A 288,358-nucleotide genomic window follows, 5' to 3' on the forward strand; every position below is an offset into this window, starting at 1 on the left:
GATGTCATTTATATAATGATCTTGAAAAGGCAAAACTATAAGGACTGAGAACAGATCAGTAGTTGTTAGGGGTTGGGAGAGGTTGATTGCAAAGATGCAGCATGAAGGAGTCTTTTTGGGATTATGGAACCACTCTGAATGTTAACTGTGGTGGTTATGCACTCTATTTGTCAAAATTCATAGACCTGTACAACAAAGAGAATAAATATTACTGTGTGTAAATTTTAAAATAAAATTTAAAAAAGAACCAAGATTTAGCAGCTAGGAAAAATGTCAAAGCATTGATTTTAAAGATCATATAACACAAGTTCCTGCCCTAAGAGGCATTGGTTTTCAGCTCAGACCTCAATCAGAAAGTTTCTCTTTTCATGAAAGGAAAGTTAACCCTTTGATGGCTGGTAATATGAGAGCATATTCTTCAGGTGACTGAAGAGAGAAGGCAGAGAAGTCATTCTAGAGGGAAGAGAAATCTCCTTGGCCAGGAGAACGGAGAGAAGCATCATTCCTAGGGCATTTGGTAACAGAGGTCTGCATTTGTACAGAGTATTGGAGGAAACAAACTTCTTCAAGAACTGTCCTTAAGGTGAATTTTAAATAACCACATAAAAGAAAGACTGAGTCTTCATGCAAAAGACCAAAAATAGGAGAAAGTGACACCGTACTATTGACCTGAGTAGGACAAGACAGATAAGGCACGGTAGAGTTGGGGCAGCACAAATGAAAATCGGACCAGAGCAGATTCTCTTCAGTGGTGTGACCCTTGAGAAGGGTTTCCACTCAGAGGGGAACTGGGTGTTTGTGGTCGAGCTCCTCCTCACAACACTGGTAAGGTGTGTGAAGACAGTGTTCTCATTCCTGAGCTGGTCCTATCACTGGCAACAGTTTTTCCCTTGCTTTCACAAAGTTTAAAGTTGATGTTCCCAGGGCACCTGGGTGGCTCAGTCAGTTGAGTGTCTGACTTCAGCTCAGGTCATGATCTCATGGTTCATGGGTTCGAGCCCAACGTCAGGCTCTGTGCTGACAGCTCAGAGCCTGGAGCCTGCTTTGGATTCCGAGTCTCCCTCTGTCTTTGTTCCTCCCCTGCTCATGCTCCGACTCTCTCTGTCTCTCAAAAATAAATAAACATTAAAAAATAAAAAAAACAGAGTTGCTGTTCCCTTTGAGGTATTGTTGCCATACAGAGTTACTAATGAGAAGCAAGAAAATGTGGGAGGATGTTTACTAAAAATAATAGTGTAACACTGTAAATAATCCCTCTCTGGCTTGTGGAGTGCAGAAACTTAAACTGTATAAAATGCAGAGTCTTGTTATTCAGTCAATGAAATGACTGTAGGGTGGTGGACAGGTTTAGGAGCATAAATGTGCTATCCTGGTCCCTGCTGGAGTTTGATATTAACTGGTGGCAGTTTATTGACATTGCTGGAGACAGTTCTGGGGCCTGTGGTTGGCTGAGTCTTCTGGGACAGCAGCAAAGGTTCCAGGAATCTCTGTTAGTTGGCACTTATCTTGATGGCCTGCTCTAGAGAGATTGAGCCAAGAATATACTGTACACCCAGGGACTTGCTTTCAACCTCTGCGCTTAAGGCTGGAATTGTCTGCCATTTCCCTGCCTGACCTATCCCTCATTTCCATATTTCTCTGCAGAAGATAAGAATTTTAACTGACCTCCATTTCAGAAACAGAGTTGGAAGGATTATGGAAGCCAATTGACAATTGCATCGTTTGAATTAATCTCATTGCAGGATGTGTTATCACTGTTTTGTTTTGTCTTGTTTTATAGTAAATGGGATTAATTCGTTGTTTTGGACAGCAACTAGAAAGCTGGCCAATTATCTACTAAGCCAGCCCTAGTTGGTGAAGAAAAAAATGTTATTATCTTGAAATACGGTGAACCTAAGCCTGTTTACTTTCAAATCTATTACTTATTCTTCTGCTCTGCAGGCCTACTTCCTAGGCCCTTATATCAATTTAGCTGAGTTTTAGCCGAGTTTGGCCAATGGGAGGAAAAATAATGATGCTCCAAAGATGTCCATTTCCTAATCCCCAGAACCTGTGAAAATGTTAAATGAGACATGGCATAAGGGACTCTGTAGATATGATTAAGGTTATGGACCTGAGATGGGGAGATTGTCCTGATTACCCAAAGGGATTCGCTCTAATCACAGAAGCCCTTAAAAAGAGAACATTTCCAGGTATGTCTTGGTGGCTCAGTTGGTTAAGCATCTGACTCTTGATCTCAGAGTCATGAGATTAAGCTCTGCGATGGGCTCTGTGTTGGGCTCTGTGTTGAGCTCCGCGTTGGGCTCAAAGCACTACTTAAAATAAAGAGAACGTTTTCTTACTGGGAACAGGAGAAATGAGTCAGAAGGGGAAGTCTGAGAGGTTGAAACATGAGAAAGACTTGATCCGCCATTGCTGGCTTCGAAGATAGAGGCAGGGGGCCATGAGACATGGAGGCAGCCATGTTGAGAATCATCCTTGTTTGACACTCAGCAAGGACACAAGGACATCAATCCTACATCCACATGGAATTGAATTCTGCCAACAATCTCAGTGAGCTTGGAAGCAGATTCGTCTTCAGAACTCCTGCAATCAACTGCAGTCCTGCTGACCCCACGATTTTGGCCTGGTGAGATTCTAAACACAAGACTCTTACTTGGACTTCTGACCTACAGAACTGGAGCCCCTAGTTTCTATAATATCAGTTCTTCCTACTGTCCCTCCAGCCTGAGAATCCTCAGACCTTCCTACTGTTGCAAATACCTGGGGTAACTTATATTTCCTGGTGGTCTTCTTGACCTCTTCTATTCCTATGTTTCCATTCACCGTAGTAAGTTCCATCTGCTTTAAATACTTAACTGGTTTCAGTTTCCTAGTTCGAGTTTGTATGATAAATAAAGAATAATTCAGCTTTTTCGTAGTGATTGGAAGGGAGGATACAATCATCTATTCATTCTTCAACAAACATGCATTGAGGGTCTATACTATGTATCAGTGATGAACAGGGAAGACAAAGTCCTTGATTTCCAAGAACTTTACACTGCAGATAGGCAGAAAGAATTTTAATTAGTAATGAAAGTAAAGCATTAGTATTATGATAAAAACAAGTATCTATAAGAACATAAAATGAGGGTTCTTAAACTGCTCTAGGAACTAGGGAAGAACTCTGTAAAGAAGAAATATTTAATGAGAAGGTTGCATACGGTTATCCAGATAGTGTAGTCAATAAAGTTGGCAGGGATATTTGCTGGAGAATAGGAGTAAAATAGCCCCATTTTATTCTGCTGGAAATTTAATCAACAGAAAAACCATACTGGAACTAATAAGCAATTACAGCAAAGTGGCAGGGTACAAAGTTAATATATAAAAGTCAGTTACTTTCTTATATATGAGCAATGAACAATATAATTTGGAAAATAAGATATGTTATCTCTACATGAGCACCCCCAAAAATGAAATACTCAGGGCTAACTGTAACAAAATATGTATAAGGTATTTATGAGGAAAACTATAAAACTGATGAAAAATATCAAATAAGAGCTAAATAAGATATTTAATGTACATGGATAGGAAAAGTTGATATTGTCGAGAGGTCAGTTCTTCCCAACTTGATCTACAGATTCACTGCAACTCCAATAAAAATCCCAGCAAATTATTCGTGGATACAGACAAGCTAATTGTAAAGTTTATATGCAGAGACAAAAGACCTGGAACAGCCAACACCATGTTGAAAGAGAACAAAATTGGAGGACTGACACTATCCAACTTCAAGACTTATGATAAAGCTATAGTAATATGACAGTGTGTGTTCGTAAAAGAATAGACAAATAGATGAGTGGAACAGAATAGGGAGCCCAATAATAGGCCCACATAAATATCATCAACTGATATTTGCCAAAGGAGCAGGGGCAATACAATGGAGCAAAGATAGTCTTTTCAGCAAATGGTGCTAGAACAACTAGACATCTACATGCAAAAGAAATTAATCTAGACACAGACCTTATATCCTTTACGAAAATTAACACAAAATGGATCCAGACCTAAATGTAAACTGCAGAGCTCTGAAACTCCTGCAAAATAATATAGGAAGAAGCCTAAATGATTTTAGGTGATAATATTTTTTAGATACAACACCAAAGGGGTGGTCCATGAAGGAAATAACTGATAAGCTGGACTTCATTAAAATTAAAAACTTCTGCTCAGTGTAAGACTCCGGCAAGAGAGTAAGAAAACAAGCTGCAAACTAGGAGAAAATATTTCAAAAGATACATCAACAAAGGACTGTTATTCAAACTATACAAAGAGCTGTTAAAACTCAACAAGAAAACAAGCAACCCAATTTAAAAATGGGCAACAGATCTTAACAGACACCTCACCAAAGAAGATGTACAGATGATAACAGCATATGAAAAGATGTTCAACATTGTACATCATTACAGAATTACAAATTGAAACAAGATAGGAATACATACCTATCAGAATGTCCCAAATCCAAAACACTGACCACACTAACTGGTGGTGTGGAGCAATGGGAACTCTCATTTATTGGTGGTAGGAATGCAAAATAATACAGACCCTCTGGGAGACAGGTTGGCAGTTTCTTACAAAACTAAACATTCTCTTATGATCCAACAATCACATGCCTTGGTATTCACCCAACTTAATTGAAAACTTATGTCTAGACAAAAACCTGTGCATGGGTGTTTATAGAAGCTTTATTCATAATTGCCCAAACTTGGAAGCAACCAACATAGATAAACTGTACATACAGACAATGGGATATTATTCAGTGCTGAAAAGAAATGAACTATCAAGCCATGAAGAGTCATGGAGGAGAATTAAATACATGTTACTGAGTGAAAGAAGCCACTCTGAAAAGGCTACGCATTGTGTGATTCCAACTATATGACATTCTGGAAAAGACAAAACTATGGAGACAATAAAATGATTAATGGTCTCCAGGGGTTGGGGGGAGGGAAGAATAAATAGGTCAAACACAGAGGATTTTCAGGGCAGTGAAACTATTCTGTATATCACAATGGTAGATACATTTGTCAAAACCCATAAAATGCACAACACCAAGACTGAATATAATGTAGACTAATGTAAACTATAAACTTTGAGTGATAATGACGTGTCAATGTAGGTTCATCAACTGTAAAAAATGTACCACTGTGGTGAGGGTTGTTAGAGTAGGGGAGTTTGTGCATGTGGGGGAGGCAGGGGGTAAATGAGAATTCTCTGTACTTTTGCTCAATTTGGTGTGAACCTAAATAAAACTGATCTAAAAATTTCAGTTTATTAATTTAAAAGATCCTATATACTATTTTAGGGGCACCTGGGTGACTTAGTTGGTTGAGCATCTGACTCTTGATTTCAGCTCAGGTCGTGATCCCAGGGTTGTGGGATCGAGCCCCATATCGGGCTGCTTACTGTGTGTGGAGGCTGCTTAAGATCTTCTCTCTCTCTCTCTTTCTCTCTCTCTCCCTCCTTCTCACCCTTTCCCCACTTGTCTTCTCTCTCTCAAATAAAGTAAAATAAAAAAGATCCTATATGCTGTTTTAGTGAAGAGCCAGAATGAGTGCCATCTTTAACAATTAGCTTTCTTGGCCAGTCTACCTAGCTCTCAGAGAAATTCTTTCTGGAACCACACTGGTGTTTGACCTTGTTTGACTTGGATACGAGATCAGATGTTTTAAGTGGCATTTTTTCATACATTCTGGAGAAATGCATACAATGAAAAATGCTTTTTTTTTTTTTTGTGCTAAATCAAATAAATAACGTACCCAACAGGTACCCTTACCAATTTAACACAGAAATGTTAATCCAATGACTCAACTTCTTGAATTTATTGTGAGAAAATAATCATATAAAGAAGTTCAACACTGCATTGCTTGGAATAGTAAAAATAAGATACAATTTAGATGTTTACCAGTAGGGAATCAGTTATATAAAACAAAGTGTATATATACTATTTAATAATTAAAAACATTGATGCACATCTATATTTATTAACAAGAAAAGATGCCCACAGCATTTATTGCAAGAAAATAGCAGGTTATAAAACCATACTCATATCTGCGTGTATTCACATGCCAGTGGTAGTTTTGGAGTGAATGCCAGTTACCAATTTATTGCTTTTCAACCTCAAATTCAAACTTTATTCCCCATTCTGCAAAAATGGAGATGGGTCCTTATATATTTTCCCTTTGCCAGTTGACACACGTTAAATTTGACCAGTACAGGGAGCTTTCATAGTAGACACAAGATATTTTCCCTCCTTGTTCCAGAAACTTTCCCCAACAGACCTACCCTACTCTTCCAGTGGTTTTGCAACAGAATGGTTCTGGTAAGACACCTCCCATTAGTAGTTCTTCCTAGCACCCTAGGGAGCAGATTTTGAGCAAGTTTGGACCACACAGTAGCACAGTGAATTCCCTGCCAACCCATGGCCACACCCTCTCTGACAGATCTTCTCAGCTCTTGGTGGGGAGGGTCCTTGGGCCTTCTTAGACCTAGGGGTTGTGGCTGCCCCTCATATCTGTACCACTTATATTCTTTACAGCTCTCTTCATTTCTTACCAGATGACTCCTTGTTACTCCAGTCTTCTGCCATAGTTAATAATTCTTTATATTAAACTTGCCTTGCTCAAAACAAAACAAAACAAAAACAAAAAACAAATCCTAGATAAAATTACCTATAACCCTATTCTCCCTCTGATAACTACCATTTACATATTGATGTATACACTCTAAACCTCTTTTCTTCTATGAATGTGTGTGCATGTATTGTGTATGCATATATAGAAGAACACATACCTGTGTCCATATATAATTTTTAAAACAAAAGGTACAGCACATTGTATGGGTTATTTTGTGAGCTCTGGATCAATATTTACAATGGTTCCATAGCACTTCATTTGGTATACATACCTTAAATTGTTCAACTTTCCCCCTAGTCTTCTGGGACATTTAGGCTCCTTTCAATCTTACGTTATTGTGAACAGTGCTGCAATGAACATCTTTATGCCAGATTATCTCATTTATTCCACTAGATCCACTTTCTACTCTTCCCCATCTGCTCTCCTTTAGGGAGAACATTCACTGGTTCCTTTGCCCTCTGGCTTCCAGTCAGGTTCAGCCAACACAGAGTTCTTTCAAGAGACTGGAGAAAAGGCCAAGAGTGAGATCAGGGTATTAGTCCCTGGCTCCTTCCTTGTGAGGTCTCCTAGAGCTGGCTGTGCTCCTCAGCTGAAGGAGACATTCTCAAGGTGGCCAATTCTCTCTTCCCAGTTCTCAGAACCAGTCCTTCCCTTGTCCTTTTCCTCTGGGCCTAGGGACAGTGACAGTTCTGCCCCTCCACAAGCCCTGGGTACTTGCACCATCCCCTGTGTTTTCCTACAGCTCCTCCATTTCTTTGTAAATCAATCCCACTTGAATTATCCTAGTTTGAGTGTGCCAGTTGTTCTCTTACACAATCTTTAAACCTATGTCTTTTTGTATGTCTTTAATTATATTCTTCAAGTAAATTCCTACATGGAGAATTTGCTGGGACATTGCATATACCTGTTTTTGTTGTGTGTGTGTGTGTCTGCAAAAACTTTATTGTTTCCATTTGGTCCACAGCTTGGGAAGAGCTCCAGGGTGGTTAAAAATCTGCCTAGTGGCTGCAGGGAGAGGCTCTGGCACAAGCCCTGGCACCTGGGGGATGCCTGAGGGGCCTCTCAAAGGCTGCTGGTCTTCGGAGGCTCCTAGTTGTGCTTGAAGGTGAGCCTTCGGAAGAGATCTTCATCCAGCCCAGCCTAGAGGCAGTCAGCCTGTGGAGGTGAATCAGGTGGTCCCCATCTTCTTGATGTGCTTCACCTTCTCATCTAGGAAGTGGTTTTTCAGGAAGTCACAAAGATGGGGGTCTGCGTGGGCAGAATCCAAGATATGCAGATCCAAAAGGACCTAGTTCAGGTTCTTCTCCAGAACCAGGGCAGCTTCCATGCCATCCAGGGTTTTACCCTACTCATCTTTGGACAGTTTCTGTACCTTCTGGAAGAGAGGACATGGTTGCCATGCTGGTTTGGCATCTTCAAGAGAAGTTCAGTGTCCTCAACCCTTCTCAGCCAACCCGAGGACAAAGGGGCCCACGCCCTCCAGAGCCACATCACGGTGCTCAAAAAAGAAGCCCAGAGAGAGGTAGGTGTAGGAGGTATTCAGATGCATGTTGACCAGGCAGCTGACAGTGGCCTCCACCTGGATGGAATAATTCTGATGAATCTGGGAGTTCATGGTTGATCTGTAATAAAGAGCTAAGCTCAAAATAGGATGTTGGCTGGTTCTGGAGGTAGAGGGTGGCTAAGAAGATGACTCTGATAAGGTTCTGACTGGAAAAAAAGGTTGGTTGGTGGTCGGGGGCTGGTAGAAGAGGCATCCCTGGGTTTGTTCCATCCAAACACCGTTGAAGCAAGAGACAGATCAGCAGGACCACTGGGCATACTGCCTGAGTAAACCTATTTTTAAGATGTGTGGAACATGTTTTGGAGTTCATTTTAAGTGGAATGTTAATACTCTTGGTGATGTAGAGAGTCACCCTCTAAAAAATATGTAATCTAAACTCTGGATCCAACCAGATAAGAATATACGTAAAGAATTAATAAGGATAAATAACATTGGCAAGGAATATAGCCCATCATTTACCCTGGTCCCTGAGAAGTTCTAGAGACCCCAAATCTTAGTAAACCCATTTTGTGAAGGAGCATTACTAGGATCCAGCTAGAAGGTGAACTAAAGTAAGATAATCCAATCAGTTGATGTTGGTTTATTAAATAGAATAAATAAGCCTTCCACATGTTGTTATCTGGGCTTCTGAGATCTCATTCATCAAATTTCTAACACAGCCCAGATTTGTATTCATGTTTCAATTTGAGGCCCAATTCTCATGATGATGATTTCTTATACCTGAGCTTTTCCAAGGTAAACAATTTAAAACAGGTGTGGCAGATATGACTGTTTTACAAACTCAGGAAGCACAAGAAATATTGCACCTTCTACAGGATGAACCATATGAAACTGATGTGTTTTAGGTTAAAAATTATCAAATATCAGCAATTTCATATGTTTTACCCTAATACTTTTCTCTAAATCAATTTAATTCTATTTTGCACCTTCAGCTTGCCATATTGGCTAAAAAGATAACCTTAGCAGTTTGCAGGGTTCCTTTATCCTCCCTCTTTATCTGCTCCTGTCCTCTCTCCAACCTCCTCTCCTGCTTGAGAATATTTCAGAGTTTCTGGGTGAATGCAGAAGTGGGGAGAGGGGAAGAGTATCTGTTCGAGTAGATGCCCTTCTCTGTGTGCCTAGGCTATTCTTGGAGCATGGGAATCAAAAGAAGCTACCTAGGGATTTGTCTTCCTAGGCACGCTGGTCAGCAGTTTCTTCTCTGAGGTCTTATTGTTTCCATAGTTGCACAGCTGTGAGTACAAAGGGGTTTCTAGACGACCATGCCAAGGCTTGCCACAAAGGAAATGGATCACTGTCCACAGTACCTAGAACATCATAGGTACTCAGTACATATTGATTGAAGGAATAAATAAATGATCTGAAGTTGTCAATGTAAGCATACTAAGCAGAGTGAGCAGAAAAATAGCAATAACAAACACACAAGACTCTTACAGTGATAGGCATTGTTCTAACTGCTTTATATAATTAACTTATTCAGTTCTTGCAATGACCCTAAGAATTAGGTAACAGCAGAACTAAAGGATCTTCTCAAGCTTGTGGCAGCCCAAGCATGGAATCAAGGATGCTTTTCTAACTTTGTAGACAAGGAGATAGGTCTTCAGTGTGCTGGGTATTTCATTTAGCTTCAACAGAGATTTTTGCCAGTGACATTTATCTATGATAGTTAAGATCACTAACAAATCCCAGGCAACATTCTGGCTTGCAGCAGCCCACTGGCATCCCCGTCTGGCACACTTTGCAGGACTGGTCATGTGAGAGAGATAGCTAACAGCGACAATTGCTAGGTGATGAATGGCTAGAAGTAGGGCAGCTCAAAGCATGACAGGGACAAGGAATGCAATCAGGAAATGCTGACCTGGAACTTGGAGTGGGTTAAGTTGAGCTGTGATGGACGGAAGGCAGCAGCTGCACGTACAGCATGTTGGCACACACAAGTCTGAGAAGCACTGCTTAATTTGAATTGAAACGGCGGCTTGAGAGGCAAGCAATGACTAGAGCCACAAACCAAAATACAAACCTTTCACTAATCTTTCCAACCATACCCACACTCTTGGGTAGTATTGTTGTTTAGCATCATTCTTCAATCTGATAAAGATAAACAAACAGATAAACAAACAAAAAAACCAAAAACATGATACAAGGCTATGGGCCCCGGGGCCATGCATTATGAGACTTCTGAAGGGGAAACAGGCAGAAGAGGCTCTGAACTGAGATCTGATGGGCACATTGGAGCTGATCTCCAAACAAAGGTTTCTGTTTAATTTTAGGAATGGCAGTTCTAGAATGCTCTGATGTGCTTGTGTGCACAAGAGAAAAATATGGTTGGTTCCCTTTTTTTCACATCTCAAAGTCAAGGACTTCCTCTATTATTTTTTCCCTTCCCCACTGTGGTCATACTTCTTGTATCTTAGCCCAGGTCAGAGATCTGGGGCCACTGGGTGCCAGGAGACTCCACCCAGTAGCAACAGGACCCTGACCAGTCAGTGTTATGTTGGGTCCATGTTGTGTGGGCTCCACGTTGTTCTGGATGCACTTGCACCACTTACAAGAAGATACTTCATGTGTCCGTGACTATTGAGGCCTTGAATGAGACTTAAAATGGATGTTTAAAAATTAACTCTCTTTTAGGTACCTTGGTGGCTCAATTGGTTAAGTGTTTGACTCTTGATCTTGGCTCAGGTCATGATCTCAATGGTTTGTGAGATTGAGCCCTGGGTTGGGCTCTGCACTGACAGTGTGGAGCCTGGTTGGGATTCTCTTTCTTCCTCTTTCTCTGCTCCTCCCCTGCTCATGTACTCTCTCTCTCAAAAAATGAAACAAAACAAAAACGTAAAAAAAAAAAAATTAACCCGCTTTTAGACACATGATTTGCAAATATTTCCTCCTATTCTGTAGGTTGTCTCTTCAGTCTGTTGATTGCTTCCTTTGCTGTACAGAAACTTTTCAGTTTGATGTAGTCTGACTTATTTACTTCTGCTTTTGTTGCCTGTGTTTTTGGTATGATACCAAGAAATCATTACCAAGACCAATGTCAAGGAGCTTTTCCTCTATACTTTTTTGGAGAAGTTTTACAGTTTTAGGTCTTAAATTTAAGTCTTTAACCCATTTTGAGTTGAACTTTGTGTATGCTGTAAGGTAGGGGTCCAATTTCATTTCATTTTTTTTTTTTTTTTGCATGTGGATATCCAATTTTCCTAACACTATTTATTGAAGAGATTGTCTTTTCTCTATTGTGTATTCTTTGCACTCTTGTCAAAAATCAATTGACTATAAATGTGTGGGTTTGTCTCTGTGTGGGAATGTCTCTATTCCATTCCATTGGTCTATCTATCTGTCTATACCAATACTATATTGCTTTATTACTGTAGCTTTCTAATATATTTTGAAATCAGAAAGTGTTAGTATCTTCATCTTTGTTCTTCTTTATCAAGATTGCTTTAGCTATTTTGGGTCTTTTGTGGTTCCCTATGAATTTTAGGATTGTTTTCTGTATTTCAGTAAAAAATATCATTGAAATTTTGATGGGGATAGCATTGACTCTGTACATCTCTTTGGGTAGTACAAACATTTTTAAAATATGAAGGCTTCTGACCATACAACTCAACAGCAGAAAAAAACCCACAAATAATCTAATTTGAAAATGCACAGTGGTGCCTGGGTGGCTCAGTGGTTAAGCATCTGACTTCGGCTCAGGTCATGATCTCACAGTTTGTGGGTTCGAGCCTCGCGTCGGGCTCTGTACTGACAGCTCAGAGCCTGGAGCCTGCTTCAGATTCTGTGACTCCCTGTCTCTCTGCCCCTCTCCCTCTCACAATCTGTCTCTTTCTCTCTTAAAAATAAATAAACATTAAAAAAAATGCACAAAGGACTTAGACATTTCTCCAAAGAAGATATACAAATGGCCAACAGGTATATGAAAAGATGCTTTGGGTGCCTGGGTGACTCAGTTGGTAGAGCATTTGACTCTTGACCTCAGGGTCGTGAGTTCAAGCCCCATGTTGTGAGTAGAACTTACTTAAAAGAAGTATGCTTAACATTGTTAGTTATTAGTAAAATGCAAATCAAAACTACAAGGAGATACCACTTCACACCCAGTAGAATAGCTATAATAAAATAGTATGTCTGCCTTTTTTTTTTAGAGTTGTAGGAGTTCTTTACCTATCCCAGATACAAGTACTTTGTTGGATATGTGTACTGCAAATTTTTTCCCAGCTCTACCCTGCATTTCACTCTTACTAAAATAAGTTCTTAATTTTAATTAAGCATACTTTTTGTTCTTTTGTTTTATGCTTACGCTTTTTTCTACATCAAGATTATGAAGATATTCTCCTATGTTTTCTTCTAAAAGCATTATTTTACTTTTCATAGTTAAGGCTACAATCTATTTCAAATTAATTTTTGTGTGTCTAATGTGAAACAGGCATCATGTTTTCCTTGTCCAATTGATCCACTACTGTTTACTGAAAGGACAGAATGCATAAAACTTAAACTATGGATATTATGTGAGGGATGGAAGGCAGTGGTATTCCAACATGAGAGATTGGAAGGCAGTGCCACAAAGAACAATACATGTAGCAGGAGGGAGTAAATAGGTCTGTTTGAGGTGGATATCTAACTTTAACATCCATAGTATTACCTATTAAAAATATTGATTCCTGGGTATGCCCCGACTCCTGCCCCTCTCCCCATTCAGATCAGGAGGTCTGATGTAGATCACAAGTAATTTGTGAACTGCATTCTGAGAAATGCTGGTAAAGATATGCAGGGTGCTGTATGTCTCTTTTCCAGATCATGCTGATATAATTACTTTATAAACTTTGTGGACTCGTGTCAATTTATAATACATTCCATTATACAGAAGTCAGACTCACAAATCTCTCTTTTTTTTTTTTAACATTTATTCATTTTTGAGAGACAGAGAGAGACAGGGAATGAGTGGGGAAGGGGCAGAGAGAGGGAGACACAGAATCTGAAACAGGCTCCAGGCTCTGAGCTGTCAGCACAGAGCCCACCTGATGCGGGGCTCGAACTCACGAACTGCAAGATCATGACCTGAGCTGAAGTCAGATGCTCAGCCGACTGAGCCACCCAGGCGCCCCCACAAATCTCTTTAAGATAAGCTTTCATCTACATTGGACTCCCTGTAAACCTGCCGTGAGACAATGGCCTTAGATTCTTAGAAGCCCCGTTGTCGAAACAGAGAAAGTCTGCAGAATACACTCTAAAATCCTTAGAAGTCCTTCTGTCTGTCTGCAAGGATCTATGAGGCACCACCTTAAAGTTCCCTGACTTTTAAAGGATCTTATAGCTCTAATCTAGATTTGGTTTCTGCTTTGGAGCCCTTTGAGAATTGTTTGCCGCTTACAGTACAATCCCACAACTTGATGAGACAAGATTAACTACAGGATTTATGAGAAGAAACCAGAAAAAAAGTTGGGAGATCATTCAAATCTGATGCTGTTGTTTAATGCATCAGCTGTTGATTTAAACTCTTCTTAATAAAAACATTTTTTTTCTTTCAGAGATATCTGTTATTTCTCTTTCCCCAATATTAAATAACTTCTGACAAAAGTATTTATAGAACTTCTTCGTGGGGTATTAATGCTTGGATTGGGGCTTTTTGCTCATCTTGACATTGCATCCTCTACTGTCAGGCTAGGAGCTGAAAGGAGTTTAGTAATGTTGACCCCCTACTCTTGTAATCTTGGTTTCTTTTCAATCTCCTGGACCAGTGGGAGTTCATATATCCCATAATAGTCCCAATGCACTCAACAGGAGGAAATAAAGTCATAAAAGAATGAATTTCAAAGTCAAAGGAGGAAAAAAATGGTTTAAAAAATCTTTCTTTGTCTTTTAGCTGACAATAGAAATCTTTTTCTCCTGGCAATTTCCCAGCAGGTGGACGCTGATAAGCCCTGGCATGAGTTTTGAAGCATGGTAAATATTTCTTGGTTGGTGTGTAAATTCACAGTCATTGTTTCTGCAAATTCTGCTCTTCCTTATTGTTGTCATCGGAAAGTTAGAACTGATTCATAAGAACATAATACAAAACTAACAATCTACCCTGTTATTTGGTTGAGAGTGGCACCAAGGGAGATTTTGTGGGAAGGTATTGTTTTACCTTAGTTGTTGCTGACCTGAAATGAAATAAATCTTAATCTTGAGTTCTTCTCTGTGATTGGTGCCATAAACCATGTCCATCTGCAAACTGATCTTTTGACAATCACTGATGTCATTACCCAGACACAATAGAAAATGATACTGATGTTCAATATTTACAAGACCAGGGTCCCTCATCAACAAGCCCTCATTGAGTAGTGATTTTTGATGAGATGCTAACAAACACTGAGCTTTTTCTCGTTTTTGAAAGTGAGGGCTCACAATCATTATACAGGCAAAAAATAAATTACTCAGTGGATTAAATGTACAAGTTGTAATTTTTTGTCAGTTAAGGAAATGAATGCTTAATGAGCATGACAAATCATAAACTGAAACAAAAATAAAGAAGTTTAAATAACAGGGCACTGTAAGTGAACATGAAATGTTGGGTTTGGATGAGATGATTTCTATGGTTTCTTTCATACCTTTTTTTAAAAAATATGTATTTATTTTTGTGAGAGAGAAAGGCAGAGACAGAATGTGAGGGGGAGGGGCAGAGAGAGAAGGAGACAGAATCTGAAGCAAGCTCCAGGCTCGGAGCTGTCAGCACAGAGCCTGATACGGGGCTTGAACTCATGAACCATGAGACCATGACCTGAACTAAAGTCTATGCTTTCCATAGCGCTGGAAAAATTAGATTAATGAGAATTCACAAAAAGGATAATGATCGAAGTATTACATCCATGCCCTAGAAAATATGGGAAAATATGAGTGAAGAGCAAACCTAAGCTGAAACGTGTGACTTCCAGGGCCTTCTCTTCAACTTGCCAAAGAAGCATCACTCTTTCCTCAAAGGCATGTAAGTCACTGAAGATAATTGTGAGAAGTGAGTGAAAGTAGGGACAAGCCAATGTAACAACAAACATTTCTCTCTGGGATACTCAATAAGTCTGGCTGTCATCAAGGATATATTTTGGGAGGGTAGTGATGGATTTAGCCTGATATAAACAAGATCCACTCTAAAGCAATTTTACTGAATGCCTTCAGTGTCTCAGGGAAGTTAGTTGGGTAACCAACTGCCCCAGTTTGCCTAAGACTGAGGGTTTTTCTGGGATGTGAGACTTTGAGTGATAAAATTGGGAAAACTTCAAGCTAATTTGTAAAAGTTGGCCACTGTAGTTATGAGAGAACTAAGCTGAGGCCAGATCCCCTGGGTGCAGATCCATCACCCCGTCAGTAAAGTACATCCCACCTCTTATTCAGTAGCTTGTGAAAACACAAAATCGCCAGATGGAAGCCTCAACTTTAAGTTCAAACTGAACTATGTCCTATAACTTGGTAGAAGCCTTCCTCCTTTGCGAGTTAAGACCTCTAGACCTGAAGAGATCAGAAGCAAAACTTTGTTAAGTAAATGATTAGGAATAATAACAAGAAAGGCTACCCTCACTTCTTCCCCTTGGTTTCTACACCTATATACTCTGTGGGGTAAAGAAAGGAGCCATAAATATTGTAGTTGATTCAGAATATATATTGTATCTCTTAGAAGAAGGACCCTAATGTTGCAAGGCATTGTCTCTCATTTGTCACCAAAACAGGGTCTTTGATAGGCATTCCAATCATTCTATAATGTCAGCTTCTTCTGACAAATCCCTTGGGTCTTAGCCCATTGCCTCATTCTTTTTGCTGTGAAATGATTTCTTTTGTCAGAACAATGTTGTCTGGGATTCAGTGACAGTGAATAGGAATTCGGTAAGTACATAGATGGTGGTGATGGCAGAAGCATTACCTACAGGGAAGGCACATCCCTGTCTAGAATGAGTGTCTATTCCAGTGAGGACTAGTCACTGCTCCTTTGATGATGGAAGGTGTTCAATAGAATCACCTATTGGTGGCTGCTATTCTATCCATGGTATGGTGCTGTGTACCAGGGTTCAGTGTAGGTTTCTGCCAGTTGGTAGGCTGGGCACTTAGCAGTGGTAGTAGCTAGATTATTCTTGGTGAAAAGTCCACATGCTTGGACCCCTGCATAACCTCCATCCTTGCTTATCATGGCCATTTTATTCATGAGCTCATTTAAACAAATTTCAGGCTAGCTGAGGAAAGAGGTTGGTATACCCATAGTGGCTCATCTTGCTTGCCTGATTATAGAGGACTATAATCTTATGCCCTACATGAGCATTCACATGGAAAAGAAATATCCCTATATTCTATGTCTATTATTAAGTGGATATATCCACATGCCTCTTTCCTAAACCTCCTTGTTATCAGTTCTTCAGTCTTGTATCTTCTAGGTCACTAACCTCCAGCCCTTGAACCTGTGTAGCCCTAAATATGTAATCATCTCTCCTTCCAGGCAAAGTGCACACCAGATATGTGGCTTGACTTTCTGCCCACTGGGAAGATTTATCCTCCCTATCATCCTTCACAGCCACCCCTGAATGGGGTTATGATTCTGTAGCAGTTGACTTTCAGCTGGTGCCCACATATTGTGTGGCTGCATCTCTGAACAAGGCTCAATTTTTTGCTTCCTTGATCAAGCAGAATTTCGTATGAGACCATAGGTGTGAGTGAAGGAGAGATGGCACTAGAGGAGATAGCATATTTGTGTAACTCATTTGTGCTTTCAGTGTCTGCTCAAGCTAGGTCTTGTATAAACCATATCTTTTTGGTGATGAGCATCCTTTCCCACATCTAAATTTATGGGTTGACCTAAGAGTTATCCAATTCATAATGGGCAGCTCAGGTCATCTTGTCACTTGGTGTTTCATGGACGGGTACTTGAACTCAATTAGGGCACAGTGGCATTCAGTATATACCAAAACCTGGAAGTCTGCACTATGATTCTTCTATTGAGACTTGCCAGAGGCTATATGTAGTATTCTCGTCCTATACCAATACCTCCATCATTATTGGATCTGCTGGGACATAAGGCTCAATTGGTGATAGAGTACAAAAGTCCTGGACAGAGTTATTTTTTGTTCTGGGCCCCACTCAAAGTTAGGAATCTAAATTATTCACTAAATTAGTTAGAGTGACTGACCCAAATGTGGTGTTCTGGGCCACACTCAAAGTTAGGAATCTAAATTATTCACTAAATTAGTTAGAGTGACTGACACCAAATGTGGTGTATATTGCTTTCAGAGTCCAAAGATACCCACAATGGTTACTTTTAGGTGTCAACTTGATTAAGCCACAGTATTCAGATATTTGGTCAGACATTATTCTAGATTATTCTGTAAAGGAGTTTTTAGGTGGAATTAACATTTAAATCAGCAGATTTTGGGTAAAGTTGATTATCCTCCATAACGTGGGTGAGCCTACCTATTCAGTTGAAGGTCTGAATAGAGTAAGCCTGACCCTTCTGGAAGGAAAGGAATTCTGCCAGTACTCTGCCTTGGGACTTGAACTGAAACACTGACTCTTCTCTGAGTCTTCATCCTGCCTGCCCACCTATAAGATTTTGGACTTACCAGTTTCCACAATCACATGAGTTAAAGAATCACCCATTCTTTTTTTTTTTTTTAAGTTTATTTATTTATTTTGAGAGAGAGAGATCACAAGTGGGAAAGGGGAAGAGAGAGAGAGAGAGAGAGAGAGAGAGAGAGAGAGAGAGAGAGAAAGAAAGAAAGAAAGAAAGAAAGAAAGAAAGAAAGAAAGAAAGAAAGAAAGAAAAAGAAAGAAAGGAAGGAAGAAAGAATCCCAAGCAGGCTCTGAACCACCAGCATGGAGCCTGACACAGGGCTCAAACCCACGAGCCATGAGATCATGACCTGAGCTGAAGTCGGATGCTTAACCAACTGAGCCACCCAGGCACCCCATGAATCATCAATCCTTAAAATAAATCTCTCTCTCTCTCTCTAAATATATGTTACAACCTATTGGCTCTATTTCTCGAGAATGCTGACTGGTACAGATGCCTCTTACTTAGTGGTTGCAAAATACACCAACTTGGCCCTTGTTTGGGAATGCAGATTATAAGATGAAGGAGGAACTGCAAAGTGAGAAAATAAAGGGACAAGGCTGGAACCCCATGGGACAGCAACACAAAAGCAATAGAGAAGATAAACTCAAAAAGGGGCTGAGAACGCTCTGGAAAGCAGTGTGGAGGTTCCTCAGAAAATTAAAAATAGACCTACCCTATGACCCAGCAATAGCACTGCTAGGAATTTATCCAAGGGATACAGGAGTACTGATGCATAGGGGCACCTGTACCCCAATGTTTATAGCGGCACTCTCAACAATAGCCAAATTATGGAAAGAGCCTAAATGTCCATCAACTGATGAATGGATAAAGAAATTGTGGTTTATATACACAATGGAATACTACATGGCAATGAGAAAAAATGAAATATGGCCTTTTGTAGCAACATGGATGGAACTGGAGAGTGTGATGCTAAGTGAAATAAGCCATACAGAGAAAGACGGATACCATATGGTTTCACTCTTATGTGGATCCTGAGAAACATAACAGAAACCCATGGGGGAGGGGAAGGAAAAAAAAAAAAAAAAAAAAAGAGGTTAGAGTGGGAGAGAGCCAAAGCATAAGAGACTGTTAAAAACTGAGAACAAACTGAGGGTTGATGGGGGGTGGGAGGGAGGGCAGGGTGGGAGGGAGGGCAGGGTGGGTGATGGGTATTGAGGAGGGCACCTTTTGGGATGAGCACTGGGTGTTGTATGGAAACCAATTTGACAGTAAATTTCATATATTAAAAAAAAAAAAAAAACAACAAAAAGGGGCTGAGAAGGAGTTTGAGGCTATCGAGAAGGAAAAGAGGAGGAAGGAGAGGCATGTGGGTAAGGTCATTGAAGTCAAGAAAAGAGAAGCATTTCCAGAATTGATCAGTGAATTAACAGTGGAGAGTTCATTGGTGACTTTGATGAGAAATGTTTCAGAACCCAGTTTGTGGTTGCAGGAGCAGGTTACTGTAGTATGAGGAATAAGTGAAGGGGTAGTGAGAATACAGTCAATACAGTTAGGTTGCCTCTTAACTAACCAACCAACCAACCAACCAACCAACTAACCAACCAGAAACCTGGCTTTGTAAAGGATGGGGTAGATGGGGTGGTCTGGAGTCTGAACTCCCCTTCCTCCTCCATTTGAGTGGAGAAAGCCCTGAATGCATGAATGGCTGACAGAGAGGGAAAGGTTGAAGGTACAGACAGAAAGCATATTGCTGATTGAGTGAGGCCTCTGAGAAGGCTGGGAGGGCTGACATCTAGAGCTCTGTGTCATGAGAGTCGGCATCCAGAGGAATTATTCTACAGCCTTCACAGAATTATGATTTGTAATGGAGCTTGCAATCTGTTTACCTTGTCTCATAAATGTAAAATTTCCAAAACAATATTTGGAAGTACCAAAAGGTGGCTTTTAAGAATTGTTGACTCGGATAAAAGGACATTGGTAAATTGGAGACGTGGTCAGAAATAAATGGAACAAAGCTGGGGAAGGTTAATTATAGAGCTGTCATACCATGGGAGGAAAAATACCGGGTAAGGACTGGTTGGGATCTACGAGTTATTACGAGGAGCTGAATATGAGCCAGCAAAGAGAAGTGTGGTTTAAAAAGCATTCTGGAAGACAAAACTTAAAAAAAAAAGTTTGTTTCTTTATTTTGAGAGAGAGAGAGAGAGAGAGAGAGAAACAGAGAGTGCAAGCAGGGGAGGGGCAGAAAGAGAGGGAGAGAGAGAATCTCAAGCAGGCTCCATGTTCAGCATGGAACCTACTCAGGGCTCGATCTCATGACCTCAAGATCACCACCTGAGCTGATATCAAGAGTCTGACACTTAACCAACTGGGCCACCCAGGGGCCCCTGGAGAAAATCTTTTAAATGCACATTTTATATTTAAACATCTAATGTGAAGTTGTGCATGTTGTAAATATTGCTGATTTGGTTTAATTTGTTGCTTCTGGTCTGACCTCACTAGGTTATACTCTTAAGAATTATTTGGGTAAAAGTGGCGATGGTTTATGCTGAAATATCCAATATCTAATGTTCTCTTGCCTGACTCCTTAGCCCATGGTTCATCTATGCAACATGGCTGGTTAGGGTGAAGCTTGTAGGCAGTGGTGGTTAAATGGAGTTTTGTTTTTTCTTATGCGACACTAAGCAGGCTGCATGTGGCCCACATTTTTTATTTAGGTTTTACTGAATAGCTGATACTAATTAACAGATCTAAGCTATTCGGCAAATGACACCAGTCATGTGAAGACTAAAGAATAATGAATCCATCTTCTACCCTGAGCATTATTTAGGTCTCTTATTAGTAAAAGTGTAGCTTCCACTATTAAAGAGTGTCATGAAAATGTTAAGAGAGGACCCCAAAGATGAGGTGGGAACTGGAAAGTAAGACCAGATAATAACTATTTTAGAGAAAGGAGAAGAATGTGAGGGGGGATTTTTATAAACTCTTCAAGTACTTACAAAGAAACGTGACCATCACAGCAGATACAAGAAAAGGTTTAAAACCACACTGATTTTTGTCCTCACATTTTTGTTTTCTGAAAATTTTCTAGAAGAACCATATGTTTCTTTTGGATTTTTTTTCTTCAGCATTTTACCGGGGAAAAACTTCAAACACACAGAAAAGTTGGAAAACAGTGCAATATACACCTGCACGCCTACGTCTTAGACTCAACAGTTGTTGACATTTTTCCATATTTCCTTTATCCTTGTATAGTGTTGTGGAATCATTTGAAAATATGTGATAGACATTATGATTTTTACTCCTACATACTTCAACAGGTGTTTCTGAAAAAGAAACAGATTAGACAGAGTTGTGTATTGTAATTCCATATATTATTACACCCAAGAAAATTAACAGTGGTCCTCTAATATTATCCAATACTCAGTCCATTTTCAGATAGCCCCAATTTGTATCCCAAATATCTTTCATAACATTTTTTTTGATGATGGTCCAATCAAGTTTAAGTTATCACATTTCTTTGTTTGTCTCTTTAATATGTAGCAGTCTTGCCAGCTTCTTGAGTTAAGGTCAGAAAAAATAGTTGCTAAAAAACAGGATGTTTTATAAAAATTTTGCATATGTTACTTCATTTGGTATTTATAGTCATAATTATGATTAAAATGTGAACAGATTTTTAAAAATGGAAGAAAATTTAAAATGTTATCTCTGTATTTAAGTCTATTAGGTAATAATATTTTTTGCTTCCATTTATTTATTTATTTATTTATTTATTTATTTATTTATTTATATTTGCCAAGTGTGTTTTTAACAATGAATGTGCAATTAAAAATGTGTCCAATGGAACTAGAGTGTATTATGCTAAGAGAAATAAGTCAGTCAGATAAAGACAAATATCATGTGATCTCATTCCTTTGTGGAATTTAAGAAACAAAACAGATGAACATAGAGAAAGAGAAGGGAAAATAAGATAAAAACAGAGAGGTAGGCAAACCATAAGAAATTCTTAAATACAGAGAATAGACTGAGGGTTGCTAGATGGAGGAGGGAGGGAGATAGGCTAGATGGATGATGGGTATTAAGGGGGACACTTGTGATGAGCATTGGGTGTTTTTTTTAATTTTAATTTTTTTAATTTTAATTTTTGTTTATTTATTCATTTATTCATTCATTTTTAATATGAAATTTATTGTCAAATTTGTTTCCATACAACACCCACTGCTCATCCCAACAGGTGCCCTCCTCAACACCCCTCACCCACCCTCCCCTCCCTCCCACCCCCCATCAACCCTCAGTTTGTTCTCAGTTTTTAAGAGTCTCTTATGTTTTGGCTCGCTCCCTCTCTAACCTCTTTTTTTTTTCCTTCCCCTCCCCCATGGTCTTCTGTTAAGTTTCTCAGGATCCACATAGGAGTGAAAACATATGACATCTGTCTTTCTCTGTATGACTTATTTCACTTAGCATCACACTCTCCAGTTCCATCCACGTTGCTACAAAAGGCCATATTTCATTCTTTCTCATTGCCATGTAGTATTCCATTGTATATATAAACCACAATTTCTTTATCCATTCATCAGTTGATGGACATTTGGGCTCTTCCCATAATTTGGCTATTGTTGAAAGTGCTGCTATAAACATTGGGGTACAAGTGCTTCTATGCATCCATACTCCTGTATCCCTTGGGTAAATTCCTAGTGGTGCTATTGCTGGGTCATAGGGTAGATCTATTTTTAATTTTTTGAGGAACCTCCACACTGTTTTCCAAAGCGGCTGCACCAGTTTGCATTCCCACCAACAGTGCAAGAGGGTTCCTGTTTCTCCACATCCTCTCCAGCATCTGTAGTCTCCTGATTTGTTCATTTTAGCCACTCTGACTGGCGTGAGGTGGTATTTCAGTGTGGTCTTGATTTGTATTTCCCTGGTGAGGAATGACGTTGAGCATCTTTTCATGTGCCTGTTGGCCATCTGGATGTCTTCTTTAGAGAAGTGTCTATTCATGTTTTCTGCCCATTTTTTTCGCTGGATTATTTATTTTTTGGGTGTGGAGTTTGGTGAGTTCTTTATAGATTTTGGATACGAACATGTTATCTGATATGTCATTTGCAAATATCTTTTTCATTCTGTTGGTTGCCTTTTAGTTTTGTTGATTGTTTCCTTTGCAGTGCAGAAGCTTTTTATCTTGATGAGGTCCCAATAATTCATTTTTGCTTTTAATTCCCTTGCCTTTGGGGCATTGGATGTTAACTATATGTTAACTAACTTGAATTTAACTAAAATCTTAGAAAGAAAAAAAAACATGTGTCCAAGGTTGAGGTTAGACTAACAGAAGGATTACACAGCAGTGAAGGCAACACTAAACATTTAAACACTGAAGTAGCTGTTTGAGGAGACTGTTGAGTTAGATGTAATGTTTTTAGAGATAAGAATGATTCCTACCTATCTGGTATGGGTAGGAGTATTTCACCTGAGGTGACAGGAGAGATATTAACTCCCTTTTTTTTTATGCTGTATAAGCAGTTTATAAACTAGCCTGTTGGCATGTTGGCAGTAGAGTGGAAGAAGCTTGGATTTGGGAGTTTCAGACTCAGCTCTGCCACTTATTAGCCATTTGGCCTAAACAAATTACTTGACTCTCTGAGCCTGCTTTCTCAACTAAAAAATGGGCACAATTACATCTCACTCGACTGTTGTTAGAATTAGCAATTATAAGCAGTGTATGAAAAGTAGCTGATATCATAGTTATAATTCAGATATAATTTAGTTTAAACAACACCTTATTTAATATTTATAATGAGTAAGAAACTGTCATAAGGTGGTTAGTCTATAATAATATGTTATATACCATTTTCTAGTTTCAAATTAAAAAAAATTTTGTAACATTTATTTATTTTTGAGAGGCAGAGAGAGGCAGAGCATGAGCAGGGGAGGGGAAGAGAGAGAGGGAGACACAGAATCTGAAGCAGGCTCCAGGTTCTGAGCTGTTTGTTAGCACAGAGCCTGATGCAAGGCTCAAACCCACCAACTGTGAGACCATGACCTGAGCTGAAGTTGGACACTCAACCGACTGAGCCACCCAGGCACCCCATAGTTTCAAAATTTTTAAAAATACATGATCTCAGGGCACCTGGCTGGCTCAGTCAGTAGGGCATGCAACCCTTGATCTCAGGGCTTGTGAGTTCAAGCCCCATTTTGGGTGTAGGATTACCTTAAAAAAATACATGATCTCATTTGGTTCTCACACTAACCCTTAGAGCTAAGTACTTGTATCATCTGCTAATCAGGGAGGAAACTAAAACTCTGAGAAGTGAAATGACTTGTCCAAAGTCACTCAGCTAAGAAGGAGCACAGTAAGGTTCTGTGATTGCAAATTCAATATTAAAAAAAAAAACAACAAAAATAAAAACCTCCTTATAAGGAAGTGTATAAAATCCTTATAAGGAAGTGCATAGAATCAAAGAGGCTTTAAAGTTTGTTTCTTCCAATTACTAGGTATATTCAGATGAAGTGTACATTTTCCAATGCTGAATTCTGTTAGAAGAGTTTATATGATGCTGGCTGGTAGCCATTCTCATATTGCTGATTAGGTTGAATGTCATATGTGTGCTCATTATTTAAGCTAATAAGCTAAAAAAGATATCAGGAATAACTGAAACCTACATATAAATGAAAACTTACATCTTATTTGTTTTTTAGAAAGAGAGTGTGCACGTGCCAGCAGGGGAGTGACAGAGAGAGAGAATCTTAAACAGGCTCCACACCCAGTGTGCTGAGCGAGATGCAGAGCTCAGTCTCGTGAGATCATGACCTGAGCCAAAATCAAGAGTTGGATGCTTAACTGACTGAGCCACTCAGGTGCCCCAAAACTTACATTTTAAATGTTTGTATATCTAAGGGTTTATGTTTTGGGAGTCAACCTAGTGCAGTGGCACATGCATAGGGATTGGAGTCAAACAGATCTGGGTTTAGGTGCTGGTTTTTGAGTTCTGTGTCCTTGAGCTAGTTACTCAGTGTGAGCCCAGTGCTATACTATAGGGTGGTTTTGGTAATTGTGTGAGATAATGTACATTAAATACCTGCACAGTGCATATATGCACAATCAGTACTGGTTCATCTTTCTTCATCAAATCCACTAGTTTTCAATCATTGGACAAGTTTTTGAAGATGCGAGACATGACTGTGGTTTCAGTAATGTTAAATTATGCTACAAAGTAGCTACAAAGTAGCCTTTCCTCTCTGCCCATTCCTGCCCAAGTTTCCCTTGAAAGGCCCCAGCGAAGTCTTGGGATAACTCCCTTCTGCTTATATGAGATTTTAATATTTCCTGTAGCTATTTAGAAGTGAAACAAAGATTGTTCTGCTTCTTTATTATTGAAGAATAAGCCATTTAAAAATCATAAAAATTGGGGCACCTAGGTGGCTCAATTAGTTAAGTGTCCAACTTTGGCTCAGGTCATGATATCAGGGTTCATGGGTTAGAGCCCCGCATCGGGCTCTCTGCTATCGATGCGGAACCCCCTTGGGATCCTCTGCCTCCCTCACTCTCTGTTCCTCCCCTGCTCGCTCTCTCTCCCTCTCTCGAAAAATAAATAAAAACATTTTAAAAATTATAAAAATTATATAGGGTGAGAAATTCAAGCAGAGCTTGGCTGGGTGATTCTTCTCCTCCATGTGGTACTGACTAGGGCCACTGGTGGTATTTAACTTGTGGTGTAGAAAGTCTGGGATTCGGGAAGCCTTCATTCACTTATCTGGCCCAGTTAGAAGGCAAGGCCCAGGTGGGTCTCTCTTCCTCCCCATGTAGTCTCACAACTTCTCCACATGGTCTTTCCAGCGAAGTTGTTGGACTTTTCACATAGTAGCTCAGGGCTCTCAGATCTGTGGTTCCATGAGACAGGAAGTAGAGCTGCCTATCTCTTAGAGCCTGGGCCCAGAACTTGGGACATTTACTTCTAGCATATCCTATTGGCCTTTGCAGATTCAAGAGGAGGGGACACAGAACCTACCTCTCCATGCAAAGAGTGGCAAGTAATTTGTCATGAAAGCACCTGAATACCATATGCTTGAAGAGACTATGTGTCAAAGGGGCACAATGCAGATTTCCAATAAACACAGTTACGTGCTAGATACTTTGTTGGGATAGCTGATCACTTGTGAATCTACAGCCGCAGATGTTCCTATGCACGTCTCCATTCCATTAATGGGTGGAGAAGGTGTACCTGGAATCTGCCCTTTACTTCTAGTTCTGTGAATTGCTTCATTATACTTTCATCTCTGCCATCCCTGATCTGATGGAATAGGAGATGTAATCTGTTACTCACATATTACTCAAATCTCTGTATAACTCACCACTTCTGGGAAATCTTCCCTAGACAAAACAGGAATAGCTAGCTTTCTCTCTCTGCTGGAGAGATGTGTACTGTGTGTCTTTAAAACTTTTCCAAAACTCAGAACAAAGAGAATTATTATCAGAAGGCGCACGCCAGTAAATTGTGCTTTGTTAAATTAAAAAAAAAAAAAAAAGAGACGAGTACTCTTTAAGGTGATAGTGTTACACTCTACAGTTTTCAATCAAATTTAATTTCTGAGTTGTTACACTTAGTGATACCTCAGATGCTAATCCTTTTTAGCAGGTTAGTTGCTGTCTCAGTAGTTTTTGGAAGGTAGTAAGCAGCAATCAAGATTAATTATATTTTAGGTTAATTATATGTTAATTATAGTTATATTATACTATATTTAAAAATGTACAGGGTAGGTCTTAATTCCTAATAGGGCTTACCATGCATAACAGTTCTAGTTAGTCTTTTTGTTTAGCTGTGAATAAATAGAAATCTTATAAAGAATGAAGCATCTACTCACTTTCCTTTTAAAAAGTCAAAGTCCAATCACCCAGAAAAATTGAAATAGCTGTTACATTTATGGTTCTTTATTTCAAACTATGGCACACAAAAATGAGTGAGTTCTGACTGTAAAACTTAGTATATTTAGGGTAAACATGTCCCCAAACTCGACTTACTGTCTTATATACAAATGTACTTAAATATTACTGTCTCTAAAATGACACTGAGGTTTTACTGAAGTCAGAAAAATGATAAAAATTTTTATTCTAGCCTAAAACCTGTCTTGGTACTAACCAGAGGAAGTTAGGTGATTGTTTGTGAGCTAAATCAAGAGTCCTTAAACTCCATTATACAAATGATGCACTTCCCCCTTTGTATTGAGTTTAATGGCTTCACTCTTCAATAAAGCTGGATCCTTTGGCACATGCTTAGGAGACAGCCAGTGGTTTAGAGAGAGATTGCTTTGAGGGCATTGGAGCAGCTGAGGGACTAACACTACTGAGAAAGGAAAAAGGACACTTCTGGAGTTAAAATAAGACAGAATGCATTTTTGGAGGAAATAGTGGCTGGAGACTGGCAGAATTCTCAACATCTCAGGCTAACACATTCTTGCTCAGTTTTCATTTGTACTTTGGAGGTGCTCTAGAAAGCTTAGACAAAAATAATTACAATACAAACATATAGTGCGTTTTTAGCCAGCCCATATACAGGAAATTCTCTGTTGGTGTAGGAACTGTTCTGATGTTCATTCCTTAAAGATTGGTTTTATTCCTCCTTGGTCGGGACGTAGGGGGAGGAGTTAGTGAAGAGTCCTCGTTTTATTTATCTCTAGCCACACTCTAAAAGCGTTTGAATCATTTTTGAGGAGAATCTGGGGGTGTTTGTATATGTTCTGGGCAGTGCTTGGCATTCTGCAAGAGACTGATGAGCAATAAGCAACGGTAATCAGCACATCTCCTTTGCCAGTGGAGCAGGAAGATCGCTGCTATCCTCTCAGCAAAGAGCAGACTAATAACCAGGGATTCGGGCCAACCTCTCCTTTCCGAGGCAGCTTCTTGTTATTTACTCTGGCTTAATGAATGGCCACCAGCTGGCAGACACAGCAGTTTCATAATATTTGCACACAATTTGTTTGGGTCAGTTTTTAATTTCTCTTTCCGTTTGAAGCCAGGGTTACCCGAAGGAGAATTCAGAGAAACTCTGAAGACAGAGGAGCGGATTTCGTTTTCTAGTGATTTCTGGGAGGAAATCTGGGACGCGCAGGGTGAAATCGAGTATCGTTTGGTTAAGGTTAAAAAAAAAAAACAACAACCAGTGAGGGGGCCAGGTGGTGCTTCAGTGGGAGGGCCATGCAAGACGAAACCAGCTTTGGGGGAAGGAGGGAGCCAGGGAACGAGAGCAGGGCTAATGAATGAAGGGAATTCCGCTGAGCCTCCAAACCCTGGACTCCCACCCTCCACCTAGCTGCGGGACTTTGCCTCGGGAGGAAAGCCCCGGAATCCCGAGCCAGCGGCACGCTGGGGCTTACCGGAGCCCGCGGACGCGTGCGCCAGGGCAAAGGCGGCGGGCGCCTGTCCCTTTAAGGGGCCGGTCTCCGGGCACCGCCGGCCCAGACGCCGGGACGTGCCGGGGGCCGCCCCGCCCCGAAGCCGCCCGTTTCCTGCCGGGCGGCGCGACGGCACCTGAGCAACTGCGGCGGCGGCGGCGCCTCTGAGCGGGCGGCCGGGGCTGTAGTGCCCGTGCCGCCGCGTCTTCCCGGTCTCCTTCCCCGGCTGCTTAGGGTAAGGGTGAGCAGGCCGCGCCGGGCCGGGCGCCGGCCTTGGGGACCAGGGTAGGGAGGGCTGTGCCGGCCGCGGTGTCCCAGGGCGGGCGGGAGGGCCGCGCTGGACGGGGGGCGCGGCCCCGGGGCCCGGACACCGCCCGCCGCCGCCACAGCCCGCTGGGTAGGCCTCGGGCACCGGGTCGCCACTGTGAAGCTCCTGCCTGGGTCGGGCCGCCGCGGTGGGAAGGCTCCGAGGGGCCGCTTGGCCTCGCCCGGCCGCCCAGGGCCCGACCCCGGCTCCGCCGCGGCGCCTACAAGTGTGGCCGGGGAGTCCCCCGGGGACGTCTCCCGGTGCGAGGTTGGCCGGAGAGGGCCCTGGGGTGACCGAGGCGCCTATTTTTAGCTGGGCCTGTGGGCCCCCAGGAGGAAGGCGGATTACCGCCTCCTCGGCCGGCGGACAGAGGGAGCGCGTCTCCGGCGGCGTCCCTGGGCCGGAGCTGGGCCATGCTTACGCCATGCTGGAATTTCAGTTCTCGCTGCCCCTCCGGATACTTAGGGAACCGGTGCTGGCCCTCTTCCCAGTGCCCCCTCCCACCGCCGGGTGCGTGTCCCTGGGTCACGGTCGGGAAGGGGGGGGGAGTTGGGGCTGGGAAAGATGCGTTTGGGGAGAGTTTGGAAAAATCTCTGGACCGCCTTCGAGACGGGGGAAGTTATCCCTTCCTCTCCCTGAGGGGTGTGTCTTCCTTAGTGATTCCCCCTCCCCCTTCAGTTTCCAACAATGAGAATTTTGGCTTTGGGGAGCTAGGCAGAAAACCAAACCGGCAGCCTAGGAAAGTCATACGGTAATCAGACACCAGGTGTGGGATGTGCAGCTCCGCACGTTGGTTGTCGAGGAGCATGTGTGCACCAGAGAAGGGCAGCTCCCGGCGCCGGGAGCGGCATCCTAACCTTGTACAGCTGCGGCTTGATCAGGTTAAAGAGCGGGCTGTTTACTTTTAGCCTTTCCTTCTGGGAGGAAGGAGGAATCGAAATTCGTAGTTGGGCCTGTATCAGAAAAGGATTCCTTAGAAGGTATGTGAATAGGCACTGCTTAAAGAGCTAACTGTTCCAAGTTGTGGGTTTTTTGAGATGCTTTGTGGAAAGTCTTGAAAATTTTAGACAGCTGTAGCCTGCTATAGATAAACACCTTGGGGTGAACAGAGCACTTTGAATTGTTTAGGAATTGATTTAAAAATTGAGTTTTTGCTAAATTAGGTTGCACTTGTTCTATCTCACCTAGTAGGCAAATGGCCACACTGCCTCCAGCTTGGCTAAAACGGTTGCCAACAAGACTGGGATGATCTTTGCAAGAATAACACTGAGTACTTTGGAGTTGATCTGTATTTGGGGTAGACGTGCCCTGCTGTAGGCTTTCATATTTACTGTGCTTTCTGATAAACAAGCTCTCCCTCCTCCCCGTTTCATTCAAAGATCTAACAAGAAATAGCTGGGTTTATTGTTTGTAGGTTCTAAGAAAAGTTTATCTTCTTCTGTAAAATTAGAAATATCTTTTCTAATTTTACAGCATGAGTGGTCATAACTGTATCTCTGTCAAGTGTGCTTAGAGAATGCGGTGTTCTATTTACTTTACCTTTATGAGACTCATAATCACACTGAAGCTTAAAATAAAAGAAAGCCAATGAAAAACTTTCTTTAAATATTAAGCTCTTTCAAATTGTAAGGGATATTGAGTATTAACCTTTTCTTGATGACTCAGGGTCAACATTCTGAAGAGTCATTAATTTATGATTTTGTTCCAATTTAGGTTTTTCTATGTCATCCCTTAGCATCAGTAGTCTTTTCTGCTTGATGCATGTGTTTTCTTGGGTCTCTGGCCCCAAGCATCCTTCCAGTTTGTAGGCTTTAATGTGGGAAGAACATTTTAATAATTAGCTGTTAATTAAGTCAATATGGATTTTTAATTTTTTTATTTAATTTTTAAATTTTTTTAATGTTTTTTGAGAGAGAGAGAGAGAGTGTGAGTGGGGCAGAGAGAGAGGGAGACACAGAATCTGAAGCAGGCTCCAGGCTCTGAGCTGTCAGCACAGAGCCCGGTGCGGGACCGGAACTCACTGTGAGATCATGACCTGAGCTGAAGTCAGATGCTTAACCAATTGAGCCACCCAGGCGCCCAATCAATATGGCTTTTTTAAAGTGCCTAAGAAGTGAACGCTTTTTTGAAACTTCTACGACTCAAGATTGTTACTGTTATTAAAGTTAAAATAGAATTTTCCTTAAAAATATGGAAGATATAATTTTAGTTAAATATTATAATTTTTGTGTGGCAAAGTTTTTTTTTTTTAATTTTTTTAATGTTTATTCTTGAGAGAGAGAGAGATAGAGGGACAGAGAGAGAGCATGAACGGGGGGAGGGGCAGAGAGAGAAACGGAGACGTGAAATCCGAAGCAGGCTCCAGGCTCTGAGCTGTCAGCACAGAGCCCAACTTGTGGCTCGAACCCATAAGCCGTGAGATCATGACCTGAGCTGAAGTCAGACGCTTAACCGACTGAGCCACCCAGCTGCCCCTGTAGCAAAGTTTTAATCTAAAGGATCTCATAATACTTTGTAAAAATTTCATTTGTTAGTAAATTTAGTATTTTCAGGAAGTACTTTTGGATTTTTCAGGAATCTGACCTCTAATATGTAATAAAGAAATGTAGAGAGACCATGCTTTGCAGGAGCATCAAATATTTGAGGGTAACATCTTATAAGCTGCTTGTTCTGTGTACTCTTTAAGTTTTTAGTTATTTTGAAGGTAAATCCAGACTACTTAGAGGCTAGAAGCGAGTAACTGGTTCTTTAGAAATGACATCAGTCACTGTTATGCATAGAGTTGAGTTTCATTCCTTTCTCTTTCCGTTTTTGTTAACATGACTTTGGATGTTCTCATCCTAAAAATGTAGTTTATATGCAAATCACAGGGAAAACATTGATTTAGATAGGAGTATATGCTACTTTTTCTATACACAAAATTAAAATCAAACGGGGAAAAAATCTTAAGCAATATGAACTAAGCAGTTTGATTAACTTAACCTGTGGTATCTGAGCTCTAGAAAAAGAAAAGTAATGACAATTTATAATTATTTGTATGCCGGGCTGTTGACTTGCTGTTTAAACGAGTTTTTGGTCTTTGAGAGAGATGGCAGTGCAGACCATTTAGGCTTTTTTTTTTTTTTTCCTCCTCTAATGTTATAGACTTTTATGTTAAAAAGATAAAATAGACAAAATATACTTTTAGTGCTAAGACTAATTTTAGTAGAGACTCCAATAGAAAATAGAGTATTTCTAGGAATTATTTAAGAAACGTTCCACTCCTTTTATAAAAGTTATGATTTAGTATTTTACATATCACTTTACTACAGTCTGATTAAGAACTTTTAATTTAAATCTGGTTTCAGCAAAGTGATTTGTATACAAGTGGAACTTAAATTAATTTGTTTATACTCCCCTCCTTCAGGGACAGTGTTTTTTGGGTTTCTTTCCTCACTAATTGCTTTGCACTTTCTGCCTTATGATTCATCCTCTACTCTTGAAGTTGAAGTGCTCAGTCCTTGGTTCACTTTTCTTTTTATATTTCTCTGGTGATCTCATCCAATGTCATGGCTTTAAATACCTATATGCTGATGGCTTCCATATTTATATCTCCGGCCCAGGCTTTCCTTCTGCACTCCAGACAACCTATTCTGCATTTCTGCTTGTAGGTGAAGTACTCAATTCAAACTGAACTTCCATTTTTCTCTTTAAACCTGCCTCAGATACAGTCTAGTCCATCTCATTTGGTGGTAGCTCCATCCAACATTCATGCAAAAAAAAAAGTTGGAGTCATTTCTGACTTATCTCTTTCACACTTGGCATTCTTGGTTCTATCTTATCTTGAAAATATATCTAGAATCAAGTCACTTCTTACCACCTGTATTGCTTTCGAGGCTGGTCCTGGCCATCTTATCTCTAGCCTAGATTTCTGTAGTTAGCCTCCTAACTGGCCTTCCTGCTTCTTCCCTAGCTCCCTTTGGTCTTTTTCAACTCAGCAACTAGATTCTATCACTTGTCTCCTCAAAACCCTGCAATGACTTCTCATAGGCAAAGTAAAAGCCTTTACATCGGCTGTTGTCCCTCTTTGGATCACTTTTTCCCTAAAAAATCATCATGGCCAAACCTGTAGTCTTCAAATCTTTGTTCTTCAAATGTTTTTCAAAAGGTCTATCTTATTTTATTTGAAGCTGTACTCCCCTACTTATGATCCCTGTATCTTGCTCTGTTTTCTCCATGGCACTTGCCACCTTCCAACACTATATAATTTCTTTGTTGATTGTGTTCATTGTCTCTCCTGTGTGTCCCCAACACACACTATAACTTCTGTGAAGGCATGGCTTTTTGTCTGTTTTGTTTATTGATGGATCTTAAGGGTTTTGGTCAGTTCAATAAAGATTTATTAAATATCTATTCATTATAAGTGAATTAAATCCTTATTCTGCAGTTTCTCACTGTGATGGATACCTCATTCTTGGATACATATAGTTTTCAGTTTACTCCTTTCCTAGGAGCAGAGAGCAGCAGAAAAGTGGCAGGAGGCTTTTGAGAACCCCTTGTTGGAGAGAGTGATGTTAGAGTGTTGTGGAGATCTTTTGGACCTTCTCTGTGTGATTAGGACCATTGGTTAGATAACTTGCATGTTTTAACTTAGAACATTTTTATTTGGATCAATCTCTTGTCTTTGAGTAAGGGGTTACTAATCTTTTTTTCTGTAAATCATACCCTAAAAGCATTGCCTATGATTTCTAGTATTGGTTTCTTTAAAATGGAATGAAAATGTAGGCACTGGGAAACTTTCCAAGTTAAAAATCATTCTAGATTTTCCATTCATTCATCAAGGCCTTCCAAAGGATGTAACTTAGTTTTTATAGAAATAACAGTTTTTGTTTTCATTCTTATATTTAATGGATTTATAGAAATAAGTGAGTATATAGGAGAGTAGACTGCTAGCCAGAAACATTTAGCTTTCTGTGTAGACACTGGCCTATGTATTTTTATCAAGGGGAGAAATGTCATTTACTCCAGTGAGAGAGCTCCTTTTAGATAGTTTTCATGTTGAGTAAGTTTCATAGGGGCCATAGTATCCAACTGCCTACCATTATAAGAGGAAAATGTCCTTTATCCATATTTCTTTATTTTGACTGTAACATTTATTTATTTTTTAATGTTTGTTTATTTTTGAGAGTGTGTGAATGCGTGTGCTAGTGGGGGAGGGGCAGAGAGAGAGAGAGAGAGAAACAGAGGATATGAAGCAGGCTTTGCACTGACAGCAGAGAGCCCCATGCAGGGCTCGAACTCATGAACCCATGAGATCATGACCTGAGCTGAAATGGGATGTTTAGCAGACTGAGCCACATAGGCACTGTGACTGTTAGTAACATTTATGATTAGTTACCAGAACTTACATGATTTTCAGTAATTGTCTATCACAAGACTTGATGTTATACTACATTCTCACTGGAAAATGTGAGAATTTTTTGCACGAGTCATTTAATTTGCCAGGGAAACAGTGTGGTCTGGTGTAGTAAGCTGGAGGTCAGTATTTAGGAGACCTACAAATCTTAGACTTTACTAACTCCAAGATTTTATGTAAGTCCCCCCCCCCCCCCCCCCCAGTAGTTGAATTATATAATGTGTGGTGTAGTGGAAAAAGCATGTGTGCTAGGGAGACTTAAGCACTTAGGTTCGGCTCTGCTAACTAGTACCACTTACTGTATGTGTGAACTTAACTGTCTTAAACTGCCTGAGGTTCATTTGCCTTGCGTGTATTATCTTACTAGTTGCTACATAAGTGATGGCTAATATTAGGGTGCTTATTTGCTGTTAGTCTCTGTAAACACTTATGTACGGTGCCATATATAATCCTCTTAAACAGTTTTATGGGATAGGTACTATTTGGTGGAAACTAGGGAAACAGGTTAAATAATTTGTTTAAAGAGCAAGTAAGAGGAGGAACCTGAATGTGAACTGAGGTATTCTGATCTAGAGCCCATCCTGATTCATCGAACTGTTTTGAAAGAATGCTTTCTAAAGTAATAATAATAATAATGGGGTGCCTGGCTGGCTCAGTTGGTGGAGTGTGTCCCTCTTGATCTGGGGGTTGTGAGTTCAAGCCTATGTGGGGCATAGAGATTACTATACATGAATGAATAATAAATAGGCACTGTCTATGTGCAGTTATCTGTTAGGTATTAGAAAGCTACATTAATGTTATACAGGTTTTTTTTTCTCCCAGAGTTAGAGGATTGATTCTTAATGTTAGCGACTTAAATTTGAGGACTTGAAATTTTTCAAGTGGAGAAAATAGTAAAAGCAACTTAAAACCAAATATTATATAAAATGTTTTATGTAGAAACAGTAGGTAGACTATGCTCTTTCTAGATTCCAAGAAATTTTCTCAGGCTCATTTCTGTGAATGTGTGTTATGAGTTACTGCTGTAACTGCCCACTCTGAAGTGGGAACTTTGTCTTCTTTACCAGGGAACTATATTTCTTGTAGTAGGTGGTACTCAATTTGATGAATGAATGAATTGCTTGTTTGAAAATGATTGGGACTCATTGAGCCTTCTGCTTCTCATTTGTGCCATCAGTCTTCTGTTAGCATGGCTAGTTGATTTACATGGAATGCCATGTAAAGTGAGACCAAAAATAAGGGTTTCAGGTTTATTCTTGGGAGCGGAATGGAAAATGATTTAATACACGAATTCCAGCAAAAATATTTTTGTGCATAGTACCAGTTAACCTTGTTGATTAGTAATGTAAGTCTTCTGAGTAAAATGTGTGCATACATAATTTAGTGATTGCATGTGTTTAGATCTAGTTATCTTTGAAATAAATTTGAACAGGTTAAGCTGTACATTGAAAGCTCCCCAGTGTTCTGAATGCTATGTTGCTGAACATTTAAGATGTTTTCTTAAATTTTTAATATCCACACACAGGTTGAATTCCTTTATGTTGCTTCTGACCTGTATTCAGTTTATGGGAAGTCATGTTTATTTGAAATGTGTTGTGTAATTCTTTCACATTTTCATAACCTGGATGTCTGAGGGTGGCTGAAGGTTATGAATTCTGTGAAGTGAATTTCTCAAGCTTGTCATATTGGTACTCTTCATATCTGGGTACAGTTTCAGGTTCTCTGGTGTATAATAATCCTTGTGGTTGATACCCTTTTGCTAATGAATGGGAGTAATTTCTTAAATCCCTTCCAGTTTGACCTAGATGTTAACTATAATTTTAAGTTTAAATTGGATCCTTTATAAAAGCGACTTAGTCATTTTGCTCTTTTGGTTGTTGGGGGTGGGAGAGTGTCCAGAAAATTGCATTTATTTTTAACTTGAATAACATCTTTCTGAGCTTGAAATTTTTGGAGCAGTTTTCAAGTAAAATACACATTTAAGATTAGCCTCGGAATTCTATGTAAAATATAACCCATGCATTTACCTTGTCTGATGGGGTAGGGGAGACAAGAAATACTTTATAAATATAAAATAACTGAAATGAACCAGGCTGAATTCTTTCCTGCTTGTCTAGCATTGTTTATATGGTATAAATAGGTGAGTAATCATATTCTATATTCTTTCAGTTTTATTTAAGCAAAACATCCCAGCAGCATTTAAAATAACATACCAATTAAAAAAAAATTTTTTTTTTTATTTTAGAGTGAGCACAGGGCAGGGTCAGTGGGAGAGAGAGGATTTTTAAGTTTATTTATTTTGAGAGAGCGTAAGCAGGGGAGGGGCAGAGAGAGAGTGGGACAGAGCATCTGAAGCAGGCTCTGTGCTGACAGCAGTGAGCCTGATGTGGGGCTTGAACTCACAAACTGTGAGATCATGACCAGAGCTGAAGCTAGAAAGAGAGAGATTGAGAGGTTGAGAGATTTTAATTTATATTTATCTCTTTCTACTTGTCATTTTTTTTATTTTGTTGAAAGTTAAAACAAGTATTGAATGATTCAGGTGTACAAAAGCATATAGAATATGTTGTACAATTTAAAGATGAAATATAAAAGAAATACCTTTGTACCAAATATCTGTGTACCTTTCACTCAATTTTAATTTTTTTTTGTTAAAAATTAAGTACATAAAAACAAAATAAAATATATGAAAGATAAAGAGTAAGGATGCAGTGAACAGCCTTGTATCTAATACCAGTTCAAGAACATTATCCTAACTTTTTCTTTCTTTTTGTGCTACTCTTCCCTGCCCCCCAGAAGTAACCATTATATTTGCCTTTTTTGTTTTTTGTGGGGTTTTTTAAGTATTTATTTTTAAGAGAGAGAGAATGCGAGTGGGGAGGAGCAGAGAGAGAGACACAGAATATGAAGCAGGCTCCAGGCTCTGAGCTGTCAGTGCAAATCCCGACATGGGGCTCGAACCCATGAACCGTGAGATGTGACCTGAGCTGAAGTTGGACACTTAACCGACTGAGCCACCCAGGCGCCCCAACTTTTTTTGCTTTTATTTTTGTTTTTTGATGACTTTTTTTTATGTGATTTTACCACATCTATTTCTATCCCTAAAATATTTTTTTTTCTGTTTTGTTTTTGAACTCTATATAAAAGAGATCCTTCTGTATGAGTTCGTTTGCAACTTTCTTTTTACCCTCAGCTTTATGGTCCTGATATTCTTCCACCATTTTGCATATAGCTCTAATTCATTCACTTTCACTGCTGCATGGAATTTCATTATATGAATATATTTCACTTTATTACCTATTGACGGGCATTTGGGTTGTTTCCACTTTTGCTATTATTAAAAACTCTGCTGTGAACATCTTGCATAGGTGTATTGGTACGCTTGCATACATAAATATCTCCAGGATAGTGTTTTTAAAAATGTTTTTGTTACTAACAGTAGGAAATACATTTTACATTATGGGACTCAGTACATTATCAGATGTGCCACATATAGAACAAGAAAGTTTGTTGAAAAAAACCCACACCTATGTGATGGTAGGACATTTCATTAAAAATAAGATAATTAAGACCCACTAAGTCAATTTTTCTACTCACTAATGAGTTGAGATTTGCCCTTTGAGCAAATTGTTTTGGACTTTCTGTTTAGTTAGGAGTGGGAATTGCTGAGTTGTGGGGGGGGGGGGGGGGGGGGTTCATTTTCAGCTTTATTAGGCAGTGCCAGATTGTTTTCCAGGGCAGTTGTGCCAGTTTATTCCCCTCACTAACGTGTACATGTGATGGCTCCACATTCTTGCCTATACTTGATAATTGGCAAATATTAGAGTAAGCCTCATGATACCTTGTAGGTTTTGCATTTCTGCTTACTGAGAAGAAACATCTTTTCAAATGTTTGCTGGCCATTTTTGTTTCCTTTTCTCTGGAATGACTGTTGATTTTTCTGTTGGGTTGCTTTTCTTTTTGATAGGAGTTCTTAATAGGTTCTGAATATTAATTCTTTGCTGATTAGTATCACAAATGTCTTCTCCCACTTTGTGGCTTGTCTTCTTTGTTATATAGTGTCTTTGTTAATAGATAAAATTTTTAATTTTGTTGAATTTATCAGTATTTTCCTTTTATGATTTATACTTTGTGTCTTGTTTAGGAAATCCTTCCCTACCACAAGGTTATAAAGATATTCTTACATGTCCTCTTATAAAGTTTTATGTTGCCTTTCAGAGTTCTTTGCCTGGAATTAATTTGTGTTTCTTCTCTTTTATGCTACTGTTTTCTGTAAAATTTTACTGCTTAGCATTTCAATTTGGTTTTTTTAAGGGCTAGAATGTGTGAATTTAGTAGATGCTTTGAAATAAGTCTTTGAATTACTAGTTTTATGCATTGTCCACACCTTGCTTTTAGAGTCATGAGAGTATTAAAATATGGATAGAGTTTAAAGTACGGATAAATTTGAAGTCTCCACTCTCTCCGGGTGACATTATAAGAGATTTGCAAACATTTCAGTGATGCCAGGGTTTGCATCTGGTTTTCTTAAGTTGTTACGGATACTTGTTGTGAAGCAGTCTGGTTAATTATTTCCTTAAATAGCAGCTCATTGTGCTTGGTATTTCACAATTTCACCACAGTGTACTGTATATGAGGACAAACATCTATATATCCAACTAGTACTAAGAGTATGTATACATATAATCTGAGGAATCTGATCTCCAATTTTGGAAAATTCTCAGCTCTTCAAATATGGCTTCTGTTATTTTCACATCTTTTTTGAAAAACCTAAGTTGGGGTCTTTGTACCTCAATTGCTCTTTCAGGTTTTTTTTCTCTTTATTTTTCTGTGCCTTATACTAGGTGAATTCAGTACTCTATAGCAGTTTACCAATTCTACTCTGTTCAGTCTGGACTTCATTTTGTCTGTTGAGTCTATTTGCCAGTATGTATAGTTTTCATCTCTTAGATTTGGAGTTGCTTTTTCATATGCACCCATCTATTTCAGTTCTATTTTTGTTTTATAACCTTTTTGCTACTTTAAAAAAAGGAGTCTTTTTATCTCTGACATCTTTAACATGTTGAAATTTAAAAATCTTTATGAAGACTGTTTTATAAAACTAGTACCATTTGGTGTTAATGTTTTTTATTGATTTCTCCCCCTCCCTCATCATTAATTTTCTTCCTATGGTTTGGGGTTTTGGTTTGTCTGGCTTATTTTGAGTAGAGATGTAAAACAATTTTTTTTTTCCATCTGTGCTAAATCCCCTGTTACCTCTCATTTTCAGCTGTTTCTACCTGGCTCACTGTGCCTCTAGTCACAAAATAGGTCTATTCTGGAACAGTTAAAAAAACACACACACACGCACACACACAAAAAGCAAAGTGGATACAAGTGTTTATAATATGCAGTCCTGTACTGATAAAGGAGATGATTGTGTGTGTGTGTGTGTGTGTGTGTGTGTGTGTGTGTGTGTGTTATTAAAAGTAGAAGAGAGGGGAGCCTGGATGGCTCATTTGGTTAAGCATCCACTTCTCCACTTCTTGATTTCAGCCCAGGTCATGATATCCCAATTCACGGGATCAAGCCCTGTGTTGGGCTCTGTGCTTGGGATTCTCTCTCTCTGCCCTTGCCCGGCGCTTACTCGCTTGCTTGCTTTCTCTCTCTCTCTCTCTCTCTCTCTCTCTCTCTCAAAATGAATAAATAACATTAAGAAATAGAAGAAAATGAAGTCTAAAAAATGATGGTTACTTATGAGGGAGAGACCTACAGTGTAGAAAAACACAAGGGTATAATTTGTGCTTTGAATTAATTTTTCTTAAGACTTGACTTTGGAGACATTTAGATATTTTACATAATTGTTAAATGAAAATTTAAAAACCCTTAAAAATAAAAAGTAAAATGAAACCACTGAATCTTACTTGTATTCACTTGGTGAACACCAGAGTGAACTATGCCATGTGACTTTAAAACATGGTAACTTGGCTGTATATCCCAATTGAAATATACCCTGGGAGGAGAGTGGAGGAAGGATGGCAAAAAAGGCAAATCTCAAACTACTATAATCATAATTTTGGTGGTAATGTATATATATGTTGTTATTCCTGTACTATGTAATGTGCGCATTGTGGGCTAAATGAAATGAGTGATTACGCTGGTGTTGTTGAAAACAGATTTTTAGCATTGTTGAAAACAGATGTAGTGTTAAGGTCAGTGAAATGACATAAAAATTCCATAGTACTAATTTTAGTGAAACGTTCTATATGCCCTCATGCAATAATTTAGCTTAAAATATATACATTTTCTGGTCCTTTTTGACTAAGAAGACCTAGATATAATGACTGCCTTAGTAGCAAAAAGCACTCCTGGTGCCTATATTGTGGTCTTTAAATACCTTTCACAATAAAACTAAATTAGTGCTCAAAATGGGCATTTTCTCAGTCTAAGCAGGAAATGTATGAGACAAACTTAAAATTTAATGATTAGTTTCTGTTACAGTATGATACAGGGTTAGATACTTAAAACAACACACATTTATTATACCATGGATTCTGTGGGTCAGGAGTTTAACTGGGTCTTCTGCATAACTGGGTCTACAGTGTTTCACAAAGTTGCTGTTAGGGTGTTGACCAGGGCTGGGGTCTCATGTGAGGCTTAGCCGGGGAAAAATATACTTCCAAGTTCATGTAATTGTTGGTAGCATTCAGTACTTTACAGGCTGCCTAAGCGAAAGCCTCAGTTTCTTGCTGGTTATTGTCCAGGAGGCTGTTTTTAGCTCCTTGCTCCATGGCTTTCTCCATAGGCAGCTTACCAACATGGCAGCTTGCTTCTTCAAAGCCATTAAGGGAGACGAAGCATGTCCTAGTAACATGGGTTACAGTCTTAAGTATCATAATCATGTGTATGTAATCAATTACATCCTGTCACCTTTGCCATACTTTTTTGATATGAAGCAGGTCACAGATCTCACTCACCCTTACCAAGAGATTGCACAAGGGTGAGAACACCCAAGTGGCAGAGACCATGAGGACCACTTTAGAGTCTGTTTGCCACAGACTAGAACATACCTGAAGCAATAGAGGCAAAAAGTATGAGGGTAGTGTTGAAACAACCTAGGAGCCGTCCTGAATAGGATCCCATTGGCCAAAAGGGAATTTGAACATCAATAAAGATAATAACTAATGAATTGAAACCAATCAAATGTGTTTAACCTGTGAATCCATACTACAACATTTTTTAACAAAAACCTTTAATTAATTGCTGTTGGACCAGCTTATTGTTTTGACAATTGGTAAATAGAAGCATTTATCCTACTCATATGAATTGTTTCTCAGGTCAGGGAAGAAATTTCTATAGATGTATTCTACCTAATCAAGAAAGAATGATAGACTTAGAATACCACCAGTTTGCATCTCCCTAATGAATAATGTCTAGGCAAGGATAACCAGTAGCTGCTACTATCACTACAAAGGGGGAGACATCTGGACATTAGATACATACTTTTGGAAATATGCCACGTTGTCTGTGCTGTAGTCTTACACTCAAGTCATAATCCTGAATGCGATGTAGCCTCTAAATTTGCCAATTTATTGGAAATAAAAAGGACTAAAAACTTGTTAAATACTATGAAGATGCTAACAACCTATTTATACTAGGAATCTCTACACCAGCTACGTGGTTTTTCCAACCCCAAATTCTAAGAATTATAAGAAACTGAATAATAAAAAGAGAAACAAGGATGATGAAAGGAGACAAGAAATGTATCAATCACAGTTCGAGCCCCATGTTGGGATCTGGGCTGACAGCTCAGAGCCTGGAGCCTAGTTCTGATTCTGTTTCCCTCTCTCTTTGCCCCTCCCCAACTTGTGCGTGTGTGTGTGCGAGCGCGCGCACGCTCTCAAAAACAAATGAACATTAAAAAAAAAATACATCAATCACAGAATAACTGAAAAGATATTTATAGTTATGGGGAGATGTGAATGTTTTATCTGTCATTTTAAGTGTTTGGAATAAAACCATCCTTATGGAAGTCTTCATCTTCATTTTTACCTATTCCTATTTTTTAAATTTATTTGAGAGAGAGAGACAGAGAATGTGCGCGTGTGCACACAGGAGAGGGGCAGAGAGAGAGGGAGAGAAAGAATCTCAAGTACACTCCACTCTCATCACAGAGCCCTAGGAAGGGCTCGGACCCCTGAACTATGAGATCATGACCTGAGCCTAACCAGGAGTCAGGCTCTTAACTGCCTAACCAACTGAGCCATCCAGGTGCCCCTCCTAATTTGTTTTTTGAAGCTCAGCTCACAGTATCCTGACTGCTCTAGTTCTGTGATCTGTTCCCTTCCTTTGCTCAACTCTGCCTTCTTTTAATCTTGTTGGGTTATTATTCAACTCTTCAGAATAAATTTGATTTTAGTATCACACTAATTTGTTATGATTACAATCAATTAAAATCTTTAAGCCTTGAAGTGTGATTCTTATTCCTACTAGTTGATCTCACTCATCCTATGTTTCTTTAGTCTATTTTGGTGTATAGGTATCTCTTGCTAGTCTAGCTGAGGCTGAATAATTTTTTCTTTTTGAGATAGAACTGGTGTCCCTTGCCCTCTAAACTCTTAGGGAACTCAGAATCAGATGTATTTATCCTTGCTTTAATATCTTGAATTCATTCTTGAAAACCCTGCTGCTAAGCGAAAAGCTATTACATGAAAACATTCCATTAATTTTAATGGTAAGTTATGTTGTGTTCCATCTCAACTGACCAATTTCACATGTAAGAAAATATTAATCTAGCAATGAAGATGAGTTAATGTAAATAGAAACAATTTGAAAACAAATACACTTTGATTGTAAAATGTAATAGGTAAAATGAAGACATATCATACCAAAGGGAAGAGAAAACTTGATGGTGGTGGTGGTTGGTGGGGTGTTACTCTTTGGAAAGTTTATTCTTTTTGTACTGTTTTCTGCACTAATTTCAGCATTTTTGGAGCTCAGGGTTATCTTGCATTTTATCTGCACTTGAGTGGCGCTTGGATGGCTCAGTTGGTTAAGTGTCTGACTTTGGCTCAGGTCATGATCTCACGGTTCATGAGTTCAAGCCCCGCGTGGGTCTCTGTGCTGACAGCTCAGAGCCAGGAGCCTGCTTGGATTCTGTACTCCCTCTCTCTCTGCCCCTCCCCTGCTCGCACTCTCTCAAAAAATGAATAAACATTTAAAAATAATTTTATTTGCACTTGAAAGTCAAATTATGGCTCAGATAGGCACCTTCAGAGGAATAAAGGCCAAACACAAGTCCTTTAAACAGTGTGGAAATTTAAGCCAGGCAGAAACAATGGAAAAGTTGTAGAAGATGCTAGCTCTGCGGTCCTCTTGACTGGCATATGTGTACAAAGCAAAATGTGCTGGGTTCATCCAGTTGTGTGTAGTATATTGATATGTATGATATAATTGGAAACCATTATGTTAAATAAATTGTTGAGCATGTCTTTAGCTGAAATCATAATGTTGAAATTTTATTGTAGAATATTTAGTGTGCATTTAGGTGAACAGTCCCTAATACACACACACAAAAAAAGCCATTGTTAGAAAAGTAGTACTTTTCAAGAGCCATTTTCATGAAAATCAGTTAATTGAATTATTTATTTAATAGAGTTTATTTATTTATTTTGAGAGAGAATGCATAAGCAGGGGAGGGACAGAGAGAGGGAGAGAGAGAGAATCCAAAGCAGTCTCAGTGTTGTCATCGAGGAGCCCAATGCAGGGCTTGATCTCATGAACTGTGAGTCATGACCTGAGATGAAATCAAGAGTCGGACACGTAACCTACTAAGTTACCCAGGTACCCCTGAACAATTTATTATGTGAGGTAAATCTGTAGACTGAAATAACATGGCATCCCTCCTTATCTAAGCTAGCTACTGCTACTGGAATTTCTGCTCTTCCAGCTGGGGAACTGAAGGAGTTTGGTGGCAAAGGATAAAATAATCTTACTTTATGAAACATTATTTAGTTGGTTTATCCTTTGTTTTCATTCCTCGTTTGAGATATTCTTATGTTCAACACATCATCATAAACTGACTTATTCAAGAAATTTATTAAAATGTAAGTAAGTTCAGGCAGAGAACAGAGAGTCCTTTGATAGGTGATTAAGGCACTTTCTAAAACATTAATTGGCATCTTTGGGATATGATCATTTAACCTTTTAACTATTCCCTGATTGGTACTACCATTCAGTCATGTTCATTATTTACCTATCTTGTCTTCAAGGGTAGCTTGTCTACTTTATCAACTGTTCTGCCAGAATCAGTCATTCTATAATGTGTATTGGGTTTTCCTGATTTAGTAAGCCTTTTGTATTTAAAACAAAAAGAGAGAGAGAGAGAGAAAGGGACATTGGAATGACTTGTTTATACTGAATGACTTTTGATGCACCTAAATTTTTTAGTTAGTGACTTTGGATTTATCCATAATGAATTCACCAATTTTAGTTTGACTACTTCCTGCTCTTTTCAGTACATGCTCTTTTCAGTACATAAAACAAATCTTTTATAGATCTTGAAATGTAGAATTGTGGCAGCTGTGTACTGTCTTTTGAAGGCAGTATCTATCTTCACATGGCTCTTAAGGTTGTCTTGTAAACATGGTTTCTAAGCCCAGTCTGCAGAACAGAATAGCTTTAGGATAGGAGCCTCTTCTTATGGCTATATTTTATTTTATTTATTTTTTTCCAGCATTATGAAAGTGTAATTGAGATAACATTATGTAAAGTACAGTGTAATGATTCGATATATGTATACTTTGCAAATAATAAGGTTAGTAAACATATCCATCACCTCATACAGTTATTTTTTAAGTTTTGTTGTTTTTTTGCAGTGAGAACTTTTAAGATTTACTCTATTAGTAACTTTCAAGTATGTAGTATTGTTAACTGTAGTCCCAATGTTGTTCATTAGATCCCCAGAACTTACTCATCTTGTCATTGGAAGCTTGTGCCCTTTGACCACCTTCACCAATTCTCCCTCCCTCTCTTTGTAACCACCAGTCTACTTTCTGTATGTATGAGTTTGGATTTTTGAGGAACCTTTGTACTGTTTTCCATAGGGCTATACCAGTTTGCATTCCCACCAGCAGGGTGCACGTGTTGTCTGGATAGCCTTGCTGGTGCATGTTATCTGTCTTTTTGATAATAGCCATTCTGACAGGTCAAAGGTGATATTTCATTGTGGTTTTGATTTTCATTTTCCTGATGATTAGTGACATTGAGCACCTTTTCATGTGCCTGTTGGCCATTTGTATATCTTCTTTGGAAAAATGTCCATTCAGGTCCTTTGCCCATTAAAAAAATTTAAAAAAAAAATTTTTTTAATGTTTGTTTATTTTTGAAAGAGACAGAGGGCAAGCAGGGGAGGGGCAGAGAGAGAGGGAGACACAGAATCTGAAGCAGGCTCCAGGCTAGGAGCTGTAAGCACAAAGCCCGACAGCGGGGCTCGAACTCATGGACTGTGAGATTATGACCTGTGCCAAAGTCTGATGCTTAACTGACTGAGCCAGCCAGGCGCCCCTTTTGCCCATTTTTTAAATTGATTTTTTTTTTTTTTTTTTTGCTGTTGAGTTGTAGGAATTCCATACATAATTTGGATATTAACCCCTTATTTGATACTGAGTTTACAGATATTTTCATCCCATTCCACAGGTTACTTTTTCATTTTGGTGGTAGTTTCTTTTGCTATACAGAAGTTTTTAGTTTGATATAGTCCTATTGATTTTTGCTTTTGTTCGTTGTGCTTTTGGTGTCCTATCCAAAAATCACTGCCAACACCAATGTCAAGGAGCCTTGTCCTTATGTTTTCTTCTAGTAGTTTCACATTTAAACCTTTAATTCATTTCAAATTAATTTTTGTGAGTGTTGTAAGATAGGAGTTCAGTTTATTCTTTTACACGTGAATATCCCGTTTCCTCTGCACTGTTTGTTGAAAAGACTATCTTTTCTCCATTGAGTATTCTTAACTCCCTTGTCAAATACTAATTGACCAGATATGTGTGAGCTTATTTCTGGGTCCTTGATTCTGTCCCATTGCTTTATGTGTCTGTTTTTATTCTACTACCATGTTATTTTGATTACTGTAGCCTTGTAGTATAGTTTGAAATCAGGAAGTGTGATGCCTCCAGCTTGTTCTTCTTTCTCAAGATTGTTTTGGCTATTCTGGGTCTTCTGCGGTTCCACATGAAATTTAGGATGGTTTATTTCTGTAAGACATGCCGGTAGAATTTTGATAGAGATTGCATTGAATCTATAGCTCTAAGGCTTAGGACAGACAGTATGGACATTTTAACAATATTCTTCTTTTCCTTGAACACATGATATCTTCCCATATATTTGTATTTTCTTCAATTCTTTCATTGTCTAACAGCTTTCAGTGTATACATCTTTCATTTCCTTGGTTGCATTTATTCTTGAGTATTTTATTGTTTCTGGTGCTATTATGAATGGGATTGTTTTCTTGTGACTATATTTTAGATTTCTTGTATCTCCTTCGAACTTCTTAAAATATATTTCTGTTGTCTGGAAGGGAGTCTTTGCAATCACAGATTTTGAAGGTGCACTGTATTCAGTGTTTTGATTATGTTAACTAGATAGTTTATAAACAATTTAAGAGTGTGGAAACTCGGTTGGTGAAATCTCAGAGACTTGACTTTTTCTGAGATTGTTCTTAATAAGGTAACTTACTGTTTTTTGTTTAGGTTGCTTATTAGGAGTGATGTCAAATCAAATCAATGGCATCAATAGGAAAAAACCCCAAAACACAACTTGTTTTTTGACTCTTGTAGGTTTAAATGTTTGTTAAAATATAAAAGTTGTACCTGTTTCCAGTTTATGGTAGTTTTATCTGGACTATTTGATTTTTAACTTTCCATTATGTATCCTTTTGTAGCTTCAAGAAAATAATGAAGTCCATATGGTGATAAAAAGTCCTTGATTTTGTTTTTCAGAGTACTGGTGAACACAGATAGGATTAGTGTGTATTGTATTTTTGAAGGTTTATTTTGAAAGAAAATCCAAAGAGAAGGACTCAAGGATTACCTTATATGTTATAAAAAAAACCCATAAAATTATTTGTTTTGAAATTATTTATGTCATGAAGTAAACCTTTTTTTTCCCCCCTTGCTGGTTGCCTTTTAGTCATCTATTTCCACAGTACTATGTGTTGAGCACTGTGTTGGGTTTACAGACAGTAGGTAGGAAAGAAGACCATGCAGTCAGTAGGAGAGTCACTCATTTGGCATGTTAAACTTTCAGTAGTGTAAGCAAACCTTTTAATAGGACTACAATAGGACTACATCTAACCTTAGTGTGTAAGAAGTAAGTAAAAATCTTGAGTGAATGTTGTTTTAAACCATCAGTTTTTATCAAGATCTTTCTGTTTGGTAATTCTTCAGTTTTAAAAGTCTGTGTGTCTTTCTTATGTGTATGAATGCTCTTAACACAATTTGTAATTTCCTCAGTTCTTTCTAATCTCTCTGGTGTTTTATATTCTTTTAATTCTCTGGTCTTTTAATTCTTTGTGTGATTTCTTTTATGCGTCTAATACCTGAAAATTTTTTTATAGTATCTCACATTTTTCTGTTTGGGATTCTTGGGGGTATAATCCCTGTTTGTAAGTTTACCTTCAGCAGGGGTGTATCTGAAAATGCTGCACTGTGCAGGCTAGATTGGGTAGAAGGAATTTTTTTTCCCAGAGGATTTCATGACCTTGGCACTACTTTTGTGTTAACTAATTTTTGGTAGAAGAGGTGAGAGTATTCTGGACTGGCAGAGACTATGGATGCAAATCTCAGAGCCCATGGTTATAAAATCTTTATGAAAACTTTTTTTTTTTTTTTAGCTTTTGAGTAGTAGGAAAAGTGGGACAAGCTTTCTCTCTTCCTCTTAATTTACCCTTTGCTGACTGTAGACCTCTTGAAAGTCTGTTTTTCATACCTCATTTCCCCTTTTCCAGCTGCAGTTCAGTGTCTTGTGTCTTTACCTTAAGTGTCTTTACCTTTCATTTCCCATTTGATTTTCCCTCTTCCTTAGGATTTCCCTTAATTACCAGAAAATTTGTCTGTTTTAGAGCAAAACAGTTTTTGTTGTATTTAATTGGAAGAGTTTTCGCTCATATGGCTAGACATGGATTCCTCAATTTAGTTTTTAAAAGTTGCAATTTAGGGCGCCTGGGTGGCTCAGTTGGTTGAGTGTCTGGCTTTGGCTCGTGAGTTTGAGCCTCACATAGGGCTCTGCTGTCAGCCTGCTTCAGAACCTCTGTCCCCCTCTCTCTTTGCCCCTCCCTGGTGCGCTCTCTCTCTCTCTCTCTTCCAAAAGTAAATAAAACATTTAAAAATCAGTAAAAGTCACAATTTAATTCATAATTTAAAAATATAATTAAATTTACATTATGTTATAAAATATGTGTGCATGATGGGAAAATGTAAACGTTTTGAAGGATGTAAGATGAAAAGTTACTAAGAAAAGCACCAAGAAGTCGCCATAGAGTTAATGGTTTCTCATGTGTCCTGGGAATTTTCTAAGCATGTATGAGCATGATTCTGTCATGTAAAAGGGAATTTTCTCTCTGTACCACTCTACAACTTGCTTTTTATGTATGTTTGATTTATTTACAATATATTTTTTTAGTGACCATATTACATATGAGGCTACCACAGGCTTATTTAGTCATTTCCCTAATGCCGGACATAGGTTTTTAGTTTTTACAAAGTTATATTGCTAACAGTGAACACTCCTGGGTATATCTTTGTAATTGTGTGATTATATCTATGTATATAGATATCTAATAGTAGTTTTAACAAGAAAATGAATTTTCTCTGTTGAAGGGTATGTACTATTTTTATACTTTAAGATTTTTCCAAATTTTTCTTTAAGATCGTACTAGTAGTTATAATCAGACTAACACTAAATCAGAGTATTGTGTTTCATACTCCCTGGTCCATGTCTTACTTTTTTTAGACAGTTTTATCGAGGTGTAGTTGACACACAATAAATGGCATATATTTAAAGCATACGGTATGATCAATTGTGACACAAGTGTACATTGGTGAAACCACCATAGTCATGATCCTCCATACCCTTTTGATCCTCGTTTGCACATTTTCCTGCCCTGCCAGCCTGAGTGTGAATTTGCATTTAATAGAAATTAATTTAATGTGACTAAGGTTGCATTATTTAAAAATACACTTAGTGGATGTCTTTTTTTTTTTTTTTTCCCTTTGAGAATCTTCTAAACATGTCCTTTTGGGTTTATCTTTTTCTCACATTTTTTAATTTGTTTTTTTAATTTACCTCCAAGTTAGCATATAGTGCAACGATGATTTCAGGAATAGATTCTTTAATGCCCCTTACCCATTTAGCCCATCCCCCCTCCCACAACCCCTCCAGTAACCCTCTGTTTGTTCTCCATATTTCAGAGTCTCTTATGTTTTTGTCCCCCTCCCTGTTTTTATATTTTTTTACTTCCCTTCTGTTCATCTGTTTTGTATCTTAAAGTCCTCATATGAGTGAAGTTACATGATATTTGTCTTTCTCTAATTTCACTTAGCATGATACCCTCTAGTTCCATCCACATAGTTGCCAATGGCAAGATTTCATTCTTTTTGATTGCCGTGTAGTACTCCATTGTATATATATACCACATCTTCTTTATCCGCTCATCCATCGATGGACATTTGGGCTCTTTCCGTCCTTTGGCTATTGTTGATAGTGCTGCCAAAAACACCATAAAAGTGGGGTGCATGTGCCCCTTCGAAACAGCATACCTGTATCACTTGGGTAAATACTTAGTAGTGCAATTTCTGGGTCTTAGGGTAGTTCTATTTTTAATTTTTTGAGGAACCTCCATACTGTTTTCCAGAGTGGCTGCACCAGTTTGCATTCCTACCAGCAGTGCAAAAGAGATCCTCTTTCTCCGCATCCTCGCCAACATCTGTTGTTGCCTGAGTTGTCAATGTGAGCCATTCTGACAGGTGTGAGGTGGTATCTCAGTGTGGTTTTGATTTGTGTTTCCCTGATGATGAGTGATGTTGAGCATTTTTTCATGTGTCAGTTGGCCATCTGGATGTCTTCTTTGGACAAGTGTCTATTCATGTCTTTTGCCCATTTCTTCACTGGATTCTTTGTTTTTTGGGTGTTGAGTTTGATAAGCTCAAAGCTTTAAATAAAGCTTTTGATTTGTCTGGTTATCAAAAGTTAGATTTCTTTACAGAATAAACTTTTAACCTGACTGTGGAGGTATCTTTAAATGAGCAGTGTTGCTTCCTGAGAAAATGGACTAGTTTGGGCTTGCTAGGGAAGCAGAAGTCTGAAAGATACTGGTTTCACTTTCAGTAGCTACCGGCTTTGTAGATCTTTTTTAATTTCTTTAAAGAGCGGTTCATACTGATTTATCTATTCTTGTGTTATAGAAAAAAATAAGTTTGGCTAAAAAAATAGAAGTTTCATATAGTGTGACATATCTATTGGAGAAATTAAATTTTATTACTCATCTCTGGCATTAGTTGAATTTGTTTCAGATTAGGGTAGCAGTACTTCAGAATGGGTATTGCTTGAAATAAGAAGTATGTGAATAAGGTGTGAGTCATAGAAATAACTGTGTTGCAGTTTAAAAGGAGAAATTGCACCACAACTTTGAGATTTCAGCGTAGTCTATAAAGTTAATTTTAGACAAGTTACTGTAAATGGAGTTCCCATGTCAGGCAACTCTGTGTTTCATTTACTAGATTATCTTTTAGTTACTTTGAGTTTTTTCCCTCTTGTTTTAAAAGATAAGTTTACAATTGTACTGTGGGCTCTGGGGCCATTATACTTTTGGGGTAGTGACTGATGAGAGAGTGGAAATTTAGATGGGTTTTTATATTTTGATGGCTGTTTGAGGAAATGGCTAATGTTTGGTTTTTCTCTTTTCTTTTTCTTATTAATTTGAAGAATCAGGTTTTTAAAAATTATTGCAGGTGTAATACACCTGTAAACTTTTAACCATATACAACTACAAAATAGATTGAATCTGGGGCACCTGAGTGGCTTAGTCGGTTGAGCGGCCGACTTCAGCTCAGGTCATGATCTTGCATTCCGTGAGTTCGAGCCCCACGTTGGGCTCTGTGCTGACAGCTCGGAGCCTGGAGCCTGTTTCAGATTCCGTGTCTCCCTCTCTCTGACCCTCCCCTGTTCATGCTCTGTCTCTCCCTGTCTCAAAAATAAATAAAAAAACGTTAAAAAAAATTAAAAAAAATAGATTGAATCTTTTTATTTTCTTGCATTTTCTTAAGTACTTTATACATTTTCTTATGTTTAAAACTTTAATCTGTCTGGATGTTTTTTGATGTAAGTGATCAGTAGCCTTTACTGACTTGAAATAATGTAAATTTTTATCTATTTGGATCTGTTTTAGATGGATTTCCACTACTATCTGTTCTTTTAACTTTATCACATTGTAGTATACTGTGGTCTCCTTTTAATTGTTAGATTTTCTCCTATGTCACAGAATTCTGTGAATGTGTACCTAGAGAGTTAAGTACTCTAGGGTTTTAGGAGGAGAACTAGCTGTAGGGATGGTATTTGAGCTGGAAGAGTAGAGCCACATGGAGACTCAGGTTTGGTTTTTTTATGCTCTGGTTTGTAGATAATATGTGCTTTACTTCTGCAACAAGATCATTTAAAGTCGGCAAATCAATTTGTACAACACTGCTAAGCATCCTGCATTCTCCATTCAAGTTTTTAAATTTAAGTGGAGAATCAAAGTTTATAAGGAATAAAAATTTAACAATATAGTAACCATAATGTATTTCTGTGTGTCCTCCAATACCACCATTTTTACTCTTTCTCTGGACTACAACTTTGTTTCCCATTTCATTAAGAAAATAGTAGCATTGAGGAAGAGGATTTTCACAAACTTCTATACCATATCTACTTCCTTGCCTGTGCCTGTATACTCTTTCTTCCTTATGTTTTTACAGAAGATTGTACTTCCATCTAAGGCCGTGCTTTCTACTTGTACATCAAATTCTATTCTTTCTTGTCATTTGAAAGCATTGTCCTTCATTCTCCTGCATCATCGGTCTTACCGTTTCTACTGGATCATCTTTGTCAGCATATTAACATGCTGTAGTTTCTTCTATTTTTAAAACTCAAGCTCTCAAGCTCATATATCCTTCCAGCTTCCATTTCATTTCTCTCATCTCTTCATAGAAAATCTCCTCTAAAGAGTTGTCCACACTTGCTGGAGTACTTACTTTTGAATTCATTTTAGTCAGGTTTTGATCACAACTACTCTACTGCTTTGGCCAAAATCACCAGTGAAGTCTGTGTTGCTAAACCCAGCAGTCACTTTCTAGCTTTCATTGTACTTTATTACCGACACCATTTGATAAAGTTGATTGGTCTCTCCTCCTTGATAACACTAGCCACTAGGGTAACATCCTCCTGATTTTCTTTAATTGGCTTTAAGTATATAATTCATTTTGCTGAATACTCCTAAGTTTGTATCTCCAGCCTGCAGGTCTCACCTGTCACATACTCTTGTTTAGCTGTCTGCTGGGCATCTCCACCTCTCGAAAAGCTATCTCCTAATCTTCAACCCCAGTCATGTCCTTTCCACATTTCTCTCATCTCAGTAGAGGACAACTGTGTTGTTTTTGGCATAGTCTAAAATTTTTGGAGTTGACATTGTCTTTGCTTGTACTCTCGTGCCCCAGATTCTAGTTCTCAGCAAATCATCTGGTCTCTACTTTCAAAATGTATGCAGAATTTGACAACTTCTTACTACTCCCCTTGTCACCAACTTGCTCTAATCATCTCCTGCTTAGATTATTTCACTTGTCTCTTAACAGTTTTCCCTGCTTTCAGCTTTCCCTACATCTTTTTATACTCAGAACCCTTTACTAGTTTCCCATGTTACTCAGAGTCCAAGCCGTAGTCCCTCTAGTTGCCTTTAAGAGACTGCATGATTTGTTTGCTGCGCCTGTCCCCTTCACATGGTCTCTTTAACTTCATCTTCTACTTTTTATCTTTATTGTACTTGAATTACACTGCCCTTACTGTTCTTGCTCAATTATGTCATGTATTTTCCTATCTCCTATACTGTATATTAATTGCTGGACTGTCTTCCCTTTAGTAGGATGATGGACATAAAAGGGCAAGGATTGTAGCTTTTCTTTTTCTTTTTATTGTTGTTTATTTTAGAGAATCCTAGAAAACAGTGCTGACATATAATTGGTGCTAAGTAACTCTAGAATGAATGAAAACCTATTGTGGAAGACCATAGTTGTAAAGATATATTCATAGGTATGATTTGAGCTGAGTTTTAAAGGATAAGTGAAGATTTCAAACAGAGGATAAGGCAGAGTTTTTTAGATTTGACTGTAGGGAGGAGGTGTGATAGGACTTGTTTGAAAAGTGACTTTTCGGTTTCTTGATTCAGAACCTGTGGTAGCTTCTTACTGCTGATTTTGTCTCCATTGACTGCTGATCTTCTCCACCTGGTTGTATTTCGTATTCAAAATCATGTCTAAAACTCCCAGACATGAACCTATTCCTGTATTCTTGATCTTGGCAAGTGGTTTATCCATTTATGGACCCTTCTAAGTTAGAAATGAAGAATTGTGGTAGACTCCTCCCTCACTTTGTGCTCTTAAGAGTTACCTTGTCCCTGTTAGTTGTTCCACCCAAGTGTGTCTGTCTGCATTGACTTAATTCACTCTCATCAGATCTCTTTGACCTATTAAAATATTAATTTTAATTGGCCTCCTTGCATTTATGTTCACTTGTCCATTGGATTTAAAATTTTGATATTTTTTATTTGTAGAAGTTCTGTTTGATTCATATCTACCCAGGCTACTCTGGGAGCCTGTATTTTCCCAGTTCCCTCTTATTTGTCTATGAGTGTATGTTGTAATCTATTAGTTCCAGTATCTTAAATCTTAAAGGGATCTAATTCCTTAGTTTGTTTTTGTTGCCTCTTGCTCCTAGTAGCTTATCTTATGTTCTGTCATTTTGGATGGTGAGCTTTTATCTGGATGACAGTCTTTGGAAATCTGGAGGAACCTGGCTTAAGGGAGCATTCCACCAGAGAGGATGGGCATTTACTTCTGGCCACAGGCACTGTGGGCACCACCAACTTGGAACCACTTACATTTTTTGGCTTGGTATTCCAAGATCATGCAGGTAATGTGAACATTAAGAACTTTGTAAGAAAAGACCCCTGGAGCCAAGGCTGAATTGGGACCAAAAGTCAAGATTCTCAACTTCATTTTAATGCTTTATTATGTTGCTATTCATTGGTTCTAAAGTTTATTTTTGTGGGGTACCTGGGTGGCTCAACTGGTTAAGTGAAAAACTCTTGGTTTTATCTCAGGTTATAATCTCACAGTTTGTGAGTTTGAGCCCCACATTGGGCTCTGCGCTGACAGTGCTGAGCCTGCCTGGGATCCTCTCTGTCTGCCACCCCTCCACCCCCAGTAAATAGATAAATTAAAAAAATACTTAATTTTGCTTAGGATGTGTCTGGAATATAACATGCATATTGTATTTGAAGATTAGTAACAACACAATGTGTACTCCTAAATTTTAGTAAGAGTTCAGAAAATATTATAGATACTTCTGTTGTGGAATGGAAATTTGATTAAATGATACTGGTCCACCAAATAATAGACTTTATCATTGTAGAGTACTTGCCATAAACTGTTTTTCTTAAAAAGATTAACTTGTACATTTAAAATAATAACTGTAAGATGTTATTGTGGATTTAAAGGAAGGGAAACATGGTATGAATAGTGGCATGTTTGGAATGCAAACTATTTAGATTCAGTGTGATCAGGTTACAGATTTTTTTTTTTTTTCATATGAGCACTGTTTTTATAAAGAACCTGTAATAATAAGAGTTTTCAGCATAGGCTTCACAGCTACTTATAAAATTTTAACTATGTTGTATATTGAGTAAAGCCTCTGAAGGCAACTCTGGGAGCCTGTATATGTTTTAAAGGTGGGTTTATTTAGTTGTCCAGACAGTATTATACAGGAGCTTCTTTGAAATTTTGTATTCTTGGGTTGAAAACTACCATTCCCTCAATTGGTTGCCATCTATCTATCTATCTATCTATCTATCTATCAGACATGCCGACCTACTAGTATGTTGTTTGGTGTACATCAGTGGGAAAAAATTGACTTTCAGTTTGTTTGGATTTTAGTTTTGAATTTTGTTACATTTTTCCTAATAGTTCTTTGAGTCATCCCAGTTGACAAAATTTTAACAATTGAAGAACAGAAGAATTTATAAAATTAAGTTTTGCCCTGTGTTTTAAATCTTTTTAGTTTAAAGGAAATGATGGCAGAAGCAAGAGTACCTGAAATGCCATGGTAGTAAGAAAGTAGAATTCAAACTCTTATGTTTACGTGAAGTTCAGTAGTATACTGACCAGACTGCTTTAGTTTTCCCTCCTCATAACATGTAAGCAATTCCTTTTTGTGTGTTTATTTATTTATTTTGAAGGGGGGGAGGGGTGCGTGTGAGTGGGGGAGGGGACAGAAGGAGAGAGACAGAAGGTCCACACTGAGCATGGAGCCTTATGTGGGGCTCCATCCCACGACCCTGGGATCATGACCTGAGCCGAAATCAAGGGCCAGACACTTAACTGACTGAGCCACCCAGGCACCCCTCTTTGTGTTTATTTAAACTTTTAAAAGTGTAATGTGCATTCAGGATGGTTACTTAAATTTCTGTTTTGATGTAGAAGAAATTTAAAAAGTTCAACAGTTAAGCAGGGGTTTGAGGCAGTGGAAGATCCCCTTTTAAATTGACTACCCCAAAACTTAACTAATAGCCTATTGTTGACTGGGAGCCTTCCTGGTAACAGCTGACACATTTTATGTGTTATATGATTATATGCTGTATTCTTACAGTAAAGTAAGCTAAAGAATATGTTTCTTAAGATGTTATAAGGAAGAGAAAATACATTACAGCACTGTATTATATTTATAGATAATATAAGTTGATGTATGTATTGAAAAAAAGCTGTGTGTACGTGGACCACCTACACAGTTGAAACCTGTGTTGTTCGAAGGTCAGCTAGCTGTACATTAAAAATATTTGTAATTTCACTCTAAAAAATGACTCTCACTTTCTCTGTGTAGTCTCAGGTTATATCTATATGTATGTAATTGTGCTCAGCATAAGTAGTTTTTAGTTTTTTTGTTATTGTAGTGTATTTTGCTGCATTACACTGTCTTAATTATTTTAAATGGTGTGATTTTTATTTTAAAGATTTTTTAAATTTTTAAAATTTTTATTTAATTTTGAGAGAGAGCACGCGAGTAGGGAAGGGGCAGAGAGAGAGAGGGAGACACTGAATCTGAAGCAGTCTCCAAGTTTCAGGCTGTCAGCACAGAGCTCCACATGGGGCTTGAATTCATAAACTTTGAGATCATGACCTGAGCCAAAGTCAGACACTTAAACTGACTGAGGCACTGGGTGCCCCAATTTTTTTTTAATTACTATTTTTTTAATGTTATTTTTGAAAAAGTGTGAGTGGGGTAGGGGCAGAGAGAGAGGGGGCACAGAGGATACAAAGTGGGCTCTGTGCTGACAATAGAGAGCCCAATGCGGGGCTCGAACTCATGAACCATGATCATGACCTGAGCGGAAATTGGACGCTTAACCAACTGAGCCAGCCAGGCATCCCTAAGATTTTTTTTATTTTTAAATGATCTCTGTACCCAATGTGGGGCTCAAACTTACAACCCTGAGATCAAGAGTCATGTGCTCTATTGACTGAGCCAGCCAGGTGGTATGTTTAAATGTGTGATGTTTCTGTAGATGTCCTGCATTTATCTAAGCCTATTATTATGTCTAGTTATATCATTTTTAATTAAGCAATTGTGGTTGAAATCGTAGTAATTGCTCCTAGATTTTATTTGTAAATCATTTAAAATTTTAGGTTTTACGTTATTAATACTAAAAAGTTGTTGAACCTTCTGAGAAATGTATAGTACTTAACTGAGTAATGCAGCTCAATTTTTGTATGAACAAATTAAGTTAGAATAAGACAAGTACATGGAATCTTAAAATTATTTGATTAGCATTCATAATACATACTTACTTGAAACACAGAATCATAATACGTACTCAGATGAGACAGAATTTTTATATATTGTTTTCCATCCTGTTAACTTTTTTTTTTTAAATTTTAAGTTCTTTATTGGTAGGGCAGGGATGAAAACTCATCTCTTATTCTAGAGCAGGATTTTAAATGTGGGATCCACCTTAGTATGTATTCTTTAGTTTTGGGAAAGTGGATTGGTCTTTTATCAATTTCTTGAAGGATTTATGTCTAAATAAAAGATTAAAGCCACTGGTATGGAATGTGTTTATTATGATTCCATGCTTATCTCACTCCTACTTTACTTGTCCACCATTGGCTATTAATTATATTCAGACTGGAATCTGTTAAGGTGGAAGGTATGAGGTAAAAAGCTCATTAATATTACAAAGGGAATATGGAGAAATTATTAACGTTGGTGACTTATGCTGTCATCTCAAAACCTGAGCTGCTAATTGTCTATATGTTATATCAACTCAACAAGCATATGTTGAGTTGTATATTATGGACTGAGAAAATTTTAGCAACCTGATTCCTTTCACCTTGAGCTAAATTAACTTTGTCTCAACCCCTCCTACCCTTTCCTTTTATTTTTTCATGGTCTTCCCCTGCCCCACGTAAAATGAAATCTCTTGCTACCTTTGTTTTTCTCTGTATTTTTCTGGATTTCATTCCCAGGCCCCCTTTGTCTCTTTTCTCTCCTTATATTACTCTTATACCCATGTGTATAATGTGAAACTATGGTTTATTATTGATATTTTAGTACTTACTCATTTTGCCATTTTTTGAATTAAGCAAAGAATTAAACGTTTTGTGAATATCTCTTAAAAATTACAAAGTGTAAAACTAAAATATTAAGGCAGATGAGACTGCACCCATGATTCTGGCACAACTCTTTTTTGTTTTGTTTTTTTTTTTTTTTAGAGCGAGAGATAGATAAGGAGTAAGGAGTGTTCATGTACTTGGGAGGGGCAGAGGGAGAGGGAGAGAGAATCTCAAGCAGGCTCCACACTCAACGCAGAACCTGATGCAGGTCTCGATTTTGTGAACCATGAGATCATGACCTGAGCTGAAATCAAGAGTTGGACACTTAACCGACTCAGCCACCCAGGAGCCCTGATACACCTCTTTGTTTAATCATCTTGATATTGCCTATTATATGTAAAAAATTTTGATCATACAAGCAAAATTACGATTTTTGACTATACTGAATTGACAAGAAATCTTATTAAAGGCTTTTTTTGATTTTACAGTTTTAATAGCAATATTTTATTGTGTTGGTATTTGCTAATTGAACCTATTCTGATGTTGGATATTTTATGTCTCAGTTTTCATATTATATATAATGTTGCTGTGAACATCTTTATATGTGCTGCTTTTCCTTGCAAATTTCTTGGTTTAAAAATTCAGGATTATTGGATTAAAGAAATACAAGCATTTTCTTGACTTTAAATTTGTCTTGGTGTTCTGGTTAGACCTCTCTAGGTGCAGAAAGTAAGTTCAAGAGAAGGGGAATTGAATTGTGTGAAGGGAATCTTATGAAAATCCAGAAATGGGAATCATGATTCCTCCAGGCTTTTATGAGACCTGGAAAAGGGAACTAGAAAATCATCAGAACATTCGAAGAATCTGTGTTTTAGAGTTCTTGTGGTCTCATGGGCTCTTTCCCCTGAATGTCTGCTTCTTGCTTTAATCATAGATTTTGCTCTCCTGAGACCTAGGCTACACATGGCTGCAGTTTGCTGTTCAAGGTCTTTCTGACTTTGACTTGACATCCCCCACCCCCCACCCCCCAAGCATCTGTGGCTGCTGGTAAATGCCTTTGTGGCTTTTCTTCCCCACAGCAAAAATCCAAGTTGTAACTCATTGTTTTGTTCTTTTTCTCCCCCAACCTCCCCAGCTAACTTCGACAGGCTGTGTGTAGCCTGTGGATGGTAATGTTTAAACAAACAAAAAACCAAAGATAAAACGTGGTCTCTGCTCCTTGAAAGCATTTCTGGTTGACAAGTAACACTTAGACACAGTAAAATATGTCTGATTAGTTAAAAACCTGGAGAGTTCATGACTTATCAGGGAAGAACAATTCTGTATAAAGTTTCTTTTAGTATTTTGTTAGCACGTGATTCCTGTTCCCCGTCAACCTTTTAAAACCTTGTCTAAGTAAGTCTAGGGTTGTAACACCATTAAAAAAATTGCCTATGGAAATGTGAAATGGTAACAAATGCTGTTTTAATCATAAAGATCAAGAGTGTGCCTAATAAAACAACTTAATTTTCAGGTTCCACTTCTCACTATTTTTAGACTTAAGTCATTGTTGGTATAACTTGAAAAAAGTATACTCCACATTTTAAAATGAGATATAAGGAAGTTGAAAGACAAAGTTAAACTAAATGTGCTTAAGTTTGTCATAAACATAAGATTTCTAGGTCTGTTTATCTTGGCAGTTAACAGAGACTACTGTGAATAGCTTTATTTTGTCTTGGAAAACTCTTGAGTCCTATTAAAATGGTTCTGGTGAAGTCTTAAATTCATTAAACTCAGATTTATTCAACTTTAAAGCTGCTGTTTTCTAAGGTCTGAAATAATTCTTAGAATATTTCTGTTTAGGTAGAATTTTGTTTCTTTAATCATTACCGTTTTTGAGACTTCAGATGGATAATTTTAAGAACTTAAGATTCTCAGATTCATTTACACATTAAAAGTACAAAAGTAGAATTTACATAGCTTTACCTTAAGCATGTCCACGGGTTTAATTTCATCTGCATTACATACCTTGCCTTTTTTTCACAACAAATGTGATAGGAGTTATAAGGATACAAGCCGTATTTATGTGGCTTATACATATTTATAGGAATATTGATATCTAGAGCCTAAACATCAGAACCATTCTTACTTTGAGGTATAATTTTAGCTATAACTACCCTTCAGATGAGGGATTATAGTGTCTATGTTCAAGGCAGATCTGAGTAATCAGACCATACCTTTATTTTCTATAGCTGTTTGGTTAATCTAAAAGTAGGACTCATACTCTGTTGGTGAGGCAAGGCCTCTCTTATCTTTTAGCATTTAGAAAAGATTATTATGGCCAGCTTTGTTTTTTGCAGTATAATTTAGTTTGTAGTAAGGGGTACCCTGAAAAAAAATCAAGAAAAGCATCTAATTTGTAATTTATTTCAATACTGAATGACAGAGCCTAACATTTTAATTTGGCTGTAGTATGTTTCTCTATCTGTGATGTATCTCACTTATATCATGAGGCTGTTAGTTGTTGGAATAAAGGTACTAGCAGTTGGTGAATGGGCTTAAATTTCTAAATGATGAGATGAACCATCTCTCTCTCTCTCTTTTTTTTTTTTGCAATTAAAAGTATGGTACCTTTTGGTTTTTTTTTTTTGAGAGCGAGTGTGCAAGCAGGGGATAGGCAGAGAGAGAAGGAGAGAAAATTCCAGCAGGCTCTGCTCTGATAGTGCAGAGCTCAGTGCAGGGCTCGAACTCATGAACCCTGAGATCATAACCTGAGACAAAATCAAGAATTGGATGCTTAACTGACTGAGCCACCCAGGGACCCCAAAGTATGGTACTTTTAATGAATATCCAGTGTTTCGGTAACAGTTGATGGCTTCTGTTTCCACATATAGTAGTATTGGTCAACAGTGCAATAAGAGGAAAAAAGCTAAGTACTAATAAAATGTCAAAAGATGATGTTTGGGAAAAAAAGTAATGGATGTCTAGAGTTTTTTTTTTTTTTCCTCCTGTGAAGACCTTTTCATTTGGTTTAAAAGCAGAGGATATATTACACTCTAATTATTACCACACATTTTTATTTCATAGTATATTTGAGTTGTAGATGGCAAAATAATTAAGTATGTGATTTAAACAACTGTAACCTGCTTAGATTTGTACATCAGGTTAGATCTGAAATACTACTTGAAAGAGCAGAGGTTTTGTGTTTAATTTGTATTATGCTGACTAAAGTTTTTGTTTTTTCTATCCCCCCCCCCCCCCGCCCCCCATTTAGGTTTTATAGGATCACATTAACAAAAGCACCATGGAGTTTTATGAATCAACATATTTTATTGTCCTTATTCCTTCAGTAGTTATTACAGTAATTTTCCTCTTCTTCTGGCTTTTCATGAAAGAAACATTATATGATGAAGTTCTTGCAAAACAGAAAAGAGAACAAAAGCTTATTCCTACCAAAACCGATAAAAAGAAGGCAGAAAAGAAAAAGAATAAAAAGAAAGAAATCCAGAATGGGAACCTCCATGAATCTGATTCTGAGAGTGTACCCCGGGACTTTAAATTATCTGATGCCTTGGCTGTAGAAGATGAGCAAGTTGTACCTGTTCCACTGAATGTAGTTGAAACTTCAAGTAGTGTCAGAGAAAGAAAGAAGAAGGAAAAGAAACACAAGCCTGTACTAGAAGAACAGGTCACCAAAGAAAGTGATGTGTCAAAGATTCCAGGCAAAAAAGTAGAACCTGTCCCAGTTACTAAACAGCCCACCCCCCCTTCTGAAGCAGCTGCCTCAAAGAAGAAACCAGGGCAGAAGAAGTCTAAAAATGGAAGCGGTATTATAATCTATTCAACTTTATTGTATGATTGTATTTGTTTTAATGACTTTAGAGCTTGAAATTTAGATACTTTGTTAGGTGTGTATACAAAATGTTAAAAATATGGAGTCTGAAACCAAGAACATTGTCATTTTCACTGTGTGTTTGCTTTCATTAACATTAAATGCTGATAAAATTATTGATCATAAAACAGCATTTAAAACTAAACTTTATATTAGAAATATGGAAAAGAAACTTAATGGAAATATATAAAATTCAACTGTTTTACTGGAACTAGTAAGGACCTATAAATATCAGCAGTTAGAAACTTCTGTTTTCTAATTAGTGTGATAGGAATTAAAGATGAAAAGATAGATACCGTTTTTGTCTTTAATTTTGCAAATGTTTTTCATACAGCTATTTTATACTAGGCATTATACTAGGTAATAGGGCTGCAGTGATAAAACTAGTGCGTTTTCAAACTGTCGACATGAACATAAATAATTATTGTAAAATGTTTAATATAATGATTTTGATATGTCTAAACCAGTGTAGGAGTTCTAAGTGGATCACTTAGAGGATGTAATGCCTAAAATTAACCTTAGAGGTTACGTAAGTACTAGCTGGTTTTTGGGTGGCTGGGAAGGGTGGGATAGGATATTCTAGGTAGAGGGGTTAACAGATGTAATGGAAAGCCCATGAGAAATGGTGTCATGACGTGTGAAACTACAAACAGTTTTTATGAAAGGACTTGTGTTTACCATTAAGTTGTTTGTGTGTCTTGTGGAGTGTTGAATTCGTTATATTGGATTTTAAATATTTGTTTGCCAGCTATGATCAAGGCATGATGCTAGAGAAATCAGAGTAAGCACTTCTATTTTAGTGGGGGAGAAGGACATGTAAGCCAGTAATGAAATGTGACTTACATAAGAGATGTTTGAAGTATACAAGAAATGCAGATGCCTAAACAACTACTACTTATGGGGATCAGAGGTAAAGAGCTTTACAGAGGAGACGGTGCCTGAGGTCTTCCAGGCACTGAATCACTTCACCAAGCAGCTTAGTGGGTCTCATTCTATACTGTCAGAATGTCACTTAGATAGAGATAGGAGTACAGTGTATTTTTGAACCATGAAATAGGAGGTTGGGAGTGGTAGGACACAAAGATGAAAAGACATGTAGAGGCTAGATCATGATGGTTTTTGTACACAGCGTTAAGGAGCTGGGGTGTTATAGTTTAGCCATTGTTGAAAATTTTTCAAGCCGGTCAGTTTATATGGTCTGGTCATATTTATATTTTAGAAAGATGTCTTTGGCAGAACTTGGGGAGGACAAGTTTTATGGAGTAGTATTTAATATAGATAATCTAGTTATGAGATTATTGTTTTCCAAAGTTAAATTGGAGGACTGAACTGTGGTAGTGACAGAAGAATTAGAAAGTAGATTAAAGGGGCACCTGGTTGGCTCTCAGTTGGTAGAACATCCTACTCTTGATCTCAAGGTCGTGGGTTCAAGCCCCACATTGGACCGGGAGCCTACTTAAAAAAAAGTAGATTAAAGAGGTCTATAAAGTAAAAACAACATGACTAATCTTATTGAATGAGGTATGGCAGATAAAGGAGAAGGCAGAATCAAGACTGATTATCCAAGTTTTAAGTTTCTCAGGGTTGGCATACTAAAATCTTGGAGCCAAATCTGGCCTGCTTTCTGTTTTTTATGGTCCATGAGCCAAGAATAGTTTTTATGTTTTCAGTGATTCGAAAAAAGTCCAAAGAAGAATCATATTTTGTTAAATGTGGAAATTACATGAAATGCAAACCTGTTTGTCTAGAAATGAAGTTTTTTTGAATGCAGCCATACTCATCCATTAACGTATGTGTATGGCTGGCTTTCATACTGCAACAGCAGATGAATAGTTTTAATTCTTTTTAAAATTTAATTTATTCATTTATTTTGAGAGAGAGAGTGGGGGGGAGGGAGAGTGAGAGAGGGAGTGAATCTCAAGCAAGCTCCATGCTCAGCGCAGAGCCCAACGAGGGGCTCGATCCCATGAACTGTGAGATCATGACCTGAGCCAAAATCAAGAGTTGGATACTTAACTGACTTGAGCCACCCAGGCGCCTCAAATAGTTTTGATAGAGTCTGTATGGATATGCAGACATATTTAATGTTTGGGCCTTTACAGAAAAAGTTTGCCAATCCCTGATTGGTAGGTGGTTGGTAGCACTAAGATAGGGAATATTGAGAGTGGATGTATATGGAGAGGAGAATGCTTTCAGGTTGTGTTTCAGGTTCCTATGGGGGGCCACTTACATAAAGAGCAATTTAGGATGCAATAGGATATGTAAGTGCAGATGCATAAGGCTAGAATATAGACTTGGAAGCTGTAAGCATGAAAATAGTTGTTGAAGTCACGGGTATAGATAAGCACATCCAAGGGAATTGTTTAAATTAAAGGTACTACCCTGAAGAATACCAGCATATGAGGTATTCTGTAGGAACAGTTTACAAAAGAATTTGCAAAGGAATATTTCAAGTGTAAGAAAAGAATTGTGGGAGCTGATAGAGAATTTTTGGGAGCTGATAGAGAATTTTTGGGAGGTGATAGAGAGTTTTAAATTTTACTTTATTGTGGCAAAATATACAATAACATTTACCATTTTACCATTTTTAAGTGTATAGTTCTGTGGCATTAAGTACGTTTACATTCTTATGCAACCATCATCACTAGTCATCTCAGGAATTTTTCATCTTCCCCAATAGAAACTCTGTACCCATTAAACAGTAATTCCCCATTTCCCTCCCTCCCCCCCCCCCCCCCCCCCCCCAGCCCCTGGTAACAACCATTCTACTTTGTTTCTGTGAATTTGACTAGTCTGGGTACTTTATATAAGTGAAATCATACAATATTTGTCCTTTCATGATCTTATTTTACTTAGCCTAATGAAGACAGAATTTTAAGGAGGTAGAGATCAGTAGTATGAAATGCTAAATAGAAGTCAAAGAAGAAATAAAGGATATTGGTAGAGTATGGCATTTGGGATGCTAGCTTGCTCTGTAAAATCCTTTCATGGATAATGGAAGAGATAAAAATCAGGTTGCAATTGACAAATGATTGGTAAAAGAAGTACAGATCATTCTTTTGTTAATATAAGAAGAAATGGGTGTGGGAGGCTGGGAATTACAGTGGTGGGAAGGATTTTCTTTTTTAAGATGGTAGGGATTTGAGCATGCCCATAGGCTGAGTAGGATTAAGAGTGGCTGAGAAATGGGATATAAAAGAAGCAACAAGTATTTTTAGAAGTCTTGATGAAATTAAAGACAGGTGTAACAGAGTAAGAAAGCTGGAATAATACTATTAGAGAGTTTAAAATTTTGAAGGTAAAGCATTCTGGGAATTATTTACCAGTAATTGAATCTTCTGGTGTGTTCATTGTTTGCTATGATGACTTTTCATTTATTTTCAATAAAGATGATCAGGATAAAAAGGTGGAAACTCTTATGGCACCTTCAAAAAAGCAAGAGTCATTACCCCTCCATCAAGAGACTAAACAAGAAAGTGGATCAGGAAAGAAGAAAGTTTCTTCAAGGAAGCAAAAGACAGAAAACGGTGAAATGTGTAGATAATGTGTTTTATAAATACTAATTCCAGAGAAGTACACTAGGACAAGGATCTTAGAACTCACATGCTCTTCAGTTCTCTGCTTAATGTGTACTATAACAATGTTAATGCTAAAAGAAGTCCAGGGATCTCTTGAGTCTTGTGGTTTCATAGTGTTTTGACAGATGGCCAGGGTATGTTTGTGATGAAGAAGTTTATCTGAAATTTAAAAAGGACAAAGCATTTATTAAATGGTCTCAATGGAGTTTTGAAAATAATGTAAATAACATATAAACTATAGAAGAAAAGTATTCCTGAAACATTTGTACTTTTTTTTTTTAATATGAAATTTATTGTCAAATTGGTTTCCATACAACACCCAGTGCTCATTCCAACAAGGAAACATTTGTACTTTGAAATATCACTTAAAGATTATGCTTGAGGACATTGTCTAGATATATCATTACCCTATATTCCCAATTATTTCCTAAACATTGTTTGCATGTATATGTGGGAAGCATCCCATTAAGAGTGATGGAGCAGTTTGTATATGTTCAGAATTGTCCAGGGAAAACCTCTGTGAAACGTGTGTAGATTAAATGGTGATATTCAAATAATATTGGACAGTGGTATCAACTAGTGCTGGAAAATATTAAAATTAGAAAGAGAAAAGATGAAATTGTATTACTTGCACGAAAATTATGATGTATCAAGCAACTAGGTACAGAAAAATATTACCCACAAATATTTCATAAGATTAAATATTTATTATAAATTAAAATAAATTTTTTTAATGTTTATTTTTGAGAGAGAGACAGTGTGAGCCAGGGAGGGGCAGAGAGAGAGAGAGAGAGAGAGGGAGGGAGAGAGAGAGAATGAATCCAAAACAGGCTCCAGGCTCTGAGCTGTCAGCAAAGAGCCTGATGCGGAGCTTGAACTCAGGAACTGTGAGATCATGACCTGAGCTGAAGTCGGATGCTTAACCCACTGAGCCACCCAGGCGCCCCATATTATAAAAAAAAACAAAAAACAAAACGAACAAAACACACTCTTCTTGCCCAAAAGCTTTTTTAAAAAGGTAGGAAGATAGATTTCCATATGTGTGCAGAAGTTTTTATCTTTAGCCAGCAGACATCAGACTTTAATGTTCAAACTCTTAAAGTTCTTCCTGTTAAAAGTAGGAACAAAGTGTAAGGAGGCTTCCTTCCTCCACTTTTAATGTTGTTCTGCAAATTTTAGCCAGTTCAGTAAGATGTGCCATGGAAATTACAGGCATAACTTTTAGAAATGAGACAATATCTGCAAGGAACAATGACTGATTTTTGTACCTAGAAAGTGGAAGGAACTCCGTTAAAAACTTATCATTTGCAGTAAGAATTCGGCAAAGTACAAACATAAATAAAGATTAGTAGTTTTCCTTGGGCACTAATTAAATGTGAATGGATTTTTTAGTTAAAACAGGAAGACAATGAGAACTAATGAAAATATAAAGGATATAGAAGAAGTTTTCAGATAGTGTTAGAAAGGAGATACGCTACACGCTTTCAGATAACTTAAATGATTTACTGTAGAATAATATTGAATTGCTACTGCTTAATTAGAAGTGTGTTTTTACTTTATGTTAAATGATAAAATAGGAATTTAAAGCCAAATTGACTTGGTGTTAGATATTTGAAAATAACTGCATTTCTCATTGAACTTAAATGTGTGTACATGTTATTTAATTACTCTGCTGTAAAACCCTGAGTAATTCTAATTTTGTTGAACTTAAATTGCAGTCTTGGTAGATGAACCCCTTATTCATGCAACTGCTTATATTCCTTTGATGGATAATGCCGATTCAAATCCAGTGCTGGATAAGAGAGATGCTATTGATCTAATTAAACCTGACCAAGTAGAAGGAATCCAGAAAGCGGGGGCTAAAAAATTGAAGACTGAAACTGATAAAGGTAATATGCAGCATGTAACAATTTGTATTGAAGAAACACGTTTTTGAGTTCTGATGGAGTTGAGTAAATTTTCTCATAGAAACAATGAATGGTAAAAGAATTATAGAATCTTTGTAATAAAAGGTTTATTGGTAATTTTCTAGTCCAACCTGCTAAGTTTTATGGGGCCAGACCCTTGAATTTGACTTGCCCAAGATTTCACAGCTATTTTGCTGTCTGATGATTTTTTCTCTTATGCTATGGTCTCTTGTGAAGTTTCTGTGCTAATTCACAACCACCATTCATTATTATTTTACTTTTTTAATACACTTTTTTTTTTTTTTTAAGAATAATAGTAGCTTCACAGCAAAATTGAGTGGAAAGAACAGAGAATTCCCATACCTTGCTCTCACGCACACACATAACTGACTTTTTAAACTTATGATGTTGCTGAACTATTAAAGCCTTGGGCTTCTCTGGGTCTAATGCTTGGCAGTTGGTTTTTAAGGAAAGGAAGTTTGTGCTTTATGTAAGAGCCCCCGAGGAAATTGAGTGAGTCAGGGGATGCTTGATGCGTGGATTTTTTTAAATGTCAGGATTGTTTGTATATATTTGGTATTTGTAAAATCATATTTCCTTTTTTAAAAATTTTGTTTCCTTTTTATAATTATTTTCATGCTTATTTTATCACCTGTAAGGTTTGATTTGTATATCATGATTATTAAGTTTAAATGAGAATATTTGTGAACATACTTGGTACAGATACTAGCATACTAGACATTGGAATGATTTTTTTTTAAGTGAGGGCATACTGGCACTTTAGTATTCTGTAGTTTGATTAAATTTTAGTTAATATAATTGTTCCATAGTATATTAAAGATGATAAACACTTTTTCTCTCTTGACTGGAGCATTTTTTAGTTGTCTGACCTGAAATATAAATCTGTTTTCTCTTGCTGTTGACTTTCTGGGTCAAGAATTCTTGATGCTTACCTTTGCTGAAGTTATTACTTGTGTCTCTTAAATGCCAATTCTTTTCTTTTTTTTTTTTTAAGAAAATGCTGAAGTGAAATTTAAAGATTTTCTTCTGTCCTTGAAGACTATGATGTTTTCTGAGGATGAGGCCCTTTGTGTTGTAGACCTGCTAAAGGAGAAGTCTGGTGTGATACAGGATGCTTTGAAGAAGGTAAGCATGTTTTTTAGTATGGGCATGTTTGGGAACAGTGATGAGAAGTTCACCAAATAAGACTTTTGCTAGAGTAATAAATTCATATTCCCATCATTCATACTCCAAAGCACATAGTCACACTTAAAAGTTCTGGAATGGCTTCAGAAGTTATTTTGTACATCTATACTAATCAGTACACTTATTTAGTCAGGTGTCTGACAAAAGTGAAGTGCTTATAAGTAAGATGATTTATAGGGCTTTAAAGTCATTTGACACTTAACACCGTACCTTGCTTTGCTCTGTTCTGAAGGGAAGGTAAGGCGATTTCTGGATAGAATATATGGAATGCTTTTGTGACTGAAGATAGCACACTTCAGAGAACTTGGGAATCTTTGCTCTTTTGTGTGTGTGTGTGTGTGTGTGTGTGTGTGTGTGTATGAAGTATCATCCTTCTAAAATAAGTGATTTGGATGGTAGAACCGCTGCTATGATGGACTAAAACTTGTAAACAAAAAACAAACAAAAAAAAACAATCCATGGAGTTAATACTTAATTTCTCATGGGTCAGGCTCACTATATTATCATGTATACTATGTCATACTGGAAAGGTGACAAGTTTTCAAATGTTATTTGTGTGAGGTAAGATGACACGGTATCTGATGTTCAATATTAGATGTGGACTTCACTATTCTTATTCTCAGCACGGGTGCGCGCGCACACACACACACACACACACACACACACACACCCCTCATTTAAAACAATGAGTGGCTTTCATTTTTTTTTCGTTAAAGAGCACGCGAGTCCAGGCTATCCCCCTCACCTGATTACCTTTAGTAGTCTCCTATTTGTTGTTTCTGTATCATTTCCCCATATAAAGCTAATCTGAATTCCCAGTCTAAATTGTTCTCTCTGCTATTCTTTCTCATAACCATCTGGGCTTTTTTTGTCATAGCATTTATCGTAGCATATTAAGTCTGCTATACCTCCAAGTATCTATTGACAGTGAGTTTTACAAGTCTGGCATTTTACAGTGTAGTATGCTTGTTGGACGGTCTCCATGTGGTGCCAACAATGGCTCAGTGTAAGCAAGGTGTTCCAGGGTAATCAGGGTGAGTGTTGTAACTGTGTGACTTTGGATATAATATCTGATTATTCTGTTGCAAGAAACTTTCTTGAAATACTTGACTGAAGAATTTGTCCTTTGATTTATTTTAATCGGCTAAGTATATCTATCTTAAAGGGTTTCTTAGTTATTTGTGGGGATAAGGGAAAAGCCTTCAGCTGAAGTTTTTGTGTTATACCCAGTGTTTGAAATTACTGCTTTTTAAAATTGAAAATAATTGCTTTTAGTGTTCTCTTCTAAGGATGTTGGTAGTGACTTAAGGGGGCAAGAGTAGTTATTTTATTGTCTGAGATAGCTTTGAACTCTAGAGACTGGGGGGTAAATCAGCCTCCCCGTGTTTTAGTTGTTTTAGGCAGGCCAAGGAAAAAGTTGGGGACTGTTAAAGGTAGTGTTTTGAAATAGACTATTTTGCAGCTTCACTTTTTTTCCCTATCTTTGGAACTTTTTGTTCCAAAATCTAATTATTCTGTGTTTCTCGTAGAGTGGTTCTGTTCTCATCTCCAGGGACACAGTGTCTTTGTAGGTCCCCAGTATTTGCAAAGGTAAATTTAGTTTCTCCCTTTTCCTGTCATAGGAACTGTCTTGGTCAGACCTTTTAATAGATATCAAGTTTCCAGGTATAAGTAAATCCCCACCCCTAATACTGCTCCAGAGGAAGGGGGAAGATAAATGCAGGATCACCAGCATAGGATGGAAATGGAGGAGTTAGAGGACCTGCTGGCCAGTTAGATGAGGTAGCTAAAGAAGAGTCTAGAATGAATGCTTGTTTTTGCTCTTGAGTAACTTTGTAAATTGTGGTGACAATGCTATTTATGAACACTTTGCAGAGGAGGAGAGAGTAGAGGATTGTGAAAAATTTTGTGTAGTTGTTTTAGGCATCCTCTGAATCATTGAAGTAGATATATTCATTTCACAGTTGAATATGTATTTCTCTGGAGTTGAAAAAAGATCATAATGGGTGTGATTTAGGAAAATACTCCACTATCAGCAATACACATGGTGGATGTGTGCTAGACTAGAGAGAATGTGGGGAGTGCTAAGAAAATTCAAGAGTGAACCCTGAGAAACGCCAACATTTAAAGGGCAAGGAAAGCCACCGCAAAGGATACTGAAGAGGAGTAGGAGGAGAAGCAACACCAGGGAGACAGTGGAATCACAGACACTTAGGGATGGTAGAGAGTTCACCAGTGAGGGGAAAAGTCAACAGTGACATGCTTTAGAGAGATGAAGGATGATAAGGACTGAAAAATTGGATTTGATATCATCAGTGAAAGTTTGATTGAAGTACTAGACTGTAGATAATCAAATGAATAGGAAAGGGGACAGTGTCCACCCTGAATACCTTAGATGGGAAAGGGAAAACAGTAAAAGCTAGAGGGCTTGCAGAGTTGAAGAGATGTCATGTGTTGTATGTGTGCCTGTGCGTGTGTGTGTGCACGTGTGTGCGCATGTGCCTTATGTTTAAGCTGCAGGATACTTGTGTTTTATATTAGAGTTAATATCCTGGGTTCTAGAGTCAGATTTCCTGGATTCATATCTGAGTTCTGCCACATTGATATTTGTTTGGCCTTAAGTTACATAACCCCAGTGTCTCACTTTCCTCTTCTCCCAAGTGGGAATGATAATCAGGTTTTGAATATTAAATGAAATAATACATAGTAGGTGCTTAGAGTTCTTAGCATACAGTAATTGCTCAAAAATGGTAACGGTTAATGCATTAGTAAGAAAATATTTGATTTGATTATTTTAGTCAGTCATTCTTGGTGTTGACCTTTAAATGTATTTGCCTCAATTATGTGATTTTTCAACTTTAAATTGTTAACTCTTCTGACTCTATGCTATATAATAGGAGGTTTGCCTACTTAAAATTTTTTCCTACCCCTTCTCCTTTTTCCCGTTCAACTTTTGTTGGGGATAGCATTTGTTTGTCAGATACTTAAAACATTTAATGTTTACTTTGTGACTATAATTTTCATGTTTTAGTCGCAATTCTGCAGGTTAATGGTGGGTTCAAAGCTTGATAACAGTTCTTTTGCCATGGTGTCTGTATTTGTCTCTTGGTTGGCTGAATTTATTTTTCCTGGAATTTCTTCAGGAAAGGCTCATAGAAACTATTATTTCCCAGGTTGTGGCAAGTTAAAATGCTTTTTTGTTGTCATTATAGATGAATGATAATTTGATGGGGTATGATATTTCTGGGTTTCACTTTCTTTCCTTGAGAATTTTCCTACTTGCTTTACCATTCTTTACTCAGCTGGATAGAGGTCTAAGAACACACTGAATTTTGTATTCTTTTCATGTATTTTTGTCAGATTACTCTCACAATAAAAACATCTTTTGGGCAACCCACCCAGATGTTTATTTTTTGAACTTTTCCAGTGTCTACCCTACCGTACAAACATCAAGGGATTCATTTTCTTTTAAGTTCAGCAGGAAATTTAATATGGTTTTGGCCTTGACTCCTGTGTCCTCTATATTTCTTAGGATAAAGCATATCTTTTCAGCCATGAGATTTATCCCTTAAAATAATTGAAATAATGGGTATCAAGTAAGCATATACTAAATCTTTGCCTATTGTCTTTGTGTTTCATATTTTAATCCTAAGAGAAAAGCTTTTGGTTTATTTCTACTTCTTTTTTTTTTTTTTCACTTCTCTCCATCCTAGACTCTGTCTCTTAATATATTTCAGCAGCCTGTCTCTTTTTGTTTTCTACTTCTAATTGGATTGTATTTCTGAGATAGCGTTACTTTTACTTCCAGTTTGGGTTTTGCTGGCTCATACTTCATCTCATTCTGTGGTCTTTTCTTTGAGCTTTTCTTGTGAACTTTATTCTTTACTCTTGATTTCCAGAAATGACTACTATAAGATTTTTAAAACTCATAGTGATTTTTTTTTATCACAATTTTTGTCTGCTTTTTGACAATCTTTTTTGGTGATTTTTCTTCACTTGTCATTTGTTTTTTGTGTTTTCTTTTTTCATGTATCTTGCATAGACTTTTTTGTCTTTAAAAAAATTTTTTTTTAAGTAATTACTTTGAGAGAGACAGAGACAGGACGAGCAGGGGAGGGGTGGGGGGGGGGGGAGGGAGGGAGGGAGGGAATCCCAAGCAGGCTCCTTGCTGCCAGTGCAGAGCCAGACATGGGGCTCAAACTCCTTGAAACTATGAGATCGTGACCTGAGCCAACCAAGAGTCGGATGCTCAACTGACTGAGCCACCCAGGTGCCCCGACTCTGTTTTCTTTTTGATCTGTACTCCTCTTTTAGTGAGGGTGTTCCTCTTGGATAAACTCTGTGCCTGGAGATTGACAATGAAGGACCAATGCTAAGTGCTGTTCTTTTCAGGCTGTATGTGAAAATAAGTTCTTTTAGCCTTTCTGTCTTACAGATAAAAGACGTCACTACAGAGTATGACTATGAAGAATTTCTCCCCACTCTGCCTCACTAGCTGCTTCCTTTGAGTAAAGTTTGTATGATTTCTTCTTCATTCTCACTTCCTTTGCTTCTTGAGCTCTCCTTCCAAGAAGATTCCTACCTTCTGTCTTTGTTCCTGATGTCAAATGGAAGATAATTGGTTTTTCCATATGCTGGTTGATTGCAGAGAACTAGGCATCAGGGCACTTCTGTAGTCTTGAGTATATTTTGACAGGGTTGTGGAGCACCTGTGTTTGATCTCCATACTTTTGGCAGTCTTTTCTGATGTTATGCTTTGACATTACAGGTGATTGTTTCATTTTGGTTGTTTGTATTTTGGTTTCATATTCCTCTTTTGATCTTTTAGGAGGAGAAGGGAGAAATTGCAATCTTGACTCTGGGTTTAAAACTATAGAGTCCTATAATTCTTTGTAAAAAATTTATTTCTTGGTTGATATGTATCCTATTGTATGCCTCAGAATATAGAATGATAAAGTGAATCATGAATCATGAATGATATTTCACTGACCAGGATTTGGCAGTCATTCTACTTTATACGTAATTGTGAACTCTGCATTGGCCCAAGAACATTTGATATTAGATGCTTCATTTTCATTAGCTCATGTTAACTATTACTAATTCTGTATTGATTTCTCTACTGTAGTCAAGTAAAGGAGAATTGACCGCACTTGTACATCAGCTTCAAGAAAAAGATAAGTTACTTGCTGCTGTGAAGGAAGATGCTGTTGCTATGAAGGATAGGTGTAAGCAGTTAACTCAGGTGAGGACATTTTTATATTTAAGGGATATATGTTCTGAATCAGAAGCAGTAAAGGACTTCAGAAACCATGTATAATTACAGATTTAATTATTTGTGTAGTAAATTTATACCCAGTTAAAGTCCATTTCTTATACAGTTGTGGTGGTGGTGTCTCACTTTGTCATGTTGTTTAAGCCTGTGGTTGAATTATGAATTTAAAGTAACAGTGCTTCTAGATACATTAATTTAAAATGACAGAAACATTTGCACACTGGGGGCATGTTTCATTTGGATCTGACTTAGAATTAGTCTCTAAGGAAGCACAGAACTAACTAGGTGTGATCTTGTTTAAATCCAGTAGGATAAGTGTAAAACTTATACCGATAATTTATTTATAAAGGTTTTTGTGATAAATATTGGTAACTTTTAATCAGTGAAATTCTTTAAACCCCAGAATTTTACTCCAGAAGGGGGGGAAATCTTTAAAAAATTGTGTTAAATAATATAGATTTCCAGTTATAAATCAGTTCTGGGGATGTAATGTACAGCAGTATAACTATAGTTTGTAATAATATGTTGTATATTTGAAAGTTGCTAGAAAGTATATCTTAAAAGTTCTTATGAGAAAAAAAATTATAACTATAGTGGTGATGGTGTTAACTAGACTTAATGCGGTGATCATTTTGCAATGCGTACAAATCCCAAACCATGTTGTATACCTGAAACTTTCATAAAGTTCTATGTCAATTATATCTCAAAAAGAAATTATATAGACTGAGAACATAATTGAAATTCTATAGAAAATGTGGTTTTATTCTTCCTGAGGTGCTTGTTTCTCCTTTTAGGAATTCAGTACGGTACATGAGGTTTGTATTACTCACAAAACTGCTTGATGACATTAGGATGGCCTCATTTGAATATAAAGCCTTTTAGGTGAATTTGAACTAAAAAAAGTTAATGGAAACACTTGGTCAGATTAAGATTAATCAAAGTTGTTACTAAAATAAGCATGTTTCTTTAAGATTAGAAACCTTAGTATAGTTTTATGTGACTATGGTTTTTGGACTATAATTTAAAAATTAAAAAGCTATCCACTTTGTGGTAATTCATTAAGCTATACACGTAAGATATATATGCTTTCTTCCTAAGCAGTATAACACCTTGCAGATGTATGTGAACTCTTAAGGGCAGCCATTAAGACATAAAAGTTTTAAATTTTGTCAGTTTCTTAGAGGAGGGTGTATAAATTGATCATTCTTGCAAATAATTTAAAGTTGGTTGGCTCTTGGGGTGCTTGGGTGGCTCAGTCAGTTGAGTGTCTGGCCTTGGTTCAGGTCATGATCTCTCAGTTTGTGAGTTTGAGCCCCACATCGGTCTTGGCTGCTGTCAGTGCAGAGCCTGCTTCGGATCCTCTTTCCCCGCTGCCCACTCCCCCCCCCCCCCCCCATCACCCACGTGAACTCGCTGTCTAAAATAAATAAAACAGAAAGAGTTGGTTGGCTCTCTTTTACTTTGATGATTAATATTTGTTCTGGGAGTTCATGATAGTTGCAACGTAAAATGAAATCACCCTTTTGATTTGACTTGGGAAGACAATAAAACTTTGAGTTCTGATTTTTTACTTTCCCTTATTCCAAGCTTCCATTTTGTTGTAAGCATGTCTTATCTTTTCTCTTAGGAAAGAGACTTCTTCTTTTCCTCTGCTAGATTTTTTTTTTTTAAGCCTCTTTCTAAACCCTAAAAGAGAGCTAGTACCTGTGGATAATAGAGAATTAACTCTTTTGCTTTAAAACATCTCTTCCAATAAATAAATAAATAAATAGGTAGAAAGAAAGAACGAATGAACGAGCTATTCTTTCTTCTAATCAAGTTAGAATGTAGAATTTATTCTAGGTTCAGCTCTTTAGCTCTTAGACCAGAAAGTGCATCTGGAATAAGAGTAAACAGAACAGCAAAGTGGTTGTGAAGGAATTGGTGTAAAGGTAGATGCAGGTAAATGCAGAAGACAATTTCTTTTTTTTTTTTTCTTTTTTTAATGTTTATTTTTGAGAGACAGAGTGTGAGTGGGGGAGGGACAGAGAGAGAGGGAGACACAGAATCTGAAGCAGGCTCCAGACTTTGAGCTTGTCAGCACAGAACCTGATGCAGGGCTTGAACCCACATATGGTGAGATCATGACTTGAGCTGAAGTTGGATGCTCAATGTCCCTGACAAATTCTATTTTAAACCTTTGATCTTAGGGGTACCTCATCTTGATTTCAGCTCAGGTCATGTTCCCAGGGTCATGGTATAGAGTGCCACATGAGGCTCTGCACACAGCAATGAGCCTGCTTGAGATTCCCTCTTTTGCTCTCTCCCCCTCCCCCTCCCCCCTGGCCCTTTTCCCTGTTTGCGCGTGCTCTATCTCTTAAAAAAACCAAAAAACACAAAAAAACTGATCTTAAGCATGTAGTTACTTCAAAATTCATCATTGTTTTATTGACATCATTTTGCTGATGCTAAAAATGTCTTTATTATAAATTATGGTACTTATTTTTTTAATAAAATGTTTTCATAATTTTTTTTCTGGTTTATTCTAGGAAATGATGTCAGAGAAAGAAAGAAGCAATGTGGTTATAGCAAGGATGAAAGATCGGATTGGAACGTTAGAAAAGGAACATAACGTATTTCAAAACAAAATGCATGTCAGTTATCAAGAGACTCAGCAGATGCAGATGAAGGTATATTTTTACTTTTTGAAAACAAAATGAAATTTTGCATTCATTTAACTAGGAAACTTTAAATGCCTAATATGTGCAAGGCAGCGTGCTGGGCTATGGTATTATAGCTAGTTAAACTGGCTCCCTGCGTGTAAGTAAGCACCTTTTCTAGGTGCAGATGAGGAAGAAGCTGGAAGGTGACATGTAAATATACTCCATTACAATATTGTAGTCCCCCCTTCTTATTCCTTTTCACTTTCTGTGGTTTCAGTTACCTGTGGTCAACTGAAGTCTGGAAGCAGATGATCCTCCTTCTGACATAGTGTCAGAAGGTCAGTAGTAGCCTAATACTATGTCATAATGCCTATGTCATTTATCTCTCTTCTCATCATGTAGGCATTTTATCATTTCACATCATCACAAGAAGGGTGAATTCAGTATAATAGGATATTTTGAGAGGGAGAGGAACACCTTCATGTAACTTTTAATATAGTATATTATTAAAGTTCTGTTTTTAGTTGTTAATCTCATAACTGTGCCTGATTTATAAATTAGTGATATGTGTGTGTAAGGAAAAACATAGGATACCTAGGGTTTAGTATTCTGCAGTTTCAGGCATCTATTGGGGGTCTTGAAGGTAGGTATTCCCTGTGGATGGGGGGATTACTGTAGAGGTAACCAGTGGGCGCTTTGGAACCATTGGGATGAAAGGTGGGGAAGAGAGAGGTTATAGAGCAGACTTGTTAGAAATGATATGTAAACTGTATTGAATGTTTTGAAACAATCAGGCATTATTAGAGAGTGAAGAAATCGGCACTGGGTTATTACTTGGTGTGATTCCTTAGTTCTGTCCTTAGAGGTGATGGGTCCATGGGTCTGTAAAGGGGTCCAGGATGGAACCTTTTAATGCGTGCTACTCAGGTGTTTCTGATAGAAATTGCCCAGTGATAACGGTTTTTGAGAAATGCAGTAGCAGTTGTGTTTGGAAATCAGTACTAGAATGAGGAGAAGATCTAGAGATATAAATAGAGACCCAATCTTAAAGGGACTTGTATACTGAAAGACTGGGGAGCCGCTAAAAGAGTTTAAGCAATTCAACAGTGTGATTTTATTAGCAGGTTTTTTTTAAGTTTGTTTATTTTGAAAGGGAGGAAAGTACATGAGCAGGGGGAGGGGCAGAGAGAGAGAGAGAGAGAGAGAGAGAGAGAGAGAGAATCCCAAACAGGCTCTGCACTGTCAGCACAGAGCCCGACTTGAACCTGTAACTCACAGATCATGACCTGAGCTGAAATCAAGAGTTGGATGCTTAACTAACTGAGCCGCCCAGGAGCCTCAAGTATTTTTAACTATTACTCTGGTAGAAGTGTGGAGAGTGGAATAAGGAATAATTGGAAGGCTTTTGCAGGAATCCAAGTCAGAGAACAAGGGCCTGAAATCAGATGTTGACAGTGAGAGGTTGAGTTTGAGTGATAACAGAAGAGTTAGTAGATGGGGCTTGGTGATGGAATAGAGAGAGCAAGAGAAAAATTATAATGAAGGATGACTCCTAAGGTTTTTGCCTAAGTGACTTAATCTCTTGTTACTTTCACCTGTCTTCTTTCAACATGACACAAGGTTCAGTTCACTGTCTTTTCCATATATTGATCATTTTCATGATTCCAGTTAGCCTGGACCCATGGTTGGTTGGTTGGTTTTCTTTCTCTCTCTCTTTTTAAGATTGAAATACCACTTTTACTATTGATAAAGAGGCTATTGAAGAACATGGTTTGGGTCTGCTTGTCTGGTGATCTAATAATATTTCCCCTAATTGAACTCTCTGAACCAATGATTTTTTTAATTATTTCCATTACTAGTTGATGCTTCAAATTTGGAAGCTCTTGTGATCACCTTAAATTTAACATATGTCTAGAATCAAACTCTTGCTTTTGATCAAGTTGTTTTTATTTTCTAATATTTGAGGCATCATTATCCTTATGCTTGAATCCTTTGACTTCTCTCTCTTGTCCAGTTCATAGTTTGTTCTGAAATCTTAAAGATAATTTATTTCTAGGTACTCTTGCATTCAGTTCTTAGCTATTACCTTAGTTTATTGTTTCATACTAGTATCATTATAGCCCCTTTTTAATAGGTCTCTCATTTCCATTTTAACATGTAATATCAGGTTTTTGTTTGTAAGATACTATTCTAATCACATTGCTAGTCTGCTGAAAATTTTAAAATTAATCTTTACTGTTATCTAAGTCCCAGTGTTTTCCATGGAAATAAACTAATAGCAAAAAAGTAGTGAATGAATCTGTGGTCCGGTTCTTACCCTGTCCACTGCTGTCTGCTTTCATTTGGTCCAATCCTCTCTCTTTCCAAACCCCAGCCATTTGAGATCTTCTTTCCCATTAATAAATAGTTCTTCTTATTGAAGAACTGATTTTCCTACTCTCAAGGGATCTTTTCTGTTTCTTAATTCCTACTTCCTAGTCATTGGAAATTAGTCAAGTACTTATAGCACCGTCTTTTATTGAGGATGGAAGGTGATTTCTCATTTTTCTTTCCTTCTCTCTCTCTTTTTTTTTTTTATTTAATTGCATTTAGAAGCCAAGATATAGGTTCCATATGAAAAGTTCTCTGAAAAATAGAAACATATACTTTAATTTCTCTTAACTGAATAGGTTTACTTAAAATTATTAAGATTATTTCACATTCTAAAATAAGGCATATCCCTATGGGAATATAAGACTCAGTGTTCTTTATCTTTTGGTCCTGTAGTTGTGAAATAAGAGGCCATAATATTTTAGTAGATTTTTGAGTGATAAATTTGCCATCTATTTGGTTATAGCTCAATTTGTAACTTAATATAAATATGTTGAACATATTTTCAGTTTTTATTTTGATTACTTTTGATTACTAAGTAAATACTGAATAAACTTTTGATTACTAAAATCTTTCATTACAAATACTGCTAACCTCAAATTGATATAGGTTTAAGATAGAGTTAATTCTATATGAGTCTTTTGGGTAGGAACAAAATTCAGTGTCTTATTTCTCAAACATCTCTACATGTATTTATTTTACATTTCCAGTATAAGAGCAGCAAGCATCTACTTGCATTCTTGGATGTTGTGGCAGCTTGTATTGACTTTGCATTCATCACTATCAAAATATAATTCTTCCCTTAAACTTCTTTATATTTATTTGAGAAGGATGGTTCAGACTTCATTCTATTGATGCTTTTTACATTCTCATCATAATAAAGTTTCTTTTAAAAGTTAGCTTTGGCAGTTATTGTTTCTAAATCTTATGTTTGTAAAATAATTTTAGTTCCAGCAGGTTCGTGAGCAGATGGAGGCGGAGATAGCTCACTTGAAGCAGGAAAATGGCATATTGAGAGATGCTGTCAGCAACACTACAAACCAACTAGAGAGCAAGTATGTTTCCAAATGCTTTATTTTTAATTGAATGGCAGAATATTTTCATTAAATGGCAGATATTTTCTTGAGCCATCAAAATGTGTTTGATAGTAATTGGTTAGATTTCTGTATTTTACATGTTTTTAAAATGAATTAATTTTCACAATTTTTTTTTGCTATGTGAAGAACTTCTTCAGCTAAACTATGTGATAAATACAATGCTGGCGCAATGGAACATTGTCTACAAATTTGAGACTGCATTTATAAGTTTTAAAACATCTATCCCCGTTAACAGTAGTTCTCAAACTTTATTATTCTGAAGAGCATCTGACATGTTTGTCAAAAAAGCATATTCTTGAGTCCTACCTCTAAAAGATTATGATTCACTGGCTCTGAGGTAGAGCCCAGGAGTCTGCATATTAAGGCACATTCCTTGTGATAGTGATGAAATTGACTCTGGGCCACACTTTGAAAACCTGTATCTTGGAGAAGACTAGTAGCATGCTTACAAGAATAAGCACTCCGACTGATTTTAATAGATTTTCAGAACACCAGTTTGAAGGTGACAATGTTGACTTATGTTCATGAGTATGTGGTCATCCATTTCTTTTGATTATTTTATGGTGATTTTGGAATCTGTGTAATTGTTACCAGAGTGATTCAGAGATGATACTCAACCAAACTTCATTATTAGTAGTTGCTTACAACTTTTCTGTTTCAGTTGGCTATAAGTGGAATTACTAACTCAGAAAGACTAATAGAAAATATGTTTTGTTTGTTCTTTTTATGTGTTTGTAATAATAGAAGGTTCCTAATCCAGTTACTGTTTTCAGGCAGTCTGCTGAACTAAATAAACTACGCCAGGATTACGCTAGGTTGGTGAATGAGCTAACTGAGAAAACAGGAAAGCTCCAGCAGGAGGAAGTCCAAAAGAAGAATGCTGAGCAAGCAGTTACTCAGTTGAAGGTGACATATTCCCACCTTTATTTATCACTTCATAAATAATGTAGACGTTAAACTTAGGGACCTAAATATAAATATGTACGTAGGTTTGAGAAACGTAGGTTGAGTCTTAAAAGTCTAAGCACTCTGCCTGTATAGAAGCTTGTGCATTAATGAAAGAATTGAATATAGGCTTGAGTTTCAGGTTGTAGACTGTCTGAAGATAAGAAAAATGAAATTTGCTGATTGACAGATACAAGCCGACTTTCTTCTTGTATATAGAAGTTAGGTTCATAAGGGTGAGGCAAAAACCATGTAGTTAAAATTACCTTCAATATCACTTATCCATAACTTGGACTTTTCAATAAGTTCAGTAAAAACTATTTTTCTTCTAGTATTGGAATGGATGATTTTCCTTTGCTTTAGCACAAGACCAGGAAATGCTCCAGTAGCTTTCACTTGAGCCATACTACATAGTAATTCATAGTAATTCAGCTGAGTCAGTTTCTTTAGATATCAGAATGGTACTTAGTATCATGAGAAGGTCATGCTGAGATGTGATACATGGGGTTGCTCAGGCTACAGAGGAATAGATTTGTTCCTTTTGTATCTTATAGTGTATGTACATTGAATAGAATGATGAGAAGTGTCCTTTCTTCCTTTGGGGGGAGGATTTGTTGAACATATAGTTCAATTTGTGTAAAGTCAAATGTATTAGATTCTTAGGTCTTGGGTAGAATTCTTCCTGATAGCAGTTCCAGAGTAGGAGGGGTTAAGAGGACTTTGACAATAAATGAAGGTGGAAAATAGTGCAGTTTTTATTTTTTTGAAGTTTTCAAAAAAACAGAAGTCCCTGTGGGGGATTGATAAAATTGTCCTTTCTTTTATTTAAAATTTGTCTTGCTGGTGTGTTTGCTGCTGGAACTTACGAATATGGAAGTTCTGTATGGATATGGATAAGCATATAGATGATGCTGAAGGTTATAGTCATCATTGAACTCTTGTGCTGTACCTCAAAATAGGAATTTTAGGTACCTACTGAGATTTACCAGTAAAGATACCATCCTGTCTTTTGATAGCCAGTTGGCTGAAGAAGTAAAAATGGATAGCTAAATGGATCAGATCTATACATAGTAGGAGGTATAGTTATCTATCCGTATTCAGTTTCTGTAAATGCTGCATATTGGAGGATAGAATGGCTGTGGCTGATAATATCTTTGCAGAAGTCTGGGCATATCTGCTTGTTTTAGTAATGTAGGAGATGATTTGTTGGAATAGGTGGTTTTATGACAGGACTAAAGATAGAGGATGCTTTGTTTTTTTAATTTGAAGGTTTGTGATTGTGCTGACTTACCCTTTTTTCAGGTTCAACTACAAGAAGCTGAGAGAAGGTGGGAAGAAGTCCAGAGTTATATCAGGAAGAGAACGGCAGAGCATGAGGCAGCACAACAAGGTAAGGTGAAAAGGTATTCATGTAAATTTAGTATATAGTCCTGCTTAAAATCTTCTTCCCTCTGTATATGAAGAAAGAATAATCTGACCTTTTTGTTTAGGCCAATAAAAATAGCTTTTATACTTTCAGAGTACCTTTATTTCTTTAAGAGTTCTTAGAGTTTTAAAATAAACTCTACTAGCTTTATCTTGAAACATTGAGTTGCAGATAAAATTATGGTTTCTAAGGTAATAGTAACCTAGCTGTGCGTTTCCTATCTGAATTTATTCCCTTTGGTTCCTTGATTACTTCTTTATTTTTCCTTTGTAAGGGAGGACTCACTTCCTTTATGGTGGGGGGAAAAAAGCATTACCATTCCAAATAATTGACTTAAAACAGTCTACTTAAATGTTAACTTTCATTACTTATTTATTTTTTTTAAGTTTATTTATTCTGAAGAGAGAGAGAAAGAGAAAGCAGGGGAGGGGGGCAGAGAGAGAGGAAGGGAATCCCAAGCAGGCTCTGTGATGGCTGCACAGAGCCCGACGCGGGGCCCCGTCTCATAAGACGTGAGATCATGACCTGAGCCAAAATCAAGAGTCAGATGCCTAACCGACTGTGCCACCTATGTGCCCCTCATTACTTATTCTTAATTTGATGAATCCATCTGGGAGGTAATGGAACTTGTATTATATGTATTATTCGTCTCTATTACTCCTTTTCTCCCACAAAAGAGGCAGTGAGCTAGTTAAATACAGTTCTAAGCAATAGGGTAGGTCATACGGACTTTTAGCTTTTTAGACCTTTGGTTTCCTCTGATTCCATATACCTGGCATCCCTCCACCTCCCTATTTCCCTTTGGCTCAAAATAAATATACCCACTCTATTTAGAGGCCTTTTTCTTTATATATAAAATTTATGTTTATGTTAAGATACATTAGCTTACTTTTATTTATTTTTATTTTTTTAATATAATTTATTGTCAAATTGGTTTCCTTACAACACCCAGTGCTCATTCCAACAAGTGCCCTCCTCAGTGCCCATCACCCACTTTCCCCTCTCCCCCACTGCCCATCAACCGTCTGTTCTGTGTTTAAGAGTCTCTTATGGTTTGCCTCCCTCCCTCTCTGTAACTTTTTTTCCCCTTTCCCTTCCCCCATGGTTTTAAGTTTCTCAAGATCCACATATGAGTGAAAACATATGTTATCTTTCTCTGACTGGCTTATTTCACTCAGCATAATACCCTCCAGTTCCATCCACATTGCTGCAAATGGCAGGATTTCATTCTTTCTCATTGCCAAGTAGTAGTATTCCATTGTATGTATAAACCACATCTTCTTTATCTATTCATCAGTTGAAGGACATTTAGGCTCTTTCCATAATTTGGCTATTATTGAAAGCGCTGATATAAATACTGGGGTACATGTGCTCCTATGCATCAACACTTTTGTACCCCTTGGGTAAATTCCTAGCAGTATTAGCTTACTTTTACAATTACGTTTCATCAGTGAAGCACACATGAATTTTGATAAGAATTGTAGCTATAAACTATGTATCTCTCTATAAACTATGTATGTCACTGTAAACAGTAAAGCTTCACTCTGACTAGAAGCAGTCACTTTTGCTTTTAGTATTTTCTGTCACTTTTGCTTTTAGTATTTTCTGTCATATTTCTAAATAAGCATATTATTTGTACTTACACTGTTATCTCTTAATAGGCATCTGTTGACTTTGTATTACAGGAAATGAGGACTTAACACTCCCACACCATTGCTCCCACCTTCCCAACATTCTACCAGTAATGGCTATGCATTCTTTTTGATTACATCAGCATTCACTCTTTGCATCATTAGGACTTTGTGACTCAATCCTGAGCCAAGATAAACATTAAAACTGCAATTCTTCTCATAAACAATATTAATTTCCTAGAGCTTATTATTGCTTTATGTTTTTAACTTGTTTGATCCTCATTTTCTTATTTAAAATTTTACCTGTGGTTATACTTCTCTTACCATCTTCCCTCTTCCACCTTCACAACATATGAAGTACTGGAGAATGTTTTCAGTTTTTTGGGGGATATCCCTCTGGAGTCCTCTGTCTTCCTGTTCCAGTACTTGTTGTTTTCTAGGTTGGCTCCATGACTGTCTTCCTGAGACTGCCTATTGTTTGAATACTCTGTCACCGCCATCTTTCTTGCTTTCCTCTCTCATTCAATAGCATATCTTTTAATAGCATAAGAGTATGCCTTTAAGTACATTTGTTGAGGCTTTGCATATCTGAAAATGTTTTTATTCTTTCTACCTTCATGCTTGATTGGTAGTTTGGATGTAGAGTTCTAGGTTATAAATAATTTTCCCCCACAGAAATGTGAAGGCATTCAGTGTTTTAACTTTTACTATTGCTGGTAAAGAAATATTGTGCTCTTTCGAGTTCTAATCCTGAAATGACCATTATATGTTTAATTATCAAGAGTTCTTTTTTGAGTTGTGTTTCATTCTGTTACTAGTGTCTTGTTAGGGCATTAATAGATTTTCTTAAAATGTGATATGTGCACACACACACACACACACACACACACTCTTTTTCTCTCTATATGCCTCCCTTCCTTGATGGTAGTGGTGGTGAACTTGTTTATGTTATGGGGCCAAAGGCAGCTCTCATGATACCTGGTCTCTCCATTTCCTGAGCCTTTCCAGATTTCTGGAACACTTTTCCCTTCCAAGTTAGTGATCATCTCTCCATTTTATCTTAATTTCTGTGATTTGGAGTTACATTCATACTCTGATCGCATCAAAGATAGTTTGTGCTTGTTGCTTATTTTCTTTGTTGTTTTGGGGTCATTGCTAAGAAGAGAAGTAGGCAGACAAGTTTTACTTTATTCTATACCAGCGCATTTGTTAACCATCAGCATCTTTCTCTGTTTTCCAGGTAGGAGAGTATGGGGAATTTATAAGAAATACGCTAGATAACTTTCTAAGTGTCTTTGGGGGAAATGAATGCTTTCAAGAAATGATACAACAGTTTTAAACATTCACGTACCATTCGGTTAACACATTTATTGAGTATGTACTATGCGTGAGCCTTGGACACTGCTCTGGGTATAGAAAAAAGGCAATCTCTGATCTCAAAAAGCTCACTTCCTGGGTGAGGAGAAGAGTTAGTACAGAGTGGCAGGTTCTGTGATTAGGTAAACCAAGGCTGCTCAGGGGAGCCATGTGCAGGAGGGGAAGAAGAGGAAAGATTCAAGGTGTGTTCTCTAGAGGAGATAATGCCTGCGCTAAAGATGAGTAGTAGTACCAAGCAAAGGAAGAGACCTTTGTAAAATGCAATGTTCTGTTACAGATTTACAGAGTAAATTTGTGGCCAAAGAAAATGAAGTACAGAGTCTTCATAGTAAGCTTACAGATACCTTGGTATCAAAACAACAGTTGGAGCAAAGACTAATGCAGTTAATGGAATCGGAGCAAAAAAGGGTGACCAAAGAAGAATCTTTACAGATGCAAGTTCAGGTATCTGATTTTCCCTTGCTTTTACTTTATTTAATTTTTTAATTTTTTTAAACGTTTATTTTTGAGAGAGAGCACAAGTACGGGAGAGAGAAAGGAAGACAGAAGATCTGAAGCAGGCTCTATGCTGAGAGCAGCAAGCCAGATATAGGGCTCGAACTCACAAACTGTGAGATCATGACCTGAGCCAAACCCAGATGCTCAACTGACTGAGCTACCCAGGTGCCCCTAATTTTCCCTCTTTTTAAAAAATAAAGGTGGGCAGTGGCTGGATGTGTCTCTGTAGAAGAGAAAAGTTGGTCTACTTTATCCTAATTCTGGAGTGTTGATGAGTAATTATAGCTTAATCTTTAAGCAGTTGTCATGATATGGTGTGTTTGTGTGCTTAAAGATGTCCCCTTTAAGCACAGTTTTAAATTCTTTGTGTTAGATTACGAACAGCACAACTTATTAATTTATACCTTATAAATCAACTCTCAAAATAGGTGCCTAGTGATTGTTGTTTAAATTATGCCTTTTGGAATCTAAGAATGCCTTTTTAAAGATAAGCAGAAGTTTATACCTTATTTTGTTCATATATGTTGGTGTATTTGTTAACAGCACACTTTTCTCCTCTCTCCTTTTTGGTTGCTATTTATGAAAGGATATTTTGGAGCAGAACGAGGCTTTGAAAGCTCAAATTCAACAATTCCATTCCCAGATAGCAGCCCAGGTAATCGTGCTTTTTAAAATGTTGTTTATCATTACTAACAGCTGCTGCTTTTTGTTTGTTTGTTTCCTTACTGATAGCTTCCTAGCCATTTAAATAGTCATCTGAATGCCTGTTGAGTGCCAAGCACAGGATTAGTAGTTGGGAGACTAGTCAGTCAACAGTGATGATCCTGATTGCTCAGCACTCTGATAATTATGTATAGTGCTATGGGAAAACACCAAGAAAGAAATCCAAATCCAACTAATGGAGAGTTTTTACCATAGGAGGAAAAAATGTTGATAATCTTGACACAAAACAGAAGAAATTGGCCAAATGGTGTTAAGAATAGTGGTTTATGTATTAAAAATGCTTGCTGAATATTAACTAGCCATAAGGGAAAACTTTATATACCCTCAGAGGGTAGCAGTATGTTAATATAATATATATTAATCTCAGGTTATATATGCAAAAATTCACTTTAAAACTTATACTTCTGTTTAGTAAGTAGGAATACCTTCCAGAGTTTTGCCAGTTGTGTTGTTAGACCTGTTACTCTTTGGCAACATTGCTGTGCCACATAGATATATTCTAAAGCATATATCTCTATAATAAAACATTAAGAAAAAGAAAAAAAGCTTCTAAGTACTTATTTCTCAGTACTTACTATATACATACTGTGAATTTCGGTTTCAATTCCTCAACTTTAAAATTCAAAAAATTGTGGAGAAAGTATTAGCTTAGCATAGAAGTCACTTTTCTGTGTTAAAAAGCAGTTTTAATGTTAACAATTTGTTTTTAAGGTTTATGCAAAGTCAAACTCCCAAACTTTTGGGACATTTTTGTTTTTTTTTTTCTATTTGCTTTGTAGAAACTATCATCTAAAATGAATTGGGTAAGAATTATTTACTATAGGAAAGGGTGTCTATCTATATGAAATATACATGTATATATAAATTATCAACTCAGAGTGGATTGAAATCTTGTTATTAGCTGAGAGGTAGCTCTAGAAAATTTATCAGGAATTAAATATTTAGAGACTGCTACCAGTATGTTTTTGAAAAGTGAAGATGAGCATGTGTATTACCAAATGACTCGGTTATTACCTTAATCATGAACTGTATCATTTCATTATTGGAAATAGTTACTAAGATAAGATGAAAAATGGCCTTTCTGGATATTTTTCCTATGTATTTGTTACTTGTCAGTCATACAGTTCCCAGGCCTGGCAGTTTGTTTTATTTGAACTGTTCTGTGCTATCTAATTCCTTAATACTGTTTGTTAGTGATCAAAGTTGCTTTCAGAATAATAGCTACTATTTATTGAACATTCATGATGGGCCAGATACTCCTCTAACAACTTGATGTACGTTAATTTTTTTTAATTTTTGAAGCTCTATTTGATTATCGTACAACTTTTAAACTTTCTTTTAAATGCTTTTATGTTGACACTGTTCTTCTTTCTTAGACCTCTGCTTCAGTTCTGGCAGAAGAATTACATAAAGTGTAAGCCTGCCTTTCTACACTTCTCTTATAATTACTTAGTTACCACTAACTGATACCTGTTTTATCAACACTTAGGATTTACTTTATGTTCTAACTTGTTCCGAAAATACTCCCAACTAGATTTGGAGCGACTTTGCTCTCTTCCCTCCATCAGTGAGTTGAGTTCCTAAACATTGCACATTTTGTGTTTTATGTCCTTATTGTAAAAGAGTTGAGGAACCTTTCTTTTATTTGGACTTTAGCAGTTATGTAAGAGAGAATTGTGATTTGAGATTAATGGAAGTAAATTACTTTTGTGTCTAATAAGTAGTTTTACCCACTCTGTATCTTAACTATATGGTGGTATACCCAAAACAAGGTTCTGTTTTTAGTGTATTGTTTAATTTGCTTAGACATGGATTGCTCGAGTTCAGAAGACCTGAAATCTGGCTTTGGCATTGCCAGGTTTGTAAGCTTAAACAAATTACTTCTTTTCACCTCAAGTTTTAAAATAGGGGTATGTATTTTAGGGAGTTGTAGTAATACATATGATAGTTATTACTAAACTGAAAGGAGCTATAGAAATGGAGGGTATGGCTACATGAGAAACGATTTAAATAAGCATGACAATGTTTAAGGCTTTTAATCCCTTGAGCTGTGACTTGACTTGTAAACGTTTATTGAATGTACAAATGTATTTCCTGTTAAAGGATTGCTGAAAAGGATAAGCAGATAAAACAGACCGAAGATTCTTTAGCAAATGAACATGATCATTTAACAAGTAAAGAGGAGGAACTTAAGGTACAGTAGTTCTTACAAATGGCAACAGTATTTTATAGGCATTGAATTTGTGATGGTAATCAGTATGAATGTCTATCAAGAATGGAAAATACCCTGCATTCATTTTAAAAGTGCCTATGTCTTTTCTACAAAATCCTCTTTAGCTTTCTAAGAAAAGTTGAGAACACTTTTCTCATATGCTATAATTCACGGTAATTTGGGAAACATGCTACGTAACAGGATATGGTTTCTCTTTCTGTTTTAAGAAATTGTAATTTGAGACCTTTGCTTAGGTAGAAGAGATGCTTTACAAACTTTAGAGTTAATTATATTAAATATTTTTTAATATTTTTCCTTCTTGTAGGATACACAAAATATGAATTTCTTATTAAAAGCTGAAGTGCAAAAGTTACAGGCGCTGGCAAATGAACAGGTAGGTAAATCTTCATTGCTGTTGAACATTCACCTCAGAATTTCAGTTAGTCTATACTTACTTGCATTGGTATTGCAAGTCCTAATTTCATATACATAGTAAATATAATGGTTACTTGTGTTCACCTAATGTTTATTGTTGAAAGCCTCTTCTATTTGACCATGAGTCTCACAACCCACCTAGATATTGCTGTTTTCATGTTGAAACTAATGTTCGATCGAATGAGTTGATCACTTTTAGGGTCTCCAAGGAATCAATTACAACATTCTTAATGTGCTGATTTGTTTTAGCCTTCTGCCGTTGAATCAAAAAACTGTATACCTTTATTAGGGTAAAATTTGATCAGTGAGAAGTATAGAATATTGGGACAGCAAAAAGTATTACAGAAATCTGTAGGATATTGCTTTAACTTTTATTCACTCCCAGATATATGAAAATATAGCTTTTCAGTATATAAAACTAAGTGAACAAATAGTTTTGAGTGTTTCCTGAGAAATAATGCAGTTCTCATCTCATTTCAAACACAGGCTGCTGCTGCACGTGAACTGGAGAAGATGCAGAAAAGGTGATTGAAGTATTGCTGTATATGGAGCCATCCTACATTTATGTTCAATTGCAGAAATTACTGCTACTCATAACTGATAGTTGTGCATGTAATTTGTGTAAACTTTATGAATGTATGAAGTATTTCAATTGATTTTCTTTCTCGTAGTATTCATGTTAAGGATGATCAAATAAGATTGCTTGAAGAACAGCTGCAATGTGAAATTTCAAACAAAATGGAAGAATTTAAGGTGTGTGATTAAGCTTGTCAACTGTGCTTAGAACGACCTTATACAATTTCAGTTGAAGTGAATCTAGAAATACTAGGTTTTTTTTTTTTTTTTTTTTTTTTATTTAAGAGAGCATGCTAGTGAGCATGAGCGGGGGGAGGGGCAGAGGGCTGGAGAGGGAGAGAATCCAAGGCAGGCTCTGTGCTCTGCATCGCTGAGCCAAAATCAACCCACTGAGCACCTAGGTGTCCCCTAGAAATACTAGTTTTTATATGAAATCAGTCTGATGCAGTGTGACTATAGTTTATTTGGGGGCTTTTACAACCAGTGCATTTTATCATGTACTTCTTGTCTAGACTATCTTATCTGTTCCTTTTTTTGTTTGTTTTTTAATGTTTATTTTTTTTTGAGAGAGCGCACAAACGGGGGGAGGGGTAGTGAGAGAGAGGGAGACGCAGAATCTGAAGCAGGCTGCAGGCTGTGAGCTGTCAGCATAGAGCCTGACGCAGGGCTCGAACTCAGGAAGGGCGAGATCATGACCTGAGCCACCCAGGTGCCCCATAGACTATCTTATCTGTTCTTATAATAGACGTTTGAAACTCGTTTTGCCTCAGTGTTTGTAGTTTTTAGTTTGTGATGGTTTTAACTGCCTCCATTGTGTCAGTTTCTGGTCATGGCTGCTCAGCTTGAGGATTGTAAAGCATTCTTATCACTAGGGTGCATCTCTTCATGTGCATGAGATTTGCATTCTTCTTCTTTTTGCATTTATTTTATTTTTTTAGATTTTTTTTATGTTTATTTAGTTTTGAGAGCGAGAGACAGCATGAGTGGGGGAGGGGCAGAGAGAGAGAGAGAGAGAGAGAGAGAGAGGGAGATGCAGAATCCGAAGCAGGCTCCAGGCTCTGAGTCTTCAGCACAGAGCCCGATGTAGAGCTCCAACCCATGGACTGTGACATCATGACCTCAGCCCAAGTTGGACACCTAACCGATTGAGCCACCCAGGCGCCCCTTTTTGCATTTATTTTATAAGAATCCCATATTTACTCACTTATCAAGGCAGGATTTCCCAGAATCCAGTGGCACAAACTGAATTATTTGAAATACACATGAAATAATTCTAAGCACAGTGTTAATACTGTTTTCAGATAAAGCACGTGACTGATTTGGGGGCTCAGTAGAAACTGATGATTTTGATTTTCATTGTGATGAAATTTAAAGTGGGGTTCATGAGTACACGCCTAAGACAATTCTTGAGACGTTTGGTGCAAAAGGTGATTTTATTAAAGCGTGGGGACATGACCCGGGGGCAGAAAGAACTGCACTGGGATTGTGAGGTGTGACTATATACTTTTAAGTTTGTGGAGGGAGTGGGGGAAGTAAGTTTCTAAGGAATTTTGAAGCAAGGCTTTCAGGATCTTGAAGGGACTAGCTGCTGTTAAGATAAGGTTACTTTTAGTTTTTAATGAAACATAAACATTAAGGCACCAAGGCAGCAATGAGTTTCTTGAGGAAGGTCACGCTCTGCATGTTTCAGGAGTTTATCAGTGGGCTGCAAGTTGTAAGGAAATTTAATTTAAGCTACATTTCTCTTACCTTTGTTTCCCTCATCAATTGTACATGTACTTTATATATTAGTACTGTGTTTCTGTGTTTTGGAAATATATATTCATTGAAACTGGAAAATGAAACCACATGAGATTTGTATTACATTTGTATATAATTCACTTGTCACTTTATGAGTACTTGAATATGGGTTGTTTTTTTGTTTTTTTTTTTAACCCATTCAGATGATTGCTTGGTTACCTTTTCTTAATAAAACAGTAAACTCTGAGATTCTTTCTTTCAGATTCTAAATGACCAAAACAAAGCATTACAGTTAGAAGTTCAGAAGCTACAGACTCTTGTTTCTGAACAGGTAAGGCTTTTGTGAATCACAGGGTAGAACTATCTAATATTAACAAGATCTGGTTCTTCTTAAATATTAACCAACGCATTCTTTTTGAGGAGTTTTACTTAAGCGATAGATAAGTCTTTTAATTGCATTTCTATTCATCTTGTGCTTATCAGGTGCCTAAATTAAGGGAAATAGAATTTTTCTTCCCTGAGAGAAAGCTAATGCTAACCTCCTATTTATAAGCACTTTAAAAAAAGGTGTAATAGGATACATAAAAAGCATTTAAGGCCTTTTGATACAGTTGGCTCTCAGGATAAAAGTCCTTACATTTTTGGAGCCTCACCTTTTTCTCTAAGGCAACAATGGCTTCTTAAAAAGAGAGTAAGTAGGCTTAACACTTGCTATCAGCACTTAAAAGCAATTATGTTGATCAAATTGCTTAACCCTTCTGAGACCTTTCATTCCAAGTCTTTCACATTGAGATTTTATTTACATCATGAATATGTTAGATTTAAATGGGGAAGTTTATGTATAGTGTTTAGCCTGGTACTTGGCCTTTAACAGGTATCTTAAACCTTAATTCCTCTCCCTTTGGATATTTCTTTTTTCATCTCCTCTCTACCCTCTACTGTCATCATACTTTTTTCTGTATTTTTAGCAAGGCATCGAAATTATATAGTGGTCTGAGTAAGCATGGCTCCATAAACTAGAGTTCCAGGCAATGTCCATTGTATGGCTTTTCCTAAGAGTTAGTTGCCTTCAGACTTCTCTTATACATAACTCTTCAAATTCCAGTGTTAAAAATATTCTAGAAACTCTTGATATTAGATGACACATTAAAATAGAAACTTTGAATGTTGCTCTAACAGTGTTAAATTTGGGAACCTGTATTAGAAGCTGAAGTTATGATAGCACATAAGTGCAGATGATAGCACTTCCTTTCACAGATGCATGCTCTCTTTTTTATTTTAAAATTTACATTATGCGGATATTAAATTGGTTTAGCTACTAAGCTGTGCCAAATACTGTGGAAGTATTTTGTTCACATCTCTTTACTTTTCAAGAAATAATCTACTTTTTTCCTCCCCTTCTTGAATATGGTAGTAAGTGCCTTGCATAATCTTTACTACTTTGTATATGCTTTATCCTTGCAAACAAAAGGCAGTAGAGGAGATAATGCTAAACTGATGATATTTAGTACAGTGCAGGGACATGACTTCATGCCACTGTAATGCTAAAGTAATATTTAAGGTTTATTCTTAAATCTTATTCTCATTTCCCTTGTGGTGGCATAGTTTATAAGAGATCTATTTCATCAAATCTGAGACTTTTCCCCCCTCATAGTTTCTGGTTACAGTTTAGCTGGCAGCATCTAAAATTTTAGTAGCAACATAAAATACTATGTGTGAGATGCAACATTAATGACTAGGATTAGGTGAAGTAGGAATGATAATTTTTGGTTGTGTTAATTCTTACCCAGAAAAGCAGAATGTAAATTTTGGGTTGTTTATCAGAGATTCTGAGTCACCTATTTCAATATATAAGCTTTTAAATACTTTCTAAAATTAACTTCATAGAAGGTAAAATAAATGTCTAGAAACAGATGAATCTGCCCTGGAATTCCAGTATTAAAGGTGTTGGTTACTTTCACTTAACATTTAAGCCAAAAACCTGAATCTTTACAAATCTTTTAACTTTAAAATCTTTTAATATTTTAGTTCTGTACTAAAAATGTATTCTCCCTGATTAGGTAAGAACAAAATCTCTAGCCTCAAATTTTTCTTTTTCCTTAAAGATTGTATGAGGACTTAAGAATTGCCATTCTAATATCTTACGTAAAATCCCCCATCATGTGTGTGAAAGTTAATATTAAAAAAGAAAATCCTCTAATTTCTACCTTAACTGAGTCAGCCTTCCACCTACTGCTAAGGTTTCTGTGTACTTTTAGATATTCTGTTAAAATGACAACCTTTAGCATGTGATAGATTTTGCTTGAATGAAGAATAGTCCAATTTAATCCAAGGAACAAAATTTTATATCTAAATTAAAAAAATGTATTTAAAAGAATTTGATAGGAGGGAAAACTAGTACTAATTTCAGATTTTCTCTTTGGTAATTCTTAGAATTTTTCTTGTTCTTAAAGCTCTGTCTTTTAAAAATAGTTTAGAAAGCGTATAACTAGGATGGGTATGTTTTGGTTGTGGTTGTAACTTCTCTCTCTCAACTTGGCAGACCATAGAACCATCTTTTTGGCTTTTTCTCTGTTCATTTTTATTGCTATTGCTAGTGAAAGGAGAGAGAAAAATTAGTGTAATCTTAATTTCTTTCATTTCCACCTTTTTTTAAACCCCTTCCTACCCAGCAGTCAGAATTCCAAGTGACAGTTGAGGATGAACAGTCTAGTTACATGAAAAAAAGTTCAGTCCTTTTGCTCTTTGGATTTTTATCTGGGAGAAAAAGATTGAGCTTATTGAAACAGGAACCAGTAATGGTGCCTAGTTGTTGTTTCTTCAGGTGTAGGAAGCAGAAAGACAACAAATACCAGGTAAGGTAACCTGTTCATACACTAAAGAAGGGAAGGCTCCATTTGGATGCAGGCCTGTGGATGATGATACAAATAAATCAGTTACTAAGATCTCATTTATTCAGAATAAAATAAACTTCTGGGGAGGCAGGGTTCTGAAGTATCTTTTCTTTTTTCTTTCTTTTTTTTCTTTTTAAGCTCTTTTTAACAAAAGAGCAGGGTTTTCATTCTTATTTGGTAGATTTTAAAGATTCAGTGATCAGAATTATTAAGTAAAAACTATAAGGAGTAGGAAATTTTTCTTTTTGTCCTGTTGCCTGGTTGTATATTATTGTAGAGGGATTTATTATTGCATAAATTGTAGTTTTGGAGAACATCTAGGGAGAACAGAATTGGATTAGATTAGGCCAATTATGTATAAAGGAAAAAGGTTGGATAGATGCTAAACTGGTCAGTTTTTTAGAATTATTTGATAAGCTGTTGACCAAGAGTATGTGTTACACTGTAACCTTGTTAAAGGAAATTGATTTCATTACATATTTATGAATGGAGTCTGTTGGATATTGTCCTACATCCTGAAGCTACAGACATGAATGAGACTTGGTTCCTGTTCTCAAGAATGTGGCTTAGTGTGGAGATAGAGGTGTCATACAGAAAAGTATGATGAATAAAATTCTTGAACTGTGGTACAGGTTTAGAGGAAGAGATAATAAATTCTATCTGGAGGAGAGTGAGGGTGAAGAGGCACCACAGAGAAGGAACAACTAAACCTGATATTGAAAAAAATTGCCCAACCCCTGACGGGAAGTTCAAGCTAAGGGGATACAGTGTTAAAAATCATGGGAATGTATGCCAGACTGGTGTATTCACAGTATACTGGCATGTTGTGGAAGTGTAAAGTTTGAGGTGTAAGTAGAGAAAGATTGGCTAAGACCCAATTATGAAGGACTTTGTATGCTGTTTAAGGACCATGAACTTGATCTAGCCTGTTTTATGGTAAACCTCTGAAGGGTATTACAAGGATGAATAAATGTTTTGTCTAACATTTTAGATCACTCTGGTAACAATGAAGTGTTTGAATTTGTGTGGGGGAGAAGTATGTAGGACTAAAGATATAATACAATAAATGATTAAGGTGCAGATAATAGTGTTAAAAGTTTGTTTTTTTTTTTTTTAGTTGAGAGATAATTGACATATAGCAAATTAGTTTCAGGTGTATAGCATAATGACTTACATGTGTATAGAATATGAAATGATCACAACGATAAGTCTAGTTAATAGTTAACATCCATCATCATTCATAGTTACAAATTTTTTGTTAAATCTTTATGTGAGATGGCATTCGTCAAAAATAAAAATGGACAAAAACCCATCTTGATAGATTTATAAACTTATTATATGATTTATTTTCATTGTTTATAAACTTGACTTAATATACTTTTGACAGCTCCTGTTTCTTTTCTAATGATAGGAAAGTTTTTCCCATTGGGATGTTCTTCCTGTACCCCTCACAAAATAATCCTTACAGACTATAGGCAGAGAGAAGGATCGTATGGTATTTTGATATTTGAGATGAGTGAAACTGAGGGCCTAACCTCAGGCATTGAAGCAAAGGGGACTACTTTTAGAAATATGTAAGAAGTAGAGTCTTAGGACTTGGATTTAGCAATGGAAAAATTAATAGTATTTGTGAAAAATGGTTACAATAAAATTGGGGGAAAAGTAAGAAACTAGCAAAATTCAAAGAGTACCAGTGGGAACTGGGATGGGCAGAAAAAATGTTCAAGGAAAAAGACCCCAAGCCTGTTTTGGTAGGCTGCTTAATTGCCTGAAGGCTTGGAAATGCCAAGGGGGAAGAAAGCCCCTCTTCTGGACACAAATTATAGCAGCGGGGACTTCTGTGTTTCTGGGGAGATGCTAGAAGGAAAGTGGTTAAAAGTAGCAGTTAACTTTCATGTTTTAATGCTTTACAAGGAAAATACGTTCATGGGTTGCTTCTGCAGTTTACAGTCTGTTTTAAAACATTATGTTTTAAGTGGAATCACATAATATTTACATGTTAAAAGTTCATCGATTTGTACACAGGATTTTTACACTTGCTCATATATATGTTGTATCATAGTTTTTAAAAAGTCAAAAAAGTCAATTATAAGAAGAAAGAACAAAGTCTCTTTCCTGGCCTTCAAGGCTTTAGAGCTTTGAGTTTTTTATATTTGAAGAATTGATATAGAAGAAGCAAGTTCTCTTCTTATTCTTAAGGTTTTCTTTTATAGTAATTAAAAAATTATAAGGTACTAATTCATTTTGCTAGCCCATATTATGCTTATCTTTTTTCTGTGTCTTTTTTGTAATTGCTTCTCTACTGTCTTGTGTTTTCTGAATTAAATAGTTCTTTAATTATCAGCAGTCTTCAAGTGTGGATTGCCTTCCTAAATTTTGGATCTAATTAAAACTAAATAATTTTCATAGAATTCTGTTTCTGAACTAGTTTTACCTCATCAAACTTGGTAAAATTAAACTTTTTTCTTTTTTTGGTGATTTTTATTTTAGCCTAATAAAGATGTTGTGGAACAAATGGAAAAATGGTGAGAGTTTAAAATTTTCTTTTTATATTTTAATGACTCATTTCTACCAAATTTGAGGTAACAGAATTACTAACTATATTAATCTAGGTTGTTAAAATGCTCTTTGTACTTCATAATGGAAGAGGGTGATATGCTGTTGAGTGATTTGATTTGGGCTTACGTTAGGTTTGTGGCATTATGTGTGGTGGTGATTTTGTTTAGGCTAGCATGTAAGCATGTATTACTTGAACATGTTTTACTTATTGTTAAAGAAGTACCCTTAGACCATGATCAGAGATCCTCACAAACCTTTGTAGAATTAAGTTTATAAGAAATGATGGACACAGGAATTGATTGATGTAAAATATTTAGCAGTAATAGCATTTACTTTGAAAAATAGTTAATTCATATGTTTTAAATTTGTAATTTAGCATTCAAGAAAAAGATGAGAAGTTGAAGACAGTGGAAGAATTACTTGAAACTGGACTTATTCAGGTGGCCACAAAAGAGGAGGAACTGAATGTAAAGCATTTTATAGATTTGTTTTTCTTATGGGGTAGTTAGTGAACGTGAAGGAGATTTACTATAATTTTAGATTTTCCCCATAGCTTTTGAAACTTCATATTAGTTATCCACATTTTATGAATATATCTTTTTTCATGAAATGTAACATTATTAGGAATACCAAAATGTGTAGTTGATTGTAGCATTCACTGTCTTAATGAAATAGATACTGTTTTTATGGTTTATATATGCTTCCTTTCTTCCACCCTTGCCCAAATTATAACCAAATGATAACTAGCAGACTTCATAAGTTCATGAGGTAGTATTGGAAGCCAGGGAAAGGAGAGTCTACAGCAGTGTTTTGTGATTATCATTAGCCTTAACTGACTTGACTCCTTCTTTCTGGAAGAAATGTTAAAAAGATGTATCTGAGTTTAGGGGGAGAAATGACTTGATAAGTGGTATATAACATGCTGTTAAAGTGGTGGAAACATAAGCAGAAATACTTGTGGGCATAAATGAATTAAAGATCCATTTGGCTATCTCTAGAAGTTAGAGAATTATAGACATGAGTGACAAGGAGATTTCTGGACCTTCCAGAGATGGAAAGAAGCAGCTAAAGAAAAATGAGAAGGTAGGGTATTTTGAAGATAGCTAATTTTTTAGAAAATAAAAGTATGTTGTGCTTATGTGTCTTTGTAAAAGGCAATAAGAACAGAAAATTCATCTCTGACGAAAGAAGTTCAAGACTTAAAGGCTAAGCAAAATGATCAGGTAGTGTATTCAGTAGATCTTGCAACTGTTCTCTTTTAAAACAATGTTCTCTTTTAAACAATGGACAAACCTGCTTTGTTCAAATAGAGCAAATCTATTGTTAATTCCTCCCTTCACCAGTGTGGAATTGTCAGAGTTTTCATCTGAATGATTAGTGACTTAATTAACAGTACTAGAAGCTACATTTCATTGAATGCTGACTTGTACACCAGACACTGGGTAGAGTACTCTAGATAGGGTGTCATTGCTGCTTACTACGGCAATAAAAGGTTTTGCGTATACAAGTATAATGCAAGACTCTACGTAGCAGTAGAAGAAGCTCTCTGAAACTGGGCAGTTTTCTAGTTATTTTTTCTTTTCATGTGGTTAGAATTATTAATTGAATAATTGTAACTTGTTATCTATTGATTTTTCTTAACTGTAAATACCCTTAAAGCTACTTACTTCCAGAGTGCTTTTCATTTTCACTATTATGACATTTAAAAAAAATCTAGAAAGAATTCCTGGGTTTACTTTTCTCATTTGGATTTTGGTATAGTGGAAAATTTAAGGATAATATACTTTTCTGTTTCTGAATTCATTTATATTTTGAGCAGATTACTAAGTAGGATGCCCTCCTATTTCCAGGTTTCTTTTGCATCTCTAGTTGAAGAACTGAAGAAAGTGTAAGTAATGACCTTTTTAAACTGGTCTTTCTCTTTTGGTCCATTTTCTTAGTGCTCGTGAATCTTGTTTTATTGTGCAATTGAGACAGTTGATGTATGTTAATAGTTTAACCTTCCACTCCAGAATTTTTTGCTGGTGGATTAAGAGAATTTAGCTGTGCTTCCTTAGGGTAGTGTGGTTGCTAAAACATATATTTCTATAATCGATTCCATTTATTTTCTGAACTTATGGCATCAAATTATTAATTTTCTCTTTTTGCAGTAAGAACAGTAAGAACAGGTTATACTGGATAGAGAGATCATGTACCCTCTTGAGGTGTCTATGAGTTTGATGCCATTATTGTGTAGAAGTTCTGCCACTGCTTTCAGAACTCTGGAAGCCAGTATTGTTGAGAGTAACTTGATTGTCCCTAGTGTTCTTCAGGGTATTCTTAACATCCTCTGTGCACTTTCAGAGCATGTCACCTGTTTCTCTTTGTGTGCATAGGCTTTAGCCATCTGGTATATCCTGATTAATTTTCATTTAGAAAGACTTAAGTATTTTTTTTTTTTTCCTTCTTATCTGCAAGATACATTGCTATCTTACTTAAAATGGGAAGAGTTGATTTGGATGGCACTATTCATGATTTGGTTCTGTTATGTCTTGGTGGATCTTGATATTTCTATTAAAGTTTAATACTGCATTTCTTCATCTAAGGATCCATGAAAAGGATGGAAAGATCAAGTCTGTGGAAGAGCTTCTGGAAGCAGAAGTTCTCAAAGTTGCTAATAAGGAGAAAACTATTCAGGTATTGAGAAAGAGAAAATTGTATGTTTTGTATTTTTGTTTATCAACTTAGTGAATATCATTTAATTTCATGTGTTTGTCTGTACATTGCATTTTATGTCAATTTCTATGTTTCCATTGTCCAATCTTGTCTGTTTTGTCATTGTCAAGGATTTGAAACAGGAAATAGAGGCTCTAAAAGAAGAAATAGGAAATATCCAGCTTGAAAAGGCTCAACAGGTAAAAATCCCAGAGCCATAGCATGACAGATTTATTAGTGTATGTGTATTTATGAGCTATTTGGTTTTTTTCTTGTTACTCAGAAAAAAACTTTCAGTAGTGTGCTGTAAGTATTTTGGGTTATGTGCTTTTTATTTATTTTTTGCCTGATTTGAGAAAGTGTTCTTGATATCAATGTATTTTTTAACTCTTAAAGATTCTTTTCTAGAAGTTTTGTGTATTAATGTTTCATTTTAGTTTGCCAACTTAAATACAAAACAGTTTGGTAAATCTTTTTAACCTTTTTGTTTTTTTTAAATTGCATGGATCAAAATGTTTTGTTATAGAATATTGCTCAACCTTTGCCTGTAGAACCAAGTAAAACTTCATTGGGGGATTTCAGAGGTAGCTGGGATTACCGGACATACAGGGTTTGGGTGAATTTAATCTGATAAAGCTTCATGGAAAAAATGGTGAGATTGTGTGGACGAGATGATTCATCCAACAATTATTCAACGATATTTCCTGAGTTCCTCCTACTTGTGAAAACACTATGTTAGTGATTGAAGATAATGTGTTGAACAAAACAGGGTATGATGAAAATATCACAGTTCTCTAATATAGATTGAGAGATTAGGAAAGTCTCTTGAGGAACTGACATCTAAGCCAAAATCTGAAAGGACAGTGAAGAGAGTGAGGGATAAAATGTAGTATTGAACTACTGTGTATGATGAGAAAAGCAGGACAAAGTAGAGTACTGTTCAGTAGTTGTCCTTGAAGAGCTCTGATACGGTAGGGAAGTATATGTACAGTTAATACTCTATAATTTTCACAACTTGAGAATGAACACATTCAGATTTACTGTTCATATTTTTATTTTGTTACTCTTACTGTCATTGGAAACCAGAGAAGGCAAAATCAAAACACATCTCATTTTGGCATGAATAATTCAGCTAGGATTTTTTTTTTAATGTTTATTTATTGTGAGAGAGAGAGAGAAGTGCGCACGTGTGCGCACCTATGAGTGGGGGAAGGGCAGAGAGGGTGGAGGAGAAAGAGAGAATCCCAAGTAGGCTCTGTGCTGACAGTGCAGAGGCAGGGATTGATTGTACAAACCGGGAGATCGTGACCTGAGCCAAAATCAAGAGTTGGATGCTTAATGGACTGAGCCACCCAGCTGTCCCTCAGCTAGGATCTTTGTAATTTAAAGTGTACACCTTTTAAAGCTTATCATAAGGCTTAAGGTAAATTGAAAGGATTATAAATTGCTTTTTTTCTGAAAGGTTTTTTCTTTGTATTTCAGTTGTCTATCACCTCTCAAATTCAGGAGCTTCAGAACTTGTAAGTACCATTTCTTTCATTTTCCTTTAATATCTCTTTTCCACAAGTTAAATACAAGTATATGCAAGTCAAATACAAATCAAATGCAATTATAATGAAAATCATAACTTCTTTTTAATTTCAAGTAATATTTTTAGGAATATGAAGTAATATCTCAAAAAGCTCTCATGGTTTTAAGTTTTCCATTGGGATTTAACTTATAGACTTTATGATGGGAATGGGGATAGTGTGGAAAGTCTTATTTTTCATAATTTATAATCCGAATATGACCTCAAACTGAGATGTTGCTCTTTGCCTATTTTAATAGCCACTGTGAAACTGGCTATATAATTCATAGCCAGACCAGTGATGCTAAGCTATCTAAATTCACTGGTATTGGCCTAAACAGAATGATATGGGATGAGAGTAGGGCTACTCTAATTTATTCAAGATCTGGATCTGCAGTGATAGATGGAATTTCTTTCTTTAATTTTCCTATACTTCTCAACTTATTATCTGCAAAATCACGTTGGCCTGTATACTTAAAATATTTATTTTTTAGTTTATTTTGTATCAGCCTGGACTGTAAATACAACCTAAAATCTTTTACAGTCTCCACTTTTGTTTGTACAGTCCTATAACATTTTCACTGATGCTTCTTATTAACTTATTGTCAGATTAAAAGGAAAGGAGGAACAGATGAATACCATGAAGATTGTTTTAGAAGAGAAGGAGAAAGACATAGCCAATAGAGCGAAATGGTTGCAGGTGAGAAGTCAAAAACAAAAATAAACACTTTTTTTATACCTGAATGTCAATTCAGTTCATACCAATTCTTTTTCAGGATCTTCAAGAAGAAAATGAATCTTTAAAAGCTCATGTTCAGGAGATAGCACAACATAACTTGAAAGAGGTATAGTGTAAACAGATTACTAGCATATTACATAAGAAATGAGAAATCTCTTTTTTATTGTACTAGAAAATAAATTGAGTTTCCTTGTCATAAAAATTGGTTTATCATAATTTTGTTGTTGATAGAATAAATTAAATTTTATCTTTGTTAGGTCTTTGTGCCTGATTTGTCAACCTAAGTTTAAAAGTATTACCTATCCTTACTTTTTCACTCATACTTCAGTATCTGTTTAGTTGTTATATTAATCTGTAATCCTTTAAGAGGTGGATATTAAAAATTGAGTTAAAGTTCATTCTGTCTGTTTTATAAACAGCCTAATTTGAACATTTAATTACATTTTTATTTTATTGGTGAGTGATTATGTGTGTATGTATGTGTAATGTGTGTGTGTGTGTATGTATGTATTGGTAGTACCTGATCTTTTAATGTTAGAATTAAAAATGTGAATCTGTTTCTTAGGCATGTTCTGCATCACGATTTGAAGAACTTGAGACGGTGTAAGTATAATTTTAGCCAGCATTTTAAAAGAGGAACTTCTCATAATTTTCCAGAAAGCACGTATTCAAGTGCTTTCTGGAAAAAAAACTCATACTGAGTTTCTTTTAAGTCATTTTTTGTTAAATTAGGAATTATGGCCCAGAGGCAAAAAAAAAAAAAAAAAGGGTGGGGGGCAGTCTCTGTTTGGCATAATAAAAAAGAGGCCTTTTAAGTGCTTTCAGATACCTGGAGACTTTATTCTTTCCAAACCCTTCAAATCCATTTTCTGATACCTTCTTTCTGCTAATATAGACTGGTTTTATTTAAAGTCCTTTTTTTTTTTTTAAACAAAGTATGCAATTATTCTAAAGACAGGTTAAATTTATTTCAAATTGAAATCATTGTATTTGAAAGTATAACAGCTCTGAATCAACCAGAAGATAATCTTAGTTACAGCCTTGATGAAGATGATTGAATCTTTCTAGAAAAGTAACTTGCTTATTGAAGAGAATAGTATCTGTTGTCCTATCAGTTATGCTGTGCTGAATACTAAAAATATTAAATCTGATCACCAGTCTTTATAGATGTTTATGCTAGAAAATTTTTACCTTATAAAGTCTTCTTTTAAGCTAAATCAGTCTACAGTGGTAAGAAAGATATCTGGACTTCATCTTTTTGGCACACTATAAAATTAACAGATTTTGCTTTGATGTGATGCTATCAGTCTTTATTGATATTTAAGAAGAGGCCCCTTGAAAATGTGTCTTTAAAAGTAAGGTATTGAGGATATTAGGTCATTGTCTTTTTGAAGACAAAGGAGATCTCTCCTCTTGACACTAAAATTCTTATATGTGTAACATAATTGTTTATCTTGGAGGCCTTGTGTAACTGTTAAGGTGCTTTCATTTGCTAATAGAAAGCTTGGAGACACATTTGGGGTCCATTTGTAATAGGTATTTAGGCCATTAAAGAATGTGTTTTTAGATTTATTGCTACATCATATTTTTCTTTTTTTAATTAATAGAATTTGGTTGGGGGGAGCAATTTTAGGTTTACAGAAAAAACTGAAAGTACAGAGTTCTTGTATACCCCCTACCCCCACTCAGTTTCTGTTATTTATTCTTGCAGTAGTGTGGTATGTTTGTTAGAATTGGTAAACCAGTGTTGACATACTGTTATTAACTAAAGTCTGTAGTTTCCCTTAGGGTGTTGTACATTCTGTGGGTTCTGAGGAATGTATAATGACATGTATCTATCATTACAGTATCATACAAAATAGTTTCACTTTCCTAAAAATCTCCTGGCTCTACCTGTTCATCCCTTCCTTCCTCTAACCTCCATCCCCAATCTTTGGCTACCACTGATCTCCATAATTACCGTCTCCATAATTTTGCCTTTTCCAGAATGTCGTATAGTTGGAATCATACAGAATGTAGCCTTTCAGAATAGCTTCTTTCACTTAGCAGTATGTATTTAAGTTTTGCTGGGGTTCCCCCCCCCCCCCCCGCCCCCTGACTTTTAATCCTATTCTTCATGTGTGCTCTTTTGTCATTTTTCGTGTAGACTTATAAACATCTTGAAATTCTTTTTACTTTCTACATTAAGGTGGGACAAAAATAACGTTCATTTCAACAAATATTTGAGAGTCTGTTACAGGCCCTCTGGCACTGGGAATACTGAAATGGCCAAGATGGGTTCCTGCCCTGAGGAAATAGATAAACAGACCATTTTAATAGCATTAAGTGCTACTCTAGAGGTCTGTTGAATAGGGTGACAAGGGCAATTGGGATTCACTTGAGCTAGATAGAGTAAGATTTATGCCTATGCTGGCTAAGGGAGAACCAGATTAAATTATACGTAGCATCTCTTCACAAAGGCTTGGGCATATTGTAAATTCCCAGGTCAACTAACTATGGCTTTATTTTTTTTATTTTAGATTTTTCTCCTAGATAAAGCCATACTTAAGAAATGTTAACTATGAAATAAAGTGTAGCAGTTTTATGATGTACTTTGAGTTGAGTGATTCTGGGAATAATATCTTTTAAAACAAATTTATAAGTTGGTATAATATGGGGCGAAAGAGCTGTTAGGCATTGTTTCTGCTATCTTTTTTTTTTTTTTATAGATGATATAGAAGTCTGTCCTTTTTTATGTGTATAACTGAATCAGATCTTTGTAAAAATTCTAGGTTGAAAGAAAAGGAAAATGAAATGAAGAGAATAGAAACTGTACTAAAAGAGAGAGAGAGTGATCTTTCTAGCAGAACAAAGCTGTTACAGGTGAATACATTTAATTAAAATTAATTGTGTGACTTGTCTTTGCATGTTTTAAACAATTTTAACTACACAAAAAATAGGATAGAGACTCTTTCCTCCCAGGCAGATACTGGGTCTCATTCCTAAGAAAACTATCAATTATTTGTATATCTTTTGAGAAAGTGCCCATGCATAAAATACGTGTGTAGGTGTGTACTTGTTTTTTAAACACTGTTTAACCATGCACACGTTTGTATTTGGCTTTTCTCCCTCAATTATTAATGTTTTTGAAATCTTTCCACATAAGCACGTTTCTGTCTTCAACTTTCTTTTAAATGTTTATTTTTGAGAGAGAGAGAGAGTGCGAGTTGGGGAGGGGGAGAGAGAGGAGGGTACAGAGGATAGGAAGCTGTCTCCATGCTCCCTGCAGAGAGCCCAGAGTGGGGCTGGAACTCACCAACTGTGAGGTCATGACCTGAGTGGGAGTTGGCCACTTAACCGACTGAGCCACCCAGGTGCCCCTCTGGCTTCAACTTTTAATGGCTTCATGGTGTTCTCTTGTATCATCTGTCCTCATTTATATAACCAATCCTGATTTACAGATGCCTGGATTATTTAGAGTTGTGTTTCCTGTTACAACAGTGAATATCCTTAAACACACATTTTTAATACTTTGCCTGTATTTAAAATTCCAGGAAGTGAATTTTGGGGTCAAAGGTTTATGCGGTTTCTTTTTTCTTTTTGAAAGAGGTAGTTAAAATTGAAAATCCATATCTCTTCATCTTGTAGCTAATATTGAACATACTTTCCTGAGTGTTAAGTCTTGGAATGAAAGGTATCTTTCACTCTGTGATCATAAAAATATTTTCATGTGTTTTGATATGTTTATAATTTACTTTTTTGTTTGATGTCTTACGCATATGTAATTTATTTAAGTTATGAGAATAACATTTCAACCTTGAAAAAAATGCTAGCCACATTATTAAATAATCCATTATTATTTTACTGCAGTGGTTCTGCCCCCCAGGGGACATTTAGCAGTATCTAGAGACTTTTTGGTTGTCACAGCGGTGGAGAGCTGCTACTGCATATAGTGAATGGAGGCCATGGATGCTGCTAAACCTCCTACAGTGTACAGGACAGTCCTATCAGCAGAGAAATAGCCAGCCCAAAATGTTACTAGAACTTGCCCTACTGATCTGAAATGTCACCCCATACTAAATTCTTATAGGTATTTAGATCTGTTTCTGGATCCTGTTTTCTTCCAGTGAGACTGCCCACTCCCAGATTGGTACTGAATAATTTCATTATTCTAATCTTATACTGTGTTTTAATATAGGGCTTATTACTCTTAATATTCTCACTTGAAAAAAATTACTACTATTTTAGAATTTTCCTGGCTTGTATGGTATGTTTCAAAAGTTTATATGGAAAAGAAAATCTCTGCACAGGTATTCATGTTAAATTTTTTTTTTTAAAATAGGAAGTACAGGATGAAAACAAATTGTACAAATCTGAAATCGAGCAGCTTAAGCAACAGAACTACCAACAGGTAGGTACTGTTAGGTGGCTTGCCTTTCATTTATGTGGTGAAAAGTTAAATAATTCAGACTGTCTATAAGTATTCTTACCATTATGCCTTTTTATTGAAAATAAAGTATGTTGGTTTATTTATCAAATTTCTTTAAAAAATTTTGCTATGTTATATCCAAAGTAATATATAATTTATAAAGCATACACAAACAATGTTACTATCTATATTCCAGCTCTGTTATATATCTGTGTGTGTATGTTTTCAGATCCTCCAGAATGCTTTTCTTAGCAAGTCCGTTAAAATCCTATCATGGTTAAATGTAGGTGTATACCATTTTCCCTTTCCCTCCAGTAAAAATATGAGTAATTGGAGAGAAACTAGAAAATGTGTAATATTATCAGTAATAGTTTACCACTATTGGAAATACTTTTTCAAGGCATAATTCTTCTTGGTAAAAATAAAATGGAAATACGTTTTTTTTTTTTTAAAGATGTTACCAATATATCCTTTCAATTATTTTCTGAATGTATATAAACTAGAAAGTATTATGAAGGGCAAAAGAATTTGTCCCTCTCAGCAAGGAGATTATAGTATAGTAGTTTAGTATGAAAGATTATAATCTTCAAGGTATATAAATACTGTATGTTGTGTACTTTTGCACGTTACGTAAAATTAACTTTCTGTTACATGCAAGTTAACTTTTCTTAGTTTTTCTTTTAACTTCACTTATGTTATTTGGACTTTTGGAAGCTTAATATAGTCAAAAGAATTGTACAGTAGGAAAATTTAATGTGTTAACTCAGTGCTTTGCACATGCTATGAAGTTGATAAATACTTGTTAAGTGAAGAATTTATGTAGTGACAATGATTTGATTTAGTACTCAGTACATTTTTAAAATGTATACATATTTTTATTAAGATTACTTGGTGACAGGCATACAGAATATATAGTATTTTTACCTTTGTTGTCTTAATTTATATCTGAGAAGAGTTTTAATTTTTTGTGGTCTTCTAGAAAGCTTTACTTTGAAATAATATTTAACTCTTTTAACAGGCCTCATCTTTTCCTCCACATGAAGAACTATTAAAAGTGTAAGTAATAATTTTGATTCACAGTTGGGGAAGTGGTAATTGTTTTTATGTGCTAAACAGTTCTCAGATAAGCAATTTAACTATAAATGGCACCTAATTTTTCTAATTCTATTTAGATTTCTTGCACCTGCAGGTCACTAGAGTTTAGCTGTGCCCTTGGCTGAACTGATGTACCTTTTTATGGTGTTTAGGGTTTAGTTGAGGGAGATTTTGAGGTTTTTAGGCATTCAGAAAACATCTGAATAAAGTTAAATTGTATTTTCAAGGCTTTACTTATTTACCTTACATTATCTCAGTTATCTTCCTGATATCATTGCGGAATTGGATGATGCAAATTTAAGTTTCTGCTTCTGCATTTTATTTTATTTAAAAAAATTTTTTAAATGTTTATTTTTGAGTGGGGGGGCGGGGGACAGAGGATCTGAAGTGGGCTTCATGCTGACAGCAGAGAGCCCAGTGTGGGGCTTGAACTCACAAACTGTGAGGTCATGATCTGAGCAGAAGTTGGACCCTTAACCAACTGAGTCACCCAGGCGCCCCACTGCTTCTGCATTTAAAAAAAAAAATTTCATCATCTTTATGGTTGCTGTCTTTTAAGGGGACTTTTTATGCTGAAGCACTTTTCTTTCATTGTTGGCTGGTATTTTTCTCTCAGAGGGTACATTTAAGGTTATTTTGGCTAACTTGGTATGTTTGAACATGCTAGATGTTGACCACATTAAGTGTTGTTCCATCTTGAATCATTTACAGGGTTGTTGGCTTACTGGTTTAGAATTATTTACTGGTGAATTAAGTCTGGAGTTTGACTGTTTATAGCAAAGTCAGCAAACTTTTTCTGTAAATGGCGTGTAGTGAATATTTTAGTCTTTGTGGGCCACAGAGTTCTGCTTCGTATTTTTTTTTTTTTTTTTTTAATTCTTTAAAAACGTAAAATCACCTCTTGGCTAGAGGGCCAAAGAAGCTCTGTGGTTTGGGCCCAGAGCCCTAATTTGCCAACCCCTTGTATAGAGCCTTATTCTTAAGGAAGAGCTATTTGTAATTTGACTTTATATCCAAGCTGCTCTCAACTGTAACAGAATTGAATTGGGAATCTTTGCCATTGCTTTCTGCGTTTCTGGGAATTAACTAATGCATTAGAACTAGAAAAACCTGAATCCTGATAATGTTATGAAAATGATGACACTTACCTTACATTAATATCACACTTTTGTTGTGGGTTAGCCATTTAAAGAAAGTCATAACTGATTTCATTACCTTTTGGAAAAAATATTTAAGGGAATGCTTGTACATCAGTTTTCACTCTTCTGAAAATAGCCATTTCTCTGCCATAGATAAAAATAGAAACAACTTTAACTGCAGAAGTTCATATATTCATAAACTATTTCTTCAGGGGATGATTTCTCTTTAGCACAAATATCAGCATGTCATATTGTAAAAGTCATTTTTGAAAATAAGAGTGCATCAGGAATAGGTTTTCCATGGTGACAATTAATAGTTAAGTTTAAAAGAGTTTACCTGTTAATACATTCTGCAAAGCATTGTCTGCTTGCTGTTTTTATTTTGTAGTAGTAAATACCATGTTCACTGCCTAAAATGTTGCTATGTGTATTCATGTTTTGGTTTAGAATTTCAGAAAGAGAGCAAGAAATAACTGGTCTTCAGAATGAGTTAGATTCTTTGAAGGAGGCTGTTGAACACCAGAGGAAGAAAAACAATGTAAGCAAATCTTGTCAGAATAAAACTTTCCTTTTTATTATTTCACTGAAATACCATGATTCAGAATTTTTTTAAATTTTAATGTAGATTTTTTCTTAATCTTGCTGTTTTGTGTGTACCTTATTTGAAAGGATTATTAATCATTTTATTAGAGAACATATTTTAATAAATAAATGAAATGACTAATTTGTATATTTCTGATTATAATTTTAAGTATTGAAACTATATTACAGCTTCAGATTTTAATTTTTTTATTAAAATGCAATTGACTTTTGGTTGAACTTTTATTTGAAAAAATTCTTTCGTCTCAATATTTTAAAATCCATTGTATTTTTTTTTAATTTGACTAGGCTAGCCTTTTTGTAAACTGAAAGTAAGCCAGTATTGAAACTCAATATTTTCAGTAATTATGTCTTTCGGAGCCTTCTGGAACTTCCCTTTTTTTAACTGAGAGGTGGTTCAAATTTTGGTAACGAAGTGTGTTAGAGGCCTCAGAACCTGAATACATTTACAGTATAGTGGAAGAGGATAGTGCCCTAAGAAATACAAATCTTAATACTTTTACTGAATAGACAGTGATTTAGGTGATTCTTAAAAAATTCTGACCAGAAGGTGATAACTGTAAGTAGAATCCAACCATTTCTTGCTAGAGAAGGAATTTTTGCACACAAAAGTATGCTTGCTAAGACTTGAGCAAGGTTAAAAATGTTCCTGAAATCTCTAAGGGGATCTTGATGGGAAATTGATATGTGTTTTCCAATGGAAGTTTAATTTTCAAAGTCTGCATTAATTTGTTAATTTAACATTAGTTGACATGTACTTGCACCCCAGAGTTTGTCAAAATTAGGTATGTGAATTGCCCTTTGTGTGTCTGTGTAACATTACTAACAGCATTGCTTGGCCACAAAACCAATATATTTGAATTTGCCAATATATTGTTAACATCTTAACTGTGTTTTATCGTCCGGATTCTGAGGCAGGGAGGCCGTAGTAATACCAGTGTAATGCAGCAGCATCGCTGCAGGCATGGAAGTCTGTGAGAAGTGCCCGGACACTGAAGGCCAGCAGATTGCAGCGTCAGTCCATTCCCGCTCAGCCACTTCACTGGCTGTGTGCACTTCGCCAAATTTCTGAAATGACCCCAGCTGTGGTTTCCCCATCTATAAAATGTTATGAGGATTAGTGCACCAAGTGCACCAATTAGTGCACCAAGTTCAGTGTTGGGCACATAAGTAAGCATTCAGTAAATGGTGATTATTGGCTTTTTGTTTTCAATGTTTAGATTTCTCAATCTGAAGAAAGACTGAAATATAGCAGATTGTACGTACTTCTATTTGCTAATGAAATGCTGTTAAAATAGATCTTTCAGAGCTCAGTTTCCAATGATTTCTGTTTCTCTTCCAAGAGAATGTGGTTTTATAGCTTTCTAGCCTCCCCATTTTCAGCCTCGATGAGGTAGCTCATACACTCATGTCAGGTTGCTTTGTGGCATACACGTGTGCAAGTGCAGTGACTATGTTATTCTTAGGTAGACTCAACATGCGTTAATTTGATAAAACCTATTTAGAGGGGAAAGTTATGCCACAGTGGAAAGTCCGAGTGATAATGGGCCTCGTTTAAAAGCCACAATGTAAAGCTTTTTGCAATACTTGTGTATTTTCTGTCCTTAATCCCCTAATATTTGATGTACCTGAAATCATTTTTATCTTGGTTTGTGTGTTTACTTTTGAATGCTTTCTTCTTTGTCACACGTGCATAATAATTACTCTACAGCTGGCATATTTGGTGTGTATACTAAAACATGGGAAGTGGGCATCTTTATTTTCTCATTCAGACTTCTAAACATTGCTTTTTATTTTTTTGCTAATATACATATTTCCCATTGAAATAATTTTGCAGTAACCAGCATTTAAATGCAGTGCAAAATACTGATGAAGTAAAGAGCAAAAATCTTTCAATAATGGATAAACTGAAATCATTCTTTCTAAAAATGATTAGGACCTTCGGGAGAAAAACTGGGAAGCAATGGAAGCATTGGCATCAACTGAAAAAATGCTGCAGGACAAAGTGAACAAGACTTCCAAGGTTGTAATGCTAACTCCTAGAAACAATCCACCGAACAGAGAAAATCTGCAGCTTATCTTAAAATCAGACTAAAGCATTTAATTTTACTGCAATTTAAATATAAAATCTCCTTATCATCCACATTATCATCTCTGTCATCTCTGCTTTTTTTCATCTACTCTTCAAAGCTTTAATTTTGGGCATGCGGTTTGTTGTGATTACCTGATTGTTTGAGCTTTGGTGATTACTGCTTTAAGCTGTAGAGTCTCAGGAGACCTATGCTACCCATGTAAGCCCTTGTCACTGTATGCCTCGGGGGATGGTTAAGAGCCTCGGAAAAAACCCTGACCCCCTCAAAATCTAACTGAATTAAACACATTTGAATACATAGATGTACATGAAATCTGCTGGGTTCTTTGGGGCACACCAAGAGGACTCACACAGGGTAGAAAATGATCAAAGTGTTAAGTACAGGGAAGCGATCAGTTCTGGCTGGGTTGTTCCTTAGAGGAGATGAAATTAAAATTAAACTTAAGGTTTTGAAGTGGCTGGACAGTAATGAGGCATGTGTTATGTATAGTGTGGAATATTAATAGAAGGGATTATTCTCCTGACTGGAGTATGTAAAGTACTCCTGAAACATACAGCTCCCTCTGTCTTCACAATGGTAAAGGATATTCTTCCTGAGTTTAAGTTGTTGGATGGTTTGGAAGATTCTAATGAGATGTAATGGAAAAGAGTTGTTTTTAATGATTGAAACAAATGTGCCAGTTTAGTCAGGCATTTTGAAAACTCCTACCAAGAATAAATGTGGAACAGGAGTATTGAATTTTGTACATGGGCTAATAAAGTTAATTATGTGATTCAGTTCATCATTCTGGAAGTATTTTGTGGACTGAGGGAATCTTTTATTTTTCCTGTAGTGTAATAGATTTGTATTTCTATACCTACTCACCTGGGCTTAATTTTCACTAAAACCTAAATTTGAGATAGCTGGCAGACACTGGGACTAGAGAAATCTAGGCCAGGGAAAAGAATGATCTAGGCCAGGTAGGACTTTTATTTATTTATTTATTTTTTGAGCGTAGTTGCAGTCAGTTCTGTTGGGGGGGGGGGGGGTGTCTCTTTACTTTCTTTTTCACTGTTAACACCTGCCTTTTAGCTTCTATTTTGTTAATGAGACTGGGTTTCTGGGAAGTGCTAATTACTTATTATGCCATTCCTGCAAGAAATTATGGGCCACTGTCATAGGCATTCTTGTATATTGTTTACAAAAGAGAACTAGAATTTATCCATGTTTCATCCTGTGATTGGTGAGGAGTATAAAACTTTACCCTTGTTTCAAACTTATCACCAAGTGCATGATGTTTTCTTACATAGCCAGTGTTCTACAGAGAATAGAAATTGCAGTCTTCCTCTATTTTAATGGAATTTAGACTGTTTTTCAGGTAGCCTAGGTGTAAAGTGATGTTGATTGACTCAGAACCACAAGTTAGGTTGGAGGAGAAAGAAGTATGTACAAGAATTCCTTTAGTGTTTTAGATGATACAAATAAGTAATAATCTTACCTAAAATGTAGGCGAGGATGGTATACTACTTTTTCAGGTTTATCTTTAAATTAGTAAGTATTCTTGAGGAGCTACTATCAATGATAAGTTCACATGAAAGATACTTCGTATATATTACACTTAGATAGAGATAGCAATTTTCAACATAAGATCTTTTCTAGGCATTAAAGTAGAATGGAGATTGCTATCCACAACCAAACTACTGTATCAAATGAAAACTTTTTAGCAAAATTAGTACAAATCAAAAGTAACTTCTCATTTTTTTTGCCTCTTGTTATAAGTTTGACACTTGTTTCTTTTACTTAGATTCTTTTTACCTTGGAAAGCTTTCTAAAAAGTGCCTCTTTTCCTATTTTTCTTCAGTGATTGTTCTACCACTTCTGTGGTCACATGATAAAAATGACCTCTTTTTTTTTTTAATTTTTTTTAACGTTTATTTATTTTTGAGACAGAGAGAGACAGAGCATGAACAGGGGAGGGGCAGAGAGAGAGGGAGACACAGAATCTGAAACAGGCTCCAGGCTCTGAGCTGTCAGCACAGAGCCTGACTCGGGGCTCGAACTCACGGACCGCGAGATCGTGACCTGAGCCGAAGTCGGACGCTTAACCGACTGCGCCACCCAGGTGCCCCAAAAATGACCTCTTAATTGTGAATTAATTCTGAATCAGCGGTTAATTTTCTTTGAATGAATGTATCTTATGCAGTTAGATGGGTGTATTTCTGAAAATTTATTGAATCATTGAAAATACTCCATTAAAACATCTAGTAAAGCCCTGCCACTAATCTTGAGTAAAGTTTTTTTGTGTCTGCAGAGAATATGATTAATCTCTAGTTTTTATTGTGTAATTTTAGATTTTCATGTTAGATTTTCTAAATTGGTGCGTATGCCTCTTAAATCAGTACTGGATTTCAAAGGTCGCATTTAGATGATGTTGGAAAGATAGGGTTGAGATGTTGTTAGCTTGCTTGTCTTGTCACCTCAGCTTCATAAATGTTTTTTCTTGGCTTGGTTTAGATGTGCATTTTTATAGATGTCATTTTTTAAAAAATCTGGTAGAGGTAGTTTGATTATTAGAGTTTTATTTTGCTTGTGATCAAGTTGTTACCCTAATTTTGACAAACCATGGTTTTGAGTTAATAATTGATACCCATTGTACTTGGTTTTAAAATCACCAAATTTAGACATGCATTTGTAATACCTTTAAATTTACAGCTGACAGAGTCCCTACAAGTGTCAGAATTAGTTTTCTTGATGCTTGGTATTAATGAATTAATTGCCATGAGTTTTTCCTCTTTCCTCTTTTTCCCATATGTACCACCCATCAAATTTTGACAGCCTTTTTTTTCTTTGTTTAGCATAAGTAACTTCACTTGACCTTGAAGCTGGAAATGTGAGATTTGCCATTTTAATCCCATCATTATTATAGTCCATCTACTGTAGTGCATTTTTTTTGTAGAGAGATTTGCTAGACCATAAGCCTCAATGTTGCTCAGATGCATATTTTTTGCATATAGTTTAACTTTTAGCTATAGGAAGTGTTTTTTGTTTTTTTTTTTTTATAACATGTAGTTTAAAGTTTTAGCTATAGGAAGTGTATTTTTTGTTTTCTTATTTTTGTTTCTGTTTTTTGAATTGAGGGGCAAATCACTTGATTTCTAATGGCAAGGGAATTATCAGATATTGCCTTGGCTTGATTAATATAAGACATGGTTATTTAGGATGCTTTAGAGATTTTGCAGATTTTTTCTTACAGAAGCATTTTAATATTTTAAAAAGAGAAATTTTAACTTTTACCAGTATTAAGATGAATTTTTAAAATACTGTGACTTTTTTCTCCCTTAGAACTTAAAAGACTGTAACTTTTTTTTTTTTTAATTCTATAATCTTGTAAGTTTGATTTGGTTCATCTTCTGCTTTAGGAAAGACAACAACATGTGGAAGCTGTTGAATTAGAAGCTAAAGAAGTTCTCAAAAAATTATTTCCAAAGGTGTCTGTTCCTCCTAATTTGGTAAGATTGATTTTTATTTCTTTGCACATGTCATCTTTATCATTATTCAAGGAAGTTGTAATGAGCATTCTGCACTTGGTTCACAAGTACATCTATTCCTTAATCTTTTCCATTTTTAACTTAGGGTGCTTTTGAGTAGGTAAGATAAATAACTTGGTTCAAAACTCATTTCTCTTTATACAACTGATACTTTTGTTGTATGCTACAAAATTTACGTAATATATTATTTAGAGGATCATAAGCATATTTGGGAAAGAAAAATTTCTTAATGTTTACTAAATCAGTAATGTTTTTAATGGCTTTATTCAAAATAGAGCTTAATTTTAAATGATTGCTTCTTAGTTTTAGGAGCACTTTATTTTCTAATTAAATGTGTTTAATACTTTGAGGCTTTTTTTTCTTTTCAAAACTCAACATCTGTTAACTTCTTTAAGCAAAAGGCTTGAAGGTAGTACAGAACAGCTTGCTTTACTTGAGGTTAAATGAGAAAAGTTGCTTTGATTCACAGAATTATTACAGTGAATATTTGAGGCAGAGAAAGTGAGTGTGCACGTAGTTTTGTAAAATGGTGTTGTAGGTCTTTTTTTAAAAATTTTATTTTAATGGAAAATTGTATACACACTCAAAAGTAGAATAGCGTAATGAGCCTGATGTACCCCCTTCCATACATCAATACACAGTCTTGTTTTACCTCCTTTCCTGTACTTTCTAGATTATTTTGAAAGAAATCAAACATCAAAGCATTTCATCAATAGCTATTTTAGTATGTATTTCTAAAAGATAAGGATTCCTTTAAAAAAATTACATGAAAAAAATCTTTAATTTCATACATTTTGTCAATACATTTCTCCATTTGTTATATAAATTTTTAATTTTAATGAAATAACCACTTACTTTAGTTTGTTGTTTTCTTTTTAATGTTTATTTATTGTTGAGAGAGAGAGGCAGACCAAGCATGAGCTGAGGAGGGACAGAGAGAGAGGGAGACACAGAACCGAAGCAGGCTTCAGACTCTGAGCTGTCAGTACAGAGCCCACCGCAGGGCTTAAACTCATGAACCATGAGATCATGACCTGAGCTGAAGTCGGACACTAAACCAACTGAGCCACCCAGGCGCCCCACCACTTACTTTAGTTTGTTTTAATCAGGACCTTAAGTAAGGTCAATATGTAATTGGTTTAAGATGTCTCTTAGATTTTTTTTTTTTTTTTTTTTTTAAATTCCATGGATCCCCTCCTAAATGTCAGCAACACCCCTTCTCTCTCTCTCTTTTTTAAAACCTAATGGTTTCATATGAAGTTTCCTAGTCTGGATTTAGCTGACTCCACCCTTGTAGTGTCAGTGTGTTCTCTGTCCTTTGTATATCTCATAAATTGCTGGTCCATAGAGGCCTGATTAGATTCAGATTCAATACTTTGGACGTAGGGTGGAGTAGGGCAATATTTCATGGGCAGTGTTGTGCACTTCTGTCATGAGGTCTATAAATGTCTGCTTGTCTTTCTTCGGCCCATTGGAACTTATTTAGGCTGGCTATCCAATCCTTTTGACAAAGCAGTGCTATGTCAACATTTTCTACCTCAAACTTGGAATCAACTGTTTCTCCAAGGAACTCTTGGCTCTTCCTGTGGGCACTAGGTGTGGTATAAATAAACTTAACAGCCTGTTCTATGTGTAGTTTGAGTTTAGCTCTTGTTCTCAGATTATATCTACATACAGTCTAAGTTGAACTTGTACGAGAAGCAACAATTCTTTTGTTTCCTTTGTAACTGTTGAGGATACATTCAGGTTTGATCAGTTTGGTAGATCTCTACCACTGTGGGTTTAACTGATGAAATAACTTGCACTGGATAGGCAAATGGATACATTGTCAGTTCTAGTGCTGGTCTTAACTTTGAACCTAGAAGAAGGGGTTGTTGTTCATCTATTTTATATTTTTTCTTTTGTGGCCATAATGTGTTTTTAATTCTTTATTCCCACTTTAATTTTATTACTTAATGGAAATAAAATTTGGGGATTGATTTCTTTGACAGTATTTTTATGAGCCAAGAGAGTTAATGGTTTATAATATCTATTCTTTTTTTTAATTTAAATTTTTTTAAGTTTATTTTTGAGAGGTAGAGAAAGAGACAGAGTGTGAGCAGGGAAGGGGCAGAGAGAGAGACAGAGAGACATAGAATCCGAAGCAGGCTCCAGGCTCTGAGTTGTCAGCACAGAGCCCGACGCGGGGCTTGATACCACAAACTGTGAGATGATGACCTAAGCCAAAGTTGGACACTTAACTGACTGAGCCACCCAGGCACCCCTTGTAATACCTATTCTTGAAAGATTGTGTAAGATCACCAGCATTAAAAATCCTTTTTTATGTAACAGATTTATTCTTACCAACCGTATTACCCACCCTCAATAGCCAAATGTTTTTGACACTATAAATGTTTATAAATCGCCGTTAGACTTGGATGATGATATTTGGCTTTGGTTCATCCACTTGTTAAAAGTTGAATATTTCTGCATGTAGTCTATATTTGAGGAATATATTAACTATACCTCTTAGAGTGTAGTGTTTTAGGTTTTTAAAGGTATGAAGGATAGGATAATTTATTTAACTTAAGATAATAAAGCAGCTTTAAATTTAATCTTAAGCCAATATAGTCAGGTATAAAAGGACTTGTATACCTGAAGTATAATCCTTTTACTGTTTTCTTTTGTTTTTGTGCTAAGCAAATCCTTATAGGAGAGATCTAAACTATATAACCTAGAGGAATGTTTACAAACATTAAGCAACTAAATTAGCTTTTTTTTAATAGAGACTCTTGACTAATTTATACTGTGGGGTATTGTATTGTGGGGGTGATCTCAGCATCCAGTTTTATTGTTTTTTTTTAATTCTTATTTGATAGAGTATAGAGAATCCTGATTCAGCACATAAGTAATGCTTGATGTTAGAGCAGTTAATAGAAATTTCATGTGTGTTCTTTTTTCTTGGAGTAAATTAAACCAAGGACTTTAAATCAAATTTCCTCTTCTTCTTCTTTTTAGGTATTTGTTAACAAATACTCTTTACCAGAGTTTAAAATTTGGATAAGAAGCATTAAAAATGTAGCACAATTTGTTCTAAAATTTAGAATAATTACTAAAACCAAAACATATGCCTGGGTTTGCATCCATTTAACCTATTAGCACAAATAGAGTTTTTGTTATTTTTAAACAAGTAAATGTTTGTGTATTCTTATCACTTCTCATTATGATTTTAAAAACACTTCATAATACATATTTATTTTGAGGTATGTTCAGAATCTCTGGAGCATCTTCATGGAGTTTGAAATCCTCTGAATTGAGTATTTTCCGTTGAACTTTCAGTTTGAGAACTCGGGTTACTTAGTTTTTGAGAACTGGTTTATCTGAAAAAAGTTTTGAAAATTCTTTCTCTGTTTTAAAGATTGAATCTGTTAGTCCTGGCACTATTTAAGTGGTAGAGGCTGGAATTAAGTGAGCCTAGATCTCTATCTAAGTCCCGAATTCAGTTGCCGATAACCTTGGTCAAAGTAATAAATAAGATTTGATTTTGATGGTAGTACCTAGGTATATTTTTAGTGTTTATTTTCAAATCTGGGTTAGGTACAATTTACACAGCAGTTTATTTTTCTTCGAAATTTCCAGAGAGGTGGTTTCTTTCATAGTCCTCTAGTTTGGTTATTTAAAATTTTGTCCCTATTTCGTTTAGGTATTTTTGGAAATTGCTTATTTTGACTTTTCTTTGTTACAGAATTATCGTGAATGGCTGCATGGATTTGAAAAGAAGGCAAAAGAATGTGTGGCTGAAACTTCAAGTTCAGAGGAGGTTAAGGTTAGTTCAAGAAATGAAGTATCTCTGTTTTAACCGACATGGAAAAATGAAGTAAATCCGAATTTACCTTTATGAGCGTGGAACAATAAAGTATATATTATGAGTAGAATAATGACCTTTTGAGAAAGTGTAAGAAAGTGATTTCATTTTGAATAAATTTTGGTAGAAATGCCACAAGTCTTCATTGCATTTGGTACATATACAAAGCTAATGTTTGCTGTTTTTTTAACTCTGTATTGTAATCACTTCTAAAACTGTATATTTAACTATCTCTTACTCTGTTTTTAGTCTGTTTAAAAAGTAAAGATCAGTTGAGGTAGGTAGGTAGAAACTGACTGGTTTGCTAAAGTATCCCCAAATACATCATTAAGAGTGTTCAGAATCTAGATGTGTCTTTATCTTTGCTAATGTTTGGAAGATATTTTGTATCTCAAGTGGCATGAATAAAATCCTCTTTTCCATGTGTGTGTAGCATAGGTGTTGTGACTTGACTTCACTTGTGGGTCTGCTTTGATTTTACCATCCTGCTAAAGAGCGATAAGCCTATTTATTATAAAATTGTGTAATATATTTTATAATAATCAGACTCAGGGAGTTTTTTTTTTTTTATTTTTTTATTTTTTTTTATTAAAAAAAATTTTTTTTTTCAACGTTTATTTTATTTTTGGGACAGAGAGAGACAGAGCATGAACGGGGGAGGGACAGAGAGAGAGGGAGACACAGAATCGGAAACAGGCTCCAGGCTCCGAGCCATCAGCCCAGAGCCCGACGCGGGGCTCGAACTCACGGACCGTGAGATCGTGACCTGGCTGAAGTCGGACGCTTAACCGACTGCGCCACCCAGGCGCCCCAGACTCAGGGAGTTTTATTAGTGAAGACTGAGTGACCAAAAAGGTCATTGAACTTTATTTTTACTTAAGAAGGTTGAAATGTAGTGTTTCACTATAAAGCAGTCAGAAATCATTTGTCAAAATATACCATTAAATACTGCAACAAATTTGAAGTACACAGTTTCCTGGTAAAACTAGAGAATTTTTCTTTATTTTATTCTCTGTAGGTTCTAGAGCACAAGCTGAAAGAAGCTGATGAAATGCACACATTGTTACAGCTCGAGTGTGAAAAATATAAATCCGTCCTTGCAGAAACAGTAGGAAATGATTTTTAGTCTACATTTTAGTTTTATTTTTAAATTATTAACGTATTCCTTAGAGTCTTAAATACTGATCTTGTCATTAGAACATGAATTTTTCAAAACAACCATTCTTTTGCCCATAGGAAGGAATTTTACAGAAGCTACAGAGAAGTGTGGAGCAAGAAGAAAACAAATGGAAAGTTAAGGTCGATGAATCACAGAAGACTATTAAACAGGTATTTACAAAAGAAAAGCATAGTGCAGTAGTTCTGAAGAATGTGGGCCCTGGATCAGTAGCATCAGTGTAATGTGGAAACTGGTTAGAAATGCTTTTTCTTGGCCCCACCTGAGGTTTTCTGAATATGAAACTGTGGGGACAGCAGTCTGTGTTTCAAGCACCCCCACAATGGATTCTAATGCCCACCCAAGTTTGAGAATCACTTGTTTAGTGTAGGACCAGACAGTAGTGATAGAGGATGTAAAGTGCTTTGAACATAAGGCAAAGAATTTGGGGTTCAAAATAAGCTTTTCATTGGGGCTCCTGGGTGGCTCAGTTGGTTAAGCGGCCGACTTTGGCTCAGGTAATGATCTCACGGTCCGTGAGTTCAAGGCCTGCGTTGGGCTCTGTGCTGACAGCTCAGAGCCTGGAGCCTGTTTCAGATTCTGTGTCTCCCTCTCTCTGACCCTCCTCCATTTATGCTCGCGCGCTCGCTCTCTCTCTCTCTCTCTCTCTCTCTCTCTCTGTCTCAAAAATAAATGTTTAAAAAAAAATTAAAAAAAAAAAAAAGCTTTACAGCATTGATATGTGATCCATGATACAGTATTCAAGAAAAACTTCTTTTCATGTGATCTGAATGTTACTGTAATTTTTCTCCCATTTATTTGGCTGTGGTAAAGGGTGTCATCTTTGTATGGTGACAGATAGTAACTAGACTTTGGGGGCCATTTTGTAATGTATGAAAGTAATCGAATCACTATAATGTACACCTGAAACTAACAGGATATTGTATGTCAATTATACTTCAATAAAAATATGTAATAATCACTTGTTTTCCGGTGCCAACCTGTGCAAAATCTAGGGTTGCCAATGGTATTCTATGTTAATGCATTTGGGGATTAAATACAGCCAGTTATTAGTTGATTGTTTTAAAAAAAATTCAGCACTTTTAGCTAGGCCTTAATATCATGCAAATGGGGTGGGTTTGACTACTGGTTAAATCAAATGTCATACTCTCATATTTAAAGTCTTTTAAAATTCAGTATGATTTTAAATGAGATACATTTCAGAACCTCTGAAGTGTCTGCTTAAACTGCAACAAGGTTTACGTGGTCATATGATTGTTTCGCATTTCAGATGCAGTTGTCATTCACATCTTCAGAACAAGAGCTAGAGCGATTAAGAAGAGAAAGTAAAGATATTGAAAATGTATGTTACTTCATCACTTGTAACCTGTGGACTCATTTTTAGTATTAAGGGTTGTCTTAAGATCTATGTGTTAAGATTTCTGTTATCTAATGATGCAGTTGTTATGCTTTTAAGAATATCATGGGTAGTGTTTGAGATGATAAAGTGTTATGTTTGTGTTATAACTTTTCATTATGGGGGAGCATCGTGAAAGGAGATCTTAAATATGTTAACTTTTCCTTCTTTGTTGCTTTGCCAGCTGAGAAGAGAGCGAGAGCATTTGGAAATGGAACTAGAGAAGGCAGAACTTGAGCGATCTACCTATGTTACGGAAGTCAGAGAGGTACTTACAGTAGAACTTTTTCTACCTTGCTTCTCAATTTAAATGAAGTTTATAACAGTGATAGTATTTCTGTAGAAGTTGTTTGTGGCGGAGCTTCCGAGTAGCATACAAAACATGGGATATCATAAGGAGATCAATCTTAAACTCTAAACTTCATTGCAGCTGAAAGATCTGTTGACTGAATTGCAGAAAAAACTTGATGATTCATATTCTGAAGCAGTAAGACAGAATGAAGAGCTAAATTTGGTAAGAAGCTTGTTCTCCACTGGGTATCAAGTAGGCTCTGAAAACACTTGTGTTGACATGTGGAGAAGCCATCCAGACTTCTTCTCCTTGCTAACCTCTTTAGCTTGGCATTTTTGTAAGTTTAAGATAATCTTCATATTCTGATGACTTCCTAAGATGATCTTTCTTTTCTTTACTCCTAAGATGACCCCTCCTTTCTTAGCTCCTCTAACAATAGCATGTTGGGCTTGCAACTCTTCTCCAGAAAAAATTTCTGTGTTTTATAAAACCTGTTTCTTGGACAGCATTATTTTCAGTGAATAAAGAAGTGAATCAGACAGCTAAATATTGGCTGAATTGTGAAGATTGTTTTCTCAGTTACCATGCTTAACTGGACCTCTTATTTTCTAACCTGGAAGGAGATTATTGAAGGTTGAAGATACGTCTTCTTCATTCAAGGACGATAATTCATTCCATATTTTAACTGGTCTTTCTATAGATTATAGATAACAAAAAGCTTGTGAAAATTCTTTATCATTATTATAACATTTAGAGCATGGTAATTCTAATCTATAGACGTAAAGATAACTAAGTTTAGCTAAATGCCTTATAAAACATAGAGTACCCTGTATTCCCACTCTTAAATTTTCTGGCAATTTACACTGATTATGACAAGCTTAGTTGTTAGATAAATAGGACTATCTTGTTGTATGTTTCAAACAATCATGTCTTTCTGTGACTTAAAAATTGTTATAGCACATGACTAGATTTAAAGTACTTGGATAAACTCTAGGAAGATTATAAGATTGTAAGTTCCTCTTAGCCCAAATTAATCCTGCACACTTTGGAACTTTCTTATACTGCTGTGTATATCAAAGAAAACTTCTTAACTCACTCATTTGGCTGGTCTTCTGTGTTATGGCAGTGATTTATGGGAATGAGTTTTCAAAGTAGGCCTCTTTGAAATGTACACATTTGAGCCTTCTCCTGCCCTCCCCTTTAGTTTTGAAATAAAATTTTGGTTTTTACTTATCTTCATTTTACTTTAATTAAGTCATTTCCACTGCAGTGTGACTGGTTTTATACATATGCTTACTATTATATTGCACAGATTGGGACTGAGATTATGTCACAGCTACAAGCCATAAGCCCTACCCTACAATGTGTTGTTAAAAAATGTTTAACTACTATTGTTAGAGATCTTACTTTTTAAAAATTTTATTTTTAAGTTTATTTTTGAGAGAGAGAGAGAGAGAGAGTGAGCAGGGGGGGGCAGAGAAAGAGGAAGACAGAGGATCTGAAGCAGGCCTTGCCCTGACAGCAGAGAGCCCAATGTGGGACTTGAACTCAAGAAATGTGAGACCATGACGGGAACTGAAGTTGGAGGCTCAACCAACTGAGCCACCCAGGCACCCCAAGATTTTACTTTTAACTTTGGTCCTAGGTAGCTGACTCCAACGGTAGTATCGAGCCCATAGGATTATAGTTTAGTCTTCATTTGGCCTGATGTTCTCTTTGTAGTTTTTACCTACTTCCATTAAGAGACCATTTTAAATGGTATTTGTTTCTTATTTTTGCCTTGAATCTTCATTTGAGTCTTCTTTTTGTTTGCTCAGGATAACTGTTGCCACATTTTAAGATAAAATAATTTTGTTTTCCTGTACATACTTTGTGTGTTTGGAATAATCTCTCTGATGTACTAAATTAGAGTTAGGTAAAGGAGCAAAAACTGAAGCATTTGGGTATTTAAATAGAGTTCCCAAAATCAAATTTCCACATGAAAAGTCCCTCACTAATTTTCTCTCCAGTCTGAAGGTTAGGATCTTCTATTTCCCCTTTATGGGTCTTAAGGAACTGTTTGGAAATTTAGGCCAATAGGTGTGAGGCAAGGTCAGTTAACCTGATGACTTTAATAAGAAAGTTATTTTTTTGTCAGTATAATCCCTTTCCCTTATTCATATTTAATTGGAACATTTATCATGAGAAAAGGCATTATATACTGACACTAGAGTTTATGGAACTTTACAACTATTTTGACAAAGTGGTTGTTGAGACATATCTTAAGATATCTCTTGTATAATTAGGCCATTGTGGTCTTGCACTGATCTCTTCAGTGATGTTTTAAAGGATTATCAACTTCTAAATTTTTAAGTTTTCATTTTACTGTATTTGTAATCTTCTGTTCAATGTCTTTTAAAATATTACACAGTTGACTCTTAACTGGAGAGGTCAAGAAAGCCTTAAAAAACTAATTAGTAAAATTTCTGACTACTTGCCTTTTAATTCGGAATAATTTAAATATGAACGAAGTACTTAATGAATAGTGATTAAGTAACACTTTTTAAAGGCCCTTTACTGGAATGTGATGGTTTTGTTTTTACATTTGCAGTTTTCTATTCTAAACTCTAGTTTGTTTCTATAGCTTTTCTTATATTTAGCTTTACAGATGGGAACCTCCACCGCTTAGCTTTTCTATACATCTGGTGCAGCATATTGGCTAATCCACTGTGCATAATAACTGTTAGCGATCCCATTCTTTCTCATTCATTCTTCTAGAGGTCTCAGCACAATCAAAGAAGGATGCAGATTAAGTTAACTGTGGTGTTCCTTTATTTTTACAGTTAAAGACACAGTTAAATGAAACACTCACAAAGCTTAGAACTGAACAAAGTGAAAGACAGAAGGTAGCTGGCGACTTGCATAAGGTAAGATGTGGCTTGTCCTGAAGATGCCATATCACCATACTGTGTTGTGCTTTGAATCTTAAGCAAACACACTGCTAATTGTAGATTTTTTTTTTTTTTTTTTTTTTTTTTGCACATTAATGTGTTTATAAATTGAAGCTGTTTTACAGTCACATTTTTGGAACAAAAATTTTGGCTTGTTTTTCCATTCTTAATTTGCTTCATTATTTCAACACATTTATATAAGTACTTGCTTTATGAAGTACAGATTAAGTTTTAAATTTGAGTGAAGGTACTCTTAAAAATTTGGTTACATCCATTTATTGTTTTGTTGAGATTTGCTTATGTAGTTGCTTACAAAGCATGTTTCTTTAGATTTTTATAGATCTAAAAGATGTTTCAGAAATTTGTGCCTTTTGTTTCTTTGTAGAAGTACACTTTCTTTGACTCATATAAATGGGCAGTTTTTAAGATTACATTTCTTTTTACATTAGATTAATAAGTTATTTGTAATTGTTAGATATTTTTAGTAATGCAGCTTACATATGCTTATATCAGCTGCTTTAGAGTCTGTGTTTGTGGGAGTCATTAGCAAAACAAATATGTCACTTTTTTAAAAGTTGAGAGAAATATTTTTATTTGTTCTGTATGATATAGCTTGTAATTGTTATCTAGAAGCCTAGGAATCTATAGAGTACGTTTAGCATGATGGAAAACACAATCTAGGAATTCAGAATAGCTTTAAGTTACTTTGGTGTTAGTGTTATCAGAACATAAAATGTGAACTCAGGATGTTTTGTATCAGCTCAAACTTAGATACGTGATACATTGTCAAGGATGAGCAATCTGATTTGCTTTGATATGTGCTTTTAATTTTTGACCTTGATCAAAATATACAACGTGCGCTTTTAGCCTAGCAGTTTGGTTTCTCAGATACTAAGGATATTAAACAGGTGCTCAAAGATAAGGATGTGCTTTGTTACTTACAACAGAAATACTGTGCAACATTTGATTGGAAATGCACATAAATATTTATTGATATAAAAAGTTAACAAAAATACTTTGTGAAACAAACAAGTATAAAACAGCATGTATGTTAAAATCCCATTTATATGAAAGTTTCTGCCCATATTTTCTACTGTCGCAAGATGTATACAAGAGGGATCTGGACAAGAGAGTCTGGGCAAACCCACTGACTTTTTTAGGATTTGTGGGGCATATATGGTTTCTCTCACATATTCATTTTTGCTGGTGTGCTTAACACAATGCTTTAAAAATGTAAAAACCACTCTTAGTTTGCGAGCTATACAAAGACAGGCTGTGTCCAGAATTGGCCGATGCCTTATCTAGACTAATAACCTAAATATCAACTGTGGTTATTTCTTTTTTAAATTTCTTTATACATTTTCTGTATTGTTTGAACTTTTCAGACAATAAGCAGTGAGCATGTGTTTTTATAATCTGGTCAGGGAGGAAGCTGTTTTCATTTTGGAGAGAAAAACAATAGATTGGCTGTACCTGTATTTTGACATGAGCTTTATTTAATCTTGTACAGAATATGTAAGAAAATCGCTCATTTTTTTTCTCATATGTTTATCAGTTGTAGTATTTCGAGGCTACCATATTGTTTTCCTTACAGGCTCAACAGTCACTTGATCTTATCCAGTCAAAAATAGTAAAAGCTGCTGGAGACACTACTGTTATTGAGAATAGTGATGTTTCCCCAGACACGGTATGCGTTTTCTTTAACCGCACATCTCTAGGCTAATTACCTTGTAAATCACGTGAAGAATTAAAAGTGTGCAAGAACCATCTCTGACTTAAAAAATGTCTTTGTAACGTATGTCCATCAGTTACATTGAATTCTTACCGAAAGCCATCTTTTCTATATTTTATTTCTGAAGTGCAGTGTTTTTATTAAGTATGTTTTCACTTTAGCTTAATAAGGTGTTATATTCATTTTAATGTTTGTGTTGTAAGTATTATGGTATACTGCTTAAGAGTGTGGACTTTGGTAGACTGCCGCCTGGGCTTGAATCCTGACCCTGCTGCTTAGTAGCTTTGGACAACTTTCCTTAGCCTCTCTATGCTTTAGTTGCCCCATCTGTGAAAGGCAGTGATAATAGTACCAATCCTATAGGATTGTTGAAGGGAATAAATGAGTTCCTATATAAAACACTTAGAATAGTCTGTAACATTTACAGTAGTGCCTAGCTCAGTATATGTGAACTTACTTTTACTGTTATGAATGTGCTTTCCTTTGGTGTCTGGCGAATTTTTTTCTGAAAAGAGAAATGGATTTATAACTGATATTCAGGGTCTAGATTGTTGCCTTTGTTGGCCTAGTAACATTTGTAACCTAGCTTTCTTTGGTGCAACCTTATTTGCACCCCTAGGTAGCAAGCAATATTTCTTTTTTAATGTTTGTTTATTTTTAAGAGAGAGAGAGAGACAGAGCGTGAGTGGGGGAGGGACAGAACATGAAAGAGAGAGAGAGGAAGACACAGATTCTGAAGCAGACTCCAGGCTCTGAGCTGTCAGCACAGAGCCCAGCGTAGGGCTCAATCTCATAAACCATGAGATCATGACCTGAGCCCGTTGGATACTTAACTGACTGAGCCACCCAAGTCCCTTGCACACACTATATTTCTTTATGTGGTTTTTGTTATTATTTATTCTCATGTGATTTTCAGTATTTTTCATGTTTGTATTTAAAACAACAATAAAATATTTTCTATTTTGGTTGCAAATGCCTTTTCCTTATTCTGGAGTTTCTCATCACTTTCCCCTTCTCTTTAGGAGTCTTCTGAGAAGGAGACGATGTCTGTAAGTCTAAATCAGACTGTAACACAGTTACAGCAGCTGCTTGAGGCAGTAAACCAACAGCTCACAAAGGAGAAAGAACACTACTAGGCATTAGGTAAGGATAACTGAAGTGTCATTGTCTGTGGGTTATTGACACTGTGTATGTGAATGTGTCTGTAGCGTATGCTTGCCGTGAGTACAGAAGCTCTTGTTGCCCTAATGGAAATATTCCCCCTTTCTCACTCTCCATACCTCCAGATGATAGCTTTAGGTTTCTTGGAGCTTTATTTCCATCTCTTACATATTTTGGTCTTGTGGCTTGGAGGGGGAAAATCCTTTTATTTTTGCCACCTTTGACCTTCTTATAAAACAGACTCTCTTGTAACTTGTTCACCTAGGTTTTGTTCATTGCATAATGTGTGCACCTGTTTCTTTAGTTTATCCTCATCTTCGTTCTGGTACAGGATCTATGTGATTTTTTTTAATGACTTGGTAAAATAAAGTGACTAATGTTTTTACTGAGGTAAGATGCTGAATTGAAAATCAGATTATCACAATTTCTTTAAACTGGAAACCGAGTTTTACTTATGTGTGCTTATAGGGTAAAGAAATTCCCCCTTTTTTAATGTTTATTCATTTTTTGAGAGTGAGTGAGTGAGTGGAGGAGGGGCAGAGAGAGGGAGACACAGAATCCAAAGCAGGCTCCAGGCTCTGAGCCATCCTCATAGAGCCCGATGCAGGGCTCAAACTCACAAACTGTGAGATCATGACCTGGGCTGAAGTTGGAATTTTAACTGACTGAGCCACCCAGGTGCCCCAAGAAATCCCAGGTTTTTTTTGGGTTTTTTTGGTTTTTTTTTTTTTTAACATTTATTTATTTTTGAGACAGAGAGAGACAGAGCATGAACGGGGGAGGGTCAGAGAGAGGGAGACACAGAATCTGAAACAGGCTCCAGGCTCTGAGCAGTCAGCACAGAGCCCGACGCGGGGCTCGAACCCACGGACAGTGAGATCGTGACCTGAGCCGAAGTCGGACGCTTAGCCGACTGAGCCACCCAGGCGCCCCAAGAAATCCCAGTTTTTAACTCCTGAAGTGAGAGTCTGAATTGAAGATAAATAAACCTATCATTAACCTAACCATGTTATGAAATTTTATTGCCCTCAGGATAGGTTAGGTGTCCTGGAAAAGTTGAGCGGGTCACCATTTTGATTACAGGGGCAGCAGTCTATCTCACTTTCATAGAACGATTGTCTTCTGACCTGTCTTGGCATAAAATCTCCTTTAAAATGCTATTTCAGGTCAGTTACCTCTAAAAGACTTTGTAGATAAACCCAGCTCATTCTTTTAAACTGCCAGCAAAAATAATTACTCCTTAATCTTTTATCCTTGGTAAGCTGATCTCTCCATAGCATATAAACTTCTGCCACATTACCTCCCTTCTCCAAATTGGAAAATAACTTGCTTCCTGTTTCATTGGGAAACTCTTTCTCTCATGTTTTCAGCCTTACTCTCTTTACTGCACATGTTCCTTCTGTAGTCTTAAAAACCTGTTCTGATGTCTTGTTTTAACCTCATACTTCCTTCAGGATACCACCTTAATTTTGTTTGTTTAACAGATATTCTTAAACTATTCTCACAGTATGCACTTCTCTACTTGCTGTTAACAGCTTCCTCTAGTCTAGAATACCATTCCAGTGAAAACTTTTTTGCTGGGGTCATTAGTGATTTCCTAATTGCTAGATCTGATACAGGACTTTCTTTTAATACTGAAAGTATAAGAAAGTATAATAGTTTTCAGTATAAAAACTGAAAATAGTTATGAAATATGCTAAATATGCTGGAGTCAGGCCATAGGCCTTTGTGTGATAGGGAAAGGGCTTCATTTTTGAGAGCCTAAAAAATTCCAAGAATACTTACTATCCTTGTCTTTCAACCTTGTCAGTCGCATCTCTCCGTCATCTCAGAAGTGTCCTTTAATATTTCTTTTTCTTCCCAAACACATGGTTTGCTCATATTAAGTCTTGTGAACCTGTTTCTACATTGGTCTTCATCATATTAAGTTTGAGACTAAATACTGATTGATGGTAGTATAACACTTTTATTTTTCAGATTTGTTTTCTCTGATGTATGAAATTATAGTAACTTTTAAAATATATATATCCTGGCAGTACAACTAAAACTGAGCTATTGTTTGGCAGGTAGCTCCCCTGAGTGCTAACTCTTATCAGCTAATGAACAGAAGTCCAGGTTTGACAAGTGAAAGGGTGGTTGAGCATCAGCAGTGCATTGTGAAGGATAGGATGGATTGTATGAAGATCACCGTCCACCAGGCACTTGAGAACTCTGTCGTCTATAGGTTCTACCCGGCATTGACAGTGATAACACTTCCCTACACATCCGTTGGTTCCCACAGCTCTTCTTTGTGCCCTTTAAATGTTTATGTTACCAGGGGTGCCTGGGTCGCTCAGTCGGTTGAGCATCCGACTTCAGGTTATGATCTCACGGTTCGTGAGTTCGAGCCCCTCCCTCTCGGGCTCTGTGCTGACAACTCAGAGCCTGGAGCCTGCTTCAGATTCTGTCTCCCTCTTTCTCTGATCCTCCCCCGCTCACATTCTGTCTCTCTCTCCCTCAAAATAAATGAACATTAAAAAAAATTTTTTAAATGCTTATGTTACCCTCAGTGTTTTAACTTTAGCCATCATTTTTGCTCAGTGTTTTCTCTCTCGTTGAACTCTCTTAAAACTAGTACTTATGATGAGAAAAAAATCCAAACTACTACCTGATGATTAAATTGGAAGTTTAATTTGCTTAATCATCAAAATGTAGATAATAGATTAATATCTGATGTCAGGAAAATTACTTCTTTTAAGTATGCACCACAAGTACATATGAATTGTTCAAAATAATGCTGTACAGTTTTGATAAGGGAAAGACAATGTTTGAAAGACAAAAATGAGAGAGGTGATGACATGTAGTAATTTAGTTTTCTAAATCCTAATATATGTTACTTAGCATGTAGGGGTAGGTATATTGATCTTACAGACTTAATTTGTAAACCCTTAAGCCTTCTCTTTTGGAAGTCTTCCTATCCATCTCCTGTCCCTCCTCCCTCTCTCCCTCCCCAAAAGAGATTATCATTCCTTCCCTTTTTCATGAGTTGAGGTAATTTTTTTTAGGTTTGAACTGGCAACACTAGTACTTTATAGTATAACCTTTTTTTTTGTTACCTATCTTTCAGATATCTATTTTTCTTTATGTTTCATGTTTGCCTAGCTTCTCAGTATTCAAAGTGTGTATCTGACCATATCAGAAGATTTTATTACTCCAGAGTCTTAGTCTGGGCTGCTATAACAAAAATCCCATAGACTGGGTGGCTTAAACAACATTTATATTTGATGGTTCTGGGGGCTGCAGAGTCCAAGATCAGGGCTGCAGCAGATTCTGTGCCTGGTGAGACCTTCCTGGTTTAAAGACGGTCATCTTCCCACAGTGTCCTTGCATGGCAGAAGGGGCAAGAGAGCTCTCTTGGATCTCTTTTAGAAGGACACTAATCCCATTCATGATGGTGGAGTCTTCCAAAGGCCTCACTTCCAAATGCCATTGCATTGGGAGTTAGACTCTCAACATATAAATTTTGGGAGACACAAACATTCAGACCATAACATTCAGGTCCTGTTACCTTGGAACCAGGGTATGGAATCCTGGGGAGGTAGGACGATAATTTTAACAGCAGTCACTTTATGAGTGTGCTCCTAAGCATGAGCAGGCTTCTGACATGTGGTCATTCATTTAATCTTGACAACAACCTAGGACGGTAGATAGGTGGTATTATTATTATCATTATCATTATTATTGATTATTACCATTTTATAACGGACCCAAAGAGGTTCCTGTAATTTGCCCAAGGTCATGCAGCTGGTAACTGGATGAGCTGGGATTTGAGTCGAGGTGATCTCTGCCCAGCACCTATGCTCTTAATCAGTACTTTTCTTCTCCTTTAATCCACGCATTCTGTGCTCTGACCCCTTTTGTTGCTGCTTTCTTTTCTCTTCATCTGGCTAATCCTTAGTTGCCAGCCTCTTCTTGCTCGTGTAGTCAATTCTGACTTTTTCCTAAAGTTGGTATTTGGTTTGTCAGTAGTGAATTGGAGAGGCTCTCGATGTTATCCAGAAAAAATTGAGGGGAAGTTTTGTGTATGTGTTTTGTATGTATGTTCATTCCCTACTCTTGTGTGACAAATAGATTTTTTTTATGATGTAGTTGTCTCTTGTTTCTGAAAGAAAGATGTTCTTTTATAGCAGTATTGAAGCATAAAGACTAGTGTTCCAGATAAAAGCTGGCATTCATTTCTACGTGTTACACTGGCTATCACAGTGCTCAGGTTTTCATTTTCTGTGATATGTTTGCGTAGCACTTAATAGTATCCTGTACCAGTGGGCTAGGTAGACTTTCTGATCCCCTACTAATCTTGTTTTCAATTAGAGAACATGATAACCAGTGAGAACTTTGCTTTTTAATTTTCTAATTCTTTTCCCCTCAACTTTTTATTTTGAAAAAGTTCACACATAAAGAAAAGCTGAGGGGCGCTTGGGTGACTCAGTCAGTTAAGCGTCTGGCTCTTGATTTCGGCTCAGGTCATGATCTTACACTTCGTGAGTTTGAGCCCCACATTGGGGCTCTGTGCTGACAGCGTGGAGCCTGCTTGGAATTCTCTCTCTCCCTCTCTCTCTGCTTGTCCCCTGCTCACGCTCGCTCTGTCTCAAAATAAATAAACTTAGAAAAGCTGAAAGAATGGTGCAACACTCATACATCCTTTACCTGCTTGATCTCTTTATGTGTATACATGTATTTTGTTGATGTCAAACCATTTGAAAGTAACTTACAGATACCATGACATTTTATCCCAAAGCACTTCAATATGTATCTCTGAAGAACATAGTCATTCTCTTATAAATCCACAGTAGTATCCTTATCACATCCAAAAAAACAAAAACAAAAACAAAAAAAACAAGAAAAAAAAATCCCTCAAAAAAGCAGTAGTTCTATAAAATCATCCAGTATTAAAACCATATATTCAAATTTTTTCAATTTTACCACAGATACCTTTTTAGCTGTTTTTCCCAAACCAGTCACAATTGTATATGTTGTGTTTGGATAAGTCTTTTTAGTCTCTATAATGGCTTTTAAAGTTTCACTTCTTATAGTCATTTTATCTGACTTGGAAAGCTTCACATGACCTCAGAAAATCTCAGCCTGAAACTTTGTTCATTCATGGGGGAGAGTTGTAAATTCCAGTGCGCCTCACCTTATTAGCTTTATATTTTCTTGAGTAAAACTAATAAAAATGGATTCCAGGTGTTGTTCTTTTAAAAGTTTCCTTTTCTTTCTTTCTTTCTCTTTCTTTCTTTCTTTCTTTCTTTCTTTCTTTCTTTCTTTCTTTCCTTTCCTTTCCTTTCCTTTCCTTTCCTTTCCTTTCCTTTCCTTTCCTTCCTTTCTTTCCTTTCTTTCCTTTCTTTCCTTTCTTTCCTTTCTTTCTTTCTTTCTATATACTTTATTGTCAAATTGGCTTCCATACACTACCCAATGCTCATCCCAACAGGTGCCCTCCTCAATGCCCATCACCCACTCCCCCCACCCCCCGCCCCATCAACCTTCAGTTTGTTCTCTGTATTTAAGAATCTCTTATGGTTTGCCTCCCTCCCTCTCTCCCTGTTTGTAACTTTGTTTTTTCCCTTCCCCTCCCCCATGGTCTTCTGTTAAGTTTCTCAAGATCCACATATGAGTGAAAGCATACCGTATCTGTTCCTAATAGTACTTTCAAATCCCTACATTATTCTCAGTTTGGTCTGAGGTTTTCACTCATATATTTTTAAATCCACCTCATAAGCTTCTGAATCCTGAGATTTTTTTCTTGTTTTCGATTACCATTAGTATAGTTGCTTTGATCCTGGTCAAAAGAGCAGGCTAGATCAAATAGAGTATATATTTTTGATGTTTGACAAATGTCTTCTGATTGCCTTTTGTTTCTTGTCTTAAAATGAATTTCTTCTTTCTGATCTTTTACAGAGTGAAGCAACTGGGAAGCTGTTCATTCAAGGATAACAGAAGGCATTGTATTATATTTTGCCAAATTAAAGCCTTATTTATGTTTTCACCCTTTCTACTTTGTCAGAAACACTGAACAGAGTTTTGTCTTTTCTAATCCTTGTTAGACTACTGATTTAAAGAGAGAAAAAAAAAAAGCCAACTCTGTAGACACCTTCAGAGTTTAGTTTTATAATAAAAACTGTTTGAATAATTAGACCTTTACATTCCTGAAGATAAAATAAACATGTAATCTTTTATCTTATTTTGCTCAATAAAATTGTTCAGAAGATCAAAAGTGGTAAAGACAATATAAAATTTAACATTTTAATACTGATGTTGTACACTGTTTTACTTAACATTTTGGGGAGTAACTGCCTCTGACTTCAAGAAAACACTTTTTTGTTGCTAATGTAATCCGTTTTTTGTAATGGCGTCAGCAAATAAAGGGATGCTTATTATTCAGACTTGCTCCAATTTTCATTGCGCTGTAACAGATCTCATTAGTCCTACAGATCGACATGATTTAGAATACAGTTATTAACTGCAGCTTTTGGACAGGAAAGATAGGTGTTACTGTTCATACACCTTCTCTGAGGGGAGTTCTGGGTCTTCTCTGTGGCTGTGTGCAGTGTAAACTGTGTCCGGCAGTGCTGTGCATGGGAAGGAGGAGGCACGAGAATATAGCTCTCAAACTCACCACTGCAGCTTCAGGTGGGAGAGCTCTCCTTTTACACTTCCTGTTACTTTCTTAACTAAGTTTTAGTTTCCGTCTTGTCAGGCACATGTTACATAGTTTGCGTGTATTATTTTTTGTTGAAGAGAGTTTTAATTCATTAAATAATTTTATGAAAGCACTGGACCCTACAGATGCTAAATAACCACTGAAAGATCTGTTGTGCCATTGAGGGTTTTTTTGTTTTGGTTTTTTGATTTTGGGTTTTTTTTTGTTTTTTTGTTTTTTTCTTTTTGTTTTTATTGATTGATTGATTGATTGATTGATTTTTGCCATCAAGTATTAAAGTGCCTGTTAGGCCATACTACGGCCTCCTTGCTTTTTCAGTAATGCTTCTACCTAAAACTCTCTTCTCTTGGATATGTCTTGGCTTCTTCATCTTGAAATCTGTTTGAATGTCACCTTTTTCATCAGGTCTTTCTTGACCATCCAGTATCCCCCTTGCCTCCCTATCCATCTACCTACTTTTGTCTATGATGTTTATAAACTCCAATATATACTTGGTCACACCTCTTCCTTCCACCAGAAAGTAGCTCCATGAGGACAGGAATCTTCTCTTCTGTTCTTTGCTTTTCCCCCAGTCCTGGGAAAGTGCCTTCCACTTATTTGTGCTCAGGTAATGAAATGAATGAATGGATGAAATTCGTTTTTATAGTTTGAGGATTATCTAAAGGGGTGCCTTCTAACCTTTTCACATCACACCATGCACACCAAATAGTATTTCTAAATTATGTAGAAATAAACTGGAGAGGTTGCTCATGGCCAGTGATGACTGGCCTGAGGACTTGGACTACCCCACACCTTACCTAGCTGCTTTCAGCAAACGCCTGGAAAATTGATCTGAAGGCCAGATACCGTGTCATCATCATCACCATCATCTCTCTCTCTCTCTCTCAATCTTTTTCCTCTGCCGTTGTCTATAAGGATAGCTATGTCCCTGCCATCTGAAAAAAGCAAACAAATCCCGCCTTTCTTACAACCTCTTGCTCCTCTCCTTTCAGAGCTTAGTTCCTCCAAAGAAATTTGTAATTGTACTATTTTTCAACCTCCTCGTATATTTGAATGTTTGAAAAAATAATTGCAAGAGACTAAGGATTCAGTCCAATCTCATTAATTTGTGTCCCCTCCCTCAGGATCCTAAGCAAATATGCATTCATCTTTTTGCATCTGAAATGGCAGGAAGTTCACAACATTGCCTGTTTATGATTTGGGACAGTTTTGTAATTGTCTCTTCTGTCCTCCACTGTCCACACCCAGTGTGTTATAAGCAGATTGCCCAGAGAGGAAAGGAGCATCGAAAAAAGAGTCCTATGTCCTCCGTCTCTAGTGACTCCCTTTGCCACTGTTGCAGCCAACTGAGGCCGGAAGCCCTAAGAAATTTCCTCAGGTTGAAGAGAGCCTACAGGAAGGGGAGAATGACCACTGCACAATGTGAACAAAATCATGCATGGTAAAAGATCCATTTAAAGAGCAAGATAAACTCATGGATTTTAGTGTAACGGTACAAAAAGCTCACTCATTGGGTTTCAGACTCTACTTTGCAATTAATCTTTAAGAAATTACAACATGTAGAGTTGTGCTATTGTGTCAGAGAATATCCACGCTGTCTGAATGACTGCTCCTCTGTTTTCCAGTGAGGCCAGATTTCCTTTGTATGCTCCAACCCAAACAGCATACCACAGCAGACTGCATGCAGAAGCAGGTGTCTTTTATTAAGCCAGATAGTAAGGAAATTTGCAAACATGTAATGCCAGTTTTCTCACCATTGTTTTGGTTGGTTGGTTTTGGAAAATGAAGTTACATTTCACAAAAGCATGTTCATTATGTTGTTTTAAAATAGGAAATAAACATCTACATTTTTCTTGGTTTCAATTTCTAATATGTTGAATATTCTAGAAATACCAAAACCAAAAGCTTTTGAAAGTGTAAAGGAATTCTGAGACCAAACATCTTAGAGCTACTGGTCTTTAGCATGTTCTTTTGTCCAGCACTTTTTAATTGTACTGAGCAATTCTGTCAGCACTTTCTGGTTGTAGTTTGTTTTATACTTAATCCATTTATTAATTTAAAATGATAAAAACGTTTTCAGTCTTTTTTTGGCTTATTTTCTGCTGTGCCAACTTCTTGTTTTTAAAATTTATTTTCAATTTTCTTGTCATTTTATTTTTTATTTTTTTATTTTTTTTAAAATGTTTATTTATTTTTGAGACAGAGACAGAGCATGAACGGGGGAGGAGCAGAGAGAGGGAAACACAGAATCCGAAGCAGGCTTCTGGCTCTGAACTGTCAGCACAGAGCCCAACGCGGGGCTCAAACTCACGGACCATGAGATCGTGACCTGGGCCGAAGTCGGACGCTTAACCGACTGAGCCACCCAGGCGCCCCTCTTCTTGTCATTTTAGATTGTAAGTTCTCTGTTACTACTTTATACCCCACAGATTTTGATATGTAGGGATTTTTTTGTCTTTCAGTTCTTAATTTTATTTATTTTTTTACATTTATTTTTGAGAGAGAGAGAGACAGAGCACAAGTGGGGGAGGGGCAGACAGAGAGAGAGAGGAGAGGGAGAGGGAGACACAGAATCTGAAGCAAACTTCAGGCTCTGAGTTGTTAGCACAGAGCCCAACACGGGGCTCAAACTCACAAACTGTGAGATCATGACCTGAGCCGAAGTCGGACGCTTAACCGACTGAGCCACACAGGGGCCCCCAGTTCTTAACTTTTAAAAAATCATAAATATTTCAGACATACGGAAAATCATGGAAAAAACCTGTGGAGAAAATCATGGAGAAAACAATGGAGAAAAACCTGTGTATCCCCTCAGTATAAATTATTAACATTCTCTTCTATTTGCATTAAAAAAAAAAATAAGGTACAGTTTAAATATCTTGTATACCCCTCCCTGGTCCCATTTCCCTCCCTCTCCAGAGGTAGCCAAAGGTGATGTTTATCATTTAATTGTATAACATTGTTATACAATTAACACCCATGTATCCAGAAACAATATGTTTTGCACATTTTAAAATTTTATGTAAATTATTCTATTTGCTTTACTTGTTCAATATTAGCTTTAAAATTTATACATGGAGCTTTTCTTCATTTTTAACTATAGATATCCCACAATTTATTTGTGTATTCCTCTAAGGGACATCTAAAATATCACTAAATTATGAAAATTTTATCTAACTTCGATTTCCTTTATGCCAAGAGATTTTTTTTAGTGTTTTTCACATCCTAGATTTTTAAAGTATTGTTTCTTAGTATTATATTTGAGTCTGTGAACATAACCTGTATGACACCAATTTCCTGAATTTGTGAAGACTTTAGAAGAAAGAAAAACTGTAAGCCAAAAAATAAAATTATTTAGTTTTGGTTTAGAGTAAAAGAGGTTATCAGCAAGAATGTTAAGCTTTGGCAGGAAATGATTTCATTATGTGAAGTCATTTGAAATCTCAAATTACCAGGCTCATTCTTATCCTCTTCAGTTAGAAAATGAGAATTGGGTAGTAGTTATTTTCTGGTGATCCCAGGAACACAGGAAACAGTCAAAGAGGTGGGGGAAGATCTTATTTACATTTACATTTATGCATTCTCTTGCTATGAAGAATCCAGAAGTTATGACTTTTTTAGTTCAGAGCAGGTTCTTCCTGAACTGTTCCAGAGTTCTTGGGATTTCATTCAATGCCAAAATACAAAGTTTCTGTTTTTCTACTCAATGTAGTATTCATTTCAAAATCAATAAAATACGGTATTCTAATCCATAGACCATAGTTGTGGGAAATGGAAATTCACTTACGTTGATGAATTGTGTTGACTTGTGCAGGCTTTTCGGCCCTGGGCATCTAGTTTTTCTTGTTCGCTGTGCAAGTAGTAAAAAGATGTGGCTATAGTAAATTCTAACCCAAATACAATAATGCGTTTTCTTCAGTTGCTTTGTTGCCAATGGCCAATATTTGTAAATATTCCAAGCAACTGAAAAGAATGGATATTTTCTTTTTTTAAGTTATTTTTATTATTATTATTTGTATTTTTAGAGAGAGAGTGCAGGGGAGAGGGGCAGAGGCAGAGAGAGAGAGAATCCCAAGTAGGCTCCACGCTCAGTGCAGAGCCCGACACGGGCCTCCCTCCCATAACCCTGGTATCATGTGAGCCAAAATCAATAGTAGGATGCTCAACTGACAGAGCCACCCAGGCGCCCCAACAATGGATATTTTCTATTTGTTACATTCAAATTTGTTAAGGGATACATTCCTACCACGTTTCTGGTTTATTAGGTCTTAGATGGGGTCAAGAATTTGCAATTTAGAGAGTTCCACGTGATGCTAATGTGGGTTTGGGAAACAACACTTTGAAAATCATGCAGTATGATTTTCAATTTCCTTCTTTTGCAGTTTCTTGGCAGTTTCTTGTGAAATGACAGTTCTCGTTTTCAAACATTGCTAAGGATTTGCTATTTATTTTTATATCATTTCTATAATTTCTACAAATTTGGGGAGGGGGAAAGAGATTGTAGCATGTCGATCTACTATTTGGAAAACACTTCTCCCAAAGCCTAAAAAAGGTAAAGTGCTAATTGGTGGTTTTCTTGGTGTTCTTGGTGTTGCTTGATATTTCCTGGTTATGCCACATAGGTTATTTTTTTTAAAAAACAAGTTTACCTTAAGCCTTTTTCCTTGTTGGTGAATTTCTTTATCCCCCTATTCCAAGCCTGAATATGCATGAATGTTATTCTCCCTCTGACTAATGTTAGAATTTTTATCTCCTTAGGAACAATCAGGTGGAATAATTTTTTTTTTCCTCTTGATACCAAGGACATGATTTATGCAACCAACAATGTGAGGACAGTATAGAAACTCAGATATATAAGACTCTTAAAGAATCTTTGCCTTGATATCCTCTTGGGGACAGTCTGTACAGACTTGGTTTTCTGTCAGGTGAACATGTCCAATCAGATGGAACAGGTTTTTCTAACAAACTTTTTGACTGTAACTTGATGCCTATTTTGAATAAACTAATTTCATTTCCTACCATACTTGCATAAAAGGTACAAAACTTTCTCATATGTGCTCAACTGGTTTTAATGCTATGAGTGGCCCTAACAGACAGCTGGCCCTGAGCTCTCTTACAGCGGCATTAGGAAATGACACCAATCACTCCTGGCTGCGATTTTCTGTCGTCTGCACCTTGTAGATGTCCCTGCTTATCCAGCGACTGTAGACCAGCTCTGGCCCAGGGCCACCCAGTGGACTTCTGTGCCCTCACTGGGCCACAACAACACCTTCTGTGAGGCTTGAACTCCAACCCTTCCCTCCAAGCTGTCCTTCAATATGAACTCTCCCTCAGCCCCCAGGTGATGTTTAGAGTTACTTTTACTCTGTTACAGGTCATCCTCTGGCATAATGAATAATTCTTTATATTAAACTTGACCTGTTCAAATTTTGTGGGGTTTTGTCTCCTGATTTGACCTTAACTGTTACACCTGCCAAACCTCCTCTCCCAGATTCTCATCCTCACACTGCCATGTGTTTTCTTACCACTGACCCAGTCTCTCTCCTTGCTTTGTTCTCACCTCAGCCTTTGTACTTCTCCCTTAGAAAAGAGATGCCCTCATCCATTCTTTAAAAACAAAACAAAACAAAAAAACCCTCTCTTGAATCTCACGCTGTCTAGAAATACTGCCTCTCTTCTTTGCTGCCAACCATACACCTCCAAGTCCCTCATCCCCATTTGTTGAAAGTTGGCATCCACTTTATGGCCTTCTTTCCAGTACAAGCTCCACAACTATCATTAGTGATTTGGACTTCTACATGGGTCCCCTTGCTCAGCAGTCTAGGCTTCAGTTTCTCCGCTTTGACTTATAGAGTTTACTATGGCTGCTGTAACAAATCACCGTGAACTTAGTGGCTTAAAACAATACATACTTCCTCACAGTTCAGAGGCTGGAAGCCCAGAATGAGTTTCACGGACTAAATGTGTCAGCAGGGTTCGTCCCTTCTGTAGGCTCTTGAGGAGAATCTGTTCCCTTGCCTTTTCTGGCTTTGGAAGGCCTCCCGCATTCCTTGGCTGGGGAGCAGCCCTTGCTTGTGTCATTCTGAACACTTGCTCCTGTTGTCACATCTAATTCGTGCTCTTCTTGCCTTCCTCTGATAGAGACCCTTGTGATTATATTGAAGACCCACCTGGATAATCCAGGATAATCTTCCCATCTCAAAATCCTTGATTATAGCTGAAAGCCCCCATTGCTATGTAACATAGTTAGAGGTTCTGGGGAATTCGGATGTGGCTGTCTTTGGGTAGGGGGGTGTTATTCAAACTACTGCAACTCCAAAGACCTTCATTTCTTTCCTTGAACCTTGTAATTATTCTCCAAAGACCTTCATTTCTTCAACACCTGTAACCACACCTTGAACCTTGTAATTATTCTCCAACACTGTATCGTCTGATACAATCTCACATCATTCTTAACGCCACCGTTCCTGTCATTTGCTCTCATGGAGGCTTTAGCCCCTCGACAACCTTTTCAAAAAAAGTCATAATGCCTGTTCATACTATCCCTTGCTCGATGGTCCATCATATCTACAGCTCTTTTGTGATATATTGAGTTCCATGACCCCCTCATTCCTCACACATCCTGGCAGAGAGCTCCAAATCTGTATATTACAGTGGAAGCTGTGTGTGAAGTGGGGTGAGATACTGAAAATGGAATATGGGGGGAAAGGACGCTGATGCTCTTAATTCCCATATCCACTCTGATGGCATAAAAGGGTTCAAAGTTAGAACAAGTTGAGAGGGAATTTTTCAGAGATTGCTTTTATGGGGCCATGAGTCCCATCTCCACCAAGGGGGAGAAATAGGTGGTGGGTGGCAGGGAGAATCATTCATCTCCAGTCAAGAGGGAAGGCTTTCAATGGGACCATCTCGAGAACTTGTAATGAATGCATCTTCTGCGTTTGGAAAACAGTGGACTGGCAAACAACTCATGGAAAATCCAAAGGCCAAAAGATGGTCACTTGGATAGCAGGTTAGGGGAGAGTTGGCTATGCTGGATGGCCTGCATTACCCAAATTTTTCAGAATGAAAGATATGTGGATACCCACCATGGACCGGACAGGAGGCACAGGAGGGAGAAAGCCAATGGGACTATATTGGATTCTGTCCAGAAGGACCATCTGGAGGAGGAAAAGACCCCAGCAGACAAAAGCCAAAGGTACCAGCAGATGCCTAGTAGTTGAAGAAGTAAGCAGCAAGTCGGAATAGAGATGCTCTTGCCCTCAGGGAAGTGGAGGTGAGAGGTCTCTGTGGCTAAGAATGCAGGATCAGGGTTGATGGAGCCACACCAAAGAGCTCAGATCCCAGAGTCAGTACTTGGAGGACAGCTATGCAGAAGCATGCTGTGGGGGAGAGAAATAATCTAACTTTAGCCGCTGGGGCTTATCTGTTGCCACAGCATTTTACAGCCTTTCAGTGTGGTCCCACATACAGCACAGCCATTTACCCCAGAGTCATGGTGAGGAAAGTGAGATGCCACGTGTACAGCACCTGGCACATGTTGAGCCCTGAGTAATGTTATTCTTCCTCCCTCCATGGTGAACTAGATAAGCCTCATACGGTAAACACTTGCAAGAGACTGGCACATGTACTGAAGTATGTCTATGGCAGGGGCATTGGGCCCTTACTGCCAGGAAGCCAATTTAGATCCTTGGAGCACCATCTCTCAGCCTAATTTATCAGTTTGTCTTTCTAATTTTGGTTCCAGTATTAGGATTATCTACAGATCTCAACAGAAAGTGGCTTCTTGGTATTGGGCCATATCAAGGTTAAGCACATTCCTTTTTGGCTTCACTTCTAGGGTGTTTTTTCTTCGCTTACTTGTTTTCTTTTTCTTTTTTTTTTTTTTGGCTAGGAATACAGGCACTTCCCTATAAATATGGGTATACTACAATGTGTTTATGGCAGATGTGTGACTTTTATTCATTCAGTAAGTTTTTATTGTAAGTCTTCTAGAAGTCAGGCAGAAGGTCTGGGGCTGGGACATAGCAGAGAACAAGAGACATGGTGGTGTCTTCACAGAATTCAGGGGGCCCCAGGGAGTTACAAATCATGGAAACTCCAGTGGGAGGGCCATGAGCCAGGTCAGGGCTGGTTCCTAGGAGACACAACTATCTAAACTTTGGCCTAAAGTGGGAGGCACAAAGAAGGGAATGTTAGGGTGGGGAGTGATGGAGTGGGAGGAGATGGTGGAGCAGGAGGTACAGGAGATAGGAAAGGATAATGTTAGGTATGTTTCCACCTTCATCTAAATAATTCCCATGCTTGAGCAAGTACATGACAGTGATGACAATTCTGTGCCTAAAGTTTTACTCTTAAAGCATTTCTGAATGAGAACCAGCACGTCAATCATGGCACTCATTTATGGATTGTGAATTAGGAATCAAGACTCAGTTTAAGCATACCTTAGTTTGTTCGGGCTCCTATAACAAAATGCCATGCTTATAAAACAGAAATTTATTTCTCACAGTTCTGGAGGTTGGAAGTCTGAGATCAGGGTGCCAGCGTGGTGGAGTGAGGGCTGGCTTCCAGGTCATAGATTTCTCATTCTGTCCCCACATGGTGGGAGGGGCAAGGGAGCTCTCTTGGGCCTCTTTCATAAAGGCACTAATCCTATTCACGAGTGCTCCTTCCTCATAACCTAGTCACCTCCCAAAGGTCCCACCTCCTACTACCATCCCCCCCGGGGATGAGATTTCGACATATGAATTTTGGAAGGTTACATTCAGACCATAGCAAGCATGATACCTGCTTTGAAACTTTCCTGACCTGTCCCCCCAACAGCCACACCCAACCTCCCTCTCCTTTGCTGCCTCCCACTTTTCAGGGGCTGAAAAGCCAAATACTTTTCCAGGTTCCTTTTCAGGTAAGGGTGGTGATGTAACCCAGATCTGGGCTGGGAACCCTAAGTAGCAGTCTACAGGAGGGGCTTCTGGAAATGCAAAATCTCTCTTGGTTGAAAAAGAAGAAGAAAGGAAAAGAATACGTGAGCTGATCTAGCCCCTTTGCCTTTTCCCTTTTTCCTGCCTTGAACACAGACACAATGGCCGGAGATGCAGCAGCCATCTTGTGGCATGAAGGACAAACCAAAGAAGTTGCAGAAGAATAAACCCCCAAATCTTTGAAACTCTGACACCCCCTTGTGATTTCTCACCTCCAGACTTCTGAGCATGTTTAAAAAAAAAACAAAATCCTAAAAACTGTGTTTAAACCACTACAGTGGTTTGCAGTGCAAACCAATCCTAATGGTTATACATTGCTGGGCAGAATCTGGCGGTCCTTTGATTTTCTGCCTTACATGTTGCACAGTCTTCCATTCCATTATCACTAAGTATTATTTTTGGTTTGTCTGTCTGACTTTCCCAATGCTGAGAGTTCTTTGGGGTTAGGGACTATTACCATTTTGGTGACCCCAAAGCTACTCAGTGTCTGGCACATAATAGCAGCTTAGTAATATTTTGTTAAATGAGCGAAGGACTGAATGAATAATGTGGTCATGTGGAGGATGGTGTGGGGAAGGAGACATTAGTGGCAGTGAGGTCAGTGAAGAGGTTGCAGCAGTAAGAATCCAGGCAAGAGGCAGTGAGACCATGAGCTAAAGCAGGACCATGCAGATGAGAAAAAGGATGGATTCAGGGGTTATTTAGGAAGCACAAGGGACAGGACCTGGTAAGGGCTTGGGGAAGAGAGGGGGGAAGAGAGGGGGGAAGAGGAAGAGCTCTAAGATGGCTGAGAGCCCTTTAATGCATGGCGGGTTTGGGTGTCCTCCCAGTTCTGTGGTCTTTGGTTGCTCAGACATATAGGTACCTTAGTCACCTCCTCTGAAAACTAGGGATAACAGTAACGCACACTTAAGTTTGTTGGAGGAGGCAAATGACTTACTTAGCACCTGTAAACTGCTTATAACAGTGCCTGACACATTGTGTTTGATGCATGTTATCAGTTGTCACCACCATCATCATCGATATTGGGGTAAGAGAGCGGGAAACCAGGCAGGTTGTTGAAAGAGAGGAGGGTGAAGGGGAGTTCAGGAGGAATGGGAAGGAGGACCCAAGCAGCTAGCAGAGTGACTTTAGAAGGCTCAACAGCTTCTCGGGTCTCGTCCCCTGGAAAGAAAGACTTTATTTAAAGTGGGACTGAAAGTCATTTAATGAGCTCAAGAGAAATGGGATTAGGTGCAGCCTGCTTTTATTCAAGACTTGTGTCAACTGGTTATGCTGCTTTGATTATTGTTTTAAACATGTCCCAGGAGGGGGGTTGGGGTAAGAAATGAAGAGTTGAGGATGCTCACTTTTAATGGTGAAGCATTGTAAGCTATTCTTGGGCACAGTAGGAATCTCAGGAGGGTTGTGCCTAACAGATTTCTGAAATGATTAATGAAACCTAAGAGCAAGAATAACCTAAGAGGCACCATGTGAGGGCCATTAGCCTCGAGGCAGTGGAGGACCCTGCACGATCAGGCAGGGTGAAATGGCAGGGCAATAACCACGTTCTCTCACTCCTGCAACCAGAGGCCTTTGACTAGGTTACATGGGAACAATGACAAATTTCCACTTACTGAATGCCTGAGAGGGTCCGGTATTTTACACATAACTTTAATCTTCTTGACTTCTCTGCGAGAGTTGTTATTACGATGCCCATTTTAAGAATGAGAAAACTGAGGACTGAAGAGGTTAAATACCATTTCCAAAATCCACCAACCAGGAAGAGGTAGAACCAGGATTCAAAACAGGTCTGGCCAAGATTTGGCTGTTTCCTTTTCACTGTGTTGTAGCTCATGACACCGCTGCTCGGGAATTTTATAGGCAGAGTTCTTGCCAGGGGGTGCTTTTCAGCTCATACTCTATCTGGAAGTTTACTTCCAGGAAGAACAGAGTATAAACACTCTATCATGTCTGAATCATGGGCAACACATGTGAATAGAATACTTCAGTTCAACCTAACAGACATCTGTTGTGTGCGAATAGATGGTTTCTGATTCCCAAGTGGCCCTGGCCTCTGGGGAGTGGGTCTGCAGAGTGGGTGTTCAGCTTATTAAAGTTCCATTGGCCCTTGGTGTGGGTTTGCAGGGCCGACCTGAAGCTCTGAAGGAGTTGAGACCATGATGGAATTTCCTGCTTGCCCCTTTAGGGACTGGAGTATGAGATCGTTAACCTCGCTGCAGAGATGCATGTATGGGCTTGATTGTGTGTGGCTGATGTCTTGCATCCCAGCGTGTGAGTTTCATAGGGTATCTTCCTACTGTGCTGTAAAAGAATTCTGGTCCTCCACACCATGGAGGTGGCAAGGGTGGTGTTTTCTTTAGAAGGAGGTATCAGGATAAAAACATTTCTGTAGTCCCTGATTTCGCTTTTTTCTTTCTCCCCAGCTTGTTATCTCATAAGACCTCAAAGGGACCTGGTGGAGTCTTGACCCCACCATGGAGCAGAGACAGAGGGTACTGCTCATTAGGAGGGCTGCCTGGATGACATCTGTGGTGTCAAAGGTGTTTGCTCAGGAACAAAGTGCTCTTCATCCTGAACATCTGCTCAGTCTAGGTGCTGGACCTATTTTTGGTAGCCAAGTACAGGAATTACTTTGCACCATCCCCAATAGATCTCATGAGCCTGTAATTGCTCTAAACCTTTATGGACTTGTGTGTGTGTGTGTGTGTGTGTGTGTGTGTGTGTGTGCATGTGTGCGCACGCACGCACTTTATAAGCTTGCTTAGATAATAAGCCTGATTTAGAGTTGTAAAGAGCTCCCTACAGATTTTTCTGCCCCTCCTCATGACTACTTGTTCCTCTTTTTCCACCAGGGTATAAAGTCTTTGAGGAAGAGAATCCATTCTGAACAAAGCTTGGTCTGAACATGGTTGTGCTCAGAAACTTGGGTGCCTGGGGGGTGGACAGAGAAACTCTCATAGGAACGGAAGGAATAGCAAGAAAGGGTGTCCTGTGGGTTTGCATGTGGCTCTAGGCTTGAGACCAAAGGTGAAGGAGGGCAGAAGAGGACTCTTGTAATACCAAGGTTCTTTAGAAGTGAAGTGTATGACAGATCATAAGCCAGGCCAAAATAGAAGAAATAGCTGGAAGATAAGGGTAATTGAACAAAGGAAAAGTATATTTAAATACTTACTAGCAACATGTTTTTCAGTTTCAGGGAAGAAATGCCTCTGAGCAGGTCCAGAAACCATAAATGGATATCTAAGCAAGTGGAAACCCCTCCTCAAAGATGCCCTTAACAACAGCAGCAGCAACAGAGTCATGAAATTTTTACAGGCCTTAGCTCACACCAGGCACAATGCACAACTAGTATAAAAATATGACTCATTGAGTCCTTATTGCATCTCTGTGATACATGCGGTCTCAATCCCATTTCACACACAGAAATGGAGGCACAGGATATAAGCCACCGGCTGGAAACTGCAAAGGGATGCACGGTGGCACCAGGCTTCAAATGCAGGTTCGACTCTAAACTCCTAGCTTGTTCTCTTTTCCCTGTTTTGATGAATAGGCTCCAAAGCAATGTCAATGTGAAGCAATTGGTGGTAGAATACACCCCGCCCATTTCACAGGGCTGTCATCAGGATACAGAGATTTCGTGTGTGAAAGCAATTTGGGGAACGTGCACTTCTATACAAGTTAAAAAAAGCATTAATATTGTCATTGGGTCACGTAATTTTCCGACTCTGTTGATGGATTCTTAGTGTACATCCCATTTGCAATCACTAGGGGGAGGCAACAGACAATGCATATAAGCAAACTTTGTCTTGGAAGGGAAGTGTATTTTTCTTGTAAATAATGCTCATGGATTTAAAATAGAAAAGCAAAGGCTTGTATTAGGGACTGGTAGCCATTCTCATCAAAGTTTGATCTTGTGCTTTTATTGAAGTGTTTTCACAAAAGCATCTTAGACTCTCACGAATCCTTTTGAGTAATGGGTGTTGCCCAAAAAATGAATGGATGATATTAAAGGCTAAGCATTGACTCTCCTTGTTCTCTGGCTTGTTTTCTTGCCTTTTGTCTCCTTTGTGATCATTTCTGTTTTTTGTTTTTGTTTTTAGGTTCAGTTTTCTCCTTCTTTCTCTCCACTTCATTTCACTGCAGTAAGGTACGTTCTTGACCCCTCTCATCCCTTTAATGGTGCTCTCCTGAGCTGGCCTTTTTGACTGTTATATATAGACCATTTGATGGCTATTTCTAGGTCATTGTCATCTGCATTTTTCTCTGATTTGTTCTTTTCTCCTTACGTTCTTCTAGAATTCTTCAGCTCCCTTCTACTAGGTGGAAGGCATATTGGATTAGGAATTCAAGCCCTGTTAGGAATTCAAGTCCTGTTGCATACCCCTTCCTTACTAGTTAGTTGACCTTAGGCCATAGTAGAATCCCACTGAGCCTTTGTTTCAGGGGTAATTATAATTTCCATATTTACCATCAGGCAAAACACTATTTTTTAACCTAGATTAATCAGGCTCTTGTCTCTACTGTTTAAGCAGAATTATCTAAATAGTCCATGTACGTTTCTACTTTGAAGTATTTCTGGGAGTCAGTCTCCAGGTACTCACAAAGAAGTCTCTACCTGTAGTGTCTGTTCTGTTTTGCCAGGTACAGATAATCCCCCAGCCATAGTAGATTCTTCTGCGGCTTCTCTGGAACCAAAGCTATATGGGGCTCTGTTGCTAAAGGAAAGAGTGGCTCTCTTACTTTTGTGTTACCCCCTGTTAGAAGGGTCCCAAAGCAGCATTGTTAGAACTTCCATGTAGAGTTGCCTCTCTCACATCGAGGACTGGCTGGAGGTGGATTCACATAATAGCCCCGCACTCTTATCTTGAGAACCTCTATCTCCTTTAACAACCAAGGCCTAATCAGTTGTGTTGAATACCACTACCCTTTAGGACGATTCCTACCTTGCTATATCCCTCTGAAAATAGGTTGGTTGTGAGGCAAAACAAAATTTCTGAATCCATCAGAGGACAAATTTTGAGTTCTTCCTATGAGACTTCCCATGCACATAGACTGTTGTTAGGCCTGTTCCTATGGCTCCTGAACATGTCTGAACTCCAGTGGTGGACAATGGGAAGCTCTGGCTGAATATGAGGTCTCTGTTTTAGTTGAAACCATAACTATCCTCTTGTCCAGTCCTTCATGGTTCCTCTTCCTTCTTCCTCATTTCTCTCAATCTGTTTCTTTCATTTTAAATATCACTCTATGTGTTTAAAGAACAGCTGAAGGGGACATGTCAAAAGGACACATGATTTGTTTAAAGGGGTTCCCCTAACCAAATTTGGGACAATTGGAATATCAAAATTAATAATGACAGTAATGGATAGTAACACATTGCATTAAAAAAAGAATCTCCAGTCTACATTTATACTGAATAAAAGAGGGAGGGGTGAAGGAAAAGCCTTTCTTTGCAGGAGAGTGCCAATTAATAACTCTAGAGAAATGACCAAATTACAAAACCACCATTTTCCAACCACCATCATAATAATTAACTCGTGCAGGAATTACTAACGGATGCTAGAACCATTGGGTGAAGCCTAGCCACGCGGTTTCAAAGCATCATCTTCCAGATCACTTACTAATTACAAAGGGAAAAAAGCCCTATTATGATGGAGAAATCTGGCAGACACCAGCTTAACTAAGTGATCAAACAACATCACCAGGAAAGGACAAATCGACCTCATGGCTTCTGGTATGACACATGAGGATACAAGGCCACCCCCATGGGATTCTTGCCAAAAACGTTGAGCCTGAATCTAATCAAGAAGAAACAATGAAACATCCAAATCTGGGGACATTCTGCAAAACAACTGGCCTAGATTCTTCAAAAATACAATGTCATAAAAGACAAAATGTCAAGGAACTATTCCAGAGCAAAGAGATTATCAAGACATTTCAAATAAGTGCAATGTGTGATCCTTGATTGGATCCTGGATACTGAAGAAAAAGACTGTAAAGGACAGCATTAGGACACCTGAGGAAATCTGAATATGGCCAGTAATAGTATTATATCAATGTTAGAAATTATAATTTATATAATAAAGGGAAAATTAAAATTAAGTTAGAAATAAAGTGAAATAAAGTATCATGCATTATTTATGCATTTGTGTCTCAGAAAACTAATCTCAATGTTTTTCTAAAAGTCTCCAAATTTTATAGGCTGGTAAATATTCCTGTGATCCTAACTTGCTCCTTTTCTAATCTCTCTCAATTTTCTTTCCTTTATTTTTCAGTGACAGAGATCTCACAAAGAAGAGGGAAAATAATCAAGAAATGGCAATTTTAAGGGTAACTGGTGTTATTAGCTGGTGTTTCCCTTTGAGACAATTGTGGGAGAGTCATAGCCTTTAATGGCAGAGGCCATTTCTGTTTTTGCTGGACAAGTGCTTGTATAGCACTGGATTTGTGTAAGACATTTTTACTTCCTTTGGGGCTTAAAAGGCTGCTTATTTGAAAAAACAGCATTTCCTTTCTTTGCTCTTTCAGGCTGAATACCCAGGGCAGATGCTAGAACAAGGGAGGCTCTATAAATGGTTCCTATGGATCGCATAGTTCCTTGGGCTACATACCAGGCTGTGAAACCTGCAGTTCCTTGCCAAGAGGAGAAACGTTGCTATTTAAAAATCATCATCATTATTGCTATTGTTGTTTGAGTTCCAGAAGTCAAAAAAACCTGAAGGAGCATAAGACTGACTTCATAAACAATAGGATTGGAAAGACTGAATAACTAAGTAAGGGCAGTCTTTCTTGCCAAGTGCAAAATTTATTGGCTTTGGAGAAGCTTCTTTGGTTTTGTTTTTTGAGGTAGTAATAAATTGAATTTGATGTTAGGAGTATTTCAGAGAAAGGTACACACCATTAGAGCCCAGCACCAGAGGAGAGATGTCAATAGAAACCCCAGATAAGTCCAGGTAAGCCCAGAGCATGGGTGACCTGTGTTCCCTGATCTTGAAGACCTCAGAGGTGGAGAAGTCACAGGTGATAGGGGGACAGCCAGGAGACCCCAAGGAAGCCTGGTGGAGTCCTGGCATCCCATCTTAGTGCAATGAGAATACCTAAAGGTCCTATGCCCCCTCGAAAGGGCAAGGAAGGGCTGAGAGAGGCCCAGACTGATGAAGACACAGTATGCATTGACAATGATTTAAATTTGACAAGATTAAGTTCGCTGCCTCAGCAAAATGGGGGCTCAGATACAGAAATTGATTTATATAAAATTAATGTTATACCTTGACAGTCTGAGTCAAAGGCTGTGAAATTTGGATGGCTATATCTATTTTGTTGGGCTTCGCTGGGGCCTGAACAAATGAGCAGGCATTGTTCTGGTGTTTCCAAGAGTGGACTGCATCTGACTTTTCTTTGCCTGTTTTGCTCTGGATTAAAAGGCCTCCCAGGGCCATGAGGCCAGATCCTCTATTTTAGCCCAGTTCTCCTGGCCCATCTGGAGATCCTGACCCAGAAAAGCTCTGAGTGATTTGCAGTGGATCTTCCTCCACGTTTCCAGGGCTCACTCCCTATTCTCAGTCTGCATCCTGTGACACAAGATAATGGATATGACTGTAAAGGTCCTGGGGACACAGGGACCCAAGGGTGCCCATGGTAGAAGACCATCCACAGTCCCTATGAAGCAGGAGGTTCTCTTCCATCCTGGGCAGCAGGAGCAGTTGCTGCAATTTCTTTCAGCCATGCACATAACTTTCCTGGCTGGTAGGGGTGGTCTGATGTGAGCATTAGGCAGAGGAGTTGCTGTGAGCACAAGCACAGTGCATCCTGGGGTAAGGAGAAGCAGGCAGGGAGCTGGGGGGCTGGGGGGAGAGGGGCAGCATAGAGTGGGGGGGCACGGGGAGGGAGTGAGGTGGGGGTGGAGGGTGGGCATAGGCTTTGGCTGCCAGCTCCCATCCTCCTTGCTCCTGCATCTTGTATAATCTCTCTACAGTATAAAAATCTGTGAGGGGAGGCTGCAGCTCGGAAAAACCACTAGCTCGGAGCTGTGGGGGCCTTTTGGTAATTGTGAAGGAATCACGCATGTGCGTGTGACTTTTGCAGACCCAAGAAAGTTACGTGGAAATCGGCAGCTTAAGTAGTCTTATGGAAACTGCAATTCTGTTTGTATTCTGAGGCTTGGGGATTTTACATCTGGAATTATGAACTAGCCATTACCCAAGAGACTCACTGTTGTAGGAAACAGAATGCATCATTTGGGGAGGAGAAAATGGGATACCTCCTACATCCTCAGAAGAGTGTTGGCCAGTACCAAATGGCTCAAGGATGGTCATGGGGCCGGGGGCTGGCCTTTGGGGGTTGCAGCTATCTAAGGAGGTATTTGTCTATTTAAAAAAAAATTAATGTTTATTCATTTTTGAGAGAGAGAGAGAGAGAGAGGGCAAGGGCAGAGAGGGAGAGAGAGGGAGACACAGAATCTGAATCAGGCTCCAGGCTCTGAGCTGTCAGCACAGAGCCTGATGCAGGGCTCAAACTCATGAACCATGAGATCATGACCTGAGCCAAAGTTGGATGCTTAACCAACTGAGCCACCCAGGCACCCTGGGATTTGTCTACCTTTAAGGACTTACTCCAGCTCCTCTTCCTCAGCACTCTGCTGCCCTCAGCACTCCAGATGGTGACAGCTGGATCATGCCTCCCTGCACTCACCTTTTAATGGAGGGAGCAGCCATTTCCAGACGTGAAACATTGAAGGGTTAGCGTTCAGCCAGCCACCTATCCTAGAAAGGGTGCTAGGTGCAGGACACAAGCCAGCTGCCAGTTTCTTTACCTGGAAAAATGGGAGTGGGATGAAGGTGGATAAAGGAGGATGGCACATGGGAAAGGAGGTAAAAGATGCAGCTTATCATCAAGTACATTGACATGACAGCACAATGACAGTAAAGCAGGAGGAATAAATAAGTTTGTAAACAATGAGGTCAAATGCAGTCACAATTTACCTCCCAACTTTTTGGCAGCAAGGACAAAAAAATGAAGGATAATGATGGGCAAGAGAATTTCTATTTATTAATAACAATAGCTGGTATTTCTTGACTTCTAGATGCTACTGAGGCACTTGCCAGAGAGAGAATGTCTCATTTCATCCTCACCACACCTCTATGAAGAGGTTCTGATTTTATGCCCATTTTTATGCAAGAGAGCACAGAGAGAGAAAGACATTACATAAGTGAGAAGTGGTGGCCTCAGTTACATTAGGCTGTCAGACTCCGGGGTCCAACCTAAAACCCTTGGCCTAATGCTGTGCTGCCCGCCTCAATATATGGAAAAGGGCATGCATACTTCTTTTTGGCTTCTTGATATGCATCATCAAACCAAGAACTAGAGAGGAGTCCCACAATTGCCCACTGGGCCCAAACTGACTTCATTTGGTCAATATTATGTTTGTGGATGGAAAGTGGAAAGCCTGTCTCAGAGAGCAGGTGCAACAAGGCACTAGGCATCTTCCATTGCTGAAGGTCACTTAGAGAGGCAGAGGGGCAGGGAGCTCTTTGCTTCACATTAGGCTGTAGAGAAGTCTCACTGTGAGAAACCTTGTGGTCACTGGAGGCACATATTTCGGATTTCTATCACACAACCTCCAGATTTTGCCGATTCCAGTGATGGGTTCAGAGTCAATGACAAGCTATGTTGAAAATCAGGAGCAAGGGATAATGATTTACTTTAACTAAATGTCATGTAGTTTTATCTGACACCTCTCAGGTGACCTGACCTCTTCTTCTCTTGGCCTTGCCTGCTAGACGCAGCTGCTTACTCCATCTCAGCTGTTGCGGTGGGGATCGACTCTGGCAAGGCTCTAGTGGGGTTCTGATACCCAGAGTCTCTGTCTCCTCCCAGCACTTCTGGGCATGAATGAGCATCATGCCACAGGTGTGTGTGGTGGGTGTCCTAGCTTTCTCAGGGCAGGGGCCATTCATTGCAACTCAGAAATTCAGGGAAGTTCAATGGGCCACATTTTGGCCAGTAAGACTAGAGATGAGTAAATTCTCTCTCCATTCTTCTCTTCGATGGACAGCCCTGTGGTACATTGTTTTCCTCCTTGTAGCCTGACTGGAGATGTCATATGTGGCCAAGCAGGTACACCCATAAGACAATGGCTGTCTCTCTTTGAGACTTGTTGGGAAGCACTGGACAGCATAGTAAGACATGAGCTTGCATTTACTTCCCACCCTTCCCTGACTCACCCTCCTTTCCTTCCACTTTATTGCCCTGGCATTGAACTTCCCAGCTAAAGCATTAGCCTTTAATCCTTGCCTAAGGAATCTAGGCTAAGAGTAATCTAACATGGGCTTTAGAGTTCAAAGTGAAGTTCCTTCTGAATTTTTCATCTAGGCCACTGTCCTACGCCATTCAGTTTTCAGGGAAGGGACTGTGTCCATGGTCCAGAAAGTCCAGGAAGCAGAACCCAACGGCTATGTGGAGATGCGGGCTTTGATCAGGCAGACTGATCTCCACTGACTGCCTGACAAGTTTGGGATGGGGAATTCAGAACCAGAGGACTATGACATTTCCCACTATCTTTCATTTCCTTGCTGTTTACCTGGACCTGCCTTGATGCCTGCATCTTCTCTCTTTTGTCTATGCACTGGCAGCTATGCTTTCTGCCTTTAAATCTGTTGTACTGAGATGATCCAAATTGCTGTGACTGAGCCTTACATCATTCCTTCCTAATAAACTAAATGATGGCTCAGCCCCCAAAGACTGCATATCTCTGTTGTGAATTAATGATAGTAGCAAGTTACCATTATAACTTTCCATTCGAATCACTCGGAATGAGTTCCTCTGCTCTGATGTGACTGCCAAATTCTTGTGGGACTCTTTCACAGATGAATCCTAGACAACTGAGCATCTTGTTGGCAAACAGAGAAATAGGAACTGGAACTTTTTCCCCTATGGGGACTAGGAAAATGCTGACAGAAGTCCTGGTGCCCACTGATAATGCTACCTTTCTTTAATCACTTGGTCCTCTGTTGGCCCCTAGCTGTAGACAAGTCTCACTGTGAGAAACCATGTGGTCACTAGAGACATATATTTCAGATCTCTTTCTATTGGCTCTCACACAACAATGACATGACCTAAGATTTCATGAGCTAATGAATTTCTAAAAATCCAACTTAAGTCTTTAGGGTTTAGAAAATGTCCCCAAATTCTGTAGATATCATAATGAAAATACCAGAGCAAAGCCAGCCCATAGCAAAGTTGCTGAACCTCCATTCCAAGCTAATGATGAGGGGCTGTGTTGGTAATGTCAGTATGAAAGAAGCTGCCTTATTTGGGAAGAGAAAGGATTAGCTCATAACTTCAGAGTCCCTTAGGCTGGGTCAGATTGCAGATAAGATGGGGGAAGGTCTTTGAGGGTCAGGGAAAGCAACCCAACAACGTACGATCCATGGTTTTGTCTTTTTCCACTTCAATCCTGAGGCAGAGAGGTACATTGTGAGGTCTATGCCCCTCAGACTGAGACGGGAGCTTCTCCTGGAGTCAGTGCTTGGAGGACAAGTCATTTAAAGTGATCCTCCCTGGGATTTTCAAAGAAGTTCCTTTTGGGCATATGGTGTCTGGGGGCTCTGGCCTCAGAAGCAGCATATGGTGTCACCTGGGCCTGCCCTGGAAGGAGCTCAACAGTGGAAAGAGTTAGGGATGATGAAAGGCAAGGAACTGTGGTAAAAGTAAGGCACAGAGGTGTCCCATGATGTCCAAAGATGAAGCATCAGTTTCTACAGAGAAGAGCTGCCCTGGCCCAGGAGTCAGAAGCAAGCTGAGTTCTGAGACCCCATTGCCCAAACCTTGGGTCTCTTTTCTCCATCTGTCATCAGTGCTGTCTCCCATTCTCCTTCCTGGCCAGTGAAACTCCCTACCCTTGTCTAGTCCCTAGAAGACAGAATAGGTTAGGGGGCCTCACAGAAGGGTCCCCAGACAGGAGCTTCTAGGATCAACATGACCCCTTTAGATGCTGGAGTCTGGGTTCTTCTGGTGCCATTTATTGCTTAATGGATGAAATCAGAACAGCACAAGCCCGTTTCATTTCAGGCTGTGTATGTTGCAGGGACAACCAGGATGAAAACAGTTTGATGCATTTGGAGTCAAAGACTTTTTGCTATAGGATTCGTTTGGGATCATAGACCTGTACACAGAGATCATTTCCCAGTGTTTTATTGGTCATATCTTTGGTGCCAGAGTGTCTGACTACTGTTTTGTCTGGAGATACATCCATAATTGACTACAGACAATTAAGCCTGGGGTCTAGTTTCCCTCTCTCTGTGGACTCAGCAGGACTGTCAGCTGATAGGCCATCACAAACCTGGACGCAGATACAACCTCTACTCAAGCTTCTTTGATCTCTCAACTTCCTTCAGCCTGTGTGAATCTTTCAAGAGCTGGGTTTAACCACTTCTTTAAAAATTTTTTTTTAATGTTTATTTTTGAGATAGAGATAGAGAGAGAGAGAGAGCATGAGTAGGGGAGGGACACAGAGAGAGACACACACACAATTTGAAGCAGGCTCCAGGCTCTGTGCTGTCAGCACACAGCCCGACATGGGGCTTGAAGTCACAGACCAGAGATCGTGACCTGAGCTGAAGTCAGATGCTCAACCAACTGAGCCACCCAGGCGCCCCTGGGTTGAACCATTTCTATAAAGACAGCTGGGTAAGTTCCTATGAAATAAGGTGACAAGATAGCATTTCCATGGTGGCATCATTCTGTTTTTCTACCTGTTTTGTTAATTTCTCTTCTCCTTCTTCCACGTGGCTTTGTTTTTTTAATGTTAATCAAGTAAGGGCCCCAGTAGGCTGTTGAGGCACTCAGGTTCACTGGTTCTTCCTGGAGTGATGAGGGGTAACTAATGTTCACCGTCAAGAAAGGAAACTACCTTCCTCTGGAAACCCAGAACACTGCTATACACATAGCTACTTCTCTTTTGTGGGGGGCAGGGTTCTGGCATTCTCTTTAGTTCTCATCACACTGTGGGGCTTTCAGTGACAGAGAAGGCACTTAAATGGCAAGTCACCTGATTCAGGCCAAATGTGTCCTCCTTCCCACCCCCAGTTCTGGGGAAGAAGGGCAATGACGTCTCTACTTGACATCCTCCTTGGCACTGGTATGTGGGTCCCCTTAACCATTAGGCTCCGGGGAAACTCAAGGCCTTGACTTCCAGACTCAGCATAGTGGGGAGGGATTCCAGATAAAGAAGTCAGAGCTGTAAGGATGACCTGGCAGTTTCCCCCAAGCAGCAGGGGGCAAGGCAGGGGGCTACAGGGGGTGGGTTGGCATGGGGAAGGGAGACAGCTTAGTTAGGCTTCCTAGAGATCCTCAAACCTCAAGAAAAGGGTCCCACCTCCCACAGCTCCCCTAAGGGCAGTGGTTAAATAGGGGGTGTAGAGACACCCCCTATCCCATGCAGCTGCTGGGCCTAGTACAGTGCTGGGCACAGAGACGATGCTCAATAAATGTGTTCTGAGTTAGTGAATAATCGTAACAAAGAGAATGTGAGGGACAAAGGACATGACCTGGGGCACCTTGGCCTAGGCTGTTCATTCAGAAAATAGCAGTTTAAAAAATGTAAAAATCCTTTCCTTCCATCCCTCCAGTTTAGGGGCCCAGGAAAGAGGTGAAAGAAGTGTGTCCCTCCCAACCCTTCCTTTTTCCCTTCCCCTAAAAATCTATGTATACATATACGTATGTATATGGCACCACAAAGCGGTCCTCCCTATGCCCCTAGACCAGGAGCTGGGGGAGCCAAGGCCCAAGGCCTTGGGGGTAGTCAAGGTAAATGTGAGGGGTCAGGGCTTGGGTGCTGTGGGGAGCAGCCTTAAGCTGCTAAGCCTAGAGAAGCTGGGCTCTTTGGTCCTGAAGGACAGACCCTTCTCCCTTCACAAGTGGTAACAGATCTTCTCCCCTCTCTGTCCTCGTAGGCAGAGATTGGTGAGGCCTGTATCAGTTCCAAGGGAGGAGGTGGAGACTGGTTCCTCCCCTACCAGCCTAGACTGCAGCAACCTGGAGACTGTTCAAGGCAAGGGCTGAGGGTTCATGGGCCCTGGGAAAATCAGGTGGGGAAGAGAGCTCGATTATGCAAGGCACCTGGTGTCAACTGTTCCCAGGCTGGGGGCCCAAGACATGGGGCAGTGGGTACCCTGCCCCCTCCCCCAAATAGAACCGGAAAGGGCCAACGTGCCCAATTTGGCAGCAGTAAAGATACAGAAAAGGGAGAGCAGCACCCAGGACCCCACTGGATCAAGAAGTAAGTTTTAAGGCACTGACAAGAGGACCCAGGGGCCCAATGCCCTCCGTGCAACCTGCTGTCCCCTTCGCAGCCTGGCCAGGCTGGTTGAGAGAGCCCACTTCCCCAAGATGCTGAGGCAGTGGTGGCCACTGGGTTATCTTAAGGATGAGTCTGCATTTGGGGCGCCTGGGTGGCTCAGTCGTTGAGCGTGGGACTTCGGCTCAGGTCACGATCTCACAATTGGTGGGTTCCAGCCCCCCTCCGCCCTCTGTGCTGACAGTGTGGAGCCCGGAGGCTGCTTCAGATTCTGTGTCTCCCTCTGTCTCTGCCCCTCCCCCACTCACGCTCTCTTTCTCTCTCAAAAATAAAATACACATTAAAAAAAAAAAAAAAAAAAAAAAAAAAAAAAAGGATGAGTTTGCGTTGTGAGTGGTGTGGGCCTTGGTCTGGGGCAGGTCTTGGCTGCCCGGCCGGGGCTGCCCAAGCACTGAGTACGCGGCATCCTCGGGGCTGGGCTGCTCGGAGAGGGCAGGAGGTCGTGGAGCTCCGAGTCACTCCTGTTGCCAAACCAGTGGTCCGGCGCTGTCTGCACGGAAGACGTAGGGGGCGGGCGAGCTGTCCGGGATAAGCACGCGCCGCAGGTCTCGGGCCAGCCTGCTCCGGTCCTGGGGGAAGACACACCACCCGTGAAACAGCTGTGCCCCGAAGGCCGCATGCGCCTGCAGCAGGTCCGCTACGGAGTCTGCGCACTTGGCCAGGCTGGCAGTGAACGGCGTGCTCTCACAGACCTCGCGCGTTGGCTACAGGAACTCATGCGCTTGGGGCCACTTCAGCGAGTAGACCGGGTGCCAGCCCTGCAGTCGCCACAGGGATGCTGAAGTTGGCCTTGTTCACCGGCTTGAAGGGGCTGTGCGCCTGGGGCTCATCCAGGGCGACGACTTCGCAGATCTTCCGTGTCCTGGGCCTTGGCCTCAGGGAGCAGGTAGTAGACTGGGGTCTTGGGGACAGTGCCGTTTTCCTCCACCAGCAAGAGCCCTGCACCCTGGCCAGAGGAGCAGAAAGCGAGGGGGAGGATGTCCTGGTTCCGGGGCTTCTGAGAAGCGGCTGATTTCCGGTCACTTTTGCCCTATAGCGACCTGCACCTCTTCCTGCGATCTGAGTAATGGTGGCAGAGCTGTGTGCGAGGCCAGGGTCAGGCCCCGGCTCCTGGCCTCCTGTCACTCTGGGCTCCGGCCAGAATTGGGGCCCGGAGGAGACAGACGTTTTCTGATACTTATGGTGGCAGGGAAGCCGGGTTCTCAGGAGGAGGGGAGGGAGGGGGCGTGGAGGAAACACCATTACAACAGGGACTTGACTTCCTGTGAGGCAAATGCAAACATGGAACCTCTATAGCTGCCTCTTTGATGGGGCACACTAGATACTGACTTTTCTTATAATCTGGGCATTTCCTAGAACAGGGGCGCTTTTGAACCAACTGAGCCACCCAGGCACCTCTAGAGGGGCACTTTTTAAAGAATCAGACCTTTGCTGGGGCACCTGGGTGGCTCAGTCCCTTAAGCGTGGGGCTCTTGATTTCGGCTCAGGTAATTGATCTTGGTTGCTGAGTTCTAGCCCCACCTGGGGCTGTGTGCTGACAGCACGAAGCCTGCTTGGGATTCTCTGCCTCCTTCCGTCTCTGCCCCTCCATGCTTGGGCTTTCTCTCTTAAAAATAAATAAACATTAAAAAAAAAAAAAAAAAAGCTAAAGGAGCAGACTCTTCCTCAAGGGAAAAACCATAGCCCCAATGTATTAAACAGATGAAGTAGACGCCTTGGTTGAGGTGGGATAGAGGCCCACCCTCTTGACCTTCTCTTTCCCCTGTCTTGGCAGCAGTCTGTGAGCTCTTCTGGGAAACCTGGCACTTAGTGGAACAGTGAAAAGGTACTATGCCAGCAGAAAGTGTGAGCTGATATATTTGGTATTTATTGGTAAGATCATGATACACTTAAAGAATATATGTATCATCAGTTTGAGAAAAGCAGTTTTAGATATTGATGGTACAGGGGCTATGGCCCCTATACAAGGCCATTTGAGAGTTAGAGTTAGTTCTTGCCTAGAGGGAAGTGACAACTTAAGTCTGAAAACAGACACATAGTTATGTATATGGTGGTGGTGCTGAGTTCCCATTTCCAGCTGGGCCACCATGACCTAGCCCAGAAGCACAAAGGTGTGAAGAATACCACTTGTAGTCTTGAGAGCTACCAGTTCTGTCCACCATTTTAGCAGGAGAGTTTTCTTCTATCATTTCTGAATCAAGCCTCCTGGACAGGCAGAAAGTCAAAGGGCTTCATTTTGGGTTACCTCGACCCTCTGTTGTTGTAGCGAAATTGGTCTGTTCCTTTTGCCTTGAAAGTTGTTGATAACAAATTGATACCTTTGGTGACTGTTACATAATTGTTTTAGGGTATTTGAATTTGGACTGATTCTACCTGACTCTTAGTTTTTGCATCCCATATGTTTCTGATTCCCATTGCTAGAGCATGCTATGGACCATTTACTAACTGGCTGGGGCCGAGCCTTTCTCATCATGCACAGTTGAGGTGTGGACAACACTTAGAAGTGTGTGATCTGAGAGTTGTTGACTGACAAGGCCTTATATGTGACACTAACATACCCGTAGCCAACTGGTGTTACCCCTGCAGCTTCTACTTACTGCAGCTTCTACTTAGCTATAGTGATGATACACTTACTTACAGCCCCCTTTGTCATGTGAAAGAAAAAAGGGACAAGGGCTTGAAGGTAGCTTATGGGCTTAGTCTGATAAATCATATCCCATTAATTTCCAAATATTCCCGAGAAATCAGGAAGGGGAACCTAGTAAGTTCTGTTAATTCATGGCCAAGTGATTACTAATTGGTTATGTATTTTGAAACACAGAGAATTACATTTAATGTTTTCTTCATCTGGAGAGAGATTTGTTTTGTTTGACAGATCACGACATCTGGAGGACCACTTGTTCCTTCCTGAAAATTCATAGATAATGGAGTTTTAAAATTTCTTTTAGGTGAGCATTAAGATAATAGGTACTAAATTATACTTCCAATTTTTTGGTCTTATAGCATGGAAATAGTACCTTTCGGGCCTGATGGAGCTTGCCTGCTTTGTCCATTGGGTCTCCCCCTTCTCCCTGAAGATAAGCATGAATTCCCTCTTCTGCCTATGTCCTATGACACCTCCCTAAAACACTTTGTTCAATAAAATGTCTTCCTTGGCTTATAAAAAGGCAGTGGTGCAATGAGGTTCAGTATTCAGAATCTGGCACACATATTTTGTGTTAAGGGGGTGACAGAGTTGAAATGATGGATTTCATTTATGATGGGGATGTTGTTGACTAGCACAGGAAGAGCATCAATTTGAGTTTTCTTCAGTTGCTGATGATGAATTGCTATTCACTCATTTAGTAAATATCAGTTGGCCCCCTCTATGCTCCGATCTGCCCCTTTTCTTCTGCTCTTTATATGTTCAAGAACTTATCTGTTGGTTAATTGTCTGGTGCTAGGGAGATGCTGAGTATAATCATGGAGAAGAATAAAACAGTATGCCAAAATGAACCTACAGTTCTTAGCATGGCCTTTGAACTTATGGGGCAATTGCATCAGCCACCGTTCCTTTTTCCTGATAAGCGGGATTTCAAAAATAATGACTATTGATTAGAGCCATGGTGAAGAAGTTAAGAACGTGGGTTTCAGAAAAAGATGGTCTGTGCTTGACTCCACACTCTGCCACTTACTATTTAGGGCCCTTTAGGCAAGGTACTTCACCTTATGGTGCCTCAGTTCCCTGAAAAATGGGGTGATATTACCTACCTACCTCATAGTGGTAGTGTGAAGATTAAATGAGATAATCCTCTAAAAGTTAATAGAATAAGACCTGGCATAGGGTAAATTCTTAGTAAATGGTAGCTGTTATTATGGCTCTTATATTTGTAATCATTTTTTGATTTCTTTAATTTTCTTTCATTGTTAGGCAAAATATAGGTCTGAAGCATAGTCATGATATAGGAATAGTGAAAACAGTCTTTGGCTTACCTGACCCTTGTCTAAAAGCTTGCTGCCAAAGACACTATCCTGGGGTGCAGTATATTGTTCTCCCTTCTGGCCTCCATGCATAAAAGGTAGGGGATAGCAGTGAGACATAAGATTATGTTGGAAGTCAGGAGAGACCAAGTTGGATGTTAACACCTTCTTGACTGTAGAACAACTTTGGCTCAATTCTTCAATCACCTTCAGGTCACCTTTCCCCATGTACAAAACTGAACTGTTAGGAACCACAGCAGGTGGCAGTGAGAGCCTTGAGACATTATTGTGGTTTAATTTATATTTTAAAGAATTTTGTATATAATATGCAAATGAGCAAAAGCACACATCTCTGTGAACCCACTGGTCTCATTGGTAAGTCTTTTTTTTTTTTTTTAAATTTTTTTTAACTGGAAGTCTTTTAATGTAGTAAGAAACAAAAGCTTATCATTTACTGAGTTTCCAAGTATGTGCTAGTTCTATCACCTCATTTATTCTTCACAGCAACTTCATGAGTAAGTTGTATTATTCCCATTTTTCAGATAAGGAATCTGAGCCTCCTAGACTTTAAGTGATGTGTTTAAGTTCACATGGTTAATGAGAAGCAGAGAGGGATTCAAAGCTGGACTTTCTTAAGCATTGCCTCTGTGGTAGTCATCAGTGCTCTTTACTTCCAGGCCAGAAGGTTTAATTGCTGATGCAAGATTCTCCTTCTGGAAGGGTGATTGGCTGCTCTTTCAGCCTGTGTCCTCAGGTTACTCTGATGAACAGAATGCTCTGGCAGCCTGAGATGGACATGTGGTTTGAGCATGAAATAAACCTTTGTGGTTTTTGGTCATTAAGGTGTTAGGGTTCTTTGTTACTGCAGCGCAACCTGCCATATCTTGGCTAATACATGCTCCAATAAGATGATTAACACTGATAACTAAATTATCTCTATAATTTTCTTGTTTGTCAGGTAGAGGCAGCAGGCTGAATGGTCTTTGGGAGAAATAATGGTTAAATGTTTCTCATTGCTAGTGAGATAGGCCATGGGTTGAAAGGAACTCTTATAATTTTTTCAGTATTTTCTTTCCCTTCTTCTGCCATTTTTTCCTCTGCTTTCTACTGCTTTCATTCCTTGCCCTGGGCCTCCTTCTAGTCTCTATACAGTTTGAATGCCTACTGCTTAGTACCACTCAAATATTTTTTGGAATAGGAAGGAAAATTCAGAATCCAGAAAAGCACCGTGTTGAATTCCAAATTCTCTTCCTTTTGTTGACAATTTGGTTAAAAAGATGATGTTTATGGAGTTTACTTTACTTTTCACTAAACAAAGCAATCATAAAACTCAATTTCTTAGTTTTCACATACCTTCAAAGTTCTTTTCACCCCATTTCTCTGGGTACCACAACTATGTGGCTTGAGGAGGAATCTTGGCTAGGATGCTTGTGCAGGAAGATTAAATTTCTAGCTGAGCCCATCTCTGTCTGTCATCCAATTATCATCAATAAATATTTATCGGCTAGCAACCTCCAGTGGAGCTCTGGATATTAGGCTTCTGTGAGTCCCAGCTGATCATTATTAATTCAATGAATGTAGTTGTAAATTGGCTAAGAACACACAAAGGAAGCCATTACATGTGCTCTTGTAGGCTCACTCCATTGAACGATGTTTTAGATCTGCTTTTGCCTCATTTTAAGAAAATATGAGATGCTGTTTGCTTCAAACTAAATGCTCCTTTGGTTTCTTGCCCAAATATTAAGCAAGAATAAGGCAGGTTGGAAGGGCCATCTCTGGAATGTATTGTTCTAAATGACTTGGGAGTTTACAGGGTCTCTTTTTGAGCTAATGTGAATTGGCAGGCAAAATGCTTTCCACTGAGATGAATTATGTGCTTAGGGTCACCTGGTTTTTTATTTGAGTTAGACAGAGAAGTCAGAAGTAGATAGAAATGAAATGACCCATTATCAAATAATCAATGAAAAAGCTACACTCCTGCAATGTTTCTGGATCAATATACAAGTTACCTTTCAGAGAGATGAATTATTCTTGAGTAGTTCAGAGCAAAACAAAGCTCACTTCCAGCCATACTCCCCAAACGCATTACGTGTGAAATCAGAGAAAGAGGGCATTAACCTACCAGAGACAAGAAAGAGGGGTGCTCTCCATGCAGTAGCCTTTCCAAAATAGTGCCTGGTGGGGGTATTCTTGGGAACGTGATTTGGCAAACATTGATGCCGAGACACAAGCTGCTGCAGGTTGAGGGGATACTATAGATGAAGGTCTGGGGAAAGGGCGTGTTCCTACCTGGAGGGCAGGAGTATAAGCTGGCAAAGACTTTCTGAAAGGCAATTTTGCGCTATTATCAGAATTTAAATTTCTCTACTCTTTGACCTAGCAATCCAATTCTTAGAATTTATTCTACAAATAAAGTTCCATATGTATAAGGATGTTTCTCTTTTGTGATGGTAAACACATAACACAGCTTGAAAATGTCCATCAAAAAGGGAATGGTTAAGTCAACTGTAATTAATCAATACTGTTGAATATTACCAGCCACTAAAAAATGAGGTAAATATATATGTTCTGACATATGACCTTGGGGAAATTATGAAGTTCCTCTTACTGTTTGAAGTATCTCATTTGTAAAATGAGTATAGTATTTAATAAGTATTAGTTGAATGACAGACTGAATGACTATATTTGTGTGTGTGTGTATGTTGTACATGTACAATTTCTTTTTTATTTTTGGAAGGACTAAAATTTATAAAAGTAACTGAGGAACCCAGGTTTAGCATCCCTAGATCCTTATCTGGGAGTCGAGGGTGGTAGATGGAGAGACAGAGGAGGAAGGAAAGTAGTCTTTATTGAAAACACACAGTATGCTAGGCTATCTGCTATATACTTTATATAATCATATTATTTAGTTTTCACAATCATCTGAAGTAGGAACTGTTATCTTCATTTTACAGATGAGAGTAGTAAGGCTCAGAGAAAACTTACCTGAGGTCGTACAGTTGCGAGTAGCAGAAGAAGGCTTCCAGTTTAGGTCTAATGTCAAAGCCATGCTTCCCACCATCTCCTTTTAGGCCGAGATCATATCTTAGTCACTTCTGAATATTTGATGTTTAGCGTAGGACCTGACTTCACAATGCTTGTTACATTTAAAAGAATATTTGCTAAAAACATTGAGGATGCTAACATAGATCACCCTTGCTTTATATTCTTTAATATGTGGGAATATTATTATGATACTTTCTTTAGTGTATTTTTCTGTAATTATCTTACCTTTATCAGTCACCATAGGCTAATTTCTGCTGCGGTGATAAACAATTCCAAAACTCTCAGAGGACTACTGTTTTGTTACGTGTACTTCCTGGATAGACTGCCACTCTGCTCCACGTTGCCTTCATTTCAGCATGTAGGCTGAAGAAGCAGCCCTTTCCTGGGACATTGTGAGTCTCACGGGAGAGGAGATGAGGGATGGAGGAATTGTGCAATAGTCCGCAAAGCTTCTGCACAGAAGCAGCACATGTCACTTTCATGCACATTTCACTGGTCAAAGTGAGTCAGATGGCCAGACATGAACACGTAGGGTGGGAAGAGTATAATCTTCCCATAGGGAGAGTCTGCCCTTGAGGAGCAGCGGGTAAGTGGGGTAGCAGATATTTTGAAGAGGAATGCACTATACCTCATGACCCTAGGCAAGATAAAATTTAAGTATGTATTTGCTAATAGGATTAAAATAGACACTGTCTTAAAATAGACACTGTTTTCTACTTCTGTTTATATATATATATGTGTGTGTGTGTGTGTGTGTGTGTGTGTGTGTGTGTGTGTGTGTATATACATATATATATATATATGGAACTTATACTTTATTGATTCTTGTGCTTTTTTTCACCATTTCACCTTTATGGGAGTCAGTCTGATCCCAAATCAGCAGTTCTCAAAATGTCTCGAGGGAACTCTGAGACACTGTCAGGGGTCTGTGAGGACAAAACTCTCTTAATAAGAATACCAACTTGTTATCTCCATTTTCACTCTCATTCTCTCATGTGTGTGTACTGGGGACTTCCAGATGCTACATGACAAGTAATATGGGAGCACTCTGAATATAGGAGCAGATATGAGAATCCAGTTATCTGTGATGAAGCCAGGCATTAAAGAGATGAGCAAAAAATGTTTTTTGTTTTGGAAAATGTAGTTGCGCTTTATAAAAATTTTAACATATAATAGGATTTTTCTTAATACAATTAGCAAATACATACTTAAAATTTTCAGCTTTAATTTCTAATATAGCAAATGTCAATACTCATAGCACATCTAAACAGTAGCTCTTTGGGATACTTAATAACTTTGATCAGAATGTAAAGGAGTTCTGAGAACAAAACATTTGAGAACTTCTATCCTAAAATGATGTGACAGTCCCTGCCTGTCTCAATAAGAGTATTAGTGGAAAGATCATTAAACACAGTTAAAGTTTCCTTAGCTATACTGAAGATAGCATGGAGCCCAGTGGATTCCAATAAATACTGTTATTTTTCATAATCATCACCAGTGTTCCATATCTTGTACCTCCTGAAGGAGAGAGATGATTAGTTTGTTAAAGAAGATTGGTTGCATGAATTATTTCCAGCCTTGCAGAAGTTCACAGCTTGAATGTTACACAGTAATGAATAAGAAAAATGGCGGTACATAACCCTGAAAAGAAAAATGCCGCTTTCTAATAAGAGGTGCTAGTAATTTAACGTTGTCTTGGAACTTTATCATCATGTCTTACTAGCTTCAGCACAGAAGAACTGAAAGCAAACCACACACTTACACTGATGAATAGTAATAATGAAGACTACTTTGTGGAGAGCCTTTATTCAGGCTCTATAGTGTTTTTCATGTATGAGCTAATTAAGCTTACTTTCACATTTATGACCAAACTCAGTGAGTTTTTCTTCTTTTTAAATCTTCCCCCTGCTTTTTTGAGTTTGCACTTTGCCAGTACCCTTCTCCCCAAAGAGGTATCTCCTAATAAAAGGACTTAAGTTTATGGTCAGAATCTTTTGTCTCTGTTGCAGAATTCTTAATCAAATAACCTTGTTCTGAAAGTTAGTTCTGAAAGGATAGCTCTGAAGGGGCATCTGGATATGTACACTTGTGTGTGTGTGTGTGTGTGTGTGTGTGTGTGTGTGTTGGTATTTAATGCCATAAAGAACTTTGTTTCTTCTGAGAAGCAGAAGAAACCAAGCAGCGAGAGGTATGTAACATGCTACATTGCATTTTCTGCCTTGGCTTCCTGGAAGTTCAGTCCTTACCTGATATTTACCTTTGGTGATTTTTTACTCTTTTTTATTGCAAGTTACTTCCATTTGAGGAAGCAGGCACAAGATATAATATTATTAAAGGAACAACGACAGTAAAACTAGTCAGATGAAGGATGGCCTTTAAACATATAGAATCAGTAACTATAACATTTGAAAGGCTTAGCTAGGACAGGAATTCCTTCTTGAGTACCATGTATCCACCACTATTACCTGAAATTCCTTCCATCAGGGTCCCTCCTATCAAGTAAGGTATTTAGTCTTTAGAAGGCTGCTATGTTACAAAGAAAACATGCTACTGGGAGGAATCCTACCTAAACCCGTTGGTCCTTATTGAGGCCATGGCAAGTGTGTGTTCATCTGCCTGGTCAGGCTTGAGAACACAGTTCTGAGAAGATGGGACAGGAACATGAAATTACTGCAAACGACAGGCGGGTCATGTGGGGCTATCAGGCATCCCAAGAAAACATGAAGAACTGGCATTGTGGCATATGGACTGGGGAAAGGTTGGGCTAACAACGTGGAAAGGGAATGAGTATCACAGTTCATCATTTCACCGTCTTACTGATTAAGAGACTATGGCAGGTATGGACAGAGGGGGAGAGTCTGGAAGGAGCTTTGGTCATTTAAGAGTTTGGTTGGCGTTCTGCTGGTTCTATAGAGGGGTCTGCTACAGCAATGGCTGACACTTGCAAAACTCACATTTGTCCTCTTGTCTAATTGCACTAACCACTAGAATGTTACTAGACAATAGTAGAGACATGGACAACTTTCGTTCTTCTGGATTTTAACAAGTATTTCTATAGTTATGCACCATTAAGTAGTAAGCTGCTTCTTTTGAGATCTACATATATATTTATCCTTCCTTAAATATACATGTTATTTATTATGTTACCACATATAATATAACCACATGTTCCTAGATACATATTATCCTACCTTACTATGAGTTTTTATGAGGAATGAGTATTAAATTTTACTAAATTCTTTTTTAGGATTGTATTTATATGATCACATAGTTTTTCCCCTTTGATCTATTAATGTAGGGATTTATATGAATAGATTACAAAATTTTTAAAAATTAAGTTTATTTATTTTGAGAGAGACAGAGACAGCGGGAGTGGGGGAGGGACAGAGAGAGGGAGAGGGAGAATCCCAAGCAGGTTCTGCACTGTCAGCACAGAGCCCAGTGTAGGGCTTGAACTCACAAAACTGTGAGATCATGACCTGAGCCGAAACCAAGAGTCAGACACTTAACTGACTGAGCCACCCAGGCGTCCCTGAATAGGTTTCTTAATATTGAATTATTTTTGTATTTTTGGAATAGAAATTCCCTGATATATTGCTTTTTCAATGTTTTGCTGCATTTTCCTTGTTAAGGTTTGCTAAGTTTTGAAGTCAGTAGTATTTGAACTTTTTGAAAAGAATTGAAAATCTGTACTTCTTTCTCTATGCCTTGGAACAGGTTTGGGTAACCATGGGAATTATCAGTTTCTTGAAAATTTAAGAGAATTCATCCCTGGAGCCATCAAGGACAGCTGTTTTTGTCAGGGGCAGTTATTTGCAATTTTTATAATTGCTGTCAAACTTATTGACCTTTTTTCCTATATCACTTTGGTGAATTTTGATATACTTTTTCCTAGACAATGTTTCATTTTATCCAGGTTTTCAAATTTGTTGACACAGAGCTGTATATCATTCTTATTTTATTTTTTTTAAGTTTATTTATTTTGAGAGAGACAGAGACGGCATGAGTAGAGGAGGGGCAGAGAGAGAGGAAGAGAAAGAGAGAATCCCAGGGAGGCTCCACACTGCCAGTGCAGAGCCCAATGTGGGGCTCGAACCCATGAAACCGCAAGATCATGACCTGAGCTGAAACCGAGAGTTGGACACTTAACCGACTGAGCCACCTAGGTGCCCTGAGCTGTACATCATTCTTTTATTATTGCTTTATATAACATTATTTTTAAAGTGTGCGTAATATTCCATCATGTGGATGTGCCATAATTTATGTAACCAATTCTTATTATTGGACATTGAAGTTGTTTCTGAGTATCTTCTATTTTAGATAATGGTCTGAGAAACAAACTTGTAGGCTAATCTTTGTACCCATTTTACTAGTAGTTTTAAGATAATTGACTGGTAAGTGAAGCCAGTTTTTTCTTCTTGAGTCCTACTGTCCACTCTGCCCTCCTCCCACCTCTTGATGAGAGAAGTTGTTATAACAAAGTGACTTGGCCTTTGAATTCAAATCTTATCTCTGAAGTTTAATAGATCGGAACTTTAGGGAATGAATTTCTCTACACTTTAGTTTTCTCTTCTGGAGAGTGCAGATAATGATAGTAATTTCAGTACTCAGTACAAGGAATGGGAACCCTTCCAAATATTTTAAGCAGAAAGGGATTTAATACAGGGAATTATGTACTTATGCAATTGTTGGCAAGGCTGGAGGAGCAGTCACTCGTCTGGATCTCCTGGAATGATTCCCCATAACAGAACTGACCCACCAGGGGAGCCCGTACCTCTGAAGCCACCACAGGAACTGTTGAGTTCAGGAACATACAACTTGTTCAGGAACAAGGGTGTCATGTTGTCATTGCTTCTGCCTCAGGTGCCCAGGAAGCTGGAGAAGGACTACAATGCTGCAGAAAACATCTCACATTTCCACACTTTCTGCCAGAATGAAACTTCCGAAGCGTGCACGCACAAAGCAGCCTGAGCCTCATTTCTGCCTTTCGAAACTCAAGCAAATACTTAGGATCAATGAAGCCTAATTTTCATGCAAAACTGAGAGAGCTTCACAGGAATCTGAGAAACAGTTCTCAGCTTTGCAGCCTAGGGGTTGAGTAAGCCAGTCCACAACCAAATACCTTTCATGAGATTGTTGTGAAAATTAAATAAAATAATGTACGCAGGTTCCTGGTACAGTGTGTGATGCAAGCAGTATTGTTATTTGTTATTGTTTATTAATAGCAAATCGTGCAGAGATTGCATTCATTTATTGGGGATGGAAAAACTAATAATGTTTCTTTGCTGTCCTCAGAATATTCCCAGTATAAGTAAGAAGTAGGGACTAAAGAAATAATTATATCACAATGAAAAAACTGCTACAAGAAGATAAGGGACAGGGTAATTCTTTTGGCAGTATGTGTTACTTCATGTATTCATTCATTAAAAAATAGATTTATCAACATAATTCATTATATGGACCAGGCCTAGTGCTAGGTGCTGGCATGCAGAAGTGAGCCAGACAGGATGTTGTCCCTCCTCGGTGTGGGGTGTGGTGTGTGTGTGTGTGTGTGTGTGTGTGTGTGTGTGTGTAGAGGGTGGTGGGGATTGATAGAAAAGTCAGAGGGGAAGGCTTTATAGAGGACAGGACATCTGGGCTGGATCTGTAAGGATGAAGGAGATTTTCCGCAGAGAAGGGAAAGAAAGCAAGAACAGAATCAGATGCCAGATTTATAAAGGACTTTAGGCATCAGCCTGGGGCAGTGTTTTCTAAAGTGTATTCCACAGAATACCAGTCCCCAGAGTGGTTTCTTGAAGGGATAGATCCAGGGTAAGGCATCATTTAGAGATCATGAGGATTATGAACACATTAAAATAGTGAGAAGGCTGATAGCAAAATATCATTAAGTCAGTTTAAAATATCATTAACTCAATATTTAAGTTTTTGACCATGGACACCTTCTTTGATGCAATATCTGTTAGCAAAGGACCCACTTTTGGAAACATAGACTCAAGGCAAGCAACCACTTTATTCCATGGATGGCAAGATGAAGTACAGAGAGGTTAAAGGTCACGTAACTACCTTATAAGCTCCAAAAAGTCAGGGTCCATGTTATTTTCCAGCACTTTTATTTCCCCAGCAATTAATCCAGTACCTGGCACAGAGTAGATGTGCAAAAAATTTTTGTGATGAGACATCGACGAATCAATGATAGCATGAACTAGAAGAGAACTCAGATACCTCAACTTTCAGATTTATGATTTTACTATTATATACCTTTCAGCTAAGGGAAATATTTCCAAAAAGACACAGAGAGAAATTCTCCCCACAAGAGTTATGTAGAGACTTTTCCCTTTCAGGTAGGGTTGCCAGATAAAATGCAGGATGCATGCAATATTTGGGACATGCTTATGCCAAAAAATTATTCATCATCTATCTGAAATTCAAATTTAACTGGGTGTCCTACATTTTTATTTGCTAAATCTGGCAACCCTACTCTTAGGGGAACAATATGGAAGCCTTTCTTCTTCCAAAATGTTGCTTGCTAATCACCTTGAAGGGCAATTCATATACAGAGGTGTATTTTACTTTCCAATATATCAAAGGTTCAGTCCTTTTAAGTGGGTCTAGGAAGATAAACCGATTATGTACAACTCCCGTTTCTTTCAAGTTCCTGCTGAGAGGGAAAGCTTTTGTGTAAACAGGGAAGTGGCAGAATGTTTATCTCATCAGCCTGGGCCCCAGCACATGGGAGGGAGCTCCCAGAGAATTCTTCCAGCCACCTGTTGTGATTCAACCAATAGGAGAAGTTTGGGGCCAGAGATGACAAGATGCCTGTGAAGGAACAGGGAAGACAAACTTCCAATTCATGAGGCTGTTCGGATTCTGCAGAGGAAGAACACTGGCTAGTACACACCCCAAGCCAGGTTTAGGTTTCCAAAAGGTGATACTTTTAGCCATAAAACTTCTGGAGCCTGGACCAGGTGATTCTTTCATTTTGTGCAGTGCAGACCTGGATGTAGATCAGAAATTATAATGCTTTTAAAAGCACTCTTGTTTTTCTTTCATCTTTGTCCTGCCCCACAAAGATGCACGGAGACCTCTCACCAACCATCCATTATTACTTTGCCAGGAGAATCCTGTCCTAAAGACAGTTAAACAACTAAAAAGAGCACTAAACAAACAAACAAACAAACAAACAAACAAACAAACACAAAACCCTCCCTAAAACCTTCCTGCTCTTTATACTGTGAGTGGCTTAGGCAGTTCACTTTGCTTTCATTCTCAGCTTAGTATAAATTATATGTGCTTTTGTAACCCCCAACCTCAACCCGTATGTGTTTAGATAGCTTTGTGCACTTCACTCCTTTATGTGGGTTATTTCTCATGATGCACTGCAGTGATTCTACTTCTGCAGAGAAGGGCAAGGACTTGCTTAAAGTGTTGATTAATTGCGCTTTTGTTCATTGGTTTGCTCATTTTACAAACATTTTAAAAAATGCATACTGTCCAGGAACTGTGTGCATGGCACCGGAGGAACAGATAAAGCACAGTCCATGTCCTCCAGGAGCTGACAGGTTAAACAAATATTTGCAATTCAGTGTGAGAAGTCAATAGAGATGCTGCAAAGAGGGGCTGGCTGAATGATCAACTTCGCCTGTGGGAGGTGGAAGGGGAAGGGAGAGCTGCACAGAGATTTATGAGCTGAATCCTGAAGAATAAATAGGTGTTTTCTAAGTGTAGAGAAGGCAGAATGGGAACAGCATGTGTAAAGGCAAGGAAATACGAAGTGTTAGAGCTTGTTCAGTGAGGGGCACCTGAGTGGCTCAGTCTGGTGAGCATCCGACTTCAACTCAGGTCATGATCTCACTGTTCGTGAGTTCGAGCCCTATATCGGGCTCCCTGCTGTCAGCCTGTCAGCACGGAGCCCGCTCTTCAGATCCTCTGTCCCCCTCTCTCTGCCCTTCACCTGCTTGTGCTCTCCCCCCCCAAAAAAAAGAAAGAAAAAAAAAGAACTTGTTCGGTGAGAGACCTCTACAGCTAAAGCTGATCCATTGGGATCCAGGGAGAAAATAGCATAACTTATTACCTTTATTTTTATGTAAAAGTAAACTTCACTAACATTCAGTGTGTGACTTACAGTTGAGCATATGTAATTTATCAGTAAATATACATTTGGCTGGTTGCATGCCCAAAAACACTTCACCAAAAGGGGGCGCTTGTGATCAAACTAATTTGGCTACCACTACTGGAGTGGTAGAGCTAGGGACTCCGTTCCTGGCCCTCAGCTCCTGCTGCAACAGTGCTAACAAGAGTCTAGGTAATTATGTTTCCTTTAGTTCAGGGTACCTCAAAGTATGGTCAACAAAGACAGAATGCCTAGAGTGCTTGCTAAAAACAGCAAATTCTCAGGCCTATTCTAGGTTGATAGAATCAGCATCAATCAGCAGTAGGACCCAGGAACTTCTAGTTCTTTTTTTTTTTTTTTTAATTTTTTTAAATGTTTATTCGTTGAGAGAGAGAGAGAGAGCGAGCATGAGCAGGGGAGGGGCAGAGAGAGGGAGACACAGAATCTGAAGCAGGCTCCAGGCTCTGAGCTGTCACCACAGAGCCCTATGTGGGGCTCAAACTCATGAACCGTGAGATCATGACCTGAGCCAAAGTTGGACCCTTAAACCTACTGAGCCACCCAGGTGCCCCAGGAACTTATAGTTCTAACAGCTCCCCAGGTGATGCTTATTGTCTTAGTCGACTCAAGCTGCTAGAACAAAATACCACAGACTGGATGGCTTCAGCAACAGAAATTTATTTTCTCAGTTTTGGAGTCTGGAAATACCATGGTTAAAGTTCCATTTGATTCAGTCTCTGCTGAGGGTTCTCTTCCTGGCTTGAAGATGGCTACCTTGTCCTTGTGTCCTCACGTGGTGGGGAGAAAGCTCTGGTGTTTCCTCCTCTTCTTATAAGAGCACCTGTTCTACTGGATCAGGGATCCACCCTTATGATCTCATTTAACCTTAATTATCTTTTTAAAGGCCTTATCTGCAGTACAGTCACGTGGGTGACTAAGACTTCAACATATGAATTTTGGAGGAATACAGTTCAGTCCATAGCTCTCATGTTAAATAAAGTTTGAGGACCACCGCTCTAGTCTAACCAAGAAAAAAGCAGTACAGTGACAGCTCCTAATATAGGATATTTTGTTCCTGAATCTGAACCCAGAGAAAGGGCCATAGAAATTTGGAATTTTCAGCACTTGTATTGCCTTCCAGACTAGTGCTGTTCAGTAAAAATATATTGGGAGTGACAAATGCAAATTACTATGTAATTAATAATTTTTAGTAGCCACATTGAAACAAAAATCAAACAGAAAGGTGAAATTAATTTTAATATTTTAGTTCAGTATATCCAAAATATTATCATTCCCACATAAAATCAATATGTAAGGTTATTAATAAGACACAAGTTTTTGTACTAAATCTTTGAAATTCCCGTGTGCATTATTTTACATGTAGAGCATATCTGAATTCAAATTAGCCAGATTTCAGATGTTCAGTGACCATACGTGGCTAGTGGCTACCGTATTGAGTAGTCGGTGCTAGATTATTACAACCTTCAATTCAGTGCTTGAGGCAAAGCAGACAAGGTGTGTTGTAAACATGCTGTGCAAGTAGCATCGTTTCTAAGAGAGACCGTATGATTATGATTAGTCCTGGAACGTTTTTGTTGACAAGACTCTCCTCTAACCAGCAGCTTAAGATGTCAAGTTTCAGCAGAGAACAGAAACTGATGGCTCATCCCAGCAGTTGAAGAAATTGTCACCATTCAATGTTTTGTTTACCATTTACATAAGAAATAGCAAGCTGCCAGAGCTGGCTGATGACTGAGCCAGGCTAACTGGATGATAGTTTGCCCTGAAATGAAAACTGAGCTACAGTTGATTTATTACCCTCAGTTGTCACTTCTCACCGCCACTGAACCTTTCCCAAGACCACAGTTGATGTCACTTCAAAGGATCAGAACTGGATTTCATCTGTGAAGAATGTATTAATCCTACAACCGTCTCTTTCAAACCAAGCAGCATCTGCAGTCAGTATTGGAGGTGGGGAAGGCATATGGAGAAAGTTCTTTGAATTGTATACAATGAAGAGAGCATTAGGCTAATTGTGAGGTTAACTTTATCTGTGTCCCATAAGACCAAGTGGCTCCGGTGCTAAAAGCACGTTATTGGTGCTAAGATGTGTTTTGGGACCCACTAAAGGCCAGATGCTTTCAGTTACTTTAAAGACAACAAATTCTTGTCTTGTTGGAGGAAATTGAGGGTGTTTGGCTAGAAAAGAGAAAGTTTGGTGGGGAGGACATGAGAGCTCACCCTCACATATATATTTGACAGCTTCTGGAAGATGAATTAGACTTACTCTGTATAGTTAAAAAGGGCAGCTAGAACACATTTTTAGCTCAAACTAAAGATAGAGATTGTGACATCATTTATAAGACAGACACCAGACTGTGTTTTCCTAAGGAAACATTTATTGAGTACCTATTTTGGGTCAAGCACTGTCACTTACATTATTTCATTTAAATTTCACAACATTCCTGCAAGGTGGTAAGTATTACCTCGTTCCAAATGTAGTGTCTCCCTGCAACAAGGCCTGATCACAGCAACCAGGGGAGAGGAAGCCATCCGCCCTGTTGCTGAGTACCTGCTGAGTACTCAGCTCTCCTAGCAGGCTTTGTGCCCCAGACAGGAAATCAAATGTAAATGCCATTTGCTTTCTGTGCTGGATCGGAAAAGAGAAAACTTGCGTGTTGTGTACAATGGAACTTGAATCTAATATGAAAGAAACAGTAAAACAACCAGTACAAAATTGCAAAGGTTTTTCTTTAAAACGGTACTTCCCATTCTCATTAATACTGTGTGTCATGTCAGAGTCTTAATTCTCTTCTCTATGTGCATTTTCAAGTTTTTTCTAGCCTGTACAATTCGTGTGTCTATCATCAGTCTTTTTTTTTGTTGAGATATATCTTGTAGTGTCCGTGAAAGGATATGTTCAGAAATGGATGTTGGTTTTTCTTTTGTCCTACCAGCAGAATGGGTTGTGGCTAGAGCTGCCTCCTGTCTCTTGTGGCAGGAAGTAGACAAAAATATCTGTATGTGATACAAGCATATAAAATATTAACTAATATTAGCAAGTACTTACTATGCGACGGGAATTGTTCTAAGGGCTTTATGGGTCTCAACTCATTGTTCTTGACATAGTTCCCATAATGTAGATACTGTTAGTACCCTCACTTTATAGAAGAGGAAATTGAGGCACAGAGAGGTTACATAATTTGTCCAGGGTCACACAAGTAGTAAATGGTAGTCCTGACTAGCAGGTATTCAGACCAGATATTCTATCCCAAGAGACCATAGACACAATAGCTATATTGTCTCTGGGTATGGCATAGCATGATTTTTCTCCTACTCTAGCAGAGAACGAGCATACCCGTAAGTACCTAGTGGAGACTAGACTTGCACTGTCCAATGTGGTTATGACACATTGGCTATTGAACACTTGAAATGAAGCTGGTACAAACTGTGATATTCTATAAAAATAAAGTGCATATTGGATTTTGAGGACCTCTTCTGAGAAAAAGAATGCAAAACATCTCTTTTGTAATTATTTCGTATTGATTAATTGTTGAAATGATAATTTAGGTATAATGAGTTAAATAAAATCTACAGTTAGAATTAATTTCACCCTTTTGTGTTTACTTCTTAAAATATGGCTTCTAGAAAATTTAAAATAACACATATGGCTTGCCTTTGTCACTGGCATTTCTGTTGGGCAGCGCTGGCCTTGACCTTTTGCTTATTCATTTGTTCACTCATCGTTCATATGTCTTGGCACCTGTGAGGCACAAAGGGTGGGATGTTGCAGTCAACAAGACAGATTTGGCATCTGCTCTCATGTAGCTCAATATTCTGGAAAGGCTGGTGGGTTGGGGGTGAGAACAGACCCTAAGAAATAATTACCTAAGTAGTTAATTAATTATCATCATTACTATTTAAATAGGAGAAGGGATTTGCTATGAAAGAATACACTATGGGCACCTAACCCTTGGGGGCCGTGCAATAAATATTATTCACTCAGCAAATATTTGTCGAGTGAAAGAAATGAATCTGGGGGGATTAAGGAGGCTTCCCTGAGGAAATAACTTCCAGACAGAGTTCCAAGGAATGAGGAGAGAAGTGAAATATTGGGAGCTTCAGCTATATGATTCATAGGCTTTGGCGGGTTCTCCCCTCACATCAGGAATAGACAGCTTTGGTCCAGTTTCATGGCAAGCCATGCCCAAGCATTTTGTGGGGTGCACAGACATGTGGGGACCTGCTCCTTGGCATGGAGAGGAGCAGGACAGGCACTGGAGGTATGTCAGGGAGCCGGGCAGGAGGGGGGCACCTTTGCCTCCCTAGTCTAGCAGCAGGCAGTGCCCAACGCCGCTAGGACCTCAGTTTCTTCCACGTGGTGATGGCTTCTGTTGCTTCCTCTCTTGTTCCTCTTCGCCTCCATGGCGAGTTTTGCCTCCGCAGCATTTCCCTTTATTGCACAATCCATTCGACAGGTTTTTATTTTGTTGTTGTTGCTGCCCAGTATAAATGAGACCTCCAGTAGGGAGAATGACTTTTAAATCTTTTGTGACCCTGGAGTACAAAATGTTCCCAATTTCTTCCCCTGAGCAGTCTCCATTTCCGTGGCAAGCTACAAAAGAGCGCTTATTTTTGTTGATAACAGTGTAGCTTCGAGGGGAGAGGGAAGGAACCTGCGCTTGGAGGCTGGGTGGCGGAAGTCTGCTGCCTGTAACTTGCCCAAAGGAGGAGAGAGCTGGGAGCAGGGCTGGGGGCAGCGTGGGAGGAATGCTGGGCACTTGCCCTTGGGCTTCAGGTTGTGTGGAACCTCGCCCCCTGCGCAGCCCCTAGGGAGTTGATTCTTGGAGGCGTCTGCTTCAGTTCTCTGCATACCTAGTCCCTGGTTGCCAAGTTACCCAGTGAGCTGGAAAACAATAAAACCACCATAAACCCAGCTGGGGGTGATTTTGTTGGGTTCTGAGCTTGTGTACCTTGCCTGGATCTTATATTGGGCTTGAACACAAAGAGGGCTAGCCCAGGGTGGGTAACAGTTCCAACAGAGAAATTATGCACTGTGCCCTCAACATGCTGGGCACCCAACAAATATTTGTTAAGCCAACAAATAAAAATTTGCAGTAAGGCATATCGTTTTAGTTAATTTGCTACACATGTACTACCTGGGTGGGAAGTCAAGCCAGCAAAGCATTATGATGTGGTTTGGTAAACATTGTGTATTGTAGCTTTATTCTGATTGTCATAAAAATCCATCTGGGTCTCAATGGGGCCAGTTGTTTCTGCAGGCTCTTCCTATTCAGAGTCTGCGATTCTTCGAAAGATGCTTGGCCAGGGCCAGGCTTCTGATCTGAAGGGGAGGGTTATATTCAGGTGATATGTGTCTGCCTATGGTGACTACTCCTTCTTTGCCGCAGGATGTCTTAACTTCAGCACTGTTGTCGTTGGGGCTGGATCCTTCTTTGTAGTGAGGCCATCCTGTGCAGCGTAGGATGTTTCAGAGTCACTGGCCTCCTAAATGCCAGTAGCAGCTCCCCATCTGACCCACGTGATGAAAAGCAAGATGCTTCCTGACATCGTCCAGTGCCGTCGGGGAGGCAAAATTGCTCTTGCCTGCGAACCACTGTTGTATGGGAGTAAAGGGGCACAGCACTGCAGACTGTATGAAGAAGCCCATTATGCAGAAAGCAGTCTCTGCTGGAATATATCCTCCAGTATTCAGGTTTTGTGGATTTATTTTCCCAAAGCATTTTATGGCACACATGAAAATCGCCTGACCTCTCTTAGTCCTCACTGACTACGGTGGAGGGGATGGGGGTGGGGGTGGAGGGCCCCTGAAGCACAGTGAGTTCTAGGGGTGGTTAACACAGGTGATGTCTGCCTGCTGTGTCATCCTTCTATCCACACCCCCTCCTCTGTTCCTTGTGTATGGTAGTGTATACTAATGTACAGTAAAACCGTCTGGGAAGCTTTCCCAAAAGTAACGTGCCTGGCTCCACGGCCAGGATTCTGACTGGGTGTCCATGTCAGGTGATTCAGCTGTGCAGCCAGGGCTGGGAGCCTTTGGCGTGGCAGAGAGCATGGTCTTTGGGACATGCCTGGCTTTAGTCTTAGTGGACCAAACTTCTTTGAGTTTACTGTTGATGAAACCGGGGATAATTAATAGCTTCCTTGTTTGGTGCCAAGTAAAGAAGGTAACACTGTAAGGAAAGTCTCATTGTGAGGTGCATAGTAAGTGCTCAATAAATGCCCTTTCCTTTCTGGCCTACTTTCCCTGATCTACTTTTTTTCTCCCAGTCTTTTTCCCACTGGGTCCCAGACAGATCTCAGGCCAGTCTGGTGTCTATCCCCATGTGGCTGATGTGAGGTCACCACGCAACTCACTATGGAGCCACTTTAGCTCCCTGCACCTGGAAAGAAGCAGTTTCTGCACATTTTGGAGGCACTAGGCCATGGCAGGGCTCCCACGGCTTTGCCAGTATATTCCTAGAGAAGGTGGTCAGAGAAGTCAGCAGTGAGCTACCAGGTGGTACCTGGTCACATTCCTGACCAGGACTGTGTCTTAATGACAACCTGCTATGTTTTTGTTTGTTTTTGAATGGGGAGGTGGGGGCTGTGGCAGACCCTGTGTGCTTAGTAAGTCTGAGTCACAGGGGTCAGCACAAAGGAGAGATTCCATTTATTCTTTCATTCATTTACCCGCTTAAATTACTGCCTTTTTAAAGGACCCCTTGTAGGTGCAGGCCCCCAGAATTGGAACAATTCCTTGGTTATGTTGAACTAGAAAAGTGATAAATACCCTTGGAAAGAATGCTCTTGGGTATGTTCATTGGCCCCCCTGGAAGCTACTGACCAGCCACAATGTTTCATCAAGAGCCAGGGGTCCTTGTGAACCTATCTGTGCCTGAGCTTTTAGAAAACTCCACCATTTTATCGGGAAGAAATTAGTTGCCACAGATGTAATAGCAGGGATTGGAGTAGCCTCGTAAATGAGTACGAAAGTTATACCCTCACCACATTATTTACCCTATTAATTCTCTCCCCTTGGAATGTATTGCTTATAAAAACATGAGATGAATGTTTTTCAGTGGTTTGCCAGAAAAAGGTAACCCTGGGCAGATGATTTGTAACCAGAAACTCTGGATAGATTCTTTGACCCTGCCTAAGAAACCCACTAAGGACATTTTACTAGACCAGTGGTTCTCAATCAGGAGTGATTTTGTCCCTCAGGGAACATTTGGAAATGCCTGGAAACATTTTTTGGTTGTCACATTAGGGGAGGATGCTGCTGGCATCTAGTGAGTAGAGGCCATGAATGCTGTTAACTACCCTACGAGGCACGGGATAGGCCTCTCCAACAAAGAATTATCCAGTTCAAAATGTCAGTAGCATCAGGGTTGAGAAACCCTGTGTTAGAAAAACCGGTGTCCAGTGCTGCCTCTGTGCTGGTACTGGGATGTGAGGTCCAGCTCTCACCTACTGAAATAGCTTGCTTAGCTTGGTGATGGTCATGGTTAGGTCTGGGTACACTGTGGCCAAGCAGTGATGGTGACAACAGTATTCATGACTATTTCATTAATACCTACTCTATGCCAGGCCAGAGCTGGGCCCCTTACAGACATTATCTTACTGAATTCTCATCATAGTCCTGGATCATGTAGATGAGGGCATAGATTCTCAGATAAGTGAAATTGCCTGGCCAAGTCTACCCAACTACCAAGTAAAGGAATCAGGGTTTGTACCCAAGTCTTTTTACTCCAGAACCAAGGTTGCTTGTTCCAGAGAAAACCAAGGGGAATGGCCGTGGTTAAGCATCTGGATTCTTTCATTCAGCTTTGGGATAATAGATTTTGCCCATGATTTGGTTTTTCCTTCCTTTGGGTAACATGCAGTTGGATTAAGTCTTCACCTTTGTAACTTTTTAACTCTACCTTGATAACTTTTTTGTGAGTAGTGCTTTTGTTCAGTACCCTTTCGTAAGTAAGCCATCTTGTCACACAGTAGACAGAGTGACTTGTTTGAATTTCTCAATACATGGCCCTATAGCCCCTGAATCCCACTAACAGTTTGGGGGGGTATACCTCACCTGGTGGGAGGTCCTCAGTGGTAGATTGTCCAGTGAGCAAGGCCTGTCAGATTCCCTCTCTGGGGAAAATATGAATTAGGAGTCACAGGGAACAGGGAACACTCAGATCAAAGATCCTGTCAGCCCAGGGACTGAGATGAGCATAAAGGTAACACTGTATTTTCCAGGTGAAGGAATTGAAAGATGAAAGTTGCTCAGTGAGGGTTAAGATTCACATTCATGGTAGAACCTGGGGAGTCTGGATGTGCCATTTCCTGCCTTGATTATCTGTGGTGTTGGCTGCTTTGGGGTAGACAAAAGGGGGCCCCTGCCCTGGCAATTTGCACTAAGAGGCACAGCTATTAGAAAAGGCTCCAACAGGACTTGTTTTCTGACATGCTCTTTGCTTGAAAGTCTCCTACTACAAGTGGGAATTTGGACTTCACAAAGAACAGTGCAAGTGTAAAATCCACTCTTTAAAGCCCAGCTTGAAGCAGGCCCTAGGCAAGGTTGTAATGTCTGTGAAGTGGCTTTCTAGTTCCACGAAGGCCTTTTTTTCTCTGTTCTTCCTTCTATTCCCCTAGCTCCACAGCTACTTTTCCCCTTTACAAAATTTCCCTATGTGGGAAAGTGAAAAGCGACTGTTAACATATTACTTAGTGAAAGAAGCCAGTCAGAGAAGGCTACATGCTATATGATCCCACTCTGTGACATTCTGGGAAAGGCAAAACTGTGGAGACAGAAAAAGATCAGAGGTTGCAAGGGGGTTGGGGCGTAGAGGGAAGAGACGAGTAACCAGAACACAGGATTTTTAGGGCAGTGAAGATACTCTGTGTGATACTGTAATGATGGATACATGTCATTATATGTTTGTCCAAGCTCATAGATGGTATAACACCAAGAGTGAATCCTAATGTGAACTAGGGACTTTGGGTGACAATGATATGTCCCTGTAGGCTTATCAGTTGTAACAAATGTTTCACTCTGTGAGGGATGTTGATAATACGGGAGGCTATGGCTGTGTGGGGATAGAGGCCATAAGGGAAGTCTCTGTACCTTGCTCTCAATTTTGCTATGAACTGAAAACTGCTTTTAGAAAGCCTTAAAAAATAACCCAAACCAAACAGAAACAAACAAAATGACTGTTAAGACAGAGTGTTATGTATATTCCTAAATAATTTTCCCTTTTGGGCACATATACCCTTTAAACCAAAGAAGAGTTGCAATTGTATATCAGAAAGAACTGTGCGTCACAATAAAAATAGTCGGTATTCAGCACCTTCTATGTACATGGCAACTATGGTCGACATTGTGGTTTCCTGATTCAGCAATCATTCCACACTATCCTCTCCTTGCTAGCAGAGCCTTGATATCCAGTTACCCCCAACCCTGGTGTGTTCCAGGAAGGCGACTGCCTCAGTATCAGGATGTGCATGTTCCTTAGGTCTAAGCAGATCATGCTACTTGGATTCTTGTTGCCAGGGATTCATTTAGACATGGGAACACAGCACACACCTGGTCAATGAGACATAGGGGGCTTCTAGGAAAGGGTTTCTTCCTTGATATAAAGAGTTTTTTAGGGGAGAATCTGCCTTCCCACTCTTCTGCTGGTTTTTGTTGCATGAGGTAGTGTTGCTTGGAGTTATCTTCCGCCATGTTGCATTCGTCAGGGAGACACATGGCAGACGGCACAGCAGAATGATGGAGAACATGAACCCTTGATGACATAAAAAACTGCTCAACCAGCTTTAGAACAGCCCCATTTCTGAACTTACTATAATTCCTTATTGTTTTATTATGATACTTTTATTTTGGTCTTAGTTATTTAAAGCTGAAAGCATCCTAATGGATGCTGTGCTAACTGCTTTAGGCAGATCATCTCAATTGATTCTCACTTTATATTGATGAGAAAATTAGGGAACTTAGATAGCTTTCTCCAAATTGCCCAAGCATCAACTGGGACCTCAGATATAGATGCCTGCTTTCAAAGAGCCCGGCTCTCACCCGCTGTGGTCAAAAATATTGTTTCTTGCTTCTACCTTCCTCTGGGACCTTAAGTAAGTACCTTAACCTTGCTGAGCTTCAGTTTTCTCATCTGTGAAGAAGGACAGTACTGAATGGCCTCAAATGCCCCCTCCCCCCAATTCTAAAATTCTAGGAATACAATTCCAACTCTAAAATTCTTGCTCCCAGTCCAGGCACCACAGGGAAAGAATGGAGGTCTATATTTTGCTGGCTTCTTGAATGCAGACAGGAAAATACAGCTCTGGATAACATAAACAAAAATGAGGCTTGTTGTAACATATCAGGTGGATCACAGTGAAGTTAATGCCCTTGGAATACCCTGATGAGGAAGTCACTGCCACCCCCAAGGCTGCCCAGTGGTTCTGTAGCCAGCACCTGTGCTACGACCTTGTTGGACACAGGAGGTCCTTGCCTGTGGTCTCAGAATGAATCCTAGACTATTCTCAGTTCTTCACTTGCTTCAGGGTAAAATTGCAGATGGAAGCATTTAGGTCAGACAGACTTAAATTGTGTGTCCTGGTAGCCAGGGGCAAGGATCCAAGCCCAGGTGGGGTTCCCCCAGAAGCAACCCCCCAAAAAGGGTTTAAGTGCAAGTGGTTTGTTTGGGGGTGGTCCAAGGAAGGATTGGCAGGTGAGTGGGAAAGTCAGGCAGGGAAGAAAATGCATCAATAAAGGATGTGTTACCAAGCAACTTACCCCTGTGGGCAGCTTAGGCTAACCCTGTTGGAGAGTTCTGGGAGACAGTGTAGACCGTGCACCTCAAAATCATCCCACTGATGGACAAAGGAGCCAGGGTATTTACCATCAGCTCTCAGCAGTCATTGGTTGAGGGCTGTGGCAAGGTGGGAGGTGCACTGGACATTCCCTGGCACTGCCTGCTTGGCCTGCATCCTGTGTGAGCAAAGTGGGAGTCAGGGAAAGCCCCTAGGCAATGAGCCTGAGGAGCTGGCAGTTGGAGTCCCATGATGCCCAAGCACCTGGCACTTGCTACCTCTCACCAGCATTTCCACAAACACAGGAAGAAAGTTCAGAAGGTAGGCAACCAACACGACATCTGTCATGGGATCCTCGTGAAATCATGTCAGATAGGCAGCCACACTGTGCCCTGTGGGGGCCCTGTCTCCCGCACAGACCCACGTCCTCTGGGTGCCCCCAGCCCCCTTGTTAGAAACGTAGCCAGTGCAGGCTCTGGTGTCTCATGGCTTCCCACTTGTCATTCTGTCTCTTATGCAACCTTAAGCTTTTTGAGGGCAGATACCGTCTTTGACGTTTTTTTACTCCCTCTTCTCTTACCAGTTGCATTCTTTACAATGCCAGGTATTAGCAGCCACTAATATGTTTAAAAATTAAACTCAATGCTTTTATAAATACTATTGTTAGTAGTCTGTATAGCTTGTTGGAAAACTAGAATCATAACTATGTGGCAGGACCCTGTAAGTTACATAGAACACACCTTTTCTACACCAGAACCCCTTCTATAGCATCCCACAACTAGTAGGCACAGCTCTTATCCTGACTTTCTGGGGCCATTTGGTGGCATGGTGGAATGGGGTTCTACAGTCAGCCTGCCTGCTTTTGAATCCTGACTGGGCCTTTTTGCTCTATATGTGGCCTTGGCCGAGTTAGGTAATAGTCTGGAGCCTTAGTTTTCTTTTCTACACAATGGGAATAATGATAGTGTCTCCTTACATAGGGTTGTACAGATTAAATGGAAAAATGGATATAAATATAAGTACATACACACATAACATATATACATATATTATGTATCTATATCTGTACCTATATAAATAATGATATTTAGCACAGAGTCTGCAAATAGCAAACACTGCATTGGGGTGTCTGTTATTGTTATTCCAGAAACAGATGATTCAGTCTCCCTGAAGATGGACTTCTTCATTTGGGAGCAGCTGCTATTGTCAGCAAGTACTTCAATATGTCAAATCTGGATCTTTTGTCCTCTAACTTCCATGCAAAGGTGCAGTATTGAAACTATTTTATAAATTCCATTCTCCTAAAGAAGTGATTTTTAAACGTGCCTTGATCTTGTTTTGCCTTCTCAAACTAGAGAGGATAATTCTTTTTCATTTTCATGATTTGCTGTCAAATAAGAGAGGCACATTGCCACTCCTAGGTCAGTATTTCCTAAAATGTCTTCTGAAAACTCAACTCTCCAGAGGAAAAAGCCTCTCCTTCAAGTCCCAATGCCCATTTGTACAGTAAAGCCTCTGAGAAGTCCTGTAATAAATCGTTCCCCAAATTCAGTTGTCATGGAATCTTTCTATCATGTGATATTTATTAGTATCCCTGAAATTTCCTGGCACACATTTTGATTTGTCTGACCTCTTTGCTACAAGGCTTTTGGTATTGGGCAACAATACTACAGATACTGAAAATAAGTCCTTTATTTTCACAAAAAATAATTTAATAAAATTTTGCAGTTAAAAACTTCTTTTCCTACCTCTTCCTTTTGCTTTTTTCAGAAGGACATCTTACATTGTCTGCAAAACTGGAAAGACATGGACAGGAAGGCAAAAGAGCCTCCTCTCTCTGAGCCTTCTCTTTCTGGACCTGCTCTCTCTGGATCTGCTGTCTGTGAGCCTGCTGTCTCTGGACCTGCTCTCTCTGATCCTGCTCTTTCTGGACCTGCTCTGCCCCTTCCTCTCACCTGCAAAGCTACTCCTCCCTCTTTCTTGAAGATCAGTTGCTCCTACCACAGCAGCAGATCAAGAAACAGTTCTACAGGGAGAAAAACTTGTTGCCCCCCCCTTTTTTTGCACTATCCTTGGGAGGCAGGTTTCCCACTAGTGAGCATGAAAAATTAAACCTGAAAAGGAGGGCATATTTTCAGCAGCACCTTTTCTTCAAACTCTTCCTAATGCTTCTAAAAACTGACTCTGAAGAAGAATGCTGCTCCACTCAGGAAATGAGTAACTGGGCTCCTCACCGAATGCTGAAGTTGAGGAAAAGGTCATTCCATGATTTGAATGACAATGGCTCTTTCTTATTGTTTGTTCCCTCATAGGGGCAGGCCACACTCCTTTTGCAGGCAAGCTGGGTAATTAGGTTTGAGGGACAGTGCCTGAGAGAAGGACTGAGCCATAGGACCTCAGCACTGGATCAGCATCAAGCCCAGATTTTCCATCTTACAAATGAAGCAGTTATGGTCCAGAGAGGTTAAGTGTTTTGACCCAAGTCACACAGCAGAGATAGCTTCTTCCTCCTGCTTTAATGATACCTTTTTTTTTTGCTTTCCTTCCTGCTCTTTTGTGTGTGTGGATTGTGGGGAGGAGAGAGGGCATATGGCTTCACAAATCTGATTTTTACCTTTCCCATTTGCAGCCAAGAAAGATATTGCTGGGCTTAAGGTCTTTCTCATTCATTCAATAAATATTTATTTAAGTGCTTACTGGGTGTTAGGCATTGTGCCAGGACATTCTTCCACTGTGTCTGTTAAACAAACATGATTTATTTCCCTCTGAAGCTGGTAGAATGAGGCCCTAGGCCAGTTGTTGTATGCACACAAAAAATTTTGTAATTTCTGGTTCCTCGCACCAGATACTTTGGCCCCCATCATTGAAGAACCCCACTGTTGTTATTTAGCCCCTTGGTATCTCTTGAATGAAGTTGGTTCATATCTGAGCTCCTCAGGCATGGAGCTTCACAGGCCTGCAGAGTCTTTCCTTGCAGCGGACAAGGGGTGGTCCTCTTCCTTAAAGATGGGGGGAGTATGGGCTGGTCTGAGGGTGGTGCCCTTGTGCCAGCCCCCCATCGCCACAGTGTGAAGGACCTGGCTAAGTTGAATTGGGGTGTCCCCCAAATCTTTCCAGACTCCCAGAGGTGAGCAGAATGATGCCAGGAGGAGGGCAAGGGAAGGAAGGTGCATACTCCGGCTTGTGGGTGGGCTCAGATCCTGCCCGGGGGCTGTTAAGACTTAAATTCAACAATTATTTCCTGAGTGCCTTTTCTTTGCCTGTCACAAGTCTAGGTGCTTGCATAAAGCCATGCATAAAATAGGCAAAGCTCTCTGCCCTTGTGGAATTCTCATATGAACATGGAATGTACATATGAGTGCGGAATGTTCACATGAGTGTGGAATGTATATGAACATGTATGTACATACGTACGTGGAGTGTTCATACAAGTGTGGAATGTACATATGGCAGCTTGCTATGGCTTTACTAATAACTCAGTCCAGCTCAGTCCAGAGGAAAAATGAGGCACAGGACAGGCCCTGGAGCCTGCTTACCAGGGTGGAGTAAGGGAGAGCCAATGAGGGTTTCCAAGGAATACTGTATTCACCTCCCCACTGACTTTTGCTATGTTCTCAACATAAGCATGACTTGCCAGTGTCTTGCCTTTTAATTGAGAACTCTTGTCTCCTGATAGTAGCAGGAGGGAGGGCCAGCCCACTCACAGCACCTTACCTTCATCATCCCACCTATAGATGGGGCTCTTTGGTGATTGCGATCAATGTGTCAAATTTGTTTGTGCCATCAATATGATGAAAAGAGTTTAGAAGGATGCTCCTATAACATTCTAGAACTCAGAAGTATTAAAGACCAACATTTCTCTGCCTGATCAAGTCAGAAGACAGAAGAAGCTTTCCATTAGAATGGAAGCTTGGTTCCATTAGAGCCAAGATTTTTAAAGTATGGTCTTTGGACCAGAAGCCTCAGCATCAACTAGTGTATTAGTTGTATATTGTTGCTTAACAAATTACCCCCAAACTTAGTGGCTTAAAACAGCAAGCATGTATTATCCTAGTTTCTGTGGGTCTGGCATCTGGATGTGGCTTAGCTGGGAGCCCCAAGCTCAGGATCTCTGATGAGGTTGCAGCAAAGCTGTCAGCACAGGCTGTGGTCTCATCTGAAGGCTTGACTCAGTTTGGGGGTAAATCCACTTTCACAGCTCACTCATGTGGTTGTTGTTGGGCCTCAGTCTTTCTCCACATGAGCCTCCTCATAGGCATTTTCATAACATGACAGCTGGCTTCTCCCAGGGTAAGCAGTCCAACAGAGAGAGATCACCCAAGATGGACGTCTTTATATAACCTGAACTTGGAATTGGCATCCCATCACTTTTGCCATATTCTGTGCTTTAGAAGTGAATAGATAAGTTCAGCTTACACTCAGTGGAGATGGATTGCATGCCATCTGAGAGGCTGTCTGCCACCCCTGGGAACTTGTAGAAAAACAAATTGTCAGACTCCATTCCAGACCTACTGAATCAGAAACTCTGTAGGTCCCAAGAGTATGTGTTTCTTTTAAAAGGTTATTTATTTATTTTGAGAGAGAGAGAGAGCGAGCAAACATGAGCGAGTGGGGTAGGGGCAGAGAGGGAGAGAGAATCCCAAGCAGGCTGCACACTGTCAACACAGAGCCTGATGCAGGGCTCAAACCCATAAGCTGCAAGATCATGACTTGAGTCAGACGCTTGACTAACTGAGCCACCCAGGCTCCCTAAGAGTATGTGTTTTAATGAGACTTCCAGGTGATTCTGATACATGCTAAGGTGGTAACCATTGTCTTAGAGTAGAGGTTGGCAAACTTCATTATATATAGGCTTTGTGGTTGCTACTGTCTCTGTCCCAACGACTCAGATTGGCCACATAGTGGGAAGGTAGTCATAGGAAATATGTAAATAAATGGATGTGGTTGTGTCCCAGTAAAACTTTTTTGCAAAAACAAACTGCCTTTGTTCAGGCTGCTATAACAAAATACCATAGACTAGGTGACTTAAACAAAAATTTATTTCTCACAGTTCTGCAGTCTGAGAAGTCCAATATCAAGGTATTGGTTGATTCAGTTCCTGGTGAGGGTCCTCTTCCTGACTGCAGACACCCACCCTCTCATGTTCTCACTGGTGAAGGGAGAGAGATCTGGTGTCTTCCCTTTTATATAAGATTCCCATCATTGTGACCTAATTTAACCCTAGTTACCTCCCAAAGGCCCATCACATTGGGGATTAGGGTTTCAGCATATGAATTTGGGGAGGGCACAAACATTTAGTCCACAGCACAGGCAGTGGGTGGGATTTGGCTTCCCAGGCTGTAATTTGTCCACCCATGCCTGAGAGTAGCAGAGACATTTTGTGTGATCAGAATCAGAGGGAGTTATTTTCATGTTTCTGTTTTTATCAGGCAAAACTGTTTCCTCTCCTTCTTTCCAGGCTAGTCTGGAATAATACTGACTCTCCAGTTCCTGAGTTATTACCAAGACTCACAATAAAACATGTGCATATGCTTGAGTCTTCTGATCCTATTTTTTATGGCTCCTCAGTGAGTCACGAGCTCTTTGAGATAATATAAGATAGAGGTTAGGAGGTTAGGAACATGGGCTTTGGACAGACAGATGTGCATTTGAAATCTGATTCTACTTGCCCTATGAATATGGTAAGTTACTTTGCCTCTCTGTGCCTCAGTTTTCCCATCTGTGAAATAGGACAGTAATAGCACACACCCCCATACTATTTTTGAAAGGAGTTGCTTTGATTACCTACTATAAACTCCCCCCAAATTTAGTAGCTTAAAACAACAGCTAGGCAGGTCTTTTGCTTCATTGGTGTCATTTGGGGCTGCAGTCATCTGTATGCTGGACTGGGTTACATCCAAGACAGTTTCCTCTGTCACTCACATGGCTGCCAGTTGGTGCTGGCTGTTGGATGGAAGCTCCTCTGGGGCTGTCACTGAAGTACCTTGGTTGTCTTCCATATTGCCTCTTGGTGTGGTTTGGTGTTCTCGCAGCATAGCATGGTGGCTGGATTCCAAAGGAGAACATTCCAAGTGCACACAGATCCCAGAAGCTACACAGCATCACTTCTGAAACAAATCATAAGACCGTCTCTGTTTCAAGAGTAAGAGGGCAAAAAATTTGCAGCCATTTTTAAGCCACTGTAGGAGTAAATGAAATTAATCACAAGAAGTGCTTGTCATGGAGTCTGGGCTACAGCAGACAGTAAATATTGAGGACTTATATTAGAAAGCAGAAACTCTTCTTGCCTGGCTCTTTGTGTCCTGTCTGTGACGGCTTACTGTTTGTCACGTACCTTTTATTGCTTAACCAGTGGTTTTTGAGGGCTTGCTGGTTGTTTCTGGGAGGTCACAAGTAGGATTCCTCTCCTCTGTATGCTCTTAAATGATTTGGTTTGTTTTCTACTCAGTTCTCACAACTCTAGTTTCCAGAGGTCTGTAGGCCTAGAACTCTCCGGTCATGAGCCACGTGACCTTCAACCAGCTAGGAAGAAGAGAGGTAGGAAGGTCTAGGAGGATGCTCTTAGGTGATTTGATTGGCTCAAGGGTCTTGTCCCTTCTTAGCTGCTGAGATAGAGATTCTTAGCCACAGAAAAGGATGTAGCCTGTGGGTTGACAGAGGGTTAAAGAGAACTTCAGAGAGGGGCACCTGGTGGCTCAGTCTGTTAAGCATTTGGCTTAGGTCACAATTTCAGGGTCATGAGATCAAGCCCCATGTCAGGCTTTGCACTGACAGCCCAGGGTCTGCTTGGGATTCTCTCTCTCTCTCTCTCTCTCTCTCTCTCTCTGCCCCTCCCCTATTGGCATGTTCTCGCTCTCTCTCTCTCTCTCTCTCAAAATAAATAAATAAATTTAAAAAAATTAAAAAAAAAGAACTTTAGAGAGAAGTGCCCCTTATACTAATCTTCCTTATTGGAGCCCCTTGTGGAATCTGTCCCTTTGTTAGGAGCCAGTGAGGAGGGGGCACAGGGCAATGCTGATTATTCAGTTCACACTAGGCGTGTCCTTTGGAGAATGAGCGGCCCCCAAATTTCACAACCAAAGAAAAATAGGGTTGTATTTGGAAAGTAATAGCTGTAAAAAAGGGTCTGGGCAAAGTAACATGAGTTAAGGGGCAGGATGAATGTAGTAGGGACTGGTGAGGACTAGGGCAAAATGGAAAGTGAAGGCTCCATTACAGGGGGTAGCCACTCTGCGTCCTCAGTTGTGGTCAAATTGGCAATTGTTGCTACATCTTCACAGTTTTGAAGAAGATACTGAAATCTAGACTTCTAATTGAAATTTCCCATTTATAAAATGTTGGCAACTAATTTAAAAATTTTAAAGGCACTTTGATGGCCCATTGAAACACACACACAGACAGACACATTCGTGGGCAAAGTGCCTTTGGCAGAGGATCTGTAGGAGATACACTGAGCGACATTTCTCCTTATTGGTTTAGCTTGAGGGCCATATCACAAAAGAATTAGAAGAAGGGCAAGGAGACATTGGCTGTTTATGGAATGTTATGGGGCAAAATAGTTCTGAAAAAAATACTACACACTTTTATCCTTACTTATTTAGTCACAAGTATTAATAATGTCACCTTGTGTGACAACTGACCTCTCAGGAAATGATGAAACTAAGTTTCAATGAGCTTTATATAGAAGAGCAAAGAAATGGCCATGTCTTCTCAACTGGCTGTTCTAGGGTAAAGGTGTTATTCCTATTTTAAAGAGGAGGAAATAATCATTCACTGAGGTTCCTTTGCAAACCGAAATCCCAAAGAAATACAGTTCTTGAACTGAGACAGTACTAAAAATATCTGTGCTCGAATCCAGGTTAATCTACATGAGTAAAAGAGAAATAATTATCTTAACTGGTAAACATGGGAAAGCAAGGTATTTAGGTTAGACACAAGGAAGTACTTAAAGAGTAAGAAGACTTAAAGGCACTGGAACAACAGAGAGAAGCTCAAAGTTTGTTTGTTTGCTAATCTAGAGTTCCTAAAAGGGGGAGTTAATCGCTTTCTGCCTGATATGCTCCGGCAATCAATCCTGCTCAGAAAGGGGCTGGGTGAAAGAGGCACCGTTTGAATCCTTTTTTATCCTGTGATTTCTTTTTGGACCCAGCAAACAAAAGACCCCCAATTTACTAACTCACCCAAATGATTTACCAGCTGTGTCTTCCCCTAGGAGGTAAACAGGCAATAAAATAAATGAAATTCCTATTCTTTATTACTTGACCCCCATAAATCATCATCCACTCTGGGTGAGCGCTTATCTCTAAGGCATCGCACAATATTTAAAATGCTATCTCCTTTATTATGAATAAAATAGAAGGAATGAGCAAAAATCCCAGTGATGATATATCTTCATGCAAGGACAATTCTGCAAGCAATAACTGTTAAATTTCAGAAAATTGGGAGATCTTCTGTGTGTGTGTTTGTGTGTGTATTGTGTGTGTGTCTGTGTAGTGGGGATTCTTAGGGGCTTCTCAGTTTCCTCCATTCTGTTCCAAACCCCAAACCTTTCCTAGGATGAGATTCACTTTTGGAACTTTGGGTCCTCAGAGCAATGCATAGATAAAATCATATGGGATATTACTTTCCATTTTTGGTTACTTATGAAGTCTATCTTGAACTAAAAGCTTATCATGCCAAAATAGGGGGCTTTTGTATGGTGCTGGTGAGCAGGCGGGTGCTATCCTGTCACCATGACAACAAGCATTTGCATTACAGCAGGCTCCTCAGACCACATTACAGTCACGTGTCCCGGAGGGACCCCTTTGAAGCCCTTGTAATCTTTTCCCTAAGCGTGATTGTTAACATCTTCTGAACATAATCATTAACCATGTTCCGTAACAGATAATTACCTACTGTAGTTAGCATTTTCTATCCCTGAGTGCTCTGTGGGATTCACAGAACGCAAGACCCACTGTACTGTTATTTTACCTAGCCAAGTAAAATAGAGCCATTTGGCTTCTTGAAATCTGGGAAAGTTTGCATTTCACACAAAAATATTGTGCTGACCTGGACATTGTGTGTATCTGTCACATGCCCCAGGGTGTTCTTCATCCTTGTCTTTGAATCCCCCTTGCAGGCAGCTTTCAAAATGCCACAGGCCCCCTTCTGTCTGTGTCTGCTCTTTTCCCCTCAATGTCTGTTCACTTACGGAACTTCTAGTGCCAGTTTGTTTTTATTTCAGATTTATTGCACTCACTTGCCAGGATATATGGGGATTTTTTCCTGTTTACAGAAGTTTTCCCTATAGATTTCTCTTTATACCCAACATTATTCCTTAAGACTCCCAAGGCTTGTGTCATGACCCCAGGGAGTCCTATTTCTGTCCTGGCTCTCATTTGCCCAGGAAAGTCTCTCTTGCACAGGAGAAAGCCTCCTCTTCCAGGTTTCCTAACCCTGTTTTATCTTTGGGGGAACACTGAAAATTTCAGGGGAGCTAGATGAAATGGATGTTAGAAAGAGAGCATGTGAGAGAAAAAGAAAAGAAGAAAATTCCAACCCCAAGCCATGAGATTGATCTTTACTAACATGTTTTCAAGACTTTGATGAAAGCATTGCACAGTTTTACTCTATTGCTATACAACTAGGATGCAGAATCATGATGATGATAAAGAATGCTCAGGTGTTTTAAATGGTACCTTGCTGGCCACCTGGATTCTAAAGGAGAAGCATTAACCTTTAATAACCTGGGCTATCTCTTGTGGTGTAGGTTGGGACATGAAGAAGAATGTGAATCATACATGTTTACTTGCTGCTGATGATCTGTCTTTGCTGATAAAATGGACTAAAATGAGCCTTTAGAGTTATGTAGGTGTCGTATCTTCTGAACTCCAAATCAGGACCCATGGCAAAGGCATCATACTGTGTGGGTGGTGGAATCAATATCACCAAAGTCATGTGACTGAAGGGGGTAGTCAAAATTTTACTCTGAAAGGCAGAAAGACCCAGAAGAGGCTGCAAAAGGTCAATCTGCTGGATGAGGAGATGTGGGGTGTCCTGGGGAGGGGCCTTCTCATGCTGAATACATATATGTATTATGTATACATATGCATAATGTATCTGTGTGTGTGTGTGTGTGTGTGTGTGTGTGCGCATGTGTTTATACTACGTATATAAAGAATTTTTTTTAATGAGCCACTCAGGTCTTTAAAACAGCAGCTGGCTAGACCACCTCTGTCTCTTCCATTTGCTTTTGACTCCAGGTGCCTTGATTCCTACAGCATTACAGCTCCCCTTTCTCTACCCTTCTCAAAAACCTAGAAAATGGGGCCAATCCCCTATTTGTAATGCACTCCAGGCGAAGCTTGTATCATAATGAGCTCCCTTGTGATGCAGAAACCAATAAACCTCTGCCATGAATGCCCAATAGTGAACCAAATTACATATTGCTCTCAGTTGAGTATTGTTTTATTTAATATGCGCGTACCTTTCTAATGGTAGGCATAAAATTATCATGTATGTGTGAAAAACATATTTGGCTCTGATTGTGTGTGTGTGTGTGTGTGTGTGTGTGTGCAAGCTTCTCGAACACGACCACAAGTAAAGGTCCTTCTGGGATGAGGCAATGAGATTGGGGGCACTGAGACCCCATCCAGTCGTGTTTCTGAAGGTCTAAGGTAGAGGAAATTCTTAATATACAGAATATAATTAGCCAAAATGGAAGGTGGCCAAGGTGCTGGAGTTAAGATTTCTTGTTCTTACACACAGTGGGATATTTCAGGAACCTTCTTGTCATAACCAATTGGACACAATTTCCAGAGATGAATGTGCTAGGGCAGGAAAATGGCAGCTGGTTGTTTGGCCAATTCATTGTTTTGCATTAATTTGATTTTTTTTTTTTTTTTTTTTGTCAGAACCCAGGTGGTGATGAACTCATTTAGATTCTCCCTGCCTGCCACATGTCAGTACAGAAATATCCCAATGCAATGTGGCATTAGTTATGTGCTGTGGGATCCGGGCCAACCAATTGGACCCAATGAGTGTGGATAAGCTTTATTCATTGGCAAAATTAATAAACAGTCACTGTGACTTGAGCCAGTCAGAAGGCAGGTTATTCACAACAGTTCAGTGCCTCTGGGATGAACTGGTCCACTCGTTGATTGGTTTCAGCCACACAATAGCTCTGTTATGTGTACCAGTCAGTGTGTTGGGGTCCGCAGGGGCACTGTCACAGCTCTGCACTGATATCCATCAGATAAACCGATTAAATCTGCACTAATCACAGGGCCCAGTGCAAGTGAAGTCAGTGCCCTTGAATATTGCCAGGAGGATCAAGTGCTTTGGTTTGGAAAAATAAATGCATTTCTATTGTTGCTGAAAGTGATTACTTGGTGACAGTGTTCTAGTACATTGCTATTATCTTTTAATTAATGAGCACTGAGGGATAAATTCTGACCATAAGCTCATGTACATGCTTTTCAGATATGGGAGCAAGTAGAAGGAAGAACAGAGTAATACACAAAGGTTTTTCAGTGGCCTGTAAGACTTGACATTATTGACGTCTGTCTGTCTGATAATTCGTTAACCGTCCCTTTATGTGCTACACTCCCCTGATGCACATTGCTTCCGGCCTGAGGATTTTGCACTTTCTATCCTCTGCCTGGAATGCTTTGCCCCCCAGATACCTGCATGTCTGGTTCTGTTGTCATTCACATCTTCTCCACAGGGAGATCTCTGATCACCACATAGTGAGGCCCCACTCCTTCACTCCATATTACATACTCCTGTTTTATTTCCTTCATAGCACTTATTGCCATCTGAAATGCTTGTTAAATAGGTTGTTTTGGAAGGTGACTCTGCTGAGTTCACTACTATATCCCAAGGTGCTAGCACTGAGTCTGGCATATATTAGGCACTTAAACGTTGTTAAGTGAATGAATTTCTCTGTGTCTTGTAATGGGTTTGAGTAAGTCAGTGGACATATGGCTCAGAGGAAAGAACACTTTGCCAGGGGGCTTTAATGCTTTTACTCTAGACTCAGCCCCTAAACTATGGCATGGCTTTGGGCAAGTCAGTCAACCTTTGGGGACTACTTGACTATGTTGGGACTCTTTAGCCCTAAGACAGTGTTTCCAAATGCTAGTTTTTGGTTGAGAGGGGGACAAGTTGGGTAATGAGTATTTTCTGTTTCAGTCATTAGGGTTTTAACCTCAAAGGGGGTGGAGTAGGCCATGTCCTGGAAGATTATCTTAGAATGAGATGGTAATGGGTACCTATTAGGGTACCAGTATGTAACTCATTTTATAGCTTCCACACTATTTAACAGATCCCCAGTCAAGATGCCCGTATGGGAGATTGGTTTTCTCTCCTTGGTGACCTATGGCCTAATGAGTATTTACAGGCCAGTAAAATTAGACTATCAGTGAATGTAAAAACTAACACACACCATAGAGGAGTTTCTGCTAGATCCCCCAGTGTCCACTTTCTCTCCTAGAGCTTGTAAAGGGAGCTTAGGAAAGTTCCAGGGAGAAGCTGAGCTGTGAGAAGGAGGTAGAAGGGGCCTAGTGATCTTTTCCCTACAGGGATGGGCAGAAGCCTGCTCTTTTATCCTGTGCTAGTGACAGCCTTCACCCTTTATTCTTACCAGACATCTTCACGTGCAGGACATTGAGAAAGCAGATTCATGAGGTTGGATGGTGACATCGTTCCCAGCTTTAAAAAGAACCTCACCTTAATAAGTAGTAAAAGGACCCAGGCAATTTGAAAAGCAGCAAAATACAAGAGGCAGAGTACTGGTGTGACAATGGAGATAATAGTCCCAAGGTTGGAGACCGAATGCAGTTTTTTTTAAAGAAACAAAAAATGAGGCTGTGAAACCAAAAATAGGAACAGGAAAACCAGCCCCACATAAATTCTTCAGAGAAAATAAGATGTGAAATGCAATAGAACTTTTGGAGCAGTAGTTTTGTTTGAATAGATACGACTTGTTCTGATGGAATTTTCTGATAACTTGTTTCTTGTATGGCAACTCCCCAACCTGCCCCACCATGCACACTAAAGGAGTATGTTTTGTTTTTCTCCCGAAAAAGAAAACATGAAAAAAGATAACTTCTTAGAGATGCTTCCTATTCCAAGAAAACTCTTTGCTGCTAGTGAAGAATTTTCCTGGGTCCTACATAAAAAATAAAATTATTTTATTCCAAGCAGCTAATGTTCCTCAAGAAATTATTTTATTGGAGGGAAAACACAATACTTTAAAAAATGTTTTGGTTTTGGGGCACCTGGGTGGCTCAGTTGGTTAAGTGATAGACTATTGATTTTGGCTCAGGTCTTGACCTCATGGTTTGTGAGATCGAGCCCTGTGTTGGACTCTATGCTGACAGCGCAGAGCCTGGTTGGGATTCTCTCTGTCTCCCTCTCTCTGCTCCCCTCCTGCTCATGATTTCTCTCTCAAAATAGATAAGTAAACATTTAAGAAAAAAAATTTTTTTTAATATTTATTTATTTTTGAGACAGAGCATGAATGGGGGGGGGGGTCAGAGAGAGGGAGACACAGAATCCAAAACAGGCTCCAGGCTCTGAGCTGTCAGCACAGAGCCCGACGCGGGGCTCGAACTCACGGACCACGAGATCATGACCTGAGCCGAAGTCGGCCGCTTAACCGACTGAGCCACCCAGGCGCCCAAGAAAAAAATTTTAAAAAGTTTTGGTTTTTAAAAATTGATCCCTTCAACACCTCAGCTATTATTGGGAAAAGGTAGAATTTGACATTGATCTCTGTCCAAATAGAACTTACATTCTAATGGCAGGAGGTAGACAGCAATCAAACAAATGATGAGCACTCTGAAGGAAAATGAAGAAGGTGAGAAGGTAGAAAGGAAAGAAATTACCTTTTTTTTTTTTTTTTTAAAAGCATTTATTTTTGGGAGAGCACAAGTGGGGGAGGGGCAGAGAGAGGGGGACAGAGGATCTGAAGTGGGCTCTGTGCTAACAGATGTGGGGCTCGAACTCATGAACCATGAGATCATGACCTGAGCCATAGTTGGACCCTCAACTGACTGAGCCACCCAGGTGCCTCAGAAATGACTTTTTTAGATGAACTGACTGGGGGTCTCCTCTCAGAGGGGGTGGTGTTTGGGCAGATCTAAATGAAGTGAGGGAGCACATAAATATTTGGGAGAACATTCTAGGCTTCAGGCAACAAGACCAGCATGACTGGAACAGAAAGAGTGGAGGGGAGAATGAGGCGGGGACAAATAGTCTTATGAAGCCGTTATGAGGACGTTACACTTTACTTCCATGTTGACTTCTTTCGGACTTTGAGCAGAAAGTAACAGGGTCTGACCTAAGTTTTAAAATAATTACTCTTGAGTACTATGTGGAAAATTAAGTGTACTAAGAGTGGAATCAAGGACACTATTTAAGAAGGTATCATATTGGGGCACCTGGGTGGCTCAGTTCATTAAGCGTTGGACTTCGGCTCAGGTTGTGATCTTGTAGTTCAAGAGTTCAAACCCACATTCGTGAGTTTGAGTCCCATGTTGGGCTCCTGCTCTTGGTGGATGTGGAGCCTGTTTCAGATCCTCTGTCTCCCTTTCTCTCCGCCCCTCCCCTGCTCACGCTCCCTCTCTCTCTGTCTCTCTCTCTCTCAAAAATAACATTAAAAAAGGAAGGTATTGTATTAGTTCAGGCAAGATAGTGGCTTGGACTAGGATGTTAGAGGTGAGTTAATGAGAAATGATTATATTTGGAACATATATTTAGAATATAGGTAATAGGATTTTTTTGATGCTTATTTATTTATTTTGAGGGGGGGTGCATCGAGAGAGGGAGACAGAGAATCCCAAGCAGGCTTCACATAGTCAGCGCAGAGCCCAACATGGGGCTCAAACTCATGAACTGTGAGATCGTGACCTGAGCTGAGATCAATAGTTTGGATGCTTAACCCACTTAGCCACCCGTGCACCCTGGTAACAGGATTTATTGATGGATTATTTGTGTGGGATGAGGGAAAGACAGGAGCTGATAAGGAGTCCAGAATCATTAGGAACTGAAGGAATGGAGGAAGAGTTTTGCATTTCCAGTGCATAAGAAAAATGAAAGCAATGGGTATATAGGGCTGGGCACCTAGCATAGGTGTGGTGTAGAGATGGAGTGTGGCCAGGAAAGATTTACTGCTTTCCTTTTACATGCTAATTCATTGCCTTGTTGGCTTTGTCTGATCCTGTCTTTCTGACTTTGTGAGTTTTGTTTTGCTTTTTTGGGCAGGGGTGGAGTGGGGTAGAATTTAGCATTTTTTTTTAATTGAAATATAACTGATAAAACATTGTGTAATTTTAAGGCATATAAGGTGTTGATTTGATACATTTATATATCGCAGTATGATTACCACCATAGAGTTAGCTAACACCTCTTTCACGTCACACAATTGTCAATTTTTTTTTTTTTTTTTGTGGTGAGAGCATTTAAGATCTATTCTCTTAGCAGTTTTGAAGTTTATAATACAATATGGTTGACTATAATCACTATACTGTGCATTAAATCTCCAGAACTTATTTAACTATTAGTTGCAAGTTTGTACTCTTAAAAAATATCTCCTCAGTTTCCCTAATCCCCAGCCCCTGATAATCACTATTTGACCCTCTGTTTATACAAGTTCAGTTTTGTTTTGTTTTGTTTTGTTTTTTAGATTCCACATACAGAGGATATGATACAGCATTGGCCTTTCTCTGTCTGACCTATTTCACTTAGCATAATGCCCTAAAGTTCCATACATGATGTTGCAAATGTCAGGATGTTCTTTTTATCCTGACTAAATAATATTCCATTGTGTATGTGTATATACCACATCTTTAACCATTCATCCACTGTTGCGTACTTGTTGTTTCCATATCTTGCTTTTGTGAATATTGCTGCAATGAAAATTGGAATACAGATATCTTTTTTATATTCTGTTTTCATTTCCTTTGGATATGTAACCAGATCATATAGTAGTTCTATGTTTCATTTTTTGAGGAACCTCCATACTCTTTCCCATAGTGGCTACACCAATTTACATTCCCACCAGCAGTGCATGAGTGTTCCCTTTTCTTTACATTTTTACCAATGCTTGTTATCTCTTGTCTTCTTGATGAGAATCATCATAACAGTGTGAGGTGATATCTCATTGTGGTTTTGATTTGCATTTTCCTGATGATGAGTGACGTTGAACATTGTTTCGTGTACCCATTGGTCATTTGGATGTTGTCGTCATCATCATTGTCATCATCATCTTCTTCTTCTTTGGTGGTTGTCTTCTTTTGAAAAATGTCTATTTAGTTATTCCGCCCATTTTTAAAATCAGATTTTTTTGTTATTTAGTTGTATGAGCTTTTTATATATTTTGGCTATTAACCTCTGCAAATATTTTTTTCCCATTCCATAGACTACCTTTTCATTTAGTTAATTGTTGATTTTGCTGTGCAGAAGCTTTTTAGTTTAATTTTGTCTCACTTGTTAATTTTTACTTCTGTTGCTTATGCTTTTTGTGTCATATCCAAAAAAATCATTGCCATTACCAATGGCAAGGAGCTTTCCCCCTATGTCTTCTTCAAGGAATTTATAGTATCAGGTCTACTGATACTGTATACTGATACTGATTTATGTTTAATCATGTCTTATAGTTAAGTCTTTATTTATTTTGAGTTAATTATTATGTGAGTGTGGTAAGACAGGGATTTTGTTTGTTTGTTTGTTTTTTCTCTTCTGGGAATCATTACTGCCTGATTTTGGCCTATGGATCTTAAGCCTAGATCAGTGGCCGTACTGCCAAGCTGAACATCTAAGGGTAGAGCTCCCTGGTCTTCAGGACTAGGCTCTGGGCCTTTGCTTTGACCAGAAGAATCCATAGCTGAGATCTAGCTTTCAGGGGTAAAGTAACTCACCAGGGAAGATACCTTATCCTCTCACTGGAACTGTAGGACAACATAATCAGGAGTGTCCTAGCCACTCTGAGCACACTCAACCAGTCTGTGGTTCAGGCTATTCAAGATTCACTAATGGAGCCAGGAATAGAGTCAGTTTCTCCTAGTGCATATGGTGGAGGTAGATACTTGACTAACCGTTAAACTTCTAAGAGGTAGGAGAAATATATACTGAGTGGCCCAAACAGAAAATGTCCACTACTTGAGGGGAGAGAAGCAGCATGCTCAGGCAACAAGTGGAGATTAAAAGCACTTTGGGGGCTCCTGGGTGGCTCAGTGGGTTAAGCATCCAACTTCGGCTCAGGTCATGATCTCGCAGTTCGTGAGTTCAAGCCCTGCGTCGGGCTCTGTGCTGAAGCATGGAGCCTGGAGCATGCTTTGAAGTCTGTGTCTCCCTCTCTCTCTGCCCTTACCCTACTCATGCTCTGTCTCTGTCTCTGTATCTCTCTCTCTGTCTCAAAAATAAACAAACATTAAAAAAATAAACTAAAAAAAAGAATTTTGGGGTATCTGTAGTCCATGGGAGAACATGATGTAACAATCTATTTTGAGCTTACTTACAGTTAGACATCTTCAAGGATACATACTTATGTTGAAGCATACCTTGCCTTTAGGCATTAATAAGAAAATGATAATGTATATGTAAGTCAGAGCCTGTTGTGCTTAAGAGACAGAAGCTTCTCAGAAATCATACTCACATTGACCTGTTTTCAGTCATCTTAGAAACAAGCCATTCCTCTCTGTAATTGATGACAATATTAACCCTGCTTCTGGTTTAAAGAGATCAGAGATCAGAGATGGGAAACGGACCGGTTTCTCAAATGAACATCATAGGTCATGCTATGCTAGAGCTGAAAGGATCTCAGAAGCTGTTCAGTCCAATCCTTTTAATTAGATGATAGGGAGAAAAAGGCTTCAGTAGAGTTCTAGATATTATGTATTACATATACTTTTGAAGAATTATTTAACCATTCCATGTAAACTGTGTGACTATCCTCTTAATTTGCTATTTCTGCTGGGTCCATGTCTGAATGAAGGAAAATTAGATCCTTATAGTATACATCTTTTGTCTTTTCCTCTCAGTCATCCATTAACTAGAAAAATTTTCACTGAGTACCTATTACATATCTGGGACTATTCTTAGTTGAGAATATAGTAGTTAACAAGACAGATATATAGAGGGAAGAGACAGAAAAAAACCTCAACAGTCAACTGCATTATTTAGAAATTGTGATATTATAAAGAAAACAAAAGAAGGATGCTATGAACTAGTGAAAAATTGGGAGCTACTTTAGCTAAGAAGATCAAGGGTGAATTCTCAGAAGAAAGGAATCATTCAAAGAATTTAACTCAAGGTGATCTGAGAAAATTCCAGCAGGCCTTGTGCAGCTCCATCCCCCTAAGGATAGTTCAGGTCTGGATGTTTGAGATGATCCTATAGCTGTTCTTGTCTGGTTAGATTAAAGTTTCCCTAAGCTGCTGGAAGCTATCCAGATCGACATAGCCTGGTTTATGGAGGCCATAATCCATAATGGCATAAGAACCAGCTGGCTATTTGGGGGGACGCATGTACAGATGCCAGGTTGTGTCTTATACAGCTGTAGGGTCACCATTCACACCAAATGAACACAAGTGTACATGGTGGCTTTGACCAAGACAAAGATTTAGTGTGGTTTCCCCCTTTAATTTGTTGCATCAAATAGTCTGGGATTTAGTTTAGTCAGTGGATTTGGTTTAGTCTACTCTCTGCCTCCCTTGATAAACTCTGTGGTGGTGGCCTGAACATTCAAGTTTTGTGAACTTTAGCCCTGTGTGTTTCCAAACAGAATCATCACTGCAGAACATGGAGTCCAGAAGCCTTGAAGGGCTCTTAACTAGTTCTTTGGTCCAAGAAAGAATTCCAGAAACTTGCTACTGTTGACAAGACTTCTAAATATCATGAATAACTTGGAAAGCTCAGGTATCATAGCACTACCCTACCGCCCCCAACCTAGTGATAATATATTTATTCATATGCCTTTTCCCCTGCCTCTCTCTTATCCCCACATTTAAGCTGCCTGAGAACAGAATCTTTGATTCATTCATGCTTCCCAGAGCCCTAGAACAGCACTGCTTTACATGTAGTTGGTGTCCAGTAACTGTTTATTCTATCAATTAACGGAGCTTCACAGAGCTTATGTGATCATGAGTCAGAACTTTTTCATCTGGGTCCTCCCAGAAAGGTTTGGCTTCTAGGCCTACAGCAGAATAATCCTGACTCTGGGAGCTGGGAACCATCTGGAGGCTCTCAGCTGGGGAACACAGAAAATCCAGTATCAGGGTTAAGATAGGCTGGAAACAGGATGCCCTCAGAACTTACATCCCAGTGAGATCCCCAAACCCTTTGCCTGAGTAGGCGTGGTAGAAAGGGATTGGGGCTCCTTGGGACCCCTCTTCACCCTCAGTCGCAGCGGGCTGAAGACTGCACCAGCACCATCCACCCAGTACACACGGGATTCTACCCCAGAATTTGTATTTAAAGGGAACCCTACTTTCTCTTGCTTTTTATTTTTAGCTTTGGGTCAAAAAAAAAAACACCTATTTTATTCTAAGTCAAGAATATGCTTAATGACCTTTCCCAAATGGAAGGTGCCCATAGTCTATAATTTTAATTTAAATCAATTCCTTTCCTAGCTTGAAAAACAAATACAAATAACCTCCCAGGAAGGTGAACTTTTGGGGACTCCAAAGGGTTCTCGGGGTACTTTCAGTGTTCTGTAGTTGATCTTTCACAAAGGTAAACAGGACTTACCTTGCTGGTTTCTGAGAAGTTTGTGGAGGGGTGTGTACCAGGCTTCAACAAAACAACGTTGTGAGGCTGAGTGCCAAGTTCTTTGTGTGAAGGGCAAATCCGTGCTGGTGTAGAGTTGCGGCCACATATGGTGCCGATGCCTGCTGTTTGGAAGGAATTGCAGTGCAATTAAAAGACTTTCTGAGACTTGGCAATATTGTTAATTCCTTTGCCATTTTATATGAGCAGGAGGATTAATTAGCGTTGGCTTTATAGAGTTATATCTAAATGCATATGTTTTGGGTTAGATATTTCTTTTTACTAGATTAGTCAGACTTGTTCCCAACTGTGAAGGCTGCCTCATGGGATTCATTCGTGCCTGCCTGAATGCTTCTTGTTTGCTGGGGTGTGTTATCCAGGGCTGACACCAGAACCATTTATAGTGAAGCTGACTCTGTCCTTACCTTGCGGTATTACTTTTGAAGAAGAAATCAGAAGCTAAGTGGGTAGGGATTTAGAATACAGGGGTTGACTTGGTCACAGAATACCTCTTGTTTTTGTCCATTTCTGCAAATGACTTTTTAAAACAGTCTAATTTTCCCAGTTGCATTTCCTTGATATTTCTTTGTTTTCACACTTCTATAGGAGAGAGAAAAAGAGACAAAACTCTTTGCAGCAGGGGCATCTTTTAATGAAGCTTACAATAACCCTCCAGAGCTACTTATTCAGACCTCCTCAGTGTTCACATCTGAGCCCAGGAGGTTCCCAGTTCTTCTGTCAATTAAGCCATAATTAGTAGAATAGTTTTTTATGGATGCTTTGGTGACCTTGGAAATATAGGGTATTCTAGAAATAGTCACATTCATGATTCTCTTTCTTATTGCTCATGGTAATGAGGGTAGTTTTCTTACCTCCCGGCATTGGGCCTAACACATGGAGGTATACAGTAAATGTTGAATGAATAAATGTTTGGCTTGGTGCTTGGGACATTGTCTGGGGGCAGTGGCTGTCAACTTAGCCTGCATGAGGTTCACCAAGACAGCTTATTAACAGAGTCACTCCAGGCTCCTGCCTCAAGTTAGGATCTGGTAGGTCAGGGGAAGGTTGCAAAAGTCCACATTTTTAACAAATATCCCAATGGATTTGTAGGCAGGTTAACTTTGGACCTCACACACTGCAAAAGAAACTGCTCGGGGGGATATGGCATTCAGAGCTTTAGAGAAAAAGTTTCTTCAGACCAGCTTAGGCTCCTTCTCATTTCCATCCATGCCCATGGCCTCCTCTGGGGACCCTCATGATGATGACTCCCTTTCTCCCAAGCTGTTGCTCAGGCAATCTGTCCAGATGCCACTCCCTGGTCTTCCACTTCCTGATCATTGCAGAGTCCACTTCGCTGCAGATCAGAGTCTTTTCTTTTTAATGTTTATTTATTTATTTTGAGAGAGAGAGAGAGAGAGAGAGAGAGAGAGAGAGAGAGAGAGAGAGAGAAGGCACAAACAGGGAAGGGGCAGAGAGAGAAGGAGACAGAGAATCCCAAGCAGGCTCTGTGCTGTCAGCACAGAGCCTGACACTGGGCTCAAACTCACAAACCATGAGATCATGACCTGAGCTGAAACCAAGAGTCAGACGTTTAACTGACTGAGCCACCCAGGTGCCCCTGCAGATCAGAGTCTTGCTGTTCCTCTGGAGCTACCTGAGAGCAGCATAATTGGAGCACACCCCTTGGTCTTACTTTGGGATGGTACAAATTCACTGGTGGCTAGAGTGCCTTGTGCTTATTCGTTTGGTTGTGGTGACCTTTCGAGGCACCCGTGCTGTGTGTCTGTACAAGACATTGAATGATGTTAGTCATATGGGCTTAGGTGTGTAAATGAGATGATGAATTTAAATTTCTTAGCATAGCTCAGGCTATATAACACATGCTGTATATATTGTGGATGTTTTTGCCTCTGTGAATTGTTAACTCCTTTAGGGGCATTCCAAGGACACAAACTAGAATCAAACTAGATTTCCCAAGGGATCAAGCCAGTGCTGACACTTACCTGAAAGTTGGACCTCAGTCTGCCATGGCCGTAAGATAAATAAATAGCAAAACCCCAGGGATGCATCAAGTGGGCGGTTTTAGCAACAGCTGATGCTGTCAACTGAGAGGGGTGTTGATAAAGTGATATAGGAAGTAACTGTGCACAAAAGCCTCCTGAGTAGACTCAGCAGGACGATGTCATCTTCACACTCAAAAGCTAGGGATGCTCCTCGCCTCCTCCCTGCCACGGTAGGAACAAAGGCATTTTATAGCAGGCAGATTTTGTTGGTCTCATTAAATGAGAGTTATACTTTCTATAATAGCACAAATGTGTGCAATAGTGAATAGGAGCAGAAGCAGCAAAACAATAAAAATGTAGCCACTGAAGAATATATTTTAAAATCTAAACTATTGGCCACTGCAGACAGAGACTGAGAATTCTCTCTAGTTTTCCCAGTCCCGATTCTCTTGCTTTAGGACACTCAGTGTGCACAGCCTGAAGAGAAGGCATGGGATGTCCTTTCAAAGACTGTGTAATCCATGATGTCAAGGCATATTGGGTAGTCTGCCTTAGTGTGCAAATCACCAGTCAACTAGGCTAAGAGTGGCTGAAAATGAAGAACTTACTCTTTTTTTAAAAAATTTTCATTTGTTAACGTTTATTCATTTTTGAGAGACAGAGACAGAGTGTGAATTGGGGAGGGGCACAGAGAGAGAGAGAGACACAGAATCTGAAGCAGGCTCCAGGCTTTGAGCTGTCAGCACAGAGCCCTACACGGGGCTCAAACCCATGAACCGAACCGTGAGATCATGACCTGAGCTGAAGTTGGGCACTTCACTGACTGAGCCACCCCGCCGCCCCAAGGAGAACTTATTCTTAACAAGGAGTTGGTGGTCTGCAGTTTCAGAGTTTATTCAGAAGATCAGTCCTCTGGGTTGGTGATTCTTTCATTCTTTTGGCTTTTTTTGTTGAGATCACAAGATGGTCATCGCAATTCTGAGGTTTATTCCACACAACAGGCTCCAAGAGGGAAGGAAGGGGTATTTTTCTCCCCACCCCCTCCCTGTTTCCCCCTTCCCCTTGTCTGTCTCCTTTTCCTCATTCTCTCTCACCTTTTCTCTTTCTCCCCCTCTTTCCCCATCCTGCCCTTCTCTCTTCCCTTTCTCCCTTTCTTTTTCTCCTTTCTCCCTCTGTCTTTTATCTAGGATAAAAAGCCTTCTCAGAAGATTCTAAAAGATTTACCTTACCTCTCTTTGACTAGAACCAAATCATGTGCTCTCCTCAGGCTGATCACTAGCCAGTGCCTAGAGGGTTACCATTTTGGTTTAGACCTATCATGGCCTCTTTCCTGCGTCTAGAGGGGGGCTCCCATTCCTGAGCCTGTAGCTGCATGAATGCTATCACGACTCAATGTGCTAAGAAAGAAGAGAGGAATGACTGTCTGGTGGTCAGTTGTAATAACTTTCTAGAGCTATTATGAATGGTATCACAAACTAGGTGGTTTAAATGATAGAAATTTATTGCCTTGCAATTCTGGAGGCCAGAAGTCTGAGATCAAGGTGTTGGTAAGGTTGGCACCTTCTGAGATCTGTGAGGAAGAGTCTGTTCCACATCTTTCTCGTTGTTTCTGGTAGTTTGTTAGCAATCTTAGGCATTCCTCAGCTTGTAGGAGCATCATCTTGATTTCTGCTTTCATCTTCAAATTCTGTTCTCTCTGTGTGCCTGTCTTTGTCCAAATATCCCTTTATTATTTTATTTTATTTCATTTTATTTTATTTTATTGTTCAGATTTTATTTTATTTTTTTACCATTTAATTTAATTAATTTTTTAAAATTTACATCCAAGTTAGTTAGCATATAGTGCAACAATGATTTCAGGAGTAGACTTCTTAATGCCTCTTACCCATTAAGCCCATCCCCCCTCCCACAACCCCTCCAGTAACCCTTAGTTTGTTCTCCATATTTATGAGTCTCTTCTGTTTTGTCCCCCTCCCTGTTTTTACATTATTTTTGCTTCCCTTCCTGTGTGTTCATCTGTTCTGTGTCTTAAAGTCCTCATATGAGTGAAGTCATATGATATTTGTCTTTCTCTGACTAATTTTGCTTAGCATAACACCCCCTACTTCCATCCACGTAGTTGCAGATGGCAAGATTTCATTATTTTTGATTGCTGAGTAATACTCCATTGTATATGTATACCACAGCTTCTTTATCCATTCATTCATTTGTGGACATTTGGGCCCTTTCCATACTTTGGCTATGGTTGATAGTGCTGCTATAAACATTGGGGTGCATGTGCCCCTTCGAAACAGCATACCTGTATCCCTTGGATAAATACCTAGTAGTGCAATTGCTGGGTCGTAGGGTAGTTCTTTTTTTTAAGGTTTATTTATTTATTTCGAGAGAGAGAGAGAGAGAGCACAAGCAGGGGAGGGGCAGAGAGAGGGAGAGACAGAATTCCAAGCAGGCTCTGCACCATTAGTGCAGAGCCTGATGCGGGGCTTGAACTCTTGAACTGTGAGATCATGACCTGGGCAGAGATCAAGACTCGGATGTTTAACCGACTGTGCCACCCAGGCACCCCAGGGTAGTTCTATTTTTAATTTTTTGAGGAACCTCCATCCTGTTTTACAGACTGGCTGTACCAGTTTGCATTCCCACCAGCAGTGCAAAAGAGATCCTCTTTCTTCGCATCCTTGCCAACATCTGTTGTTGCCTGAGTTGTTAATGTTAGCCATTCTGACAGGTGTGAGGTGGTATCTCATTGTGGTTTTCATTTGTATTTCCCTGATGATGAGTGATGTTGAGCATTTTTTCATGTGTCAGTTGGCCATCTGGATGTCTTCTTTGGAGAAATGTCTATTCATGTCTTTTGCCCATTTCTTCACTGGATTATTTGTATTTTGGGTGTTGAGTTTGATAAGTTCTTTATAGATTTTGGATACTAACACTTTATCTGATATGTCATTTGCAAATATCTTCTCCCATTCTGTTGGTTGCCTTTTAGTTTTGCTGATTGTTTCCTTCACTGTGCAGAAGCTTTTTATTTTGATGAGGTCCCAATAGTTCATTTTTGCTTTTGTTTCCCTTTCCTCTGGAGATGTGTTGAGTAGGAAGTTTCTGCGGCCAAGGTCAAAGAGGTTTTTGCCTGCTTTCTTCTCAAGGATTTTGATGGCTTTCTGTCTTACATTTAGGTCTTTCATCCATTTTGAGTTTATTTTTGTGTAGGTGTAAGAAAGTGGTCCAGGTTCATTTTTATGCATATCACTGTTCAGTTCTCCCAGCACCATTTGCTGAAGAGACTGTCTTTATTCCATTGGATATTCTTTCCTTCTGTGTCAAACATTAGTTGAGCATACATTTGTGGGTCCATTTCTGGGTTCTCTATTCTGTTCCATTGATCTGAGTGTCTGTTTTTGTGCCAGTACCATACTGTCTTGATGATTACAGCTTTGTGATACAGCTTGAAGTCCACAAATTTCCCCTTTTTATAAGGACACTAGTCATAGTGGATTAGGGGCCCACTTACTTTGACATGGCCTCATCTTAATTAATTATATTTATGATGACCCTATTCCCAAATAAGGTCACTTTCTGACATACTAAGGTCTAAGACTTTAACATAAGAATTTTGGTGGTAGTGGTGGTTGTGGGGACACAATTCAGCCCAATTTTGCCACGTGAGGTCAAGTGGCTGGGCTGACCAGAACAGGACAACCTCAGCTACTGTGCTTTCTTGTTTGAATTTAGCATGTAATTCAGTCTAAAGAGAAATTGTATCCTTTCAATGTTAGAGAATAATAATAATAATTTAAGAAAAGCAAGTGAGAAGAAAAGGCGACAAACTTAGAAGCTTCAGAAAACATAAAAAATTAAAAAAAAATCATCACTGTCATTACCATCATCAATCTGTCCATTTATGCATCTACTTCCTTCCTTGTTGTAATAGCAGTAGAAAACCACAGCCACTCAACTGACAAATCCTGGGAAAGCCCTCAGATAGAAATCTAAGCGGCAGTAACACTGTATAGTTACTAAACTCCATACTCATGAGGATCGTTAAGTAACTCTAATCATTTATGAAATTTAGTCTTCTGGAGTCATAAAATTGATTTTTCAAACATTTGTATTCATTATTTAAACATTTTTTCCTCCAGACTTGGCCATGGAGAACACATAAAAAAGTCAGGTTACTCATTTTAGACGTTTTGGGACTATGTTTATGTCAAATTTTATAAATATTTAAGATACGTAATATTATGTAACATTCTTAAAGTAACTGAATCCATTTAGTCCAACTTTTTCTTTCTTTAAAAAAAATTTTTTTTAATGTTTAGTCATCCATTTTTGAGAAAGAGACAGCATGAGCAGGGGAGGGGCAGAGAGAGACAGAGAATCTAAAGCAGGCTCCAGGCTCTGAGCTGTCAGCACAGAGCTTGATGCGGGGCTGGAACTCACGAACTGTGAGATCATGAGCTGAGCTGAAGTTGGCTGCTTAACTGACTGAGCCACCCAAGTGCCCCTCTAACTTTTTCTTTCAATGAAAAGTACACTTCCAAGAAGACGAGCATGACATTTTCTACCTAAAACCTTTAAAAAAATCATTAAAAAGTATAAAAGACCATAAAGCACCCTGAGATAGAATTATTTTGGGTATTGTAATAATTTTTTGGTCAACATAGCTGTTCTCTAGTGCTTTCTGATGGGTGCTCATGGACTGTGGGGAGAATGACACGTGGCTCATGTCTAACCCAATAAAAGAAGACGTGTGATGGGTCAGAGGAGGCTGGCTCTACTGAGCTGTGTGCTTTTATATGCTGGGAGAGGCCCATTTCATGCAGGGCTCTACCCCCCACATCATGAATTTGAGCTTTATCTGAAGCCATGGGGCTGTGCTCCAACCAGTGCACAGTCTTCCTCTGTCTTCAATAATGTTATGCAGATGAGGTCTCTAGTTAGCAAAACTGTCCTAGGTGACTGACAAGGCCCCCCCTTCTTTGGCTGGGCCACCAAGAAAGGGTCTGGACTTTGGCAAAAATATGTTTTTTCAAGCCCTTCCCCCAGTGAGGGTTGACTTGCTAAAAATCTTTTCATGGGCTATTGCCAGGCCCTCTTCTGGACTACAGAGTCTGGGAAATTTGTCCTGAGCTCCCCTCTTCCCAGCAGTCCACCCTGTGATGCATTTAAGGGACAACAGATGCTTTACTTGCTTCTGTTCCCACTACCCCTCTCTCTACCCACCATACAAGTATGAAGAGCATCCATTTGAGTGATGCTGTGACTTTGTTAGAAATTAAGGTGAAACCCGCTTTATGGTGAACAATTCAGTGGCATTTATACATTGACACTATTGTACAACCATTACTTCTTTCGAGTTCCAAAACATTTTCATCACCTGAACAGAACCCTTAACCTTGTATCCAGCAGTCACTCCTCATTCTTCCTTCTGCCCCCACCTCCCAGCCCCTGGAAACCACTAATCTGGTGTCTATGGATTTACCTAGTCTAGATATCTCATATAAAAGGAATCATACAATATGCAGCCTTTTGTGTTTGGTTTCTTATACTTAGCGTAATTTTTTTCAAGCTTCATTCGTATTGTAGTGTGTATCATCACTCCATTCCTCTTTTTAATTAATCAATTAATGTATTTTGAAATGTTTGTTCATTTTTGAGAGAGAGAGTATGCACGCAGGGAGGGACAGAGGGAGAGAGAGGGAGAGAGAGAATCCCAAGCCAGTTCTGCCCTGTCAGAACCATGAGATCATGACCTGAACCGAAGTCAAGTGTTGGATGCTTAACCAACTGAGCCACCCAGGCTCCCCCACTTCAGTTCTTTTTGTGGCAAATAATATTCCACTATATGGATATACTACATTTTGCTTATCATTCATTTGTTGGTGAACATTTGGGTTATTTCTCCCTTTGGCTGTTGCTATGACTTTTTTTTTTTTTATTTTATTTTTTTTAAGGTTGTTTTCTTTCCCTTGTAGGCAGAGAACTATAGGCTAAAGTCATTAACCATGGACTCATAAGAGTCTTGAAAATGTAGCATGTGTAGTTTCTGGACTCTGGGGTTCTAGTTTTAGCTGTTCCAGAAAGTGTTTCCCTGACTTTATATTTTTTTAAATGTTTATTTATTCATTTTGAGAGAGAGAGAGAGAGAGAGATGAACATGCGGGAGGCACAGAGAGAGAGGGAGAGAGAGAGAAGGGGGGAGAGAGAGAGAGAGAGAGAGAGAGAGAGAGAGAGAGAGAAGAGATAATCCCAAGTAGGTTTTGCCCTTTCAGCACCAGGGCAGCTTGGGGCTCAATCTCATGACTGTGTGATTATAGCCTGAGCTGAAATCAAGAGTTGGGTGCTTAACCAACTGAGCCACCCAGGCGCCCTCCCTGCCTTTCTTAGAGGACTTTCTGACTCCATCAGTCACCTGGTTGGGCCTGGTTGAACAGCCCTTGCCACCTGTTCTTCCTATCAGTAGCCCTTGTACATCCACCAAATGAGTTGGTCTCTGCTTCCTTCCATAGTGATTCAGCATCTCTCTCAGAGGTTGCCTTTCCTGTCCTGTAAGCCTGCCCTGGGCTTATTTTCATTTTCTTAGATTTCTCCAAGGACTCAGAGCTTCCCATACTCTAGGCATAGAACTAGAATTTGGAGGTTACGATATAAGCCCAGCAAAGTGGCTAGCGCTTTTTAGCTTTTAAGTTTCCCTCTCTGGAAAGCAGAGCCCATGGGAATGTTAAACTGCCTCGTGGTTTTAAAAATGCCAAGTGCTAAAAAGATTATGTGCAAAATGGAAGGCCTGGGTGAATGTGATTTTTAAAAACCTCAGCCCTTGGGCCCCCTGTGGCTAAGGGCAATAACAAACTGCTGCCCCGCTGGGCTTTGAATGACAGGCCATAACTCTCCTTGGCCCTTCTGCTGACTCCACGAGCCATTTGAGCCCTGTCTTAAGTTTTATAATGTCACCAGGACCCCCACTGATGTTGTAGCCCACATCTGCCTAAGAATTCTCCTCTGTCAGTTACACGGAGTGTGCTCCTATGAGGCTGTCCTCTGGATGGCCAGTCTTCAGGGCTAACACGTGTTTTGGCTTACTTTCCATGTCGAGACAGTTTAGAATTGCCCAGAACTGACCCTACACATTTATAAAACCTCAATATGCTGACATGATTAAGTGATAATTCTTTAAACGTGAGGAATGTTTTTCTACCATGAAACCCAGACGGGGCTTGATGAACATATGGGAAAACCACTGGCAGCTGCATCACGTCTTTGGAGGCCTCTTGTGGCCCACGTCACTGACACCCCCCTCTAGTTTGTATTTGTAGTGTTACAAGAGTAAGGAGATGACGTCATAAAGGGAAAGAGTTTAGCTCCATTGTAGATGAAAGAAAAACTTATCTTACCCCTGCCTACCTAAACAAGCCTAATGAAAAACCTATAAAGCTTTCCTGTCACCATGAGGCTTGGTCTACCTGTTTATTCAGGCTTTTCCTGAGGCTGGGATGACTACTGACATGGTTGGGTGTGATGGAAGGGCCTCATGGATGACGGCTGTGCCACTGTGTTTTAAGACAATGTCCCTTAGCTCAGAGCCGTGGACAGGAAGGGATGTTTTCATCTCAAGGCTTTGTGCAGCTTTATGAGAAAAGGAACTCAGAAATCTTCTGACTCCCAGACCACACTACAGGCCTGGGACTGAAGGTGGCACTCTGTTTCCTCCCCATCCCCCTCTCCGCCCCCGCCCCAGCAAGGCCCCAATTTACTTATAAGCCAAACCCAGCAGAAATTCTTTCCCACCACCTCCCTCCACATCATTATTAGGGCACTTTCTGGAAAGAACGTGAGGGCCAGCTTTGAGAATTCCAGGGCAACATGCTTTACAGGGCCTTGTGACCTGTAGTGGAAGAAATTTTGGGCCTCGTGCCCACAGGCTGATGGTAAAAAGGTTAACTATTATGCAAACGGGGTGGGGCCCTCAGTCAATAAACAAGAGGAAGTAAGATTTGTGACAAATTTTCGTGACTTGATTAAATGGGGAGATCTCTGTACACTCCTGTGGTGCTCACCCTAGCTCCACAGCCCCAGTATGGACCTCTCCTTCCCCTGCCCCTCTCCCACCAGTGCCTGTCTTTCAGGGATGATTGGCCCAATGTTGTCCAACAAGTTCATACCCCCGTGGTCTATTCTGGGCAAAAGTAATCAGTAAGAAATGTTTCTTTGTAAAATGTGATCTGAGTTCCCTGAGGTCCTTAGGGGGAAAGTGATGAGAAATTCCAGAATAAGGAAAAGGCATTTGCAACCAAAATAGAAAATATTTTATTGTTGTTTTAAATACAAACATGAAAAATACTGAAAATCACATGAGAATCAACAATAACAAAAACCACATAAAGAAATAGTGTGTGCAGGGCACTTGGGTGGCTCAGTCGGTTAAGCATCCGATGGGCTCAGGTCATGATCTCACATTCTGTGAGTTCGAGCCCCGCGTCAGGCTCCGTGCTGACAGCTCAGAGCCTGGAGCCTGCTTCAGATTCTGTCTGTCTGTCTGTCTGTCTCTCTCTCTCTCTCTCTCTCTCTCTGCCCCTCCCCTGCTCTGTCTCTCTTGCTCTTAAAAATAAATAAACATAAAACAAAATTAAAAAAAAAGTTACCTGGGCAGGTAAAAACAAAAGCTGCAAAACAAAAAAAAACCTTTAACTTAGAGACCTTAAGCAAGTTGCTGACATCCGCTGTGTCCTCACTTTTGTCATCTATAAAATGGGCACAGGACTTGCCACCTCCTCCTCCCACCAAGATTTTGTGAGGCTTCACCGAGACCAGCACAGGCTGTGTCTCACAGGCCTGGCTCACACAGGACACACAGAACATGATGTTCTGTTTCCTGTGATCTTTCTTTCATCATTTCTCTTGCCTCCTTTCTGTGAGTCTATTCTGTCCTGAGGAATCAATCCCCTGGACATCCTGCTCCTGTGGATTGTAGCCCTCTCTCTCCGGGCTGATGATTATAGAGTCTTCAGGAGATTTGTAAGCCCACTCAAGGCACTTCTCACCCAGTAGCCTAGTGTGGAGGTAGGCATCAGAAGTTTTAAAAGCTTCCCGGGTGATTCTGATTCATAGCCAGATATGAGCACTCCTGTCTCAGGCTATACTTGAAAATTACTGGTTGTTATTGCCTTCCGGGTAGTTTGACCAGGGTGCCACCTACCCATTGCTTAAATATCACTTGTTTCTACAAAATGCATGAAGTTCCCACGAGGTTCTCACCTTTGCCTGAAAGGCAAAGTTACTTCAAAAAGGTGGTTGCAGAGAGCCCTGATGGACTGCTAACACTCTAGCACAGACTGGTTTATCAGATTAGCCCCCAGCATCCTCACAGGTGCCTGAGGAATGGGACTGGCATTCCTTTTGGTGAGCAATAGGATGAGAAAGAATGGTTCCAAACCTGGGAATCCTGTTTAGGAGACCAGATCATGGCCCTGAGCAGCCAGGGGACAGTGAGCAAGAGGTGGCATGTTGAGGAAGAAAAAGGGATTGGGGAAGAAAGACAGCCCCTCACTTAATAATATTTACATCATTAATTTTTTAAAACCTTTTTATTTTGATATAATTTCAGACTTACAAAAGAAGTGAAACAGTAGTACAAAGATCCCCTAAACCCTTCACTCAGCATCTTCAAATATTAGCCTCTTAAAAACTATAATCAAATGATCAAAACCAGGATGTTCATGTTGTTACGGTACTGTTATTACTACAGATGAATTCTGTAGAATTAAATTCAAATTTAATTTCAAATTAAATCATTTAGATGTCTCTAATCATCCCACAGATGTCCTTCTTCTGGACTAGAATCCAGTCCAGGATCCCATAGATTTACTTGCATTTCCTTAACCTCCTTGAACACAGAACAGTTCCTCAGTCTGTCTTTGTCTTTCATGACTGCTTTTGAAGAGTGAAAAAAAAAAAAAGAGTTATTTTGTAGAATGCCAAACCGTTTGGGTTTGTCTGGTGTCTCCTCATGATTAAATTCAGGTTATTAATTTTGGTAAGACTATCACAAGAGATGATATTTTTCCCTTCTAAGGGGGGAGGTGGTGCAAGGTTTTTTTGTTTTTGTTTTTTGTTTGTTTTTGTGTTTTTCCCCCCAGAAAAGCATGTTAGAAAAAAAGATACCTATTTTAGCATTTAACCATATACTTTTTGATAACAAAGACGAGGTGAAGCCCCACCCTGAACTGGTACTGTAGGGGACCCTGTTTGCTGTCCTGCATCACCTCCTAACCAGCCATCTCCTTCCAAACACTTCCTCAAGCTTGTCCACCTGGTGTGTAAGCCTCCTCTTAGGGAGGCAAAATACTTTGAGAAACATTCATATGATATCTTATGAAAATAGGTCCCAAAGTCATAAAAATGTAGCTACTATGTCTAGTTAAGCAGAGTTTTCTTTGGGAAGAAAATTGGATGTAATAAAAAGAATTGACTGTGGTTGAAGAAACAGAGGTATTTGTGCTTGTATGTGCATAAGATTTGTCAGTAAGGAAAAAATTAAACCAACTGCAGAAAATGTAATTGTTGGTACAGAATTAGCTCATGTTCCAAGAGGGGATTGGAGAGAAATACTTCAAAGCACTATAGGGAGAGAAGAAGTGGAGTAGAATCACGAGTGAGAGGATGAGAGCCAGGATATATATATTTTTTTGCCTACCCTATACAGTTAGATGCCATATGATTTTAGGATGACCTTTGCTAGAGTGGCAATACCCAGAATGTGCTTGTGTGCATGGATCTATTTTTGCCTTGGTTGGGTCCTTTGGAATAAATTAATAATAATAATTAATAATAGATTAATAAATAAATATAATAAATTACTATAAATAAACAATGTATATATTATGTATATATTATTTTTATTTTTGAGAGAGACGATTATGAAATTATGACCTGCACTGAAATCAAGAGTCAGATGCTTAATTGACTTAGTACTTGTTTGTCCATTTGTGCTGTTGGCCCGAGTGGAGAAGAAAAGTACCCAGAGAGCAGGCCTTTATTCTTACACTTCAATGTCAGTGACCTTGTTTTTAGAGAAGATCATATTTGTCTATTTAAGAGAATAAAATAAAAGAGAAAAGGATAAAATTTACAGAAAAAAGGAGGTGAGAAATTTCTGGATCAAACACTTTGTAGTATTTGGCATCATTTAAGATCACTTTTTTGTCCATCTACCCACATAAAGGTATGTTATCTTATGAAGATGAGATACTGCCCGTGCTGGTTTGTATCCTGTTCCTTTTTTAGTCTTTTTTTCTGCTTAAAATTATTAAGTTCTTATTGTAAAAAAAGATACACACACTTCAGAATATGTGAGACAGGATGTGGAAGTCTCCAGGGGACACCATTTTAATAGTTTGGTGTATGTTCTGTCTGATTTTCTCTATATTGTCTTGGAACTTAATGTTTTCACTTAATGTATTTTGGACTTAGTAACTTTCTAACTGATGTTGGTGGGGTCATGACCTTTTGGTATACCAAGTTTCTTTTCTTTGGATTCTTGGGGTTAAAGATGTTCATTGATCACCTGTCTTGTAAGCATTTCTCTCATTATGCATCTTGTTCAATATTTTGGGGGCATCTGTCTCCACTGACTACCCCAACCCTCTTCAGAATTCTCCTGCTTTGACTTCATGACACTGCCCTCCATCCTGCCTCCAACCCAGCCATCTCCCTCCATTCTGCACACATTCTCTTTGAACTGAAAGATCCTTCCAGTTTCCTGAGCTCCCATCCAGTGTTCCACTCTGGCTTCTCAGCTTGCTTCTCCCCTTCTCTTTGTCCTTGTTCTGGTTTAGTTCTTTCCTCTCCTCTCTGAGTCTTCTAGAAGGATGACTGCACACCTCCTCCCAACTACAGCTCTTACAATGATCCCTCCTGAGAAATTTGCTTATATTAGTTTTGTAGGACTCTTGTGACAGACTACCACCGACTGGGCAGCTTAGAGCCACAGAAACTTATTTGTTAGTAGTTCTGGGGGCCAGAAGTCTGAAATCAAATGTCAGCAGGCTCATGCTTTCTTTGAAGGCTCTAGGGGAGAAATCCTTCCTTGCCTCTTCTGGCTTTTGGTGCTTGCTAGCAATCCTTGGTGTTTCTTGGTTTGTACCTGCATGACTCCTCTGTCTTCACACGGTCTCCTCCTCTTTGTGTCTGTGTCCAAATTTCTCTCTTTTTGTAAGGATACCAGATATTGGATTAGGGCCTACCTTAACCTGGTATGACTTTACCTTAACTTGATAAATATATCTTCAAAGACTGTATTTCCAAATAAGGTCACATACCAAGGTACTAGGTGAACATGAATTGGGAGAGGACACTATTCAGCCTGGTACACTGCTCTAGATCTATATTATTACTTTTCTTTTAGACATTTCCATGTCTAATTTCCGATGTACCACTGGAGTCTTCAACTCAACACGTCAAAAAATGAGGTCATCATCTTACCAGTCCTCTAAGGAGCCCTGGCAAGAAGTGGCTAAACAAATTCAAAGTTATCAAGAAAGATTCTTTGAAATTTAAATTTTACATGCAATTTTGAAGTAAGTGTACATTGTGCTTTGAGGTTGTGTTTCTACCAGTATGAAGCTATCACAACTTGTAAGACATTTGGATATTATAATCTCATCCTTTTAGTTAATATTTTCCTGCACATTTCATTTTATATGTGTATAAGTGCATATGTATGTGTATTTATATTTATTATATATAATATATACTTATTATATACAATATATATTTATTATATATAGTATGATGTATTAATGTAGTAGATCAGGTATATAATTTACAAGTAATTAAATGCATATACGTGTATTAGGGCGTGTGCTCAGAGATATTTTCAATGAATGGAGTGTGTGATCAAGGGTTTGGGGAACAGTGGTCTGCAGAGAGGTTCATTTTCCTTAACATTGCATGCAAGGCCTTTAGTTACAGCCACTAAATTATTATTTTTTTTTTGCAAGATTTTATTTTTTTAGAGGAGTTTTAGATGCATAGCGAAACTGAGAGAAAGGTAACAGATTTCCTCTAGACTCTGCCCCTACACATGCATAAATTCCCCCCGTGTCAACATCCCACACCAGAATGGTACATTTGTTGCAACTGATGAACCTTCACTGACCCATCTTATTATCACCCAGAGCCCATGGTTTACCTTAACACTCTGTTGTATATGCTCCCTGGGTTTGGACAAATGCATAATGGCATGTCTCTCTGATTTTCGTATGGTACAGAGTAATCTCACTGCCCTAAAATCCTCTGTGCTTCACTTCATCATTCCTCACTCCTCTCAACCCCTGGCAACCACTGCTTCTTTTACTGTCTCCATAGTTTCACTTTTTCCAGAATGTCATAGAGTCAGAATTGCATAGTGCGTAGCCTTCAACCTTCTATTCAACCTTGTCTCCACTGTTTCCCTCTGGGCCAGTGCAGCCTATGCCCCAGGCATCTATTTACACACTTGGTTCGTTGACTTTGGCTGTCTTCTCTGTTGTCAGAGCTCCTTCTCGTGGTTTACTCTCCTCTTTCTGCAGCCCTTCTCATCAATCCCATCTCCTCCCTGAGTCTGTCTTTATTCTCAGTCACTCTGTTATTCCCTCCTCTACTCTCACTCATGTGGTTGTTCACATCGCTGTTCAGCTTCTCCACTAGGACAGGTGGTGGTGGTGGCTCTGTGTGTGTGTTGTGTGTGCATGTGCGTGTGTTGTGTGTGCATGTGTATGTCTCCACCCTGCACTAGCTGGGAAGATCCCTGAGGATGGAGCCAGTGACTGACTGTCCCTCATTCTTGGTCACCCACATCTCCCCTCCTCTCTTCCAATAAGGCACTTAAAATTTGTTCAATACATTTTTGCAGTACTGACTTGTTATTTAAAAGTTCTCAAATTAATAACATTTTATGTTTGAGCATGGTCTACAGTTCCTATACAAAGATTGGAAATCATTAGTAAATGAGGAAATGATAAAATCCAGCAGTTAGAACACTGTTTCTAATCCGAGACCCCCCCTCTCTTTCTCCCCAGAACTGTTAGTGGGTAAGTTTTCACAGTGACTGAACATGGCAGAAGGGCAGGGCACACAGCCTCAGGTGGGACAATGAAGTAGAAATGCAATGTTTTCCATTCTGGTCCTTAGTTACAAAAACCTGGTTTTATGAACAGTGTTTCCCTACTTGCCAATAGCAATAGTCACTTCCCTTAGCTAGAAAATAGTTTTCTTTCCTTTTTTTCCCAGTTCTCTAAGACCTATATATGTTTCATCCATTTTTAGCTTTCTTTCTTTTTTTTTTTTTTTTTTTTTTTGGCAAAAGAAAAGCTTTTCTTTAACTAGGTATAAATAAGTTGCAAATGTTAAATGCAAAAGGAATGAGCTTTTGTAGTCAATAGAACTTACGTTTGGACACATCTAACAGATGGCTACTGTGGTGAGCAGTGTGTGACCACTGGTTATATGGCTTTCTTTTCTGTCTACTTCAGTAGTTCTGAAGGCTGTCTAGAATGACATTTATTGTTTATACTTGGGCTGCACATAAGAACCAGACAAAAAAGTAATTTTCAACCGTATCTCTCTTCTAGTAGGTTCAAGCAAGTGTAAGAACATACATACGTATCATATAAAAATAAAAAAATAATATTCAATTTTGGCTAAGTGGTGGAGCAAATTATGCCCTCATCTCCTGTTGGCAGGAGTTTGGATTAGTATAATGTTTCTGGAAAGCATTTTGGCAAAATGGATCAGAAACTCATAAAATGTGCATATCCTTTGATCTAACAATTCCATTCTTAGCAATGTATTCTAAAGATATCATTCTAGTTTTGGACAAAGATTTAATGCAAGTATGTTCATTGCAGCATTGTTTATAATAGTGATAAAAATTTGGAAATGACCTGCATGTACAATAACAAGAAATTGGTAAAACAAATTATGGTTTTCCCATATGATGAAATAGTTAGAGGCCAGTACAAATTGAATTGTAGATGAAATTTTAAGATACAACATATTTCTAAGTGAATTAAGCAGGCTATAAACAGTATGTTCAGTTTGATTACAATTTGTTATAAAAAATGTGTGTAATTTTGATTTTCCAGCTTCTTCTAGCATCAAGAGGCTACACTTTTTTTTTTTTTTAATTGAGACAGAGAGGGAGCAAGTGAGCGAGGGTGGAGAGAGAGAGGGAGAGAGAGAGAATCCCATGAGAGACAAAGAGAGAGAGAGATTGAGAAGGGGGCTCACCCGGAAGTAGGGCTTGTGCTCACCCGATGTGGGACTCAAACTCACAAACTGTGAGATGATAATCTGAGCTGAAGTCAGATGCTTAACTGACTGAGCCACCCAGGTACCCAGAGGCTACACTTGGTTTTAATATTCACATCCTGTGGCTGAAGCCCCCATTCAGCTTGACTGCAAGAGGTTTGTTCTTTCTTCTAGAAGATTCCCCTGCTCATTCTCTCATCTCTCTGTCTGATTTCACTCCTTTGCAGGTCACCTGTTGCTCTCTTGAAGCCATCTTCTCCAGGTTGATACCTTTCTTCTTATAAAGCTTTGCAGAATTGTGGACAACAATGAGTTCCCTATAATACCCCAAACACAGGTAAAACTAAGCTGTGATGCTCAGTACAATTTTCCTGAGTGCTTAGAAGTATGTTTGCTTCTAGAAAACTTACCCTTGGGTCAGTCTCACCCAGGTATCCATGTGTCCTATATTGGTTTTGTCTCTCCTTGTCCTCCTACTGGTCACCATTTTGCAAGGACTAACTTTTACTCCTCTCTCAAGAGTGTTCTTAAGCTTATGTCCCCTCCCAGGAATTTTTGCCACCAATCCCTCTGAGACTCTGGAGAGGGGAAACCTGTTTTCCTAAAAGGAAACATAATTTGTACCAATTAATTCCACCCACATTGAGCATAATAACATTTAAATTATTATGCTTAGTGATTTAACTTAGTGTCTGAAGCCTCCCATTTCAGAATGGGCTCTTACAATTGCGTGACTGAAAAGGCTGTGAAAGGGACCCTTCCCTCTCTTCTCCCTATTCCCCCAAACAAAGGGACAATTTGGCTCAAAAAAGAAGTACCAGCTGTCATTCTGGAATGGAAACATTTCTTATAGTAATAAAAGGAAATATTGTACTTCTGCCTTATGCCTTTGCTTTTTACCAGCAGTGCTTAAAAAAAGGAATTCAGTTTCTACTAGAATATATATATATATATATATATATATATATATATATATATATATATTTGGAATATATGTATGGGTATAGAAAACCCTTGAAAAGATATACCCTAAAATATAAACAGTAATGATCTTTAGGTGAAGGGTATATTAGTTCTCTATTGCTCTGAAACAAATGACCCTAAAATTTAGCTTAAAACAACAAATACTTATTATCTCACCATTTCTGTGGGTCAGGAATCTAGATGCAGCTTAATTGGGTGTCCTCTGGTTCAGGGTCTCTCACAAGGCTACACTCTAGGTGATGGAAGGGCCTTAATCATCTCAAGGCTCAACTGGAGAAGGATGTGCAAGAGAGGGAAGGAAGGTGAGAGAGAAAGAGAGAGAGAGAGAGGGGCCATAGTCTTTTGGTAGCCTAATGTGTCAAGGGTCCCTAAGACCCCGCCCTCACACCCCAACCAGCAGGTTTGATGATTCCCTAGGGGGGCTCACAGGACTCAGCACATAGTTGTATTCTTTATAGTCCTAGCATATAGACTATGATTTATTACAGTGAAAGGATGCAAAGCGAAACCAGCAAAGGGAAAAGGTGCATGAAATGAAGTCTGGAGGAAACCAGGTACAAGCTTCCAAGAGTCCTGTCCTAGTGGAGTCATCAGGGAAAACTGAATTCCCCCAGCAGTGAGTTGTGACAACATGTATGAAATATTATCTACCAGGGACCCTCATTAATGACTCAATACCCAGGGATTTTAGCAAGGGCTGGTGGCATAGGCACCCTCTGCATGGCATGTATCAAAATTCCAGACTCCCAGAGGGGAGGCTGGTACTTAGCATAAGCCATATTATTTGCACAAACAGTTTAGGCACAGTGAGCCCTTCTTATCAGGGAATGGTGGGAAAACTCCTGAAATCCAAGTTCCCAGATACCAGTCAAGGGACAACATTTATAAGCAGGCCTTCCTAAGGATAACAGTCTCAACCTTGCTATGCTAACTCTTTTTTGCACACCTAATCTCAGAAGTGATATCCATGACTTTTCTGCATTTTTTCCATTGGATGTCAGTCCCTAGTTCTAGTCCACAGGCAAGGGGAGGGGGTTTCACAAGGACATGACAATCAGGGGGAAAGATCACGGGGGGCCATCTTAGAGACTCCTTCCTTACAGGGGGTGACTTTGCTTTCCCTTTCTGTATTTTCTGTTTTCTCTCTAAGGGCATTAGTATTTTTATAATAAGAAAAAGCTATTTGAAAAATGTGACGAATTATATGTGCAGCAGTATGCACTGGTGCTGGAAGAAGAAGAGTATTTCTTGGTGGAAGAAACTGGGATTTCTATAGGCCCCATCCATACTCATAGGTGTGGATTCTTATGGCCTAATAAATCTTGTTGATGTTTGAGATGGTGAAGTTACCTGGGAGGAAAATGTTTCTGGTTGTATTTATAAGAATAAATGTAGGATTGAAAAAAAGTTTAGTGTTTTAGAAACAACAACAGCAGCAGCAGGAAAGCTCAAGTGGACAATAATTTGTGACATGGCAGGATGTGGAGGCTAGGGGGAAGCCTCACCAGGCTCCAGGAAGCTTCAGACCAAGGCAAATATTACGCCTTGAAATATCTGGCAAGAAGCCCTGCAGGTCTTTGATAAATGCATGAAATGTAGGGGCAGGGTGAGGGGGCGTGCAGAGGGTGGAGCAGGGCACTTTCCCCCTTGGCTGGGGTGACGGTGCTCTCCCTCCTGCTCTGGTAAGAAGAGATAAAGGGAAGAGGAACTTCTTCCCTCTTCTGAGCTCGGGAATTCAGAGAGGAAGGGAGCCTGGCCTGGGGGAGGTGAACCTATCACAGAATGAGTGAGAGTTGTCTGCTGGTCTCTGTTACCCATGGCGGAAAAGATGCCCAATAATCTGAGGTGGGCAATCTCATGGGGATCCAGGGTTACCACTGCTCTTAGCCGTCCAGAAACCCATTAGGACAGCACCTGGGGCACGAGGAGGCATTTAGTGAGAGAGAGAGAGAGAAAGAGAGAGAGAGAGACAGAGAGACAGAGAGAGACATGTACAAGTGTAGAAATGTATTCTGGAGACTACTCAGAGGCCTCCTCCAGCATCCATGATCCCCCAAAGCTGCTCACATGTTAATTAAGATACTCTAGTATGATATCATCATCATCATCATCATTATTTGGTATGTTTCTTTCCACCATAATGTAAGCTCTGTGAGGGCAGGGATTTTGTTTGTTTTGTATCTGGCATATAATAGGCACTCAATAAGTATAGTAGAATTGAATACAAGAACACATTGAAGCTACTACTTCATGTTCTTTGCCTTGCTTCTATTGCGTAGTGGTATTTAAATAAAAACTGCATATGTTTGCCTTTCAACTTAGTGGATTTCATCTGTTGGACTCCGTGAACTTTAATGCAGATCTGCCAAAATTATGCCAAGTGAAAGAAGCCAGACACAAAAGGCCACACAGTGCATGATTCCATTTATGTGAAATGTCCAGGGTAGGCAGGTCCACAGAGACAGAAAGTAGATTAGTGGTCGCCAGGGGCTGCAGGGAGGAGAGAACAGGGAGTGAGTGTTAATGGGTGTGGGATTTCTCTTTTAGGGTGATAAAAATGTTCTGGAATTAGATAGTGGTTATAGTTGTACAACTTTGTGAATGTACTAAAACCCACAAATTGTACACTTTAAAAGCGGCATGGGAATTTTATCTCAACAAAGCTGCTGTATAAAAAAATACAGATTTGTCATTAATTTCTCATGAGGCAGGGGTGGCTGTTCCTTTTATTGCATGTCCACAGATAAATAAAACAAGACTTATTAGCAGTGCAGTGTGATACAAATGGTGTGGATTTTGGAGTCAGACACACCCAGATCAGTGTCTGACTCCTTACCACTGTATAACCTTAGGCAGGATACTGTTCTGACCTCTGGTAGCCTCATTTCCCTTCTTTGAAAGTGGGTATGCTAACACCTAAGACATAGGGCTGTGTGAAGGTCAACTGCATTAACCCATGAAAAATGCCAGCACCGGGCTTGACAGCCTGACAATGAGCTTAGTCCTTTTTCTTTTCTCCTACCTCAGAAGACCTGCGAAGTGCCCAGGTGAGTGGCAGAGCAAGTAATTAGAATCTGATTACTGAGGTAGGGTCCATTTTGTCACATCCAAAATGATGAATCTGCCTCTTGAAGCCCATTTGTCTGTGGTGGGTTCGGCATTGTTGTGTGCATTATGTGCCCTGGAAAACACTGTCCCTCAGTCTCTTTTCTCATCAAATTCAGAACAAAAGTCCTGTCAATATCAGTGAGCATTCCCAACAGGGTCTCTTCACTGCTCTGGAGATAGATGCTGTCCTTGTCTTTCCTGAGAAGGAAAGAGGCGGGCAGACAGAACTCATTCCATGGATTCCCGTTTGCTGGGTGGTTCACCAGCATCTCCCCTTCATGCAGGTGGATGCTGGTAAATGTTAGCTGTCAGTTCTTTGGGACATACAGAAGTACTGATTTGTAGCACGTGTCAGTTTCCATGGTGTAAATACTTTCTCCGGGGCTGACTTCAAGCTACCAAGGTGCTATCACTGAATGTGGAACTGGGAGGAGAGGCACCTCATCAGTGTGCTCAAGTTGGTGGGGGGGATGGGCTCCGACGTATCACTGCCTTTACAGGGCATTTCCACCATCACGGCTCAGCACAGCTTCCAGGCAGCTTCTCCACGTGACTGCCCGGGAACGAAGGGGTTTCCTCCCATGAAATTTCACAGCATGACACCTCTGTGGTGCCTCCTGCCCCAGGAGGACTCATCATGTAAGGCACAACACTGTGAGCTTGAAGGTAGGGTTAGGAATCTGCATGGGAACTTACTGGAGAGTGGGGGTAGGAGTGGTGAAGAGTCCAGATTAAGTCTGTCTGGTAGGTGTATTTTTTTGACCGTATGTGAAGTTGTTTTGGAGTCAGCACATCCGGACCACTCAGAAAGCCTCATACACTAGCACTGGTAGCCTGATGGAATTGAGTGCATGCATATTCGACAAGGTCAGAGTCACACAACTAACGTCTCAGTATTACAGGGTGCACGTTGAAGGGAAAAGGCAAAGGTATCTGGCAAGTTGGCAGCCTTACAAACAGAAGCTGTGCAAACCCAAACTAATGAAACCCCCACTCCTCCAGGGGATGGCCCATCCCCTATTGGATAGCAGGTTACTGATATAATATATTCTTGGAAGCAAAGCAATATTGATGAAGGTGATTAATGGAAATAAACTTGAATTCTGGGGCTGTTTAGAGTTTGCGGGATGCTACGTGTTGGTGCTGGAGTATGCTATTTTTTGCCATGAGAGTAATGGCTGGGCTCATGCTCTTCTAATGAGGGACAGTGGGTTAGTTAGAGCAACCTAGCTGCTGTAGCAGACTCGGGCGATTTAATACAAACAAGCCATTTCTTAGGACTTTCTTCTGGTTGGCTGAAAGTAGGATGACTCTACCTGCCACAGGCATTCATGGATCCAGGCTGACAGAAGCTTTGCTGTCTTCTCGATGCATGGCTCCCAGCATTTCCCTGCTATCAATACCCAGCCAGGAAATGGGAGAAAGACAAATAGAGAAAGCATGTTTGCTTTTCAACCATATCCATTCCACTCACATTCCTTGATGAGCCCCCTTTTGCCTGAGGAACAATTTCTGGAACTAGGTAGGCATTATTGAGGACCCTTGCCTTTACCCCAAGTTCTTTGATTTTTAGATCACTGAGTAAGCCCTGGCTGGGCTGCTACTGCTCAAGAACAACTGTGTACTATGGAGGGGAGCAAAATCTTCGGTGGGCAGCATACTTTGTTTGCCAGAGATAAGAACAATTCTGTGGTCAAAGTTGTGCTGACCAAGAGTGTCCTTTTGTTAAGAGTACCTTTGCTTGCAGATTAGGCATGTTAGCATTTTGTCTGCTGTGTTTCCTTTCTAGAGGAAACATATTATTCAAGAAAGCATGGTACTATGTTAGGCTGATAGGGAACCAAGCAATGCATTTGGTCTGTGTTCCCCAAGTGGGACAGTTCTTGAAGGCGTGGACTTTCAGCCATGGGGGAGCCATTAACTGAAGGCCCTCTGCCCTTTCTGCCTTAGCAACTTCTCTGCTTCTTAGATCCCTAGGCTCTTGTTAAATCCACTAATTTACTAATTCACTGCCCTGGGGATTTTAATTGAAGCCAACATGAGTAACAAAGTCTCATGGTAATTACTGGGGACAATAAAGTAACCCCTTCCAACAACTAAAGCTACTTACTAAGAATTCAAACCTTATCCATTTCTTTTCATACCCAGAGATTTCTAGAAAATTTATTCCCCTAGGTTCATACCTTAAGAGACAATGAACAGTAGATGAACACATTGAAAACTGGCTTTTTTTTGGCCAGAGGGAAAATGTGTGCCTCAGTGCTTTGCATATGTAGTGGAAAGTGATCCACTTCATTTGTTTACGTTTTTCAAAAAAGCAGAGAGTTAATTTAGCATGGGACAGTCAGGGTAGACAGGACTCTTCAACTGCCCCTAAGAAGGTCAGCAGCGCTGTACTCAAACGGGAAGATAAGTAACTTCACACCCTAAGGGTTCTTTTGATGATATGCTCAAAGCCATTTGGTAAGCTTTAATCTTTGTATGTTGAGACAGTCTTTTAGACTTCCCAAAGGGGATCATAGATTAGTGCTATGAAGTATATTTCCAGGCAGCTCAGGCAGTGGTGGTAAAATCGTTGAAGGTTTCTGTACTGGAAACCCACTCTTCCTATTTCACTCTCTGTTGTCTTTCTGTGCCTTCCTTTCCCTTTGCCTTTGCCTTTGCCTTTGCCTTTGCCTTTGCCTTTGCCTTCCCTTCCTTTCCCTTTCCCTTTCCCTTTCCCTTTCCCTTTCCCTTTCCCTTTCCCTTCCCCTTCCCCTTCCCCTTCCCCTTTCCTTCTTTCTTTTTCTTTCTTTCTTTCTTTCTTTCTTTCTTTCTTTCTTTCTTTCTTTCTTTCTTTCTTTCCATTGGTGTCCTTGATATTTTGTGATGGTTAATTTTATATGTCAACTTGACTAGGTCACAAGATGCTCAGATATCTGAGTAAACATTATTTCTGGATGTGTCTGTGAGGGTGTTTCTGGCAGAGGTTAGCATCTGAATCAATAGACTGAGTAAAGCGGACCACCCTCCCCAGTATATTGGGTGGGCCTCATCCAGCCCATGGAGGGCTTACATTGAATACAAAGGTGGAAGAAGGATGAACCAACACTGCCTGTCTAGCTGGCAGTCTTTTCTTGCTGTGGAGCTCCTGGTTCTCAGGTCTTCAGGGTCTGACTGGAATCTGCACCATCTACTACTGCTGCTGCTGCTACTACCAAGACTGGAGAGATCTCAGGCTGTTGAACTGCATGGCTGGCTCTGCTGGGTTTCCAGCTTGCAGATGGCAGATCATAGGACTTCTCAGCCTCTATAATCACATGAGCCAGTTCCATACAATGAATATCTCTTTATATTTAACGTCCTGTTGGTTCTGTTTCCCTGGGGAACCCCTTGTAATATATTATTTCACCTGTGTGAAGTCGATGGGAAAGCACAACCCCCAGATGATGAACCAGATCCCAGACACTGGACACTTCTAGAGTTAGCACTGATGAAAGGTGTCTACTTGCTGGGGTGGGGATGTGTCTCAGAGCTGGTTTTCTTCTACATGGTTGGCATTAGAAATTTAATGACTTCCATAGGGGTCTAGAAATGTGTTTTACTTGCAGGGACTCGAAGTGACCTGGTCTTATGGAATCTTCACTGATCAAAAGTATTTCTTGTCCTAGTCAGGATGATAAAAATCCAGATCCTTATGTAGACTAGACTGAAAGATTCAGTCATGTTTATATTTATCTTTTCTGAGTGACAAATAGTCTATCTTTTAGTATTTCTCTTACCATAGAAGTTGAATATTGGGAGAATCCTAGTTTGTGTAGGTATGGCAGATAGATATCATTTCACATGTGAGCACCAGTGGATTGGTTGTACCTGTCAGGAGAGTTATGCTGATTCGATTCTGCATCCAATTTCAGTATGAAAAGCTTTCATAGTTGATTAGCAGTGCCTGCCAGTGGTACAGAAATCAGAAGCAATGACATGTTTGCCACATCCATTCATTGAGCCACTGAACATGGAGTGCCTGTTTCATGCCTGGCACTGTTCTAGGGGTGAGGGCATTGTTTTTGTTGTGTAGTCTCTATTGTAGGTGCAGGGGCGCTGTTCTAGGAGCTGACTCTTTTGTTACTCTTGATTGCCCCCTTATTTTACAGGTCTGTATAAGTCAAATGATTGATCTGGGGCCACAAAACTAGTTAGAAGAGTGTCAACCAGAACATAGGGCTCTTGACTTCCTAATTATCCATCTTACGACCCTCTCACCATTACCTGGGTAAGCTGATTGTAAAAATTTTCATTCTAGGCAACTTAGAGTTGTCAAAAAATTCTTGACATTCTTACATCTCTTTGATAAAGAGTTGACCCTCAACTTGGACTGCACCCCAGGAGTAAGGAGACTTTCCCTTCTTTTTTGGAAACTTCCATGCGGAATCACCTGCCCCTTTTGAGAAGGTAACAGAGGCAACAATGCCTGTGGAAAATTCTTCTCTGTTGGCAGTTTTCAGTGTGGTATTTAGTTAAAGTAGGATATTATCCAAAGACCCTATAGAGGTTACAGAGTGCCAAGGGGGATGGGAGCTCCAAGGACAACAAAAGTATCAAATGGTAGTTGGGTGAATTTTTCCATGGCTGAATTCCAGGAAAATGATCCCTGATATGGTTCTGTTGTTCAAAGTAGGGTGTTCCTGCCCAGGGCTTGTGAGAGTAGGCATGTCCAGAGGGGTGGGTGGAGCAGTACTTGGGAAGAGATTATTTTTTCTCATTAAGATCCAGTTTATTTCACCAGTTCCTGATCTCACTTTACCCTGTACTTAGGGAAGGGGTGTGTGCCTCCCTACTACGATTTTAATCTGAACTTCAAACCTTTGCAAAACAGGCTACTCTCTTTTCCTGCTTGGTTTCCATGGAAAACTGGTGATATCTGACCTCCTCCCAAAGCGTCCAAAGCAAAGTGTCTACTCAGAACTCTGTGGGCTCTTACTGCAATTCCAGAGGGACAGAACTCAGGCCACTAGTGGAGGAGGCTTTGCTTGCCCATGAATCTTTCTTTCAAAGAAATCATAGGCTGATTTATATAACCGTGTCTGTTTAAGGGTTATTGAAAGGATTTCTAGGAAGTTAAGACAAATCTGAAATAGATGTTCTAAAATGCCTCTATCCATGGGGCACTGTTTTTAAGAAGCTCATTACTGGTCGTTAGAAAGCCTAATGTAGCAGGATTTGTCCAGCCCGGCTCAAATTCCTTTAGCCTGCCCTGAACATCGCCCACAGATAGATCTTGTATGGGCCCAGTGTCTTCCTGAGCTCTCTGCCTGAGAACATTCTCTGGCAGTGCTTCCTGGGCACAGTGCTGGGGAGTTAACACCCAAGGAACAGCCTTCAGCCAATAAGGGACAGAAGTTGGTGGATAAGTCCTCTAGTTTCCTTCCCCCACAGCGATCAGTTATGAGGTGGGTTCTTCACGGTTCCTAAGAGATCTCAATGGGACAAAGCCCCATCTATCTGCAGCTGGAAGTTTGTCATTGATGCCTCTTCACTGGCTTGCCTCCCTTCACTGTCTCAGTTTTCAGCTTTGCCACCATGAGTCTGGCCACCTCCAAATAAACACTTGTACCCAAATCCTGGTCTCAGGCTTATGAGGAAACCAGAATAAGACCTGACAGACCTCTGTGTCTTTTCCTTCTTGAGCAGGAATATCTTGAGGAATATCTAGAAGGCAGAGGGGATGATGGTCTTTGACTGGCTATTCTGGCTGAGCTGCAAGAACTTTCTGAAGCCTCAGCCTTCTCTACTGTCCTCTGTTGGCAGGTAGATGGATGTTTGTCCGGATGAGGGTTTATCTTCTCCATGGTGAGAGACACAACACCACAATGTAAACAAAGTAAGAATCACTTTGGGGAAATCAGAATGATCTGGGGAAATTATCTTATTCCTAGGCATAGCATTTGACTTGGCACTAATAAAGGTGCTGGGTCCCAGGCTGTGGGAATGACCCATGCTGTTCATTGAAATACCAGGCAGTGTCTGTGGATCATAGCCCGACAGCATCAGCTGGGTCTTGATGGCAGGTTCAAAGCGACTGAGTTTGGGAAGGTGAGGTGCTTGCAGTGCTAAGAGGTGGGGTGTGGTGGGGAGAGAGTATGATACAGATAATCTCTGGTCCAGACCAGGAGTACACAGCCCCTTTTCCTTGTGAAAATCAGCGTTTCCATTCCCTTTGGGTAGACAGATTAACCCAGGAAATGCCAAATCCCAGTGCACAGTGGCTTTGTTTCTCCAGTGCATGGAATGTTGATGGTGTCATAGGCTTGAGCTCATACTGAACTGTGCTCACAACCAAAGGAGACTCACCTTTCTCCTCTTAATGTCATATCTGACATTAATGTTGCTTATCAGATGTTTTTGCTTGCCTTACTTTTAGGTGGCACAGCTCGGAGGGGATGATCACTTGTCCCTTAGCCTCAGGCAAGGTGATGAAACAGCCTGGGCTGTAGCTGCCCTGTCTATAGAGCATCACTTTGACCTCTGGCCCCGGCTGCTTGGTAACAAGTGTAAGGCCAGGCTCAGTTCTGTGGAGTTGGCAGGGACAGGAGGAGAAGAGGAGGGGGAAGGAAAGAGCCCTTCTGAAAGGAGTAGTTCTTATTTGGGAAATAGAAGGTGTTACTTTCTTGGCCTGATTCCACGAGCTCTTCTGTGACATTTCTTCCCCTGGCATACTTTCCTACAGTGCGTCCCTACGTCTGTCCTTCTCTGTGGCCACGACTCCTCTGCATTCTTTCAGGGCTTGGCTAAGCTGGGAAGCTAGTTAATACTGGGAGGTGACCAGAGAGCTATTGGTTAACATGCTGATAGTGATAATAGCTAATGTTTCTTTCTTTCTTTTTTTTTTAAATTTTTTAAAATGTTTATTTATTTTTGAGAGAGACAGAGTGTGAGTGGGGGAGGGAAGAGAGAGAGGGAGACACAGAATCTGAAACCGGCTCCAGGCTCTGAGCTGTCAGGACAGAGCCCGACACGGGGCTCAAACTCATGGACTGTGAGATCATGACCTGAGCTGAAATTGGAAGCCCAACTGACTGAGCCACCCAAGTGCCCCTAGCTAATGTTTCTTGAGTGTCCACTCTGTGCCTGGCACTCTGCTAAGGACTCCACAAGGATTATCTTTTTTTTTTTTTAATTTAACATTTATTTATTTTTGAGAGAGAAACAGAGCATGAGTGGGGTTGGAGCAGAGAGAGAGGGAGACACTGAATCTGAAGTAGGCTCCAGGCTCTGAGCTTTCAGAACAGAGCCCGACGCGGGGCTGCAACTCACGAGCCATGAGATCATGTCAGATGCTTAACTGACTGAGCTACCCAGGCGCCCCAGGATTGTCTTGTCTAATTCTTTTAACAATCACAGAAGTTAGTCACTATAATCATCCCTGTTTTTAAGATAAGAAACCAAGGCACAACAAGGTTAAGTAATCTTCCCAAGGTCACACAATCAGTAAGTACTGGGGCCAGTAAACAAACTCCATGTTTTCAACAAATATTTATTTAGCACCTACTATGTACCAGCTACTTATTCCGGGTGAACAAGACAGACAATACCCTTGAGACAGACTCTCAGTCATTAGTTCCATGCAGAGAATTAAAATAAAAGAAGCTGACAAGATGGAGTTACTAGGTGGCCACTTTAACCTGGGAGGTCAGGGAAGGCTTCTTAGAGGAGGTGACATTTAAGCTGCTATCTGAAGGACAAGGAGACAGACCCCAAAGATGATGGGGAAGAAAAGTTCTGTAGATAAACAGCTGGGGGTGACAAAATAGTCAAGGCAAGAACAGAAAGGAGTGGAAGAATGATTTCTGTGAGAGGAAGGAGAGGCAGGAGGGCCCCTTCTGGAGCCTCCTCATCGCCGTTCTTCATTGGATCAGGTCTTCCAAAACTCAGAGGGCTCTGTGGCTCCCCTGTGGGAATTAGGGGGCCAAGGGGGCCTTTTCAGCTTGTAATACAAGCCATATGGGTAACAATGTGACTAGAACCAGGGTGGGAGCCACAGGCACACCCAGCCTGCTTCTAGGCTCCATGCTCTCTGACCTCATCCCGGAAGCCAGGCAGTGCTGCAGGGGGGGGGCCCTCCAGAGACGTGGTGGGAGGGCTTTGTGTCAGGTCGGCACTGTCTCCCCTCCCTGGCAGGACAAGGCCTGTGCAGCCACCTCTGGGCTTGGTGCCAGCACCTCTTATTGAAAAACAGTGGCACCGATGGCAGTGATGTTTTACAAAGGAAACAATGGAGAGAACGTGACATGGACTGAGATCACAGCGCACAACGTTTCAGTCCCAGGCCAGTTTCAATAGCGATGGTTCAAACTCCTCTCTGAGATTGTTTCCAGGAAACTGTAGGGTATGAAACTATAGTGCCAGATGTTGTATTGAAAGGAAAACCTCCCAGAACAAATAATAATAATAACAGAAGGGCAAATTAATCCCACAGGTGAAAGAGCACGAGCGAGCAAGAGAGCGCTAAGACTGTAACCACATCTGGGGTAGTTCTGGACAAATTCCATGTCACATGCTTGTTTCTTTCCACTCCCTAACCCTTCTCTTCCCTGTGATCTTTGGGACCAAGCCTTCTGAACTGCTGAGGTACCAGTCATAGTGAGGCAAGCAGCTGGAGGAGGGAGGTTTGCAGCCACCTACAAGCAGCACATTTCACACATTAAGAAAGATACTCCTGATGGTGTGTGTAGATTGCACAGCCAAGGCAGAGCTCACTCTCCAGCCAAGGTCCTGAGCTAGAATTCCATGCAGTGGAGGGTGGGATGTGTGGCGTGTTAAGTCAACAATATCCAGGGTGCTCAGATGGAATACCTGTCCCAGAAGAGGCAGAAAGAAGTGGGTGAATTATTTTGAAAAACAAATGCCTGAGAAAAGTGAGGGATGTACCTGGGGGTGGAGGGGCATGTGAAGAGCTGTTAACCAAACCTCATCTGCCTTGGGTACTTTAAAAGCAGGTCCAGAAAATTGTTATATTCACACCAGTTTCAGCATAAGCTTGGACTTTCCTTTATGCTCAAGTAAGAGTCTATGTTCTGACAAAACCATTGCAACCTGGGCAGGAGTTAGGGTGTCAGTGGAATGGGCTCTCTTAGTCTTCATGTTTCTGGTGATGGAAAGGACAGAGAATGTGTCACAGATTGGTATAGGGTCAAGTAGGGCGTTCATGCACAGTGGTGCAGGTTGTACCCTGCACAAAGATGCTTGGCAAGAGGGTACATGTGGGGGCCAAAATCTAGCCGGCACCATTGACAAAGCCTGGTATGCAGCTGCATCAGCCCAAAGAAGGGGCACATTTTAAAAATAGGTTCTTCTAGCAGGATACCTGTTTCTAATTCCCAGAAAGGTGTTACTGTGTGAGTCCTTGTCGTAAAAAAAAAAAAATGTTTCCCATATTTCCCTTCTGTATACCTTCTCCCTCTCCCTTCTTTTTTTTCTCTCTCTTAGAATGCTTCTCCTCATGTTTTCTGGGAAATTGATAGCTGATATGTAAACCAAGAGTTCAGTGGTAAAATAAGTTTGGGAAATGATGGTTTAAACACAGATTTCTTTGAATAGTAGGATTTGCAAGAGCATTTCATATGTGACCTGGATTACGAATCTCTGACAGGTAATTATGGTGAGCAGAATTTCCCAAATGTATATGGCCATGGAAACATCTTGGAGGACTACTGTTCTGTGAACACATATAATACTGTTTTAAATGATCCGTGTTTCATCCCTTAAGTTTTTATTCAGGAGAGGATTGCTCTGGAAGCATGTCATTGTTTATCAACTGGGGATCTAGTATAAATGTCAACCAACTGCCTTGACTTCCTAGTAGAGTCATGGACTCCTTGTTGAAGGAGACAGCATGCTTTTCTATAAGCAGTGATGAAATATTTGAGGGTGCACAAAGCATTTACCATGTGGAAGGATATCTTCTTGGATGGATAAGTGGGGTTTAATAGCCACTTATACCTGTTACCCTCCATGGATGGGATTTTTCAAGTGTCAATAATCAAAATGGTCCCTGGGGAGCCAAGAATTTTTGGTGCTATTATTCAAAAAAGGTAATAGGAAGAGGTAGTAGAATAAGGAATTTATTCTTAAAAACCCGCAAGCTTTAAATTCATTAGCAATAAGGAATCATCCAGAAAATATCTGATGACTTCTTTGACATGAGTCTTCCAAGTGAGGAGAAATGTCCGTGCCCCACCCCCTCACCAACAAGCAAATGAACAAACAAAAGGGGTATTTTGTGCTTCTCTATTGCTTTCCCATGAACTTACTAGAATCTCTATAAGACCAAGGGAAGTTTGAGAAGGACTAAAGAGATTCTGTTCAGACTGATGAACCACAGATCTCCTTGTGGCCCTAACAGGAGGACCTGGCTCTCAACTTGGTCCTGTCCTCACTGGCACAGCTTTCTGCTCCACTGGCTGCAGCTGATGAAGGGGCCAGCTTAGAGTCCAGCTCAGAGTGGAATTTGAGAATATGTTTTGTAGACAGTTACTGCATCGAGAAAGCTGAAGAGGAGCAGGTTTTCTGGGAGTCTGTAGGTCAGGAAGGGAACTGAGAAGCCTCCCACTCACCTGCATATTGAGGTCCCATGGGTTATCCCCTCTAAAACTAGATAGACTTGTTATTTTATTTTGTTCATTCAACTTTGTGATTCATGCAAATTGTACACATCGTAACCCAGGATCACCAAAAATCACCAAAAACTTAGCAACTACCACTGCTTTTGCTGAAAGTATTATTTTGGTTTGTTTTATATGGATCTGGAAGTAGCCAAAAAATTTAAAGGACATCACAGAATCATAATAATCAGGCATACCAGTGAGAGGTAATTTCTGCTTTGGTGCTTTGAGAAGGGAAGATTTCTTACACTGATTGGAAAAGCAGATGAATTCAAATGCAAATCCCCTTGCCTACATGTGGGATTAGAGAAAGTGTACATTATAACAATTTGAATACCCATTTAAATTTGGCTGTATTTGTCTTCCCAGATTTTACTCACATCTATCCTTATTGTGTTTGCCAGCCAGATAATGAAGAACTTGGCGAACTTTAAAAAGTAATTTCCCTTTTTGTACCCTGAGCTAGCCTCATGGAAGATGTTCTACAGATTTATGAATAGAATGACCATAAGTTTTGGTTTGCCCAGACAGTCCTGGCTAATGCTTGTTGACGGATTAATGATTGTTAATTATTTTTAGCTCCCAGTTTCACTCTCCTAAGTGTCCTATTTGGATGATAAGTTACATGGTTTCTCTACTCATGAGTGGGAGAAGTGGGTAGGTAGAAGAAATACCACAGTTGGTAAATCATTTCGGCTGCTGCCATCGTTTAAACAATACACACATATACATTTTTTTCTTGAGTTACTAACTTTAGACAGTACATATGAATTCCCTACTGTGTAAAATGAGACAAATGGAACATCCTCCACATATAGTATTTCCTCCAATTCTATCACCCTTTCTCCCTCCTAGCTTTGGTCAGTCATTATATTACTTTCACATTGTCAAGATTTACATTTGTTAGTTGTGCATATATTCTGTTGCATAATTGTAGTCAAGCTTTCTGCTTTGTCTGTAGGTAGATCCTAAAAGTTTAAATGCAGTGAACATTTATAATATCATAATTATGTAACTCTTATTCCCAGTAGAACCAACTAGTATAAATGAACCTTTAGAGAAGGATATGCCATGCTATGCCATAATCTGGAGAACGTTTCAAGTCAAATAAATGGATGATGATGATGATGATGATGATGACGATGATTTTTTACCTTGTGATAATGGCTCATTTTTTTTTTACATTAATTTTTTTTTTACTATTTATTTATTTTGGGGAGGCAGAGAGACAGAGTGCAAGCAGGGGAGGGGCAGAGAGAGATACAAACAGAGAATCCAAAGCAGACTCGAAGCTCCAAGCTGCCAACACAGAGCCAGATGCGAGCTTGAACCCATGAAAGGTAGGATCATGACCTGAGCTGAAGTCGGATGGTTAATCGACTGAGCCACCCAGGCGCCCTTTTTTTTTTCACATTTTAGTTTGCATTATATCTGAAGTTCCCCCTCCCCCCCCCACAGGCTTTGTTTGTTTTTCCTCCCCTGGAGATGCCAACTATTTTTCTTTCTATTCATTAACTGAAAAACATGTCCATAAGAGCCTCGAGGTTCTTACTCATACATGGAACCATCTTGTTCTTGAAGACCTTCACGGACCCTTTGACCTCTTATTTTAATTTGGACTCAGTTGCTTTCCAAGTCAGTTGAAAAGTTGTCATCTTCAGTTTTCTACTCATTGGGTTCTTGTGTTACTTCCTTCCCCCCACCCCCAGAAACCATTTATTATTCTTTCTTAAATTCTTTTGTTGTTTTGCTAAAGGCCATTGTCAAATCATGTACAGAATAATTCTCTGTATTGCTAGATTTCTGAAAATGTCTTCTTTTCACCTTCATACACAATTGACACTCATCAAGATCCCATCTAGTGTATCACTCTGGGTCCAATCAGGAGACGGAAACCACACAGTAATTTAAATAGGAAAATAATATAAAGAATTATTAATTCTAATGGAGGATTGGAGCAATGAGGAATTATCTAGTAAAAAGTAAAGAAAGCTCTCTGAAGAATATAGAAATAGCAGAAATACAGAGCAGTTCCACCCCCACTCCCACCGCGGAGACAGAGTGCCCAGGAAGAGCCACCCTGAGCCCAGAGCTAAAATCCAGATCTTTTTGGAGAAAGCCCAGCCATGGCTCACTGAATACCAGAGAGGGTGCTGTGGTGGCATTCCAGTTGGAAATCCACCCTCTGGAACTTGATAGAAATCTACCCTGTAAGGTGCTATGGAAAATTATTCATGGGTGTTTTACCAGGGATGCTACACTATAAAACAGCTCAGAGGACTCCGGGAGTTCTTCTGGCCACTGGATGCCTCTGCCAGCTTTGCCCTGCAGGAGTTGTCTGCTAGAGAAGGTGCTTGTGCTGCAGCAGCCTTCTGAGTAAGCACACCAAATCCAGGACCCAAAACCCTCCTGGGTCTCTTTGGTGTTCTCTGCTGGCAAAGCTTTGGTGACAGCAGGCAAGGAAAAATAAAGGGCCCAGATCCATTTTCCCAGAGCAAGCAAAAGAAGAGAATTTGGAGCCAGGAGGCAATAAATCAGTAACTGGCACATCTAGGTTCAGGAGCATGTCATCAGAATGTTGAAGGCTTTGCTCCATTGCCTTCTGATTGTGGTGCACATGAGCAGTTTGATGCTATCCTGACTATTACTCTTTTCTGGGTGACCTGTTTCTTCCTTTCTGCAAGGAATTTTCTCTTTATTTTTGGAATTCTGAAATTTCATCAGAGTGTGTCTGTATGTCAACTTTTTTCCCCTGATTTGCCTACTTGAAACTCTGTGGATGCTCTAACCTAAAGACCAATGTATGCAGCTTAGAAAATTCTTATATTTGAGGAAACAGTCAACAAAACTAAAAGGCAACTGATGAAATGGGAAAAGATATTTGCAAACAACATATTAGATAAAGGGCTAGTATCCAAAATCTATAAAGAACTCCACACTCAAAAACAATCCAGTGAAGAAATGGGCAGAAGACATGAATAGACACTTTTCTTTTTTTTTTCTATTTTTTATTTTTTAAAATTTACATCCAAATTAGCATATAGTGCAACAGTGATTTCAGGAGTAGATTCCTTAGTGCCCCTTACCCATTTAGCCCATGCCCCCTCCCACACCCCCTCCAGTAGCCCTTAGTTTGTTCTCCATATTTATGAGTCTCTTCTGTTTTGTCCCCCTCCCTGTTTTTTTTTTTTTTTTTAACGTTTATTTATTTTTGAGACAGAGAGAGACAGAGCATGAACGGGGGAGGGTCAGAGAGAGGGAGACACAGAATCTGAAACAGGCTCCAGGCTCTGAGCTGTCAGCACAGAGCCTGACGCGGGGCTTGAACTCACGGACCGCGAGATCATGACCTGAGCTGAAGTCGGCCGCTTAACCGACTGAGCCACCCAGGCGTCCCCCCCCCCCCCCGTTTTTATATTATTTTTGATTCCCTTCCCTTATGTTCCTCTGTTTTGTCTCTTAAAGTCCTCGTATGAGTGAAGTCATACGATTTTTGTCTTTCTCTGACTAATTTCACTTAGCATAATACCCTCCAGTTCCATCCACGTAGTTGCAAATGGCAAGATTTCATTCTTTTTGATTGCCGAGTAATACTCCATTGTGTGTGTGTGTGTGTGTGTGTGTGTGTGTGTGTGTGTATATATATATATATATATATATATATATATATATATATACATACATACATACCACATCTTCTTTATCCATTCATCCATTGATGGACAGACACTTTTCTAAAAAAGACATCCAGATGGCCAACAGGGACATGAAAAGATGTTCAGTGTCACTCCTCATCAGGGAAATACAAATCAAAACCACACTGAGATACCACCTCATGCTGGTCAGAGTGGCTAAAATGAACAAATCAGGAGACTATAGATGTCGGCGAGGATGTGGAGAAACAGGAACCCTTTTGCACTGTTGGTGGAATGCAAACTGGTGCAGCCACTCTGGAAAACAATGTGGAGGTTCCTCAAAAAAATTAAAAATAGATCTACCCTATGACCCAGCTATAGCACTGCTAAGAATTTACCCAAGGGATACAGGAGTGCTGATGCATAGAGGCACATGTACCCCAATGTTTATAGCAGCACTTTCAACAATAGCCAAATTATGGAAAGAGCCTAAATGTCCATCAACTGATGAATGGATAAAGAAGATGTGGTTTATATATACGATGGAATACTACTTGTCAATGAGAAAAATGAAATCTGGTCATTTGCAGCAATGTGGATGGAACTGGAAGGTATTATGCTAAGTGAAATAAGTCAGGCAGAGAAAGACAGATACCATATGTTTTCACTCATATGTGGATGCTGAGAAACTTAACAGGGGACCATGAGGGAGGGGAAGGGGAAAGAAAAAGTTACAGAGAGGGAAGGAGGCAAACCATAAGAGACTCTTGAATACTGAGAACAAACTGAGGGTTGATGGGGAGTGGGGGGAGAGGGGAAAGTGGGTGATGGGCATTGAGGAGGGCACCTGTTGGGCTGAGCACTGGGTGTTGTATAGAAACCAATTTGACAATAAATTATATTTAATAATAATTCTTGTATTTGGTTATCATATTATTCCCTCGTGTCAATTTCTGTTCTCTTTCTCATTTGAACTCCTACTAACAGGTGTGTGCCTCTTGGACTGTCCTTTCTGTCTTGACAGCTTTCTTCTCAAACTTTCTCTTTGTCTTTTGGTTGAAGTTCTGGGAAACTTCCTTGGCTTCATATTATACATTACCAATTCAGCCTTGGCCATATCTATGTGAATATTCCACCTCCTCTGTTAAGTAATTTTATGTTGCCAATCCTATTTTAAGTTTCCATGTACTCTCTTTTTTCTGATGTTTCCTTTTCATAATAGTGTTATTTTATGAATGCAATATCCTCTTGAATGTTAGGATACCAATTTAGAATTTTTCTCTTAAGTTTTTTTCCATTCCTTGTATTTTCTGTTTCCTGAATGGTTCAGTTATTTTATTTTGGTTCTTCCATTTCATATGCTGATTTTCCTAAAAAGTTCTAGCTTTTTGGAGGTTCCTTTCATTTATGAATGAAGGACTAGTCTGGTTAATAAAGGAGGCTGATGTGAACTTCCTCTGTAGTTGTGAAGGAAAGTTTCCCAAACAGATCCTTTCCCTAAATGGGATGGTTGACTTGAGGATTTGTGTACCTAGTGACATGTGCTAAAAGCCAGTCCACTGTGTCCCCCTACTGCAGGGTATACAAACTGAGCTTTCTGAGGTGAGGGGCAAGTGAAGTCTATCCCAAACCTTAGTAAGAAACCAGACTTAGTATACCAACAGCTCTTTCTTGAAATCTTTCAGTAGAATCTCCCAGTTCTAAACTCCATTTATACTCTGAGTGTTCATGAGGGGTTAATGGGTTGATTAAGTGGTTATCAGCCACCTACTTTGAAAACTGCTATATTCTGTTTAGTATCCTATTTTGAAAAGCAGTGTCTAATTGAATCTTGTTGTCTTTACCAAAATATTTATTTTAATACTATGTTAGAAATACCTTTGAGTACTTATGAAAATATGCATGTAGGATAATATTCCTAAAAGTGTTATCAGATGGTGTTCAGTCTTAATCTTGAGAATCAGTGGCTTAGCTGATGGAAGTTGTTGTGGCTGACTCAATTATTAGCTATCTCACAGCTTTTTAAACAATTACAGTCATTGCTTCTCTTCCACCTATACTTCCTTACATGACTGTCAGGAAGTGTCTATGGCAGAGGTACAAAGAGTGGGACTTGTGCCACCATGAGCTTCACCCCAGATTCACTGTGTGACCCTAGGTAATAACCATAATTTCTCCTGCTGGCCCAACGGCTTGCTATTGGCTGGGCACTGTACCAAGCCCTCCATAGGCATATTCCTAATCATCTCTAATAACAACTTCATGAGGACAGGACCATAATCACCCCCAGACTTACCGAGGCTTAGAAAGGTATACTATGATGGCTTCACAACTCTGTGAATACACTAAAAACCACTGAATTATAACTTTTAAATGGGGGAATTTTATGGTATGTGAATTATATCCCAATAAAGCTGTTATTAATATTTTTTTTACCAACCTGAGGTAGAAGCAATTAAAATTATTAATGAGGTTAAGCATCTTTTCTTTTGCAGAGTGGAAATTCTTATTTTTCTTTTCATATCTTTCATTCACTTACAAATGGAGTTATTGGTCTTTTACTTACTGATTCGTAAGAGGTCAAGTTTGGTCCATCATATATGTTGCAAATATTTTTCAACATTGTTGTTGACTTTTGAGTTTATTCATCTTCTTTTGTCCAGCAGAAAATGCTAGTTTTTATTGAGATAAGTTTATCAATCTTTTCTTCACGTGTTTGGGGTTTTACGTTATGGTTGTAGAGGCCATTTTAATCCTAAAATCTGCCTCAAGATGAATTTTTAAAATGTATCATTCTTTCTTTTAATGTATTTGTGATTTATTTTAAAATGTGTAAAGTTTTGGGGTGCCTGGGTAGCTCAGTTGGTTAAGCTTCCAGCTCTTGATTTTGGCTCAGGTCACAATCTCACTGTTCTTGAGTTTGAGCCCCGGCTCGGGCTCTATGCTGACGGCGTGGAGCCTGCTTGGGATTGTGTCTCCCTCTTTCTCTGCCCCTCCCCTGCTTGCTCTCTCTCTCTCTCTCAGAATAAATAAAAATAAACTTAAAAAAATGTTTAATGTTTTATCCATTTGGACTGGGAATAATGTATAAAAATCTAGTCTGTTTTCTTCCAGATGGTTGACCAACTGTCCCAACATCATTTAATAATTAATATATTTTAGCTTCATCGATGGGAAAGTCACTTCTATCATGTATTAAACTCCCATATGTGTTTGGTTCTATGTTTATACCCTTTATTCTGTTCCATTGATGTTTCTGTGAATTCATTCATCAAACTCTTTTATTGTTGTAGCTTTATAATCGTTTTAAAACACCATAAAGTTAGGGGGCACCTGGGTGGCTCAGTTGGTAGAGCATCCAATTCTTGATCTCAGGGTTGTAAGATCAAGCCCCATGTTGGGTGTAGATCCTACCAAAACAACAACAACAACAACAACAACAACAACAACAACAACCCAAAAAACAAACAAACAAAAAGAACATGGTAAAGCTAGTTCTTGTTCAGAATTGAAATTATACCATGCATACTTTCAGACCACAATGCTATGAAGCTTGAAATCAACCACAGGAAAAAGTCTGGAAAACCTCCAAAAGCATGGAGGTTAAAGAACACCCTACTAAAGAATGAGTGGGTCAACCAGGCAATTAGAGAAGAAATTAAAAAAAATATGGAAACGAAAATGAAAATACAACAATCTAAATGCTTTGGGATGCAGCGAAGACAGTCCTGAGAGGAAAATACATTGCAATCCAGGCCTATCTCAAGAAATAAGAAAAATCCCAAATGCAAAATCTAACAGCACACCTAAAGGAAATAGAAGCAGAACAGCAAAGGCAGCCTAAACCCAGCAGAAGAAGAGAAATCATAAAGATCAGAGCAGAAATAAACAATATAGAATCTAAAAAAACGGTAGAGCAGATCAATGAAACCAAGAGTTGTTTTTTTGAAAAAATAAACAAAATTGACAAACCTCTAGCCAGGCTTCTCAAAAAGAAAAGGGAGATGACCCAAATAGATAAAATCACGAATGAAAATGGAATTATTACAACCAATCCCTCAGAGATACAAACAATTATCAGGGAATACTATGAAAAATTATATGCCAAAAAATTGGACAACCTGGAAGAAATCGACACATTCCTAAACACCCACACTCTTCCAAAACTCAATCAGGAGGAAATAGAAAGCTTGAACAGACCCATAACCAGTGAAGAAATTGAATCGGTTATCAAAAATCTCCCAACAAATAAGAGTCCAGGACCAGATGGCTTCCCAGGGGAGTTCTACCAGACGTTTAAAGCAGACATAATACCTATCCTTCTCAAGCTATTCTAAGAAATAGAAAGGGAAGGAAAACTTCCAGACTCATTCTATGAAGCCAGTATTACTTTGATTCCTAAACCAGACAGAGACCCAGTAAAAAAAGAGAACTACAGGCCAATATCCCTGATGAATATGGATGCAAAAATTCTCAATAAGATACTAGCAAATCGAATTCAACAGCATATAAAAAGAATTATTCACCATGATTAAGTGGGATTCATTCCTGGGATGCAGGGCTGGTTCAACATTCGCAAATCAATCAACATGATACATCACATTAATAAAAGAAAAGATAAGAACCATATGATCCTGTCAATTGATGCAGAAAAGGCCTTTGACAAAATTCAGCACGCTTTTTTTTTTTTAAGTATTACATTTTTTAAATCTTTTTTTTTTTAATTTTTTTTTTAACTTTTATTTACTTTTGAGACAGAGAGAGACAGAGCATGAATGGGGGAGGGTCAGAGAGAGAGAGAGACACAGAATCTGAAACAGGCTCCAGGCTCTGAGCTGTCAGCACAGAGCCTGACATGGGGCTCGAACTCATGAACCGTGAGATCATGACCTGAGCCAAAGTCAGACACTCAACCGACTGAGCCACCCAGGCGCCCCTCAGCACCCTTTCTTAATAAAAACCCTCAAGAAAGTTGGGATAGAAGCAACATACTTAAACATCATAAAAGCCATTTATGAAAAGCCCACAGCTAACATCATCCTCAATGGGGAAAAACTGAGAGCTTTTTCCCTGAGATCAGGAACACGACAGGGATGCCCACTCTCACTGCTGTTGTTTAACATAGTGTTGGAAGTTCTAGCATCAGCAATCAGACAACAAAAGGAAATCAAAGGCATCAAAATTGGCAAAGATGAAGTCAAGCTTTCACTTTTTGCAGATGACATGATACTATACATGGAAAATCCGATAGACTCCACCAAAAGTCTGCTAGAACTGATACATGAATTCAGCAAAGTTGCAGGATACAAAATCAATGTACAGAAATCAGTTGCATTCTTATACACTAACAATGAAGCAACAGAAAGACAAATAAAGAAACTGATCCCATTCACAATTGCACCAAGAACCATAAAATACCTAGGAATAAATCTAACCAAAGATGTAAAAGATCTGTATGCTGAAAACTATAGAAAGCTTATGAAGGTAATTGAAGAAGATATAAAGAAATGGAAAGACATTCCCTGCTCATGGATTGGAAGAATAAATATTGTCAAAATGTCAATACTACCCAAAGCTATCTACACATTCAATGCAATCCCAATCAAAATTGCACCAGCATTCTTCTCGAAACTAGAACAAGCAATCCTAAAATTCATATGGAACCACAAAAGGCCCCGAATAGCCAAAGTAATTTTGAAGAAGAAGACCAAAGCAGGAGGCATCACAATCCCAGACTTTAGCCTCTACTACAAAGCTGTCATCATCAAGACAGTATGGTATTGGCACAAAAACAGACACATAGACCAATGGAATAGAATAGAAACCCCAGAACTAGACCCACAAATGTATGGCCAACTAATCTTTGACAAAGCAGGAAAGAACATCCAATGGAAAAAAGACAGTCTCTTTAACAAATGGTGCTGGGAGAACTGGACAGCAACATGCAGAAGGTTGAAACTAGACCACTTTCTCACACCATTCACAAAAATAAACTCAAAATGGATAAAGGACCTGAATGTGAGACAGGAAACCATCAAAACCCTAGAGGAGAAAGCAGGAAAAGACTTCTCTGACCTCAGCCGTAGCAATCTCTTACTCGACACATCCCCAAAGGCAAGGGAATTAAAAGCAAAAATGAATTACTGGGACCTTATGAAGATAAAAAGCTTCTGCACAGCAAAGGAAACAACCAACAAAACTAAAAGGCAACAAACAGAATGGGAAAAGATATTTGCAAATGACATATCGGACAAAGGGCTAGTATCCAAAATCTATAAAGAGCTCACCAAACTCCACACCCGAAAAACAAATAACCCAGTGAAGAAATGGGCAGAAAACATGAATAGACACTTCTCTAAAGAAGACATCCGGATGGCCAACAGGCACATGAAAAGATGCTCAACGTCGCTCCTCATCAGGGAAATACAAATCAAAACCACACTCAGATATCACCTCACGCCAGTCAGAGTGGCCAAAATGAACAAATCAAGAGACTATAGATGCTGGCAAGGATGTGGAGAAACGGGAACCCTCTTGCACTGTTGGTGGGAATGCAAATTGGTGCAGCCACTCTGGAAAACAGTGTGGAGGTTCCTCAAAAAATTAAAAATAGACCTACCCTATGACCCAGCAATAGCACTGCTAGGAATTTACCCAAGGGATACAGGAGTACTGATGCATAGGGGCACTTGTACCCCAATGTTTATAGCAGCACTCTCAACAATAGCCAAATTACGGAAAGAGCCTAAATGTCCATCAACTGATGAACGGATAAAGAAATTGTGGTTTATATACACAATGGAGTACTACATGGCAATGAGAAAGAACGAAATATGGCCCTTTGTAGCAACGTGGATGGAACTGGAGAGTGTGATGCTAAGTGAAATAAGCCATACAGAGAAAGACAGATACCATATGTTTTCACTCTTAGGTGGATCCTGAGAAACTTAACAGAAACCCATGGGGGAGAGGAAGAAAAAAAAAAAAAGAGGTTAGAGTGGAAGAGAGCCAAAGCATAAGAGACTCTTAAAAACTGAGAACAAACTGAGGGTTGATGGGGGGTGGGAGGGAGGGGAGGGTGGGTGATGGGTATTGAGGAGGGCACCTTTTGTGATGAGCACTGGGTGTTGTATGGAAACCAATTTGACAATAAATTTCATATATTGAAAAAAAAAAGCTAGTTCTTGTTCCTTTTGCCTTTATTTGGGAATTTTCATGGCTTGTCTCTTAACATTTATTTTTTTTAATAGGCAACTTTAGTTTAAATGATCAAGTTCCAATAAAAAATTTGTTGTTTTTTATTTGATAGCATGAAATTTATACATTTAATTAGGGGTCTATTTCCTATATGGTTAAAGATACCCACTTTTTTGGCTTCCCTCTACTTCTTGATAGTCCTCTTTGTCTCCTTTATTTGTTTGATGGTCCCCAGAGTTGGGTTATTGGTTAGTGGGACTATAAAATTTATTGTTTAAACTAGGACACTTTTGTGATTAAACAAGTTGCTATGGATAATTACGTTAGGACAACAGGTATAAACCAGGACTGTTGTGGGCAAACTGGGGTATATGGTCTCCCTAGTTATGGCCTTTTCAATTAAAAAATTTTTCCCCCTTGTGATCTTATATATTGCCATTTTACCAACTGAAATCTACATGTTAATGATTCCCAAATTTGCATCCAGCTTCTGTCTTGAGTTCTTGATCCATATTTCCAGACCTATGCCTGATATCTCCCATCCAAGTACTAACCAGGCCCGACCCTGCTTAGCTTCCGAGATCAGATGCGATCGGGTGCATTCAGGGTGGTATGGCCGTAGACTATGCCTGATATCTCATCCATGGCCCCACAGTCATGTCAAACTCAAGTTGGATTCAGCTTCACTTCATAACTGAGTCCTCCTTGCTTGTTTTCTCATGAAGTCAGTCATCTAGTCTTTTGAGCTATAATTTGGAACTCATCCCTGATCTGGAACTTATCCTTCTCCCTCATCGCCCGTTTTGGTCTCCGAATCTTTTCAATTCTATTACTGAAATAGTTTCTAAACACACTCCCACTTCTTATTGCCACTGGCTTCTCTGTATTAGGGGTATCATGAATCTCTTTTCTGGATTATTACAGTGGCTTCCCTTCTGGTCATCCTGCCTCAAGACTTTCCTTACTTCCATCCAGCCTCCATTCTTCTATTAGAGTGAAAACATAAACCTGATCTTGTTATTCATCTGCTTAAAGATTTGTGCTGGTGCCACCTTGCCAAACCCCTTACCATGCTATGCAAGGCCATCCCAACTGGTTCTTTCCTCCTGTTTAAGTTCTCACCTCTTCTGATACAAATGCCCCAGTCATAGTGAAAGTCATTCCATCTCCCAAGTATACCATGACACTTCTACAACTCTAACTCTGCACACACTGGGCTCACTAAAATTCCCTTTCTGCTCTCTCTCTCCCTGCCCCTGCTTTTTTTTTTTTTTTTAGCCAAAAGCAGCCCCCTCAGACACCGAGATAAAGCCTCACTTCCTTTGTAAAGCCTTCCCTGATTCTCCCAGGCAGTGAATCCCCTTTGCAGTGCACCTGCAGTGCCCCCTTCCCACCTTTCACCCACTCATCACACTGTGATTCCCTTTCTGTGTACATGTCTCCCTCACTCTCCCAACCGGTCACTTTTTAAGGGCATGGACTTATTTCCCCAGAGCCTGGTACTTAGCAGATGCCTCATAAATTTTTGTTAGATAGACTCATGAAAGATATTGTGAGTGGTGGTTTGTGACTACTTGTGGTTACCTGCAAATTCCATCTGGAATGCAGCCCAGGGAAAGTGTGCTTATTTTTAATATAAATTACAACAATAAATTCAAATTATTACTAGTAGAAGTTATGGAGGACTTGCTTTATTTAGATGTTATTATAGGCCCTTCAAGAGGCATTTTCTCCTTTAATCTTAAAAATAACCTAACAAGATAGGTTTTTCTCTAGCCATTTTCTGATAAAGGAAGCAAAGATTGAGAGATCGAGTAACTTTAAAAAAAACATATGTATTTATTTATTTTGAGAAAGAGACAGAGAGAGCATATGACGAGTTGGGGAGAATCAGAGAGACGGAGAGAGAGAATCCCAAGCAGGTTCTGTGCTGTGAGTACAGAGCTTGACATAGGGCCTGATCTCATGAACCAGGAAATCATGACCTAAGCTGAAACCAAGAGTTGGACTGTTAACCAACTGAACCACCCAGACACCCCTGGAGTAACTTTTCTGAAGAGCAGTAACTAGTAGGTAGGATTAGAACCAGCAGTATTTTACTTCAGAATTCAGTCTTGATTGGGATTGCATTGAATGTGTAGATTGCTTTGTGTAGATTGTATTGACATTTTAACAATATTTATTCTTCCAATCCATGAGCATGGAGTGTTTTTCCATTTCTTTGTATCTTCTTCAATTTCCTTCATAAGCTTTTTATAGTTTTTAGCATACAAATCTTTTACATCTTTGGTTAGGTTTATTCCTAGGTATTTTATGCTTCTTGGTGCAATTGTGAATGGGATCAGTTTCTTTATTTGTCTTTCTGTTGCTTCATTGTTAGTGTATAAGAATGCAACTGATTTCTGTACATTGATTTTGTATCCTGCAACTTTGCTGAACTCATGTATCAGTTTTAGCAGACTTTTGGTGGAGTCTATCGGGTTTTCCATGTATAATATCATGTCATCTGCAAAAAGTGAAAGCTTGACTTCATCTTTGCCAATTTTGATGCCTTTGATTTCCTTTTGTTGTCTTATTGCTGATGCTAGAACTTCCAACACTATGTTAAACAACAGCGGTGAGAGTGGACATCCATGTCCTGTTCCTGATCTCAGGGGGAAAGCTCTCAGTTTTTCCCTATTGAGGATGATACTAGCTGTGGGCTTTTCATAAATGGCTTTTATGATGTTTGAGTATGTTCCTTCTATCCCAACTTTCTCGAGGGTTTTTATTAAGAAAGAATGCTGAATTTTGTCAAAGGCTTTTTCTGCATCAGTTGACAGGATCCTATGGTTCTTTTCTTTTATTAATGTGATGTATCACATTGATTTGTGAATGTTGAACCAGCCCTGGAGCCCAGGAATGAATCCCACTTGATCATGGTGAATAATTCCTTTTAGATGTTGTTGAATTAGATTTGCTAGCATCTTATTGAGAATTTTTGCATCAATATTAATTAGGGAAAATTGCACTAGCATTCTTCTCGAAGCTAGAACAAGCAATCCTAAAATTTGTGTGGAACCACAAAAGACCCCAAATAGCCAAAGTAATATTGAAGAAGAAGACCAAAGTGGGAGGCATCACAATCCCAGACTTTAGCCTCTACTACAAAGCTGTCATCATCAAGACAGCGTGGCATTGGCAAAAAAACAGACACATAGACCAATGGAATAGAATAGAGACTCCAGAATTGGACCCACAAAAGTATGGCCAACTAATCTGACAAAGCAGGAAAGAATATCCAATGGAAAAAAGACAGTCTCTTTAACAAATGATGCTGGGAGAACTGGACAGCAACATGCAGAAGAATGAAACTAGACCACTTTCTCACACCATTCACAAAAATAAACTCAAAATGGATGAAGGACCTGAATGTGAGACAGGAAACCATCAAAACCCTAGAGGAGAAAGCAGGAAAAAACCTCTCTGACCTCAGCTGCAGTAATTTCTTACTTGACACATCTCCAAAGACAAGGGAATTAAAAGCAAAATGAACTATTGGGACCTCATGAAGATAAAAAGCTTCTGCACTGCAAAGGAAACAATCAACAAAACTAAAAGGCAACTGATGAAATAGGAAAAGATATTTGCAAATGACCTATCGGATAAAGGGCTAGTATCTAAAATCTGTAAAGAACTCACCAAACTCCACACCCAAAAAGAACAAATAATCCAGTGAATAAATGGACAGAAGACATGAATAGACACTTCTCTAAAGAAGACATCCGGATGGCCAACAGGCACATGAAAAGATGCTCAACGTCGTTCCTCATCAGGGAAATACAAGTCAAAACCACACTCAGATACCACCTCACGCCAGTCAGAGTGGCCAAAATGAACAAATCAGGAGACTATAGATGCTGGCAAGGATGTGGAGAAACGGGAACCCTCTTGCACTGTTGGTGGGAATGCAAATTGGTGCAGCCACTCTGGAAAACAGTGTGGAGGTTCCTCAAAAAATTAAAAATAGACCTACCCTATGACCCAGCAATAGCACTGCTAGGAATTTACCCAAGAGATACAGGAGTGCTGATCATAGGGGCACTTGTACCCCTTGGTATAAACTTGTACCAATGTTTATAGCAGCACTTTCAACAATAGCCAAATTATGGAAAGAACCTAAATGTCCATCAACTGATGAATAGATAAGGAAATTGTGGATTATATACACAATGGAATACTACTTGACAATGAGAAAGAATGAAATATGGCCTTTTGTAGCAACATGGATGGAGAGTGTTATGCTAAGTGAAATAAGTCCTACAGAAAAAGATAGATACCATATGTTTTCACTCTTACATGGATCCTGAGAAACTTAACAGAAGACCATGGGGGAGGGGAAGGAAAAAAAAAAGTTAGAGAGGGAGAGAGCCAGACCAGAAGAGACTCTTGAAAACAGAATAAACTGAGGGTTGATGGGGAGTGGGAGGGTGGGTGATGGGCATTGAGGAGGGCACCTGTTGGGAGGAGCACCGGGCGTTGTATGGAAACCAATTTGACAATAAATTTCATATAAAAAAAAAAAAGAATTCAGTCTTTTCTCAGTTGATCTGGAGGCAACTTTCCCTCCTAATGATTTTTTGGGATCACGTATCTTCCTCACCATCCCTGACCTCCCTTGATCTCTCTCCTCCTTATCTCTTTACCCAGAGGCTGGTTCTGAGCAGCCCACCATTAGGGCCTGCCCTTTCTGATTCATGATGCCTCCTCCCCCAAGTAGTCCCTGGCACCCTCATGCCACTGAAGAGTCACTTGTTATTGCCATCTAAGGTGAGAATGAACTAATCTGAGAAGGAAATCTCCTCTGTACCAAAGGAAAGGTCCAGACAATGCTCTCAGGTCTCCTGCTTTCCTCCAAAAGAACACAGAGGCATTTAACAGGAGCCTTGTGGGGACACCACTTTGTTATTCAGTATAGAAGGGGTGAGATGAATGATGGGAATGGGGAGGAGGGTTTAAGGCTACAAGGAAACAGCTGCCCAGAGAGATATTTGGGGATGTAGGAGGCTCAGGCAGTGTCAGAGGCTACTTGCTCTGAGCAGAGCAGGATCAATTCATAATCCTATTTAAATTTTATTCCAAACATGAATTGTAGGAAACTTAAAAAATTAGGCAGCCACAGGGAAAAATTATCACTTTTAATCCTGTTGTGGTGTATGTACCTTAAAACATTTTTCTGTGCATACACTTCTCCCTTGCCCACTTTTCCTTTTATAAAAATAAGATCATACTCTGTGTACATTCTGATATACTATATTTCATGTTATTGAACATTCTTCCTCCATACCATTTTGCATGCATTCAGAGTGGTCATGTGAACAGCTGTCTGATGTTTTGGTGTGGCACCCCACTGAATGGGCAAGAGGGGATGAGGAGACAAATGGTGACCCCCAGGTTTAAATGGCTGACGTGGGATCACCTCACCAACCTTTGACATCTGGCTCAAACATTATAAGTTAGGACAAGGAGGAACTTCAGAAATGACTTCATTGGCCACCTCCTTTTACATTTGGGGGCACTGAACAAAAAGGTGGAGGTTCTTGCCTAAAGTCACTGAGGCTGACACTGGCAGGTCAGGTCTAGAACCCAGGATTCCTGATTCTTTGTCCAGAGCTGTTTCTAGTCTTCCACTAAACACTGTCTCAAATTCTTAGAGAGTGTGATGAATTTGGGAGAATCTTACTTACCATGCTCATGTAGAGGTTGGAAAGTGAGAACTTTGAGGGAAGACCAAAGCAGAAATTATTTAGACAAGAGAAAATCAAAGTGTGAGTGATCATGCTTATCATTAAGAGTTGGAAGTAACAGGGTGCCTGGGTGGGTCAGTTGGTTAAACGTCTGACTTTGGCTCAGGTCATGATCTTGAAGTCCCTGGGTTCGAGCCCCACGTCAGGCTCTGTGCTGACAGCTCAGAGCCTGGAGCCACTTTGGATTCTGTGTCTTCCTCTCTCTCTCTGTCCCTCCCCCACTCGCACTGTGTCTCTCTCTCTCTCTCAAAAATAAACATTGAAAAAAATTGAAAAAAAAAAGTTGGCAATAGTAACATAAAGTGAGCATGGCCTGTTAGGCACTGTAAAGGAAGAATTAGATCAAAAGTTATCTTTGCTTATTGTTATGGCAAGTGGGTTTTAAAGGGTTATAGCTTATATTCACAATAGCTAACTATGTGTGAGGTTAGTGACTTTAAAGAGCTTCAACATAAGTAATAGTATCCCTATTTTTGAAGGGGTGATAGAGGCTTAGAGGTGTCCAGTAACTTCCCTAAGATCACAGAGCTGATTCGCCACTTCTAGGGGTAACTGGGTGCTTTTGCTCAGAAGCCCATCAGAGATATAGACCTATCTGCCTGGGGAAGGAAGGAGGAAGCATCTATCTGTTGGCTTATTTCCCTGTGATTGGGTGTTACTCCATGGGCATTAATTCTCTTGTACTTCCAGGTTGTTCTTGTCTGAGCCTGTGTTTCCCGGTCAGACAAACCCCAGGGTGGGATGTGAGAAGCTTATGTAGGGGTGCTGCTGTGAGACAGCACCTGTGTGAGCTATTCAGAACCTAGGCATAACTGCTTGCAACAGCTGTGGATCAATAAGAAGTGAGGAGATTTGAGTTGTTGCAAAAAGTATTCTATATATTCAGACTAGAACTCACACCTGGCTGGTTCCAGGTAGAACATCCTGTGCAGCTGAGACTTCTTTTATTTGTAAAGGCCTTTTTGAAATATGGAGCCTCAAAACTTAGACTCTTGCCATTACGGCCCAGGGGGCAGGCTATGATGACTGTTCTTACTCGTGTCAGGAGCCATCTCTAGACCATCACTGTGGCCAGGGTTTATAAAATGACAGATGCCAGCATTTAATCATACTTAGAGTTTAGTGAAAGGTACTAAAGGTTCCTAGAAGACAAAAGTAGATTTCCATTAAGCCAGCAACCAATAATAATGCACTTATCAAAACTTATTTGATCCAAAGTTCAAAGTGCTTAACTTTTATTTAAATCCTAGTCTTCATAGGAACTCAGTGAGGTAGTTACGTAAAAAATGTTTCATACAGGACAAAAAGAAAAACAGCATCTTTTGGAAAAAAGCCTCTAAATCCTTTGCAGGGTTTCTCCCTTCCACCAAGGGCACAGAAAGAATACCTTGCATATCGCATCCAGAAGGCTGAGCAGAGTTGGTTCTGTTTGAACCAAATAGGAATGGAATTTCAGAGACAAAGACCTAAGAATACTTCTAATGGCTATATCCCACAATGGCTTTCCAAGATAGATTCAATGCAGCATTCCAAGTGGATACAAAGTTGAATGAAACACAAAGGGATTGTTTCACTGAGTGGATTGGGACAGTGTAACCAAAGGGTATGGGCCTATTCCAGAGTCCCCTGTAGGCGAATGAAATGGCAAAGCGTACCTGTCTGCATTGTCTGAGCTTTCTGTCCCTGGTACCTTCCTGTCCCTGGTACTCAGAGCTCCTTTGGGTGAGGCGGGGGGCCAGCTCAAAATCTTCTTGCCTGTTTTAGTTGGACTTTAATCTTCTGCTTTGTTCTGGTTGATTTTTCTGAAGAAACCAAGAGAAGCAGATGGCTTCATGCAATGTAGTTGCCTTTGCTATTATGAAAGACTATGATTAAAACAAATTTGCAAACCTAGTTTTAAACTCAGGCCTATGTTTCCTAACCCCACCCCAAGTCCTTTGTAGAACCAGCTCAGGAGGACAGCTGTACTCACATTTGTATTTTGAATAGAGTTGTATCATTTTCTCAAGTAGAAAGTACATTTGCTTTTAAATGTGTTTTCTTATTTTTTTTTTTTTTTTCTCCTTTTCCCTCCCTGGTGCTGGAGTTCTCAGGCTTCTGACTTAGATAAGTTCTTGATATTTCACCTAGTTGAACTGTGTGTTGGGGGTGAGGTTTTCCTCTTCCCTCATCTCAGCATTTGCCTCTTGACTCCTTGTTTTGCATCTCTGTCTCCCTGAATTTTTCTTTCTCCGGTTAGGCCTTTCTCCAGAAAACTTCCTATAGAGCAGAAAGGAAAAGAAATGTTCTTTATTTGACTTTGGTGCTGGGTGTGAAGGCAGAGGAAAGAAGGTCCCACCTCAGAATACAGAAATAATAAGGAAGGGGGTGGTGAGAAATCCTGGAACACTGGGGGTCACTTTTGGCATTTTTCCATAGAAGAGAATGAGGATCAGTGCGTTGGAGCCAGCTCCAAATCCAAGTTCAGTGATCTCATTTTGGTAGCTTGAAATTGACCATGAGGGAAGTACTTACACCATGGAGACTGACACACATATCAGGCCTGCCTAGAGTGCTGGTCGTTAAACCTTTACCAGTGAATCATATAGGTGTTCACCACAGAGTGCCTGAGTTATTACAGCTGTGAGGCCTGGGTTATAATGTCTTTGTAATAGATTTTCTGTAAAACGCCCATTTGTTCCACTTCCCTTCCCCATATCAGATTCCACTGGGTGAGGTGCCAGCGGCTCTGTACCAGATGTTAGGAGAACATGGTTCTGATCCATGCTGTTCTGTCTGCCTGGAACTCTCCCCAGATAGCAGCATGGCTCACATCCCTTCCTCCTCCGGTCTGTGTTTAACACTGCCATCTCCGTAGCCTGGGTGGCTCAGTCAGTTAGTCTTGACTCTTGGTTCGGCTCAGGTCGTGATCTCACATTGAGTTCTGTGCTGAGAGGGCAGAGCCTGCTTGGGATTCTCCTTCTCCCTCTCTCTCTGCCCCTTCCCTGCTCTCCCTCTTTCTCTCTCTTAAAAAATAAGTAAACTAAAAAAAAAAAAAAAAAAAAAAAAAAAAAAAAAAAAAGAAAAAGTTAAATACAATACAATAAAATAAAATAAAGTAAAATAAAATAAAACTTCCCATCTCAATGAGGCCTTTTCTGACTGTGCACAGATCCCTGTGACATGCTCTTCATGTCCCACTGTGTGCTTCGCTTTCATTTTCCATGTCCCTTACTGTCTTCTAACGTACCACATACTTTGCGTATTGATGGTGTTTCTTATGTGTCGCCCCTTCTGGAATGTAAGCTCCTCCACTTTGTAAATCTGTGTCTGGTTCGGTCATGGGTCTAACCCAAGCACCTAGCACAGTGTCTAGTACATAACAGGTGCTCAATAAATATTTGTTGAGTGAACCAAATGAGTGAACCACCCTGTCTCTAAATAAATTGGCAGAAGGTATAAGAAGGTAACAACTCTGTGGTCCACGGGTCTTTCCCCTCTGTGAAGGAGGCCTCCCCTGGGAGTCTCCCGGAGGATGTGCTGTAGGCCTCATGGCTGAAAGGGCTTGCCCAAAGGATGACAGTGGAGACAGGTTACTGTCTCCTCTGTGGTCTGCCCCTGTATGGTCACCATCTTTGTTATTTGCTCAAGGCTTTTCAGCAAGAAATAAACACAGGACAACGTAGGCAGGTGGAGGAGGAAGGAGAAAGGACAGACTCCACTGTGGACAGATACCAGCCTCTCACCTTCCTGATGCTTGAGTCAGTAGGACAGATCTCCTCGGGGCAGTGGTGCTGCTATAGTATGTTTGCATGATGCTTCAGCCCAAGAACAGACAACTAACTGGTGGGCTTGAGGACACTTTGGGGCTGAGTTTTTCTCTCCCATTCTCCTCTTTTTTGGAGAAAAGGAATAGAGTGGTAGAATTGTTTTTTCTTTTTTCTTCTTTTTTGATTTTGGCAGAAGGTATAGAATGGCAACTCCAGTCTTCTAATCCACAAAATAATGATATATATTGGTTTTATTTCAGAGGATTTTCACTAGGTTCATGTGGGAAAATACACAGTCATAATTTAACAATGCAAAGAAGTTTCCCAAAGTGAAAGGCCTTGTATTGAGTATAATAAATTCTTTCTTTTCTGTTTTTATTTTATTTTTTTAATATAATTTATTGTCAACTTGGCTTCCAGTGCTCATCCCAACAAATTCCCTCCTCAATGCCCATCACCCACTTTCCCCTCTCCCCCACCCCCCCTTAAGCCCTCAGTTTGTTCTCTGTATTTAAGAGTCTCTTATGGTTTGTCTCCCTCCCTCTCTGTTTGTAACTTTTTTTCCCCTTCCCCTCCCCCATGGTCTTCTGTTAAGTTTCTTAAGATCCATATATGAGTGAAAACATATGATATCTGACTGACTTATTTCACTTAGCATGATACCCTCCAGTTCTATCCACATTGCTGCGAACGGCATGATTTTATTTTTTCTCATTGCCAAGTAGTATTCCATTGTGTGTATAAACCACAATTTCTTTATCCATTCATCAGTTGATGGACATTTAGGCTCTTTCCATAATTTGGCTATTGTTGAGAGTGCTGCTATAAACATTGGGGTACAAGTACCCCTATGCATCAGTACTCCTGTATCCCTTGGGTAAATTCCTAGCAGTGCTACTCCTGGGTCATAGGGTAGTTCTACTTTCAATTTTTTGAGGAACCTCCACACTGTTTTCCAGAGCAGCTGCACCAGTTTGCATTCCCACCAACAGTGCAAGAGGATTCCCGTTTCTCCACATCCTTGCCAGCATCTGATTTGTTCATTTTAGCCACTTTGACTGGTGTGAAGTGGTATCTGAGTGTGGTTTTGATTTGTATTTCCCCGATGAGGAGTGACGTTGAGCATCTTGTCTTGTGCCTGTTGGCCATCTGGATGTCTTCTTTAGAGAAGTGTCTATTCATGTCTTCTGTCCATTTCTTCACTGGATTATTTGTTTTTTGGGTGTGGAGTTTGGTGAGTTCTTTGTAGATTTTGGATACTAGCCCTTTATCCGATATGTCATTTGCAAATATCTTTTCCCATTCCATCGGTTGCCTTTTAGTTTTGCTGATTGTTTCCTTTGCAGTGCAGAAGCTTTTTATCTTCATGAGGTCCCAATAGTTCATTTTTACTTTTAATTCGCCTGCCTTTGGGGATGTGTCGAGTAAGAAATTGCTGCAGCTGAGGTCAAAGAAGTTGTTGCCTGCTTTCTCCTCTAGGGTTTTAATGGTTTCCTGTCTCACATTTAGGTCTTTCATCAAATTTGAGTTTATTTTTGTGAATGGTGTAAGAAAGTGGTCTAGTTTCATTCTTCTGCATGTTGCTGTCCAGTTCTCCCAGTACCATTTGCTAAAAGAAACTGTCTTTTTTCCATTGGATATTCTTTCCTGCTTTGTCAAAGATTAGCTGGCCATACTTTTGTGGGTCCAATTATGGGTTCACTATTCTATTCCATTGGTCTATGTGTCTGTTTTTGTGCCAATATCATACTGTCTTGATGATTACAGCTTTGTAGTAGAGGCTAAAGTCTGGGATTGTGATGCCTCCCGCTTTGGTTTTCTTCTTCAAAATTACTTTGGCTATTCGGGGCCTTTTGTGGTTCCATATGAATTTTAGGATTGCTTGTTCTAGCTTTGAGAAGAATGCCAGTGCAATTTTGATTGGGATTGCATTGAATGTGTTGATTGCTTTGGGTAGTATTGACATTTTAACAATATTTATTCTTCCAATCCATAAGCATGGAATGTTTTTCCATTTCTTTGTGTCTTCTTCAATTTCCATTATAAGATTTCTATGGTTTTTAGCATACAGATCTTTTAACATCTTTGGTTAGGTTTATTCCTAGGTATTTTATGGTTCTTGGTGCAATTGTGAATGGGATCAGTTTCTTTATTTCTCTTTCTGTTGCTTCATTATTGGTGTATAAAAATGCAACCAATTTCTGTACATTGATTTTGTGCCCTGCAACTTTGCTGAATTCATGTATCAGTTCTAGCAGTCTTTTGGTGGAGTGTTTTGGGTTTTCCATGTAGAGTGTCATGTCATCTGTGAAAAGTGAAAGTTTGATTTCTTCTTTGCCAATTTTGATGCCTTTTATTTCATTTTGTTGTCTGATTGCTGATGCTAGGACTTCCAACACCATGTTAAACAAAAGTGGTGAGAGTGGACATCCCTGTTGTGTTCCTGATCTCAGGGGGAAAGCTCTCAGTTTTTCCCCATTGAGAATGATATTAGCTGTGGTCTTTTCATAAATGGCTTTTATGATGTTTAAGTGTGTTCCTTCTATCCCGACTTCCTTGAGTGTTTTTGTTAAGAAAGGATGCTGTATTTTGTCAAGTCTATTGACAGGATCATATGGTTCTTATCCTTTCTTTTATTAATGTGGTGTATCACATTGATTGATTTGTGAATATTGAGCCAGCTCTGCAGCCGAGGAATGAATCCCAGTTGATCATGGTGAATAATTCTTTTTATATGTTGTTGACTTCAATTTGCTGTTATCCTATTGAGAGTTTTTGCATCCATATTCATCAAGGATATTGGCCTGTAGTTCTCCTTTTTTGCTGTGTCTCTGTCTGGTTTGGGAATCAAAGTAACGCTGGCTCCATAGAATGAGTCTGGAAGTTTCCCTCTATTTCTATTTTTTGGAACAGCTTGAGAAGGATAGGTATTAACTCAGGTTTAAATGTCTGGTAGAATTACCCAGGGAAGCCATCTGGTCCAGGACTCTTATTTGTTGGGAAATTTTTGATAACTGATTCAATTTCTTCACTGGTTATGGGTCTGTTCAAATTTTCTGTTTCTTCTCATTTGAGTTTTGGTAGTCTCTGATAATTGCTTGTATTTCTGAGGGATTTGTTATAATAAATCCATTTTAATTTGTGATTTTATCTATTTGTGTCCTCTCTCTTTTCTTTTTGAGAAGCCTTGGCTAGAGGTTTATCAATTTTATTTTTTCAAAAAACCAACTCTTAGTTTCATTGATTTGTTCTACTGGTTTTTTTGTTTTTTGTTTTGGATTTTATATTGTTTATTTCTCCTCTGATCTTTATTATTTCTCTTCTGCTGGGTTTGGAGTTTCTTTGCTGTTCTGCTTCTAGTTCCTTTAGGTGTGCTATTAGATTTTGTATTTGGGTTTTTTCTTGTTTCTTGAGATAGGCCTGGATTGTAATCTGTTTTCCTCTTAGGACTGCCTTTGCTGCTTCCAGAGGGTTTGGATAGTTGTGTTTTCATTTTCACTTGTTGCCATATATTTTTTAATTTCTTACTTAATTGCTTGGTTGACCCATTCATTCTTTTTTTTTTTTTATTAAAAAAAAATTTTTTTTTTTAACGTTTATTTATTTTTGAGACAGAGAGAGACAGAGCACGAATGGGGGAGGGTCAGAGAGAGGGAGACACAGAATCCGAAACAGGCTCCAGGCTCTGAGCTGTCAGCACAGAGCCCGACGCGGGGCCCGAACTCACGGACCTCGAGATCGTGACCTGAGCCGAAGTCGGCCGCTCAACCGACTGAGCCACCCAGGCGCCCCCCCATTCATTCTTTAGTAGGATGTTCTTCAACCTCCATGCATTTGGAGGTTTTCCAAACTTCTTCCTGTGGCTGAATTCAAGTGTCATAGCATTGTGATCTGAAAGTGTGCATGGTATGATCTCAATTCTTTTATATTTATTGAGGGCTGTTTTGTGACCCAGTATGTGATCCATCTTGGAGAATGTTCCGTGTGCACTTGAGAAAAATGTATATTCTGCTGCTTTAAGATGAAAAGTTCTAAATATATCTGTCAAGTCCATCTAGTCCAGTGTATCATTAAGGACCATTGTTTCTTTATTGATTTTCTGTCTAGATGATCTGTCCATTGTCGTAAGTGGAGTATTAAAGTCCTCTGCAATTACCACATTCATACCAATAAGATTGCTTATGTTTGTGATTAATTGTCTTATATATTTGGGTGTTTCCGAATTTGGTGCATAGACATTTATAATTGTTAGCTCTTCTTGATGGATAGACCCTGTAATTATTATATAATGCCCTTCTTCATCTCTTGTTACAACCTTTAGTTTAAAATCTAGTTTGTCTAATGTAAGTATGGCTACTGCCACTTTCTTTTGACTTACAGTAACATGATAGATGGTTCTCCATCCCCTCACTTTCAATCTGAAGGTGTCCTCAGGTCTAAAATGGATCTAATAGAAAATAGATGGGTCTTGTTTTTTTGTTTTTTTGTTTTTATCCATTCTGATAACCAATGTCTTTTGATTGGAGCATTTAGTCCATTTACCTTCAGTGTTGTTATTGAAAGATGGGTTTAGAGTCACTGTGTTATCTGTAGGTTTCATGCTTATAGCTATGTCTCTTGTCCTTTGTGGTCCTTGCAACATTTTATTCAGAGTCCTCCTTAGAATCTCTTGTAGGGCTGGCTTATTGGTGATGAATTCCTTCAGTTTTTGTTTGTTTGGGAAAACCTTTCTCTCTCCTTCTATTCTGAATGACAGTCTTGCTGGATAAAGGATTCTTGGCTGCATATTTTCTCTGTTCATCACATTGAAAATTTCCTGCCACTCCTTTCTGGCCTGCCAAGTTTCAGTAGACAGGTCTGCTACTACCCTTAGGTGTCTACCCTTGTAGGTTAAGGCCCATTTATCCGTAGCTGCTTTCAGAATTCTATCTTTATCTTTGTATTTTGCCAGTTTCACAATGATATGTCATGCAGAAGATTGATTCATGTTATGTCTGAAGGGAGTTCTCTGTGCCTCCTGGATTTCAATGTCTGTTTCCTTCCCCATATGGGGGAAGTTCTCAGCTATCATTTGTTCAAGCACACCTTTGGCCTCTTTCTCTCTCTTCTTATTTTTCTGGAACTCTTATGGTACAGATGTTATTCCGTTTCATTGAATCACTTAGTTCTCTAATTTTCCCCTCATGATCCAGAATTTTTGTATCTCTCTTTTACTCAGCTTCATCTTTTTCCATAATTTTATCTTCTATTTCACCTATTCTCCCCTCTGCCTCTTCAGTTCTCGCTGTCACCCCCTCTAGTTTATTTTGCACTTCATTTATAGCATTTTTTAATTCATCATGACTATTTTTTAGTTCCTTGATCTCTGCAGCAATAGATTCTCTGCTGTCTTCAGTGCTTTTTTTCAAGCCCAGTGATTAATCTTATGACTATTATTCTAAATTCTTGTTCAGTTCTATAGTTTATATCTGTTTTGATCAATTCTTTAGCTGTCATTTCTTCCTGGAATTTCTTTTGAGGAGAATTCTTCCGTTTCATCATTTTGGCTAGTTTTCTGTCCTTTATGTGTTCTAAAAGTTTGTTATGTGCCCTGCACCTGCGAGCACTACTATATTATACTATATTAAAGAGGGGTCATACACTATCCAGGGCCTGGCCCTTCAGGAGGTGTTTTTTTTTTGTTTTTGTTTTTGTTTTTGTTTTTTTTTTTTTTTGGAGAGTGTTACTTGTTGTCTGTTGTTTTGACTTTGGTTACTTTATCTCCCTACCCGTATTGATGTTTTGGACCTTCCACCAGGTGTGCTTTGATTTTTTTCATTGAAGTAGCCCTGGAAAGGAAAACAAACAGACAAGCAAACAACAAACAAACAGAAAACAAAAACATGCAAACACACAAAGAAAGAAAGAAAACCAAAAATAAAAAACAGAAACACCAGCTACAAGTAAACAACAGGGTGGAGGCTTTGCTGATGGAAGAGGACTTATCTCATAAAAAGAGAGAAATGACAGGGGCAGGGAAAAAGAAAGAATAAAAATTGACCAGAGAAACTATAAGGCTTAATCCAGATAGAGAGAAAGGAAAATAAAGAAGGAGGAGGCGGGGAAGAAAAAGAAGATAAAGTTATCCAGACAGAGAAGCTCTACGGCTGAATCCATAGAGAGAAAACAGAGAATAAAGGAGGTGTGGAACATGTATCAAGAGAATGGATTAAATATGTCTGCTTAAACAAACCAATAACCAGAGTAACCAGCCTAGAGAAGGGAAGAGATAAGAAGGAGAAAAGGAAGAAACAATATATCTATATAGCAAGAATTGTCGAGAATTAAACCAGGCAATGCAGCAGCGCTGGTCTGGAGGAGGGGGCCATCTGGTTCCTCAGCGACTATCCAACTCCAGTAGATACCCAGTTACCCAGGGCAGTGGGGCGTGGTTTGGTGTAGGTGGGTCCCGCCTCCACTGTGGACCCCACAGACCAATCCCTGAGGCCCCCCCCTTGGTGATGGTGGGGAGAAAAATGGTGACCCCCCTCCGCTCACTAACCACCACCCCCCCCCCCCCCCCCCCCAGTCTCTCCTCCACATACCAGGTGTCCCAAGCCACTCTTTTGGAGCCATTCTTACTGTGCCGCGGGTGCAAATGAGGCCGTGGGTGCAAATGAGGCTGTTTGTCTTGCTCCGCTGACTCCTGTGCCTGAAGCTTGGCTGGGCTTTAAACTCTCTCTCCGTGTGCCCCAGGTACTGGGGAAAAGCCACGCTGCACCACCCGATATATGGTCCTGTCCCATGGCACTCCAGGGAGGGGATTGCTTTCTCCTACTGGGCACTGCGCCCCTGACCTAGCCACCGAGTGGGGGCTGGCTCCCCTCCTCCCCAGGTGCGGGATCAGGGCTGCCAGTCTGGTCCAGAGAAAGCCCCGCAGTTGAGATTGGATCTTTCTCCCCCCGTCCGAGGTTTTTCACTAGTCCAGATACAGTCCTATGCTTCCCCAGCCTCTCTTTCTGTTCCACAGAAGCAGAACCCTACCCTCTGTTGGTTTTCTCTCTCCCAGTTCGCAGTCACTCATCTGTGGCTTGGCAGATTGTCCCAGTGGGTCCCTGGAAGCACGACTGTCTCTTTTCCTCCTGGACTCTTGGGGTTCAGAGTCCTTTGGCTTCAACACTTTTTTTGTGGGAGGAGGGAAGTTCGGATTCCCCTACTTCTCCACCATGTTGGCCCCTCCCTCAGTAAGTTCTTTATAAAAGCCAACCACATTAAATTTGAATTCATTTTTCCTCCCAGGAATTACCTTCACAGAGAAGGAAGGAAAGAGGGAGGGAGGGAAAGGGGGAGGGATGGAAGGAAGGAACAAAAGATGGAAGGAAGGAAGGAAGGAAGGAAGGAAGGAAGGAAGGAAGGAGAAAGAATGGAAGAAAGAGAATAATAAGAAACAGAATAGGCTGCCCCAGATGGAGTCTGCCCTTTATTAGTGTACAACATTAATGCATTTCCATTATTAAAATGAGGGTTGAAACTGCCCCTCAGGATTGGCTAATGGCATGGTTATGCCATAAAAAAGCCATTGTTCTCTGGGAATAAGATACTACTCTTTTCAAGGCAGGGGTTCTTACACCACCAGGAAAAATCAATTATTAACTGATACCTGGAAAATGAGATTCCCCTCACATGGGGGGAAATGATTGACTTCCAAAGGGCTGCTTCTGAGATTGCAGATAAAACTAGTGATTGCACAGTTTTATGTACAGTGGTTCCCTCCTTGTTCGTAGCTCACTTTCTACTGTCCCAGTTACCTGCAGTCAATTGTGGTCCAGAAGTAGAGGATCCTCCTTCTGACAAATCGTCAGTATGTAGCCTAAAGCTACATCACAATGCTTATTACTTCATTCACTTCACTGCATCTTATCATGGAGGCATTTTCTCATCACACAACATCACAAGAAGAAGTGTGAGTACATACAATTAAGATATTTTGAGAGACTACATTCACATAACTTTTATTACAGTATATTGTTATAATTGTTATATTTTATTATTAGTTATTGTTGTTAGTCTCTTGCTGTGCCTCATTTATAAATTAAGCTTCATCCTAGGTATATATGTATAGGAAAAAAACATAGTATATATAGGGTTCAATAATATGCACTGTTTCAGCCATCTACTAGGGGTCTTGGAATGTATCTCCCGTGGATAAGGAGGGGCTACTGTATCTATGAAACACCTGTGACACAAAATGCCCAGTTGCAGCATGTTTTTATAGAGAAAACTATAAAATAAGGTGCCAAGGAGAATCAACATCCATCCATCCATCCACCCCTTCATCTATCCACCCACTCACCCATCCAGCCATCTGTAATGGTTAAGAGGAGGGACTCTGGATCCTGGGTGTGAATTTGACCTCTACTGCTTAATAGCTGCATGTCCTTAAGCATGTCCTTTAACCTCGTTATGAAGTTTAGTCATCTATAAAATTGGAATAATATTAGTTCCCACCATATAACGTTGGTCTGAGAATTAAGTGAGTTAATATATGTAAGGCTGGAGCCTGGCAGATAATAAAAATTCTGGGTGTTAACTATTATTCACTTAACCAATGTTTCTAGAACTCCCAGTATGTACTGGGCACACTTTTCCCATTAAATATTCATCTACAAGAACATTGTCAATGGTTGTATACTATTCCATGAAATATATATGGATATACCTTGGTACAGTGATTTTTTAAAATCTATTTAAATTCATGTTAGTTAACATATAGTGTAATAATGGTTTCACGAGTAGAATTTAGTGATTTCATCACTTACATATAACACCCTGCTCATCCCAAGTGCCCTCCTTAATGCCTATCACCCGTTCAGCCCATCCCCTCCACCTGTCTCCCTTCCAGCAACCCTCTGTTCGTTCTCTGTATTTAAGAGTCTCTTATGGTTTGCCACCCTCTCTGTTTTTGATTCTTAAATTTTAACCTGCATCAGAAGGGCTTGTTAAAGAAGATTACTGGACCCACTTATAGAGTTTCTAATTGAGGAGGCCTGAGGCACTTTGTAAGAATCTGCATTTGTAACAAGTTTCCAGGGGCTGCTGTTGCTGCCCATAGGGGACCACACTCTAAAGGTCACTATGTTAATATTTTTAACTAATGTCATATTTTTTAATAAATAGTTTTAGAAAGCTTTTGGGCAACCAGAATTCTTACCAGTCACTGACAGGTAACTGTGGATTAGTTTATCAGATAAACGAGGAAAATGATTTGGACAGTGTCTAAGATCCCTATGTCAGATACCTGTTAAACATTTCTTCCAATCCTCTTAGCCTCACCTGTGTTGTATTCTGGCCACTGCTGTAGGGGCCAGTTGAGGGAGAGCTCAGACCAGCCTCATGCAGTTGCAGTGAGCTGTGCCTCACCTCAGGCCTAGCTCTTGCATCACTCAGTACTCACCTTGGAGCTTTTTTATTGATGCCTCACCTTGGATTCCTGAGATATTTACTAGGCTTGCACGTTGTACTATCCAAGGCAGTTATGTGCCCCCACCCTGCCTTTCAGGTTGGCACTCTTCATAATGCATCCTTCACCCTTCTCCCAAACCTTCCCTAGGATCACACTTTCCAATCAAGTATGGCTGTTAAGGCTTAATCTCAGGCTCTGCTTTGTGAGGAACCTGGGCTGGGCAATCCTTTTCAGTGTAAAATTTAAGTTTTCTGACTGGTTTCCCCCATGATTGCTTAGTGGGAGAAAGGCAGAAAACCAGAAGAGTTCTAAAATTGGGATAAATGGATCAGGTTTTAAGAAGTCTGAGAACTCTCTCAAATTGAATGCAAAATTGTGTGCATGCGTGCATTTTTTTTTTCCTGAGAGAAGTCCATTGCATTCAACAGATCATCAAAATAAACAGTCAGTAACATGGAGAGAAGAAAAAGGAAGGAAAGTAGAAATTTGGGTTATAAGGCAGTGTTTGAGACAGTAGATAGAGATGGGATACGTTAGTGTAGATTCTAGGTAGCTGGAGGGTGGTAGTTGGGGGGTGAAGAGGAAAGAGTGAAAAAAAAAAGGAAGTAGGAGTAGATGGAAAACAGGTTTCTCTGATTTACAGCTGGACCTAGCTGGGAAGCTTCTCTGGCATTCACTGCAGGCTTTTACCACTGTTCAGATAGCCCATGCTGAATGAACATCTGCTTCAGAACCCACTTGTCTTGCTATTGCTTGGTTTCCTGATTTGTTAAAGAAGGGGATTGACATTAAGAATTTCTAAAGAACTTTTAGCAAGAAAATACTTGCCTCCTCCTTCATGTCCTTGTGGTTTGACTTCTGGTGGTTTTTATCTTAGGAAAACCTAGAATTTTTTGGTTTTACCACTGAGTGGAGGAACCCCAGTGTGGTACTTAGCTGGAGCCCTACCTATCCAGCCCTCACCACCTGAAGTGTCATGCCGGAAAGAAAATTATGTTAATTGAATTTTGGGGCATTGTGCCTTTGGAGCAGGCAACCAGAGAGTCATATCTAATTTACATACTGATAAGAGTTGAAAAATGATGCCTTCTAATGAACAAAATGCCCGCAACTTGTCTGGCTTAACAATTAGCATAAAAGTGTTCATCACATTGGCATACAGTTAGAAGGCTGGGAAAATTTGCCTCTAAAAGTTCATTGAAGCAGAGTTCTCTCTCCATTTTTGGTGTCTGTGTAGTTTATAGTTATTTTGACAGGCCTGAAAGCAGAAACCAGAATCTGATTAAAGACCAGTGTTTGATACTAGTGGTTGGTTGTATTTGTTTGACTGGCGATAGCCCTAGAGAGTGAGAAGAGAAATCCCCAACATCTGTCACATAGTAGCTCATGGTGACATTGGCTAGAAGAGCCTGGTTTGGGGAGGACCAATTTCTCCCTTCCTACCCTTTGAATGTAGGGGCTCAACAGCTCTAGGCTGGCCATACTTCTACAAGCTTCACATGACTGTTTAGAAATGAAAGATTTATTTTCATCATGCTGCCCAGATGCTTCGATTGACTTCTGCCCACCACCAGAATTGACAGGTTGTTTTAGCCTCAGCTCTCTTTGGCCTTCCCAGGTGTGTGTGTGTGTGTGTGTGTGTGTGTGTGTGTGTATGTAAGACTACTGTGAATTTGTACATGAATGTTCATAGAAGCACTATTCACAGTAGCCCAAAGTGGAAACCACTCAAATGTCCATCAACAGATGAATGTATAAACAAATCATGGTATATCCAAACAATGGAATATTGGTCAGCCATAAGTTGGAATGAAATACTGTCATGCTACAATATGGATGAATCATGAAAACATTATGCTAAGTGAAAGAAGCCAGACACAAAAGGACAAATATTTCATATTTCCATTTATATGAAATATCCAGAATAGGTAAATCCATAGGGATAGGAAGCAGATTGGTGGTTGCTGGGAGTTGGCGGAGGGAAGGGGGCTGGGAAGAAATTACTTAATGGGTGTGGAGTTTCCTTTCAGGATGATGAAGAGGTTTTGACACTTGATATAGGTGGTATATATACAACATTGTGAATTAACTAAATGCCAATGTATTGTAAACTTTGAAATGGTTAATTTTATGTCATGTGAATTTCACCTCAGTAAAAATGAAAACCAGATTCTTCTGAATGCGGTGTGGAGGCTGGGTTAGAAGGGTAGATTTCAAAACTATTGTAACAGTCCAGGTGAGAAATTCTGATAGCTTGGACAAAGGTGGTGCCTGTGAAGGTAGAAAGGAGCAGATGGCTCTGAGAGATATTGAGGTAATTGCGAAAAACTAATGACCAACCCTCATATCACAGAAACCCCATTGTTGGTGTCAAAATAAAAGAAAAAAAGGGAAATGAGAGGAATTCTTCTCTGGGGGTTTTAGCTGAATTTCTTGCACTAGACCCTTAGAGCTCCTTGATTTTATAGCTACACATATAGTAAAATGTATTTGGTATTGGCAGCCATTGTGTAGCTATGTCACAGGCCATTTTAGGCTTCGTGGGGAAAAATTTCTTGGGAACTTGTGTACTGGTCACTTTTCTACCATCTTATTGTTTCTGAGAAGCCTGTCTGTAATTGAGGAGCAAACATACCAGAGACACCCATCCAGTCCTGGATGGTCACATCACACCCCCAAGGAAGCTAACAGCTTACACTTTGATGCGCAGTTGGCACAGATGAGTCAATAAGCTTATTGAAACAAGAGGGAAAAATCTATGGCATGTTTTCCCTGAGCACCCTCAAGAAAGTGCAAATTAAAGAAAATGGTTCAAACTGACCATATATAATTAGACCAGGGGAATTCTCTGCCTCCCTCATCCCCATATGAAGTCTCTCCAAGATTAGCTTTGGGGATATATATTTAGTTTCTTCCGTAGAAGAGGATCTTCAGTATCTTCTGTTTTTATTGTAAAAAATAGATTGAGACATTCATTGACTGGCCATAGAACAGTCTAGCAGAGCCCATTAGTATGAGTGCATCACATCTGAAATTGTTCAAAAGTCTTGTTTCCCTTCCCAATCTTATCATCTTTCTCTGTAATGAAGATTATTATTTAAAAAAAATTGTCCCAAAGCGAGGCAAGTCCCAGTAGTTATTTTTTATCATGAATTAATCTCCTTCCTGAGAGATTGAGGGCCTTCTGGGTGGGTCTTGCTAATACCATCTTATGTATACAATTATTTTCTAATAAGCATAGCCTCTATCATTGTTGCTTATAGCTTAATTATATTACTTAGGACAAAGACTGGCCCAGGCCTAGTTAAAGACATTTCAGACAGTAAACCCTAGCTGGCCACCAGGAGCAGGACAACACTTCTGGGAATGGAATGTTAAATGGACATGTGTATTGAGCCCTCTGTATCTGTTCTGCTTGTACAACACTTTGCTCTTGGCCCAAAGACTGGCATTTCCAAGGGCCCTGGTGCCTGCCTCATGTAGACTGAAATGTAAACGGTGGGATGCTCCTGACTTCTGTCCTTACGTGTATGTTAAAAAGCGATAGAAGGTGTAGTAATAGTCACACAATAGAAGAAGCCAGAAAAATCAGCAGTGAAACCTAAATATATTTAAGAAAAAAATGATAGGAGAGGGATTTTCAAAGTATAACTTTGGAAAATTTTAGAGAAAAAATATTTTTTCTTTGAGTTTTTTTTTTTTTTTTCAACGTTTTTTATTTATTTTTGGGACAGAGAGAGACAGAGCATGAACGGGGGAGGGGCAGAGAGAGAGGGAGACACAGAATCGGAAACAGGCTCCAGGCTCCGAGCCATCAGCCCAGAGCCTGACGCGGGGCTCGAACTCACGGACCACGAGATCGTGACCTGGCTGAAGTCGGACGCTTAACCGACTGCGCCACCCAGGCGCCCCTTCTTTGAGTTTTTTAAATTATCAAAGTCATGCATGAATAAATCATAGTTATAAAAATTTTGGTTGCCACAGATATAACTAATTATTTGCATTATTGACTGCTACCAATATAGCAGTCATCTTTTACTCCCCATACCCCCATCCCACCCCAATAACTTCACTAATAATAGAATTCCTGAGCAAAAATGAAATTGTTTGAGCCTTACTTAACATGCACTGAAGCAATTTGGGCTTGCTTTTGAACTTACCAGAAGCTGAATATTTTTTCAAAAACTTTATGTTATTCCACTTTAAAGGACCCCTGGTCTAGTGTTGGCACAGAAGTGTGTAAGACCTTGAAGCTTTTAAAAGAATAGTGATGTCATGAGAAATCCAATGACATGGTTAGACCATGAAGCAGTTAAATCTTCAATGAAGAAAGGAATCTGACTCTTAGGTCAAAAAGACACAAATAATAACACCCAGCCTTTGAGAACTGGAGGAACCCTTTGGGGGTCATTTGTCCCCATTTTACGAATGAGGAAACTGAGGTCTTGCAAGATAAATACTTTCTCAACACTGATGCTCCTGCTGTGCAGAATTCATCCCTGATATTTATTTATTTATTTATTTATTTAAAAAATGCTTTATTTATTTTTTAAAAATGCTTTATTTTATTTTTTTAATGTTTATTTATTTTTGAGAGAGGGAGAGACAGAGTTCAAGCTGGGGAGGGGCAGAGAGAGAGAGGGAGACACATAATCCGAAGCAGGCTCCAGGCTCCGAGCTGTCTGCACAGAGTCCGATGCGGGGCTTGAACTCACGAACTGTGAGATCATGACCTGAGCCGAAGTCAGACGCTCAACCGACTGAGCCACCCAGGTGCCCCCAAAATGCTTTATTTTTGATAGAGAAAGAGAGTGTGAGCATAGGAGGGGCAGAGAGAGAAGGGGATAGAGAATCTGAAGAGTGCTCTGTGCTGACAGCAGAGAGACTGATGCGGGGCTTAAACTCATGAACCGTGAGATCATGACCTGAACTGAAGTCAGATGCTTACCTGACTGAGCCTCCCAGGCTCCCCTCATCCCTGATATTTAAAGTGGTGCTTTTTACCAATCAAATTTGATTTTATTTTATCTTATTGATTGACTTGGCTTCATCATCCAGTTGACCTGAACACACTTAGCTAATTCATTCAACAAATATTACTTGAGAATCCATTGTTAGCAGGCCCTGGGAGGACCAAGCTAGGGAGACCAGGTCTTTCCCGTCAAGGAGCCCACCAAAGACACAGTGATGGTATTAAGTCCTGTAATGAAGGCAAAAACACATTCTTATTTTTATGCTTTTGAGGGTTTTTTTCTGCTGCTAATTCTCTTCCCACTCCTTTCTGCCCCTTGCACTACTCAGTGACATAACTATCTTTCCAGACTAGCCTGTGCTGATCTCTCTCCTCTTGTGTCCTTGTTATGCTTACATTTAAGGTACCAACATTTTAGAGGTTGATTCTTGTATTAATCAGGACAGCCAAAATTCCTCTTGAGCAACAAACAACCTCCAAAATCTGTGGTTTTACAAAACAACAAATGTATTTCTCATTCACACTAAGTCTCCCTTGGAGGTCAACAGGGAACCTTTGTTTGTCTCGTCACTCTGGGATACTGGCTGGCAGAGGCCCTATTTTGACATGCACCTCCATGATGAATGCCACATGGGAGGGAGGTTGGGGCTGAATGCCACTAATTAAATGCCTTCATGGAAAAAAATGGCACCTATCCCTTATTCACATTGCATTGCAAAATACTGGTTATATAGCTAAATTTCTCTTCAGGGGATGGAGAAGTGCAATCTTTCTTGTATGTGGGAGGAGTAGAATCTGGATACTTAAAAAAAATTTTTTTTAATCATTAAGAGAGAGAGCACAAGTGGGGCAGGGGTGGAGAGAGAGGGGGATAGAAGATCTGAAGTGGACTCTGCACTGACAGCCAGATGTGGGGCTTGAACACACAAACTGCAAGATCATGACCTGAGTTGAAGTCATACACTCAACAGACTGAGCCACTCAGGTGCCCTTGTATACTTTTGAACATATATATAATTAACACAATTATATAGTCCTTATTAGTGTGCTGGTATTTCCAGCATGTGCATCTTAACTTTATCAAACTGTAAGAATTGCGAAGGTCAATGACTATGACCTTCTCATTTTGTAAAACCATAGTGTCCACCAGAGGGCCCCAAACCAGGCACTTATTACTTTTATGTTTGACCTGAGATTTTGTGAAATCATGTTTAATTAAGCCCAGTTTATGTTATCTTCAGATTCTGACCTTACCATATGGATCAAAAGCTTTAGAGAAAGCTAAGGCCTGGTTTGTGTTTCTTGCTAGCACAGCCGAGTAAGGGGCTTCCAGGCAGGAAAGCTGAACTGAAGCCTCTTCTCATTCCTGGACCTGTCTGAATGCCTCCAGTGATTGTCAGTCACTTAACACCACTCCCAAACACAGTCATTTATTCAGCTTATAACAAACCAGGCAAGGTGACCACCCACATATATCAAGAATCAGAAGAAATGCACATTCCAGAGGACCTTTGAGATTCCTTCTGAGATTCCTTAAAGTTTCTTGTGGGGAAGATGGTAATGAGATAGAGCCTGCACCTTTAAGCTCGCTGAAATACCCCGAGCCCCAGAGTCAGCTAACAGTTGGCCAGTCATCTTCATGATGAATCTACATCTTGGGCTCTTGAGTCTCATTTGTCCTTGCACCCATCCACCTAGGCCTGTTCACAGTCACCCAATTTCTGACCTCTTACCTGTGATGCCTCCTAAACCTAGGTGCTTCAGACAGACTAATCTTTCAGTGCTTTTTCAATCTTTAAGTTTTTGTTCAACATGTATTTTAAGGGGAGGCTTCCTGGAGGAGAATAGAGAAGCAGGGTAGCTGATAGTAGTGCTCAGATTCCCCTCTGTTGCCCTAAAAAACTCAGCTCTGGCCCTGGATTGGTTACCTATGGCCAACTGTGTAACAAAAGACCGCAAAATTAGTGGCTTTAAAATGAGAACCATATATTATTTCCCATGTGTCTATCAGTTAGGCGGGCTCATTCACACACTGTTCAGCTGGTGAGTGTGAGGAAGGCTGCCTGGTCTGGGGTGGCCACAGTTGGGATAGCTGAGGTCTCTGGGCTTGTCACATGCACATGCCCCACATACCTCCCTAGAGGCTACCTCAGGCATGTTCTCAGGCTAGCCTACACATGTTCTCATGACAATCACAGAGAAACAAGAGGACATAGAAATGCTCAAATACTGTGTAAAGCCTCTGTACGTGTCAGGTTTGCTACTGCCCCATTGGCCAAAGGAAGTCACATGGTCCAGCCCTATATGACAGTGGAATGGGGTCCTACAAAGTCACAGGGAGGCCATTAATTGAGACCATTGATGCAACCAGTCTACCACAGGCCTCAAACGTGCACATTCCACACTACAAAACCAAAGCCCTATAATGATCAAGACCCACTAGCTCAGAAACCAGTTTATTATGGAAAGAAATTTGTATGTGGTTGCTGCACATTCAGGAAACTACTAGGATTTCACTGTGGGTGACTGGGAGCCAGCTGAGAGAAATAGGAATCATGGTGGGGTATAGGACCACTGGACACTTACTTCATTTGCATCTGATACTCTGGCTCCTCTGAATTAATAGAATACCTTATTGAGTGATGAGGCATTGGTCATTGTCATTATCATAGTCATGCATTTGCAGAGAGATGGTGAAACTGATGTCTTTCCTTTTGCCAGGACTTGAATTTGCAAGGGAAGGGCAGGGAATGCAGAGTTTTCCATATTATGGCTTTATCCCCTAAGGAGATGCCGTCAGTTTCAGAGAACCAAATAATGTCCTCAGTCAGAATTCAAGAGCCACTAAAATGATGTAATGCAAACAGTTTTTTATCAAAGGCTGTAGAAACCAATTTATACGCTGTGCCTTTTTGACCCTCTCTACCATTCTAGCCACAGGAGATAAATGATAAATATTATTAAAATATTACACAGCTCCAGAGGGAGTCTAGAACCTCTTCAACACTGCATTTATATCATGTCATAAAACTTCTCTTTAATTTGGCAGGAAAAGTTTTTTGGTTTTTTTTTTCCCCAATGGTTTTTGGAGTCTGCAAAGAAATGCCTTGTTTAAAGTGAGTTGCTTATCTCATCTGCACTGGGACCTGCCTGACAGCGAGGCGTACCACGTTAACTGAATCTCACACGCAATGCCAGGGGCAAGCAGGCTGTTGCTTAACAAGGATGCATAATAGCTAATTGCATTTTAGGCCATTGGTTTGTCACTGTGACAGTGCCAAGTAACGGTTTCAGAAGCAAAGCAATGAGGCCAATTCTGATTCACTTATGAGCCTGAAAATCATAAAACAGCCTGCTCCCTGGGAATATGATGTTCCCAAGGATTTTGGCTAGTACTGTACTGTATCCTGTCCAGTGCTAGACTTGACTGAAATGTGTGTCTGGAATATATTATGGATCCTTGATGTCAATCATCAATTGTCATAATCCTCAAATGCACTTGCTTAGTCTTTCCCCACATTCTGCATCAACAGCCTGTAGAGACAAAGCCTGCGTATGAAGAAGGCAGTGTTTAACCTCCCTAATTAACGGCTTTGGATGAAAGAACATCTCCAAGGTGCTCAGAGGAAGAGATTCTAAGGAGATTTATGCATCTCTCTTTTAAGATGCTTTGCATGCTGTGTATAATTTGCAAGTACATAAGGAAGTGAATGCTTAGAATATAATATTCAGAGCTCATCTATTTATGTTTGTATTTATTAAGTTCTTTGTAAATCTCAATTTAGCAGATGTCTTCTGACTCAAAATAAAGCTCTTCATGAGGGAGTCAGTGTGGCTGTACAACAAAAGTCACATTATCATTTGAGTACAAATATTTGCAAAATAGAACAAACTGGAAAATTGAGGGAAAAAATACCCACTGGAATTTGTGACTCATTAAATTCTCATGTGCATGACATATTGTGAAAAACTTTGTTCAGTTCTTGGTTCAAAGGATTCATTTCCTCCTCCCTTCTTGGCTTTTGGCACTAATAAAAACTTCATGGGAGTGTGTGTGTGTGTGCACATGAGCACGTGCACAAGCATGACACACTCCACTCTTTTCATATTAGAATGTATTTCTAGAAGACGTTATAATGTATGTCTGTTGTAATTCATGTTCTAAGGTCCCAAAAGCACATGGAAAGGTCACTGGTCCATCAGCAGACATTTTCTCTGAAGGGGCATTACCATGGGTTGTGCTCATAACAGCCTGAGCGTCACCCACGGCCAAATTCTTGTCCCTACAGAAAGTTCTGTGTCTGTTTCATGAGACATTTCTCCAGTCACCACCTCCTTCCTCTCTTCTGAGCTTGCTCGTTCTGCCACTAAATGCCATTGTGTTACTCCATGTGTGATACCAGGTTATCTCAATTCTGGTTTTAGTTCAAGATGTTGACATTCAGATCTCTATCAGCTTCATGTTGTGTAACCTATGGGAAGTCTTGTTTTACCTCTGCATTTATCTGAGGCTTAAGAGGTCCTGGCTTTTCCAGAAGGTAGATTTAGGCAGAAAGTGATACCAAGATGGAAAAACATATCTCTCTAGGGCTTCAGCCTTACAAGGCTAATTGTGTTCACCCAGAATAAAAGTCCCTTATTATGGTATCTCCACCAAGGAAAGGATCCAGATAATTTTCAGTTTGGTTTATATTTTTGGCCTCTGTTACCTCTAGAGCCAAGAATTCCATAAGTTTACTACCCACTGTGTAAAGTAATACTCACTTCTACTTCTTCTAAGACAGTATTCTTCAAATCTTGGTTCTAGAATTCTGAGGCTCTGGACCTTGAAGAATCCATCGCCACTTTTCTGGATTTATAAATATATATGAGTTACCTTCAGTATTTCTTTTCATCTTTGAGTTTATGGATTTAAGAATCTTATTTATTATCATTGTTTTACACTTTTCCTATTCATGAAATATGTGAATACAGATGCCTGGCCAGCAGTTCTTTCTATAGGGTATTTAGAAAAGAACTGCTTTTATTTGTAGTTGCCATTAGTAGGAAATGCCTCTGTTTGAGGTTCAGTCTCCTCACTCATTGTCTTCTCCAAATAAATTCCCCCACCATGTCTCACATCCATGTTTCTTTGTCCTGAATATTTGCCTGAGGCTTATACTGTATGATACTGTATTTATCTTACTGAAGCATTTTTTTTTAATGGACTGTCAATTGTTCTCTCCCTAGTGGCACATTGGTAGGGGGATTTATATCTTAGGAATCTTCCAAGTAGATGTAGGAAGTAAGCAGTTGGATATTAAGTTCTGGAGATCAAAGGGAAAAATCACAGGTAAATATATAATTGGAGGCATCAGCATTATATGGTATTGAAGCCATGGTAATGGATAAGATCCCACAAGAAGATAACATAGAGGGCTGAGGGAAATGTTGGTATAATTCAACTCACAATATGGCAATTCTGCATAGCTGATGTTCTGCTCATCTTTTGATAATTCTTTTTTTGTTCGTGTCTTTCCTCACTGCCTTTCATCTTCTAGTACCAAATTTCTTAGTCACTCTCAAATTTTGATTTTTAAGTTTAGTTGGTGGTTTTTCTTGGCAATTACGGTTCATTGAAAATATTGCCCAGAAAGTCTTTTCTTCCTCCCTGGGAGTCAGTTAATAACTATGCCTTTCCAAGAGCCTCTCCATTCCCTCCCACCACTGCTTCTTCTCTCACCTGGTTCAGAAATCCTGAAGAGAGTTGAATAAGAGTCACCGGTATCTCAGGATTAGCCAAAGTAATAAGGTCTAGTAGGCAAATATTTCTCAGGACCATGGTCAGCAGCACACACGTCCTGATTTCTATTCTTCTAATATTTAGTCCTTGCTGTACCTGTGAGTCTCCGTCTTCAGACCCTGGTCTCAGTCATTGTTTCTGCCTTTCTAGGGCAAACTAGCAGTGTCTATGTGGATAAACCATATTTCTCAGTGTTCTTCCCTGCTCTGGCCCACTATCATCTCTTCCTTAATCTTCATCAAAAGTCCTGGGAAAGTTGAACATGAGTTACTCCTAATATAGTAAATTGCCACATAGAGAAAACTTTATGTAAGGGCACACATGTAATGTGTATGATAAGTTCAAGTTTTAGCCAAGAGAAAATGGTTCTTCTGTATCTCCTAGTAGGTCTTCAGTTTGTGGGAGAGAGAAATGGACAAAGACTTTTAGAGAAGAGTAGCCATTGAGAGATTGCCAGGGAGGGAAAAAAAATGCTCTTGGGACACAATTTTACCAAGTGATTTACCAAGAAAGAACCATATACCAACCACAAATGAAATTTAATACCAAGGAGGGTTAAGAAACTCAAGAAGGAAAATGTAAGATCTGTAGTAGGTTCTGCAAACAGAAAGAGTTATTTTAGCTTCACTCAGTTAGGGATGAAACTTGATGTCATGTTGAGGTCCCTAAAAACATGTAGAATTGCTTGAGCATGAGCTCTGTGGTACCTCACAGGATGCATTCAGCAATAGCTTCAGCTCTGAAGCCAGTGGAAGATCCCAGCTGCTTTTAGGATTGTCCTAATGTGGAATGGTGTTTAATCTTGGGTCTAGTGTTCATGGTCAGAGAGATGCTGACTCTGCTAAGTGACTTATAATTGTGTGCATACTGTCATTGGTGTGTCTCTGGAGGCATTCTTGTGAGTTTACAGAAATTTCTTAATGACTCTGTAAGAGATTTGGTGAGGTTTACGAGTCAAAATATTTGATTACATGATAGCTCCCTGCTCTGTTCCTACACCCTAAATTAGAATATATTCTGGCCTATTTTCAATATTTTCAATACATTGCTAGTTGGTGTGTGTGTGTGTGTGTGTGTGTGTGTGTGTGTGTTTGTGTGTGTGTGAGTGTGTGTGTATAAATTTTTATGGTAAAATGAGAATGCCTATTTTCAATTTGTTAGAAAAGGCCACCCAGTTCTCCAGCAAAAAATAACTCTAAATTCACTTAATAAAAACAAATTCTTATCAGGGCTTAACTGTAGTTGAAGGGTGGTGAGGGATAAAAAGAAATCTCTGTAGAGTCAGCAGCATTGTCCAACAAGCTTAAATTCATTGCCAGTATTCACTACCGAGATCTCATAGGATTCCATGGAAGTAACTGGTGCATATAGCCCTGGATCCTGGCACTGTGCTCTTGGTGGCTTATGTCAAGTCAACATCAGTTCCTGCTTGCCAAACTCCTGCTCAGCTGAAGATCTGCAATGTTCATTCTGTGGGTGTAGTCCAGCCCTGTAATTGAACATAGCAATAAGAACCACCTTTGGGATGCTATCAGAGTGAAACTCCACCCATAGGTGATGCCTGGATTTAATCTGCTACCTAAAGGGATATTTCTTTAAAAATCTGAAGGTGCTGTGTGCCTGGGAAGCTATAGCCTTTTTTTTTTTTTTTAAGTTCTCTTGTCCTTGTGGGGAAACTTATATCCCAGTTTCAAGTTTGTCCACCATAGCAATCTCAGCATACCTCACAACCAAGCCAGCCCAAGATTACCACCAACATATTTGAAACAGTCCATTCTTACGTGTAAATCTTCCTGTATTGCTGATAGATTTCATTGGTAGGTATGCTACAAGCTAAACTATGGTCTCCTCTAAGTTTCCATAGAGTTTTAGGTGGAGAGAAAAAAACCTCTGGTAGCATTATATTATTCACATAGAATCAGTTTCCTGATCCATTGCATGAAACAGAGTACACAGTGGGACAGATTTTCTTGAATGTGCCTCCCTTCCTCATCCAATTGCTACCCTTTGGAGGGAGGGATACTGGGCTTATTGGGCCGGCTGCCCTCAAGATAGCACAATGGCATGAGATGAAAAGAGTGGACCCTTTCCAGGCTGGGTGTTACACATAGTCTTTAATCTGGGGAGCCACATTATAGGTACTGTATCCTAATTATTGCCTTGCAAGGATTAACTAGGTACATGTACTAATCTTTGCCTTCCCTCCTATCAAAGATCACCTGCCTCTTTCTTAACAACTCTGTTCCTTCTTTTGCCTCCACTCTCTCCTACATCACCAGCTTCACTCTCTTGGCTGGCAGTTCCAATCAGCATATACATATTCTCTAAGATCTTGCATGTTGAAAAACTTTCCTTTGACCCCACTTGTCTGTTTCCTTGAATAGCTGAACTTTTGGAATGCATGATCTATATTTACTATCTCTGCTTCTTTACTTCTTATCTGTACTGTAACTCTAGGCAAGTTTCTGTGCCAGCACTCCACTAAAACTGGTTTCCTTTCACTAAAACTGATCTCCTTAAAGGTTGTCAATGTCTTCCATGTTGCCAATCCAGAGGACTGTTCTCTGCCCTCATCTGATTGAACTTTTGAGCAGCATCAGCCACTCCAGTTGTTAGCTGGTTGATCATCCTCTTCATCTGCCAACACTTTAGGCTTTGAAAGCACTAGATTTTCCTGCGTTTCCTCCAACATCACTGGCCATTCTTTCTCAACCTCTTTTGCTGGTTACTCCTCCCATACTTAATTTCTAAATGTTGACACACCTTGGAGTTCAGTCCTGTGCTCTTTTTTTTCCTACTCATACTTTTTTTTTCTGATATTTTAATATATTCCCTGGTTAAGTCTAACTTAGACCTATGCCCTGTGCTTCTTACTCACATATCCAGTTACTTGCCATTTCTTCCTATTAGAATGTCCGACTTCTTAAACATAATGTGTTCAAAACTGAGTTTCTTTCTCTCACAAACCTAATATTCCTCTAGTGTTAACCCTCTCAGTAAATGGCACGACCAAACTCTCAGTTGTTCAAGCCAAAAGTATAGGAGTTATGCTTGATTTTCCTCTTTCCTTCAACTCTCCCTATGTGTTATTTATCAGCAAATCTTGACTCTACATCCAAAGTGGATTTAAAGCCTATCTACTTCTTCCAATCTGCATTATTACTACTAGGTCCAAGTCATCATTATTTCAATGTTTTGTGGAATAAATGAATGATTGAATAAATGAATGAGTAATTGTCTCTGGAAATGATACTATTCTAGAGCCTTTTCAATATCAGTTTGCTTTTACTCTGCTCAAAGATTTTTCTCCCATACCTGTCAATGATTTCCAAGCAAGAGAAAGCAAAGTACTAACTGCCCAAGCATCACATTTTGTATAAAGCTTGAAAGCACTATATTTAGAAAAAGTTGGCAGACATAAGCTCTTAAGTCCAATTACATTCTGGCATAGTGAAAGTACTAATGGAGACAGTGGGCTGTAGTTGATATCTGGACAGGGAGTTTCTGATCATTTGTATTATAGATGTCTATTAATAAACAGTTTTTGGAGAATAAAACATAGCAAATAAAATTTAGTAGATTGAGGAAGACCGACTCTTTTGGCTAACCTGGATTCACTCTATTATGAAGAATATTGATCATAAAATCTGATTTGATTTGGCAAGTCATATCATTAAGGAGTAGCCATGTAGACAGGCAATCTTACTTATGATAAATTAGACTCCTGCTATAAAATTCTCTAAGGTAAACAAATACCGAGTAAGGATTGTGATCTGCCTCTTTGCTGTAGGCCAGGAAGTATAACTCAGTCAAGTACATGTCCACACTATTATGTTGTATCCAAATCTGCATTTTGATTCTGGACACTCACAACATTGTCATTGTAATACAGTTATTGGACCCAAAGGAATTTGGTCATAATGATGCTACTAATTTGATGTTCTTCTGTTTTTAAAAAATACTTCTTAAATTAATATACTTTTTTAATATATATAGTTCTGTGGATTTTTAAGCCATGTAATATGTGCACCCCCACTCAGGGTACAGATGGTTGCACCACCCCACCCCAAAACATTCTGTTGTGCTTTTACTCACATCTTTCCCCCATGACAACTCCTGACAAGCATTGGTGAATTCTCCATTATGATAGTTTTGTCTCTTTGAGAATGTCACATAAATGAAGTTATATAGAACACAATCTCTTGACACTGGTTTCCTTTCCTTAGTGTAATGCCTTTGAGATTTATCCAGTTTGTTGCATGCATTAAGAGTTTGTTCCTTCTTCTTGGTGAGTGTATTCTATTGCGTAGATATATCACGTTCTACTTATTTGCCAATTGCACTGGCTAAGTTTCCTGACTGTGAATAGGACTAGTTAGAGTGGACATCCTTGCCTTATCCTATTATCAAACATTCAGCTTGTATCATTAAATATGATGTTAACTGTAGGTTTTTTGCATATGCCTTTTATCAGGTTGAGGAAGTTCCCTTGTATTTCTAGTTTGCTGAGAGTTTTTATCACAGTGGTTAGTTTTTTCAAATGCTTTTCCTGTATCAATTGATATGATCATGTGGTACTTCTTCTTTAGGACATCAACATGATGGATCACATGATTGAGTTTTATTATTTTTTTCTAGTTGATAGTTTTTTTTATGAATATAATTTATTGTCAAATTGGCTTATGTACAACACCCAGTGCTCATCCCAACAAGTGCCCTCCTCAATGCCCATCACCCATTTTCCCTCTCCCCCATGCCCCCATCCACCCTTAGTTTGTTCTCTGTATTTAATAGTCTCTTGTGGTTTGCCTCCCTCCCTCCCTCTCTGTTTGTATCTATTTTTTTTCCCCTTCTGTTCCCTCAGGGTCTTCTGTTCAGTTTCTCAAGATCCACATATGAATGAAAACATGTAATATCTGTCCTTCTCTGACTGACTTATTTCACTCAGCATAATACCTTCCAGTTCCATCCACATTGCTGCAAATGGCATGATTTCATTCTTTCTCATTGCCAAGTAGTATTCCATTGAATATATAAACCACATCTTCTTTATCCGTTAATCAGTTGGTGGACATTTAGGCTCTTTCCATAATCTGGCTATTGCTGAAATTTTAAAATTGAACTAGACTTACATTCCCTGGATAAATCCCCCTGGGTCATAGTATTTTATTCTTTTTATGTATTGCTTGGATTCAATTTACTGATATTTTGTTGAGAAATTTTGTGTCTATGTTTTCATGAGGAATATTGGTCTTTCTTTTCTTTTCTTTTTTTTAATATGAAATTTATTGTCAAATTGGTTTCCATACAACACCCAGTGCTCATGCCAACAGGTGCCCTCCTCAGTGGCCATCACCCACTTTCCCCTCCCTCCAACCCCCCATCAACCCTCAGTTCATTCTCAGTTTTTAAGAGTCTCTTATGGTTTGGCTCCCTCCCTCTCTAACTGCTTTAATTTTCTTTTATTCTCATTGTCTGGTTTGGTATCAGGGTAATGGCCTCTGGCCTCATAATGTGGTGGGAAGTGTTCTCTGCTCTTTTACTTTCTAAAAGAGATTTATAGAATTTGCATAATTTCCTTTTTAAATGTTTGGTAGAAATCACCAGAGAAGACATCTGGATCTGAAGATTATTTTTGGGGGGAGGTGTTTAACTATTAATCAATATCTTAATAGTTATAGGACTGTTCAGGTTATCTATTTCATCTTGTGATTAATTTGTGTTTTGGGGAAAATTTGTCCATTCCATGTCAGTTGTCAAATTTATAGTCATAGTTCGTACTATTCCCTTATTATCCTTTTGATGTCTGTGTGTCTGTGATGATATCCCTTCTTTCATTCTTGGTTTTGATAATTTGTGTCTTCTCTATTTTTTTCTTTGTGTCTTGTTGGAGGTCTATCAGTTTTATTTATCTTTTCAAATAATCAGCTATTTGTTTCACTAATTTTCTCTCTTGTTTTTCTGTTTCAATTTCATGGATTATTGCTCTTTATTATTTCCTTCCTTTGGCCTGCTATGGTTTCATTTAGCTATTCTTTTCAAGTTACTTAAGGTAGGACCTCAGATTTATCTGTTTGAAACCTTTCTTCTTCTCTAATGTAAGCTTTTAATGCTATAAATTTCCCTATAACTGCTTTAGAGGCATCCTATGAATTTTAATGTGTTTCATTTTTCACTTTTACTCAGTTTAAATTAAAAAAAAATATTTCCTTGAGATTTCCTCTTTGAACCAGGGATTGATTATTTACAAGTGTGTTGTTTAATTTGCAAGTGGTTTTGAGGATTTTTCTATTATCTTTCAATTACTGATTTCTAGTTTAATTCTGTTATGGTCAGAGAACTTGCTTGCATGATTTCAATTCTTCTAAATTTGTTAAGGTTTATTTCTAAATAAATGATAAGTATTCAATGTGCACATGAAAAAATATGTATTTTAGTGTTACTGTTTTCTAAATATTTTTAGATTTACTGGTGGCATTCAGTACTCTATATATTTACTGATTTTCTATCTACTAATTTTATCTATTATCTACAGAGAAGTGTTGAAATCTCCAAACACAATTATGGGTTTTTTTTTTCTATTTCTTCTTTCAATTTTGTCAGTTTCTGCTTCAAGTATTTTGAGGTTGTGTTGGTAACTGTATGTACATTGAGAAATGTATGTCTTCTTGGTGAACTGACCCTCTTTATTACTGCATAATGTCCCTCCTTATCTCTGATAATTTTCTTTGCTCTGAAGTTACTTTGCATGATATTCATATGGTCACTTTATCACTGTTGTTTTCATTAGTGCTCACATGGTATAACTTTTTTCATCCTTTTACTTTTGTATCATTTCTTGTGTCACTTCTTGTATCACTATATTTGAAGTGAGTTTCTTATACATATTATAAAGCCAGGTAGTTGTATTTTTTCTTCTAACAATCATCGTCTTTATTTTTTTTATTTAATTTAATTTAATTTAATTTAATTTAATTTAATTTAATTTAATTTAATTTTTCCTTAAAGATTAGTTTATTTTCTCATATTTTAGGGGAGGGCAATTTTAATTGTTGATACTGTTTCTTTCTTAATTATTCATTTACTGGGGTTTTTAAAAGCCTGAAGCGGGGCACCTGGGTGGCTCAGTCGGTTAGTGTCCGAGTTCAGCTCAGGTCACGATCTCACACTCCGTGAGTTCGAGCCCCGTGTCGGGCTCTGGGCTGATGGCTCAGAGCCTGGAGCCTGCTTCCGATTCTGTGTCTCCCTCTCTCTCTGCCCCTCCCCCATTCATGCTCTGTCTCTCTCTGTCTCAAAGATAAATAAGTGTTAAAAAAAAATTAAAAAAAAAAATGAAAGCCTGAAGCAATTTTGATACTTATGTTTTTCTAGAAAATTATCCATTGTACGTAAGATTTCAAATTACACATAAAGTTGTTCATTTTATTTTGTTACTTTTTAGGTGACAATCTTCATCTTTAAAGTACATGTAAAATTAATGTAATTACTGATATGTTTGGATTTAGGTTAACCATTTTATTATTTGTTTTTTTTTGTTTGTTCTCCATGTCTTTTGTTCCTATGTTTCTCCTTTCCTGCTCCTTCTGGGTTATTTGAACATCTTTAGTACTCCATTTTAATTCTACTTTTGTTTTGGAAGATGGTGATCTTTGTGTCATTTTTTGAAATATTGTCACAGGAAATATTGTTCATTGATGTTTAAAGGGTTTCTTTTCCATTCCTTTAAGTTGAATACTACTACTGCTAACAGCAGCTATGATTTAGTAGGCACCTGATATATGTCCTTTCCATATGTAATCTGTAATCTTTATAACAATGCTCCATGGTTAAGTAATTTTTTTTATTTTATAGCTGAATAAAATTGAGAATGAAAGGGGCTTAAATGTCTTACTCAAAGTCACCTTGATGGTAAGGAGGGGAGTCAGTAGGCCAGTCCCCATCTAACTCCAAAGACTATGTTCTTTCCATGACAACTTTCACAAATTTGGCATACAAGACTTCAAGATATAGGGTTTTGCTAATTATCATGGCTATGAAATTTCTTGACTGTTAAAAAAATGATCAATGTAAAACACATTTTGTGTTATGGCAGATAATCCATTTTCCATCAGCTGCAAGTCTTGTGTGGGAAAGCCACCCCCTCCCCCGACTTGTGACTAGGAAACTTACAGATCACAAAACTTTGGTTAAAGTTCCCTGCCAATCTGTCCCCAGCTATAAGTAATACTATACTACTAGTTTGGATTTATTATAGATAGTTTAGTTGTACTTGATCATTCTCCCTTTCTTTTACTCCAGATGTTGTATCCCAGTATCTCTTGAGCCTTATTGTTATATTGGGATTGTATATTGATACAGTGATCTATTGTCCCCATTTTTATTGGCTCATAAAGCTTCATAAAGAGCAGATGGTGTATATTTGCTTCTGACGTTAAGTCCTATGACTCTGCCAGTGGATGTTTTTATAATGCCTGCTGTATTTATCAAGTAAACAGTGTTGCCAAGAGTCACCCACTTGCTGTTTATGCTGGGTATTCAAGCTCCAAGGGATGCTATAACTACACACTCTGTAAGTTTGGCATTTTCCAGGAACTTTGTGTTAGGTAGTAGAGATGGTCCATTAAGCCACTTAGATACCATGCATCAATTTTATTTTGCTGGTGATAATCAGGAGATGGTCCATTTATCATGAGGCATACATTTTGATTTGATTATCTGAATGTGTTCTGCCCTATTTAATAACACTGTTTTCGATGTTAACAAAGGAAAAGGAAACAAGCATTTGTTGAGTGTGTACTACATAGAGTTACTTTGCATGTATTATTTCCAGTAATCCTCCCAATGAATCTGAAGTATAGATACATTTTTACAGATTATTTCACAGATTATGTAATTTGTGCCACAGAGATTAAGTAATTTATGCAAGACCATATAGGTTAGAATTGGGGGAAGGATATCCAGTTTAAACTATAGGACTCCAAACTACATAACCATTCTGGTAGAGCAAAGTATCTGCTTTACCATCTTTTCCCCATGCTGGTTGTCATTAACCATATATCTCTAGAAAAATTCTGCCTTTTCCACTATTTTAGATCAGACTCATGGTTTTACTTCTATGCCATAAAAAATAATAACCAACAAAAGCAAAATAGTATAATGATTGATAGTTACAGACTTTGGAGTCGGACTGTCTGCATTCAGACTCCGGTTCTGCTATTTATGAGCTGTATAATTTTGAGCAAATTATTTAATTTCTCTGTGCCTCAGTTTCCTCTTCAATAATAATAGTACTTACCTCAGAGGCTTGTTATGGACACTAAATGAGTTAATATTTGGAAAGATCTAGAATAGTGCCTCATACATTACAAGTACTACACACATATGCTTGTCAAATAAGTAACATTTATCTGTCATTGTGTATGGGGTTCTCTGTTAAGCACTTTAAATGTAATACCAAATATGTGGAAGGTACTATTATTATCTCCATTTTATGAATGAATATACCAAGACTTAGAAAGGATAACAGCTAGTCTAAGACCATACCACAAGTAAGTTCCTTGTGGAAAACCAAAAAGAATATAGGAGAGGAGAATAAAACTTACCCATGATTCTATCACCTAAAGAGTATTGTGGTTACATTTGGAGTATTTCCCTTATTTTATTCATATCACTGTAGATTATTGAAATCATATTGAATGTACAATTTTCCATTTTTGTGTTGTTTTTTACCATTATATTAAACATTTTCATCTTAACATATCTTTGATTTTTGTTGTTGTTGTTGTTGTTGTTGTTGTTGTTGTTGACATTGTTACTGGTTACAGAATATTCCACCACTTGGATATATTTTATTTAACCCCTCATTAGATGATGGGTATAAAGTTATTTCAGGATTTTGTGCTAATGAATAATGTTACATGAATTTCTCTGCATTTTGGATTTTTTTCTCAGGATATGTTCTGAGCTTGGGATTACTGTGTCAAATAATCAGATATTTTTAATATCTCTTAAATGCACAAATAAACTAATATTTTCAAAGGAACTTGTAAAAAATTGTAAGCAAAAATACAGATAAAATACAAAAAGAGAAGAATCAAGTTACCCAGATATAGGATTTTTTTAAAAATTAGATTTTTAATTTTGAGATAATTCTAGATTAACATACTTTGTTAAGAAATAATATAGAGAGATCCTGTCTGCCCTTGACTCCATTTCTCCCAGTGTTAACATCTTACAAAACTGTACTGCATTATCATAACCAGGATATCTCACTGATACAGTCAAGGTAGAGAGTATTTCTGTCACCACCGTGATCCCTTGTATTGTCCTTTCATAGTCATACGTATCTCCTCCCAACTCCCATCCCTGACTCTTGACAGTTACTAACCTGTTCTCCAACTCTATAGTTTTGTTATGTCAAGAATGTTGTATAAATAAAATCATAAAGTTCTTCTTGACTTTTTAGCGTTGGCTGTTTTTACTCAGCATAATTCCCTGAGTGTTAGGAATACCCTAAATTCCTTTAGATGAATTTAGATTCTTTGGAAGCTGTGCATGCCAGTAATTCATCCTTTTATTGTGGAGTACCAATTCATAGTATAGATGTACCACAGTTGGTTTAACCATTCACCCATTGAAAGGCATCTGGATTGTTCCCAGTTTGGGGCTATTACAAACAAAGCTATTATAAAACTTGTATATTGCTTTTGACATAAACATAAGGTTTTATTCTCTGGGGAAAATGCCCAAGTGTACCGTTGCTGGGTCATGTGGTAGTTCCATGTTTAGTTTTATTTAAAACTGCCGAACTGTTTTCTAGAGTGGCTGTTTTATTTTTGATTCCAAGAAGCAATCTACGGATGATCTAGGTTTTTGCATCCTTGGCAATATTTGGTACTATTCCTGCTTTCTGTTGTAGCCATTCTGAAAGGTGTGTAGTGTATCTTATTGTGGTCTTAATTGGCATTGTCCTAATGGCTAACATTGTTGAACATCTTTTTGTGTTCTTATTTGCCATCTGTATACCCTCTTTGATGACATGTTGTGCATGTCTTTTGCTGGTTTTCTAACTAGATTGTTTTTTAATGTTGAGTTTTTATATATTCTAAATTCTGGTCCTTTGTTGGATATGTGCTTTGCAAGTATTTTCTCCTAGTCTGTGGCTTGTCTTTTCATCTTCTTAAGAGGGTATTTTGTAGAGCAAAATTTTTATTCTTGGTGGGATCTCACTTACCAATTTTTTCTTGTATAAGATTATGCAAGTATAAGAATCCTTTGCTTGGCCCTAGATCCCAAAGATTTTCTCCTATTTTTTTCTAGAAGTTTTATAGTTTTATATTCCCCCCCCCCCACTCCCCACCAATCCTGGGGTCTTTTGATAATGACTGAAAACCTGCTAGACAAATTCTAAAACGACTTTTACATTTTATGTTTAAGTCTGTGATTCATTTTGAGTTGATTTTTGTAGGAGACAAAAGGCTTAAGTCAATGTTCTTCTTTTTTTCTTTGTTTTGTGTTGTTTTTTGCCTGTGGAGTGGGAGTGATTCCTCCCACTTAATTCTTTTTCAAAATTGTTTTAGATACACAAGTTTCTTTGGCTTTTCATATAAATTTCAGAATCATTCTATCTGTATCTGCAAAATATCTTGCTGAGGATTTTTGATAGGGATTGCATAAAACTGTATGTCAGTTTGGGGGAGAATTAATGTGTTTCCTATTTTGAGTCCTTCTTTTTTTTTATTTTAATTCTAGTATAGCTAACGTACAGTGTTGTATTCGTTTCAGATGAACAATACAGTGATTCAGCAATTCTGTACACTACTCAGTGCTCATCATATCATAAGTGTACTCAGTCCCCTTAAGATTTCTGGGGCTGGTTTATTGGTTATGAATTCCTTTAACATTTGTCTGGGACACTCTTTAGCTCTGTTTCTCTTATGAATGATAGCCTTGCTGGATAGTCCTGCTTAGGTTTTTTTCTTTCAGCACTTCAAATATATCATGCCACTCCCTTCTGGCCTGCAGAGTTCCTGCTGAAAAATCAGCTGATAGCCTTGTGGGATTTCCCTTGTAGGTACCTGTTTTCTTTTTTCTTGTTGTTTTTAAATTAAAAAGAATTTTTTTTAAGTTCATTTATTTACTTTGGGGGGAGACAGGGAGGGGCACATCCAGAGAGACAGAGAGAGGGAAAGAATACAAGCAGGCTTCACACTGTCAGTGCAGAGCCCGATGTGGGGCTCGAATCCATGAACCGTGAGACCATGACCTGAGCTGAAATCAAGACTGAGCCACCCAGGCACCCCTCTCTTACTGTTTTTAAAATCCTCTCTTTATCACTACTTTTTGTTGTTTTAATTACTACATGTTTTGGTGTGGACCTCCTTGGGTTGATTTTGTTGGGGTCTTTCTGTGCCTCCTGGATCTGGATTTCTATTTCCTTCCCCAGATTTGGGAAGTTTTCAGCTATTATTTCTTCAATAAATTTTCTACCCCCTTTTCTCTCTTTTCTCCTTCTGGGATCCCTATAATGCAAATGTTATTACACTTGATGGTGTTGCTTAGTTTCCTAAGTCTATTTTCATTTATTATTATTATATTTTCTCTTTCCTGTTCAGCTTTATTGCTTTCCATTACTCCATCCTCCAGGTCACTGATATGTTCTGCTTCCTCTAGTTCTTATTTATTCCATCTAGTATAGTTTTAATTTCAATTACTGAGTTCTTCATCTCTGTTTTGTTTGTTTTGTTTTGTTTTGTTTTCTATCTCTTTGTTAAGGATCTCACTGAGGTCCTCCAGTCTTTTCTCGAGTCCAGTGAGTATGTATATGATTCTCTATGCAAATTCTCTATTAGGCATATTCATTATTTCCATTTCACTTAGGTCTCTTGCTGTGATTTTGTCTTGTTCTTTCATTTGGGTCATATCCTTCTATCTCCTTGTTTTGTCTAACTCTCTGTTTCTATGTGTTAGAAAAGTCAGCTACATCTCCTACTCCTGAAAGCAGTG

At 39.2% G+C, this 288,358-nt stretch overlaps 1 protein-coding gene, 1 non-coding gene and 2 pseudogenes across 9 annotated transcripts; 1 reads left to right on the forward strand and 3 right to left on the reverse strand.

Annotated features, from left to right (window-relative positions):
• Window positions 1–7,751: 7,751 nt before the first annotated feature.
• Window positions 7,752–8,277, reverse strand: LOC128772792 (ferritin light chain-like; annotated as a pseudogene).
• Window positions 8,278–28,256: 19,979 nt separating this feature from the next.
• Window positions 28,257–133,492, forward strand: KTN1 (kinectin 1). 8 transcript variants are annotated; one of them, XM_019451719.2, is made up of 44 exons: window positions 28,258–28,370; window positions 60,976–61,528; window positions 64,983–65,120; window positions 66,890–67,060; window positions 68,094–68,224; window positions 73,410–73,526; window positions 76,085–76,225; window positions 79,517–79,623; window positions 80,439–80,571; window positions 81,913–82,000; window positions 85,322–85,488; window positions 86,129–86,197; window positions 87,642–87,679; window positions 88,369–88,459; window positions 88,803–88,871; window positions 89,399–89,436; window positions 89,584–89,665; window positions 91,491–91,559; window positions 96,613–96,647; window positions 97,058–97,148; window positions 97,836–97,904; window positions 98,532–98,569; window positions 99,267–99,357; window positions 99,507–99,575; window positions 100,858–100,895; window positions 101,552–101,642; window positions 101,719–101,787; window positions 102,247–102,284; window positions 104,453–104,543; window positions 106,003–106,071; window positions 107,108–107,145; window positions 108,771–108,861; window positions 110,860–110,946; window positions 114,415–114,504; window positions 118,268–118,348; window positions 119,406–119,495; window positions 119,624–119,716; window positions 120,835–120,906; window positions 121,145–121,228; window positions 121,391–121,474; window positions 124,075–124,158; window positions 125,777–125,869; window positions 126,937–127,057; window positions 133,010–133,492. In XM_019451719.2, exons 2-43 carry the CDS (start codon window positions 61,006–61,008, stop codon window positions 127,048–127,050), a joined length of 4,062 nt encoding a protein of 1,353 aa, XP_019307264.2. In that variant the 5' UTR covers window positions 28,258–28,370; window positions 60,976–61,005; the 3' UTR covers window positions 127,051–127,057; window positions 133,010–133,492. The 8 variants fall into 8 exon arrangements, with proteins under 8 accessions (XP_019307266.2, XP_019307264.2, XP_019307267.2 ...); XM_019451721.2 differs by lacking the exon at window positions 99,507–99,575 and having other exon boundaries at window positions 28,257–28,370; XM_019451722.2 differs by lacking the exon at window positions 121,391–121,474.
• A 112,635-nt stretch (window positions 133,493–246,127) lies between these two features.
• Window positions 246,128–246,246, reverse strand: LOC128773102 (5S ribosomal RNA; annotated as a pseudogene).
• Window positions 246,247–286,718: 40,472 nt separating this feature from the next.
• Window positions 286,719–286,779, reverse strand: LOC128773188 (U7 small nuclear RNA). Its single transcript, XR_008417463.1, has one exon. It is a non-coding gene; the product is annotated as a U7 small nuclear RNA (small nuclear RNA).
• Window positions 286,780–288,358: the final 1,579 nt, after the last annotated feature.

Source organism: Panthera pardus, unplaced genomic scaffold (genome assembly GCF_024362965.1).
Source record: "Panthera pardus isolate Hobbes unplaced genomic scaffold, ASM2436296v1 HiC_scaffold_24, whole genome shotgun sequence".
In the NCBI taxonomy this organism is placed as follows: Eukaryota; Metazoa; Chordata; class Mammalia; order Carnivora; family Felidae; genus Panthera; species Panthera pardus.

Coding starts and splice junctions, on each gene's coding strand:
- KTN1 (XM_019451719.2), top strand. CDS start 61,006: ATGGAGTTTTATGAATCAACATATTTTATTGTCCTTATTCCTTCAGTA. Junction 97,149..97,835: donor CAAAAGAGGAGGAACTGAAT/GTAAAGCATTTT, acceptor TCTTTGTAAAAG/GCAATAAGAACAGAAAATTC. Junction 125,870..126,936: donor GTGATGTTTCCCCAGACACG/GTATGCGTTTTC, acceptor CCTTCTCTTTAG/GAGTCTTCTGAGAAGGAGAC.